Source organism: Lichenostomus cassidix, chromosome 2 (assembly GCF_008360975.1).
Source record: "Lichenostomus cassidix isolate B80296 chromosome 2, HeHo_3.0, whole genome shotgun sequence".
NCBI lineage: Eukaryota > Metazoa > Chordata > Aves > Passeriformes > Meliphagidae > Lichenostomus > Lichenostomus cassidix.
Genome location: NC_139482.1, coordinates 48,399,885 through 48,688,242, shown reverse-complemented (window position 1 = coordinate 48,688,242; position 288,358 = coordinate 48,399,885). Strand labels below are relative to the sequence as shown.

The 288,358-nt window shown below is 39.2% G+C and overlaps 1 long non-coding RNA gene across 2 annotated transcripts; it reads left to right on the top strand.

The window, feature by feature from the left end:
• Nucleotides 1-60,890: 60,890 nt before the first annotated feature.
• Nucleotides 60,891-276,839, top strand: LOC146441335 (uncharacterized). 2 transcript variants are annotated; one of them, XR_014849861.1, is made up of 4 exons: nt 60,891-60,974; nt 148,069-148,167; nt 158,509-158,677; nt 276,729-276,839. It is a non-coding gene; the product is annotated as an uncharacterized LOC146441335 (long non-coding RNA). The 2 variants fall into 2 exon arrangements; XR_014849860.1 differs by lacking the exon at nt 276,729-276,839 and adding an exon at nt 160,792-160,895.
• Nucleotides 276,840-288,358: the final 11,519 nt, after the last annotated feature.

The window sequence follows — 288,358 nt, the reverse complement described above, 5'->3', positions numbered from 1 at the left end:
GGCTTATTGTGAGACACTGATGGTAAGACTTACAGACTAGAGCAGGATAAAATTTTTAGTAAAGTGGCAAGGTATTACTGGTTAGAGTTGAGGTAAAATAGAAATCAGGTAAGACTTTGATCAAAGAAAAAATACTGTGTTGTGCAACTAGAATAATTTTGCGTGACTTGGGATAAAACATTGATTTTATATTGTTATTATTTTGTAAAATTTTTTACTTCTGCTGTCAAATATTATTAGCTCTTTTAACAAAGAGTATGCAGCTTTACAATGAAGATCCAAACTTTTAATGAGAGAATGATATGGGAAGAGTTTCTTCTGGTTTTTCTCTCCCTGTTGTCTCCCTCTCTCTCCCCTGAAGTGATGAAACGCAGAACAGGAGACAGCAGCTGAGGCAACCAGTCGATAGAAAATCCTTCACCCACCTCTTCTACTGAAGGCAATTCTTTGTCACCTTTGATCACAGGGAGGATGTGGCCAGAAAAAAAGTTGAGTCCTGCCTGCGTGTGGCTGAGGTGGCGGTCTGCAGTGTTCCTACAAGTTCTTTGATTTCTAGGTGAGGTGTCTCCCCACTGTGCCTCCTCTGCCTGCCTGCTTGCTCTGGCCTCCCTGGTGGACACCACCTTTGTTGCTGCATGTTAGAGATGCTCCACCTTCTTGTCAGAGGGAAACACTAACAGGAATGAGCTCGAGATCTGCAGAGAAGCCTGTTGAAATGAAGGGTGCTGGCAGCTGGCCTGCTGGGCAGTGAGGGGAGCATGGCTGGGCCCTGCTGGGGCAGCTTCAGCAGGCAGTGCCCTGGGAGTGCAGCAGTGGGCTGCTCTGTCTCTGCCAAATGCCCACTGTGGCCAGGCTCAGCAAACCCTATTGGGCAGTCAGGCTGACTGATGGGGTGAGCTGTGTCTGCTGTTTTACAATTGGGGTTATATGCATAATAGTGCTCTGGGGTCTCTTCTGCGGAGATGCAGTGATGTCCTTGACAGGTGGCCATCATAAGGTGTGGGGAGTTGTGGTGCTCACGAGAACAGATCCCTGAAGTGACAACATAAGGATGTATATCCTTCCCTGGATGTATGTTTCTGCTTTATGCAGCCACAAGAAATAATTTTCTTCCTTTCACAGAATCACAGAATTATTTAGGCTGGAAAAGACCTCCAAGACCATTGAGTCTACACTTTGACCAATCACCACTGTATCAACTAGGCCATAGCAGTAAATACCATGTGCAGTTGTTTCTTGAACACCTCTATGGATGGTGACTATACCACCTTTCTGCACAGTTCACCCAGGAGCTTAACAACCCTTTCTGTGAAGTTCTGTCTGATACTCAACCTGAACGTCCTCTGGCACAGCTTGAGGCTATGTCCTCTCATTCTGTCACTAGCTGCCTGGGAGAAGAAGCCAATCCCCACCTGGCTGCAACCTTCTTTCAGGTAATTGTGGAGAATGATAGGGTCACCCCAATTGTCCTTTTCAGCAGGCTAAACAACCCCAGCTCCCTCAGCTGCTCCTCATAGGACACTTTCTAGACATTTAACCGACTTTGTTGCCCTTCTCTGGACATGCTCCAGCACCTCAGTTTGTTTCTTGAAATGAAGGGCCTGGAACTGGACACAGGATTCAAGGTGTGCCTTACGAGTGCTGAATATAAGAGGTGAATCTTTGCTCTAGTTCTGCAATTTTAATATAGGCTGGGATGCTATTGGCCTTCTTGGCCACCTGGGCACACACTGGCTCATGTTCAGCTGGTTGTGGACCAGCACCCCCAAATTCTTTTCCACTGAGCAGCTTTCCAGCCACTCTTCCCCCAGCCTGTAGTGCTGCATGGGGTAGTAGTGACTCAAGTACAGCATGCAGTACTTAGCCTTATTGAACCTCACACAATTGGTAGCTCATTCCACTGATCCAGCCTGTCCAGATCCCTCTGAAGAGCCTTCCTACCCTCTAGCTGATCAACTCTCCCACATAACTTTGTGTCATCTGTGACCTTAGTGAGGGTGCACTTGACCCCCCCGCCCCATTTTATCATCAATCAAGGTATTAAACAGGACTTTGTGAAGAGATAAGTCAAAAGTCTTTCCCATAATTTTTTTTTCAGATCAAACTAACTCTACAAGTTCTGCCAGATGAATTGTGGTGAAAAAAACCCTAAATAAGGCTCCCAATCTTTCTATGCTCTCTGGGCACAGAAAGACAGACAAGTCTGGACATGAATATAAGGGTTCCTTATCATTGTGCATTATCAAAGCACTACACCACTCCCTCCTACCTTTAGGTGGTCAAATAGTTCCTACAAACCCAGGAGACAGGTCTGAAGCAGATGATTTGGATCTGGAGCTAGGTTTCAAAAGCTCCAAAAATCAATTTTTTTTCAGTAGATCTGGGATTAAGTTCCTAATCAGTTTATTAGGAAAATGAAGTTCAGCTGCAAAAACTCCACATGGAGATCCATTTAACAGCTTCAAATGTGGGCAGTGGGAAAGTTTTGGTGTCAGATTTTGTCTCTCTTTAATTCTAGCAAAACTGGATTTTGTTTTTATTTTAGTTCTGCAGAAGGAAATTTAAAATGCCACTGAACTAGCTGGCACAACAATGCTGCAGTTTCCAAAGCCTCTTCTGAGTTCATCTGCCCAATGCAGTATTGCACAGAGTTCCAGGTATAACACCAATACATTGCTCCTCATGAAATTCCTTATCACACCATTAAATGTCTGGGGAGAAACATCTATGCAGCTGAGTGATTAATGGGTAACTGAAAATCAGTTTGTCAACATATCTTTAACATTTTAAGAACGTAGTCTTCTTCAGAAGAGTTTTAGGGTCAGTACGGAAAATGAAGGTGTAAACCAAATGAACACTGTGTTATTCTTTGTGTGGCTAGTTAGGCCTGCCTTCTGCCTTTCTGCTTGCAGGCTGAAGTCAGCACCTTCTCTCACTCTCCTCATACTAGCAGGAGACCTACATAAATACTTTCCTTCCTGAAAAGCCATCCCATAGGAGGGCATCAATGTGTAAACTCCATATAATCCCATGTGGTGGTTTCTGGTAGCTTTCTTTGTCTGTAGATCTTCTGACTAATTTATTAATACGCTTAATTTCTCTGTGGAGCACTTGGGCCAAATCCTTAAGTGGTGTAAATCATGCTGATGCCATTAGCAATGAGGACTTCAGCAAAGCTGTTCTGATTTATAGCAGCTGAAGATCTGGACCCCTATTAAAAATACAGTTTTCTCAGCTCTGAATTCCTGGACATTACTGTAACCTATTGCTAAGAAACAGATATAGCTGAAATAAATAAATAAATGCATAAAGGCAAGAATATTATAGGATGTGGCTCTGTTTCTGTGGAAACCTGATCTTTTTCTCATCCAGTTCTTTTTTTCTCTGTTAGGCAATTTAACCTCTCTATCTGTCTATTAAAACTCCTCCTCATTAAGCACAAGGTTGCAGGGTTTTTGCAAGAAAAATGTGGGCAGAGAAATATCAGCTTTTGCATCTGTTTGGTGAATTTAAAAAAAAAAGCATCTGAGCCGTAAGGGAAAAATGTGGAGGAGGGTGAAGGTAGCAGGAAATGTAATCGTATTAAAAATAAAAATATGAATCAGTTTGGATAATCAGTCTGTAAATTGGTAGCAGCCATGCTACCCATAAAATCTGTATCATTTTTTCCTGTATTTGTTCCGCTCCACATTACATTAAGAGATGCTCTGTCACTTAGGTGTACAACAGGGCACAGCTTGGAGTAATATGATACGATATTAGTTACATAATGGTATGTGACCAATAACATTTAAAAACAAAATTTGCTGGCTGACTGGCTTGATGGGTTGGTGTTGGAGAGGGGGCTGGATATTGTGGCAACCCTCTGTCTCTCATTTTCATTTCTGAATCACTTTCTCAGCCATAGTGACAGGGCTTTCACATTGAGAACTGCCAATGAAGGATTCAATTATTTTCTGAAAGCCTCATGCTAATTAATTTGTACTCTGAAATACACCTTAATGACAATGGAGGCTTCTGAGCCGTTCCTGAGTGTTTTCTACCAGGCTAAGTTGCTCTTTCTACCATAATTTTTGACATAGCTTTTGTCCTGTCTGCACTCTTGGTCATATTGCAGTGATTTTTTTTTTAATGCGTTGATCTGACGCAGCATTGGAAGCAGTAGCATTGTTATTCTCTCTCTCTCTGTTTCGTGATTGCTGAATAATGTAGTGTACTTCAGTGGCAAGGTGCTGAACTTCTACAGAGGACAGGAGTGCAAGTGCCCAAGTGTAGAGCTATTACAGAAGATTGCAGAAATATTCTGCATTTTTGTTACCCATGACAGCTAGTATTTTTTAAGCACATCTTGTGTAAATATATTGTTGCAGTAAGCTCCAGGCTGGTCCTGATCTCAGTATAATCTTGTTGGTCTTGTCAAAGCTGTGATTTCTTCTCTGTAGAGAAGGGTCAAGCAGTTTGACCATGAGATCAGAGGGCAGGAAAGCTCCACAGGGGTAAAAATCCTTTTTTAAAAAAAATTTCTGAAGGAGCATTAGTCAAGTTTATTCATAGTGAATTTTTATGATACTACTTGTATATCTGAGAGAAAGACTTCAATGCAAAAACCAATCTTCCTTTCCCCTACTTTTCATGCTCCCCTCAACTGTAATCCCTCCCTTTTTCTGCCTTATTTCAGGACACGACTTCCAGGGAAGTTTAACCCAGTCATGTCTGAAAATGCGTTTGGGAGTGGAGCAGATCAAATTACCTCCTTTGCAGACTTTCATGCTTGCACTGCCTCCCCTGACAATAACTAAGTGCAGCTGATTTCTCTTCCACATTACTGCTGGTGCTGTCTTCCCTTGGCAGCATCTTTTCCAGTGTCTTGTGAGCCTGGTTGCCATGAGGGAGCCAAGGCCAAACAGAGAGATATGGCCACATTTCTGACTTGCTCAAGGAGCAATTGTAAAACTGGTTTATGTGTTGTGAAGGTGTTAATCAGTTAACCTCTAAGTTATACTCAGCCACTATACAGCCACTTCTCTCACCCAAGTATTCAGCAGAGCTGTGTATCAGAGAAGTGAGATGTAAAAACTAAAAACTAACTGAGCATGTTGTATTCATTCTGGGTTTGTTGAGCCATCTTGCATGTGCTTTTCAGCCTGGGGGACTAATTTAAAGCAACCGTGTTGGATTTTCAGTAAGTCTTCCATCCTGCGTCTCCATCACTGGTCACTTATCAGGGTGTTCAGCCCTGAGAAGGTGTTAACATCTGATTATGCCTGAATTAAGGTGTAAATGAGACCATATGCAAAAGTCAATAGTACAAATTTTATTTAGCAGTAAATGTGAGGTCGAGAGAAAGAAAGAAATAGAAAAGGGGAGGGAGGTGGTAGAGAGAAAGGGGGAGAAAGATCAAGCAGAAGACAGTCACCACCCATGGATCCAGGGGCCTCCTGGATCTTTGGTCCTTTTTCACCCCGGGCTTCTTGGTGGTGGAAGTCCAGGGGTTGTTCAAAACTTCACTATCTGTACATTTTTACAAACAAAGGAATTAATGCTCCTTGGCTACACAGTTCTCTTATTCTCTTGGTTAAATGATTCCTGTGCTTCTAGTACTGTTTAGTATCACACTCAGTCTTTCTCTGGAGTCAGTGGGTTGTGAGTTGGTGCCAGAGTTGCCTTTTATCCAGTCTCAGCTGACTTCAGCACAGTTGCTGACTTAGCTCTCCTTGTGGATTCTTTATGTCCATTTTCAGTGATACATTCTTCTCCCCCAGCTTTGCTTACCTCCCCCGAGGCCTGAGATGACACTTGGACAATAACCTGGGGTGATTTTTGTTTGACTAGTGACAGGGGTAGGAGCAGTTGTTGTCCCACACAGTTTGCCACAGTGGGAAGCCTTGTCTGGATGCATTACTCAGGATGTGCCAGCCAGACCTTGCGAAGCCCGGAGCCAGTGCCATTCTGTTGCTCCATTCTGTGCTTCTCTCATGGCAATGTCCTGCTGTGGTAACAATGTTTGAGACAGGCAACTGTGATCTTCAGGTGCTTACACCACCCAGTGGCTCAAACACTGTTTTCAGGGGATTTTTTTCCAGATCACAGGTTGTCCACAGAGGTGCTGAAGATAGTGGACAGTAGGAGAAAAGACAGAAACAGCAGAAGCAATGAAATGAGTAATCTTACAGCTATCAATAGCTATCCCAGTTGTTAAAAATGCAAATCAAATTGCAATTATCAACCCAAATCTTATTAGCCACTGCCCCCACTCTGTGAGTCCCAAAGATTTGAGTGTTCTTTAATGGATAGTGGGTGTGAGGAATTCCACAATACTCTGCAGGATGGATGTGGAGCCAATATGTCTTGAAGCTAGCCATGGAATTACATGGCAGGTCTTGATTTTTAAGATACCACAAAGGGGTATCCCCAACAGATGATGTATTAACATGTGCATTTTCTCAATCAGCCAAGTCTCAAGGGGATCTTCAGGTCCTGTAGTACAATTGATTACCTTTGCACACTGGAACAAGTGTGAACCTTTGCACACTGGAACAAGTGTGTGGAACATTTGCTGAGGAGACGTGTTCACATACTTCAAAGGCTTTAAAATAGGGTTCTCTCTCTCAACCACATCCACAGAAGAATTTTACAGCTAATGCTTCTGTCCCACTGGAAAATGAAAAATTAACTTTTAGTGTACAAAATTCCCATACAAAATACAAAAATGTTATCATACAAAAGGTTCTGATCTTCAGAGTCATTCAGTTCCCATGGAGATACGGATTTAATCCAATAAATATCACTTTCTCTAATTATGCCTTGGATAAATGTGGTGGTGGATGATACCAGCTCGGGAACTGCTGGGGAGCCAAGTGGTCCCAGTACAGCAGGGTTTCACTGGTAGCAAAACATCCTAATCCAAGTAACATGATAGGTCCCTCCCCAAATTATGTAAATCCCCCTGGCTGTAACCTAACCCCTGACTCCATCCCTCCCTTCTCCCCATTGGTTGTAGTGTTCCCCCGGCCTCCTCCCCCCTGACCCCAGGTGATCCCTATATCTAGGGACACCTGGGTCTCCTCTTCCTCTTTCATGCTGGAACCCTTCGGAATAAATATCTGGAACATCCAGCTGATTGAGCCTCTGGATTCTTTGTCTCTGGTAACGCGTGAGCTATCCAGCTCTCTGGGTGAGTGAGAATCTGTGCCTTACACTGGCATGGGTGTGAGAAGGGTCTTTCTGTACAGCACCAGAGCAGTGCTGGCTGGAGTGATCTCTCGATAGCCTTAGAGATACTTTTGGTAAACGCAGAGGCCTGTTTCCACCCCTCCTCCCCCCACTGCGTTAAGTGGCGCCCGAACAGGGACATAAAAAAATCCCTGCAAGTGTCTCGAAAGGCTTTATGCCATAGATATAACGATCGGAGCAGCTACTTCCCTCGAAAACAGGTCTAAGTTTTATTAGATCTGTTTAAAGAGGCAGGCGAGAAATCTCCATTTGTCTGGGACAGGAGAAATCGGCTAAAACCAGAGAACCATGCCGAAAGTTTTTTTTACACTCTCGGAAGCCTCGACGTGGTAAGCGAGGCTTTGCCAGTGAATTTTTCTTTGGTTTTTTTTTATTTTTTCTTTCTGTGTTGGGAAGAATTTATTTGGGGAATATGGGTGGGAAGTTAACCCATCCCCAATCAGAGCTTTATACCTCCCTTAAAACCACCCTTAAGTCAGATAATTCCCAGTTTTCTAAGGGGAATTTAAAATCTTTTGTTCGATGGATTTTTAACATCTTTCCAAATGTTTCTGTAGTTTCTGTTCAGTCTCTTAGTTTCTGGGATAAGATCGGGGAGAAACTGACAGTTCTCACACAGTCTGGGGATCAAAGAATTGCTAAATTCCTCCCTTTGTTTGTAGTGATTTATAAGTCTGTTAAGAACTCTAAGACTCAGCCAGTTCTGCCAAAAAATTCAGACCCTTTTTGTGCTATTTCCCCTGTGTCTGTTCCCTCCCCTGCTGTCCCTAAACCCCCAGGACCTCAGGGGGGAGAAGCTCTCTCTCCCCTATCCCCTGCTCCAACCGGGACTGATCACCCTGGTCCGAGCCTGTCCCTCACCCTCCTTCCAGCACCCCAAAACCTCCCTACCTCGACTTCATGTTCCTTACAAGATGGCGCAAGCCACGTGTTACCCCTTTCTCCTGCGGGACAGGACCCGGCCTGCGTGGCACAACAAGCTGGGGTGCTTTGTTCATATCAGTTTAAAAACTCCCGGGTCAGCGTCGGTCCCGGCCCCTGCAGTATCGGGTGTCCCTGTGTCGTCACCGCTCCTCGTGGTATCGGGTGTCCCTGCGTCTGCCCGGCCCACCACGGGGAGCTCCCACCCGGGCGCGGATCCCTCCCCATCTGAGTGTTTCCCTTTGGTGCGGGCCCCTCCCCTCATCCTTTCAGGGTTTCCCTCTCAGCTGAGAGCAGCATTGACCGGCAAGAAGCGGGGCCCCACCTCCAACTGCCCGTAGCAGACACAGCCCCCAGAGCCTGGCGGAGCCGCTCTGGGGCGATCCCCGGAGCCGTGCCAGGGTCTAGTGGCAGTATGCTGCAGCCTGGCAGAGCCACTCCAGACCCGGCAGAGCCACAGCAAGCAGAAGCTGCTTCACCTAGCAGAGCTGCGCCGCGTCCAGAGACTTCTCCCCCTCCTAAGCTAAAAAAGATTTCAACAAAAACTCCATCGCTGCTGTAAACCCTGCCTTCATCTTAGCAGCCCCAGCAAAAGAAAAACAGATTTCAAACATGACTGCAATCCGAAAATTCAGCCTGCACTGAGCTCCAACATCAAAATCAGCCAGGTGCATCATCGTTTTCCCCATACTCACATCAAAACTAATTTTGTTATTGCTTTACATTATGTTGTTGTTTTACCATTTTTCTGTTATTTAAAAATTTGCTATGAAGGTTTTAAAAAAAGCCTTTCCTTCTTTAATTTAGTAAAAAATGGGGAAATATTGTGATAATAGCTGCAAGTTCCCCACACCCCTTTCTTAATGACTGTACCCGTCACCCATTGTTCTGCCTTTCCCTACTCCAAGTAGTCCTAGCCACGCCCCCAGTTTTCCCTATTGGTTCTTGTACCCTACCCCCACGTGGCCCTGGCCACTCCTTCAGGTTTCCCCTATTGGTTCCTGTACTCCTAACTCCGCCCATGTACCTCCCCTGTACCCAGAGGTCACTGGGCCAGTGTGCTGTCCCTGCCCCTCTCTGTTTCCCTATAAAACCCCTTACCCTCTGCCATCTTGCTGTCTATGCTCCACGTGTGTTTATGCTCCACATGTGGCTGTGCATGTGAGGCCGTCACCCTCGAGGCATCTCTGCCTCGGGGAGGTCGTTGGCCTCTGCTGCACCATGCGAATAAATATCTTCCATGGACACAACGCATAGACCCTCCTCGCCTCCTTTATCACCACCGGTTGTGGAAGCAGACGAACCAGAGCTAGTCTTATGGCTCCTCGGCCGGTGAGAGCGCAGTGTCCAGCCCTAGGACAGAGGGTTTGGAGCACTGAGGCGCTGAACCGGGCTGGGTAGAGAAGCTCTAGGGTAAAGTCTGCTATAACATCTTCTAAACCACAACAGATAAATAGGGTGGAAACAGGGAATGGAATGGGGGAATTCCCATGGGAAACATCATACCTGTTACTACTTTTGATTTAGAGTCTTTTCTTTACCTAGGAGAATGTGTCCTCTGGTAATTCTAGGCTGTCTTTGCTCTTGCACAAGACTTCTCTTGGGAAAGGAAGAGAAATCTTGAAATTTTGCTACAAGAGTGTTCTGTATCACCAGCAAAGTGCCCAATTACAGACTCACAGATAAAAGGACCAGAAGGAACCATTTATCTCACCTGAGCTCCTGCATAAACAGAGCATAGGATTTCACCCACTAATTCCTGCATCAAGCCCATAATTTCTGTTTGAGCTAGACAATCTTTTCTGTATGCACTGCATTTGTGCTTTATTTCCCATTGTGGGATTGTCTCATGTGCTATGGATGTACCTCCAGAGGAGAGCAGCTACAATGCCTTCTTCCCCCTCCCTTCAGGTAGTCCTCATAGTGCTGTGGGGCTGAGGGTGGTAAGCAACTCCCTGGGGGTCAGAGGACTGTGGACCTCTGAACTGTGGTGCAGAGATCTGGGCAGATGCTCTGGAGTGGTGCTGGGAATGCAGGAGTTGCTGCAGTTGCACAAAGACAAAGCCACGATTGTGGAGAGGGTGGAAATCTACTTGAAGTAGTGTGGTCCATCAGGAACTAGACTGAGCTGTCAAATGCATGTCACGTAACCACTGATCGCCCACCAGGTCATTATAGAGCTTTAGGAGATTTATGAGGACAGCTCTGGGATTTGATTCTTGCTTTTTTGTTTGCTGTCATTCTGCTTCCTATGGTGGAGATTTTTTTATTAAATGTTTACCTGTTTAGAATTCAAATATGCATTCAGATGCACACTATAGTAAAGCAGCTCTGAATATTGAACTACTAATTCTACTGAAATACATGTCTGAGATGACAGCTCTTGTGAATGTCAGAAAAAAACAGGTATATTTAACTCAGTAGTCAGTCGGAAAAACTGATAAGGAAAATACACCTCTTTAATCTGATATCTATCAAGAGCCTACTTCAGGCTTCTAGATCTGGTTTCAGGTCTGTCTTTGTTCCAAATCAAGCCTTTATATTTAAATGTCTTGGTTCAGCCTTGGTTTTAATCAAAATGGTGATTGCCGTCTTTTCTGGACCACGGGAGTGAGCACAGCTTCCTTTGTTGTCAATTGCTCCCTGCTTTCTTCCAGTGATTGCCAGCTCTTTCCCAGGAGGAGTGTTTGCTGTGGGGAAAATGAGCAGAGGAGTGAGATCAAGATAAAATATAAGGGGAAAAAAAGTGAATTTTAGTTTCAATAAGCAAGGAACTGCTGTGGATATTTCAGCTGTCCTGGTGCAACAGCAGTGCTTCACCCCAGCCACTCAGACTTCCAAGGGTCTTGGTGGAGCCTTAGTAGATAGCTTGCAGGTAGCTGAACTCCTTTGTGCTTAATGAACAGTGTTACATGTGTGGTAGGATTTCTTCTGCATTCTAGACAGCTCTAGGTATGCTCATTGGGCCAGCATAAGCTTTTAGCAAGCTATGGTGTGGCTCAGGCTGATAGCAGATGGGATCACAAGATGCAGTATTGGAAGACAGAAGGCTGTGAACCGGGTGTCTTTGTTGGAGCCGGACTCTGGCAGGAGATCAGATCACCATGCTGTTTGCTGAAATGCTGCATAACATTCCTTGTGCCCATTGTTAAAAGCATTTTCCTAACTGGTCCCAAATCAGAGGTGCATTGATAAAGGCAAATGCAGATGAGAATAAATCTACATTTTACGGTTGAGGCAGAGAACAAGAATGTGCTATTCTTTGGTTTTCCTAACATCTTTTAAATTAACACTGCCTACAAAACAGCCTTGTGTGCTTCTGGCAGTCTCTTTTCTCCACAAACTCCAGTGCACCTGAGTTCATTTCTTGCCAACCTCATGAAATCCAGGGAATACTTGACACTGGATCTGTGTTAACAACGCATTTTGTTTCTGTTGGTGGAATTTGCCAGATGCTTCATCTTTAACAGCTATTTTTGCAGGAGGGTTGCCAGCTACCATAACCCTTTGGGGGCTAGTAACACTTAAGGTCTTTTTTTATTTATTTTTTATTTCTGCATTGTGTATCTCTTTGAAGAAGTTTTTTTTTTCCCAGAAATAACTTCTTCTATTCTAAAGGTATGAAGGAAGTTTGAAAATATGAACGTTAAGGCACAAAGCCGCATTTTAAGAAATGCCACATAAAATTTCATCAGATCAGAGAATGTGATCAGTGGTTTCTGAATACTCTGTATCCATTCTGACTTCAACTTTTCATAGGTAGTCTTTTACTGCTTTTCACTTTTTTTCCCTGTAAGTCTTCCATGTTGCCTTTTGCCTCTCCTTTAGGTTTTTTTTGGTTTTTTTTTTGGTTTTTTGTTTTTTTAATTTTAAATTTAATTTTGATTTCTTACACAGTGCCAAGAGAGCTCTAGCATTTGGCATCTGCTGAATATGTTATCAAATTTAAAACAAAATAGCACCACAATAGCTACATTATATCATAAACGTGAGAGTTCTGTGTTGTGTTGACTTCATAATAATTACTTCAGGCCGAGTTAATTATATTAGGTGTGCCAAAAATCTAGTTGTTTCAAATGACTGAGCAAGCCTTTAATTGACAAATGGAGATGAATATCCTCTGTCCTTCAAAATCTCCCATTTAGGAGAGAAACTTCTGCTGCTCATCTTTGAAATCTCTGCAATAGTTGGTAGCTTGGCACTGAATTACTGGATTTTGCTGGCACATATATAAAACCTGTCTCTCCATAGCAACAAGAGATGATCTTGGTAAAAAAACGCAGCTAAGGCGTATATGTGCATTTTATTCTGCTACTGCCTATCCAGTTTGCCTTAAATGACTTTTCCTTGCATAGTAAGTATAAAGCTACCACATAGACTTTTAGGAAGGAGTAGCACCAAGACACATATTTAAGCTTTACAAAAGAGAGATGAATTTAGCAGTTATCTTTCCCAAGCATTGCCTTGAATAGTGCTAGAAGGACTATGAGAGAGTGACCATTTCTCAGTGGAAAACAGTTGGAGTAATGTTAAGGTTAAATTTCTTTGCAGTTCTTTCAAAATCCTTATCTTGCTTCTTGCTTCAAAGTTCTTTCTAAGGACCTACTAAATTCATTGGGAACTGCTATCTTATTCCCATTTTAACCAGAAGATGTGATTGTGGACTTAGTTAAATAGAAGACAAAGGAGATGAATGCAGGAAGAAAAAGGAAGGGCAGGACGGCAGCAATAATTCACTCACTTTGGCCAGTAATGCGCAGATCTCTTCTTTTTATTCTAAAAATGACAAATGCTTTCTATAAACCTTAAGAGTTATTTGATGATTCCATTTACTGATTTTACTAAGTTGCTTTAAAGCTTTCTTCCTGGATGCCTAGTGTCAGGAGGATATAACCTCTAGCTTGTGGACCCTATCCAGTTTACAAATCCACTGTCTTCATCCCAGTCACAGTCTTTCCCAGATGATCTTCAATGCCTTCCCCTCTTGAAATAATTCATCCATAATTCAGCATTTCAACAAGTCAGACCTTGATCCGTGTGATTGCACCAAGGCTGTGGATCCGTTCCCATCAGAAATGGAAAGCATAAGCCTTTGCATCACCTCACATCCTAGTGGAAGGCTGGCTGTAATGCAGAAGAATAAGAAAAAGAGAGTCTTTATCACGAACAGTTTCATGTGCAGACACAGAAGAGCAGCAGGGGGCAGGGCTGACTGTACCAGGCAGTAAGAAACATTACTGTTCATTAAGGAGGGCAGTCATCGCAGCCCACCTGCCATGTTTGTATATCTCTGTGTATGACGATAAAGCACAGTTTTCTATCCTGCACAGTCATGCCCAAAATAGTGGGGTTGTGGCATATGAAGTGTGACTGTATGTTGGTAAAAATGTACTTTAGAGGTGGCTGTATTTCTCAAATGTATTTAATTTGTATTTCAAATTCAGTTTAAAATGTATTTCATTTCAAATGTATTTAATTTCCTCAATGTATTTCTCAAAAGACCATTAACCCTGTGGAGCATCCTCTGCACCCCTGTACCTGAGATTTTGTAATCAGAGCTTTAAATCTGCCACAGCCAATTTTAAAAGCAGATACACCATCTCAGCAGCCAAGAGACTCTATATTCATCCAGATCCTTATGCCCTACTCAACGGTGCAGCCCATCTAATTTTTCCTTAATGATTGCTTTCTAACGTAAAGATTCTTTCCTCCCAAATTGACTCACTCTACAGCCAAAAATCAGCATTCAAGTGGAGATTGAGAGTGATGAAGAAGCATCTGACCTCCTATTGTAGTCACATCTCTTGTCAGAAGAGGGCTAGGAAAGGTCACAAGGAGCACGGGGCTAATAATGAGTGGCTTGAGGAGACTGGCTGTACAGCCAAATCACCTTTTTTTTCGCCCAGTTTGCAATATTTTGCACTCAGAATATCTTCTGCTTCTAGCATTTAATAAAAACACAACTTAAGTTGGCTCAGTCATATGAAAAAAAATCTGGATATTTATTGACACCAACTGATCTGCAAAACATAGTTAATATTTTTCCTGCTTTCTTTCAATGTATCCGCAGCTTCAGTAGATCCAGCATAAGACACACTAACAAACTGTGGGGAACTGAATTATGATTAAGCTTGTAATAATAGCAGAAACATCTGTCAGTTTTGAGCACAGGTATGCCAGCCCTCCGTGCTTCCTCTCCTGAAGGGGAAATGGAAGAGGATGAGGTAATTACAATTGTCTCTAATCTTAGACAAGAAGGTAAAGAACTACTCTGATTGTTCTTTACTGCAGCAACACAGAATGGGATGCTCTCATATGCCATAGCAGTTGTGTGTAGATTCATATCCAGAGAAAAGTCAGAAGCATTTTTATTATTTCAGATTTATTTGTTTTAGTTGCATAAAAATAAAGCTTTTTTTGCTTTTTCATAATATGATATTAATCATCTGTTTTGATGTGGAATAGGAGTACGTGTAGGTATCATAAAGAATCCAGTTGAGACAGCACTGCCAATAGAGACAATGAAATTGCTCAGATATACAAAGTTAGGCTTGAATACTGCTGTGGATAAGGATGATCTAATTGCATTAAATTTTTATTTGGTGCTCAATTTTTACCTGTTCTTGAATTACACCACAGTATAGATGTAAAAGAAACCAATATTTTCCTCTGAAGAAGTAATTTCACTTAAGCTGTAAAATAATTAGAAGCTTGAAGCAATTATAACACCAACCAGTCTTTCAGAAATACTATCTCCAGGCTAAATATTTTCTTGCACAAATATTGCACAAACCTGAGCTGGGTTACCTTTACATCCTGAACACCTTACATTATTCTTGATCAGAACACTGAAAATGTTTCACTGACCCATCACTCTACTCAGAATGGTCCAACAACTACATTTTATTAATCTCTTTTCTTATCTTTTTAATAAATGCCATTCTAGTAATTTCCTGCATTAATTTTTTTTCCTTTCCTGTGTAACAAGCTCTATGTATTCTGTCACATAGTTGACATTACTGCTGATGGACAGCTTAGGCTCTTTCTTTCAAGCTAATTATTTCATTGTCTGAAGCTCATGCTGGTATTTGAGACATATTTTCAAGTTTGAAATCCCAAAATGCCAGAAATATGAAGTGAATGTGGCCATGACAATTCTTTTCAAAATAATTGGGAGAAGGAACAAAACAGAAAAGTGAAGCATATATAGCAATAGATGTTAAAAAAACCCCAAACTTTTAAATCCAAATGTCAAGAGATATAGTTAAGGAGTTTCTCCTTTAATTTATAGCAGTGATGAAGGAAGAAGATGCTGCAGCAGAGAGAGCTAGAGAGAGGTGAAAATGCTGCTGCTTAATGCACAGTCGTGCCCTGTATTTTATGCACAGATCTCCCTGACACCTCACAAAAGACAAGAATACATCAGTGGTTCCAGAGCAGTTTTTCTGTCAAAGCATGAATGCAGGCAGCATGGATGATGGAAGACTTCTAGAAAGGCAAGTCCAAAAATCATTCTGCTTCTCTCTCCTGCTGCCGTATTTTTAAAGCCTCTCCAGAAACCACTTTTAGAGGTAGGAAAAGCAAACTGAACAAAGACTGGGATTTTTCCTTGCAAGGCTGCAGAATGAGGCCATGTGTGCAGGGCACAGGAGCCCAGGCTAACCCATAAACAAGCTATTAAGGTACTAAACCTTCCATGTCTGGTTATTGCAGAGCTGGAATGATGGACTGATATTAGTGCTATTCCTTGAAGACCCATTTAGGTTTCACAGGCCTCATCATTTCACACAGGACAGGTCAAGCTTTATAAATGATGATTTCCTGGCACAACTAATTTTCTGGATCCGCTTACCTGCTCAGAGCCCAGCTCCACATTCTGGTAATGCTGTTACCCTGGATTTAAGCAAGACTGCTCCCAGAGTCATTTGCAGGATTGGGCTCAAGAAACTAATGCTGTTAGGTTTTCATTGCAATTAGAAGTACTGGGAGTTAAGTGCTTTATTCTTTTAAAGGGGAATCCAAAGGTGAAAAAAGAAAAAAAAAAAGAAAATCACGACTGAGGCATAAAGGTCTACCTCCAAGTCTTCTATCTCTGACCTGTAAACAATGTGGTTGTTACATGAATTTTGTATGGGAGCACAGGGCATCTTCTTGTCAAGTGGTTCATGCATCCACTGCCCTGTAAGACAGGAGACATTTTTCTTATTTCCCCAGTAGGTGAGAGGATCTAGACGTGAATTTTGGGAGTGAAAATTACTTCTGATGAGTGGTTGTCTATCTCAGGGTTCATCTGCAGCCTGATTGTAAGTACAGTTGCAGTCCTGCCTCTTTTTCCTCCTTTCTTCTCTGTGTATGTGCACATGCAGCCTTGCTTTCATTAAATACAGATTTCCTTGATGTTTATGCAGGACACATGTGTTTTGCTATCAAATCACTTGCAATGGAATATGCCAAACTTCCCAAAGCAAATACAAGCTGCCTACTACATATCCCCTAGAACATAACATAGAAGCCAAATCTCATCTCAGTCCTTTCCTTGGGAATGATTAATGCTCACTCATCTGAGTCCAACTTTCTAGAGCTCATGCTACAATGTTCCTACCCAATTATGCTTAAAACACAGCGGTATATGGCGTTTCTATATACGGAACATACTAACATGTTTTGTCACCCAACACATGGTAAAAGTGTTTCAGTTTCCAGGAGAAATGGTCTGTATGTGTGGGAGTTCCAGCCACACAAGTCCAACTGCATATATTTGCTGCAGCATGCTTCACTTTTCTGAAAGTGAAATGAAACCGATTCCAATAGTATATTTTTTTTTCTGATTTAAAGGCAAAAAAAAAGGACCAAGTCCTGGTAGGGGACTAAGGAAACATTATTAACAGCATGCATTGAAAGGGAGAGAAAATGGAAATTGAGTTAAAGGAATGCATTAGCCTCCTTATGTTTTGATAATGCTCACAGGGTAACACAAGGGAATATGTGTGTGGTTTTGCCATGGGCTTTGATGGAGGTGGGTATCTGAGGCAAGCCAGTGCAGATTATCCTGTAAGATGTGCACTGTGAAGCATCACTGTGGGGCTATGATGAAAGGAGTGGCCAGTCCAGGGAGAGCAGCTGTTGGGGGAGGGTGTGTTACTGCTACGCTCTGTGCCAGCCTGCTTGCCCATTTGTCAGCTCCTCAGCTTTGTCTTGCTCTGTGCAGTTCCCAAAATGGAATCCCAGACTACAGTTAGACAGCACAGAAAAATGCACTTCCATAATAAGCAAAGAATTGCAATAAAATCCCCCAATATGTTTCCCAGCTCTTTCCAAATGCTGCTAGACTTTCCCTTACTGATATTCTTTGTTTAAAAGAGATGTCTTCTGCAGTGTCCAGACATTAGTGCTGAAGAGATGCCACCTTTTCTGTCTGTCAGCAATTACTTGCTGCTACTCACTGTGATCTACAAAAGGCCTGCCTAGCCTTATGTTGCCCTGTGAAACTCACAAAATTATCAGGAGACTGTTCAAAATAGACTGTGCAGTGCTTATGGATCTGGGACAGAACTATTTTATGACTGTGCTGCTGTGGGTGTAGGTCCATGTGCACTGGCCTTTTCCATAATTACTGTTTAACTGCATGGAGTTTTTGTCTTTGAACAGATGAGTTCAGTGCAACAAAGCAGGGGGAATTATTGGAAAATCAAACCAAAACGCAACAGAAAGGCTTTAGGAAAGAGCATTTCTTTGGTGGGGAGAAATGGGGAAAGAAGGAGACAGTGATGAGCTGTGATGTAGGTGATATTCCCAGGGCTTCCTCCCAAGCCATTTTCAGGATTGGCAGTGCTGCCAATGCGGTCATTAACTGGTTAAACAGACTTTTGCAGAGAAGGAAAAAAAGATGGTTATCCATACAGGATATATGAGCCTGTGTTTTTAGCAGGGTTAGTTGAGGGCCCTTCAAACTCCCTGCCCCACACCACAGCTGCACTCCCAGATGTGTTCAGGGGTACGGGGCAGGTTTGCATCCATTCCCATCCTACTTGGCCTCAGGGAGGATGCCTCTGTGTTTGTTGTGCAGAGGAGTAATTTTGTACTTAGAGCAGGTCCCTGGGTCTTATACCTACAGAGCCTTGAGGCATGGACTCATGAGTACTTGTTAATTCAGATGCAGCTGGAATTTGCTCAGCAGCATGGGTGGGTTTTTGGGGATGCACCATGTGTAAAGCCTGTTCATGGACCCCTGTGCCCCTTGCTTGCCCTCACAGAGCTGCCTAGAGCTGCTCCAAAATGAGGACTTAGCTCTTGATGGGGAGCAGAGACAGCCTGCAGTAGTTTTTTCAAAGCAAAATAGTCTTTCTGAGTAAATCAGTGTTTCTTGGATGAGCGCATTGCTTGGGCAGGGGCTCTGCTCCAAAACATCCTTCTTGGGCAGAGAGTAACACACCTGCTCAGGCTTACTTTGTCGAACCTGGAAAACATTTATCAATATCTCTCTAGCTCACACTTATCCACCACATCTCTGCCTCACCTGCTACTATTCTCACAAGACCCCTCTGGCCAAGCTGAGTTCCATGTTAGAAAGCAGTGCTCAGAGAGGATGTCTCTTCCACGTTCTCTTCAGAGAAGCTGTTCATCCTTTTCTGCTCAGTTCCAGATGGCTCATTGACCTCCATTTCAGATGAATGAAGGCAAAGGTCCCATTTTTTTTTCCACAGGACTTCTTGCCTTTCAGCTTCAGGTATAACTCATTCCCCTTGTGGACAAAATGCAGTCTGTTGAACCACATAACTTGAAAATTAAAGTATTTGAAAATATTCTGACATTCACTACACAGAAGAAAATTGAGCTCTAAGACCACTTTAGTAACTAATTGTTTTGATCCTGACACTTCAATTTGTAGCAAATTTTCCCCTGTCAGTATCATGCCATACCCCTGTTCTTTAAATCCAGCACCTTTCCCTAGTTTTTCCATCTGCTGCTTCATTTTTTCATCCCTCCCAATCTGCCTACAACAATCACTTCAATTTCTAGTCCTTTCCCCATGACAGCCATTTTAAACAGTGCTCCCTTAGTCTTTTGCACAGCTCCCTGCATGTCTCCCTGTCCCTGCAATCTTTCCCAAAACACCTCTTGGCCCTTTTCCTGAATAAGAGCCCCTGTTCCTGCCATATTGCCCTCCATATGGCCACACCAATTCTGCTAGTCACAAGGGCTTGGCAGTGAGTGTAATCCACTGGGAGATGTGGTTCTGATGTTAAAATGTAACCTGAGCCATTTGCATGGGCATTTTAATTTGGTTCAATTTAATTTTCTATCAGAAAGAAAAACAATCAGGTGAAAAAAGTGGTTTTGCACTATACTTTTTTTGTGATATTAGAGAGTTTAGAAGGGCTAAAGTAAAAGTACAGACCTTCAGCTTTGAGACAAAGCAATTTTTTTGGACCATAATTTATTTTATAGCTACATAATTTTCATTCATTGATGTCTTAAACTAGTTTTGGTTTTGGCACGTTCAAAATAGACAAAGTTTGAAATATCCACATTTCCTTGCATAATGAAACTTCTTTCCTATTCTGAATACTCCTGCTTCCTACTTCTTTGAGGAGCACCCATTTTAGGTTGGAGTATTCTGAGATGTAGTTCTACATAATTTTTTGTGGTGACTTTCTTCTAATGCAGTCATGGTGCTACCACCCAATTTACTGTTACAGAACTACAGCTGGAGTGGCACAACCCATGTCTTCAAAAGTTAATTTTGTGTAAAACAATCAGAAATTAAAGTAAAAATTTTCCCATTTTATCCCAGAGAAACTGTTTTTGTAAATCTTAAGCTCCATCCAACCCTCTCAGTTTCCATACACCACAAAATCAGGTCCTCCTCCTCTACCAAATGCTAGAAATTTTCCTTCAGGCACTCCATCGAACTAAAGGACAAAACTGAGCCAAAATAACCCCCAACCCAAACACTTTCAAATACCCTATAATTTCAAAACTTGCCTTGATATTTACCAAACTTCTTGGAACAGGAGAAGATAAAAGGCAACAGAAAACAATCTAATACAATATCTTTTCTGTGTGGGTAGCTAAGGGACTTGAAATCACATCAAGGTTTGATTTATGATAGTAAAGGTGATGAGTCTAAGCAAATTATCTGGATAGGGAATCATTAGGGGACATTCAGAGCTACCAGTGGGATCTTCTTTTACCTGTGTTTTCTGATAACATTTCAGAAATGCTCAAGAGACACCAGCAGCTCAAGTGTTGCATCTATTAAAGGATCCAACAGGCTCTGGCTAAATTATTATTTATTATTTTTATTACACTATTGCCTAAATGTCAAATTATTCACAGCTGTTGCAGAAAAAGAGGCACAGTCTTTTTACTCACGGCATCTTTCCTTCATTACAGGAATTTATAGCAGACATTTTCAGTCTGGGCTGCTGCTGAGGTGAAATTCCTACCCCTTATAGCTGCTGTTATACCAAGCTGCATTCCATCACGTTGTGTGTCGTGTCACTTTACGTCCTACTGTGACACATGATATTAATAAGAACTTCCTTCCAGATTCCCTCTCCCAGCTGGTGAGGCTATTCCCCTGGGGAGAATCGGCTGTGGATACAACTGTGTGGCTTAATACATCCAGGCACCTGGTGGTCTCTGGAGGGTTTGATGGGTAACCCTGCTGAATGCTCGCTGGATGCTGCTGTCACTTTGGCCCCTCTCACAGCACTACAGGCTGCTCCAGAGCAGAGAGGAGGTGAAAGCAAGTGGAGGGCTTGGATTTCAGCTTTAAGTCATGGGGATTGCACTTTCCCCTTATTCCCTAACTTCATACTTTATCACCTATCATGCAGCTCTCAGAGGAAAAAGAATAAAAGAAGATTATACACTTTGGAGAAGAAGCAAGTATATTTAGTTGCTGCTGATCTTGTAACTTTTGTTACTTTCTATGTGGCCAGCCATCCATTCTTGCCAATTACCAATTCAGTGCTTTGACAATAGCGGAATGAGATTCACAGCTACCCAGTCACAGCTTGAGACTTTGCAAATGAACATTCATAGCATGCTTCTCAGCTTCCTTTTTATAGAAAAACTGGCACTTGCAATTATATACTTTTTAACAAATACTCCTTCTGCATCTCTAGTTTCCAACTTTGCTTTGTGATCCTAAGGGAGCATTCTTGCACTGCTAAACTTCCCAAAAATAAAATGAGAGAGACGCAAATTATGTCCTCTCATAAGCCGAAGTAGCTAACAGAGGCTATTAAATGAAGATATCAGTCAACTGATTCACTCTTTGAAAAATATTGTTAATCTAAAAGTTGTATTATTTTTGGCATCACCAACAGAATCTAATCCAAAAGAAGATTTTCTAGATAAAAGTTTTCATTTCTTGGGGGAAAAAAAAATATACCACATTAAAACACAAAAAACCTCAAGGCAAGGAGAAACAGTTCATTGTACTTAAATCTACACTAATGCCTGCTGAAATGGAGGTGATAAGAGACCAATACTAATGGTCAGCAGGTAGACTTAGAGTGCTTCAGGTCACAAGAGGCTAAGGCCAGTGATTCTCTCAGGGCTCTTAACGTCTCATTTATGTCTCACGTCAACCTTAGAATAGCCCAGTGCATATTTATTGCAAGTTTTAGCTGAGTGCAAAATGAATTTTAACTGAGTGCTACTTGTTAAATCAGCTGGGCAAAAGGCCTGTAACCCCTTAACAGGGGATGCCTGGAGAATTTTGTTTTGTTTTGTTTCTGGATTTGACTAGAACAGAGATCAGCAAATTCCCTCGTCTCTGACAACTGATGTCATGGCTATGTGGCTGCAGGGCAGGATGATTACTACTCTATATTTTTGGTTAATTTTTTTCTTCCTTTCTTTCCTGTTCACACAGATTTCATGTTTCTTCTCCTCTATCCTTCCAGCATCAGGCTGGGCCTCAGTTACTGCACCCCAGCTTCAGTCACAGCCTTGTTGGTGGGGGCTGATCCCATCTCCTTCTGGGGAGAAGTAAATGACATTTGTCAGTGATACACAGATTTTCAAGCTATATTGAAGCAAACCTTATCCATTTAAGAAAATGGGGTTGTGAGGTAAGAAAAAGTCTTCCCCATGATTCTCATTACTTGAAACCATTCACTCTGGGAAAAGAGGAAAAGTCTGCCTTCTTCAAACCCTTCAGCAAGATCTTCCTTCTTGCTCCCCATCAGGCACTTTTTCTGTGAATCTGCCACAGACATTCTCCTGTTTACAAACGGAGCTTTGTTCAACCAAATTTCAACCCAGACAAAGCACTTTAGCTTGTAGTTTCCTAGGTGAGACTGGCTGTCCACTACAAATGCAGTGGGATCCTCAGGAGATTGTCAGACACAGAATTTTCCATTGTATGTTTAAGAAGTCTTGTTTTCCAAGAGCCTGCTGTTACATTTAGCCATAAAATTCATACAGTCAGCAGCTGAACTGCATGGTTTTCATAAATGATTAAAGACCTATTTCCATCATGTAAAACCACTGACATCACCAAAAACAAGGTGATGACATCTGATATGGACATACCTATCAGAACCGGAGTCCGTATTCACAGAAATAAATAGCATTCACTCAGTTTAGGATTGTAAAATATCACTGAAGGCACAGTGGTGAGTCACAGTTTGCAAAACGAGTTGGGAGTAGAGGCAAATAATTAATTGCTTGAGTCGGAATTAATCTGTCCTTGCTTATGAAGAAATAACTATCATTAGAACTCCATAGATGTGCCAAATTGAAGAATTCTAGGCATAAATAGATCTCTAAGGAGGAAACATATTAATAATCAGTCCTTTTGAAAACTGAATTAAAATACATTCTTTTACTAATTTTAAGGTATATTCTCCAGTCCTAATTCACACAAAACTGCTATATCATCATGATTCCCCTGATAATAGACAGGAAACCATAAGCCCTTATTTTACTGGAGTGTTAAAAATCGGAATACTTTAACAATATGACTATGAGGTAGGTATGGACAAGTTCTAATTGTGTGGTTAAATGTTAGAGTTGCTGTAGAAACTAAAGTTGAAGAAATGTTCTATTCTTATTAAGAATCTCACATTCAGGTTTTAAAATAGAATGTTTCCCTACTTTTATTTTTTAAATTTGTTTTGGAGTGTATTATTCACAAATTTTTACTTTACTGTTTTTTACTTTTCATCTCTCTTTTTCTCTTTAAAATGTTTACACTTTCCAGCTGTGGGACTCAACTTTTTTAAACTTAGATTGACTGGGTTTTAAAAATTTATTTCTCCTTTTGTTACTCTGTCTTAACAGTCTTGCTGAACTCTCTGATGATTCAGAAGATGGGAAAAAAATCAGTTCTCTTCACTCAAATCATTATAGTTTAAAAAAAAATAGAATGAAAAGTCATCAGAATGTTGAAACTTGCTGAAACACGAATGGTTATTTAATTTTATACAAAAAAATCCTGTAAAAAAAAAAAAGAAAGAAACTGCTGAAATAGCATTTCTTAGCCAAATCTTGTTCTTGATACAATCTCATTTTTTACAGGAAAAACTTCCAGATGACAGTTTTCAATCTCAACAGTTGCTAGTTGTAGGAATGACAAAACAGTTGGAGCAGTGAAGCTTTAAGCTATTATTTTTTTCCTTGGAGTAGCCTTGAAAGAATGCATTCACATGCTTACCAAGGATGAACAGTTTTTTAGCAGATGACTAAAATTTAATTTCTTTTTCATTGACATCACCAGTATAAATATCTTGATTCTCAACAATTCTCAACTGCTTGTAGTCTTTTGCAAATATGGAGGGTAAGTAGAAAATACTTCTAAACAGTGTAAATGGTTGCAAACATTCCATGTGGTCAATTATTTGCGTATATTTTTGCTGAGTTTGCCTGACTACAAATCTGTGTGATGGAGTAGCACAATATGCAAGAAGTGGACAGTCAAATTCCATAGCAGTATTTTGATCACAGTTAATGATATTCATAAGGGAGCTGAGAGGAGCCTGATCTGTTTAAGAATCATGTATTGTCCCACAAATATACATACACACATATATAAATATCAGTAGCTGCAAACTGCATTTTCTCAGGCAGCATTGCATCATCTGAAAAGCAAAATGAAAGCAGCCTTTGCTGGTAAACAGTTAATAGCCATGACAATGAGATTGGATTAATTAATTAAACTGAAATAATGGTATTTAAACAGGAAGACACCATCAATTTGGCAACTGATAAGATGGGCTCCATTTACCAGTGCTGGAGAAAGGTCTTTGTCTCGAAAAACTAACCTTAAGATGAAAGCCAGCTAAGCTATAGACTTACGAGGACAGACTTTGGCTCAGCATGTAGCAGCTAAATTCAGTACAATTTACAGTCCCACAGTCATGATCAGGTTTCCAATACAAAGCATGGGAATTCAAAAGTTTCTGTTTCGAGAGTCTTTTACATCTTCAGGAGCCCAAAGGATATAAATCACACATGCTGTGTATTTCTTTGATAAGCCAAGATGCCCTGGCTTCAAAATGTGGTAGATCAATGATGCAGCTTCTGCCAGTGTGCTGGCCCTGCACTGAAATCAGTCGGCTTTCCTGTGACTTAACCGGGACTGAATTTGTCATGCGTCAACTTCCTGCTCTCCTGTGTGCCACACTGCTTTTTCTTTCAGCCTCTCAGCATAGTCTGCCTGTGCAGCGATTAGCTGCAGAGATTAGCATGTGATCTGCTCTTCCCTTCTCCTATGTGTTGGTAGCCTTAGGGACCACTGAAAATGATACCTGATGCCTTGCAGGCCTCTGGGTGCACATGTGTATGCACAAGTTTTTATACATATCCCTAAAATGTGCCTAAAACATAGATGGAAGTTGTCTAGGATTTAAAATCACCCCAAATGATGAAATATCAATGGGTATTTTATCTTGACAAGCTTGTCAAAGTCCTGCCACACACTGATTTGTGCCTCTAGATCTGGTCCAAAAGTACTGTGATCCCCCTCTGTGTCCCGCACGTCAAATCTCACATCACTCTCTGGTCACACCGGAGTTGACTCACACAGAAGCCTTGCAAGTGGCTGAGCAGAATTCACTGCTGAGCAGCTTGGGAGCACACCAGGGATTGAGGGAGGCAAACAAAGTGGGTAAACAAATTGTTATAACTGAACTGCCCAGTCCTAGCCCAGTGCTAGGACCTAGGATGACTATGTGTTTGCATAATATTTAAATGAAGAACAGAGATAAGTGTGATAATGGTTAAATCTCCTATTGTTTGGTTTGTTCTAAGGAAAAATTATGTGCAATCTCAGGTCTTGTCTCCTCAGTTTAGCTGTTGAAACATTGCTTGAGTACTGAATTTTTATAATTTGGATTTCCCATGGCTGTTAAAATAAATGTTACCAGAAATACCAGTATGAAAGCCCTGAGAAATTATTCAAACATCTGTATTTAAAATAAGCAGACTATTTCCACTGTGACTGAATTCCCTTTTTGGTTAATGGTTTCCACATACTGAAGTCTAAGTATGACACACTGTCTCTTTTCCTGTAAATTCTTTTCTGGATGAGGAGCAGTATTTAGAGGTTTTTATGTAACTTAAGACAGAGATTTGCCATTAGTAAGAGTTGTTTTAGAAGTGCAAAGCTAGTTACCTAAACCTCTAAGTCACCAGTTAATTAAGCTCTTCATTTTAAATTGTTTCAAGAATGGAAACCTGGTATCTGACTTGCAGTCTAAGTTATTTACTTTTGCAGATCAAACTGTAAATGTTCTGGGCTGAAAAAGACTGAAAAGAAAGTCTGGCACATGGACAAAGAGAGGACTGAAACCATTGGGATCAATGGCAGGGAGACACTAAACTGGCCAGAGACATTTAACAATCTTCTCAGGCATTTATCTATAATTTTGGAGGATACAAGCATCTAGAGTTGTCCCTAAGCTGCTTAGACTTGATAGTACTGCAGGCACTGAACCCTCTAAAAGATTTAAGGCAACTGAGGGAGACACAGATTAAGCTGACATGAGCTGCTCCAAAGAGTCTGCCTCTGTCCTCTAGAGGGAACTGAGGAAGACTCACTTCCCCTGGCTGAAGCTGGTCTGGCAAATAGTTCTCTGAAACTCTTAAAGCATTTTAGTTCTTGTGTATTTTGATTCCTATTCCAAACCCCTGTGTGGGGTGGTTCTGGAGACCAGTACAACTGATGCTGTGAACGCAAAGCTGCTTCATAACCGGTACCAGGACAGGGTCTTACTTTCATAGATACAATACATTTTGTGATTGTGTGAGCAAGAAAAGAGTGCAGCTAAAGCATCACAGCTAGCCAATAAAGCTCTCTACAGAAGCATTAGGGTGCATAAAAAATTAACTCCAGGCTCATGTATGCAAAGCTTAATTATGTAGGCTTCAAATCTCATCAGAGTCATTGTTTAACTGCTCTTCCCAGAAACTAGGTTAACTCTTGAAACCTTTCATATCTATCACTTATTTTAAAAACATTTTAAAGGTGGCAAATGTTTAAACTTGAAAGATAATTCAGCTTCTTTGTCCTGGGCTAAGTTTGTTATGAGGATTTTGTTATATTTCCATTTAGACAGATACTGTACAAATATCAATATGAATGAAATAAGACCTTTGAGTCCACAATTAAAATCAACCTAAACTGGCATTGCTTTATTAAAGCTAACAAGGGCAGGTTTGCCTTAGTAGAAGAGTTTGCTCTTGTCTAGTTTTGAAAATGTTATTTCACATGGCTGGCATCCTACTCAGAAAACAGCGGTTTTCATAAACCAGAAAACCTGCAAGAAGAAGTAAACAGCCACTCAGTTCCAGAATCTGTGCTAATGCTTGGGGATTTTTTTTCCACCAAAACCCAGAGACATTTCTGGGCACTGGATGCTCAATGCAGTATGAAGAAACTGTTTAGAGATATTCTAAACCTTTTTTAGCATGTTGTCATTCAGTGTCCACACAGATACTTAAGAAGCATAGCTGCTCTAATGCAGAAATAATGAGCTCAGGAAATCCTACATGAAAATAGTTATGTTTGAGGCTTTGAAATAACCCAGGTTGTAATGACAAATATTTTATTTTATTTTATTTTATTGGATGAAAAGGAGAAGGAATAATGCTACATCTTCCACTATCAGAAGGATCAACTCTTTCCTAATAGTGCTTTGAAAGATAAGAACTGGTATTTTATTTTGTTATCCCCTGCCCATGCTTAAATAACATTAGAGTTTGATAACAGTACTTGCTGTGCAGCAGCACCGTGGTCCACCAGGGTGTTGGTCCTGAAAGTAACTGTTCTGCCTCGGTCCCTCTTTTCTCAGTTGTTCAAAGAAACATAATTGTAATAGAAACATTTTAAATCCAGCTGATCTTTCAATGCTCTGCAGCAAATAACAATGACAGGTGTAGAGCCTGGCATACTTTTTAGCATTGTTGAAGTGCTTCATAAGGGATTTGGCTGCCTGAGTCCCATTAAGGTATATGGGAACCATATGGCCACATCCTCAAGTACCACTTTAAAAATGTAGGTGATTCTCTCTGTAACAGAGCACAGGATTTTGAAAGTGCTGCTCAGTGCTCCTCTTTTTTAACCCGTCTCAGGTTTTTTTTTTTTGCATTTAACTCATGGAAATTGCTGTAGATAAAGAGTCCTCCTGGAGGCTGGATTTCTAGGTCATATCCTGCTTCCCACTGCTTTAGTTTTCCCACTACTGACTGTGTGGACATGTCTTCTACTAAGGTTCTTCTAACAACATGTCATTTGGGGCCCTGTAAACACATATCTTGGCCCTCTTCTAAACATTATTTATTAGATGTCTTGGATTCATTTACATTCTCCTTGAAGAGCAGAAGCAGGTAAATGTTTATCAGCTGAGGAATCTTTCTCATTTGCATGCTGAGAAGCCTTCTGAAATGTAAGCCTCTGGCTTCCCTCTGGTTCCTCTGACTACAATGTGTTATTTAAAGTTTTTATTTCAGAATTGCTAACCAAATTTTAGAAAGGCCTTATCCTTGGGGAGGAACAAAGACAAAATCCCTTGGTTATGACACAGGATGCTCCTATGTCTAATTTCTCTAATGTGGGAATAAACACAGAAGAAACCCCCAGGTAAAATGGAGGATCTGGGTTTTGATAAGTTAAAATACAGACTGAATACTTCTTGCAGGTTTTCAGAACTATAGAGAGACCCTTGCCAACCTGCCCTGGGAGGCCTCTGAGACAACACCCATGTGGAGGCCTTTGGCTGAACCTGGATGGCTGCTGTCACCAGAGAGGGCAGTGGGATCACCAGTGCTTTGGGCTAATCCAGTGGAGGTGACAGCTTGAAGGGCCCTGAAGAGGTTAAAAGGTCTGCAGAGGTGAAGGTGTGTATAAATCTAAATCTGTCTATCTGTCTATCTATCTAGCTAATCTATGCACACTCATACATTCAAGGTGCACACAGTCTGGCTATCAAAGCTGGTTCTGTTTATCCCACTTTTACACGGTCCAGTAGTGCACAAACTGACAGAAAAAAGCCCCTTTAAACAAGCAGAGAACAAAAGAATGAAAAGAAGATGGGAGAAGGGGATAAAAGAGTATAACCAGAGAGGATGACTGCCACATACTGCATCCAACCCGCTTTTCTTAATTTCTGCTTATTCCCTGACTCCACTTATGTGGACTCCATGGAAATTATGTTTAGGATCTATTTGCTGCTGACAAGGGGAGAGTTTTTTCTATACAGATAGCTATGTTTACATTGCACTTGAATATTATAAAGCAACTTCAGAGCTGCATCTGAGGTAGCTGAAACTCACTTTTCATATTGGAATCTCAAGTGATCTTTGCTGCTTCCTTCATGATCAAGGCAATTTTGTGCAAAAGGTATCTGTGAGAAAGCAAACATTAGATGGCAAAACTTTCAGAGATCATTTTTTTGTAATTGTGACTGTGTAACTTGTATAATTGTCATTGATACTTGTTATAATTCTCTGTATCTGAGAATTACAGGGCCATAGACACCTTTGCACTTCTTCAAAATAAAGGCTGGAACTGAATTTTTAGCATAATATGAATTGTGTATCTGGGTGCATTTTAAACCTGTATTTGTGGGCAGCTGCATATGCCGAAGATTGTTGGCAAATAAGTATCAGTGTTCTGTTTACAGATATGGCCCTTGCATACATGATTTTGTAGCTGAAAGGAGGGTCTACAACACAGTTAAGGGATAATTATTAGACAGGAACAAAAGGAGGAAAAATTTCTTTGATTCCCCTCAATTCCTCAGAATGTCTTCTGAATATAATGATAGCCTCGCTAGCCTGTAAGAACCAAAAACCTGCCAGAGAGACCTCCAGAGACAACACTTACTTCATCCTCTGTCACTCTGAACAATCCTTTATTTTTGTAGTTTCTGGATACAACAGAGACTTCTGTCTCTCTTTGCTCCCTGTCCCACTGTCTGCCTTTTAATTTGCAGTCATCTGTGACAACCCAGCTAAATTCCTGCTTGACATAGCTGAAACTTGGTTGCAACAGCAGGTTCTCAGAAATGCCCCAGACAATGGACAAATGCCCCAATTCTCTCAGCATCTGTGCTAACCTTGAAACTCTACCTGGTAGGCACAGTGCAATCAAAAACTAATCAGTGAAATCAAGCTGAGATTTGATCTTGGGAGCTAAAAGGAGAAAAAAAAAGATGACTGTGCAAATATGATACGACTTTCAACGAGGGAGATGCACAAAGCCATTCTTAATCATCAGTATCTCAAAAGAGTAGTGATAGGAGGACCTGGCAAAGCCTGTCAGCATCTGTGTTAATCCAGTTAATTAGCTGGAAAGGACAAACTCCTCTGGAAGCACCTATGTGACAGGCAGGCTGTCTTCATGTTTCATTAGGATGATTGTTTTAAAGGTTGCAGGCAAAACGGTGCCTGTGTTCCTTTAGAGCTTTCCTTTATGTGCTGAAGTTGGGGCATGTTGGAGGGCATATGGGGCTGGGAGGTAACGAGGGGCAAAGAGCTCCCAGACAACTTCACAAGGAAGCAGCCTGATGGGGAGACAGTAACTTGAGCTACAACCTACGCAGTCTGTGTGATTTTCCTCTCCCTGCTTCTCTGCCTTGCTCTTTCACCAAGGGAAAAAAAAAAGGAAAGAAAGAAGGAAAAAGGCTGCAATGTGTCACAAAGGAACAGACTGGCAGACATCTGCCTCTTGCTTTATTTATTTTTTTTTTTAAAAAAAGGAAAGGGTACAGAGCCAACTCTTCACTCCAGAGCCCCCAGTCCCTTAACAAACCAAATGGTGGCTGTTGGCAGGGTATTGACAGCTTGTTAATGAAGGAATGCTTGACAAAATGACAACCTGTGTGGGATGCCGTGCGAAGCTGAATCCTCCCACAAACCAGTACTAAGTAATTAGGTGGTGGTGAAAATAGCAACTAACTAGTGTTGGGGAGAAGAGGAAGTGTGGGGGGGAAATCTCCTAAATTAATTATAAAAGCAGTTCTCGTTTGAATAGTATCCCTCTTCCCCTTCCCTGAGAAGATACAACAGTTTTCCCTGAACTGCCTGAGTTTTTCTTAGTAGGCCAAAGGGTGCATCTCAAAAGGCTGAGCCTGATGACCATGAATTCAGTGCTTTTTTCTCTGCAAATGCGATCAGCAAATGAAGCACTAATGAAAACCAAACAAAAAGCTGTCTGCTGGGGCTGCCCCTTTGGCTCCCCAAAAGGACCCTGTCTGGTTCACCTTACGCTGTTTTTCCCTTGATTTTTGTCTGATTGCTTCAGGCAGGTGGGCCTGTCTGTTGACAACTGCATTAGATTTTAAACCCCTGAGAGGAGGCTGGTTGAAGAATCAGCCAAAGCAGAGTGCTTGAGTTACAGAGCTGGTCTTGCAGAAAGGAATTTTTAAACAGTGCCTCAGCGTCCACATTCACAACCATGGCATCAATACCAGGTGCCAGAGCACTGGTTAGTAGCAGCTGAAGCAAAATCCATGACTTATGGTGAAATTAGGCTTCTTGTGGCCATTCAGTTTGGCTCACTAGGAAGATACCATTCTCCACCGTGTCTTGAACAGCAGCTCATGTTAATTTATCTAAATAGTCCAATAATATAGAGCATAGGAGTTTGTACAAGAAGGAAAGCAATATATTGCTTGTTAAATGTTGATTTTTATTTCCCTCCCAGAGGCTGAAAACTTTTGGCCGACTCTAATGTGCAACGAGCAATTTAAATTTAAAAAAAAAGGGGGAAAATTGGGGAACTTTGAGCCATTTCCCCCCCTAAATAAAAGCCAGAATTTTGAGAAATTCAGCTAACTGTTGTTTTGTACTCTTAGTCTTTTTGGTCTTTACCCAGATTGTTTATTGGAGTGACATTTACTTTCTACCATGGTAGTTTCACATAAGCAATACAGACTGAAAGGAACATTCTATACCTTCTAGTTTTAAAATAATGTGGACAAACTAAGAACTTGCAGACTTTGAAGACCATCAAAGAACATATCAACATTTTCAATTCTTCATGATTTATTTTGTTTTGACGGGCCAAGAAATCTCACCAATTTTCTTGTTTCTCATTTATTACTCAGGTAAGTTTGCTCCCATTGTGGCTTTTGTAGTCATGCTCTGTTTAAACATTGTGAAAGCTACAAATAAATAGTTGCCTGAGGAATCATTCATTGATTCTTCAAATGGATGAGTAATAAAAGATCTATACATTTAACTCTACTAATATTTTTTGGAAGGAATAGAGATTGACTTAGTTCTGGTTTACTGCCTGAGGTCAAAAATAGACATTAGAGTGAGCACTTTAAAGGTTAAAGGCTTCACTTTACATGGAGCTGTGAAGACATCTAATCTTTCAATAACCTATTGTACCAGTGAGAGGCAAAAGCCAGGTTAGGGATATTTTATTATTTCCAAGTATACCAATAGAACTATTAAAAAACCTGTTTATGCTGTAAGTAGACAATTTTGTTTTGCCTGTATTGCGTGCCTTAAATTACTGATTTTGTTTTTAATGACTTCTCACTCCACTCAGTTTTCAAAGAAAGCAAAACAGTTTTTGATCTTGGATAATTACATTGCTCAGTAGCATCAGCAAATTAAGGATGGGATGTAAATGAATGCTTTAAAATTCAGACAGTCAGTGCCTTTTGAGACGTGAAGAAATATACAAACACTGATGACGAAATTTTGACCCATGCAAATTTATGAATGCATATTAGCATTGGCTCATAGAATCTTACTTTAAACAGATGAAAAAACAGGACCAAAAGTCATTTTGGTTTAATTTCTGGCATCTGGATTAAAGCTTTTGGAGGCATTCTTATGACACCAGGATCAAGAAATTACTCTAGAAAACTATTATGCTGTGCACATAGTGAATCAATTCATTGGTGTGATTAAAAGTGCAGATTGTGAGGTCCTTTCTTCTTGGGAGGATTTACTCCATATTCTGGCCCCTAGAAAAGGGCCACATGATGCTACCAACCTAAGGAAAATATATGCAAATACAAACAAAACAAGGCTTGTCAGATGCTGACTATATTAATAAAGTACATATTACAAAATTAGTCACAGAACTTATTAAAATATGGACTGGACTGTAGAGAATAATCTTTCCTTCATGTACATGCATACAAGGTGTGTAATAAACTTTCCCACAAATGGGAAGGCAAATGTATATGACCCCTTTGTGCTTGTGGTGGCAGTTTAGGGCTGGCTGGGTGATAGTGAATTAAGAAGAAGTTAATTTACAGTGAACAGGATTGCTTGTGTTACTGTGCTCCTGGGGTCAGGTTCTTTGCTTGTAGACTCAGAGGCAAATATTAATGCTACCACGGATCTGAAATTCTCAGTTCTCAGGGGGATGCTGTGATCTGTGCTATTCATAGATCTTGACCTCCCATGTTTGGTGTCTGTGGAGGAAGTGGAACTAGCATTGGTTTTAGTGGAAATTGCTCCCTTGTAGAATAGGTAAGAGCTAGCACTCATCACTGCTACAGAAGGTGACTGAATGGGGCTTGCTCCTCTGACATGCTAAATAAAACACATACTTTATGTCAAGTGCTTTGCAGGGCTCAGCCTCAGCATTCTCAGACTTTTGTTGTATCAAACTGTCAGTGAGGAGCCAGACAACTTCTTACTCTAGGACTATTTGTCCAGAAGCAATCTGAAATGTAAGTAAATTCCAAGTAACTGTATTAGTGAAACAGCTGGAATGTTGTCAGCGGAGACAGACTTGTGCAAGAAATGTCTACCATGCTGAACTCACTTGCATGGGATTTGTTCAGCTGCTAAACAACAAAAACGTGATGAGATCTGTATCACATTTTCATTTATTTTAATAAATCTATATATTTCTAACTGAAATAAAGAGAGAAGGCTTTTGAAACCCTGACAAAGTTTGCCTATTAGTTCCCCTCTATGCATGGACTTCTGTTATGCTCAGGTGCTCAGAAAGACATCCAAGGTGCAGCACAGTAATGGTATTCTTCAAAGTCCTTTCTAGATCACAGAATCACTGAATCTTCTGAGTTGAAAGGAGCCCACAAGGATCATCAAGTCCAGCTCTTAAGTGAATGACCCATACAGTGATTGAGCCCACAACCTTGGTGTTATAAGCACCATGCTCTAACCAACTGTGCTAATGATTTTATGGATGAGGAAATGTATATCACTTTGCATTTAAGGATCATACTGTTAGATTTCATGTGAAGTAACAATAACCATTCGAAATGGTGGTGCCTTAAACATGCTTGCTTTTGTGACATTGCAAAATTAAGCTTAATATTTGCAAATTGGTTATTTAAACTCACATTCTGTCTAATCAATAGTAAATACTATTATTTTTTCTGAGCTACTGAGCATCCATATTTCTTTCCTATGTCATGAGATCAGTCAGGGGTACTGAATACTTGACAATTTTGCAAATGAAATTGCTCAAATAGGTGCTGAGTTAAGGCCAAGGCAACTGTTTCAGTGGGTGATTTTGAAACTCTTGACCTGAGATCTGTCCTGTCATGAATCAAGAAAATAGAGTGTGTAACACTTGTGTATCCTACACATTCAGCACCAGATCTCGACTTTTCCAACATTTGTGTTTGTTATACCATCCCAGTCAGTGAGTTCTCTTTGTGAAGGCTGACAAACAAGTGTCTGAATTAGAACCTGTATTCTGAGTCTGCTTTGAGTCTGCTTAAATCTGATCTTTTCTGTACCATACGTAAGGAAAAGAGCAGCACTCGGTAAGCAGCCTCCTTCCCCTCAGCATTGTTTAGAGACTCTGCAGGAAGAGCATTTGTGAATTTTAGACCAGAACTCTGCTTTCTCTGTTTTGATTTTGTGAACCAGGAAAAAATCCCAATATCATCAGGTTGCCTTTTCCCTCACCTGCCAGCACCAAAACAATTGCTTTCCCACCAGTGCTTACCAATTCCAGCTGCTGGTGATGGCTGGGAAAATTGTAACCTGGTATCTGTCCTTCCTGTACCATAGATTATTTATCTCCCCATCACATGGCCTACAGTGATGGGCTACATAGTGCCCCACAGGTGACAACCTGATCCTTGATGGCGGTTGTGCCAGCACAGTCCAGTGCTACCATGAGGCAGAAAGCACTGTCTCAGTGAAAGTAGATGTTACTACTGTGTAGAGGTACATTGAGGGAAGATATTGATGGAGGAAGTTGCACCAAAAATGCTCCAAAAATGTAGCCATGTGGCAACACTTTACACAACTTCCAGAAGAGTAATGGCGCTGTGTTAAATTGCTGTTATACTCTTTGAAATAATTTACCAAAAAAAAAAGTAAAAAAAAAAGAAAAGGGGGAGGGAAAGCTGCAAAGCAAGGCAAAAGAGGTAAAGGAAACTGTCCAAGGAGACTGCAATTAAACCATAGGAATATTTGACTCCCAGGCATATGTTCAGCTTAGTTTGTCAGACCATGCTGCCTGATTATTATTTAGAGTGAAATGTGTGTTGGCTTGTTCACTTTATTTATTCACTTTAATCATCTCACAGATCCATCGACTCCAGGGCAATGCTGGTGGACAGAAGATTTGTAATTCAGAGAAATCTTAATCCTGGACATGGGTGAATAGCCACAGCTCTAGTGCAGGTGTCATTTCATGGCAGTAGATCCTCTGATTTAGACCACTGGACTTTCTAGATTAGCAGAAACAAAGCTTGTTTATCAGGCAGTAATATATAATTGGAAAAATAGATGTTGCTGCATCACTATTAGGATAAGAACTAGGGCTAGGAGATGTTTGCTCTGTCTCAATAGCAAGCTATCAATATTCTCAGCAGCATTATTAGCATTTATTGAAAATCTTTTGTAAAGCACTGCAAGTTTGCACAGAGGTAATTTACATCACATAATTAGGATGCCTAAAACCATATACAGAAGGATAGATGCTAGTAGTGCTAAGCACTTGATTGTATTGCATTGCAATGCTATTCTAGGGGGATTAGAGCATTTTCTATCACTGCTGATTGCATGGCCAAAAAATGAGGAGTTTTTACACACATTTCGAGGTCTGACAGGTTACGATTTCTAGACTGAAGTAGCCTCACCCTGTAAAATCTAGGTGACACTGTCCAGCAAAACAACATGCAAGTGATATGCCACGAAATGTTGAATGTCTTGTTTTGCATAAACTGTTCTCTTTGTGCATATAAATGGTTTTATAAAGCATCCATATGTAACCTAGTCACTTTGCTTTTACCAGTATGCAGTTTTGAAACACAATATTGCCAAATTTAGCTGCATTTATTGCTTGCATCTTATCATAAGACAGTCTTTCCCATTTGAAGGAATTGTTCCATTGTGTGAGCTGTGAAAAGATCTGGATTTTACCAAACTGGTTTTCTGTCTACACAAACAATTTCTAATTTCAGTTCTATATACTGTGGAACTTGCTTTTGTTCAATAGGAAGATGTATGGTGCATGCAAATTCAGCATATGCTTAGGTTTAGATTGGATCTTGAGCCACAGAGCAGCCCAAGTTGGCGAACTTAAATTCATGTTGTGTTAGAGCCCTAATCAATATAGTGAGCCTGACACAAACTCCACAGAATTTACTGGGAGCTGTCTGGCCCATTCAGTTGTCTTGGTCAGAATCTACTCAGCTTAACTGAGCTTTTCAGCTAAGGCACAGGTCTGACCATGCCACAGGCCTTTATCCCAGAAGGGGAAACCGGTAGCACTATACTTTGAGGAACTTGTTTGCTGCTTCTTTAGTGCATGTTAAGAAGCGACATCTGGGTTAATAGTTTATCTGCTGCACATCTCGTGTAATTTGCTGAACTCTACTGAGATGCTGAGAGGAGACAGGATGAGACAGCACTGGTGCCCTTGCAGTAGGGAGAGTACAGAGTGCATTTCTCCTCCCTTGAAAGCTGTTAAAAGTTGTGAAAGTCTCTATGCCCCCTCCTTCTGCTTCTTCCTTAAGTAGTCACACAGAGGCCAAGCAAAACATGGTATTGTGCCTGACAGAAAAATCCTGCTAGGTCAGGCATGGGGATGATGCTCTCCAGGGCTATAGTTTCACAAAGAGCTGAGGCACAGAGATCCAGATGCATTACTAAGTGGGCCAATCAATACCAAATCCATTTTTCATCATTCATTCATAGGAAGAAAAGGAATGTCTAACTTAATCATTCCTTACAGAAAATAAACAGGCACCTTGTCAGCTCATGAGAAAAATCATTCACTAATGCCAAGATAATGTTTCTAAACAACTGACTGGATCAAAGGTGAAATTTAATTGATTATGTGTTAAATATTCTCTCTCTCCCTGTCTCTGACATAACACTCTCTCAAATACCCAGACAGTAGGCTGAACAATTTTCTCCTTGTTGCCATAGAAATTTCAGGCGATTATCCAGTACCGTGGCTGGATTGCTTCTAGAGACACAGAGTTTGATCCTTTTTCACTTAAATTATGTAAATCAGACACAGCTCTGCTGAACTCAAGATATTGTAGAACTCATGTAAAGAAGAGGAAAGTTAGTGCAATAGCGTTAGCGATTCCTTCCTTCTTTTGTAATTTTTTAACTAAATGAAAGAAGTGATTGAATTTTGCACATAATCCAAAGCACATTTGTTGTGGAAAAGTTCAAAAACCTGGGTTAACTGTAAAACTATTTTAGGATTTTTGTTAATTGCTGTTAAAGTTATTGTTGCAAGACTTGAGCACTGCTCTAATTCATAGTACAGCTGTATCATTCACAGAAAAATTTATGTCTGAATGTGGGAAAAAGAAAAGGTAATAGGAGAAAGAAGAAGAACTAGAAGCATTTTAGCAAAGCAGCTTGCCTGGAGTCACAGGCAGACCAAGGGCAGGGTAGGAGCAGGTCTCCTGTCTCTTACTCCCATCTAACTAGACAAGGCCTGTGACAGCAGTGCAGCAGGTAACTAGAAGACAACACTTCATTAGTCAGTTTGCTTATAACAATATGCATTTGTCAGGTCTAGTTTGTAGGCTAATATCCAACAGGGCATCCCAATAAAGAGATATGACTGTGACATCCAGCTGTGTTCTGTTGGTGTTGTGTTGAATGAATCAGAGTTTGGCTCTGCGCTCTTCGTGGGAAGGGAAAGCCAAGGGAGTGGAAACAAATGAGACTGAGCTTCTTTTATGCCAGGCTTATATATTTGTAACAGTGCATTTGACCCTTGCTCAGGGCACCCCAGAACTCTACAAGTCTCTGCCCACCTCCTGCAACAGACCACTTCCAGTGCTTGCCTGGGAGGGGAACTCAGTGGGCATCTGAGAGGAATATGTTCTGTTGGAGATGTTCAGGATCTGAGCCTCCCTCTAGATCCAGCTCTAGTACAAGGAGGTTAAGTTGGCTTGGGCACCACCCTGGCACAGCAGGTCTCAGACCTGGTGGTGCACTGAGATTCCAGCCCAGGCTTGGACAAGTGCACCATCAACATCACATATCAGGGTCTCATGGCTTCACTCTCCTGGAAAAGCTCCTTCCATTATATATAATAGAGAGCCTGAGAACAGCTGTGTTGGGGATCTGGAAATTCCAAGGATTGCCTTGTTGTTTGTGCATGTAATTCTGCACACATAGTTTCAAATATGTTAATTTTGGCTCATTCCTGGCCTCCAACATGGGGAATGTGGAGTGTGTGATGGTCCCTGGGATTCAGTTTTGATTGTGCACTGGAAGCAGTTACCTCCAAGGGCAACAAGGAGGCACACAGCAAGATGTAAGTTGCTGTTTCTCTGAGCAGCATTAGTCTCCCATCTGTAAGCTGAGTAGTCTCCAAGTGCTAAGGCTGATGGGATTGCAGTAGTAGGGATATGAACCACTGTTACAGGAACTTTAAGTGGATCATGGACGAGGTGAAGTCTATCTCCATGGCCTACAAAAGCCTGGATCTACAGACACAAGTTTTCCAGCAAAAAGTCCTTTACCTGATAGCCCTTTTCCACGGATACTTTCTTTCCCTTTTGGATACTTAAATTTATGGAGAAAAAGATTTTCCACATGACATCTTTCCTATATCTTTACTATAAATAGGAATTTCTAACATCAGGGCATGGGTGGTGGTAGGCACCTTCCTTGTGCAGTATTGTTATTACCTGCAGTAGTCTAGAAAAGTAATTTTGCTCTATTTGCATTCTGCTCTTGTCTGGCAGTAATTTCTCAGAATTAATGGCTGAATGCCTGTCAATAATGCTGCTCACAGATATTAAGGCACTTCAAAGTCATTAAGACACAGTGACCCCTGAAAGAGCTGTATGTTCTATAGCCATGCTATTGGAAGCACTATGGATTTTCACATTTGGACCATCTGTAAATACAGCAGCTCCATGACTCATGTAGTTTTTTCCCTATTTGAACTCAGAGAAAAATTTATCTGGCCCATCTGCAGCTGGACTTGTTTAGAAAATCTAATTGCCTTCCAGACACCAGCCATCCATGCTCCAGGGATGCCAGTCTTTCCACATGCTAATTAACTGAGGACAGAAGAAATCATCACAAAACATTCCCGTCTTTGTGCCTACAGCTGTAAATTCAGAATTAAAGTAATTTGGGGAGAAAGAATGTTGTGAAGTGTCACAGAAGATTTGCAACTGCCAGTGCCTTTGAAGGAACTAGCTATGCCTATAACCATGCACTGAATATTATACTGAAATATAATATTCATTTGTTTAGTGACTTCTTTGTTCTGCCAAAAAAGCCCATCAGAATCTGGGTCTAGAAAGCTTCTTCCTAGTTCAGGTTAGAAGCTTGACTAGGGAACTACAGATATAGGGGATAGAAGTAACTCAGGTATGGACCCTGTGTAAAGTAAGCCACCGAGAGTTATTAGCACTGTAAGATGTGCCAGGAGAAATGACAGAGGCATGAGGCTCAGCTGCTAAATAAGGAAATCTAAATGAGCAATATCTTGAACTCCATAGCGTTATGTTATACCAGCTGCCTGGAAGAGACAAATGTTAGTTACTCAAGAGGAACCACATCCAGTAAAGTCTAACATGTTAAGAATATTATGACATTGGTAAGTGCTGCATGCAAATGGCGAAGGTGAAGGGCGTCCTTAAGGTTTTCTCAGTGATGACTACACTTTTGTTAGCTCTTATATTTTACTGAACGTCTAAAGATATGTGCTATTTTCCACTAATACTTAGTGCCATTATAAAAGAATCTCAGATTGCATAGGAAAGAAAGAAAACAATGGGGGAAAAATCCTAAAAACATGATTTAAAACATTCCCCATCCAGAAGATGAATGAAAAGAACCTAGTATTTTTCCTTTACCTCAAGATTTGTCCTTCAATAAAAGTGGAAATAACTCCTTAGCTGCAGGACTTCACTCATCACAGTGGCTCTCAGCTGTCTGTGGACTCGCATATACATCCACCCTGATTTCCCAACAGAAATCTTTGTGGGGATGAGTACATTCAGGGCTGTTCCAAATCCCGTTAGTCAGTCAGAGTCTTTCAATTGCCTGTAGTGGTCTCTGTATCAGCGATGTGAGCACTAATAACATGTTAGAAATGGCCACTCCAGTGTCTGGCTACCCCAAAAGACTTTTAGCATTTTTCTGCTGCAGCAAGTCTAACCCCACTGACTGTTCTACTTTTATCTGTTCCACTGAACATAACAGAACTGTGAAAAAAGCAGTTAGGAAAATGTCTTCTCTTTTCTGTCTTCCAAGTATCTTCCAAGTATTTAGGCATGCCTGCATCCCTGTCAGTTGAATGCTCGATGCCTCAGTAATGAATTAGAATTCAGCTTCCTGAGTATTCTGCTCTGAACAGTAAAAAAATATAATCATTTTAAAAGACTGACAGATTGAGAGCAAAAGCAGTCCCAGAAGTTTTGTATCCATTTTACTTGTGACTCAAATCCGGGGTGTCTAGGTGGTTCAGACAGAGCTTGCAATGATTTTCCTGGCTCCTTGGGAATTTGTTACCAAACAATCTCCTGTTGCATGGTTACACTGGTAAATGTGTGTGGTATCCCAAGGCTGGAAAGGCAGCAAGGCTAGAAATTTTCAGATAGAATGTGGAATGTTTGTGTTTACTAATACAGTGAGCCAGGGCACTCTACAAATACGTAGCAGTGGGGTCAGCAATCCATGAAAGGTGGCAGACAAATTTTTAATGACAGTAAGCAAGATCAATAAAGTTCTGGGAACTAAGCCCACAAAATCTGTAAACAGGTATTCTGTGAAAGGCAGCATTGGTTGGCTTTTTTTGAGAGGGAAGGCCTGGTGACTGTTAGGAATTTGAGGATCCCCAGCCTTATCTGTTATAAGACAATAGAAATCAGCTGAACAACCACATCTTTTCTTACTACTGGCGCCTGCTGGGTTTCTACTGGGAAATCTGGTAAAAGTAAAAACAGTTTAGCCAGCCTCCTATAAAAGGCTGCAGTAAAAAACCTAAAGATTGATGTCTTTGTCTATTTACATCTATTTTTATTTCTAGTGCTGCAATCCTGAATGTAAATGAAATCATGCAGTGCAAAACCAGCTCCTCTGCAGCTGTTTCAAGATCTGGGATACTACCACAATCCCTTGAGACCGGTTATACTATAGAAAGTAAAAGGCCTGTACTTGGGAGGGCAGTCTGAACCTAATGCAGGTAAGCAGGGAAAGAGTAAGAATATCAGAGTCTGGGTCTGCAGGCTACATCAAAAGGTGATCTTCTGGTTTCTGAAACAAGGGAGTTCAGAGGCCAGGCTGGCACGTGCTGGATTTGCACCAACCCATATGATCAGCTTCCAGCTGTGGAAACTAGATATGAAATAGGGATGGGGTCTCATCTTAGACTGGAGTCTGGATATGACCCTGGCAGACATCAGCTGGCATCTGACCAGAAACCTGGTTCCATGGTGTAGGTAACACCACCTATTGTAGCAATTTATCATGTGGGTTGTGAAGCTGCACATATGGTGCAGTTATTATTGTGGCTGATACTAAAAATACATCACTTGGTTTGCTCCATGGTGGCTCCTTTTGTGCTTACTCTGCCAGAGCCACTTAGTACACTCCGGTAACTTGCTGTGTGAGTTTTTTATTTCCTACATATTCCTTGTTCAATTTCCTACTGGGAAGGGAGCCCTGACAGTGTCAGACTCAAATCTGCCTCCTTGTGATGATAGCAGTTGCCAGTTGCAGTGTTTTTCAGCAACTGTGTGTTTTTACAGAAAGCAAACTCTTTTCATTGAAAAATACCTACCCAAGTAAGTTCTGAAGTGTGACCAGCCATAAGTAGAATAAATGGTGCTTTCCATAGTTACTGGTGCAATTTGCCTCAGAGAAGTGGCTATATCTCACAGACACTGTGAATTTACTTAGTATGGGACTTAAAAGCGACATGCAAAGACATAAAGTGGAAGCAAGTTTTTGTCATCACCTGAAGCTATTCATTTAAATAATGTTTGTGCTCTCATACGTCGATGTTTCATTTATGTTCATGTGGCTGATTCCCTGTATTGGTGTGGCAGTGCCAGTCTATCAAGCATTAAGTTAATTAACTGCATATATTTTATGTTGATATGTATAAGGTTCTGTTTGTCATTTACGTGATACTCAGAAATGTTTTAATTTAGGCTATGCCACCTCTGCATTTGGGCTGTGACAGTCTGAATCTGTTTGATCAAGTGAAAGAGCAAAATTTATCTAAGATGACTAGTGGTTGGGTTAGCTCCACCCTGCTTTGTTTGAGTTTTGAACTGGTTGGTTCATAATGCACTGAGCAGATACTGAGCACTTTCAGAAAATGCACTTTGCTACAGAGACTTTATACCTCTGTGCCAAAGGATGGGCAGTTTAAACTGTGCCAGTCACCTTATGTAGCCAAGAGGATGTTAGTGAAGCCTAAGTCATATGCCAAACCAAATAAATAAAATTAAACTATGTGAAAATATTATTTAAAGAGCTATATTAACTTATCAGTGCATGCAAAGCGAACGTCTGTTTAAAGTCTCAGTTGCAGCTGAGTAGACCCTGCAAACTACAAGCTGACACCAGACTGCATTGGTCCCAGGACAGCAAATTCTTTTAGCTAGTTGTGCAACCTACCCACTGTCTCCTACAGAGGCTGGCCTTGGGTAAATGCCCTCATTTCACATTGCTTCAAGCAAGTTTGACCAGCAGGTTTAGCAGTGGAGATTTCTCCAAGATGCCAAGAATGTTTTCTTAACACAGTGTAAGCAGGTAAATAGAGGACTTGATCTGGAGATCTGCACTGTGACTCTGATTTCTCTCAAAGCAGAGGAAGTTTAGGCTAGATTTGTATTTCTGTGTATGTACAATTGATATGGCTCTAGTGTGCTATTCAAAAGTGCCAGAGTGTTTTGTCTAGCATTAAGAAAGCATCCATTAACATGCAATGTGTGTAGGTGAGCAAGACATCTGATTAACTTTCTCCTCTGTTTCAGGATCAAAATGTGGATATAATGGAAATAAAATGACTTGTTAATGACTTTGGTAATGTAGTGTCTCTGAGAACAGTATTTGGAGGGGCATGACATAGTTGAGAAACAACTCAAATTGTGAGTTTTGGCACTTACTACTCCATTTTAGCCACCAGCTTCCTTTTGTGTAGTTACAAATTGCCAGAGCAATAACTGCAGCCTCACTTTAGCTCACGGTGAGTGCCCTGGCTGAGATACAGGAGTTCATGGCAAAACTCCCTTTGGCTTCAGCAGGGCTCTAATTTCTCCTTCAGTATACAGTTGCTGCAATCTCTGAATAGCTCACAATAATGTTTCTAAGCTTTTAAATGCAAAACAAGATATAATTAAGACTAGACCAAGGACTCACTCCTGAGATGTCTGTGCACACTTGGACACGTGAATGACTGAGTAGGTAGGCAAATATAAGCCTAGTAAGGGCAAAATACTAATTTTGCCTTATACTGGTTTGCTACCTGAATGAGCTATTTAGATTTTAAGAACAGGTCTGCATGTGTTAGCTTTCTTTTAAACCTTTCAGAAACACACGTGCATTTCTTGCACTTACTGAACTGATCAATCTGCTTTTAAGTCAGCAGTATCATTACCAAGGCTTTTTTGTCACTCCTAAGAATGTCTGTAAGTGCCTTGAGCAAGTGAGATGTGTATAAGATTTGACTGAGGTCTTGTTAAGGGTGTAGAGAGAAACAGTGGCTGTGGAAGGAAGTGCTGTTCTCTGCCACAGCTGAAACCAAGTAAAGCCTTACACAAGATTATTAAAGATTTCATTTTAAGCACAGGTTTATGTTACAGATTCCTAACACCTCTGGGGATTTCTGTTGAGAGATTGCTAATGGGAAGATCTTTTACAAAAAACCAGTTGTTTAGTTTCACTTCTGCTCTAGCACAAAACTTTCTTGCAGCATGCTAACACCTTTATTGAGTGAAACCACTTTATAGAGGAAGTTCCTTAGCTCTCATTAGACTTCTCTCACTGGATGGTCGTATTTCTCCCATGCTGCTGTTTGCAGGCTGGTCTGCCTTCAGTAGCAGAAAAATATTTTCATATGCACTATGGAGTGCATACACAGGACATTATTTTTGCCCATGTGCTACACATGCTGTGCATGTACTCGATAAATGAGGCAGGATGCTTTGAGTAGAGGTCAAAGGCTGAGCAGAAAAAAAAACACTGAATGACAGGGAACGAAGGGCATGCTTTAAGTCATGTCTGTGGCCCTGAACTCTTGTGGGAAGGATGGGGCAAGAAGCCATTTAGACTAGTGGGTACTACATGTATAGACAACTGTACACAAGCTGCAGCAGTTACAGTTACATAGTATGAAAATAGTTCCTGATATATCTGAAAGATTTTCCATGCAGCATTATGGGCTAACCTATTATTATTCTCCAGTATTAGCCTATTCTTATATAACTACCACATGTATATATAATCCTAATATTGTTCTAATCCCTATATAAACCTAATATCAACCTACTCTTATGCCCTAGCATCAGAGGCAAAAGGAGAAATGGTTTCACATTTTTGTTGCTGTTGCAAATATTTAGAAGTGTTAAAGACATATATTAAAATACTGTTTTCTTACACATGCATGTCTGATTCTGACAGATGTATCTACAATATCAATGGAATAAATATGCAGAATAGGGCAGCCTCTATTCAGTTTGGGAAATAAAAAGCCCACAGGAGTAAGGCAGACCATATATTTTGCAGAATTCAGTGGGTGATTTAGCTGTATCACAAGCTTCTCCATTGTTCTCTTTCCTTCTGCAAAAGTTCTCTGTGGTTTCGGCTCTGGGGTCTCTCATTGAGCTATAGTGTATTGTCTGTAAAGTCTCCGATTAGTATGGATTTTTAGCACTATTGTGAGAACCCTGGAGAGTGAAATTAAATGTAGATGACAAGAGAGCGCTGAAACCCAGCAGAATTACAGTTTCAATTATGCAACTACAAACATGGATCAGAGGCATATTCCTAAACCCTCAGTTCCATCTGGGTCTCAAATGACTTCAAACTCACATACAATTTCCTTGTTCAGTTGAAACCTGTCTTATTTCTGCCCATGGTCCATTCGTTTTCCTGGGACAGCTATTAAAGATGTTTAGTCTGGGAGGCACTAAGAATTGCTTTAGAAACCCGAGCTAATATCCCTATTGGGAAATGGTCTTCTATATCTCACACTCTCTGTCTCCAAATGACGTCTGGTGCAAGTCCAGAGGCTGAAATTAGAAAGTACACTGCAGCTGCTTAAATAACCCAAATTCATTTTGGATGGTTTCTCCAGGAGTATAAAACTATGTGCATGATGAGCCAGCTACTTCTGAGACCTCCAGGCACTGCTAGATCATAATCTTATAATAACAGATATGAAATACAATAAGAATTGTTATTAGGAATGTTGACCTAACAATATGGGCGAATATATCATCTCTGGCAAGTATACCCAGATTTGAGATAACTTGTTCTGTTTTGTATGGTATTTAGGATTCCATGTGGCAAGGCTGAAATGGATGGGTATTACAGTTTGGTCCATGCCAAAACTGAGCAATAACATGAAGTATAGGCTCGAATACACTTGTGGTAAGGCTAGTATAGCTAATGTGTCAGGAAGACAAGCATACTGAAACATCAAGTTTTAGTAACATAAAAGTAGTTTTTTAGAGCAAAGTCTCTGGAGTAATTCACCAGCTTCCCTCTCCTAGTGAAAAGCATGAGCCTGCCAATTATATATGAAATATCCCACTAAGTTGTGCAAATTCTCGTAGTGTGACCAGGCTGAAAGTCAAAGATAGTGTCAGATGTTGGCTGTATCCTTTCAACAAGTTCCACATTATAAGTAACCACATAACCACATAAGCTATTAGACCTTAAGGCAGAGTGAGGATGTCCTGGGCTCATGCTATTATTTCATGTTGCTAAGAATTTTATCGAATATGTGGTACAGTTGAATGGAGTTTCAACCCTTTCTGGTATGCTGCTCATTACAGAAATGGGGATTAACAGAGAAAGATTGTATTAAGCCAGTTAGAAATTGCTGAAAGGGCTATGAATAGGGAACCAGAGTGTCAGTAGGCATAAATTGGCACAGCTCAGCTCAACTTTGTGGACTATGTCTGTTTTAAATCTCCTGAGATTCCAGCTCATTATATAGAAACCTGCGTCCATATATAGATCATAGCAAGTAAAGGTTAAAATTTAAGATCACAGAAGAAATGCATTAGTAGATAATACTACCTTTCTCCTTTTTTTCAAAGTCTCAAAGTCAAAATGTCCTTTACAGGTGACATACTGTTTAGGGTGCTAAGTGTGTATGTTGCTGCAGAATAAATCCAGTACATTATTAGGAACATAACATGCTTGTATTTCTTTTTATTGCCATTTTAATTTTATTGCACTTTTACAAAAGATAAAATAAAAATTTAATGTGTCTAACAATTAAAAAAAATCCAAAAAACCCCACAACCATCAACAAGAAAAACCTAACCAGCTCAAAGCTCTTAGGCATATATTCATAGCGGTGTTGCCAAATTTCAGACACAGTCTGGATTTTTCCTTGCTAGATTTCCTCTTCAGATGTCTCAGCTGAAACTAAAATTTTAATTCCACACAGAAAATTATAAAAAGAAAAAAAAAAATTGGCCCTCTTTTCTGCAAAGTAGGAAGCTGTGCTGGTTTTGGTAGTGCTCAACAGCCACTGCAGAGCTACTATGTGATAATCACATCCCGTGCCTTTCAACCTGATTGAGAAATCATCAGGCTTTTGCCAGGAGTGCTTCATGGAGTCAGTGCTGTCCCACAACCATTTCTGCTGGAGAGGCTTGAGGGAGGCGCAGCTGGGAGATGCGAGCAGCCAAACATGCCCACTGCCTGCTTCCATTGCTGCCTCTTCGGAATGTGGGACTGGGTGACTCCAGTTTTACAGCTGGCTTTATTGGTACTAACAGCAACCACGCACAAAGGCTGCTGAGGGAATCAGGAAAGAGTCAAGCCCTGAAAAAAAGAAGAATTTTGTTGAGCTGTAAGCTTTTTTGTGAATTCAGGCACTGCTCTGGCTTTTGAGAAGAAAGCTGACAGGCTGATATGGTCCCAACATTTTGATGTATTTTCTGATAGAGTTCAGTAACAAAAAGGTCCAGACTCACATAGGTGGATTCATTTTTCCCTTGAACTGGAATAAATCAGGCAGTGGCATTACATCAAAGCCACACTGGTATAATCAGAATTGAAACAGGGCTCGTTTAGCAGTGTGATGCTATGAAAGATGTTATTTTGCATAACCCTTCTCAAAGAAATGAGACTATTAGACTACTCCCTTTTTTTTTTTTCTTTTTGTAATGCCACAAAAGAAGCTGTTTTTGATGTTTGGCTAAAGAATTCCTATTTTCAGACTCTGTTGTCCACTGCTTATGACCTTAGCCCTTCAGGCTTAAATTCTCTGCGCTGGCTCCGTTTTGGGCTTAATGTTTTTATGAGGAATGCAGCAAATGAAGGTGAAACAGCCAGAGAATGCAATTTGGAAGAAACACATTGCTTTTCCCCAGAACACTTCTCCCTTTTCCCCAGCTCTCTGATTTCAAAGCCAAAATCCCTGGTGGCACAAGTAAGCCTCAGTGGGCCCCATAACAGCTGAGCTAGGCCAAGTGCTTCCCTCCTGACAGGGCTGTGCTGTGGAGGGGCTCATGCACAGCGCTGGGCTCTGTCCCACTGGATAGGACACTGAGGAAACATCACTAAATAGCAAAGGAGGCACCTGTTAAAAAAAAGTTAAGGCTGCAAGGGTAACTCCTCAAGACCTAGGAGATGCCATTCTCACCCTTTATAAATAGGAATTGTTTGGCTAGTAATAATTTTTCAAATTGACCTTGCTCACCAAATAGCTGCTTTTTCAGTATTTCCTTCCAGTCAGGCCCACACATGACTGTGGGGCTGTGTTCAGGGCTCCCCAGCCAAACCCTGCTCCCAGTATGGCATGGCTGCTTCTTACTGGGAACATGGCAGGGGGTTTCAGGATTGTGTCTAAATACTTTTGAGTATTAATTGGTTGCTGCTGCTCATGAGGGTGTGGAGAGGTGAGGCAGTGCCTCCTCCCTAATGCTGGAGAACACAGGACTGAAAGTAGAGATTATTTTAATGTTTTTAAAACAAAATATTGCACCATGTCCTTTTAAGTATATGCTAATGTGAGATACCAAGCCTGAAAGTCCTGGACTGACTGTTTCCATTGTAGACTTTATAGAAATGTGTCCTATTACTATTATTATGATTAATTTCAGTCCTGGGTGATCATGGGCTCTGCAGATCTGATATTGTGCATCTTAAAATGGGTACTCAGAATACAAATACAATCATCATGTAGGTACTGACACTAGCTAACTCTTTGAGCAATGTGGCCAGCATAGATGGGAATGCTTTGGCAAGTGCAAAGCAGATGTAAATTTAGTCTCATTCCCTCCATGGGTGAGTGCAGTTTTTACAGGCACATGGTTTCCTGAAGAGACACTTGTTCAGCCTTGGTACAGCAAGTACCACCAAATGTTGGGTGCACATTTCATTTTGAGAATCTCCTATCCAAAGCTATTGTCCTCTTATTTCTCTACTTACTTAAAACCTTCTACAGTTGGGGAAGAGTTAATCTCTTGTAAGCGTGCTGCTTATAAACCTCTCCTTATTGCGGTTCTGTAGGAAAAAAAAACCCTTTGGATAAACAAAGAAATGTGTAGTTCCAGATTTACAATAAACGTTCACATCTTTCTGGGGAGCACTAAAAGACACAGGTCTTGTTTTGGTGTACTGTAAATTCAAATTTGCACTCTGTGGTGAAGTTTTCCAAATTATTTATATTCTGTGGTCTTGACTGAGGTGGCATCTCTATGTGCATACATATATATATATATATATGTATACGTAGTAACTTTTATATTCATATCTTTATAAAAACATATAATGGAAGATATATTTCATCCTCCATTTATAAAATGTGAATGTAGCTTTTGGACCCAAATATTCACTGGTTGAAGCTTTAAAAGTAAGTTTAATTTTTTCCTCTTTTCTGACTCTTGGGAGTCATAGATGAGAAGTGATTTCTATGAATGGGAATTGTATTTAATCTAATATGGTAAAGTGATAGGTAGTAAAAACTGGTACCATATACATCATCCTCACTATACTATTTGAGCAAAACTGGCATGTTTCTTGGACTTTTTTCAGCTGTCTTTTTTCCCTACTGTTCAGAAGGAATGCTATTTTTTAGTATTGTAAGATAAATTATTATATTGGTTGGATGAACAAGCATCAGGGCCTTAATTAAAGAATGAATTTTATAGAATTAGATTTGTACATAAAATATATTCCTTTTAAACAATGAAACTATTTAATATTTTAGCTGTAATAAACCATATTTTTTACTTGAATGCCATGCCCTATTAGAGTAAGATAAAAACTGCAGTAATCTCTGATTCTTCACAGTATGATTTCATAAGAGATAAAATTTATGTATTACTGGAAAATATTACAAGTAGGAAATTTATTGAGTTGTCAGTATAATAAGCATACTGAGCATAAAGTCTGAGGCTTTTCACAGTTATGTATGAAATTAATGTAGCAGAACTCTGTGCACGACCTTATGGAAAATTAAGGTGATAGTTATCTTAAACACAGCTGATGGCAGTCGCTGCCATTTTCTCGTGGGTTTCTCCTGCACACTCACTAGCACTATGCCTGGGTGCTCTGGCTGGGATGTGTGCCACATGGAAGATGAGGGATCCCAGCTGCTGAGCCCTCATTACACCTTTGGGGTTCCCATTCATGGTGGCAGCAACTGCTTTTTGCACAGGTCTGTCATACCTTTTTGGAATGAGTGGTTGCATCGTATTAAGAAGATCACTATAGGGTTTCAAGATGATTTTTCTCCTTCTGGAGAAAGCTGTATTGGAACCATGTTTCCTCTTTTAGTGCTTTACAGCAATGAAGCCTTCAGGCTAAGGAGAGCTGCAGCCTGGCTGCAGATGGAGGAAAAAGCAGATTATGTACACGGTTAATTTGGGGCAGATGCCTGCCAGCTTCAATCCAGCTGTGCTCACAAATACACATCCTTGTGGTCTGGTATCTCCAGCAACGCAGTGTGTTACAGTGGGTCAGATACGGAGATTACACCTCATTTTGCCAGATGCCCAGTGTAAAATTGGTCCCTTATTCAATGTCCTGACTATTTCACAAGGTGTGAGAAGGATCACAAAGTAGTTATCAGATCTTCCAGCAAATCTACACTTCTTGTGGCGTCAGGCAGTATGCATGTACTCTGTATTGCTCCAGAACAAATTCAGTAAAGCAAGGCAGCTGTCCCAACACATTTTTTTTCAGGCTGGTCTCTTGAAAAGCTAATGTTTTCCAAGTGCTGTAATACACTTGAATGAGATGTGGATGCACTGTGGAACAGAAAATATTAATATTATTGATTTGAAATAATAAAGTATCTTTTTGAATTCCTGCTCTTTCAGGAGACATTCCTGAGGGACTGCACGACAGGGCCCTTATTAAACTGGCAGCATGCTTTTTGAGATGAGAAATTACATATTTGATTCTAGCATTTTTATGAAGAAAATAAAAATCTCTGAAAGGTCCGCAAAGCTGGAAGTGGAAGGGTGAGGTCACTGGTGTTGTTATAGATGGGCCATTCATATTAAATGATATAAAAAAGAATGGAAGTTATCATTGCAATGTGTCTGACAGAGTTTCCTTTATAGAAAATTATGTGGCTCAACACAATGCAACCTGACATAATGCAATGTGATGTTATAAATGAGAGGTACCATGGTTAGTTGTAATGTATAATTTGACACAATATGTGTGCTATGCATGAGCTGGCAGAAAGTGTGCTGTGGTTCACTGAGTACCCAAATTGCTTTCAAATGAGAAGCTTGCCATGTCATGGTGCACAAAAGTAAGCTGGCAGTTTAGTGATTCAGTCATAGGCTAAAAAACTGTAGGCATATAAATGCATTTCTTTGGAGTTTTGGGCTGATGCATAGGCACAGGTGCTGACCTAAGGAGACATAACATACAAATTGGCATGTGAAAGATCCCTGCTACTATTAGAGTAGCGTGACTTTTGTTTTCTGCCATAAGCTTGGATACACCCAGGCTGGTCTCAACACTACACCACTGCTCAGCTAGTTGGAATATGATGAACTGCAAAGATTACTTTTAAATCAGTGAGCCCAGGTGCCCATGCTCTGATGGTTCCAGCTGTCTCTAGATCAGTTAAGAGCATGTTGTTGTTGAAAGTTCATGAATTTTCTGGTAAATTCTGCCTTTTGACCAGCAAAAGGATGGGAGTAGAAAGAGGTACACTGATATGTGATTTTACTGCTAGCATCAGCTTTGTTGAAAATGGAAACAATTCTTTATTACTTTAAAAACGTGCACAAGAGAGAAATAACCCTATAGGTCAGCAGTCTTTATGCCCTCTGGTAATGGTAAGCAACACAGGGGATATTCCCAGGTTCACACACCTGGATCTTTCTTAGATGCTAGGGCATTCCCATCAGGCCCACAAGGAGAGTCCTGCTTTGTAGAGGTAGTCACAAAACATTTCTGAGCTGACCATAGTCTTTGCATAGTCTTGTACAGGATCTTTGTTTAGCTCATCTGGCCCGCAAAGACCTCTAATTAATTTCCTGTGCCAGTATCCATGCACAGTTTTCACGTTGGATTACATAAGAGTTATTATTATGATTATTATTGTTGTTGTTTTTGCTGCACAGAGTACAGAAGTTATTTCCTGCTGCCTCTGTTTAAAGCATTTAAGAAAAATATCCTCAAATCCCTCTGCCTGCCTTTTCAGAGATGTGACTGGATAGTCCATAAATGTAGAATGCACATGAACATTTTCTCTGCTTCTCTGGAGAATAAGTGCATTGTTTTAAAAGTCGTAATTGTGAAGCTACAGTATTAAATAAAACTATAATTATTTCAATACAAATATATTAAAAGGCATGCAAGAAATGAAAATGTTTTTTCTCTGTGCTTTGTCCGATGTTGGGTGATTGGATTTCTGCCCATCCTGTGATGATATGCATTCATCATGCATACTGCAGAAGAGGCTTCTCTGCAAGCAGAGGTGTGGCAAACCAGAAACAATCTGTGACAAAATTTTTGATGGGTGTAAACTGTAACAATTCTGTGAGTTTGGTGGCTAATTTCAATGCTCTCAGGTTTTTTGGCCCTGGTTTCATGAAAGCAATTTTTTTCTATGAGACAGATAATTTTCAACACCTTTCTCCCTCTCACCTGTGTTTTTTAGGTCTAGAGAGACTACAGATGACATGTATCTAATTTCTGAAGCAAGTGCTCTGTTTTCTAACTTGATGGCTTAAGCTACACATGGCATAGCACCTTACATTGCTTTCCCTTTGATTCCATCCCTTCCTTGGTTCTGACTATGTTAACATTTGGCAAAACCAGAAACCAGTAGGATCTAGTGCATTTGCCCAACAAGCTGCTATGTTGTAAAACCACTGCGGTGCAGGAGACATACTGGCATGGCTCCTGCACTGCTGAGCATTTTGCCAAGGATAAATCAGAGGATCTGGACAGAGATTTGCCATGGCATGTAGAAAAAAAGTCATGGTAGAGTCAGAAGAAAAGCTTTTGTTTCAAAATAGAAAGCCCAGTTACATGCCTGAGCAGACTTCATTAGCTCTTGTGAAAGGAAGAAAAGCAGATAAAGTTAAGGTGTGTTTGGAAGAAAAATCTGAAAACAAACAAATGCACAAACAGACAGAAATCAACTAAAAGTAAAACCACAGCAAACCCAAAGTACTTTTTCTGAGCTTGTTTAACAATTGTGAGTACTATGGAGAGCTCTGGGTCATCTCTCTGTGCGCTCTCTCTGTCTTTTAAGACTTTTCAGCTACTGCTCTTGAGTTTGAGATAAAGTTCTCTTTCTGTGTGGTGGCAGCTTTTTTATGACTTGACCTTGATTTTACTGTTCCAGTTTTGAACTTTGCAAAGCTCCCTAGCTGCTGACACGCTTGGCACAAGAAATCTGCCTGGGAACATAGAAAACATACCTTCTCAGTCAGCAGCAGGACCTGCTGGAGTTTGGATATGGCAGGGTACTTGTGGTGCTGCTCAGACTAGCTGGGCTAGGACTTTGCCTCTGTTTTCACAGAAATTGCCCTTCCTCCAAAACTAAGGGAATGGTCCTTGGGGTCTGTGGGCATCCACACCTCCAGGTGATACCCTTCAAAATTTGACTGACAAAGGGTAAATGTGCTCAATACTGAAATTTCAGAAGTAACAAGTGTTACTTGTGAAATTGTGTCAAAACCAGCAAATGGTTTCAGTGAAAAGGTGCATGTATTAGAAATGTTAAAATGACTAATTTTGTAAAGATTAATTAATTTCCCTGGTAATGGTTTATTTTTTTTAAGTCCTTTCAAATTTTTGCTTTAAAATAGCTTTTATCTTTCTAAAAAAGCTTAACCTAGGTAGAATGTGAAGGAAAGCAATAAGCAAGATGGTCATATAATGCCCAAACAAAAACCTTTCACATTTACTGAAACTTTTCACTTGGACTACAAATGCATGTTTCCCATTTCATTCAATAGCTTTTCCTCTTATTGTACATTTGTACAATTCATACATACCAAAAGGGAATTTTTTTTCCTGCACTATCTCCATTCTTGCTCAGGCACGTCCCATGATGTCTCCTGTGCTGTTGCCGTTTCTGTGGAGGGAGGATGCAGTGGCCTGCTACTGGCTCAGGCAGTGCTGCCTTCTGTCACTGTTACCTAGCAGGACACATGAACTCTGCCAAACACCTTGACTTCATCCTCCTCCTTCTCTGCAGGAGAACTCAGAACTCTTGTGTTAAACCTTTCAAGCTCTTTTGCTGTTTGTTTTTCACGTAAGGCTAAAAATGAAAGAAGGCTTAACGGATGGTTTGAGAAATCTTGGAGGGATGCTGTTTTTATTTCTCAAATTGTAGAGGGGAAGAGAATATAGCTTTTATGCCTCTGAAGCTTAATTAGATGAAATATTTTTGCAAAAATTGAGTGCTTAATAAAAAAAAAAATCCAGTTCATCTGGAATTGAAAGCTGTGTGAAAAGCCTGGCCTTTAAATTGTATGTCAGGTTCAGAACTCATGCAGCACTTGTCTTAGAATTACCACGTGGCCAGCATGTTGAACTTGTTTTATTTTTTTAATCTTACAGAGTAAAATATTTTTAAAAAGGGACAAGAATTGACATAAAGCCACTAACCCATTTTGGTAAGGAGGTAGCAACTTCTTTTACTTCCCAACAGCAAACCGTGAAAAACAAGAGAGCAGAATATGAAAGTGAAAATTTTTATGATGAGACTTTTTTCTGTGTGCTCATTTGATACCAAAATGTCAACATCAGAACCTGCTAACAATCAGTTTTAGAAGCTTTAAAGGATGAGGACTAAGGAGGATTGAGCTTTTGTCTTACATCATCCTTGACTTTGACCTTGACTATAGTAGGGGACAAGTAATATCGTGTTTTGTATTCATGGAAGTAATTGTGCATATTGTTTCTTCAGAAAGATTAGAAAATATCAGTGTAATTAAACCAGTTATCCGTTTTTAAAAGTTCAGGCTGATGTTATCTATTGTTACTTGTATATTCTGACACAGAAGCAAAATATGCTGAAAGCTTATTCTTTGTCTTGGTGTTACATGTAAAAGTTTGTTTCAGATATTACTAGTATGCACTTTCCTGGTGCACTCAGCCTTGCTCTGAAAAATACCATACAGTCCTGAAACTCTGAGATGTTCCCTGGCCTGGATATTTTTATATATTAATATTGCTTGGTTGCTGCACAATTTTCTACTTCTCCTAGTAACTCTCTGAGATGGAGAGTGGTATTTGGCTCCCATGGAAGTGTTGGATTCAGTTCTGAGTATATACAAGAAGTCAGCCAGGGAGGAGAAATGGCAGCACAGATTCAGCTTCTTTTTTAATGATGAGAGAAACTTGGTCATATCTGCATGGGTCAACAGCAGGGTGTGGTAGGGAAGGGTTCTCCTGTACTTTAGCAGCTGTGTTTTCTTCACATGTGGGTGTAAAAGACACAGGATAGAAAGAATTCAGAAATACTCAACTACTTATGTAAAAAAGCTCACAGCAGGGGTTTGTTTCAGGCAAGCCAGCTATATAATCAGAGTGCTTTTAGAAAAAAAAATCCCAAATGGTGTGAAAATATACTAAGAAAGCTCATGTTAATGGAAGAAAATTATTTTTTTAATGTTTTTTTTCCTCCCAATGGAAGTGAATATGCATAAAAAACATTAGTCCTTGCTTAATGGTGTAAAAGGATGCAAAGTCTTTCCTATTAAGTATTCATGAACACTGACATTGAAAAAAGAAGGAAATGCTTGTTTCCTAGTGTATCATATTTTGTATCTGATCAAAGGGCAGAGACCCATGAGAACATGAACGTCTGTCGTGACTGTTGCCTACTAGCTCTCGTCCCTGAAGCAGAGCTGCTGTAATGTGGACTCTTCTAATCTACTTCAGTGCAAAGTCCTCTGCCTTGATTTAAATCACTGCTGGATAGCATGGATGGGATGTGAGGAGCAATCGTGAGATTATTTTGAGGCACAACTGTAATGGAAGTAACCGTTTCCAAAGTCTACACGTGACAATGACCTGTTAATATCAGTGACATCAAACTGAACTTCAAATAAATATGTAGTCTTTCTACATGAAGATTTCTGGAAGTCTTTAAAAGTAGATTTTTTTTTTTGCCTCTGGTATTTTAAGGGAGCTACAGGGAGGTTAAGCGATTTGTACAAGGTCATTTAAGTCTAGAAGCTAGGAGGAGAATTTAGCTATTTTACTAAATCTAATTCTTAGATAAAACTCTCTCATCCAGCAAAACTGATTTTTGCATAAAACATGAGCCAAGCAAGGCATTATTATTTTTGTCTTAAAGTGATGTATTCATTTTTAGTGAGGGGGAAATATAAAAATCTGTCTTTTCCAGCTATTTGACTGACAGGCTTCTGCTGTGCTTTTAAGAAATTTTATAACATTGATGTTTGATAAACTATGCTGGATGCATGTGTACACACACACATATATACACACACACAGACACACATATATATCTATATATAAATGGCTTTCTCTTCATGCAGATTTTCTGTGTATGGAAGTACTTAAAAAAATCAAACAATTGAAATGCTAAAATAATGATGGTTAAATAATCCTGATGGGTCCCTACCACTGCCCAAAGAACAGACTAATTCAATGTAGAATTGTTACCATAGCTATGGATTATATAAGAGTTCAGTTTTGAATTTATTATTGTCAGAATAATCAGACCTTCTGCATGCCATTGGTGGCTTTTTCCTCATGGCTTTGTGGTTTTGCTTCAAGTTGGCAAGGAGAGTCCAAGAACCTTACCTTTAAGAATAGTAACAAAAGAGATTCCGCCCTCAAACATATAGGAAAATCTTCAATAGTGCCAGTGCATTAAAGAATCAGGAGCTGGATGAAAGGACTCCTATTTTTCTGTGATAGAAGAATAAGATTCTTAATCCCAGTACTGGGATCAGCATTGGAAATACTTTCCTGGGATATGCTACTGATCCAGAATAAGCAACAGACGTTTTGCAAGGGGTTGTGGCAGGGGAGCAACACCTCTTATGTAAGAGAACAGCAACAGCATTAAAGGTCCTGGGAAGACATTAAAGGTCCTGGGAGAAACTACACTGTGAACATGAACAGGTAAAACATTACCTAAAATGTGTAAATGCAGAGTGCTCCCTACATACTCAGGATAGTTCACTAGTGCTAAAGGAAGATCTCAGCAGCTGGTATACAGAAGTAGAAATATTTCAAGAAATCAGACTTGGATTGATTTCACAATTTTAGTCTGAAGAAACGGAGGCTCTTGTACTCTCAAACCCCATTATTTTCAATTGGGTTTTAATGGGTGGCATGCATATGCACATAAAATCCCCAAGCCCCAAGCTCTGAGATTAAACTGAATGACCAGAGTATAGTCTCTATATAATAGAGATAACCTCAATTCAAGTAAATGTTTGGACCCTATAAATAAAGGTGACAGGAAGGGGAGAGCACCATGTCCCTAGAGATTAGGACCAGTCTAGGTATGGGAAAGGTGACTGTCAGTTTTATGCAGTCTGTTTTTTCCCACCATCGTGCTGAGTGAAATGATATCCATGTTTTTCTGCAGGGTCTTTCTGGAGCAGCAAGCCCATCTTGCCTTGGTGCCTGCTGGCTGAGGATTGCTGCACCTGCGTTTCCTTATATTAGTCACAGGTTGTCTGGCAGTGGTCTAATGGCATCCAGTTGACAAGAAATAATTTAGAGACTCATTCCCTGTCCCACTAATAAACTGGGATTATTGAACTATTATTTTTTCCCCCCAAGGTGATCACTTTCTTCATGGGCAGCAGGAGAAAAGATGAAACAAGCTAAACTAGATCAAGGGATTTCCTCTTATTCCCAGGTCTTATTTTCATTCGTTCTTGTTGTTTCCCCTCCTGCAGTGCTGTGGAACTGCAGCTATGCTTTACCTTGCAGTTAACCTTTAAAAGAGAAATACAGGAATGTGAGTCCCTTCTCTTGCTCTGAGGGGAGACTGAAATTGCAAGGTTATAGAAATTAGAGGGAAATTAGGATGTTGAGGGATATTGCTTAGGGACAAGTTGCTGTGTAGGTAATGGTCACAGAGGGTGCACAGCTCTGGGGTGTGTATAAACATATTTTGCAGTGTGCCAGAATGGCACCCATATTCCTACATCTCAGTGCCTCTGAAAAAAACAGTATGCTGGGTGAAGAGCTGCTTGAGAGGAGATAGGAGTGTAAGGAAGTACCTCTGTTTGTCTTCTAAAATGTGGAAAATGAGGGGAAGGTGCTGGCCATTGTTGCCTGTACAAAAAATCTGAGTATTTTGTCAGGGTGTGAAAGATGTCAGTTTGGTTTTCCTTCCTGTCTGAGAAAGCTGAAAACTACCTGTCTTCCTGAGAATGGCACCCTTCAGTTCTTTCAGTGCTCTGGGTTGGGTTGATTTTATTAGAGAAGTGCTTGCAATGAGAAGAGATCCATGAAACCAAATAGAATAAAGGGGGGAGGTAACCTATGCCCTAATAATCAAGATATTTCCCTGGAAATTTTGATATTCAGTTCCCTCAAAAGATTAACTAATTTATCTTATGATTCACCATATCACAAAATGCAAGCTTGTAATTTCATGATGGTGCAAGTAACCAAGGCAGAGCTGAGCAGGGCTCTTCCTTTACCCAGAGTTGCAATTTTGGTGGAATAAACCTGTTCTCTACTGAGGTATTGATTTACAGCCATAAAACCTATTCTGAGCCTTGCTCCAGATGCTTTTTCTAGCCTACAATGAGATGCCTTTGATAAAAAACTTGTATGTGTATGAAGTTTTATACATAAAAATTAAAATCTGTATTCTCAGTCTTTTGAAAGGGGAGAATACTTTTCCACTCCTGGAGGGAATGCAGTTTTGGATGCTGAGATCTGCATGGAGGTTTCTGCACATAGCTGATCTTGGCTTGTTTGAAGGCAGTACTCATCTGTTGAGGGAAACGAAAGGAAAAGAATGGGATCCCTTATTTATCCTGCTGTCAAATAGTGAAACACTAGTCAGCAAAGGTGCCTGTGGTCATCACCTGTGGAAAAAGTGACCACTGAAATTGCTGCCAGAACATGGTTTCCAAAATAAGCTTAGCTACTGAGTTTAAAGGTAGTTCAACATGTCTACATGGTCAGCAGCCCCTGTAAACATTAGCTGCGGAGCTGAGCTGTGCCACTTGTGTTCCTAGATCATTCCTGTGCTTGCAGGAACCTTGTCCTGTGTATTCTTTTTTCAGGCACACAAATTTACAGTTTTTTTTAATGAAAGATGATAGTTAGTCACTCTCTTAAAATATTAATTTCATTACTCCTTTTTCTCCTGCTTTAATGTCTCAAAATTCCATCCAGGCTAATTTGAACTGGTCTCTACAAAAGCAAATTGTTAGCTGTATTCTGTTATAGAGCATCCAAGAAATCAATGGCCAGGCTCTTCCTGATTTAAGCAATTTCTAGAGGAGTCTGAGGGGTTTATCATATTGCTCTGTGGGGCAGGATTAGCTCTCAGCTGTTGCTAGATTTAAGGTTTCCAGCCTGCCAAGGGTATCTAATGAAAAAGCAGTGAATAAAGTGTTTTAAAATACAAGATGGGTCTGTACTCTTAAGAGTGATCTATTAAAGAAAATTATTCTGAATGCGCATGTCAGGGTGGAGCACTGCAAATTATGTCATTCCACTGTGCATATAAATAGCAAAACAATAGGGAACTTAACAGGCATCACTGTCTCATAAAGGCTGGCATTTTTCATTTACTTTCCCACTTACATTAGATGCAGCAATTATAAAGTGGGCCATGGAACTGTTCACACATAGGAAATTAAACCAAGCTTTAAAGATGTTGCTCTAAGGGTCTGTGAACTAACTGTCTGCTCTAAATAAAAGTAAAGAAAAGAAAGGTGGCCATTTGGTATTTGGCTACAGAACAGGCTGAAGGTTTCTAAGGGATGTGTGCCACCCTCCTGGGACCAAGTATTTTAATTTCTCTGCACTCTTTCTGTGCATTTAACCCTTTGCCTGCTATTTTGCCCAGCATTTCCCACACAACTGCAGTACAGGTTCTCAGCTCTCTCATTCTGTATCCTGGTCAGCACAGACAAGGGCTGATGGGGCTTCAGGGCACTGACAAAAACCCATGGCTTTAATCAGCAGATCCATGGCTCTAGCTACTGAACCACTGCTTATTCTGTATGGTACTCACTCATAGAGAAAAAGACTTGTGTGAGTCACTACCACTTTTTCATAGCTGAAATGAAACTCTTGTGTTCTCCAGCTTCTTTTGTTCTGTCCAGCTCCTTTGATCCTGTGCTGTGGGTCTGAAGAATGTTTGGGCTGCAAAGCATGTTAGTGTTCACAAGTGCTGCAGACAAATCCTCCATCCTCAGGACCTTGTAATGGCCTTGGGCTCAATATGTTTCAGCACTGTTCACTCGAGACCCTGAGTTGCTTTGCTGTAGCCATCTGTATCTTAATTTTACTGACTGACCAACATATGCCCAAGGCCTTTCTCTGAGCTCTGTGTTGACAGCTACTTTGGCCCTTTGTCCCATCATTGAGAGACCTGCCCCACACTTACAAGGCTATTGATAGATTTTATTGATCCCAAGCTTACTTCCTGTCTCCACCAGTTCCTGTTCTAATGGTCAGGCTGTGGCTGATGCAAGTGAGCCCTCCCCCAGGTCGAACTTAATTGGCCTAATTTTAAATTCTAGCAGGTGGCTTTCAGCTGTTGCCTGAAGCAGGTTGGGGGAGTGTCAAGGTGCCTGACCTGCCAGCCAGGTCTGAGGGAACAGGGACTCTCTCTGCCCGGCACAGACGGAGTTTGTCCACTGTCAGCCAGGATATCTCAACACACTGTCTTGCTTTATGGCTCTCTTTTGGAAATCTGCCTGCTGATGGTAATCGAGCTGCCTTTTTAATTCTGTGCAAAACTTTATTAGCAAACCTGTTTGTGCTGTGGGCCTGCAGAGATTGCTAGTAAACAGGGGTAGGGAGAGGGGAAGGGAGTTAACCTCGCAGTGTTTTCTCCTGAATGGTAATGACTGAATTAACTTCTGGTATGAAAATGAACGAAGTGGTATGTTTGTAGCTATAAGACTCCTGATGACAATGCCATCAAAACAGTTTTCCTATTTTTCCTCCTCTGGATTTTTTGATGCACCTGATGTGAGCTGCTCTGAATCCAGGCTTGTTTCAGCATGAGCTGGAATAATGTTACTGGGGGGAAAACACAAGTAAGACATTTGTGCTGATACACAAAAAGCCTCATATTTTAGACTTGTTCCAAATCCCATCCTTGTTTCTTTCTATTGTTTGGTTTTTCTTTCTTGCTTCTGAGATTTCTGGTGCTATTTCAAGATTTTTTGCAATGTGGACTCTGTCTTTGATCTTGTTTTGTTTGTTCTCAGTGTTTTTGCAATCCAAGCAGAACCAAATGATATTTGGGAAACAGTAAGTTTGAACTTTTTGTGATTGCTTGTTTCTGCTAGAAATTCAGAACATAACTTTTTTATTTATTTTATTTGGAATACTGCTGATTCTTATACAATCTATGAAACAGAGCTACTCAATTAAAAAAAGAAGATATTTTTAATGTGAAAAAAGCTACAGTATTAATTGACAGACTCAATAAGTCAAGCAGTTTCAGCTGGCAGTGTTATTTAATGATTGTCACTGTTCTGCTCCTAATTCTGGGAATCCAAGATCAGACCACTAATTCCAGACCTGCACCTTTCAATATTTGCTTGGGGGAGTGTTGTCATAACACTAAAGGCTTTTATTCCAGCTGTATTGCAGAATATTTAATTTTTCTAACGGTGGTGTGAGAAAGTAGGTTCCTAAATATGGATGTAGGAACTGATCAGTTGCCACGTATTTTCTAATGTCTTGGACAGAATTATGTATCTCTGAATGTGTCTGCTAGTTATTTCCTTTTGGCTGAGAGAATGTTGGTGGCTTCTGATCCCAATATTTTATTTTCTGTAAAGATTGTCAACAATCCGTAATTCCTTTTGAATGTAGCCTGGGAGATCTAGTTTTGTTAGTGTTCAGTAGCTGTTCGTACTATTAAACTCTTCTTGTCTGCTAGTATGAAGTGGCCAGGGACCTCAGCAAAGCTAAGGTTCTACTCATATAAAGCCTTAACAACATATGATGTGGTTATATTTGTGTATCGTGGCTATATATAGTTACTATATCTTGTATATGTTGTTGCAATATACAATGTTCCATATTCTGGGCATGCTCCCATGGTAATGGCTGTGTTCCTGAGAAAGCTGGAATGAAACTGTCCTGTAATTAGAAAGAATATTTTTTACATTTTCCTGTAAAGGGACTAAGCCTTTCAGTCATCTCCTCAGCCCCAATGATAAAGCTTGGAAACATTTGCATTTTTTTGCATTTTTGGTGTGTTTGTGTGTGTAGTGATTGCTGGTGTTGTCTTGTGTTTTTTTCCAGTTGTGCTTGTTTTATTTGCGAGGAGTTTTGGTCTGGGTTTTTTTTCTAGAAGCTTAAGTGATAAGAACTGCTTGTGATCGTTTGTTTATCTTGCAATAGGCTGAAGGAAAAGGGTAGCATTTTGCTCTTATTCTTTTAAGGAGATGCTAGTGTTCGATGCATGACATGAAAGAGTAGGTAAAAGTGGCTCAGAGTGAAATGAGGTTTCAAATTATATATCTTTTCCCCTTTAACCACTTCATCTTTGACTTATGTTTGTTAAACCCTGTTAAAAATTAGTGTTGAAATGTGTTACAAGATGCTATTTGCCATAGATAGACATCAGTTTTTAAATTCAATGGTGAGATTTTTCAGTGCAGCAAGCAGATATAATTAATGTTATTTTTATTTTTTCAAAGTGAGAGACAAATAGGTGTAGGGGAAGGGAGAGGAGAATAAACTCCCACAGCCCTAAATCTTCAGGACAATTGGCTTAAGGACTTCTTTCACCTTTTAGTTAAGAAAGGATACTAGTAAGCGGTATGACTGAAGGTATTAAAAATCTTTGTAGGTCACTCATAATAGCTCATTCAACAACAAAGAAAAATAATCTTTCTGGAAACTGCTTCTTTTGCTGTCTTGCTGAGATACTGTGCTGAAATATGATTTTTTTTGCAGAGGAAAGAATTTTGAAGGTGCAAAGGTAGAATTTCACCTTTGCAGCACCTAAGCTAGCTTCCCAGGCCAGCTGTCACAAAAGATTTCAGTTTGTTTACAGTTAATTTAGGAAAAAAAGTTGCCTCTTCTGTATTCAGTATTGACAATGCCAGCAGAAACTCCATGTTGTCAAAATGGATAGAAATCATGTAATCACAGAGCTGGGGTTGGCAATGGCTGCTGGGCTTTGCAAAGCCACGGTGGGTATAATGCTCTGAAACAGGCTCAGCTGTGGCTTGTATCCTTGAAAGCAGCAGCTTGTTGGCATCATCTCCAAGTTCTGTCAAGCAAAATGTGCAGCTCCTTACGCATATTACCTAAAACTTTTGTACCTTTCTGTGGACAAATTGCATATAATGTCGTAAATTTGTTTAAAGAAAATTGGCAAAGTTTTAATGCTTAGGTGTCTCAGGCTGACAGCTCCAATAACTGAAACTTGACAACTTCAGAAAGAAAAGTCAGGCTAGGTGAGTGTCTTACTTAAGATGTGATCCTGGGCAGGTTGGAGGTCTCTAAAAGAATAATCCATGTGGGTTTGTAAGGAAGCTGGTGGAGTGAGAAATAGGGACTGGAGATTACTTTGCAGAGGAGGAAAATTATGATGTGAGGTGGAGTAGTTTTTAATTGATGATTAACTCTGTTGAGATCGTAATTTGTTCTGGCTGTGGGGAACATACCTTGCTGTCTCTGTCTCCATTTAATTTCAAGAGTACTCCAGGCCTTTAAGCATGACAGTGAAACCTTGGCACTGTGTAAAACAAGCCCTTAGCCATGTCTGTGTTAGCCACAGGTCTAGTCTTATCTTTTTTTGCTAATTTTCCACAGAGCTAGTGAGCAGGCCTGCATACAATGGTAATACACTGCTTCAGAGCAGTCTCAAATCAACCTGCGTTTCTTGAAAGAAAATGCTACTCATATTCATATACAAAAGTATGGTAAAAATCAGATTTTAATTATTTTCTCTCATAATGGTTCCCTAATGTCTTGACAAGAAAAATGGACTTGCAAAAGCCTTAAGGTTATAAAAATGGTGCAAAGTTTCCTCCCATGTGTATCTGTATTACTAAATTATGATGGCTTAGGACCATTCTTAAAACTATAATATCTGTTTGTATTGGGAAATCCAGTCAAGACCAAAGCTGGATAAGATGAGCTGCTGAGCAAGGATGCAGTAAGATGATGTCCTACTGTCACAGAGCATGCATTCTCCTGCAGTGTATGGGAATCATTTTTGTAACAAGTTACAGCTGGGTCCCCTCAGCTCATCCAGTGCAGAGACTGGATTATCTGTTGGATGAGTGAATGCTTTTTAGATTTCAGCAGATAATTCACTGACTTAGGCTGCCGCTCTGGTTGAAGTGTTTATATTGGCAAACTTTGGAATATGTATATAAAATATATCTCATTGACAGTTCCTCTTTTGTAGTAGGAAGGACAGAGAAAGGATTTTAGTGTACTCCTATGCTGGCATGAGTGTCTTGATTCAGACTAGTAACCTACAGAAAAACAACACTGTTGTTTGCCAGAAATGATGAGGTATCCAAATAGGAGCAATTCACTTGGTTCTGGCAGAGCTGGCTTTGAGATCAAATTTTTATTCACCAGTTTTTGTCCAAAACAGTCACAATTCTAAACTGGGATAGGAAATTATCCCTCTCCCCCAAAACATGCTATTAAAATATCACAGTGTTTTGCTTATGAAACCGGTGTGCTCCCCAGGATCCCTGGCTGCTGCTGTGTGAAGCTGACAGGGTTTGACAGTTTTGCTGCTGTTAATCAGTGGGGTTTGCTAGTGAAACTAAAAGGATTATAGCAGTTTTATTCAGCAGCTTCATGGGCTCCCTGGGTTCCCTGGTGAGTGAGAGGCTGTCCTGGGAGTCACAAGCTGGAGTCAGGCAGCTGGGAGCTCAGGTGGCTCTGAAACCTGCAAGTCTTGGCATCCAGCTCCTCATTGCTGAGGAGACAGGTAAATAAACAGCTACAAAACAGCAGGTTTCCAGCCTGCCTCTTTCTGTGTTCTGTCAAAAGGAAGTGTTTCTGCAAAATGTTAGCTTTTGACAAATTGTAGTTTTATGATGGAATAAAGATCATATAGGAAATTTGTTGTATCTGGATTTTGATCTTGCTTGCATCTCACTTGGGAACAATCTGCTCTTTGGATGAACAGGCAAAACCTAGAAGTTTATTTCTGCCTAGAAGCAGTCCATAGTAACATGATTTTAACTCATTAGTCCTTATTAGTTTGAGTTTTATGCTGTATTGACCTCAGACATGCAGCTCCTCAGTGTCTTGGAAAGAAGACAAATATCTTTGTGACTTACTGGGAGATCTTGAATAGGTGTGGTCAGTGGAGGTGCATCACCTTCCCTGTGGCACCCTGTGCCTGTACAGCTCTGTGCCTCAGTGTGCTCAGGTATGCAAGCAGGAGCATGTGCTTATGACTTGCTGCATGTGTGGGGATAGGAGTAACCACAACTGCTGCTTCCACAGGCTAAAAATGTGATTTAGTTTTTAATTCCCTTTTAGCCTTTGTTCTTTAATAAGCAGGTGTTTCAAAGTACATGCTGTGGTTCATATGCCTCTTTAAAGCATTGGTAATCTGCATCCCCAAATTCTACTCGAATACTTATTTGAGTCTGTGAGTGATAGTTTTTATTTAATCAGCTTTTTTCTTTTGTCAATTTTTTTCTCTCTCCCATATAACCTGACAGAGCTACAGCAGTAATTTTGCACAAAATAGATCTGGCAGTATGTGAAGTATCTTTTGGAGAAAAAAGAAGGAAGGAGAGGGGAAGGAATGAAGGGAAGAAGAAACCTGTCACTAAGTAGGCTTAGGAATTTTTCCTTTTATCACTTAAACTAAGAAATGCAGGCAATGGTAGTCCTTAGGAAATGACTTCTCCTGCTCTAGGAGAAGAGGAGATGTTTGCTCTCAAGTACAGAGTTTTGAGTGTTTCTGACTCTGGTGGCTTGTCTAAACAAAACCAAATTGTTTTGCTTTTCTGTCCCTTTCCCTCTTTGCTGTGGGTGGTTATTACTGTGGGCTCTAAATGTAAGCTTGGGGACTGAGTGGTTTTCCTGGTGCTTGGCAGAGTGGAGATCAGTGCAGGTAGGAACTAGAGGGCTCCATGTTAAGCCTAACACATTGCAGCCAAACAATCCTACCTAATTAGTGTTCTTAAGACACACACACAGGTTAAAATATTGTTTAGAGGAGCATGCTATAGAAGATGCAGGGGGAAAAGTTATACTACCTAACGAAGCTTTGTGACTATCGCATTGCAATGAAGTGTTGTTCAATTAAAAAGAAATCCATTTAAAAATTTTCAGTGGGCTCAAAATACAATTCCGACTTCACAATTTGCAGCTTCTATACACAGCTTCTATAAATGCATCTCTTTGACACAAAACCAACCTGAAATGCATTGAAGTCCTTGAAACTGGAGATTTTATTGTGTCAGTTACCAACTGTGTATATTGTGCTGAAAAAAATCCAACACTGGCATGGAATGATTAAATCAACCTGGTTTTCTTTGAACATTCTCCAGTCAGGCTCTTATTCAGCACACAATGCTGTTGCTGACATTGCTAAAGTCCATAATGACATCTTTTTCTTTCTGCAACAGAGGAAGGTTTTTTAAAAATTACTTGTGCTATTTATGGACCTTCATAAGGCCTTAAATGTTGTGAATCATAAAGTTCTTGCCAAGTGATTTCTTTTAAAAGGCATGCAGCAGTCTGGCTGTTTGTACAGGAATAGTTGGTAGTGGCAGGTTTGTAACTGGCTCAGGTTGGATTCTGTTGTACTCAGGGCTGAGCATCTTAAGGGTATACTTTCTCTAAATTGAGATTGGCTGTTCAGCTCAACTGGTATTAAATCCTGGGCTGGCAAATTGCTTTCTGAGGGATTTCTCCTCCCACCATGCCATTTATTATATGTATAATTCCAATGATTCCTTATTTATGAAAGGCAGTCCTTGATAAATAAATGAATTGGCTTAGCATTTGCAAAAACGGATCTTGGTGTGCAGGTGCAATATCATTGAGGGACAAGTGTAAAGAGGAAAAGTCCTGAAATAAGACAAGGGAGTCAAATGAATTTTCACTGAAATAAAGAATTAGGAGTTTTCTTGGCTATAAGAAACTGTTTAATTACAATTGTAGGTTGGTTCTTTGGTTACTATCCAGCTTTGGCCTGTTAATTTCAAGATCCAGACTTTCTTGTTGTGAAATTATCTGAATAATAAATTTTTAGTTAGACTTACGACTGCTGAATGCCTCAAATCCTCAGTCTCTTCTAATATTAAAAGACATGCAAATGCATCTTAGCCCCATTTTTGCAAACTATTTGAGTCCAAATTGTCTTGAAAATCAACAAGGCTGCATAACTCCTCTCTGAAAATAAGTACTACAATTATAGATCTTTGGGATGGTTTTGGAAATATTACATCAGAATATTTATTTTGAGGTACTTAGTGGGCAGAAGGATGAGTGTCCCAAAAGCAGAGTGTATTAAATAAAATCTGTAGCTTTTGCTTATATTTTATGTATTAATTTTCTCTAGCTGTTTAGGTAACTGGATTTCTTGAACTTATTTTTCATAAATGCAGAAGAATCCATTTAATCATTAAACTTGAAGCTTTGGATTTGTGAAGTCAAAGGTCAGGTTCTAGGAAAGAAGAGTCATGGTAGAGATAGAATCATTCAGAATGAAGTGAAATCAGTAACAACTTGGCTCTTGTAAAAAATTTGAAGACAGTGCTCCAAACACTTTTTTTTTTTTTCAGAGGAGGGGGGGGTCTCTTCAAGATTGATTTCCTTCCTTTGTCGAGGATCTGATAGTTATTTCGCAAGAAATAACTGATAGTTATTACACAAGAAATGTGTATGTTGTGTGATGGCCGAATGTAGAGACTTCTTTCATAGGAAATGCCTTAAAGTATGACGTACTTTCTCAACCCTAGGACTCTCTGAAGACCATAAAGAACCTACAGGCTGGCTGACCTAGTAAAAGGACAGCTATAAACTAGGATTGACAGAAAAATGAGATGCTGACCCATAAGCAAGTGAGGACAAGAGAGACCTTCTAATCAACAAAATAGGGGTAAAGTGGGCTTGTTTCAAGTGTATGCACACAAATAAGGGAGCAGTGAGATGACAGCATGATGAAAGAAACTTTCATCCATTTATTAGTAAATCAGCTCAACTGGGCACCTCTCTCCAGTGCTTGTACACTAATGCTTGCTGCAGGGGAAACAGTGTCCTTTTGTGTTTGTAGTGCTGCAGTCTCAGGGATATTAGCGATGTGGTGGAATAGCTCACACAGGCGATGCATTGCTGTGGATGGATACAGGAGCTGTAGGAAGGACAAGCCAGGACAGCGAGGTGGGGGAGCTGACCTTTATGTGAGAAGGTAGGAGGAACACACAGAGCTCTGTCTTGTTATGGATGAGCCAGTTGACGGATTATGGGTTGGTATTAGCAGGTGGACCAATGTGGATGATATCCTGGTTATTTAATCAAGGAAAAGATTTAGTTAAGGCCTTCAGAAATCTGGAAGAAGCCTCATGTTCACAGGCTGTGGGACTATAAAACACCCCTATCAGTGCTGGATGGGCAACACAGCAGGGCACAATTGATCCAGGAGGATTCTTTCCAGTGGGCAGCCATGATAACTTCCTGACTGAGGTGACTGAGTAAGGAAGAACCGGTCAGGAGTGACCAGTGACAGTGACCTTGGAATGGTGGAGCTCAGGATCCTGAGAGGAAAGATTGAGGCAAATAGCAGGATGATAGTCTTGGAATTCAAAAGAGCTGACTTTGGGCTGTTTAGGAACCTGCTTGAAAGAATACCATGGGTTACAGTCCTGGAGAGAAGAGGGATCTAGAAGGTCTGGATGATTTTTCAGGAATGGCTAGCTCAAATCTCATGAATGATCCATTCCGATTTGCAGGAAACAGGCAAGGGTGTCAGGAGGTCTGCACAGATGAACAAGATTCTCCTGACAAAACTGAAATATAAAATGGAAGAATGACATGTGGTCAGTTGACCTAGGGAGGAATACAAAAGTAACTGAGTGCCAAAAATGAGATTAGGAGAGCTAAAGCCTGCACAGAGTTTAGTCTGGCAAATGATGTGAGGGGGAATGAAGAGGACTTCTAGAAAAGGAAAACTGGGGAAAATGTGGGTCTGCTACTGAATGGAATGCCCTGATGACAAAGAATACTGGGAATGCCAAAGTACTTGATGCCTTCTTTGCCTTGGTCTTTACTGGGGAAATCTGCCTTCAGGAGTCCCAGTCCCCTGAGACTTACTGGGAAAGCCTGGAGCAAGGAAAACTTACCTTTGGTGGAGGAGGCTCAAGTTAGGAGACACTTAAACTGAACATACACCAGTAGATGGGACCTGTTAGAAGTGCACCCATGAGTACTGGGGGAGCTGGCTTGTATCATGGGGTTACATTTGGTGGCCTTTGGAAAGTCATGGAGTTTGAGATGATGGTCCTGTGAGCTCCTATCTTTAAGAAAGGCCAGCAGAAGGATCAGGCAAACTACAGGCCAGTCAGCTTCCCCTTAATCCCTGGGAAAAGAGAGCAAATTCTCCTGGGAGCCATTTCTAAACACAGCAAAGAAAACAAGATACGAGCTGGGTGGGTGACTGTTAGATGGACTGCCCAGGGAGGGAGTCTGTAGCATCTCTATCCTTGGCATTACTCAAAACCCAGACTCAGTCCTGAGCAGCCTGCACTCTTTGACCCTTCTAAGCCAGAGGGGTTGAGCTAGAACATCTCCAGAGGTCCCTTCCTACCATTACAGTTCCATGATTCTGTGTTTTAAATAGTGAAATAGTTGAAGGACCTGATCTGCTCATGGCCATTTTATGTACACTAATGATCTCCAGTCAGTGAATAGGATTTTTTTTAACAGTTTAATTTGTCCATTCAAAATCGAATATGCTGAATTTTATTTCTCTTTAATAATTTTTGCTATCCTGGATAGAAACTGATAAATTTGGTCTCTTCACAGATCTAGAAAAGTTTGCCAATTATTATTCCAAATGTAGTTTGATTTCTTTCACTATTTTTAACAGCTCTTGTACCTAATTTCTGAGCTCAAGAGTTGCTATCTTCAATAAAGACTGTATTAAGAGGCTACAGTTTTGGTTTCTTGAAATAATTCTGAAAAGTTCCTACTTTGAATTTGAGCATTTTAACGCATTTACTCCTATAAATGTAAAAAAAAAATATTTGGGGTTTTTTCAGTATGAATAAAGATAGCAATAAATACTGACACAGAGTACTTCTCATTCTCAAAGTGCTCTAAATTTGTTGTGTAATTAATAGTCACAATACTCTTGGGAGGTTCGTATATTTAATTATCCTCATTTTATAAGCTCTGGGAATATGAAACAGTGGCACATGGGACCCAACAAGCCTTTGCTTTTTTTTCATTTCTGCCCCAGTACCAAAAATTTGATTTCCTGTGTGACACATCAGAAAGTGTACAAGGAGAAAGAAAAGTGACCTTGAACTGGGTCCAGGTCTGCTTTAGTGTCTAGCCTGCTCCCAGCCAGAAAGCTGTTTTCAGTCACGAACTTCCTTGCTTTCATTCCAGGACACCAACACCAATGAAATTTGACTTGGAGAGGAAACAAGTAGGACTTAACTTCATTGTCCCTTTTCTCTTGGAAATTGTTGCAAGATTTAATTTTTTGATGGTCTGTTTTATAAGCTTTGCTCATGAACATGTTGTAGTGAGTGACAAATGCACAGACTAAAATAACATTTTAAATGATATTTTGTAAAAAAATTAGAGTGTGACATTTCAGTAGCATTTCCATTGTGTGTCCTTTCCCAATCAATCATTTTTTCACAGAAAAAGAAAAAAGCAGGGAAAGTACTCACTTTTCTCAGATTTTTTTTTTTTTTAAGATTGATTAACTGTGCTAGAATGATGGGAGGAATAAACTGTTACTCTTCTGGAAAAGTATGCCATGAATTGAGGGCAAAGGCAGTTGAAGTACTTGGCTCCCACATGGTAGTTGTGTACTTAATTATTTCACAAGCATCCTTATTTAAAAGCAGGAGGGCTCCATGTAGTGATCCTTGATGATTCACTCAGCCTTCTAACGCAGGAAAGGAAATATTTTACAAGTGTTAATAGAAATATAGATCGAGTAGTTAAATTGACTTGCTGTGTCCCATGTAATGAAGTGAGTCCTTCTCTTGTCATCTTCTGTACTTCACGAAAACACAGGTATTCAAATTTCTCACTCTATTTCTGTAGATAATCTCCTGAGTTGACAATGGAGGAGCTAAGTGGCGGCTTTGTGGTCAGATATTCTCCACTTGAGAGGAGAAAGCAAATAAATTGTTGTTCACTAGGAATTGTTGGTTGATTCTATCAAACAGTTTAGACTTGCTGGCTTTGAACAAGTAAGTTTTGTGGCATATGACCAGCCATTCCCCCAGACTTTGTGGTGGTGTGTTGCTTCAATGCCTTTCAAGGCTGGGAGCTAGTACTGCACAGTAGCCCACGTGCCTGGGTTCACCTCTGAAAGTACTCTCTGATACTGTGACAAAAAATATGTATTTCCTGGGGGAAAATTAGGCTATGTTGGAAAACCTGTATTATGTGAGTGGTAACTCCAGAACTCTTCATGTCTCTCACTTTCTGACAAGTGCTGTTATTCTCAAGTGGTTCCTTGAATAAAACTGACCTATCAAATGCTATTTTATTTTAGGTCCTTACGTCTGTGAATTAGCTACTGATGGACTTTCACTTGTTAGTGATAAATTGGTTATATTTAGTGTAGTGCTATCAAGCTCAAGGCTTGAGTCCTACTTTAAAGCAGAACTGTCTCTAGTCTTTGGTCCCAATGGAAAGAAGAACTGTCTTTTGTCTTTAGTCATGTGCAGACCAAAAAGTATTGTGAATCTATCCATGTGCTCCAACTTATTTCTGCAGTCTCCAAGATGGTTTTAGGCAATCACTACTATTAAAACAATGGTCTACAACTAAGATTTAAATTTCAGTTTTTAGCATTTTAGATGTTCTTTCCTGTGTAGTTGAATGGATTTGGTCCTCAACACTTGGGTGAATTGTAACTTCTATTGGAAAATGATACCTATAGAGGTGTCTTAATGAAAGTCTTGCTGGGAAATGGGAGGTTTTTCGAGCCAAAGTGACAATGAGGAAGTGGCAGAGAAGACAATAACCCAGGCATGTAACACACTCTTCTAGCCTCAACTAGGGCACCAACTGGAACAGTTACCATTCAGAACTGAAACGAATACTCTTGTTGGCTGTGGGCCTGCTTTATGTGAAGAGCTAAACATTCCCAGAGCTGTTTCTTATCAGTCTCTTGCCTGGTAGTTAGGATGCTTCCTTGAACACTGAGCCTCTGCTCAGTCAGGTAAAGCAGGGATTACAGCATGGCTGGCCCACATCCTGAATGAGTGTGGCAAGAGTGAGCTAGTCAAGCCCTCTTTTCTGAAAGGAGAAGTGGGCTCTTCTGGTTTTTGTTTTATTTTCCCCCTTCATTGTTTGATCATTCTGACACAGATCTGTTTTTCTGACACACTTGATTTCAGATAAATCTTAAGCAATGGGATTTTTTTTGTTATCTGCAGGATGGAAAACTGCTTTTGTTCCCATGTTCTATTTGTTATTTCATTTTTATTCAAGCAGAAGGGCTTGTGAATTGTGTGTAGGAAAATTTTGTTGTTGAAGCATTGCATGCTTCTATTTTAGAACTGAGTGAATTCATTGTGCTGATGACAGCCATACCTACATGTTAATACAAATATGGATGTGCAGGTGGGGGTCACAGCTGGGTGTACTGACACAGACTAAACTTCATCCTTTCTCCTTTCTTTAGGTATCATTATTAGGAAAAAAAAAGTAATAGGGGTAAAGGTCAGTAGAACAATAGCAGCAGAATATTTATAGTGGACTGAGTAAATATTTTTATAATGTTATTGATATATATGTATATTAATTGAATTGATACTGTGGTTTAATACATGGAGTAAGTTATTGATGAGGGTATTGAAGAGATAAATCATAAAGGGCCAAAATGATAAATCATCCCAAAATTATAAAAAAACCTCACCAATACCCCTTCCCCCCACAAGCTGAATGCTGTACCTATCAAGAGTGCTCATAAATGTCAGAGGTAATACTGATTTGAAACCATCTGGCTCTTCATGGTAGTTATGAGATCTTCGAGCTTTAAATACAATATTGATTTATGCAAATGACAATATAACAGACTTTGACATTCCAAAATATCCCTTCACACCCTGCTTCTGCCTCCTCCCTCTTTTTCCTCCCATTCCTTCATTGACTTATTTGCAGTAAAATACCATCCACTACATCTTGCCATCCCCTTTGGGCTAAAATTTCTGTTTAGAATTGAGAGCAGACAAAGATAATAAAACTAATAAAGTAGCTCTGGCACTCTGTATCCCAGTATCAATTTGAGCTCATGATCAGCCTGAGAGCTGGTATGTTGGTGAGGCCGTTGTAAGTGAATTCTGAGCATGTCCTGGTTGGACAAGGAGGGAATTAAGCTGGTCTGTGCAGCTATAAAGATGGAGATGTAAGTAAAGAGCTAAAGGCAGCAATGATCTAGGAATGTTTATGCAGGTGAAATATCTTGTGTCTTCAATTCTAGTTGCACATTATCCTTTAGAGCCTGACTTTGAGAGTGATGATTTTGGAAAATGCTGTATTTAAATGTGCATCTCATTCTTCTGCCTTGCACTGGAGATAACGAGGTCAACAATGAGGACCTTTGGAAAGGAAAAATATTTGGAAGTAGCAGAAGGAGCTTACTGGGTTATCAAGCCTACTGTTTTCAGATAGTGCCAATACCTGTGTTGTACATCTCATAAATGGAATTGTTGCAAAAGGAACCATTTCTAGATTCTCTCCTCATATATGCAAGTATAATCACAAAAGTTATGCCTCTCGTGATCTGCAGCTATTATGAATTCCAGACAGAATGTGTCCATGGAAATTTTTATCATTGTTCTATTGTTTTCTAGAGTCTTCTCCCTCTAGCTCTGGCATTTATTGTTGAGATGATGTGGAGGGGTTGGCCCTCTCTGGAGGTCAGTTTCCCATCAAAACCGCTCTATCACTCTCCATCCTCAGCTGGACAAGGGAGAGAAAATATAATGAAAAGATTTTGAGTTAAGGACAGGGAGAGATCACTCACTGATGACCATTGTGAGCAGAACAGACTTGACTTGGGGAAATTAAGTTAAATTTATTACCAATCAAATCAGAGTAGGATAATGACAAAGAAAGAAAACTAAATCCTAAATTACCTCCCCCCCTACTTTTTTCTGTGCTTAACGTTACTCCTGATTTTATCTACCTCCTCCCCCTCAGTGGCACAGGAGGTCAGGAAATGAGGGTTGAGGTCCATTCATCACATGTTGTTTGTGCTGTTCCTTTCTCCTCAGAGGAAGGACTCCACACTCTTCCCCTGCTCCAGCGTGGGTCCCTCCCATGTGAGACTGCTCTCCATGAACTTCTCCAATGCAAACCCTTCCTGCAGGTTGCACTTTGTGAACTGCTCCAGCAGTTCCACAGTCCCTTCCACAGGGTGCAGTCCTTCAGGAACAAACTGCTGCAGCATAGGTCTCCTGTGGGCTCACAAGTCCTGCCAGCAAACCTGCTCCATCATGGGCTCCTGCCTCAATGGGTCCACAGGTCATGCCAAGAGTCTACCACAGCACAGGCTTCCTCCTGGGTCACACCTGTGTGGGGTCTCCCATGGGCTGCAGGAGGCTATTTGCTCCATTATTAACCTCCATGGTCTGCTCCATGGGCTCCACAGCTGCTTCACCATGGTCTGCACCATGGGATGCAGAGGAATATCTGCTCCAGGGCGGAGTGCCTCCTCCTCCTCCTCCTCCTCCTTGTCCTTCTTCACTGACCTTGGTGTCTGTGTAGCTGTTCTCACATTCTCACTTCCCTCTCCAGCTGCAATTGTGCAGGGTTTTTTTCCCCCTTCTTAAATGTATTATCCCAGTGGTACTACTGCCACTACTGATGAACTTGGCCTTCTCACAGAAGCCACCCCTGGAGCCCCCTTGTTACCCTAACTAGCCACACAAACCAAATAGTTCTGCTAAGATACAAAAGCAAATCCTTCTATTTGACTTCCATGAGTGACTTTCTAATTGTTCTCCTTCAGGTTTTTTTTTTAATTTTTTTTTATTGTTAAATGGAAAGCTATACATAACCTTCCAGATAAAGTCCCATGAGGGCCACATATGATGGCTTTTTAATTTTCTCCCTGACAACACCTCTTGCAATGTGCCCTCTGTCTCTCTCATAGCCATGTCACTCGCCTTGAGAGCAAAGGAAAGATTTGAGTCTGCCCCAACCCCAGCAGAGCACTCCATATGGTGCTGTGTGGGAAAAACGCTATCTAAACTGGAGGAGAAGTTGTTAGTACAAATGCTTTGGGAATGACTGAAGGAGATAACAAGAAACTGTGTGGAAAGAAGCTATGAGGCTGGAGGGAGGTTATTAGTGGAGTTCCTTGGGGACTGGCTTTGACGTTGTTATTTATTATTGTCACTAATTACCAAGAAGTAGGATAAAAACAAGAATGTGCTAATGGCTTGAAGCTGGAACTGCATAAGAGACCAGAATTGACCTTGAATAGTGTTGAATGGGAGACGGAAAGGAATTTGTATTAAAATCACAAGAAGTTGTGTGTTTGGAGGAAAAATAACAAGTATTTCTGGGAGTCCTCATTCAGTGGGGTGACAAAAAGTTTGAGGAAGGCTTAGCTGTATAATTTAATCAGAGGGTGACCATGTATCTTGTTTAAAGTGTAGAGAGGTCTGATCTTCCCACCACTGGAGGGAGACAGGGACCAGTGAGAGCAAACACATCAAATGATGTATGAATTCGTGTGTAAGAGTTGAAAGCAAGTCTGACCCCCGTGAAGGATGCTATCTTGTATAGATCTTCAATTGCACCACGTTCAAATGGACAGTACAAGACAGTTAATGCATGGGAAGGGAGGATGCAAGAGGTCTGTGCAGAGCTGCTGTTTTATTTGGGGCACATGTGTTGTTTTGAGGCAGTTACTTTAAGGGGCGGGGGGGGTGGAAGAAACAAATACAAGCCCAAACCAACTAATTGGGAAGTGCAGTTGTCTTGAATTAAAACAGACCTAAGGTTAATGTGTACATCCTGGAAAATTACAATCAGTTTATTTTAAATACATTTCTTTAACTGTAGAGGAATTGTTCTGTATTTGTTGTTCCATTTTGCTGTTTACAAAATTGGTACTATTGCATTTTGGCTAATAGACTAATTTCTTTTTACATATTTTTAACAGAAGATAAAGGAACTTCAGACAGATAAAGGAACTGCAGACAAGCCAACAAGAGTCCATTAAAGCACATGTACAGTCAGGAATAGAGAGAGATGTTAACAATGACATCAAAATTGAAAGAGGAAATATTTGCAAAGAAAAGAGGATAATCACTTAATCCTGTTCTCTGCTCCAAACTAACATGGAACATTAGACAGTAACAAGACTGGGAGATTGCAGCTGAAATGATTATTTTCTAAATGTTGCAAAAAACAGTTAAAGGAATAAGAATAGATCAGTCAGGTCCTAAAGTAATGATTACTCTCACTGTTCTTTGCCATGCTCTTAATCTGGATGTTCTGTCTCCACTTCAGAAAATGCTGTACAGACAACACTGACTTTTTAGCCAGCATGTACAGTACTTGGTCACACATATCTGTGGTGTGTGAATTTCATAGTCTATTTTAAGTGGTAAGGTTGGAGGCAGTTGCAGCAAACCAAGAAGTTACTACGCAGTTTGTAAATCAACTTTTCCCTCTTGTTTGCCAGAACATTACTTTCTGACTGGAAATGCCCCTGCTGCTTTTTTTCCCTTATTTCTTCCTCAGTTTTTTTTTTTTTTTCCTTCCCCTCTCTTATGGTGGCTTCTTTGTGCCAGTGTCCTCATTTAAACCAAATTTCTCCTCTTTGTTGAACAGCTCCTGAGGACTTACATGAACACTTGGCTGTTTTGGTAGAAGTCTCAGTGGTGCTATAGCAAGCACGTTCACCAGATTAAGCACCTTTTGATGCAATTTAGCTCTGGTGATACTTAAGCTACTGTTTTACCTGAAGTCTGCAGTTCTTTTACTCCTTCATGAATATGTTAATGAATTATTTCACACTCTTTAAAAAATATATCTTTGCAGTCACAGAGCCAACTTGGCATCTTGGGGTGGTATTTAAATAACTTCATGGAAAATGTATCAGTCTAGTTTTTTTTTTAAAAGGATATTGAATAAATTCAGTGTGGCACGAATCTGGCAGCTGCATTGCAAAAAATATTCAGTGCAAGTAAATGATGCATTTTTTGTTGCTAAAATAGTTCAGAAAATATAATTTCAAATGTTATTTTAATTACTACCTTTATTCTGCTGTTTCTAAATAAGCTTTTTACTTGGCAATTTGCTACCTGAAATCTGATATTCTAAATGTTTCCTTGTTTCCTAATGTAAAATGTCTCTTTTATGATCACTCTCAAATTCTAATTTTTTTCTGTCAATCAAATTGGTATTTTAGCCTGTTTCTTTATACCCATAAAGACACAGGTGCATGATTTTACTATAATTTTCTTCATTTTGCATCTTTTCTCAGTGTTCTTCGTGTATGGACGTTGCTGTCGTGATTATCTGTCCTCCACTTTATTTATGATTTGAGTTATTTTTATTCCAGGTAGATTCTGGACATCCTCTCAGACTAATAAGTACTGCATTGTTTTAAAGTTCATTTAAAATCATATCTTATATATAAATTAGAATATGTTAGTACTAAATGTACTAAGAGTTACTGTTGTTTTTCGTATTTTTGGTTGATGCTATTTTTGTGAACTATTAGAAACCTCATTAAAAAGCTTGACAATAAAGGCCATACAACCTACTTTCCAGATCAAAGTAGTTCAAAGAAATCTAGATATGCATATGTATTTTCATTAATACTGTATTTTTACTAAAGCCTGCTCTGGTTATTAGGCTTTTCTTTTTTTTTTTCAATTGTCATCAGTGAGTTTGATAAAGAGTTTTGATTTTACAATACTTGTAGCATGCTGGGGTTATTCAGGTAAACAAATACAAATCCATGTTTTGATTAGAGAGTATTTGTTTAAACTGTTTTGACCATTGAACTTCAGCATTGCTTATTTTTTACTATCAGAACCTGTGGGGGAACTGTTCTATCAATTGATACTAGAGGATGCTGGAGGAATGGATAGTAGAGAAACTGGCAGTTTGGGGAACCTGGTTTTGGAGAACTGCTGTGATTTATCAAGGACTGACTTGGAAGTCCTTGGCAGAAGAGGACTCCCAGGTACTGGGATAATGCTCTGACTTCTTTCTCTTCAGTCTTCGAGCCCTAAATGCATCCTACCTCTTCCTATCAGCGCCTTGATAATGAGATTTGAACTGATTCCTGTTATTGGAGCTGTTGGCTGTGTAGTATTTTTTAGCTCCACAGAAATGCAGGATAGGGAAGAGGAGTTTATTCTCTGCTATTTGCAGATTGCATGGCCTTAGTGGACCTGTGGGTAATAGAAGGAAAAGTAGTTACACAGACAGTTGAAAAGAGTTGAAGTCTAAACTGTAATATTCAAGTATCCGGAGGAAGTACTTCTCCATCCTCAAAATAAAAAAGATCTGCATAAAAACAACAACAAGAACTTTTGTCTCTTTCTGTGAAAGAAATAATAGTCTTTAGGTCCTAGCCATAAAGTGGACAAGGAGTATTCAAAAGCATCGGTTGCTCCTTTTCCTGTGTGCATGCTTGAGGGTGCAAAGGGTTTGGTGCTCTTGGGTGCAAATGCACTCAAGGGTTTCAAAACTTCAGAAAAATAATTTATAATCTGCCTTTGCACTGCATTATATTTTGTTTGGGTCTCTTAATATTTGTATTTTAGACCACTTTGGAACACCAAAGGAAGAGGATTCAGTATGGCACCAGAGAGTTTGCTGTTGACTTGTGCTAGCCCCAGTAAGTAATTTAGAGAGATGGGATGTGAGAGTCACGTTATAACTTAAATGAGCAGTTGTAACTTAAGTGAGGGATTATAACTGAGCCCTCCAGGGACCTAGAAATGTTTCTGTTGTGGTTCTAAATGCAATGTGGTAGATGTTCCTTGGTGAATTGTTTAGGGTTTAGGCTCTTCCTAAGACAGGCTAGTACAGAAATCGGAATTGTGACTTCACGATGTGAATCCCTCATGTCTCTCAATTATGAATAGTCTTCTGCTGAGCACTTTGTCTTGGGGTGTCTTCAGCACTGAAGGAAAGGGCAAAACGCTGATGAAAATTACTCTGTGAAATTTCCCTTATATTAATTTTAGGGGTTAATGCTTTCCTTATCTTGAAGATGGGCAATGTTTTAAAACATGTTGGCAGGTGCACTTGGGTTAATCATGATTGGCTGGTTATTCTAAAGTGTAACAGTCTCCTTCACATCAGATGCCAAGTTGTTGTCCCCCCATCCATTATTGTCATCCGTGGTCTCTTGCCCTGGCTTCTAGGCAAGCCTTGAAGGGGTGTGGGCTTGAGCCTGCAACCCTTGGCTGCCTGTGGACTGAGAATTCTTTGTTAATCGCTGGAATACATTAATTTTAAAAGGAGTTTTGATTGAATATAGATTCCAGGAAAAATGTGATCACCTACAATTTAAAGAGATTGTAATTTTAAAGTACAGTGAGAACTGTAGTCTTAGACTGGGGTATGAATAGCTTTATATTTAGGTGCTTGGAAAAAAGCCTCAGAATCTGCATATAGTACAGTATGTGTTTGCTTGTTCTGCTTTAGTAACACACCACTTTAATTCTGTTGTTGTTGTTGAGTTGAAAATTTCCACTATGAAAGAGTCGTGAGAGATCTGGATATTTTGGGTCTTGGTGAGTCCTACCAGGATTCTTATATATAGTCAAACAAGAGCTCAGCCTATCCATGGTTCAGAACAACAGGTTGTGAGTCAGCCCCAGTCAGATGTTCACTGTGTTGGTGAGGGGTTGTGGCCGAGGCACTGATTTTTGTTTGAATAGTTAACTCTGTATTCTGAGAATGAACAAAGAGACAATGCCTGTGAATAACAATTTCAAATTTAATTTCTTTGTTTCTAATACTTATCCTTGCTGAACAGTGATCATAACTGGAATACTTCTGTAGTGTAGTTTAGCTTTTGTAAGCCAAACTTTTGCAGGGAAAGGTATCCTACTGTGTTGAGATGGAATCTATTTATGTGGGAGAGGATGCCAGATATACTGGCCCAGCCTAAATGGATGGTGAATATTTGCATGCTGCCAAAAGTCTTAGTTCATTTTGAGAGCTCCACAGCTCAAGAATCAATTGGATTTGCATATCCCAAAAGTTCAGGAATTGATTTCCTAAATGGTGATATTCAGGGCATAATGATCATGTCTGCCTGTTATTATATGATCAAATATATTCCATGGAGGGTGAGTGATTTAATCTCTGTGGAAACATGGAATTTTCATGATGCATTAGGACTGTAATGGACACTTTTTTTTGCAAAGGAATGAAATTGTTCTGTCTTCTAAACATATGATCTGTGATGCCTTGAAGGCTGCTCGGAGAGGTAGATAATTAGCTACCCCACTGCCTAGAGAAATAGCTTGGAGATTTTTAGAAGCCTTATGCAAATGGTTTGGGATATTATACAAAATTAGTTTCAGTTAGGCTCAAATTTATCTAATTTAATTTAATTATTGGGAAAAGTAAATCTTTGACTGAGAAAAAGGAGGAAGGAGAAGACAGGGCAAGAAAATACATTGGCATATGGACTGCAACAATTAGATAGTGATGGATTTATAGCTGCCACTCACTTTGTAGATGTTCACCTTTAAGGCATCTGTAATGACTTTCTTTTATAAGACTCTATCAAAATTAATACCCTAGACCACAGGTGAAATAATTACTTAATGGAATTAAACCCTGTTGCTGAATATGACTGTATCCTATTTTAGCGAACTGTGAACTCAGCTGGTAAATCTGCAGCCTCCTGGGAAGTTGAAGTCCCAGCTCATTCTGCACATTTTGCTTGAAGTTTCAGGGAGTCTCTGCCATGGAGAGGACATTTCTCTGAAGGGGAAACTTGACAGTTTTACCAGGCCTGCTTTCATATGTGCATGAACTGTGGTGGTCTGTTTTATGCCTGTGTGATGTCTCCAGCAGCCTTTCATTCTCTGTCTTGCTTATGGGTGAATCAAGTTACTTCTTAATCCAGGGAAGATGGTCAGGAGATTAGAGGAGCAGGTGGTGCACAGCTGATTGCTGGTGGCTAGCTGTTAGCTGCCTCTTCAATATGCAGGGCCCAGGCAGAGAGCCGCAAGGAAAAGGAAATATATTGGAAGCTGCTCAGGCCTTACAGCTTGCCCTGTGGTTTGGTGGCTGAACTGAGACCAGAGAAACTGTGAGCTGGCAGTTGTATGGCCTGAGGTAGGAGGGAAGGATGCCAAAGTAGGACTGTACAGACAGGGATGACTTTTGTTGCACAGGGAATAATAGGAGACATACAGAACATTGGGGTGGTGTGTATAAGTCAGCAGTGTCTGTAAAGGGAAAAAAAAGTTCAGATCACAGTTAGGATAATGGACAAGTGGGGTTATCACTGATAGACCTCTGATCATTCCATCAGAGAATATAAGATTTATACCCACACTTCATGAACTAAACTTCTGCAACTTCATTGAGTTTCAGTTATGTTTCAACATGCAGGATGATTTTGCAGAATTATTTGAACAACTTCAATTCTTATTTGACCACTGTAAGGGCAAGTTCTTTGAGCAGTCTTGAATCTGTGTTTCTGCAAAACGGTTCCTCAGGCAATGAGCTTCATTTGCTGCTTTTGGGACATACACTGAAGTTCACATCTAGGATGTTTCCTCATGAGCTCTTAATTTTCTTCTTGAGCAGTATTTTGTGGGCAACTTCAAGAATATAATTTGGAGTTTGATTAACTACAGTAAAAGCTTTTCAGTGAAAGTTATTCTGTGTATTTATCAGTAAAAGAGACATTTCACAGGATGAATATAGTTTCAGGGAAACTCAAAGGCAGATTGAAATAGTTTAGATAACTATCACAGCTTTAGGAATATCTGTAGTACATTGTTACCATAAGATACACTGAGAATATAGTGTTGAAGATAAGACACCATTTGTGATAGATTTTCATATAGCTCTGAACACAGTTGACCTGCAGTTAAAGCACTTCTGAAATCCAAGCCTGAAATGCTGTCCTAGAATTCCCCATGGGGCCTTGCAGCTCGGTGAAAGACATTTAGGAAGATATACTGTGGGACTGAGAAGTATGGTGTTTTGTTTTGGACACATTGGTATAGCCTCAAACATTAATCCTGAAGAGAAGAGGTTCCTTACAACTGCACATTTGCAAGAAACTGTATTTTACAGCATTTACTAGCCCTTTTTTGCATCCTCAGGGTATTGTCTAATTTCATTTATGTATAGCAGTTTCTTGATGAGGGCACTCTTCAGTTCTGTCACTTGGACAACTAGGCCAAATGAGTCAGCTGGAGAGAACAGCCAGGGAAAAGCAGAAACCCAGTTAGAAGCTAAATGACAGGGCAACAATCTGTTCTAAACTGAAACAAAACAAAAAAACCAACCCAACTCTGACACAAGAAGTTAGCCAATCCGTTCTGGGGCAACAGGGCTGTCTTTGTCTGCCCCAAACAGTATGTCACAGTACAGCAAGATTGCTTGTATTCTTGTCTATGCATACTGGATTTCTCTACACTTCTCTGGGATCAGTTCTGGAGGTATCGCACAAATAATAACTTTAAATATCAAAGAGCACCTTAAACTTTTTTTGTTGTTGGTAAACTTCTAGTTGGAGAAAGACTTTGTTATATTTTGTTTATAGTATTTTAAAATAGATATCTTATTGCTTTTTGCTCACAATAAGCTGTTGAAACTTGAGGCTATAACATTTTCTTTAGAAGAAATAAACTTTTCTATTTTAGAGCATTTTATTGTTACTGTGATGTCCCTTAGGAATGGCTCAAGAATTCCTTTAAGGAACTGCAGCTCCCTGTAATGAATGCTGTTCTTAGCCAAAATCTATGATGTTGAGCAGAAATTCAAGGTTAGGTCAAACATTGGCATTATCTTCCTTTGATTTCCATTTGAAAGCCAGGGATATAGTTTCTAAGCATAACTTTCTAAACATGGGGAAGAACTTTACTGTGCGAGTGACCATGCACTGGAACATATTGTCCAGAGAGGGTGTGGAGTCTCCCTCACAGGAGATATTCAGGAACCATCTTGACACAATCCTGTGCCATGTGCTCTGGGATGGCCCTGCCTGAACAGGGAGGTTGGACAAATGACCCCACTGTGGTGCCTTCCAACGTAACCCATTCTGTGACTTAGGTTTCACACATGCTCATGTGACCTCATCTCTGATAATGGGACTCATTTGACTCAAGTAGCAGTATCTTGATGACAAGGTATTTTGCAATCTCTGAGAATCTGTTATGTAACAAGCCACCTTCTTTTTAGTCTTCAAATATGCAAATGTTCATAAATTATTCTTTTCAGATTTTGTGTTTGCAGTGTGGTCTCAAAACCGGAAACCAAATGCAAAGCTTAATGTGTACTTTTCAATCTGGCAACTCATAATGCTTTAACTTTATAAAAACAACTTTTATTTGTTAAAGCATGAAAGAATGGTTTCAAACTAAAAACTTGATATTGCTGGTAAACTTGAACCTGAAGGTGAATCTAGTACTTGGAAGACCTTGGTTGAAGGAAATGGAGAGAAACAGGGCTTTTTTCCCACAATACCATCATTTTTATGATTGACTTACCTCCCAGCTTAGAGTGATAAGTAATAAACCTTCTTTCAGCAAAGAATGAAATTATTATTCTTGCATGCAGGTACAATCTGAAATGCTTTGCTCATTATGGACAGGCCTCAATATGTGCTTAAACAGTAAGGATTTTTTCAGAACTTGTGATAGCAACAGTGCCAATAAAAATACAGACACAGGGGCACATGTTGTTTGGCTCAGAGGCAAGAAGGAAATAATGTTCTGTAAGTATCCAGAGGGAGAATATTTGGGTTTTTTCAAAACATAGAAAAACATGTGTTAAAGTCAAATGAGCTGCTAGATCGCAACAAATGGTCCTTTGCAAGCCAGTACTCTTTGCCTTTAAAAAAGCCAAAAGAAGGTCCTCTCTAGTTAATATACCCTGACTTTAATAAATACCAAGTGTTCTCTTCCTTCAAGGCACATATTGACTTGCTAACCTTCTTCTAATCTGTCTTAATCCTTGTCAATATTTCCTTCTTTGTGCAATAAATACCGAGAAGTCAACAGAACCCAACTTCATCTCTATTTTTGAACTTCTGCCATTTCTTTGTCCATTTCAGTGAAACTCATATAAAGCTTGGGAAGAAAAATTAATCTTGCTATGTAACTGCTGTTATGCACTTTATAGTAATAATCTTGAACTGTTTAGACCTCTGTCTGTGAGTAGAACTCACACTTACATAGAACTAAAAAATACTAGATATTTTTGACTCTTTGTAGGTATTTCTTGTCAAATTGAATATAGTATTGCTATACTGCTAACCAAGTGAATTCTTTATCAAATTAGGTGTATTATACAACTTAATAATAAGGTTCCTTAGATGGCTGGTTCATGCGACGATCACAAAGTATCCTGTGCAAGCATGTACTTCTCTAAAGACTAAATGATTACAACCATATTTTTTAAAATGAAAAGGTTGGTACCCGTTCAGATTACTGATGTGTTAGGATGCATTCTGCTATACTTTTCTGTTTTGGAGCTCCTGGGCAAAAACTGGAACAGTGGAAGGGACCTAAGAAACTACTACTTTTGTTTGTCATTGACTTCAGTGTCCTGTTATGTTGCTGTCTGAGGTGACAGGGAGGGTGCCTTTAATGGAGTCAAAAGCCTCCCTAAGCCCCTTGGTCCCTAGGCAGGTACTGAATCAAGCAGAGTGGAGCTGCAGTATGGTGCTGAGGACAGTATTTCATGCCTCTCTTCTGGCACTGAGCACTCTTGAGTCAGATCCCTCTAATGCCTGCTCCCCATGAAATCTGGATATGTAGAGCTGCTACTGCTGCCTCTTGAGGTTTAGAGGGTTTGGGAGCTGTTGAGACATGCACTGCCTGCACAGAGCTAACTCAGATGGTCTTCCCAGATGAACTTCTCTGTCCTCATTGCATCCTTAAACTTACTTCACTAAGCTTCCAAAGGTCTTGTGAAAATCTTATTTATCACAGCATTGTTGCTCAAGGTGAAACACTTACTCCTTGAAAGATGTTTGCTTGATTGCAAACAATTTGAGCTCAGATATAGTATGTGTGAATGAAGAGGAAAGTCCAGTTTAAAAGTATTTCCAGAAATAGAAGTACTGATATAGCTTCATCCTGACTTTGGGAAAGTAAGATGTGAGAGGGAGGGAAAAGAGCTGAAGCATGTAAGAATGACTTCTGGGAAGAAAGTGGACCTTGAATTGTGATCTACATTCTGTCTGAAATCCCTCAGACACTGTGCAGATGTCTGATATCATACTATTATAGTTCATTGTCAGTGCTGAGTCACCCAGAATATGTCTTTGGTGCTGATTAACAAACTGATGCAAAGAGGAGTTATCAATATTTTAATGATTTTCATGGTATTTGATAGAGTTAGTTGCATATTTTCCAGCTGAATGTTTTTTCACTTCAGAAAATCAAAACATTTCCTGGGAAATGACCTATTTCATTGAAAATTTTGGGCAGCAGATTGTTGGAACACCTTGTTTCCATTTGCATGTCTTTGTGGCATGAAACTCAAAAGGTTAGATCATGAAAATTGTAGTTTTCTTTCTTCCCAGTTTGAGCCAATAGGGATTTCCAACTGTACAAATTTTATGTGACCAAGGAATTGAGGGGGAGAATTTGGATTACCTGCAGATGTACAGAGCCATCATGAGTTTGAGAACTGAATTATGTCTTGGCAGAAAACTACAGTGAGATCCAGACCAAATTTGGCTGTATAAGTAGCCCTGTTAATTAGCACTATATCTGGACATTGCTACATTCCTTGATACTCATTAGTAGGAAATTGTAAAATAAATTATAAAATCCAAAGGGCATTAAATGTCTCTTACCTCAGATACTGAAAACAAGTACTGTAGTAGGAACAGGCCATTCATGCTATTGCTTTCACTTCCTCTGAAATTTCATGTCTTATTAAAAACCTTCCCTGTAGGATTATTGGGCTGGAATTATACATTAAAATGAAAACACAGTAGTTATTCTCTTGCCTACAAAATGAAATGGTTAGCATAACTGTATATTGTTTAGAAAAGTCAATTATACCTCAAATAAGGAGGAGAAAAAATTTAGCAATGTGTTTTGAGACTAAGCCTCTGCTGAAATGTGTTGGATAAAAGAGCAGTGATGTAGCTGGGGGTGCACAGTGTTTTGGTGTCTGCCTTTGTGAAGATTTGGGACTGATTGAATCAACCCCCCTGTGAGAGTGGCAGTCCCATTATATTTGTTGCAGGTTGACTGGTATAATGTTTTTTTTCTGAGGTTATCAGCATGTTCAATCAAAAAACTAATATGTGCATTATTGCTTTGCTAGGTTTTAAGCCCTTTTCTCATTATAAGTATCGATCTTGATTAAAAGCTGTTCTCCAAATGTTTGGTTCCATTGACATGAAATGATTCTCATCATCTCTTCTACCAGAGGGAAGGCATCTTCGTTCAGGTTAATTGCTGGTGCCTGATGCTAAATGCAAACACCAGACTGCTGCTCGAGGTGAAAATTCAAAACTGAGGGGAAAAAAACTCCCACAAAAGCAAAAATATCTTTTTCTTCTGTATTTACCAGAACAGTGAGCTTTCCTTTGGCATTGAAATATGCCAAAGAAAAAAGCATTAAACTGTTTTGAAGACATAAAATTTTCAGTTCTTTGTCAGTGAATGTGTATTGTTCTCTTTCTTCCAGACGCTGGGGGAAGATAGTAGCAGATACAAGTGGGTATAGAAATACACAACAATAAAAACACAATAACCCATTACCAAAAGGAGGAGTGATGTAGAGTCATGTTTAATTTAGACAAAAACAGAAATCCTGCTATTGTAGTCTGAAATACGTGGGTGGACCCTTGTGTCAATGATTGTGATGATGTGCACAGGCATAAAACTCCAGTCAGAATTTGCAGGAAGATTTAGCCTTTTCCAATAGACAACTTGCTCAGAAATACTTAGAAATGCATACATATGCAAATGCATTCTCTATCCAGAGCTTTATTTATGATGATGCTTTGTTAACTGTAATTTTGTTATGATAAAAGAAAACCTCTACTAGGCTGAAGATATCCTGATGTTTATCTGTCTACACACTGCACCCCACAGTTGTCCAGGCAAGGTTAAAAAAAGCCTAGGAATTGCATACCAGATGGACAGAAAGAAGTTTCTTAGTGTTAGCAGGGATCTGTGGCTCAAAAATTTCCAGTTTTGTTTGGTTTAAAGTGTTCATAAACTTTAGTAAAGTGTCCCAATGACAAATGATCTTCATTTAACATTTGGGCTTTATTCCTTTTCTGAAATGATTTTTGGCTCTGTTTCTTGCTCTTAGATCTTGATATATACTTGTTTGCTGGATTGAGATGCTTTCACTGTAGGTGAAAGGCTTCTTGCAGCTAGTTAGAAGTCATCCTTAAATTACTGTTCTCAGTTAAATAAACTGTGGGGTTTTTTTTGGTTTGTGGGGTTTTTTTTTAGAAGATTAAATATTTAAAAATAATTTTTATTGCCCTTTGCTGAATTTTCCACAGTGTTTTACTAGGTCTGAAGTAAAACCTGGAATCTTTTATGACAAAAGTGAATGCTTCTTGAACTCAGTTTCAAAAGAACTCTAAATGAAGTGCTGTGGTTTGTTGGTTGCCTGTTTGGAGGAGGCCCTTTTCAATATGTCCTCTCAGCAGACAAAGTCCAGGAAAAGTATGGAGGCTCAGTTGTTGTAGAGGCTAAATGCCTTGGCTGTCTGTGCTCTGTCAATGTTGAATCTGTGTATCTGCTACCAAAACTGCCATAGTCCAATGGCTGCCTGCCTGCAAGCCACTTGTCAGATTGAAATTGGCCACAACTTCCCCAACAGGAGGACAAGAACTTATCTTTTCAGTTTTTTCCTCATGGATTTTTTTTTTCTTCTAATAAATTCAACATGTCATGATAAATAGATTTTTCTGTTTGAGAGGTGGTAGAGGAAGAGAGAAAATTACTCCAGCAGGGATCCTGAATGGAGTTTACTGAAAAGTGTATCTCTCTCTTCAAGGGTTGTATTTTCCTTGTGCCTATGTGAACATGGCTTTAAGGCAAATTAATAGAGCATCAGAAAAAGCTTCAGTCCCAGAGATCTTCATGAGAGTATTTGCCTTCTGACTTATCACAGACTTGGGCTTTGCTACTGCTGCTCCAACCAAGCAGCACCTTGTCCCAGCAGAGCTGTCTTTTATTGCCTTTGGGAGTCAATGTTCATCATGTAGCTGCTTGACAGCAAGTGTTGGAGGCTTTCAGACATCAGATCAGAAAACGGCTTTAGGTCACTTAAAACAAAGCAAGATCTCCTAAAGTCCTTTGCTGATTACTGTGTCTGGTGATCATATAGGTCCACGGGGCAAGCATTATTTCTTACAGTGCCTGCTCTCCAACTCATTACCTAGCTACTGTGATATTTGGAAGTAAAATCTGTGCATTAAGCTAAAAGAATATTCCTTTTTAATATGAAGAACTTATTTCAATCTAGCTTATACCTGTTCTTTAAAATACAATAAAAGACAAGTTGCATATGTATTATTTCAACTCTCTTCCATTTTTTATCCCTTGTCTGAGTAGCAGAAATTCTACAGCATGCATCTCAAACATGCATAAGCTTATTTATCTTTCTTCACCAAAATTTTAGCTCAAAGTGAGATAAACGAATGCTATCTTGAACCTAAATAATGTTTTTTTTACAGATATTCCAAATGAATTTAAACTGTCATCATTAATTTGCTTTGTTCAAGTTTAAATGGAGTTACAGCTGTATTAATTAGGTGGGAAGATAATAAAGTCACTCTTATTCTTTAGGGATTTTTATTTCCTTTTAGAAAGTCTCATACATTAATGAAGCAGACAGCCACTTTTAAGAGCCAGAATGTAATTGAATGGCATGGATGCTCTTTAAGTTTGGTTAAATCAGAAACTGAATGGAGGTATGCTTGTATGCTGGTTCTGGCTGCGGTAGAATTAATTTTCTTCACAATAGCTAGTGTGGGGCTTTGTTTTGGATTTGCGCTGAACACAGGTTAGATAATACAGAGGTGTTTTTGTTATTGCTGAGCAGGGCTTACACTGTGCCAAGGCCTTTTCTGCTTTTCACACTGCCACACTGGCCTGGAAGTTCGGGGTGCATTGGAGGTTGAGAGGAGACCCAAACTGACCAAAGGGACCACATGACATCATGGTCAGTATATAAAGTGGGGGAAAGACTGAGGAAGAGGGAGATGTTTGGAGTGATGGTGTTTCCCTTCCCAAGTCCCTGTTACATGTGATGGGACCCTGTTCTCTTGGAGATGGCTGAGCACCTGCCTGCCCAGGGGAAGCAGCAAATTAATTCCTTGTTTTGCTTTGCTTGTGTGCACAGCTTTTGCTTTCCCTATGAAACTGTCTTTATCTCAATCCATGAGTTTTCTATATTTTATCCTTCTGATTCTCTCCCCAGTCCTGCTGGTGAGGGAGTGAGTGAGAATTGGCTGTGTGGGGCTTGGTTGTTTGCTGGGGTTAAACCACAACAGCTTGGAACACAAATACTGATATAAAAAGAACCTAAAATCTTCTGTTTTGAAAAAAAATCAGAGATATCCTCTACTACTACCATCTTGAATCCCCCTAGAGATAAACTCTAAGAAGACAGGATAAACTTTTAAGGACACACCTCCTTCTTCAATCTCAGTTGTCATTTATTGGGTCATTTGAAGTGCTACATGATGAATGACCTTGTGAAGATGCAATATTTGATACTCTGCCCCTCTCTGTTTTTATGCCTTTAAAAAAATTTGAGGTTTGGCTAGGAATTACTTTTTCTTTAGTGAATTTCCTGAAGTGTTTGGATTTAAAATGCTTTCATTTCATCTAGTTATAGGTGACATTATTCTGGTTCTTGTGAATGACATTTAAATGATTGTTCTTAAGTAATGAATACAATTCTATTAAAGAAAAATTAATTTCAGAGAAGGTTTCTCTTCAATAGAAGTTAAAAAACCCAAGCCAAAGCATACAAGAATGAAGAAACATTTGGCTTTTTTGCATGTAGTTTCCACTGTGGAGCATCAGAGGAATACTGAAGTGATCAGTTTTCAGTCATTACACCAGTGACACTGTTTCTAATTTGATTTAGCTTCAGATTAATTGAAACAGGCACTATTGATTGCCACTAAAAGAACTGGAAGTTATTTCATATGACAGAAGTCAAATGGGATGGTTTGGAAGATGAGTCCAACTCCTACACAGACATGCTTATTTTCTGTTTTGTATTTGCCCTTGAAGGAAAGAGCCCTATTTGCATTTATAAAGAGATGCTTGTTCATAGCTGGGTGTGTTATGTATCATCCAATCTACTGCAGTTTACAAAGGCTTTCTAGGCCTTGGTGGTTCTTGGTTGCCATCTTGAAGATCATATAATTGAGCTATCGCTTTTTTCTTAGCTCAGAACTTATCTTTTACCTAAAAAAAAAAAAATCTATCTATTCCTACTTTTGCTGGAATTAATCACCTCATATTTTGTCACTTGCTGCCTGCCAGAAATTTCAGTCAGAAATAATCAAGAGCTGGTTTCTGGCTCTTACTTAACAGATTGGGCAAAAAAGTCTATAGCATTAGTACAGTTCAATGAATTGCTCTTGAAAAAAGAGACATCACCTAATAACGTAATTAATTTTATGTAGTTCAATGAATAGTTGTTTCATTTCTGGATAAAGCCTGAAATTCATGTATGGCAGCCAGGCAGTTCACTGATGCTTTTATCAGGCTCATCCTAAATGATGCTTTTCACTAGTTTTGTTTAGTGTTTGAGTCTAAATTAGTAAGAAAAGGCTGAACTGGATTTCACTTGCTTCCTGGAAATAAGGTCAAGGCATGCCTAGATGCAGGAAATTGAGCCACAGGATTTTAATGAAAAACTTTGCAGGTAAAGTTAATCCATGCTAAGAAAATTAAAGTGGGAAGGAGGATTTAATTTACTTGCCATTACACTCTCTGAAGAAGTGCCACATACCAGGGCAGTAGCAGTGCTTTATTCCCACAGCACTGCTCAGGTGCTTGAGAAGAGGCCTTGTAAACCTGTGTGCAGTGCCACATGGTGACTCCCACTGGAATGAGGGACCCTGGCATGTGGGCACGCATAATCTGTCAGCTTCCTTCTTCCACCAGTTTTCTACCAAATTTGGCTTCTGGTTCCTGTGGTACTGTGAGAGTAGGAGGAATGGCTCAAAATCCCTTATTAATTCCTGTGATGGTATTTCATATTTAACTTTGTATGCTGCAGTCTACAAGCAGTCTGAGCATTTTAAGTTTCAGTTCAGATATCAGTGGGGATAGGGTTTTTGCTGGCTTGAAGTGTGGCATAGAGCATCATAATGTCCATGCAGAAGGAGCGTTTGTGCCAAATGAAAAATAAATCAATAGGAATTGATATATATCCTTTAGCTTCTTCAGACTGCCAGTCAGTGCTGGAAAAAGATATCCTGCATTTTGCAAAGATCCTGAGGGTTTGCCAAGCAGTGGTCCCCTCAGGAGGATTTCATTTCTAGTAATGTGCTTTATGGTGCTTGATACAGGTTTTTTCCACTTCCATTGTGTTCAAACCTGTCATGTTCATCTTCTAGGTGGATTTTTTTTTTTTTTTTTTAGGAGTCATCACAATTGGTATTCAGTGATGTTCAACACTGGCTTTCCTACATAGATGGACATGTAACCTCCTATTGTAGGCCAGATTTTAAGTAGAGTTTTTGCCAAATTTTGTAGTTTATCAGCTCCCTAGGTTGAGGAGGACTGAGTCACTATTGTTCCCAAGCTGGCTGCAGCATGACAACCTCACTTAAATTTGGAAGGGTGTTTTTTTGAAAACAAATGTTATTAATTTTTTGAAAGGTAGGTAAATTCTGCTCCAGAATTTTTTCTATAATATGTGGCCTCATAGTAAACTACTCCAAACTCTGCTTTTCCCCCAATAACTTTTGAGTCTTAAATATGATTTATGTTTTGATTTTGGTATATTAACTGTCAAGTTGGATAATTAAAAAAAGCTTCCTACTAAAGTTGCAGTCATGTACTCTTAACCCCTCCCCATTTCCAAGTAGAATAATTGTGCATGTCTTCCCACCAAGGTGTTGACAGATGAGCTGTAGCAGTTGAAGTTACTTCTCCCAGGTGTCCATCCTTCCCATGAGGAGACTCAGAGAAACAGAATGTGTCTGTGAGCCTCAGGCTGTTCAGCACCAAGTCTGGCAGCCCTGCTCCAACCCCTCAGAAGTGTAAAGCAAGCCGTCAGATTTTGCACTGAAGTGGGAGAATTGAGAACACATTCTCTCTTGCTGACTGTGCAGGCAGGGTGGCAGCCTTCCCTACAGCCATAGTTCACTGCTCCAGTGTCTTTCACTGCCATAGACAGGTATGGATCAGACACTTAAATACTTTTCAAGTATTTGAAGTTCCACCTGTCTTGAGAGGGTTCTCTGCCAGGGCTTGGATCAAGGTCTTTGACATCTTCTCTTGGGTGATAGTGTTTCATTCATGACAGAGTTCATGGACACTGACACAATATTAAACTGAAAGCTCATATTAATGTGCAATGGAAGTTTAATAAGTGACTAGAAGTTGGGAGAGAAAGATAACTCTTATTATGTCAATTTACCTACTTTTGTAATTTCTCTAGATTACTGGGAAAAGAACTGTTGAGTGTAGGAATGCACAAGATGTGACAAATATCAAGCGTATTAATATCATACGTTGAGTTAATGAAACTTTTTAAAAATTTACTTATTTCTGTGTAACTAAAACTTTCTGCCTGTAAAGGTGACTTCAGGGCTTATTGCTTTTCTAAACTTGTGCTTTGAATAGATTATTTAATAATCTATCTTCTTGTGTTTACTGAAATGTGGATACTTTCTGCTTGAGAAATCAGGCTGGAGTACAAAAGTGGTGCTTCTAGTAGGCAATTTACTGTCTGAAGGATGCAAGCTTTCTTAAAAACACCAAAGCTGGAACTTTAAAACAAGAAATAAAATAAAAAAGCCCCAACCAAACCGTATCTACCACTTCCCAAACAAGACATAAGCACTCTTTGTTTGTCCTTCCCCAAGAATCTTTCATCTTTAGTTCCTGTTACTGCCTATTACTTTGCTGTTAACAAGCTGTCAATTATCAGGAGTCTTTTCTCCCCTGCCCCTCACCAGTATATTTGGAAACATGATCAAGATAATGTAATTAAAGGATTGAAAATAATTCCAGTATAGAAGCTAGATGAACTGTATTCTCCTTTCCTGCTTGAAGCAGCGCATCTCCATCCTTTCCAGAGCTGGCTAGATCACTCTACTTTGAAAGACTGTTTTGCTGCAACCCCCTCTTCTTGCTTTTCTGATTATGTGCTTATTGTGACTCATGTCACAGCTCTTGATTGAGAGGTCTGTTTTGGTGATTACATGAGAGAAGTAGTCTAGAGCTCCTAATCCATTTAAATTGCTTGCAAATGACTCACCTATTTTGTCTCTTGCTTCTACTGTTGTGTGGTACCTTCTTACTCATATGTCAAGGTGAGCTATTTCCTTATGCATTAAAAATGGGTTCACATAATCCCACAAAGTATGATGAGAGTATGGCACTTAAATAACTACTGAAACTTTATTATAGGATGTGTATGGATTTCCATTAGACAAATATCTCAGTTACCAAGTTGAAATATTTTTCTTAATTCTCTTCCTCTGCATTATCATTCAATTGTATCAGATCTGGAGGACAGCCATTGACAGGAATTCTGGGGTTTTCTTGATCTTCACAATGGGACTTTCTGTAGTGAGTCTCTTGTCAAATTTTGTTTTCTGGTCCTGATAGTGTCTGGGCTGGTTGTTGGACTGCACAATATTTTTTCCTCCTAGGGCATAAAGTCTTTTTGAGATGAAGCCAACCTTCTGTCTCTTTGCGTGCTGGATGTGAAATTGCAGGGGTGGTAAGACTGTTTAGCTGAGATGATGCAGTGGGTTGAAGCCACTGAAGTGGGGCAGACTATTCCTTTTTTAATACTTTTCTACTCTTTCTCTGTCCTTGGGCCCTACTCTGGGCTGTTGTGGTCTTGGAACAGTTCTACCTTTTTTGTGACTTTGCCATAAGCTAGTTGAACACACCAAGTCAGAAGAAATATGGTCATTGCATGCATTGGGTTAGTTTCCTGTTGGATTGATGAGGTGAATTCTTTTACCACACAGCTATAAAAGCATTAAGAGTTATGAATAAATGTCCAATGGGGAAAGTAGTAGAGGTATACACCTTCCAAATCTTTCCTTTCTCTATGTGTAAATAACATAGGTAATGGCATTTTTTCTGTTAGCAGCAGTGTCCTGGTTTAACCCCAGCGGCCACTTCAGCCCCACACAGCTGCTTGCTCTTTTACTCTGGTAGGAAAATTAAAAGAATTAAAATGGTAAAAGTGAGAAATCTCCTTGGGATAAAGACAGTTCAACAGGTAAAGAAAAAGCTGTGCGGGCAAACAAAGTAAAACCAGGGATCCATCCACTGCTTCCTATGGGTAGGCAGCTGCTCAGCCACGCTAAGGAAAGCAGGGCTCCATCACATGTTACTTGGCAAGACAAATGTCACCGCTCCAAATATGTCTCCCAGTTCCTTCTTTCCCCCCCAGCTTTATAATCTGAGCATGATGTCAGCTGGGGTGAGCTGTCCTGGCGGTGTCCCCTCCCAACTTCTTGTGTATCCCTCAGCCCACTCACTGGCACAGCTGTGTGAGAAGCAGAAAAGGCATTGACCCTCTGTAAGCCCTGGTCCTCAATAACAAAATGATTCCTGTGTTATCAACACTATTTCCAGCCCAAAGGCAATGCAAAACTTGGCCCCATACTATCTACTGTGGACAAAGTTACCTCTATCCCAGCCAAAACCATAATAAAGACTGAGGTGCTCTCTTTTTGGTGTTTTGGTGTTTTTTTTTTTTTTTTCAAAAGTTATTTTATTTCTATTGGGGGGAGCTTACTTAGTTTGTTGGTATATTTTTGGGGTTGTTTTCCCCAGCTTGTTAGTATCTAATCAGAGATGGGTTTTGCTTTCCCCTCTATGAGCTACATGGCTCATGGTAATTGCTTGTGCCTGTTAATAGCTGAGTAATAGAAGACCATAAAATTGATTTTAATAGGTCATTATACCTTGTGTGAACCTTGGGAGACTAAAAAGGCTATCATATTCTAGTATAAAAAAGAAAAAATATAAGTTAATTTAATTGTATTGGATGAAAACTGCAAAGTATAGAACAAAATCAATCTTTGCAGCATTAGGTAGTTGTTTTCTTAATGTAGCTTAAATTTATCTTACATATAGTTTGCTATGTTAAGATTATATTTTTATTTTGGAAATGTTTTGCTTCTTTTGATAACTTTGTTTTTATGCCTTGGTTTTGAACTGATACTGAGGAAGATCAGTGTTTCCTAAAGGGAAATTTAAAACATCCTAAGTGTGTCTGAGTCAGCAGAAGTTTTCGGTTTCCCATCTGCTTTTTTCCTGTGTTACAACATAAAAGTTGATTCCAAAGGAAAATAGAAACACAGTTCTGCAACTGTTAAAACAATTGATTAAATTGTTACATGGTTCTACCTGATTATCTCAGTCCTCTGATCTCTGGAACGGGCATATTCTTCCCATTTCTAGTGTCATTTGAGGCAACAGGAGGTGCTTGAGAATTATCAGGACTTGGCTCACCTCAACTAGAAAGGAGCTTGGAGCTGGTAAGCAGGAATGTGACTCCATGTGTTAAGGCAACTGGTCTCAGGAACAGATGCAGCCTCTGCAGGAATGGGCAGGCTGACCAGCCCTAATCACATCAGCTGGCATGGACATGGGATGCCTGTCTCTCTTACCTCCCTCCCCCACCAAGTGCTGGCCAGCAATATCCCTGGGGCCTGGGGATAAATCTTGCACTTGTTTAATAGTATTGTCAGTTTAATCCAAATTTAGGAACTGCTGCAGCACATTAGAATTTGATATATCTGCTCCAGGCTTATTCAGGTAGATTATAACTGACTTTGTTAATCAGTGACAAAATATGTACTTTGAGTTGTTTTCTTACTTAAAAGTAAATAAATAAAATTCACATATTGATGTTACCTTGATTTCTATTGGCAAGTACACTTGTTCATGTTGTGTGCTTTAAAGACCTTTCCTTGTTTAAGAGCTAAAAGGTTAATAACTGAACCCAGAGTGTCTCCAGTGAATCAATTTTCTTGAGCCTATTGAAAGCAATCTGCTCCAAAAAAGCTAATTAGAGAGAAGTATATGGAATATCTGGGTGGTACTGTCTATATGTTGTCATCTATACTGTGCAATTCCTCTTGCAATTTTGTAAAATCATTTCATCGTGTCTAGCTCTTTATCTTTTGCTGATGGTGGAAATCAAAATACATTCCCCTCCAAAATGTCTAGTTGGAGCTGGTGTGATTCAACAGCCAGGATGCTCCAATACTGGTAGCTAAGTAACTTTGCTAATAGAAATGGTACTGTCAGATTCATCAGCTTCCTGTGGTTGAATTGATGACTGTTGGCTGGCTTAGATGGCACAATGTATGAGAAAACCACATTTATTTATTTAAGGATACTTAGTTGATGCTGGTGCTGTTAAGCAGGCAAGCATGCTTTCCATCTGCCTTTTTATTTATTGTCTTGCTCTAGTGGATTGTTTATTTTGAACTTGAGAGTGGTAGTTGAGGAGCCATTGTTGGGTTTTATTCTATGCAGGATGGAAATGTTTCTTCATTATATGGAACATGACAGCATGGATGTAGATGACCTTGAATTTAGAAACAGTTGATTCAAAAGATCTGATTTCTAGACTCATCTGTGTTATGTAGGCTGTGGATTTGCAGGTCTAAGTTTTGACAGCAGTTTCAAAATTATTAGTTTATGTACTGAAAACTGTATTTTGTGGATACTATGATAGAACATGTTACAACTTTGAACTTGCTTGATATCACTTCGGTGATGGGTCTGGTGAACTGATGGTGGATCAGATCTGATGTGGAGTTCCTTGAAACTGAGCACTTTAAGGGCTCCATGTAAGTCTTTGGCTTCTGAGAATGTGTTCCAGTATAAATGCTTATCACCTACTCCTCATATGCTTGGCCTGAGACGCGAAAAATGTCTACTTCTGTGAAGAATATTAATATCTTGGCAATAATTGTGTCTACACATCCCCGCTAGTTAAGAAAGTGGTTTTCTTTCAACAGCTACTTGACTGTTGCAGAAGCTTTCCTAATTCTTCTCTGCCTTCCTTGGAGCTATGTTTTTAGATAATCCGATTCCTCTTTTAAGCCCCAAAACTTTTCAGCTAAAAATAGATGCTGAGAAACAGGGTTTTATTGTTTGTTGGTTTCCTTAAAAAAAAAAAAAAAAAAAAAGGCAGCACAAAATATCCAGGGGGTAAAAGGAGAAATATTTCCAACATCGTTATACCCCCTTCCCTTTGTTTGAGGTGGTGAATGTGAAAATCAGAGTAATTAATCAATGTGAACTTTTCAGATTCATCATTGTTAATGTGCACCTGTGCCAAGCAACATTGTGCTGATTCTAGACAAAAAATAATGCATCATATTCATTAACTACCTCTGGTTTTTGTGCCTCATTTGCAGAGCAGCATCTGGGGAGAGGTAGGATTTTGGTTTGTGCTGAGCCTGTTTTGTTCAAATCAAGTAGAGACTTTCGCTGAAGATCTAAGCTCTAGGCTTTTTTCCCTTTGCTGCTTAGAACTTTAATGTGAATAGAAGCTATACCTGAGCACTGATGGTCATTTACCCAGTCCTGTGTTCTGCACTGCTCTTGTAAATGTGTTTTTAAACAAGCTGAGTAGGTGGTAGCTTGCATACAACTAGGAACACATTTAGTGGCATATAGTTTTGGAGTTTATCTTCATTTAGTATTTAGGACATGAGTCTGGTTGCACAAGTGGTTTCTGGAAGGAGGGGAGGTCTTGGAACGTGCATGTGGAGCTGATATCTTCCCCTTGAACTGTAAAGTGCCTGAGAATTCCTTCTGCCCAGTGGTTATTAGCATCTGCTGAGAGGTCTTGCTTGTGTTTGCTGTGCTTGTGTCTCTGCTTTCCTTGCTGACTGATGTATGAAACTGTTGGATTTATTTAGGTATCAGCCTTGTCTAAGCAAATGTTTGTTTTGTTGCTATTAATTTTCCTGACAAAATTTTGCCTGCGTTAATAATATATTAGAGAAAAAAAAACCCCATGAAACTTCCCAAACAAAAACTGACAAACTTCTGAAACATGTTAATTTTTTTGTTGTTGTTCCTAATGTATTGTCTGCTGCTACAGATATGGGAATATTATTTTACATGCTTTTGTGTCAAGTAATTTAATAGGAAAAAAATTGAGATTCTTTAAACAGTACTAATTACAAATTGCCCTAGACAATGCGAAAATAATGGAACATCCATGTACTGGCATCAATAACAGTAATATGTAATTATACAGTGCTACTTATTTGTTGTGAAATAATGTGAATCCCTGCCAAATGTAGAAGAAATAATTGGAAGTTCTGAAAGATCAGCACAGTTTTCTGTTCAGAGCTGCCATTTTATGCATTCACATGAATAAAAGCTTTTTTGTTTTGGAATTTCCCACAAGCAGGAATTTAGAATTTTGGTCTGCTTACATACTCTGATAGTTAAAACAACCTTTTATAGAGTAAGTCAGATATTCATGTTCTACATATTCTTATGTTTGGATTATTAGACTTCTGGCTAGATAACACAATCCATAAGGATTTGAAGGAGCTCTTATTCCAACAGTATGTATGGCTACCAATTAGCACGGATATTCTCTGACTGTAGGGTGTTTATTCACTTTTTTGTCATTAGAGTTTAGGCTGACTCAGGTATTTATTCACAACTGTGTTTAAAAATAGGAGAGATATACTGGGGTGTGACTGCCTGATAGAATTCAGGAACTGCATCTGGAGTGTAAATAAATAATAAACATAAGGATTTAATAAATCCTGCAGAGAATCAAGGAAAATCCCTGTATCCGTTAGCTTTCCTGGTTTTTAGTTGTCCACCTTATAAATTGTCTGCAGAGGCTGTGTCGTACTCACTTTCCCTACCTTGTGTGTTGTGGCTGGCTTTTAACTACAGGCATTTGCAACGTCAGCAGCTCTGTGAACTTGGCCCAGTGAAATATCTTGGGTGCTCAGTGTTTATATGCAGGCTCAACTGTCACTGGTAAGCTGCAATGATGAACGCCAACTGGAATGAAAGGAATCATTCTGGAACTTTATCCCTGTCCCTAAGCCCAAAGTTCCATATCCCGACCATAGCCAAAGCTATCAAAAAGCAGCATAAGAACTGTGTAATAATTTCACATATGGATTGGTAATATAAATTCTTGATCTTGGTAGTACTTATAATTAACTGGAATGGCAATTTGTGGTCTTGTGGACCACGTTTATGAAGTGCTGCTTGCCATTAAAATAAAAAGGAGCTGAGGGGAATTGATGAATGTCAGAAAGCTCAGTTCAATCTGGAACACCTTGTGCTGATACATTACCACCCAAAGTATTTTACTAATCTTGTCAGTCATCAATGTGTCAATCGTATTCATGATGGATATGCATTGTTTTGGCACTCCTATCACCTCACTGCGGGTGTGGGAGGGGAGGAGATGGTTGTGTCACACAGTCACGGGGTAAGAGATTACTGTGTTGATGTGAACTTGGTATGGACATGAGACACGCAGAAAAAGAAGTTATTCAACAATGTGTGTGATGTGTTTCAGCCTCTTTTCTTTTTTTTTTTTCCCTTTTTTTTTTTTGAGGGCATCAAGAGGTACCTCTGATTGGCTCCATTGGTTAGAACAAGGTGCTAACAACACCAAGGTTGTGGGTTTAATCCCCTTGTAGGCCATTCATTAAGAGCTGGACTCAAAGATTCTTGTAGGTTCCTTCCAACACAGAACATTCTGTGATTCTGGGATCATTGTTTCTTGGAGGCTTCTTCCTCACAGAGGAAGGGAGAAGACAGTTGGAAGCCTGTGTGCTAACAGAGATAACTAATGCTCTTTTGTTAGAAAGTGTCATCAGACTGATGTTAGCTTTGGGTTCCACCGCTTCATGCTGTTCTTTCTTTGATGCTGCTGGGGACTGCAGCAGTCAGGAATAAGCAGAACTGGCCCACTACAAAGTGTTGTAGCTTGGGAAACTGAATATGGAAGCTGAGAGAAACAGGGTCTTGATAAGGCAGTGCAGTACTGCCAATGCCAGTTTCTGTGTCCTTCAGGACCCACTGGACTTTGGTAGAGTTTCCACTTCTGAGGAAGCTTAATCGCTTAAACTGTGTAGGCCCCTATCCTGTTGCACTAGACCAGTCAGTCACATTCAGTCATGGGTATGAACTGAGCCCAAATACTCAGTCTGTTTTAATAAATTATTTAAATTAATGCCTGCTGTGTTTTGAGCGCTACTTCCTTTCCATCTTCACCTTGCCCCCAAGACATTTGCGTTCCATTCTCTTGTGGTGCCCTAGGATTTAGCCACTGGGAATCAAAGTAAATTAAGATAATGCAAGGGAATTGAGTAATGCAGTTTTAGAAAGAGTATCTTACCATAGGAACTCAAATGCACTCAAATGGCAGCTTTTTAACATGCCTCGAGGTAATTAATTTCTTATCTGAATTTGACCTTTTTAATGTGGCAATGTTCCAGCAGTATTTTGTGCTGGATCATTTTTGTTGCCCAGTTTTTCCTGCTAAGTTGTTATTGCAAATCTTTGCTTGTGGTTTTGACTGATTTTCCTAGTCAGAACAAAATGTTGCTCTTAAACACAGACTGAATTTCTATACAAGGTGACAAACTCCAAAACTGCCACCATGGGTTCTTTTTTTCCACCTGTGTCCCTTGCAGGTCCTTGTGCTACTCATTGCATGAGATGAATCATTGAGATGCAGTCAAAATTCCATATTTGAAGCTTTGATCGCTGTCAGATTGACTTTTATTCAGGTGTCTGAAAGCTAGGCAGCTGCCTGGAATGCTGTGTAGCAGGGGAGTCTTAGAGCTGGTATTCAGCATAAAGAACAAAGTAGAATGTATAATTTTATATAAATTCCACACTTCCCTCCTGCCCTGTGCAATGACAACAGCATGGTCTCTTTTGTGTTGCTCAGTGTCCTTCCCTAGAATGCCTGACAACAACCCTCTGCATTCTTACCCCAGGATGCCTGATGACAACCCTCTGCATCCTTACTTCCCAGCAGCTAGTTATGGCTCTGAAGAAACTATGTGTGCATATCATTAGCCATCACTTTGTGAAATGATAAGAACTCTTATCTAAAAGCCGAGGTTTTGACTACTGCTCTTAACTGTCCTTGTTTTACAGCTAAAAATGCCTTCATGGAAACACAAAGTTACTGTATTAAAAATAAATTTTCTTCTAAAGAAAGGGGAATTGAGATGCCATCTGTACTACTTCTGGCTCTTATTCAGCTCCTTCAAATGAATGCCAACTTAACAGCAGCACTTCTTCCTCCCTGCTTCCTTCTCATCCCATAGCGCTCTAAGGTTCATCCAGAATCCTTGAGAAATTAGGGAGTATCACCTCTGCAAAAACTTCAGTGGGAATTTTTCATTTATTTTGTGTTTATTCTCTGTGGCTGTTACAGACCCTGTGTTTTATTCCCATGGTCTAACCTCCCTTCCCTGCAGGGAGGTCACTGTTTACCCGGGAAAGTTGGACAGAAAATTGTGTTGGTTTTCTGCTACGATGCTTTTTGTAGTTACTGGTCTTGGGTACCATTTTCCCAGGTTCATAGGCATGCCCTGCCATTGGTCTCCACATTTCCATAATTTCCAGCATCTGCCCCTTTTTTTTTCCCTGGACCTCTCCCTGGGCCAGTATCTTCACCTTTTTTTGGCCTCCTCCTGCTTCCTGAGACTGTGGTTTCCTTCCAGGGCCCCATGTCTTGGCATGATATCTTTTATTTTGGGAATAACCTCCCAGTTTTTCCAGTCTAAATGGAGTAGGTGCAGAAGCACAGCAGAGGAGCAGCCTCTTAATTGGTGGGTCAATCCCATGTTTATTAGCAGCCCATACTGGTGGCAGCCTAGCAAGTAACAGATTCCTGATTGGAGAGTTCAGGCATTCAATTTTGGATGTTCACCCATGCACTTACATGCAGTTTTCTTCTGCCTTTTCATGCTCACTATTTCAGCTCATTTTTGCAATGATTACAGCTGTTTAATTTTCTGTGCCCTGTTGGATGCACCTCTGTCCTTGGACGGTGTATCAAAAGAAACAGTATTTTAAAGGCATATTTTTTCATGTTTAATAATCTTGATTATGCATGTGAGTTTGGCATAAAACAGAAGATGTTTTTGAGGTGATGATAGAGTGGCCATGTAGAAATGTATTATTTCTGGTTAAGTAGGCTGCCTCTGTTTTGAAGAGAAAATTTAGTTACAGTGTGTTTATTTCAAGAATCTAGTTATTGGTGCTGTGTTTTCCAAACTGTGGTTTTCAAGGCTAACACAAAGCTAGTGGCTCATGTTAGTGCATAGCATACTGAATCCTGAGTAGCTCACGTTGCTGCCTCTTCCTACAACAATAACATTAGCTAAAACTCTCCTGAATACTTTAAAAATTTTCTGCTCTTCTCTCGTTTCAATAAAAACACTTCCCATGTTTTGGGATTTTTTTTTTCCTAATTATTTTGGGGATAGGGTAGGGAAAATATTTTGATGTTTCTGTAGCAAAAGGCTTAAAGTGGTACAAAGGACAGTGGAGTGAAGCTCTGAATTCTCCCATGGAGGCTTGTTTCATAGCTAGATTCCTATGACAGAAAATGTTTTGCTCCAGCTCTTGTGAACTTTGGTCTGGGTTTTGTGATCAGCATTGTCCCAAAGAAGCACAACTGTTTAGGAAATGTATAGATAGCAATTTGGTCTCCAGTGTAGCAGAGGCTCATCTGTTAATTGCTTTGAAGATTAAAGTCAAGACCTTGAACTGGCATCTGAAACTGCCTTTAGAGATAAGCCCCAGCTGTGAACTTCCGTCATCTCCTTCCCAAAGCCTTTGGTATTTAGAGGATAATAGATAAGCAGGATATCGAGGACAGCATCTAACTGATGTAAAAGATTTGTATTATAGAGACCTAAATTGTTATGAGGGCAAAGCCAGTTCTCTCTAGATCTGTTATCCAGGGACCTCTTCAGAGATGTCCAGGCACCTCTCCGGGGAAGATGTTAGCAAAGAAAAAATGTGTGAATGTTAGACAAGACAGCCACACAGTCAAGTGTTGCTAACATAAACATTTATAATAGCCACTCCAGTTTTCTGATTGAATTGATATGATGATTTTCTTTTCTTTTAAACCAAGAATAATCTAAAGGAACGTCTTCTAAGGTGGGTATCTCACTTCCTCTCACTTAATATTGCACCACTCTGCTCACTCCCCTGACTTCCCTTCTCCTCCCTCCAGCCCACTTTGAACTGAGTTGAAATCCTTTGCCTGATGAAGTGAAACATTTTATTCTGCAGTGGTTTAACCATTTTGTCATAACCTCTTTTTTAAAGGCACTTTCATTTCAAAATGTTTCTTTTTTTCATGTTAAAAATGTTGAAGAAAAATGCTTGTGGCAAATTAAACAATTTGTTTAGAGATGTTTAGAAATAACTGAATTCCCAGGTACTTTTGGTTCCATCACTCAATATGTCATTCTTCATCAAGAGCATCTCCATTAGTCAAGCATGATGCAAGCAAATACAGATGTTATCAGAGATGATCTACTGTCAGCATGTCAAAGGCTGTTTTGAATACAATGCTTGTTAAGAGAGCACTGTGGATGGCATTTGTTTTTATGGTGTTTGAGAGCAGTGCCTAAGGAATAGTTTTTGCACTTGGCCAGCTAGAAGGACAAAGTTGCAGACACTTCATGCATCGTGGAGTCTGTAGCATGTTGCTAAATGGCAGAAAATTAAGACTTTCTGAGGAAAACAGTGACAAAAATTATTAAGGAGGGGATACATTTCACAGGAAAATAATACATTGAAGGGTGAGGGAGACAGAGGTGAGCAGTAAAGAACAAGCAAGCAGTTGGCAAAATCTAAAATAGAAATGAATTAAAATGCTGCATGGCTGGTAAAGGGAGACTGAATAAATAATCATCATTGAGAAGTCTGATGAAAAAGTAAGAAATACAATTTAAAAACCCTGCCAAAATAACAAGCCCGTTTCTTCTCCTATCTAGTTCCTCCCTAGATTTCCTTTCCTAGGATGGCCTTTCTTGAAGTTCACTTTTCCTTTTAACGCTGGTGAAGCATTCCAGTGTGTGATATGATCTGCCTGTCTCCTAGGTTTGGGTAATAGAGTCTGTCCTCTTTGCACTGCCTCGCCTGGGACATTAAACAGTGGATTTATCCTTCTTAGGGCTTCCTTGCTTGGTTTTATGTCCTAGGTGCTTGTAGATGGATGACTGGTGTAACTGCCAGCATTGCTCAACTTGGAGAAGTGCAGGAGCCCAAGGGAAAACCCTCCAGACAGCCACAGCCCCTTCCAATTTGCAACCAAAGGTGAAAGTATTAAGATGTGGAAATAGCTTTGGGGTCCTGAGTTCTGTTTCAGGAGATCATTTGGGCACCTGGTGAAGGTAAAATGAGCCTTACCACCCTGCCATACTATAGGAGGGAAAGAAAGGAGGAGTAAGAAAAAGAAAGGACTTGAGTTTCAGAACTCTTAACCAGCTGCTGGGGAGCTTTCTGAAAATGATGCTGGGAAAGATAAGTGTTCCCCTTTTGACTAAAGAGCAAAATCTTCTGTTCTTTCTCTGTGTCTCTTCCCTGCCCCCTCATTCCCACTGTTTATTGAGCTATATAAAGTGGATGTAGTTCTCTCTGCTACATCCTAGCCCTGCAGCTGGTGCTCTATTTTAAGAAGCAAGATGAAGAGTGGAAAGAAGATACTATGATTTGGTTAAATTTGCAACCCCTCTTACCAGCTCAACTGGGGCTCTCCAAATCAGGACTGGAACCTTCCTTCTCTTTCGTTCGTTTTTTGTTAGTTTATTTGTATGGGTGTTTGTGTGGCTGTAAATAGAAATTTTTTTTTTTAAATTTTATTTTTTATTTTATTAGATGTAAACATACTGTTCCTGTAGGTAATGGCCATCTATCCTGTGACTTGAATCAAGCAAAAATGGAATTCTGATTAATTTCAGGAAGCTACAGATAACGTAATGCTTGCTATTTTTTTTCTTTGTAGCAAAGACCTGCTAGGTAGCAGTTTCACAAGTTGGTCATGGGAGGAAGAATACAGGGCAACCTTTTAGAGCATGTTATTGTTTCTTTGTCCATTTTTTATCATGAAAGTATCTTAAAAGTTAAGCTATAATAAACATTACTTGCATGTAGTAGAGGCATAACAGTGACCTTTCACACCGGGATCTGCTGAGTATGTTAAAATTATCACTTCTGCTGAAGCAATTGGCAATCCCTGTTTTTTGGCAAAAATAAGCTTCCTGAGCTTTAGACATGGATAAGTTCTGGTTTATGTCCTGAATTATTGGCCCAAAGGGAGAGACAGACTCAAGGATGTCTTAGTTACTGTGCTATTATTATTTATCTTAGTATTTGTTTTAATTCTGATTGATCCTATTTTTGAAAGGTAAACTGAGCTTTCTTTGCATGTGTAAAGAAAATACTATTTCTACCTGAGTCCATGCCACTCAAATGTGTTTTTGTCTCCACACAAAGTTATGAGATGCAAAAGATCTTAAATTCTATAGCCTAAAATGCTACATATCATACTCTTACAATAATCTCCCCATAAGACTTGTGAAAGCAAGGCATCCTAGTGCAAATACACATAATATGATAGCTTCTCTGCATTTCAGATACACATGAATGAGGAAAATATTTGTAGATGCTGTGAATATGCTTCTGCAGTGAATATATATGTATCCTTAGCAAATTTTATAGCAGTCAGATGCTGAAAAAAAATTTCAAATATTTCAGACAATGGCAGCTTTGAAGACATACAAGCAGCATGTTCTTTTTGGAGGTGTGTTATGGGTGTCTGAGCTAAATTTGGACCATATCAGTTTACAGATAATCCTAATTTAAGTAATACTTTTACAGTCACCTTTAAAAGTCACAGCTTCAAGCTTCAGTGCATGATGTCTTGTCACAATTTCTTTGTGCTCACAGTTACTTCTGCACTAAGGATAGTCATACATTTTCAATTAGGGAAAAATCTTTGTGAATTCTTTTAATCAAAAATGTATTTCTAAATAGCACACTGTGTTTAAAAAATAAAATTGAATACAAGTTATTAATCAGGTAGATACTCAAAAGGATTGACATTGATCTTACATTGATCATTGAGGTACACAAATCAACAAAGTCTTTCTAATTTGAGCAAAACTGTGATGCCAGTTGAAGTTTTCCCTCATTGTGGCAGTGTTATTTTAACCACATATCGAGGATTCTTTTTTGGGCCAGGTCTTGAGGTGTTTTTGGCAGCTACATCTCTCATTGACTTAAGAGAGATCACTAGGTAATACAGTAGCCTGCAGTATCAGCCTGTTGGAATTGAGCAGAGTTTAGCAAAATATCCTTTGAAATCCCTTTTGAAGACAGCTGTTTTTTGGAAGGCTTAAAATAGTTGTTATAGGTAGTTTGTGACATCTCCATCCATCTTGTGTGTGATCAAAATAAATTAAGAGATATAAACATTGCAGGAGCATTCAAAGATAACTCAATCATACGGCACTGATTTTTCTCTTCTATTACTTTCTGTCTTTAGGCTATAAAACTGAAATTTACTTAAAATTGAAAAAGTCTTTAAAAATTAAATACATTTTAACAAAAGTATTTTTGTTTTGGAAACAACAATGGCAGTATATTCGGAGGAAATAACTTTATTATGCACTGATTAGAGAGAACCTCAAGCTTATGCCACTCTATATAAATTCTGGAGGTTAATTACAGGTGTAAATATGGCTTTAATTTTGCCCTCCCCAAATATCCTTGAAACTGGGATTCTGACTAATGCTCATCTATAATCTTGGGCCAGTTTCTGCCAACATAAATTAGCACAGCTGCATTGATTACAGGCATATCAGCAGCATAAAGAGTTCCCAAAATTTGTAGGCCATTATGAATGATATGACTAAGACATGGATTATCTATTTCTTACTAATTTAAGAACTACTAAATCCTAAAAAAAAAAAAAGTTACTTATTTAATTAAAGCAAAGGAAAAGGATCATTCTGTCTCTACTTGTCAGAAATTTGCAATGGAGTGGTCACCCAACTCAACCCCCACCTAGCTTGCTCTCCAAACATTGCTGGAAGTTGTTTGATCTGCACCATTGAACTGGAAGATCTGAATCTTAAAGTCTCTGTTTTTATTGAGTGTTGTGTCTCAGCATTAGAAGATAAAAAAGTTAATATGAAAGGCAAGAGAAGTTTGGTGCTGTTAGATATCAAGTAAGTTGTTCTTGTGTTAGATTTTGAGTGTTCTCCTGTCTGAAGGAGCAGACCAGATCTAGCAAAGGGTTGCTTTGCATTGTTTCTGAGTTGATGACAGCATCAGACTGTTTAGGAGGAGAGAGGATGAAAATATTGATAACTGGTTGATTACTTAAAATTTGGATCATATGAAGTCATACTAGAAATTCTAATTCACCACTGTTTAAAGAGTTACCTATTATCTGTTACCATTTCAGTAATGATGCTCACTATTTCAGTCTAGTACTTTAAGCATTTGCTTTTGATAGTTCCTTAAATTAATTGGCATTTTTAAGTTTTGATTATCCATACTTGATTTCAAATGAAATTTTTTATTCTCTATCAGTCTTCCCAGAAATTAGCCCTAGATTATTTCACTTGGTAATCAGAACTGAGAGGGGTGATCTGCACACCTCACTGAATACTGTGCTTTATGCCCTCTCTGAAAATCTACCTTGTACTAATTGCATAAGGCTTAAGAGGAGTTATGATGAATTGCTTTGTCAAAGAGTGTCTTAGTAGGCTCAGATTAATTTTTGAGAATGATTTCTGAATATTATATGGGACCTGTGGTGAGAACAAGAGAAAGTCTCAAATTGAGTCTTCCCAGATCAAATAATGCAGTGCTCTGGCTGCCTTACAAGATGACCTGGGAGACCAGCTCTGGAGAGGACAAGTCCTTAAGAGATTGTGAGTGCTGGAATTGTAGGACTTAAACACAAGCAGCATGATATGACCTGAGCGTATAGCTGCGGTAGGAGAGGAAGAGTTTCTATTTTTTATAGCTTAGACTTTTCAGGTCCCCATCTGAAAAGTATAAAAGTATACTTCATACTTATATATGAGAAGTATATGAGTGGGTTGATAGGCAAGGTTTTTCCTGTGTTTCCTTCACTTTGGAGTGGAGAAAACTCAATGCTTTGTAAAGACACTAAAAGTGACCAGCTATGTACCTGTGAGGAAAGGAGATATTTCCAACAAAACTCCCTTTGGAAACACAAGCTGCACACAGGGCAGTTTGACAGATTAGTAGGGGACAGAACTGGAACACTTTCTTGCTGTGTGGATTGCCAGAGTTCATCACATATAGCTGCCAAATTTCTCCTTTGTTTAATGACCCAGTAGACATCAAGCAGCAGTGAATCTGTGGCTGTTGCTCAATGTTTCATTCAGCTGTGGATTAGATATCCTTGACATTACAAGTATGTTTGTCATTTGCCCTCAAATTGTAGCTAGTGTGGGATGTTAGCTTGTCCCTTGTGAGGCTGGCTTTTATTTCCTGAATAAAAGTTTTCACAAATGGAAATATAATAATGAATCAAAAAAAGTAGTCACAATATGTCTTTCTTGAACTAAATGCATTAATAAAGATGCAGAATAAGTGCAAATACAAAACTGAGATGACTATTCTTTTGCAATGTGCAAAAGGTCATTTGAGACCATGAGGAAAGTGATCAAACCAATGGGAACAAACTGTCAAATAAATGAAGATGAGTAAGGGGGAGAGAGAAAGGGATCGAGGATGTTGGGGAGGTTTGTCTTCTGTTTGTTTTTATTTTGTTTGGTAAACATTTTGAACACAACATTCAAAGATATTTGATTTCTTTGGCTAGTTTTGCTATATATAATTTCATTTGCCCTTTCATGATGAAAAAAATATTTATTGCAATAGATGCATACTCTTTCCTGCTGTTGTCCTCTGATTACAGGAGAGAACATACGGGTGGCTTCTCAGCATGGCTTTGTTAATCATGGCTTGGTCTTTCCAATGTCTTCTCTGTGCCATCTTAGTAAGAGTACAGTTGATTTGTACTCCCTGCTTTTCCCTATCTTTTTTGTCTTCTCCATGTATTGTAATCCTTTCCCAGTGCTCAAGCATTGCACTTTAAATCTCACCAAGAGAAATTTGGACTACTTTTTTTTTTTGATGTGTACATTAACATATGTTAAAAATTCCTAGTTATTTTGATACCTTTGTTCTTTAAATAGAGTAGATTTAATTTATTTACTCTTAGGCCCTTTAATTCCTAATTGCCTTGAAAATTTAGGCTGATGTGGTGTTGGATTACAGTTGCCCTTCCTGAATTTCGTAATGAATTCTTTTTAGCAATGAGGAGCCCTCAATCTTCTCTGTATTTCTGTGAGAAGGTTACCTTTTGTTGCTTGGATTCTGGGAATAATTCAGCTTGTGTTTTTCTCCCAGTCTCCTGCACCATTAATTGAATTACCTGTGAGCATCTTGTGTTTTTATTCTCAGTGGGATGGATGAATGTGAAGTTGTAATATCTGAGCTGTTTGGTTTTTTTCTTCTTAAATAACTGCAGTCTGGAATCTTAAAACATTTTTTTTTTCAGGAAGCTTGTGAGTGTCTTTTAAGCCTCCATAAAATGACTTGTGATTTAAATGATGAAAGAGCATCATGCTCTTATCAGAGATTAGATCTTTATCTTCTTATGCTGTTTGTTTTGGATATAAACTTATGCTGTCTACTTTTGGTTTCAGATTTCTAGGGACAGGCATAGACTGCATTCTAACAGCCATGCACTGCAATGTTATGCTTATGAGTGTTGCTATATAACTATTTTTTCTAAATAGAGGCCAACTCGTATACAATATTATTTTTCTCATATTTTAGTATGAAATAAAACCACCATTGGATTTAGTATCTGTTCATATTTGACCTGGATGAACTGTACTGTTCTAGAGATCATCCTGAGCTTGCAAATGCTTTCTACATGTATAAAATTAGAAACTTTGAAAAGATAGTCCTTGCATAGCCACAACCAAGAACAGAAATAATGAGGCAGAGTAATGAGCAGAATTTTTAGCTCTCTAAAGGTCTGGAGAAAGAGGCTTGGTCAGCATTTATCCAAAATGTCAGTTCTATATATTGAACAGCTATGTCTTAACACCTGGCCAGTGGAACCAGTTGGACACAACAAAGGGAGGACAGCAATTGAGGTGAAGTGTGGCTCCTTGCAGCCTTCCATGTCTCCTCTTCTCTTGGAATCCTGAAAACTAGAGAAGAGGCCTAGAAGGGAAATGAAAGGCCATTCTGGAAAACTGTGAACCATAAAACTTGTCCAGAGCTTCCTGTTCTGTTTTTTCGCCAAAGTTTCCAGTGCTTTTGTAGCTGTTAAGATTGTATTTGAAGGCCCTCATGAAAATGTTACTGTTTCCCAACAAAGAGAGCAGTTCTTAAACTTCCAAGGATATGGGATATGTAAGAGAATTACAATATTGAATCCAAAGTGCTGCTCTTGCTGGAGCTGGAAGTGTTGCTGATAAGCCATTCCAACATTTTATCTCTTAAAAGAAGAATGTTTTCTAAAAACAAATGAACAAGTTTACTGTGTCACAACAGAGCTATTAAAAATCAGTCTTTGGGCTCTGATATTATAGCTGTATCGTGAAGTTTCCCTCTTTTTCTAGTAGGCAACTTTTTGCACTGGCAATAAAATTGACTTAGTTGAGCTGGGAGAAACTTGTAAGAACTAACTGAACCAGTCTGAAAGGAAAACTGGATATTTCTCTAAGAAATTCAAAGCAGAAAGTGTTGTTAAATTATTAAACAGGGAAAAAACAAAACTCATTTTCCCTCTAGGAAGTCTTGATCTAACCTGAATTTTTAAATTTTTGTTTCATTTTGTGACCTTGCTTTAATAAATAATGAAGTTTCAATTTTAACTGAAATGCTTCAATACTAACAATGCTTCTGTGGCTTACAAAACAGAAGAAAAATGCTGTGATAGAGGACTAAATGTTTTTACTTTAAATGTTTTGTGTGTGTGTGTATGTGTGAAGGCATATTTTGGTTGGGTTTGTGCATCTTTCCAGAATTGACACAGCTGTGGAACAATACTAATTTAGAGAGCACTGTCCCTTACACAGTACTCTCATTAAGTGTAATGAGGCTCATCTAAAAGTCCTAATAATCCTTCAAAATATTATTAAATCCTAATTATTTATGAACAATGCTAGTGTATGTGCTTGAGGTCAACGTAGCATGTGAGTCATTTAATTAGTGCATCATGTCCAGTTGTATTCACTTATATTGTTTTAATTAGAATGGTAATTGGGAACTGAGTATGTTTTTTCTTGCAGTTGCAGTGCCTAAACCTACTTGTTGCTGCTGTAATTGCTACTTGCCCTACATCTTCTGCTACTCTCCTTTATTTATTTCTTATTAAATTAAGAATATTTAAAGAGGAGATACAGCTATTGGAAAAAATTTGTTTCAGTGTGATTGCATAATAATGTAACTGAATTATTATCAAAGATGACTCTGAGATGGAGTCTTACCTGTAATTTTAATTTCTTCTCTGCCATGTTGGATCTTTGGTCCTGATTAAGCCGTGCAAAACCATTGCAAAAGCTAGGAGGTGCCTTTTGTGTCTTCCAGACACATTTTTCTGACACTTAATGCATCATGTAGTCTATATACTAGCTGTGATCTTATCAGCTGCATAGCTGCACAATCTTGGGGAGTTTTGCCATTACCAAGCAGGCTTGAATGTTCTGAGAGAGAAGGAGGAATGGAGAATAAATATGCAATTTTTATCGAAGTGAGGTTTGCAAATGACTGCAGTCTGACTTGGAGTTTGCATTTAACTTTTGAACACATAAGTGCTAATAATAATTTTTGTTGCAGTGGAACATCTGTTAGTTAATCAGAACTTGAATTAATGGAGAACTGAAAGTACTTTGCTGAAGGTTACAAATTAATTAGTGTAATAATAATATTAAAGTAGCCCTTCCATAGCTAATATTGCAGCCAAATTCCATAATTTGAAACCTTTACTTTAAGGAACCCCAAAATCTTGCTTTGGAGAACAAAATTAATCAATGGAAAACATTTCTGCAAAAGAGTTTGAGAAATAAAATCAAATTACTCTAGGAATATACTGCAAATTAAAATTCAATTAAAACCAAAATTGTTTTCATTTTGCATTTTAATATTTTTTGCCACACATAGGGTCAAAAAAGGTTTGTTTTCATGATTTGTACCCACCCATATAGTGAGATCTCCCTGGAAACAAATGCAGCAGCTTTAATTGAAGAAGGTTTACCATAACTGAAATATATTGTTAATTTTGTTGCAAATAATATTGAGAGGGATCAGCTCGTTTCCTCAACTTCACAGGCTGCTACCAACGTGTTCCTCTTTTCATTCAGGTAAAATAATGTTTTGGAATTTTTTTGCTATTTGAGAATGTCATGTGACAACTGATTTCAAAAGGGGGCAGTTTTCGGGGTTTTTTTGTTTTTGTTTTGTTTTGTTTTTTAATATCAGTATGTAGATACTAGTTGAAAATTCAGAAGCCTATCTGAGAGCTGAGAGATTTTGGTGGGTGGGGGGAAAAATGATGGGCATGTTGACAAGCTCCTTCACAAGTTTGAGGATATGGCTCCTCCAAGGGCTGTGCTACCTGAAAATAAACCTTTCTCTGAGAAAATGAACTAACAAAGTAAAATTTCTTATGGAATTCCTTTTTGGGTTGTGATTGGAGTCTCTGTAGTAGAACAGAAAGGGAACTTGCAGCTTTCCTGGGGCTAGGTGACTTGTGATCTTTCTTGTGAGAATTCTCCAGTGGTAAATAAGTTGTGCTCACTCTTCAGTCTTTCCTTGGGCAAGGGTAGTAATAATGCTTGTCATTTATCTGCTTGCTTGTTTTCAAAAACTGTGAAGAAACTCAATATCTTTGAGACAATCACTGCTTTATTAAAAATAAAGGGTCAGGGGTTCCAAAGTCCTTGTTATTCCAGGGTTCAGTGCAGGATATATGTGGTTTAGTAATGAATACGCTCATCTTCACATAATAGGAGTTGCAAGGTCCCAGTAAAAGTCTGCCTCTGGTTTTGTGCCTTTGAAGTGGATAAAGTGATACTGAATAAATCAGTAAATAATGATTTGTAAGTGTTTTGAAAGAGAAGTACTGCATGTTGTTTGTCAGCAGATTTTGCTTAAAATGAAATTACTGGGGTTCTTTTTTGTTTGTGTGGTTTTTTTGCTTTTTGTTTGTTTGTTTTGTTTTCGGGGGGTTGTGTGTGTTTGTTCAAATTTTTCTTTTTCTGGAGAGATTTCTGTGAATACCTTCAGACTTTTAAGGACACACATGTAGAAAAACGAACAGCTGTACTTCACGCACATTGCTATATTTACTTCTTTGTCATCGGATTTCATTCCTTCATCTGTCCTGTGTCCAAACCCACAGCTGTGCATTGCAGCCTTGTGCTCTGTGCAAATCTCTCACTGGAGACTTTGCAAGGTTTGCTGTGGTGAGTTATTTGATACAGGCTATAGAGCTGACTGGACTGTTTGATTAAGCGACTCTTGGAATATCTGCTAAGTCTCTATCCATGACTTCAAAATAGGTCATTTAATTTTTCTGGGAAAATAAAAAGAAAGCAAACAAAATGAAACATGTTTGGCACCTTTGTAGAGAGTGATACATTTTATTAATAGTCTCCATTTTAGTTTTTTTTGTTTGTTCATGTTTTTTCATGGAGGAATGTCCTCATCCCGTCTGAGTAGCAGTTACCACTGCATTCGCTCTCACTTTTAACAAAATCATGTTACATCATTAGCATTCTGAGAGGACGCACATCCTTAAGAAGGGAGAAGGAACAGGACACTTTCAAGGCTTTCTTACAAAGTTCAGTCAATGTAAAACACTAAATCATTTGGGATATATCCTGTTGGAAATTTGGAGGCACCTTTCCCTTTTTTTCAGGAAGAATCTTTGTCAGTGGAGGTTGCTAATTCTCTATTAAGCTGCAGGTAGAAGTTCCTCAGGATCAAGCCTGATGCACAGTGGTGGTGCTACTGGCTTTGGCCACACCTCTGTCACCAGGCATCCCCCCTGTGACATGGACCTCCTCCTCAGATGGACTTAGCCCTTCCTCTTTGGAGAGGCAGAGCTGCTCCGTGTCAGGAGCTGTCCTTCTGGCATATGTTGTACATGCAAAAAATAGTTCAAGGCAATCCTTATGGCAGTAGAAAATCATTCTAGTTTTATTCCGCAGAGCACTTCATTACATATGCATGCTCACATGCACACAGAATTTTGCATTTTCTCACTGCCCCAGGCCCCCCATATGTGTTTGCTGCCTGCCTCACTGACACCCTCTCCTGTGAGTCAGCAGTCTGCGAGGGAAGGACAGGCATTACAGCCATTTTTCTTGCTCCTGTTCAGAAAAGAAGCCTGCTGCTATGACACAGAGAATAAAGCTGCATTCCCCAGCCCTTTCTGAAACATACACGTTGCGCTCAGTGTGATATTTGCTTCTTATTGGCACTATTCAGTGTTTTGTTCCAGTGCCCTTCCAATTATTACTGTATATTAATTTTGATTAGACAGGAGGCTGCTTTGTGAGCCTTGACTTCCTGCCAGTACAATCAAGTGTGAGCCATGGGAATGAGAAGCAAATGTTACTTTCAAAACCTTGTGAAGAATATATTACTTCTAAGCCACAGTAAATATATATAATCTTAAAAAGAATAAATGTCTTTGTTGGTAGACCAGGAATTGAGACAGGGCATGAACCCTGCCTTGAAAGGGGGAAGAATATCGGAACATTGATGGAGTATCTGTGTAAACTATTTTGTTTATTTGTGTATTTTCAATACTCAAACTTTGTATTGTTTCAATTTTTAATCAGCTGCTTGTTTAATGCATCAGCCTCTGTGCTATAAATTAAATGAGTAGAAACAATGTTAGGTAGAAAAAACAGGAGTGGCATAGGTTCCTAAGTGCCTTTATGGTGAAATATACTACAAGGAATTCAGGTAGAAGTTTTATTCAGGCAAGTCCTGAGCTTTGTGCTGCTGGGAATGGGTGAGCACAGTGCTGTCCCTCTCTTGTTATCCTTCCCCTACATCCTCCCTCCCCCCATCACCCCTGGTTTCATCTATGAATTTATGAATTCTGCAAGTTTAACTCTTAGAGCTCACAAAAAGGCAAATGCAGTACACTCGGACCTTTTGTGGGGCCCAAAAAAGGAGCTTTGAATGGTTTGGTTTTTTTTTTTTCTTTTTTCTTGCTCTGTTTATTTTTCTGGCTGAAATAATTGTCCTTCTCAGTCCCCTTGCTCATCTCACTCCTTTCTTTGGCTGGCGACTGCTGTGTTGTCATCATACATTACTTACTGTTGAGAGGGTGACTCCTGTGGCCCTGCTTGTATGTAGCTCAGTCAGCAGCAGTGCTGGAGGAGCAAAGCATGTCAATATTTCATGCATTTAAAATCAAACACATTGACTCACATATGGCTGCTCCAAGTAGCACTACATGTAAGCACGCTTTCTTTATGTAGGTGTGCTGAACTGCTATCCCTAATGCACCTCCAGCCTGGCAATATAAATGTGATTGCGAGCAAGCAGTGTGATAAAGAAGCATTATCTGGCTTGTGAAACTAAGTACCCGAAAATTACAAAATAGCAGATTCGTGGTCTGGCACTGAATGGGGTTTTGTATGAATCCATTAGTTGGACGGGAAAATGACATGTGATCATGGAATGACAGAAAAGGTTGTAAGGGGGCAAAGGTTTAGTGTGGACACTTCCTAATTTTTTGCCCCTGATTTTACAGCTGCAATATTACTTTAACTTAGGCATAAATTACATTTGAAAGCTATGTGAGTTAGAACATCATACACTTGTTTTCACCTTTTTCACTGCATATTCAGTGCCCTTTCCTTGAAATCTGCCTTCAGAAGATGAGCTTGAGCTCTGAATTTTTAATATTGTAGCATGGATCTTTGCATGTTGAACTGCCCTAACTCGGGGTGGGGGATAAGCAGGCGTGCAGGTCAGATGGGGGCTGTTGGGTTCCCAGCTCTGTTTGTTCAAGAAGGAGCAGCTGAGATGCCTGGTTGCATTCTTCCATATGTTGCACACATTTTAAGTACAGTTCTCTCTTCTCTACATCTGCCAATACAGACCTTGGCTTAGCAGATTTTCTGTACCTTTGTTCTTCTTCGAGTTGCTACCAGGAAGAGAACCACTCAAATGGAAATGAATGAATGCCTCACTTGCCAAACTGAAAATCAAGAAAGGGTGTGTCTGGCTAATGACTTCCATATTTTCAAGTTTTCGGTATTAGAACTTAACCAAAAACCAAACCCCCCCACCTTAGAGGAAACCTTAGGCTGACTGATTAGAAACCACACATCTAGGAAATGTTAATAGCTTTTGTAAAAAGCAAGCATCCCTCCCCAAAACAAAGCAACCAACCACCACCAAGAAGAATAACAATCACAAAACACCCCAAAAAGCCTTTTTCATTAAACATGCAGCAAAGACTAGCCTGCTGCTGGTGCTGCTAAAAAAAAAAAAAAATTAAACTTGACTTTGGAAATTAGACGTTCCAAACTTAGAAGACAGTTTTTAGTTTGTAATTTTGTTACTTTGGGGCTGAGACAGTTACTGAATGAATCTGTGAATGTTTAGCTACCCTGGGGAGAAATCAAAGCACAATGCATTGACATTTTTGTCCTCAAATTATTCTAGCTGATTCCTTGTACCACTGATGGGCATGTAGTTGAGATTTAACTATCTACTGAGAATGGAGGTGATAGTGCAGAGTATAAGGAAAGGGAATCAAATGGAAATGTACTGAGTAAAAAATCTTTTCTCTAGGAAGGTAAATGCTCTACAAGATTTTATTTTTCTGGGCTGGAATTTTATGTTAGTGTTTCTGTGTTTGTAATGATTGAAAAGAATTAAGCTTTATTTCCTATTTAATGGGGAGGATATGTTATTGCCTTTTTATGCAAAAGAACTCCCACTTTAGGGTTACCATATACTAATTCTGTTTCCTATATGCAAACTGGAATAGAGCTTTTTTAATTGTCATTTCCATTATCAGTTGTAAAACACTGCTGAAATCTTGAAACAATCTTGCTTAGAAAATAACTCTGCCAGTTAATGTTTCGGTTGCAAAGTAAAAGATATATCAAATCTGACACACTTTTGATATATTTTTTGCTTCTTTTTTTTCAAATTTTGAACAAAATTACTTACTTTTCTCATACCTACCCCCTTCTTCTCATTCCCTCTTTTGATCTGCCCAGGTTCAGGAGCTTTGGGAGTCTGAATACCTATCCTGAGGGACACATACTGCAGTATAAATCATGTTGATGCTGTTGAAACAAAGTGTCTCTGATTTGATTGTATTTCAAAACTACAGAAGATAAAAACAGATGCCAGGTAATCCTCGGTCCCATGGACTGAGAGAGGGCAGCAAAGGCTAGACACTGCAAATTAATGTAACGAGCAGAAAGTAGGCAAAAAGGAACAAAGAAATAGAGGCCTTATAGGAATTACGTGCTTTTGGAAATATTTTTTAAATTATATTTTTAGGCACTTTATTTATCTCAGCTCTTCTTCTGTTTCCTGAACAATGGGTGTCAGTCTTATCTCTGCCTAGATACACTGTCATGTGAAAGCTCCCATCAGTAGATCCCGCCCCATTTCAAAAGCTACAAATATATTCAGGCTCTCAAAATCCTTTTGCAGAACCACGAAGCAGCAGCTTTCTGTCACCAGCCTGCTCTTGACTTTTGAAAGAGATTTATTTTACTACCATGGATAGGAGCAGTGGGTCTGATGTTAGATGTTCGCAGGTTTGTTGAGCAAACTTGGCAGCATGTAAGATTTTCTTTTAATTTCCTCTAAGTAACTAGTGCCTGTGTAGAGGGAATAAGCAATAAAATGCCTGGCTTTGTTGCTAATCCTTTGTTTTATTAGCAGCTGCCCAGGAGTAGCAAAGATTCCCTCTCTTCCACAACCCCCCCCCCCCATGCCTTTTACTAATTTGCTGACTTGTGGTCTTTTAATTTATAAGCAGGGCTTTCAAAAGAAAATTCTTGATATACAGTTGAGAGATGTTTGTGCAGCTGTGTATACATTGTCATACATGCAGAGACCCAGAAATTTAATGGTTTTTTTGATGTGTGACCATATTGATCCCATGACTTTCACAACTACCTGGGCAGCTTTGGCTGCAGGAATAAATCCCTGGGAAAATATTCAAATAGGTAATAAATATGTGAATCCTTTACAATGTTGGTGGAGTTACAGAGTATATGGGCCTGACCTGCATTATCCTTATTCACTGAGTTTGTTTTGTCTTCCTTGGGGCAAAACTCTGTTTTTATCCTTAAGTGATTGTCTTTTCTGCAAAACAAGCAAACAAACCCCTAACCTGATAGAAATTTTTATAGTAATAAAACAGATATTGTCATCCCGCTGTAGCTTTCTGAGACCAACCTTATGCAGCCCTATTTTTCTTGGGGTGGACTAGCAGGAAGGTAACAACATCTTTCTGGCTATCTTTTCATGGACATCTCCAACAACGTTTGTCTAACACAGCTGAAGTAACTTAGCAGAGTAATGCATTGATTTTGACTGTGTCCACTGAGATGCCGTACTCTGGAAATAATATATTCTGGGGTTTTATCAAGCACTGGACTGTTTATCTATGCTCTATAGGACAAGAAATGAGTGTTTTGAACTTTGAGTCTCTGTGTATAGCACTGTGAAGCAAGATCCATAAAGTATATCTTTCATAGAAGGCATGTGGGATTTAAAATATACTGATAGGATTGAGTCATTTGTTTAAAACATTCCTGAAAGAAGGCTTGTACTTTACCATAATGCAGTGCTTACAGTACATGCCCAAATGTGGGAGACCTGGTTTGTAGATGTCTGCTGGCTTCAAGGTGCCCCCAGCAGGTTCCTGATAGCCTACACTTAGATTCTAGAAAACGCCAACTTTTAAGATGCCTCCTTCTCCATAGCATGTCACAGTAACTGATTGAAATAGTTTTGCAGGATAAAGTTCTGAATCCAGACCCTTCTAAACAAAATTCAGTTTTCATCTAAGGCTACTGAGCTGCTTCAAAACAATCTCAAATATTAAAATCAGACTTTCACTAAGCAAGAGTGCTTCATGGCTATAACCCTGCTGTTTCCTGCATTGACATAAAGCTGATTCAAATATTTCAGTGTGGCAATCTTTCTGAGACAGGCTGCTGTCTCATGTGTTACATAACCTGAGGTTAGAACTTCCCCTTAAGTTTCTGCTGGAAGGTTAGAAGCTGTAATGCTGTCCTTTTGTGCAGATGGTCTGTTGAGACTCCATTTCATCATGTCACTAAAAGTAAAGGATTTTTTAATCAGAATTGGTAACTGCTCAGCACAAGGGAGCATAAGTAAATCTTTAATGAAAATTGCAAATGGTTTGCTTTACCAGTGGATATGAATTTTGTCACTGAAGGATTCACTGAAAGCTCTTTGAAAACCATCTGATTAAATGAGAAAGACCTTTAGAACAATTCAAAATTAATTTAACAAACAGCCTAGAGTTTGACCTCATTTGGCAGCCAGTCTCATCCAAGCCACTGACCTTCTGACTTCCAATCCGTCTGTCTCTTTCTGCTGCCACCAGCTCCCTTCCAAAAGGTGAATGCCTTTCTAAGAAATGGTCTCAAACTAGACAGTTAGGATCCTGTTTAGGCTTGAAATCTGCACATAGAAGTCAGCTCAGTTCCCTGAAATTCATGTGCTGACCTTTTCTTCTGCTTCATTTAAGAGGTTTAGCTTTAATTCTTTCAGTGTCCTACACACCAACTTTTTTTTCAGAATGCCTGCACCATGCAAGTGAAGATCATGCAGAAGTACCTGAGATGGATCAAGCCAAAGGAGCAAAATCCTTGTGCATCCATGCAGTGATCTGCCAGATTCCAAAATGGTCCTGAAATAGGTGTATCTGTCTTTTCATGTTGTTACCTTTCAGCACTGCATCTTTCCTTGGACATTGCACCACGAGGGTATGATTGCATTATATTAGGAAATAGAGTGGGCTGAACTAGTTCCACTGTCCCTGCTACCATCACAATTTGCAGTTTAAGTGCTCTCTGTGATCGGAATAAAATCTGTTAATGGCAGACCCATGTGCTTGTCCTCTTAATTATACTTTAAAAGGAATAGTGGTAAACTTAAGCTATGATTTCTCAAACTTCCACACTTGTATCTGGAACTATCCGTGACTATGCATACAAACAAATGTATGGGGAAAAATTTTCATGTCCCATCTAAGAATCAGGATTTCCTGGGGCAGCACTGTGGCTGTGGAACTATGGGACAGGCCAGGGATCAGCCTGTTCTGCTGTGGTGCTGTTGCTCTGACTGCTGGGTGCATGAGGGCCGATCTCATTTTTGGCTCTCAGAATAGTGCAATGAAAAGTTTATCCTTGAAATGACAGGTCCCTAAAATATTAAAATCCTTGTATGTTCCCTGCTGTCCTCAGCTCACCCAGCCAGCTGGCAGAGAAAAACTGAAGGAAAATTTTTAGAGAAAATTTTCCTCCCTCTTCACTAAGGAAGGATTTATGTAAGTGCGTATTGGCACATATTCATGTATGAGCACATATACAAGGACTTGCTGAAAATACACTTGCAGTATTAGATGACAGAAGCTCCAGGAAGTTTAGATTTGGTTTTCTCTCTCTGTATGAATATTAGAAATACTGGCTTTTCATTGCTAAAGTTAGGTGCCTGTGATGTTATCCTTTTGTGTGGATCCACGCTTAACTAAAAAAAATTCAATAATTTCATCTTTTAACAGAAGGTGATTAAAGGAAGGACTATAAATTACTTAGAAAAGCAGTCAGATTTTCTTTTTCTCTACAGATACAGAAGGTGTTCAGGAATTCTCTGTTATTCACCATGCTCTATAGCTCTTCCTAGTTATGAAAGTGTTACACTGCTTGCAGTAGGGTGATTAGCATGCACATTTAAAATATTTCCAGAGAACTCAAGTATTGTTTTCCAGATTGGCTTTAATTAGATGCACTGGGTGCTTAATCTCATTGTTTCTTATGAAATTGGATTCTTAGTGATAGTAGAAACATAGCAAAACATGAAGAGAAGTGTTTATCTGGGGTTATGAGGGATTGGGATAATACAGAGCTGGGAATCCTGATCTGGAAAGGAGCAGTGAATTTGGGAATGAAATTGGAAAGTGTCAGACTCTCCATGAGGTATCTGCACTTATTATTGCACAAGGCATGACAGGACATTGTAAAATATGCTGTGTAAGTTGTACAGATGTGATGTAGAGACAGATGGAACTATTGCACTGAAGTCAAATACAGCAAAGTATATAATTAAATCTGAGACTAGGAAAGAGTGAAGTTAAACATTAAATAGTTAAAAGACCTCAAAGGTAGCACAGTAAATTCTCCTTAACACCATGGTTTAAAGAAATGGGGTTGCACTGACATCAGAAATAGGAATAAAGAATAGATTTATGAAAGTCTTGACCAGATTTTGTGTAAGAAATTCAGAGAAGTTATCCAAGGGGATAGGGTGCAGTGTTCACACTTACTACAGATCATGGTTACTAAAAACAAGAAGCTGTTTGTGATATGTGCATATGTAATATTTTGATGTTTTTGGTTTTGAAGTTGATAATTTTCAACTTCACTTTATGCTTTGTCTTGTTTATACTGTCTATTGATAATACAATGATAAATTTTCTATGTTTTGAAAGATTCTGGAAGGAAACATTTCCCTAGATGTATGTACATTATTTCACTGTTACTCTTGGTCTTTTTCTTGTGAATGTGAAGAACATTCTCGTCCTCATGGGTTAGGACCTTTCTTTCTGTAAGTTTCAATATCTTTTCTTTGTCATACCTTCTGGCAAATTTAAAGAGGGGCAAATTGGATATAATAGAGATTGAGCTCTTTTTATAACCTCTTAAATAATTAAGTCCCCTCTACATCTGCACCGTCCAAGACAGCCTAATCCTCTCTCTCAATTAATGAACCTTATCATTTCCCTATGTGCCAGGTTATTCCTTCAAGAGGTTTTTCTCATAACAGTTTTGGCAATAGACTTGTAATCTTTCCTAAATTATATTTTCATACCAGGTAAGTGTCTAATTAGTATAATTTAAGATTACATAGTGAGAGGTTTATTTGAATTTTTCTTTCCATAGAAATGATGCACCCAGAAATACCTTTCCTTGTTTGCTTAGCTTGAAACCCATAGAAAAAATTCAGTTCTAATTACAGACTTTATTTCAATGTCACATAATAAATATGTTTAGCTGCTGACCATTGAAAGGATTATTGGATGTCAGGGACAGAACATCAGTCAGATATTTTAGTATAAGCTGCAGGAGACAACCTTCAATATATTTGAATTATGTATTTCAAATGCTGCTTTTTCAAATAGGACATTATTGCGGCATGAATCTTCTTTATTAAAATAAAAATCTAGTTTTATAAAAGCATAACACTTTTTAAGACTTAAAAAGAGTGAGAATCCTTGAGTCGGTGACAGCACTTCTAGCAAGGAAGGCAGATGTGATTCATGTATGAAAGCTGGCTGTGAAAACAGAGCTTTCTCCATGGTCTTATTGTAAATGAGAGGGGCTTCTATACAAGTCTTATAACATGAAAGGATAATATTCATCTGGAGAGAAGTCATTTATCAGGGCATGACATGTGTAATTCTGCTTTCCTCAAAGTACTGACATGCTGGTGAAAATGATCATGTTTTATTCTTTTCTAGGGGCTGCCACAGAAAGAAGTCAGCAGAGTGCTATTATTTTGCGCTAGATTTGAATATATAATATGCCAAGTGTTTCACTGGTTCATTGTTACAAAATTGTCTGTGGATCTTTTTGATTTTCATTTATTTCTCTGAATAAGTTGAGCACAGAAATAGCATTGATAGCATTGTGCTGCTTTGCATTACCATTTTTATTTTAGGGTATGGCTGATATTTTGTGTGCGTCTGTTAGGTTTTCATCAGGCTTGAGAGAGCACGTAGCTCAGCTAGATTACTCTGATTTTGAGATTTCCAGTGTAGCAAGAGGCTGTTTTGTCCTGAGATCTCATATGTTTTACTGAATTTGGTCTTATACCACACAGAAGTCACTGCAGATTTGTTCCTGATAAATATGGGCTGAAGAAGGCAATTAGCTAGTGGGAAGGCCAGATCGTCTTTGCAGTTGTAAGGAAATAAATAGGTGATAAACAATAGATAACAGCACGCAAAAGAAGAAGATATGAGGGTGGGGTGGAAAAAAGACGCTGCTTTCCTTCCAATAGCAATTACCAAATGGAGGCAGGGTGCAGTGAGGAGGGAGGAACCTGTCTTCAAATTCTTCAGAGCTGGGAAATAAAAAAGCATTCAAAATCAAAAAAGAGGGCATCGTGACTGGAAAAAGGTGAATGTTCTTCCCAGTTTCAGCAAAGGCAAGAATGACCACAGTCCAAATAGCCTCACCTTTATGCCGTGAAATGTTAGGTCCTTAGAGAAGTCACCTCTGGGTACATGGACTGACTGGGGACAGCTATCATCAATGTAACAAAGGCAAACTACACCTGACTAACACGGCTGCTTTCTGTGCCAGGATCGGACTGTCTCTGCAAACAAGGCAAGAGCAATAAAAGTTTTCTACCATAGCTTTAGTAAGACCCTTGTTGTATTTTCTCATAGTATTCTTTTAGTCAAACCAAGGAGACATGGGTAGCAAGTGTGGACTACATGGTGGCTGAGAAACTGGCTGGCTCACCAGCTTCAGTAGAGTGATTGTATTTCAAAGCCTAACTGACTGTCATCTGGATTAAAGAGAAAATAATTCTCCATCAGTCTGGTTAAGTACTGGAGCAGGGACCAGAGTGATTGTGAAGTCTTCATACTGGAGTTTCGATCTAACACTGAAGTGGGCCCTGCTTGGAGCAGAAGGTTGAGCTGGATGTCTCCCAGATGTCTCTTGCAACCTAAAATTGTTCTCTGACTCTGAGTTGTCTCAAAGTACTTTCAATAGTCACCCAAACCAACCCTGATTGTTGAGTTTTGTCATGCCCAGTCACTGCATGGATCACTCTGAATTCACCAGGAAAACATTTAGATGCAGGTAATCACTTCAACATTCAATGTGCATGGTGAACAGCGTATCATTATCAGTAACTGCATCATTAAATATGTAAAAGGCCTTGCTAATCACTGACCATTGTTAAAGATTCATATAGTCTAAACACTTTCCCGGAATTCTAACAACCTGCCTCTTCAATTAAAATAAAATAAATGCATCAGAGCACAGAGAGAATCATCAAGTGCAGAAAAGTACAGTTGGAAATGGACATCCTTACTTGATTGAAAAAGTCACCTAATCAATGGGATCATTGAAGTAATGTATAATCAAGTAGAAGGGAATGTTCAACAGCTTTCCTCTGCATGAAAATTGTGAATAGAATTTAATTGTTTCTGGACTGAATTTTCTTTAACTACCTGGAGCCATATTTCAGCAACACCATTGTATGAACTCTAAGATTTTACTATTAATCAACCTAATGAAAAGTTTGCTGAAGCCTGTAGAAAAGTCTTCAGGAAGAAAAGAGGTTGGTTTCATATATATATATAAAGTTACTTTTGTCCAGAGCTAGAAAAGCTCCTTAAGAGGTAAATAGTACCACTTAAAACTATCCAACCCATACATATCAGTTGAGGAAATCTACTGTTGGATATTTACTTTTTGTGCTGGATAATTGCAGTATTTAAAAACCTCATAAGGAAATCTTAATAGAGAGTGTCTTCTTTTAAAATCCATCAAGTAATGGTTCAGTGAAGGCCCTCTTGATAAATGCTGCTGTTCCCACCAATGGTTGTGGTGCTTTTTTTGCAGATGATTTTATGATATAATGGGTTATATATTTGTTTATGTCACTTTGAATCCTACCTTTGGAGTAAGGTCTCTGGAACTAATTCTGCTGGTTTTCCATAGCTCTGCTACTGACTTGAATGAGACTTTTGGATCGGCACTAAATATAGGATTGGTACCAATGGAACTGTATGTTATTCCTGTAAGCCACTCTCTTCTGTAATGGCTACAGGAGAAAACAGCAACACTATAGTTATATTTGTTGGGTTAAGCAACAGAGGTTTGTTTTGGTTTTGCTTTGTGGTTGTTGTTTTTATAAGGTTCCCTGTTTTTCCAGCATTGAAGTAAGAAAAACCTCACAGTGGCTTCATCATATGTTCGATCTATGAAGTGGTATTGATTGTCAGGTGTAAGCATTCTGACAGCTGTGAAATGAGGAGATGCTGTGGTGCTAGGGAATGAAGAATTTGGAACTGCAGGGGTTCTAGGGCTAGAAGTGTGCTTCTTACTGCTTTTTTGTTGCAAGTGGCAGATGTGGTCAGGAGTGAAGATTACCATTATACTTTGGTGTATCCACCCTTAAGTCTGTCACTAGATACAAGATGTATTTGAAAGAAGAGGATGATGTGCAGGATAGGTAAGGCTCTGAGAGAGAACCATACTGTAACAAGGAGTTAACAAGCTTGTACCTGTCTGCCTTTTACAAAGTAGTTATCAGAGCTTTTCAGGCATGGAAATGGAACTGGATATTAGGGCCATATACAATTTGGCAATAGGAGGTGCATCTTTGCCTCTGATAGACACATTTCAGCAAGGTTTTAATTTTATCATACCTTGTCTTTTTTCTGAACTTAGCTTGCAAATGTTAACACTGTACTCAGAGTTTATTCGGTCAAAATGTTTCTCCTCAAGATTGCAAGTAGTGGACATAGGTGGTTCAGGATTAATTTTTGAATTTGAAAAGTAAACTGCAGCACTCTCAGTCTTCAGTGAGCAAGCTCTGAAGGGCAGAGAAGCCTCTTTTGTCATGCGAAAGAAGTGTTGGTTTTTTTTTTGTTGTTTTGGGTTTTTTTTTGCTATTGTGATTAGATTGTTGTGGAAAAGCATCATAAAATGTAATGTAGAATCTTGTAAAACGTTAAAGCACTTTTAAAATGCCACCAAAAAGTTGTTTCTAGTTCTCCATTTAAAGTTATTACTCTCCAGTTTTATCTTGATTGTGGGGTAAATTCCTTGTAACCTTATTTGTTTAATTCTTCTAAATTCATCTAGATTCCTCCATAACATGAACGACAGATGACCCCAAGGGGCCTGAACTTACTTTGACTGCTATTTTTACCCTATTGGAGACTTAGTGATTGAAGTTCAGTGTCATGTACTGAGAATGAAATCTGTCAAACAGTTTAGAAAAATGTGGCTAATTTAGCACTGTTAGATAAAACAACTCCTTTCGCTTTTTCCTCTGAGAGTAATAGCCTCTATTTTCAGCACAATTGGCCTTTGGCAACTGTTGGTAACATAGGAGGGTATTTTTGGAAAAGGAAGGAAATAAAAAAAGGATTAAACCACAGGGAATTGCAAGCAAGAGGGAATGCTGAAGAACAGAACTACTAAGGAAGAAATAGCTTTACAGCAAGTTCCTGGACTATAGCTTTTTATTTCTCTTGTGTTCCCTATATGGGTTCAAAATAGGTCAGACACAAAAATGCAGGCTTTATCTTACCATTGTGGTTTAACCCCAGCCAGCAACTAAATACCACACAGGTGCTTGCTTGCTCCCCACACCCCTCTCCCCACCCTTCCTTAGGATGTGGAACAGATCAGAAAAAAGTCAAACTTGTGGATTGGGATAAGAATAGTTTAGTAATTGAGGGGAGGGGGAAAGTAAAATGTAATAATTGTAATGAAAAGGAGAGGGAGAGAGATGATGAAAATCCAAGAAAAAAGTGACATGCAGTACTATTGCTTACTACTCACTGATGGATGCCCAGGCAGTACCACAGCAAAGACTGGCACATCCCAGCCACCTCTCCCCCCCCAGTTTATGTACTGAGCAGATGTTTTATGCTATGGAATGCCCCTTTACCTCCTTTGGCTAGTACAGCTCAGCTGTCTTGGCCATGCTCCTTCCAAGCTTCTTTGCACCTGCTCTCTGGCAGAGCATGGGAAACTGAAAAATCCTTAAGGTCAACCGCGTGGCAACAACTGAACCATCAGTGTGTTATCAACATTATTCTTATCCAAAACACAGCCCTGTATCAGCTACTAAGAAAAAAGTCAAATCTATTACAGACAAAACCACAACCATATTCACCTCTTATTCCATACCACTCATGTCATGCCAGGTTCCATGCTTTCCAGTACACCATCACCTTTCCTGTCCTTCAGTTTATATACACACAGGTATCATTCCCCTAGTTTATGGACCATCCTTACAAAATGCCATTGAGTCGATTTAGTCCACCACTTCATGCTCTATCTGTCAGCAATGTCTCAGGGCAGGAAAGGTGGTGTGTAGCGTTGGGTTTTTGTATGCTGAAGCCAGTTCTGATTCCATCACAGTTGTATTTGTCCAGTTTCATTAAAGTCCATTGTTAAGTAATATGTGGTGATTTAGAAGGAATTGGGTTCAGATCCCCAAGTCTGGAGTGGCAGAGAGAGGTACCACGAGGTGATGGGCAACTAGTCACCATAAAAGTGATAACATATAGCATTATATAGGTGTTAATACAATATGGTTTAATTTATTGGTTATTTTCACCCAAAATCAAATCCCCTTGAGGAACACATCAGACTCCCATCCTCCTGCATTACCAACCTAGTGCACCGAGGTTCTTGAGGAAAAGCAATCCCATGGATGGGCTTGCCTTTGCCTGAGGCAGGAATAATGCAGCATGTTTTTATGTGCACTACAGGAACTTTATACCCTCCTGCAGTATATAAAAGTTTTGATAGGTCAGTGTCAGCCAGATTGGCAGATCCTGTAGTGTTGACTAATCAAATGGGTTTTGTTAAATGTGTATCCCAATGTTTGAAGGTGCCACCACCCATTGCTCTCAGTGTCATCTTTAGCAGCCCATGGTATCATTAGATTTTCCTGGAGGCAGGTGTGTGTGACACACCCACTCCATGCCATGTTCTTTAGCCCAGGTGTCTATGAAGTTGTTTTAGAAATGAGTCTGATTGTCTCACTTTTTTCTGGAGTATCAGAACGATGTTATGCCATAAGCCTCACTTTTCAAGGTCCAGGATAGTGTTCTGGCAGTGGGACACAGGATCTGTGTCTGACCATCCAGTGGCTGCTTCCACACTGTAAGCACATGGCCCTGGCCCTGATGGGTTTGTGGCAGTGTGTCATGGTCAATCTGCCAGGCTGTACCATGTTTATACTGCAGGCACCATCCTCCATCTAAGCTTGTCCTGCTTGATTCCAGCTCATGTGTCACGTTCACAGATAACCCTTGTGAGAGTGTCCATGGATAAGTTCTACCCCTCAGTCATGATCCCATCTGTGGGTTACATTTCTTCCTTGGTGGCCCAAGGTGTCATGGGCCCACTGAGCTAGAAATAATTCACACTTATGATACATCTGATCCATTTCAATTTTAGCAGCCTGACCTACCTGTTGGTTATTCTGATGTTCTTCAGTGGCCCAGGTCTTGGTACATGAGCATCCATGTGATGTACCAGGTTCTCCACCTCGGCAGCAGTATCTTACAACAGTCATATAATCATTATTGTTGGAAGAGCCTTCCAAGACTATTGAGTCCAAACTTTTACCAACCACCACCATGTCAACCTAAACATAGCACTAAGTGCTACCACATCAAGTGGCTTCTTGAACTCTTCCAGGAATGGTGACTCCACTATGTTGCTAGGCAGTCTGTTCCAATGCCTGACCTGATCCCTGGATAAGAGACATGTGATAGGAAATTGATTAATCTTTTAGCAGTACATTTTTCATTGTCAGGCTTTAGCGTTGTAACTGGAGATGTCTTGAAAACCCAAAGTTATGTATGTAATGCAGGGCGATGATGGGAATCTTGTGCTGGTCATTTCCTAATGCTGTTTTACTGTGTAGGTACATCTCAAATATATTTTTACTACTTTAATTGGTACCTTCGTTAAGTGCATAGTGATGCTTATGGCAAAATCTGTTCCAATGTTGCTTATGGTAATCTCCCAGCCAAATGTAGATCTGACTCACTAGTCTTTCTGTAAATTATAATAAAAAGCACGTAGATGTGTCACTTAAGGACATGGTTTAAGGGTGGACTTGGAAGTGTTAGTTTTATGGTTGTATTCAATCTTGCAGGTCTTTTTTGGCTCAAATTATTCTTTTGAATAGAATTTTGAAAAATTCTTTTGAATTATATCTTTAGAAAAAAGGAAGGACCTGTGCTTTCCCCATTCTTTTTATTTGTCTTTGACAGATATTCCAGTCATAAAGAAAATGTCAAAGACAAGTAATTCAGGTTTGTTCTTGTTTTTTTCCACTCAGCTTTGAAGTTCATGACAGTGTAGACTTAGTGTGGAGCTTGAACAAAGAGGACACATGTGAGCAAATAGAGAAATAAAATGAAAGGAATTAGTCTTTCAATTGTTGTGGAGTATGCAACTAGGAGTTCTTGAATTTTTAGCTCAGTTATGAACTTCTGGCTTAATTCATTTTTTATATGTTTCTTGGTCTTCAAAAATATGGATAATCTGATTTAATAAGATTAAAGCTATTAATATTTGAGCAGAATGTTAATAAAGAATTAAAGTCTTCTCTCGATTCTATCAACATGAGTCCAAAATAACTCTTAATTTCTTAGAATATTTGTCCAGTAATGCAGTAGCACAAAGTATTGAAGGTAAATTATGGTGCACTGATTTTTAGCTCTTCAAAAGTACTTTCTTGCAAGATAAGATTTTTTTTTTTACCAGCTCACTAAATAGTTATTAACTGCACTTCAGTTTACACTAGAGCTTTTTATGAACAGAGATTAGATTGAGCTTTTAGCCAGAATGGGTCTTTCTAGTTCCATACCCAGTAACTGCGACTGAACTTTGAAATTAGCCCAGATCTGCAGAACGGCAATTTAATGTTGTATCTACTGAGATATTCTTCCTGCCTCCATGGAGAAAAGAGGACCTGACTTGCAGACTATATGTAAAGCTGAGCTGATGCCAGATAAATTTGGATCCTTCAAAGTGCTTTCATGTTAGGATTAATCTGTGCTTAGGCTTTTATAAGAGTAATAAGGGTCTTCCAATAAAAGCAAAACCAATGTCTAGAAAACTCCAAACCAATTGTAAGCCATGGGGAGTCCTCTTTTTCCAGGATTTTTGTTTTTTATTTTTCTTCTGTTCATTATCAGAAGCAAGACATCCTTCCTCACTAGCCAACGGCACATGAGTGTCTTCAAGCTGCTCCTGGAGTTCCACTAATTAGTTTCTTGCCATCTTGATTTACTAATAGTTTTCAGGCCATTTTTCTTAAGGGTACACAGTCAGCAGGTTCAGTTATAGAACTGGTTGGGGATGAAAAACCATAGGAGTGAGTTGCAGGCAAATAACTTAGTAGGTACTGAGTGTGTTGTCAAAGAAACAAAGTGAACCTACATGGCAGCCCTGGCACTGCTGGCAGCTCTGAAAAACACTGGCTTTTTGCACATTTACTGTTGGTTGACATCTGCATCAACTGAGGAAAACATTGTAAATAACAGACTTTGGAGTCACTATTGTAGGGTTTAGGGAATTTTTGTCCTCTACAAGCTGTGAACTGTATGCCCATATGAAATCACTGTGCATTCACAGGCTATTCAACAGCATCTGCACAACGGGTCACTTGTCTTCATTGTGGATCAAAGGAATTTTTGCAATGCAAATATTGAATATGTTAGAGCAGTAAAGAATTTCACAGTTTGGGCAAACTAAAAAATGCGAACTGTATTTTGGCTATAATGAGTGACCACCAATGCATAAAGTCAGACAAGACCTTCATGACTTAAACCAGAATATTCTGCTTTGTGATTAGAGGCAGAGTTGTTGTCTCCAGTAAGAGTTAATGATAAGAGTCATTAGTGCAGAGCTGGTTTTCAGTAAGAAGTCATAGTATAGTCAGGCAGAGTGGTATTTGCATATGACCTTCACTAAAATTTTCTGGCAATGTTACCTGCTATTTCTCGCAATTTAAATAAATTCAAAATAACTATAAATATGAATTGTAAAATGTTTCCTATGTGTTCTAGCTATCTGTCATAATTATGTGATGGATGGAAATGCACTGATCTCTGACCTGGTCTCTGTGCTACTACTTGAGCCTGATTTAAAAACTAGGTGATGTCTTAGTAAAGTTTCTTTTTATTTGAAAAAGTAAATTTAATCCCCAAAATAGCCCATAAACTGGTTTTTGCAGCTTATTAGAGATTGTCCTAGTAGTTAACATCCCAGGGCTTTGCCTGAGGCTGAAGTGATTTCTAACAATCCATCATTAACTTTTATGACAACTGCAGGTAGGCTGTGATTGTCAGAATTAGTAATGACATACTGTAGGCCTCCTACTGTCATTCTGAAAAATGCAGTTACACCAGATTTTGCACCTTTGCTAAGTGGCTGAGTATGAGAATGAACGTGAAACAAGTTTATTTCACACACTCTATGCTGTATGTTATAACTAGGAGAGAGGGTTAACATTACAGACCTGAGAGCTGCCCTCTCTTTGTTGGAATGAGTTCTTAAGAAAACAATATTGTCCTCCTTTCAGAATCGCCCTGCAAGCCCCAAACATAATAAATACGTCTGGTAATCTATATGTTTATGCAGCAATGTGACTCCAATGCGATAAATCATATTATGTCACATCAAAAAGATCTGATGTCAATTATTTGAATGGGAATCTTGCCTGAAAAGATGTCTTTATAACTGTATTTATACTGTGGCATACTATATTTTTAGTTCTATTGAGCAGGAAGAAAACCTATACTTTTCTGGACTGGCTTCATTATTAAATATGCAGAATATTTACACACAATTTGAGGAAAAAGAATTTTAATTTCTGTGAGTAACTGTTGGTATTTAAAATATTTTTTTTTTAAGTTGAGAATTTCCTCGGGGCAGAAAGCTTACTGGTGCTGTTCCTACATTTAGTTAAGATTGACAGGAAGATGATGCCTTTCTGTTCTGCTAGGATGCAAAACTTTGTAGTTACTCATTTGTTTGGGTCAGTTATGTATGCTGAATGGAAAATATCAGAATGTTGAGGAAGCTGTGGTATGATAAACTGAAGAACAAAGCATAAGTTTGAGGAGAACACTTCAAGGTGAACTGAAGGTCAACTGAAGTTCTACTTCAAGTGATGCGTGACTGATGAAATGAACTGGAAATTATAAAGAGTAAACAGATCATGATGGTACACAGCACCATAACTGACCATTACTCATTCTGGGAAGGTATGATGAGGGAATGTGGATGTAAAGAGATGGCCTTGAAGGCAGCCAAAAATTCAACAGGCACCATTTTCTGATCTGTCTGTAACAAGTGCTGAAAAAGCAACTGCTTATCCTCCAGAATTTTTAGCTGCAGTACCAACTGTAGTGCATGAAATTGCCAGTTCTGACTCACCTTAAGTTTCAAAAAGGCAGCACAACAACAATGTAAAGAGAATCAAAGGACTGAAAGAACCTTAAAAAGGTCATCTAAACAATCTGTTTGTCCCCAAAGAACACCAAGACAATTTAAAATCATTCCTGAATGAATTTTATCTGATTTTTTTTTTTTTTTTTTTTTTTTGGGACCAAAACCTTTCCAGCTAGAGATTCCATAAAGTCTTAAGCAATCTGTAAAATCTGTAACCACCCTTGCTGCTACAAAGCTTTTTTTTTGTTGGTTTTTTTTTCCTCTCCCCCCCCCCCTTTTTACTGTAATTTCAATTTTTCACTTACCCCATCTGCAATCAGGACAAGAAAGCCAATTTATTTTTATTCCTTTCTGCTGTGCTTATAATATTATCCCACTTTTCAGCCTTCTCTTGTCTACATTAGGTAACTACTATTCCTTCCCTTTTTCCATATAGATCGCATTTTGCAGACCTCTCACTTTCTCACTGATCTCTTCTGGACTTTGTCCAAATGGAAAAAGTAATAGAGATCTTGCTAGTGTCAAAATAAGCAAGATGGTTACTGTGTATGACTTACCAACAATAGTTTTATTTATGCATGTAAAGAGACAATTTGTCTTTTTCTTAAAAGCACAACATTCTTGCCTTACTCTAGCCTGTAATTCATAATCACTGACGTCCTCTCTATCCCTTCTGCAAAACAATAAATCACTTTTCCTATGTTTGCAGAGTTTGCTTATTTTTGTAAGAAATTCTTTATTGATTAGTATCTTTTGTTTTTAAATTCTAGCTTTCCAGTACTTTTGAACTGTACCAATGTACCACTGTACCAGTGGTTCAAACATGCTTAAGTCAGCTCTACATTGATGCCATTTGCATGTTTAATGAGCATACTTATTGCATTTTAAAAATTTGATCAGTTGTGATTTTCAGTGGCATGGGAAGAAGACTAATATCTTCTGAAGTTTCATGCTGCTATACTTTATTTTAATGCTGAGCCATTGATAATATTTAGAGCATAGTCTTCTCTTGTATAGCTATATATGTATATAGTTATAATAATTTCACTTAACCTGTTTTGGTTTTAGTCATGTAATATAAAAACATTATATGAGAAGCTGAGAAAGTGTCAAAAATCCTACTAATAACCAAATGATAGCCATATTCTCCTATGTTCACATATTCCTATCTATATGGGTACATATACAATAAGATGGCATTTTGAATTTATATAGCAATAGCATAAAATAGGGAAGGTGGTATTCCCAGCGCAGCTTTCTGTTCAAAGGCGAATTCTGGAATTGTTTTGTTGGTGGAGAAAGGGCTTTTGAAAGAAACTGCTAGAAATGCTGTTTTATTTTTCCAAGATGTTGGATGAAGCAGTTGGTTTGCATCATAGTGTTGCGTGAAGGAGAGCAGCGATCAAATAAATAACAGCAATGTCATTTTCATGAGAGATCTCTTTCTCTCTGTTGGCTTTTCCATGTGCATTTAGAACTTGATTGAACAAGAGTGAGAAGTTGTGGATTAGATCTAGAAACAATAACCATTCTAATAAGCACAACTAAAGACATGCAAATGACAAAGAGTTTTAAAAGCTCTCCTTTTTTCTTGAGCTTGAAACAGCTTTAACAAATATGGAGCTATGCAGAGAGAAAGTATCTGAGACATGCAGTGTGGTGGGTTAGAGACTTTTTGCCTTTGTATCTTTTTTGAAATGGTACAGCTTGCACCCTGCACATACTGACCCTGGGGTGTCACTGGTTTCAAGCAGTGCTGGACAGACATAAAATCATAGAATCCTTAAGGCTGGAAAAGATTTCTTAGATCATCAAGTCCAACAGGTAACCCAGCACTGCCACATCCACCACTGAACCATGTCCCTGATCGTTGCATCTACATGACTTTTAAGTACCTGTAGGGATGGCAACTCAACCCCTTCTCTGGGCAGCCCGGTTTCAATGCTTGGCAGTCTTTTCCACAAGAAAATTTTTTGTCGCATCCAATCTAAACATCCTCTGGTGCAACCTGAGGTATTTTCCCTCATTCTATCACTTGTTCCTTTGGAGAAGAGACTGACCCCACTTGGCTACAGCCTCCTTGTAGAGAGTAGTGCAGCTGCTCTGAAGTAGCTTTAGGACAGGGACATTTGACCATGTTTGCTGTATGCTCGTGGCTGCTGACCCACTCAGAGGTCATGCACTCTCTCCAAGTGCATGTATTTTCTATTTGTCTGCATCCTAAAGTCTGATCTTGGTCTAGGAGCCTCTACCTCTGAATTTGTGCTGATACATCAGCATAGCTGAGTAGGGGATGTTTCCTGATTCATTTTGTAAGGTAAAATGATACTTATAAGTTGTTGTTCCACATAGAGTCATAATAAATGTTGGAAAGGTGGTGCAACTCTAACTATGGAAGTGTGTCTTCTCCAAACCTTTTCAGAGGGATCTAAATGAAGGTAGCATCTTCAAAGCAATCTGTTCCTCTCTAGAATTTCTCTTCTAGATGTGCTGTAATTTGCACATATTTCTGTTAAATCAATATACAGTATAAAATTCAATTATAAAAAAGACAAACAGAGGAAAAAGCCCATAAAATCTCTCATAGTTTTGGGAAATATACAGTGATGTTATTTGGAACTGATAACTGTAGTTATGAAATTATTATCCATTTTCATTCAAGAAGTACTTAACCAGGCACCAAATATTTATGAATTTTTTTCTCATCTAGTGCTTTTGGAGGCACAAATATTACCATGTTCTTTTAAATTGAATGTCATAGCATGAAACTGGTCCAATCATCAATATTTATTCAGGAGAAGTTGTTTGAAAAGTGCAAAATTACTTTTGTAACAACTCTGATCAAGATAAGAGTACTCTTGCTTATATGGTGCTAATTGTAAGAATTAAATGCAAGCGTTATAAAATCCAGGCCTTTCTAGATTCACAATATTGTTATGCTACTGTTCAAAAGGGCTGTAGCAAGGGCAGTAATGTGTAAATACTGGGTTATTATCTTGCTTCATGTAGTACGCAGCTGGGTAAATCAGGTTGTTAATAAGGTAGTTTTTAAAAAGAGGTAAATTTTTTTTTCTGCTGCGGACAGGAACATAATTTGGTCTAACACGGCTGTACTTAGTGAGGGGTAGTAGTGTGAGGGGAGGATTTTCCTGAGGGTGCATTGAGATTGCAGTAGACAAATGTGTTGCTGTTTCTCTCGATTAATGTTCTCTTTCTGAAGAGGAGGTTATCTATGGGCAGAGGGCTTGGACGTTTAAAGGGTGTTTGCTTTTTTCCTTTTCCTTGTTGCATGTCTCATGTATGTCATATGGGCTTTACTTGTTTTAGATTTGATGTGTAACAAACTGCAGGAAAATTCAGCATGACACTTTGATCTCCCTGATGTCACTCAGGAGGAACTGAAATTGTAGGATGGGATTATATCTCTGAAACTGCTAATAAAGCTGAAGAGGTTAGTGTGGGGTTAAACCCTGTGGTTAAACCCTAATAATGAGAGAAGGAAGTGCTTCTGTTCGCTTGTGGCTCTTGGGGACCCCATTTCAAATTGTATATCTGACTGGCAGAATCCCTGGTGTGAGTGTACCTTGTCTTCATTATTATTATTGATCATATATTCTTTTTTTATTTTAAGAAGTATAATTTCTTTCCACACTACAGAAAAACACGATTTTGAGAACTAAACACTTCTTTCAAAGTAGAATTGAGCTTGAGTTTCCCACTACACAAGTTGCTATGAATTTGCAGAGGGACTTCTATATGGTAGGAGCCAGCCTTTGCCTGATGTTAAAAAAACCCCTTTTTTTGCCTTTGATCCATGTCTGTATTCCCCTGACTCATCCACAAGGGGGACATAGTTCTAAACAAATACACAGCTCGTGGTTGTTTTTGAATATGCACATTCCTAACCCTTCTTATTATAAATGATTCACTTGGAATGCCTTGGGACAATCTCAAAACTGTGCATGCAGTCACTAAGGAAACTCTTTGACAGGAATGTAGAAAAATGCATTTTTTAAAAATCACTATTTTTGTTTTGGGGAGCTTTCTTTCTTTGTTTACTGATGGATATGAATTTGCTCACCTGAGTGTTGTAAGTGACTTCTGATTACTCATGTATATGCACGTGCAGAAGAGATCATTATGTTTTGTTGTTTTCCAAAGAATATTACTTCGGTCTTCTTGAGAATGGACTGACATTTCTCCATGTGCTTCAGACATAGCTGGAGCTATCTGGTAATTAATCTAGAGGAAGTGGTAATGAGCATTTCTCCCTCCCTATGTCTATCTTCTTTCCTAATAATTAGTTCTTTGTGAAACAAAGATTTGAATTAGAGGACAGCAATACATGGGCTTATATAACAACTTGGCTTGACTTCTGAACTCCAGAAACAGAGTTTTCAGTTTGTATTACAATTATGTTCTAGGGCTCTTAGAAAAACAGGACATATGATTGAAGCTGAGTTGATTGTGGGATCTGAGATTCTTTCTAACCTTCTGGTATTCAAAAATGCAAGCCTACAGGCAAGCAAACCCTCCTGAAAGGGAGAGAATGCAATCTAAAAATTATATTTCATTTTATAACCAGTTTTGAGTGGAAGCACTCACTTTGCATTGTCTGGCTGAGTTTGAATTTTGGAAAGGGACCTTGGTACTTGGTTGAGCAGAGCTGCCCTGATTACTGACTAAAGAAAGAAAACTGTCACTGTAGCCTCTTTCTTCATTCACTAGCAAGCCTTGAATTTTCCTGTAAGATGTTAATACCAAATGTCTTTTTCTGCTCGGTATTTAAAATATAATTCTGCTTGTATAGCTATTCAGTATTAGAAATGAAAGAGCAAGATATCATCTCTCTTTTCACCTAGCTGTAAATATTATATTGATGAACATTATTTTCCAGAATAAATTGCTGTGAGTTTACCTAAAATTACTCCCCAAGCCCACTCAGATGACTCATATCATCCACAGGAGACCAAATTAGATTGTCATAAATAATGTGCTTCACATTTATGTTTATTTCTCAGCATCTTTTTTGAAATTGTTCTTGTGAATGAGTGACATTTTTCCTATGTACATTTGAAGCTTGCTTTATTAGTTCATTTTCTACTTAAAAATCTCAAATATCTAAATACAGATTTTTCCATCAACCCAGCAGGGAAGACATGGTATTTAAAAATTTCTAGCCATGTGAGATTTCTGGAATCTTCTGTAAGTTCTGAATCTACCAGTTGTGTTTAGAATTGACGCCACCTTGGCAAAGGTTTGTTAAATCTATTCCCAAAATACCTACAGGTGAAAATCTGTAGAGCCCTGAGTATCTTTTTTTAATCCTTTGTAATCCTTGCAGTTAAAAAGCTTTTTCCAGTAGCTAACCTAAACCTTATCTGCTTGAAATTTAGCTAATCTTTTATTGTCCTGTCTCCCCACTAGACATGGGAATGACTGGTTACCTTTCTCTTCAAAGCAACCCTTTACATTCTGTCATCGCTTCTCCTGTGATCCTCTTTAGTTTCCTTTTTTTTCTCCTCACAGATCTTTTATTTCACGTAGCTCCCCTCTGCTCTCTCATTTGGCTTCATCCTTCTCAAATTTGAACGCAGCATTGCAACTGAAATCTCAACAGTATTGAACAGAATAAATAATTGTCATCCTTATCTGGCATAGGGTATTTCTGTTAATGCATCTCAAAGTGATAGCTGCCTTTATGTATCATCCTAGAAATGAGTCAATGGTCTGTGTTCGTCTGGCACTTTAAATCCTTTTCTTCAGAATTGTTGCCTACACTAATTTCTCAGTTTTGCACTTGATTTAGCCTTAATAAATGCAATACTTTGCTTTTTTCTTTGCACATTTTTCATTGGTGACATTGGATTATCTCTTCTTTCTTTTACTGTAATAGCAAGCCATTCCAGCTTGATGTCATCTGTATGTTTTGTGTGTGCTGACCTAACCCTTTGATGAAAATAATTAATAGAACTGGACTTCTGCAGGGTCTGAGCTGAAACAGTCTACTGTGACACAGAGCTGCTGACAAAAATCTGTTGTAATTTTGCCCCTTTATTATCAACAGTAAGTGCTCTGCAGCATAAACTGTTCCAAGCTGGCAGCAACAAATCTTCAGTTTGTGACACCTGGTGCAACCTTTCAAGACGGTGTTCTGCATGAAAGTACATTTTATAGTCAAACAGAACGACTTGATCAAAATCTCCATCATCAATTGGTTGTTTGCTTTGAAAAAGTGTCGCTGGCAATCCAAAGACACTAAATCAGCCTAGATGTTCCTCAAGGGATTATATGATTGACACATCTATGTAAAATGAAGGCTTGTCTTATTGAAATGCTTCTTCTACCCCGTGTTCTAAAAAGATTTCCATGACTTCAGTTTGTCTAACACAACGAGGGAAGCAGCTACAACATGAAGAAATTACGAACAGCTGTGCCAAGGTCAGGCAATGTGTCCCTCCCTCTGCCCCTTGATCCTGTCTCCAGTTGTTTGTGGTCAGTAGCGATGCCTCAGTAAAATCACATGTACAAAAGCAGGCATACAAAAATGGTTGTTCCTCCTCACCTCTTTTCCCCAGGTAATTTCTGTTTCCAATGGTTTATGGTCTCAAGAGCTTTCCTAAACAGAGGTAATACTGTCGTATAGAAAACTATTCCTGCTTTTGTACAGATAATTTGATTGATTCAAATCCACAATCTCACATTTATCTGGATTAAATTTAGCTCATTTTCTTCAATCTTTGCTAGATTCAGAGCAAAAGGTAGGATGCAGAAGTCTGACATTTTCAAAGTAGGCACTGTCCAAAATCTCCCCTCCCTGCAATTCTTTGCTCTATGCACTGCATACTGCAGTCTCAAACTTTATGTATTGATCTGGCCTGACTTGTTTAATCTGAGCACAAGGACAGTAATATTGATGAGGAGAATGTGAAATATTTGCCCTCTATATGGCAGCTGTACCAGTAATTACACTCCCTTTCATCAAAATATATCTGAATAGTGTCACTGTAAATCCTCATTCATTGTCAAATGATTTCCTTGTTACTGTTGCTGCTTTCCTCCCATTTTTTAGCTACATCTCTAAGGGAGTGTTTTTTTATTGGATTAATTTTAGATGTTACATTGAACTTGTTTTTTCTTAGTTCCTGAACTTTTGGAATAGTATGTGTCACGTATTTTATACTGAACTTAGCATGCAAGCTTGAATTATCTATGAGAAACTTTTTTTTACCCCCCCGTTTTTTTGTTGCTTTGTTTTTGTGAGTGGGTAGGTTGGTTGGCTGGTTGGTTGTTTTTTTGGGCTTATTAATTACCTGGGGAATTAGCAGTGAGATGGGACGGCAAAGGCTTGTCTCTAGCTGCACTCACCATTATAACCACATTGGCAGAATGCTCCTTGCAGCGCTACCACCCAGACAAAGGGAGGCAGACAGTTCTAGCACAACTGTTTGCCATCTCTGACCGATGCAGCCTTACTAAATTCTAACATTTTGCAGATATTGCTTTACTTTTGGGCATGTGGGGGTTGGTTTCAGTTTGCCGTTACCTCCCTTGTTTTATTTTTTCCCTGCAGGCTTATAGCTCATAAACCTATCCTAGCAAAAGTTTATAGTAAGGACCTGATATAAAACTCCCCCTGTTGACTGCAAAATTAGTTTCAGGTTATTGCATCTTACCACTTTTTTTCTTTTTTTTGCTTGTTAGTTTTCTGCTGGATTAGCTAATTGAACAGGTCCATCGAGGGGTCAAAGAAGTGTAGAGTCAGAAGGAAGGGAAGCAAAGTGTGACGGGATAAAGGGAGGGAGCTGCTTGCTCCTGTACCTATTTTGGTAGCAGTAAAACTATACAGGCTTTGCAATCTTGTCAAATTGCACCCTAAAATTTGCTGATTTACATGTTGGTTTTCCCAGTCACTGGAAATAATGATCTTCCAGGGAGTATTAAGCCACAGTGAACTTTAAGCCAATTTATTTCTGAATGAGAGCATTCCCATAGGTATGTAACATGCTTTAGTTTCTGCATGCTAATTTCACGCCTTTGGACTCCTTAACTTCTCAGTGGTCCCCCACCTAGATCTGTCCCATCTATGTTATTGTTATTATTTTGAATTTAAAAATGAAGGGGAATCTGAAAAAACACAAATAAGGCTAGAAAAGTGCTTCAAGAGTTTGCAGCTCTTACACATCTAATCTTCCTCACTGTCTAAGCACTGTGTCTAAGCCGAATTCTGAACACGGCAGTGGCAGATCTCTGCCATCACGCTTTTCCTAGACAATTGTAGATTTCTGTTCAGCACAGATGCACATTACAGCAACTACTTGGGCTATTTTGACATGATGCCACGCACCCTCTTTTACAGTGGCATTCTAAGGCAAGTTAATCCCAGCACAACGTGACAAGAGCACTCCAAAGGCAGGGAACTCACTGGAGGTCGGTGTTGTGCTCCTCTACTTCTCTTGCTCTGCACCCGAGTGGAAGGGGGTGGGGGCGGTGGCAGCGGGTAGTGAACCATGGTGACAGATCTGACAGCTGCAGAAGCAAGAAGCTTAGGCTTTGAGACAAAGCTCTGCATCCCAGCCATCTGGGCGGCAGCTCTTTTTCCTTGGCTTTGCTGGTGGGTGTTGCCACTCCGACTGCTGGGGCATGGGCTGCTGCCTGTGAGAGTGTGCAGGCTCTTCATCTGCTATTAGGTTGTGAGTATCTGCTTGCTACCATATGGCTGCATTGAAAAGAGGCAGAGAGGAGAATAAGCTGTAAAGCAACAGTAAAAATTCTGTTCAATGCTCTTCCACGGTGAGAGGGCTGCTGGCTCACCCTCCTCTTCCCCCAAGTCCTTACAGTGACTGGTTTAAATAGATACACCTGCCTCCATTCAGCCCCTGTCACTTCCCCACTGAACTACTCCATGCAAAGACGCTTCCCTGCTTGACACTCTGGATCTTGTATGATTCAGGGTGCTCTTACCCTCTGCTACTGGAAACAGGAGTCTAAGAATAGAATTAAGAGGGATAGGGTTTGCTTTGATGGAGATGTTTGGAAACTTTTCCCAAACTTGCTGCGTTGATCTGGTGAGGAGGTGGGAGCTCTTTTGTCCTCTGAAAGAAGCAAATTCCCTCACACTACAATAGGAGAGAATCATGTAGCGGCATCACCACCAACAAAAAGAGGATATTTTGCAATATAATAGTGGTCTATATGGCTAAAGAAGATCAAATGCTTTCCTTGTTCCCCATGGAACTAATAAAGAAAGGCAAGTTGAGGAGTCTAGGATAATTATTTAGTCATCTTAAATATTTATGAGCTACAGAATGTGCTACATGCAATTTAACAGGGACTTGACAATTGCAGCATACATCATCTTGTTTCACAGGGGCTAAAAATACTTAATCTTACTCGTTTAAAATAAAAGCATTAATCCTAAATATGTTTCAAGCTAAGAACGAAGCTGTAAACTGTGAGAGGAAGGAAAAGAAGTTGTTTGGATTTTTTTTTTTAATCATTGTGAAGGTGAAGGTTGGTGAAAACACTGCAGGAATAAAAGTTTTGTTGAGATTTTATGTGAGCTCTCTGGGAGTGGTGATGGTGGTATGGGGTGTGCAGTTCTTGATATTAAATAGTTTGCCATTGGCTTCACCAAGATCTGGATTTTTTTTTTCTGTTTAGTAGGCTGGAAAAGAGATTTTCCAGCTTTGTTTTGGTGACAATAAAATAATTGCTGCAAATCCAAAGAATCAGTTACAGTGGGATAACTCTCCCCATGCCATCTCTTTATAATACTCAGGAGTCACAAATCCATAACACAAAGTATCTTCTCTCACTTTATCTGGTTTTCACTTGGGATTCTGTTCCATGTGTCACTTGATGATGCATAGCCAGTAGTGGAGAAATTTACATTGAAGGACAGCTTCCATTGGCTATGGAATTCAGACACAGGAGAACTCAGGTTTTCTGGAACATGCTGCTTTATTTTAGGCAGTACAAGTACTTGAACAGATTTTCCGAATTTGGGATTTCATAATTTCTGCCTACATCTGAATCTCCAAATTAGTAGCAGTAGTAATAATAAAACCTTGGTTACACGGGCTTATAGTAGGTAGAATACTTTGTTAGTTCATTTTGCTGAGTGCAACACTGATGTGGAAGAGACCTATAATGTCTCTTTTTCTTATTTCCTCTCAAGTTGCACAGTAGACAAGTTTGTAAGCATGATTGGATTTGATCTTATGTATTTTTCTCCATTTTCAGCTCTCTGTGCAATCAGTATGCTTGAAAATGTTTCAGTGATGCTGAATTTGGCAGCCTACTTAAATTTTGGCTCTTCATTTTGGCAGTTGTCTTCATCCATTGTGATAGCTCAAGAATGGCCAGGATTAGAGCTACCAGGCACTTGGGATTCCTCAGACATATCTTCCTTTTCTGCCACGAAATTTTGTCTAGGAGGAATTTGAATGCCTTGGTGTGGCTAGCACAGGTTTTTCCCATGAGAAATTTTCTTGTGTTTTATAAATAAAGATAAAGTTTGGATGCTGTTGGAACAGTGTCCCAGAACTTGGACGGTGCAGGCCTGGGTGACTTTTGAGAACTCTATATATGTGATGAAATCAAAACAGTAAAGGTCATTCTTTCTTGCCACTGAGAACTGATGCATTCATTACTCTGCTAGCTGCTCAACAGCGACACCTTGGCATTAGGGTAGGATGCATCTCTATGTGCGCATCTAGAGTAAATGTGCTTGCTTTGTGATACCTGGGATTCAGTGTGGATGTGCATATTAAATGCACAGAGGCACGTCCAGAAAACCAAGTGCTCTGAGAGCATCTTTGCTGAACAGATGTGCATTTGCTGCTTAGTATCCCAGGACACACACGAGCTATGTGTGTAGCACAAGCACTGAGGAGCTGCCTGGTACTAGAATTCCTTGTCTGACTGCAGATAGTCAGCACATGCACTGATTTATGCTCAGAAATCCATGGTCATGCTCTGAAGACAGTCTCTGTGTTGCATCAGCTATAACTTATGCATATTGCACAATCTGCATTGGAAATGATCATGGAGAACAAATGTTCTCCTCCCTAGCATCTAAAATACTTGCTGTCTTTTGTGCATAATGCACAGTGTCATATGCTTTCACAGAAATGTAAGGGTTTTAATTTATTAGAAGGAAAATGCAGACAGTGTACTAAAATGGGAAAGACATCGATTTTGATCCAGTGTAAATTGCATAGGTGGGCTGAATGTGCTGTACATTGAACATCTCAGAGCAGGGAGCCCAGGAGGTTGCTTATGTTGCAGCTCACTTTACATTGCTGCAAAGTGGAGGGTTTCAAACAGAACACTTGCTGCATACCATGGTACGTGCTCACATCTTTCTGTCTCGGTGGCAGCAGCAACAGTGGAATCTAGAGCTTGGTGCAAAAAAGAGAGACAGAAAAGATGAGGGAAAGCAAAATGTGCTTTCCAATTAGATAATGGCAAATATCATACTTGTACTTGTGGAGGGTCAGAAAGGTAACAGCTGAAGGAGTCAAATAATAGACAAATTGATGATGGTAACTAAGAAAATTTAAAAGGGACTCAATCTCTCTCTCACTGATAAAGCTGTTTGAGGTGCAGTAGATCAATTTAGCCATGGCTGTTGTTAGGAAATTGCTCTTGTTTGATGTTTCACAAGCAGATCATGCAGTTTCCTAGGAAACATCTTTTCCCACTTAAAATCTAATTTTCTTACATTGCTAGAACTGATGAGTCACCCTGCCTGGCTTTTGCTTACTTCCCTTTACCTATTAAAATGTTCTCACCAGGTAGAAATCCAGGGATTTGTTAGTCTTCATCACCTGGTTGTTCAATTAACTCTTCTGGTTCCTCTCTGTTATCAGACAGTGTGCTTGATATGATGAGACTAAAGTCATAGGTTAGAAGACAATCAGAATTTGAAATAAATCATGGATCTCTTAATAGGACATGCCTCCTAAACTGGGAAGACTTCCCATACTGAATAATGTTTCTACTATGATCCACCATGAAATTCTCCATGTTCCTTTGCCAGTAACATGCCATCGTGTTTTCATTATTGTTTTGTTAAATAGTCCCTTATTCAGCTTATTTATGAATGAGCTTCAGCTTAGCAATGACAATTGCAGGCAGTTACTGCCACAAAATAGGTAGGTTCTGTTAAATATTGCAAGTCCTGTTTAAAATCTGAAAGCCTCACTTCTTGGTTGAGATGCTGAATTTTAGGCTTATGTAATGAATAGCACTTAGAATGGAAAGTTGACAGAGAAAGAGGGAAAGTTTATTCATGGCTGTGGTCAGGGGAGCAGAGGTCAAAGAACAGGTTGGCAGCCTGAGTTTTCAGTGACTGGTGGAATTAATTCCAGTTTCCCGATACAAAGGAAAATGCTACAATTTACATCTACCTGTTGTTTGGGCTATATATAAAATCCTTGTAGTTTGCAGATGCCTAATGAGCCCCTGCGGCTACATCATTAATAAAAGGTTGGTCCAGCAGAATATAGCTTCCATAAAAATTCTCTATGGGCTAGAATCCTTACCCTTTTTCCATATGCAGTTGTTCCAGAATCAGTATTCCTGCCATTTCCCAGTGCCTCTGATGCCTCAGTTGTCAGTATCCCACTGATGTGCCAAACCCTAGATGGTAATGCTGTGAAGCTTCAGCTGCTGACAAATGGCTTTCTATTCAAAGGTCAATCTCTCTGCAAGAGTAAGGCTCAATGTGACTCTACATCCTAAGAAGAGGATGGGTAAAATCCATAATTCCCCATCGTAACTTTGTTTCAAACTTATAAAACTATCTGGTTTAAGATTTTGGTGTAGTTATTTATTATTGGATTACGTACTTGTCTCTTATTGTGTATCTATTTGTCTCTGCTAGCACATGGCTTGTTCAGCTGCAGCTGGTGAGTGGGTGGCCTTATCATATCAAGCTATGCATAATGCTTAAAAAATTTGGTAGGTTCATCTCTTGCATTGGCTTGCATTGGTTTTATTTATATTTCCTAAATATTAAAATTTAGAAGTAATGACCATGGCTTTCAAGCAGCAGTTTCAAACTATGGTTTCAAAGCAGTTTCTCTAAATTAATACTAGATTATTAAGTCTGTGGAAATGATTCTTACACACTAATGATCTTATAGACTCTTAAAAGCTGTTTGTCTTTTTCTTAATTAAAAGCTTTGACTTCTTCTGATCAGTTCAATTAAAGTAGGCCTTTCAAGCTAAATTTCAAGTTATTGATGATAGTTTTGAGAATTTTAGGGACTAGAAGACTGAGTGTCAGCAGGACACAGGCTAAAGAACTTCACCTGGCACAAGGAGCAGCAAGGTTCAGTCCATACATTTCTAGTTTGATGGCTGTGTTTGTACCTGAAAGGCACGTGCAGCATTGACAGAAAGACTTTATGTGACTCAGACTTCAGTAAGCGTAACTTATTTGGGTATAAAGGAACTGTACAGATTGCACGTTTGCTTTGAAACTTGCAAACGTGAAAGATGACCTTCATTCAGAGTTTGGACTTTTGGAAAATTTTGTGTGGAAAAGTGTTGGTGGCTTTGATTGTTGTTTTTTTTTTTTTTCTTTTTTTTTAATGAGTTACGGGAAAGGATAGAGAGCATAGAGGCAGGGGAATAATAAAAAGGACATGCTTTAATGTTGTCATTGCTAAAAGTAGTATTTGCTAAACATAAATATTCACCCAGGCTCTGGGACTCACCCTTGATGAGGGAAAATACATTGAGTCATACGCAAGCCATTGATTGCAGGCATTTGCTGAGGCCATTTGCCATAAATTAACTTCTGTGCTATGCTACAATAAACTCAGTATAACTTTCCTACTCTTTTAAATGAGGAAACAAGGTGGATCAAAACTCTGGCAGCAGAATCCACTGCTTCCAAGTCAAATGAGGAAACTACTGGCAATTTAGGACAACTGGCTGCTGTATTACACTTTTATTCTGCTGGTGATGTTTGAGTGCACTTGTATCTTAGCTCTCTGTCTCCTCCTTGATTAACAATTGTGGTATACTGCTATGTGCTGCCTATGTGGCATCTGGTTCAGGTGTCTGTCACTTCAGGGGCTGGTTTGCTCTGGGTACAATATAAAATTCCAGTCTGACATCTTTAATCCTGGTCAGTGGCTCTTCATGGCCTAAAAGAGAAGGGAGTTGAATTACAGGTTTTATTTACTTATTGCTGGAAATGTGCTGAATGTCTCAGTAAAACATTTCTAATAGAGAACAAAGGCTTTTTACTGACCTGTGGATCACCAGAGTAATTCACAGTCAAAACCACTGATGCACTACAGAAGTGGAGTCCACATACCACAATTTGTTATCAAGGAGCATAGCACAAAAAGGTTAATTTATAAAACTTATGCAAAAAATCAGCACTTCTTTGTGCTCCAGTTCATGTAAACTTTTACCCTTGTTTTGATTTGCATGGGTCATTCCTGTGTGTTAAGATCAAGATGAAACAGTTGATTTTCTCTTGGTCCCTAAAAGAGAAGTAACTCTTTGCTTCCTTCGTTATCAAACCATTTCATAAGCTCCACATTTATTACTTCAAGACATGCTGCAGGCCCTGGTTCTGCCGATAATATTCATGCAATTGTTGACCAGCAACACACCATGAACATGTGGGCATAATTTATATGTATAGAACATCTAAATCCTATTAAGCTAATTAAGTCTATTGATGAAAATTCTCACCATCCGTTCCTGTTTCTTTGTCTACCCTGTTGGCAGGAAATCACTTAGCCTAACCTTAGTGTAGTTCATGCCATCTCTGTATAATCTTTACCTCTCTCACATTTGTGTAGTGAGAAGTTGTTCTTGTCCAGAGACATTCTTGAGATTCTGGAAGTAAAGCCAGACTTTACTCTTATGTATGCAGTACTGCTCTTGGAGAAAAATGGAACTACGCTCACTGTGCTAATGATATAATTATGGGGTCTCTCTTCCAGGAGTAGAAAGAAGATATTAGTTATCATAATGTGCATGAACTTGGACTTCAATGCAAAATTTATAAAGAAGACACAAATGGATCATTTCTGCTAAATAAGGTAGGTCTTGGGGAATAATAGCATGCAAAAATATGCTCAATAAATGTAACCTTTACACTCATAGAAGTGCTCTTTTTTTTTCGGAGGGGGAGTGTTTGAAGTCTTTTGCTGATTTTAAGTATTTGAAGTGTAGTTTTTGAAATTTGATCTCTCATTTAGGGATAGCAACAAATCACACAGTGTTGTTTCCACTTCTTGACTATATTATGAGAATTCCTGTAAGCAGTGAGAGGTATTCAGAATGCTACTGGGAATTCTAATCTATCATTCTGGATAACAGAAGAAAATAGAGGTTTTGAAAAAATTGTCAACCACTTTGTCAGTCCTCAATGGCCAGGCCTTTCCTGCAGCATTGCAGGTAGAACATTTTATTTCCTTTCTGATATATTGGCTTCACACAGAGTTTAAAATTTACCTTGTCATCATATTTGCACAAAAACATTACACAAGCAAGTATGGTCCTAATTGAGATAGATCTTTTTCTACCTTTGTAATTAGTTCTACAAAGGTCTTTAAAGGGGTTTACAAACTTAGATTATGCAGTGTCCCAATTGCATAAAATCTATTCCTTGTCTTTTATTCATATGCATGCTTAAGATTACTTGTCTTTGTGTGCATATGAGAATAGGTATTGATTCCTTGACAGACCATGTTAAGCAAACAAAAACCCAAAGGAAATAAGTTTTCAAGCCTTTGTGACAGGTTTTGCTGTGTTTGCTGTGTTTGGAGATGAATGATTTGAGATGAAATGGAGGAACCTCAAAGAATTAGTGAGATATAAGTTTTCACCAAGGTGAAAAAGTTCCAGTATCTTTCTAGGTTTGTCCTGGAAGCAAACATTCTGAGTCTGCATAACTGAATGGCTAATTTGCCAGTTTAAAATGGGTATGTTCAAAACTTCCTGCTCTTGGGATATGTATACATCAGCACTATTCTTCAACATTTTGCTTCCCCCCCCCCCCCATTTCTTCCTGCCCTAGGAGATGTAAAGTAGGATGAAATATGATTTCATAGGAGCAACATGCAGAGTTACCATACACAGATAATGCTACTATAATGGTCAAAATAAGTGGGAACATTTCAGAATTGAAATTCCCAAAATTAAGGATTTTCTAAGTAATAAGGACTGACTCTTTTAAGCTCAATAATGCTGTTTTAGTAGAGTCCTTGTTACTTAAGATGTGTTTTTAAGCAACTTAGAATAGCAATCCCTTCTCTTCCCTCATTTTGTTTTTGTAATATACCCTTGTACAGAAAACTATAAAAACCATCAAGGGAAACAGGCCCTTCAGGCTGATGGCTCCAAAGCCTGGTAGCAGAACAAAGGTATCAGATCTTTTTTCCCTATGTGAATGAGCACGTTCCCCAAAAGGGGAATGAAACAGTCTCCATGTTGTGGAGATCTGTGGGTGGCTTAGGATGGTGAGCCTCAGGACTCCTTTTCTGTGATCCAGGCTGAGGAGGAACATGCCACTTGCCCTTCTGCTAATTTTCTCTAGCTAATAACTCCACTATTCCTTGTAGTTCTGTGTTGTTTTAGTCCTTTTTAGTCTTTATCATAGAATGATTTGGGTTATCTAGACCCTTGTTCTGGGCAGGGACACCTTCTTCCACACTAGAACAGTGGAAGATGCTCAAAACTCCATCCAGCCTGGCCTTGGACAGTTCCAGGGTTGGGGCATGTACAACTTCTCTGGGCAACCTGTTCCAATGCTTCACCACCCCCTCAGGGAAGAATTTATTCCTAATGTATTATCTAAACTCATCCTCTTTCAGTTTAAAGCCATTGTCCTTGTCCTGCACTGTATGTCCTTGTTAAAATTCTCTCTCCAGCCTTCTTGTAGGCCCCCGTTAGACACTGGATTGTGCTCTAAGGTCTCCCTGAAGCCTTTTTTTCTCCAGGCTGAACAACCCCAGATCTCTCAGCCTGTCTTCACAGAAGAGGGGCTCCATCCTTCTGATCATCTTCGTGGCTTCCTCTGGACTCGCTTCAATGGGTCCATGTCTGACTTACACTGGGCGCCCCAGAGCTGGCTGCAGCCCTCCAGGTGGGATCTCATGAGAGTGAGGTACAAGGTGAAATTCACCTGTGACCTGCTGGCCACTCTTCCTTTGGTGCACCTCAGGACCCTTTTGGCCTGGCTGTATACCATTTTCAACTCTTCAGTGGGTGGTTTTCACTGCTTAATACCTTTCTTTGTAATCTTGCCTTGTTCCTACAAGCCTGGAGGTTTAACTTCTGACAATGCACGTGTTCCCCACATGCTTCACCAAGTTCTTGCTCCCACTTCTCTCCACTCCTTCCTCTTGTAAGAATTCCTGCTTCCATATACCACTAACCATGTTTCTGATTCCCATTTCTCTTGTCAGCCTCCTTCCCTGCTCTTCTTCTGTTACCTCCTCTAGGAAGATCCCCAAGCATGATCATCAGTTTTGTGTGTAATAAATATTTATTCATCTAACACCTTACAATGGCTGGGTCTGATTTTAGTGAATTCGAAGGTGATCAAAATAAGAGACAAAACCTGAGTGAATTTTACAAAGCTATTTGCTGCCTCTGAGAAGATGATTTTTTGTTGTTGTTTTTGGTTTTTTTGTTTGTTTTTGTTGTTTGTTTGTTTGTTGTTGGTTTTGGTTTTTTTTTAAATTTGGTTGGTGGTTGGGTTTTTTTCCCCAGGGTATTTCTTCAGTTGTATAATTTTCAGACATCAATTTTCTGTGGAGACTGCTCTTGGTGCCCCTACTTGCATTCTGAATAGTTTTGTTTCCCAGTCCAAGATGGGATGTCTGGCAAATGCCCTTCCCCTAGGGGTCTTTTATTTCTGCTGAAAAAGGCAGAGCTGGAATTAGAGTCAATCTAACTGTCAAGGCAATGCTGCACCCAAGCTATGAGTGACCTATTAGCTAATGCGGCTATAATGCAATTTTTTTCTCTATGTTGCATTGCAATGAGGAGATAGTCTCAGCTACAATGTGTTGCAAAGTGTGGGCCATGAAAATTTACTTCACCATTGCTTAGCTTCAGGGTGAGTGCAGTAGCTGTGTACTGAATGTCCACTATTAACAAATTGTTTATAGCCCAGGTGCATCTCCAACAAAACATCGCAAATCTCAGGTACTAACTGTGTGGCAGAGACAAATATAGTCAAAATCCCCAGGGCCTTCTTACTTCCCACCTGCCAACTTCGTAATGTGGAGACCTTATCACATATAGTATGACAATGTGTGTCTTTCCCCTGAGCTTCCTTCCAGGCATTGGGACTTTGGTCATCCTTTTGCCCAGGAGACTTTATAAGCTTGACACCTTATGAGAGCATATGGAAATGAACTGCAATGCAGCATGTGGTATGAAAATGATTTTAAATTCTGTCATTATCACAGTTTAGCATTGTGGTCAGAGCTTTCCCTTAATTACTCCCTAGAGGGGGAAAACTGCTGATACTAACTAGACTGAGGCAATCTGCTAAACCCAAAGCCCTTTTTTAATTCTGAAAATTAAATATTTATTGTTCACAGGAGCATTTTGTTAAAAATTAAAAAAAAAAAAAAGAAAAGAGAGAGAGAAAGAAAAAAACAAGCTTGTGGGGTTTAGTTCATTGCCTCTTGGGTGTGGGTTGGCAGATATGGATGTGCATTGCTTCAAGAGGCCAGATTCCCTGTTGGCAAAAGCAATCAGAGATCTGACTCTAGACAGGTTGAGAAGGTAAATTTTAGTTATGTATATTACGAGACTGCATGGTCCTGAAAGTTGAATTTCAGGAGCCCAGCAGCAGGCATTTGAATGCTCATCTATACTCTCTCACTTTAAAGAGACTAATTTTTTTAAACCTCAACTGCAGAGGACATTTCATGTGAACTCCACAGACTTGAGAGCATTAAATTTGATCTGAATGTCTTTGTGATATCTTAGGGCAGCATATTCTAGCCTTGATTTTAGCCTCTGCTTTCATGTGTCATCCTATGTGATGATGAAACTTTTTCCTGACTTTTCTATGCTGCTCTGTTCATAACTTCCATTTCTCTATAATGCCACGTACTCTTTTTCTCCATCTTTAAATAGCAATACAATGAATAACTGTCTTAACAAGGTGCATGTACTTTCCAAGTGAGAACTGTCCTGTGGTCATTAGCACTTAGTCTAGCAGATGACATTCTTGCCATGATGAAATCTTGGTATCATTTTTAATCTTGCTTCTAATTTGGTGCACAGTTTTGGGCAAGTCTTTTCTGCTGGCATCTGTTTCCAGTGAAGGGGAGATTATAATTGGCAGTGGTAACTCGACTGAGGTATGATCGGCATACAGGGCAAGAAGGCCCAACTACAAGAAGAGGTTAAACTGGCTGGAAGCAGGAATGCCAGAGGCAGAACAAACTCCTTGCAAGGGTGGAAAAATTCCCTTGGTGGTGAGAGAAGAAACAGCCTCAGCATCCATCTGGTGGCCATCCTGGATTGCTAGTGCTCAGGAGCCACCTTGGGCAGTGGAGCCAGGGCCGGGATGAGGTGTCCAATGCAAAAGCTCTCAGGATTCTTGCTGGTGCAAGAGTATATCAGGAATCTGCTTGAAACTCATCTTTTCAGATTCCACATCAGAACTGCATAGTGTGGTAGGACTCTGCCCATGCATTTTTTATTACATTTTTCTTTTATATTTAAGTAAAGATGTGTTTTTAATTCACCTCGAGAGATAACACAAAAATTTCTTAACACTTTTCTAAAGTTTGTCTGTTCCATGTATAGTTATCCTTTTTTCAGCATGAAGGACTCTCTTACCATATGATTTTGATGTGGTTTTGCACAAGAAAACATGAACTTTTCTGGGGCTTAGTGCTGATGGTAAAGGACAATTGAGCCAAACAGACTGAAATAAAATTCACAAGACAAACTCAACTTTTTGCAAGTTAAAATAAACTCTCAGTTCAGCTGGAAACTTTTTTCTGGAATTCAAATGTTTCTGCAGGTCTCTTTATGCAATGCAATGCTTAGCAGGCCCTTGCATGGAGAACAGACTTATCTCCTGTCCCTTCAGACTTTGCCTATTCATCTGTTGTTTGTTTTAGCTCTGCTGTCTGAATAACAAGTTCTATGTAGATAAACCAGTTTTTTTTCAAGTTTAGAAAGATTACAGTTTGGGGATTACCACAAGTATAAGAAGGGTCAGGCAAAGTGAAATTCTCGGGGACTTTGAGGAACTAGTGCAAAAGGGAATGGGTGCAACGAAAGTAGGGATGTCAGCTCTGCCTCCACAAGAGTCTATAATTTTTGTGGCTATACTCACCTATTGCAAGAAGCAATCCTAAGGAAGATGAAGGTATAAATAATTTTTATTTTGTGTTTTTAGGCTGTTTCTCAAAAGCCTTCCTTCAGGGTTTACCTTGAGATAGGAGATGTACAAAGCTCCTTGCCCATATCAAGGCTTTTCTATAAAAAGAAAATGTTTTAACTAACCCTAGACTTACAGATCCTGACACTTCCAACAACCAGAGCTTGTGTGCTGGACTTAATAGGCCTTTCTGGAAATATAGATAGGAAAGCTAAGCTTAATTGCTTCATTTAATTTTCATAATGCTTAGTAATTTTCAGTGAGTGGCTCTCAAGCCAATTTTTAATTATTTAGCAAAACATTTAAGCACATACTTTGATCCATGCTATTCATCAAAGCACTTTAGAACCTGCTTATGTGCCACTTGAACAGGTTGAAAGAGATGCTTAAGTGTCTGCTGAATAGGGAAAGTTTATAAAGTCAGGACCTTAAGAGGGAGCTGCTTGAATAAAGTGATCAGAGATAGAGGTACCAAAGTGTCCACCTCTGTCAGCCTTGCAAAGACTTGAGACCAGGGTTGAGTGCATAGCAATGTAAAAGTTCCCCTCCACTTCCCCCCACCATGCTTTGGGCAGATTTCACACACAGTCTTAGCTGGTTTTGCTCACAAATTGATTTTTGTGTGTGTGTCTGTGTAATTTCAGTGTCACCAGCCTGGCATGCCTGACACTGCAGTCTTTTTCAGAAGCAATAAGCCATGCAGTCTGATGTAGAAACAAGTCTCCATGGAGCTAATCGGCTTTGGTTTCTCGCTCTGAGCACTTGCTGGTTTTTTTCGCTTGCAGTGATACTGGAGCACTGGGTTAACTCTAACAGAACTACTGATTGACAAACTAATGTCATGAAGTTGTCTTATGAGCTAAACTATGAGAGTAACTTAAGTCTTACTGCGTCAGAGGGGCAAAAGATAAACAAGCTCACTTGGGGTTATATTAATTTTTAGATTAATCATATTTTCATTTTTCAGTGTTTAAACAGTAAATGATTTTAGGAAATCTGGGCCAGGGACTTGGCTGGGGGCACATCTCTGCTTTCCTGTTATGCTTAGGCCCAATTTTTTTATGCTGCTCTGGAATACAATGTATGTTTTCGTTAAGTCATTGAGGCAACTCAAAATTAGCCAGGCTAAGGTGATATACTGAACTTACCTAGGCTGGTTTTCTGTATGCAATCCCTGTAGCTAAAGCATATCTCCAGTGAGTAGCACAAACAAAACATATATGCTTTTTGCTCTGTGTTTAACATTTTCTTTGGTTCTTGTGATTTCCTTTGGAAAACCAAGGTGTTGTCTCTGTGTAATATCTTTAAAATTCCAGAGAAATTAAGAACCTTTTTTGGCCACAACTGCAATGAGAAAATTCATTTCACTAAGTAAGCCAAGAGGTCAGTGGGGTTTTGAGCATGTGTAGTGCATTAGATATCTTCAGGCAGGAGTTTTGCGGTATTTTATGAGAAGACACACATATTTTAAAGCACACTGGACTGCCCATACAGACTTGATGAAGAGTTAATATTGAACCTTAACTTCCAGTATCTTTGTTCACAATAGGAGCAAAATCCTCCCCCCGCCCAAAAGAAAAAAAAGGCAGAAAAAAGAAGAGGGAAATAAAAAGATAGGTTTCCAGGATAACAAAGGAGACCTGGCAGTCTATTGGTGGGATGAGTACACCAGCTGACAGGCTGATAGACTGCTACACAATCCCCAGCACACCTGTGTATGTGGAGCCACCTGCCATAGGAGTGAAAAATGTATCTTGAGTTACAGAACTGCAAACTCAGCAACACATCTGCAAGGGATCAGAGGAGTGAAATGGCCCTCATGCTAAGGTTTTGTTGCCAGAAGGTTTCTCACCTGCAGAAAAAAACCCCATGAACAACTCACTCAAAAAACAGTTTTGTCATTTTTTACAGTATTATGACCACTAGAAAATATATTACCATAATAATGAAAAATATACACACTGAAATTATTGTGTAAAGTCTATGTAAGTTGGTTGAGTCAGGTAAAAATACTCTGTCTTATATACTGCTTTACATGCAAAAAAATGCATCAGGAAAATGAAGGCTGAGGTGGAGAGTGGAGGGAACACAGGACAGGAAAATCAAGGCTTGCAGAGGGACCAAGGAGGAATCATTCCATATCTTGTATTCACTGTGGATGGCAAATGCTTCCTAGCTCTCCAACTAATACAACAGGTGTGATATGGTGCAGAAGAGATCAAGGCCATGGTCAAGGGCTAGAATCTACATAGAAATCTATTGGGTAAAATTCTCAGTTGATATTAGGAAACTGAGGGTACCCCAGTGGATGTCAAAACAGTCCTTATTCATAGAATCATGGAATGGTTTGGGTTGGAAGGGACATTAAAGACCATCTAGTTCCAACCCCCTCTACTATGGGCAGGGATAATTGATTCAAGTAATCTCACTGTAGGGAAAATTCCTACATAAACTGATATCTGCCTATTTCCTGAGCTTATGAATGCCATATTATGTTTGCCTAAAAGAATTTTATGTGACTGGCGAGCCAGTTTACACAACCCAGTGTTTTCTATCTGTGGCATGCTCCAGTGCTGCAGTGGGAATTGAAATAATAACAGCAGAAACTAGTAGTGGAAGGGTTTATTTTCCTGAAATTGGTAGGAGATTCATGCAAACTTGCTTGTAAAAATGATGCAAACAAAAGATGATTGAATCTCCTTTGAGGCACTTAGGTTATCAACACATCAGGTACCAAGGATTCAAATTATAAGTTCAATTTCTCATTGCTGGGCTTTTGTAAACAGTCCCTTTCATAAATTTCGAAAACTCACATCCTCAAATGGCTTTGATCTCTTCTTTTGATAACTCTTAGCAATTTCACCACTCCCCATATGGTTAGAAGTCTCCTATATTCATTTACCTCTAGCACAGTCTAGTTTTTGTCTTCTGGTTTATACATTGTTGCTGTTTTCATATTTACTCCTAGAGTATATTATTAAGGAATTAGCATACAACATGTCAGCCTTTTGATAAATTTGACATGTAAATTTGACATGACAGTTGATGGCTGTTCCCACAACCAGGCATTATGCATTTTCTTTACCTGCTCTTGTATAAATTTACTTTTCCTACCATAGCTGTCCCAAGCAAATGGTCCCAAAGAAGGCAATGTTTTATTTTCCACACTGTTACAGTATGAAATGCTTTTGTTCTTACAAATATTTTGCTTTACAGAAATATCCTAAACCCACATGGATTTTCTTACTGCTGTAGTGCTGTAATAAATGATGGACATTTCCTTAAAGCCTCCAGCTGATGAGCCCGATCCCAGATTTATATCTTGAAGTATTTATGTTCAAAGTACATTTACATTTATTCATCTTTGAATGGATGAATTTGTGCTTTGGGCTGTTCAGTACTACTCACTCCTTCATTCTTTTGGTTGTGTTGTAAGCTGGAAGGGTAAGGTTTTGTGATCTTGCTCCCCTTCTACTGATGTTTCATCAGAGGGACTTCTCCCATACCTGTGGATGAAAGACATGGAAGCTAAATACTGGAATGTGAAAAAGACAGTAATGGCGCACATTTTATTGTTAAATGTTTGATTTATTGAAAAGTACCAATCTGGGTTAACTTAATCTACTTATGGACCCAAATACACTTTGATTCCCTATCCAACATGCACCCTGAAAAAAAAATAAAGAACTGGAATGTTTCATTGGAAAAAAAAAATCCTTAAATCTCTATTTTGATTTTAAATATAATTGGTTTTGTTATGAAAAGAGCAGTGCTTCCTTAACTCAGAAACATAATGGGGTGATTTGAAAATTTTGACATAACTTCAAATGTTTGCTTAACAATGTTCTCATTTTCACAAGAAAAGCCACAGATTTTTTCCTTTTGGGTAACCTGAAACCAAACTCAGGCAGCAAGTGAAAAACAATGGTATTTGTGCAGCTTTAGTTGATATTAAACTACTCCTATTTCTTGCGGTGATAGCTCTGCAGAAGGTTCATAGAAATCTCACCCCTTGTGCCATATGTTTCTTTTTGTAACTCATTCTTTGCTAAGTAGAAATAAATTTCATTCTTTCTAAGAAATTTCCCGCTTGGTAATTTTCCATGGAAACCCAAACATTTCCATTCCATGGAAACTGTGGAACCGCTGAATATAAAATGTCTCCTTCAACTCCTCTTCATTTTTAATCAACTCCAGCCAGAGCTAAGGCTGCTTTCTGCAGCAGTAGCCCTTATGTTGCTGCAGTTTCTGAATATTCTAGGACATTGTATTTAATCAGAAAGCCTCGTTTGGAACTGAGATGTGAGCCGCAAGCTTTTTTTCCTTGTTATTTATTTTGTTTCTTTGCTGTTAAGGGGCAAAATGAAGAATATTCCCATATTTATAAATTCAAAACGTAAGTGTCTTGATAGTTATAAAGAATAAAAAGTGTGTGGCCAATATTTTTGTCTGGAATAAAGAAAAACTGGTTTCAGTTCTCGTCTGCTTTCCAGTGTGACTTTGGTCAGCTCAGTAAATCATTCTGAGCTTGGTTCCAGTCAGCTGTAATGCCAAGAGAATAGTGTTTCTTTTCTTCCACCTGTTCAGTAGTTTGTTACAAACTCTTGAGGCAGCAACTGATTTTTCAGTATGCCACTTTCTGTGACACTTAGCCCAGCTTTCTGGAAATAATTAATTTTTCAGTTCATGATCATTTTAAGAACTAAAAAAAAATTGTATGCGGGTGAAATGAACAACTTTCTCCTGTTCACTGCATTAACCAGGTAAAGCGTAAATTTTGGTTGAATGCATTACAAACCAGTATTTTTCCAATTCAATATTTATTTTCAAATAAACTGTAAGGAAATATAAATGCAAACAACAGTTTAATTAAATATGGACATTATTATAAGGCTGAAAAATAAGTTTGAATTAATTTAGGAGAAAGTTTTCTGGCTAGAGGGATATTTTCAGGGTTTATTTTCTGGCATGAATGTCTGAAACTATAGCATTATGGCTCTCCTCTAACAATGTTTTTCAGGGTGTGATCCAAAATTTGATCCAGCTGTCTCCAGCATGGCAAGAACCTGTTTTTTTATGGGAACTGGAGGTGTTCTGTAGCAGTATGAGATATTGACCTCACCACTTTTTAAACTCAGCCCTTCCCTGTATGGATGTAATTGGGACTAAGAGTCTGACCTGCTGATGAGGTAAGGGAGTTCAGAAGCCATTTCTTCAGCCTTTTGGAATGTTGCCCCTAAATTTGCGAGTGATTTCCTGTGTGTATACATGTGCATGTCCTGACATGGCTCAAACACTGAAGTAATAAGGAAATATTGACTTCTGCCAAGATGTCTGCTTCACTGAGCAAGTGTCGGTCAATGGATTGATGCAGTATTAGCAAGCATCTGACTCCCTGTTAGGGGAGAATTGCCTGCTGGTTGTGACTTCTCAGTGCAAACTAGCAGGCATTTCACTGCAGAAATTTGGAGTCTTTGGAGTAAAGTAAGGGAGCATAAGTGATTATTGGATATCTGGAGGACTTCTGTTCAATTATTTGAAAGATGTTTTAAACAATGCATCAGTTTTAGCATTTTAATTAATTTTGATGGATTTAATGCAGGCTTAGATTAGGATGTGTTGACTTTTAACCCATTAATCTATCCCTTTAAGTCAGAAATGCAAAATCTAGTTGCAGCATTAACACCAAAACTATTCAAGGGATGCAAAAGCCAGTATTTCAGTAGTAATGTTATCTCCACTGGGCTACACAAGACAGTGTGGACCACATTCAGCCAAAGACACGACCAAAACACTCAGAGTGAAAATAAGCTCCAGTTAAACTCAAGGAACCCCAGCTCCAGCTCCTCTGAATCAGTGTAATTCCACAAAAAACCCGAAAAATGAAAAAAAGTTGGCTTAGAGTCAGTTTATACATATTGACCCCATAGGCTTGGCTCAGTTAAAACCTCCATTAAAATATGGATGTGGATGCTTTCAGAGAATGGCCCTGCAGCATACTTGGCAAGTGGAGAGGTAGATAATACCCTGATACAGAAATACTTCTTGGACATGTCCTTAAATCCTGTTAATGAAGCTAATGGTACATTTACATCCACAGGAGGCAATCTCTGTCTGAGCTGCTGTGTTCATTTCTGAGCATGGATCTTGGTTTTATTTGACTTAAATTTTAGTACTGCTTTGAGGGAGATGTGTTTCAAAATGTGGGTTTTCTCTGTGCATGCATATTCCTTGCTCCGAGATAGACTTTCATGGCCTCCTGTGACTCCTCCAGTGCATCTGTTAATGGTTGCTGACGTACCCCAGCCTCATACACTTAACTGCTAACAAAATTGCTCAGGATTTGTGTGCAGACACATGTTAGAGAGCAGTGCCTGGCTTCGGATGTGTCATAAAAAAAAGTCTTCAGAAACAGTTCAGTGGTAAAGTTACAAGTTAGAATTGTTTATCATTATCAACAGACTGAACTAATAGCTTTTGTCATGAGAAACATTAAGATTAAATAGGAGGGTAGGAGAGGAAAAGCTTTTATTTTTGGGATTACTTGAACTCACAGTGTGTTAAATAGCATATCTTTTCATATGGTATGACATTGAGGTATGAGAAATACCTAAAAGACTTGTTAACATAGCTGGTCTGCAGTCTGCAGGAATTGGTACAGTTGGAAGGGAACACAGATCTTGCTAAAACACAGCATGATCTAAATTTCTTCACATTGTTTTAAAGGTAGGGGTCTCATGATATGGAGACAGCAAAGATTTCAGTTCACCCCCTGTAGAAACAGAGCGTGTTAGATCATCAGTTCTGGAGAAATCTCAACTGGGTCATTGCATTTCTCAAGCCCTTCAGAGCTCTTCCTAGTTTTTCATGGGGAAAATCTTGTTTCAGTTGTGTATGGGATTTTTCAGGCTCGTTTTTGGTCTGTCACATTACGTGCTTTTGTTTTCTTTTGCCATGGACAAGGTTATATAGTTGTGACATGTATAAATTGTTTATTGTGTGGGTACGATATGAGAGAAAAAGTGTACCTGAGAAGAAATAGATCTATTGTAATCCTGTGACTGCATCGTTTATCTTTTGCTATTGACTCTAGACTCTGCCTTTTCTGGGATTTATTTCAATATTTTCTGTTCAGCTTTCAGGACCAGCCAGTCTTGTAATACACATCATTAAAATTTACCTTCTAGGAATTACACACGCATGTGTGTGTGTGTGTGTGTGTATACATTTGTAGATATATGGAGATATCCTTTGTTTAAAATCTCCTGAAATACAACTGTGTTGTTTGGCATGTGCTCCACAGAGTTTGCAGGGTGGCACAGCACAGAGCCTGTGGTCACACCAATTTCTCCATTTGTCAGCAGTGCAGCACAGCACAACACACTCAAATGACCAAGCTGTTCAGGACGTAACAGCCTGAATTCTTTGCTTTTCCCTCTGTGCTGGAGTGGGGCTCAAGTATGCCCATGCTGTGGCTCCAGCAGAAGTTCTACAGGGCGCTGTGGGATCCAGTTTGGCTCTCCTCTCTGAGGGTCGAGGTCTGAGGGAAGACTAGGAGAAGTGACTTGGTTTTTTTCCTCTTCAGTGAAATATTCCATGACTTTGCTGTGATGTATGGGCAGCCAGGAGGAACTCAACTCCTGTCAGTGCCTTGCAGAAAATCCTGCCAGATTCTCTTTTTCTTTCAAGTAAGCGTTCATTTTTTGGTGTTTCATTGATGGCTGGAGTTGTTAAAAATCTATTTAAGGCCTTATTGGTTTTTGTTTGTGCTTGAACCTCTTACCAGTACAATACATGGGTTTGTGGACAAAAGCCAAGTATATTTTCAAGCTCTCCATTTACCAGAATGTGAAGGAGGAAGGAAGAATAGTGGTGCTTAAACAATGATTATCCTAGACTCAGAAACATAAATCTGTGAGGTAGGACTGGTGTGGACACTTCCTTCTAGCAATGGCTGTCAGATCAAGAGGAACTCTATTAATACATTTTCTCCTAGTAGAAGAAGGGTTTTTTTTTCCCTCTCCAAAATAGAAAGTTGTCAAGGTTTAACCTTTACTGTGTTGAGTCCTAAGTAGATGAATTTGCCCATGGAAGGCAATGAAATGTTTTGCTGTGAGGCTCTCTTCTCTGTCTGCCTTACACCCCCCACATTGGCATCCCCCAGAAATTTGTACAACTTCTGACACATCTCCTGGTGCAACTGCTGTGGTTAAAGGGATGTGGATTCATTTGGGAACACATAAGCAGTTTCCAAAGTCATGCTGGCTTCAGACCAAAAATGTTGTTGGATGCAAGTTTTTATTATCTTCGGGAATATGGGAAATATCCAATGGGTTCAAAAATTTGAGATGCCAAGTGAAACTGCCTGAAACAAGGATCAAAACAAGAGCAGCACTCATCATGATGTAAAGAGGAGTTTGATACAGTTCTGGAAAAAAGAATCAACACAGTTGCATCTTGTAGCATAACATTTATGAACAATTCTGCTGTTACTATTTTTTTCCATGAGATGCCACTGCAATTACTTTTTTCCCTACACCCTATAAAAGCCAAAAGTATGTCTGTTGCAAATCCTCTTTATTAACGCCAGCCAAATTTTCCCTTTAAATTTTAGTTCATAGAGCAACCACGATTCTTGCCATAAGCAGAGACAAGTCCTCCAGGCTTATTTTGTTGTGAAATAGTTGAAAGAGAAGCTGGGCCCTGTGATGGGTCCTTGTCACTTACCACAGGCCACATCCATCTGTGCTCAGTGCAACCTCTGAACAAGTACATGCAGGTGTTTTAACTGTACATGCCCAGGACTAGTTTCCAGGCATAAATACCAAAAATAAAGTGAATAAACAGCATGAATTTTAAACATAAAGTGGTATTGTCACTACATCTTTTTAGAGATAAAGGTATATCCAGCAAAGTTAATGAGAATAAAGTTAAAGTGATTCTGCCAGATTATGTAAGTGCAAATTGGATTTACTCGAAGGCTATTTAGAGGATGATTGTAGATTTTGTATTTAGCCATGTTTGGTTCTTTGAAACTTTGTCATTGAAATCACAGATACTCATAATTTTGATGCTATATCAGGACAGAATAGCCAGCAGAGGGAGCAAAGGCTTTTTAACAATTAGCTGTTGGCAAGAACTATGTGACCCTGTAGGGGGATCAGGAAGGAAGCAAACTTTCTTTGTGCTACTTTCTCTCCCTCAGGAACGGAAGAAGAGGTGAAAGAGAAATGTTTCCAGACTTAGAAAATAAACAGTGTTGTGTGTTACTTTCAAACTTGAATTTAAAGCAGAGCATGTTAAAAAAAAATGGAAATTCAGCCCCATAAGTAAAATGCTACCTTACTCTGAGGGGGGAGAAAAACCCCAAAACAAGCAAAAAACCCCAACCAACCAAAACCTACAAAAAATTTAAGAACCAGAGTTGGTATATTTTTTTTCTATTTGTCCATGTTTTGAATGCCCAAACCATTTTCTTCTAATGGCTGGTATCATTATGAAATGTATCCTGCAGTTTTTGGCCACTTACACAAAGTTCTGTCACAGAGGGCTCTGTAATGATGATTTGCTGTTAATTGCTATCTAAAAGGGCCAATCATCGTAATTTCAGCGCAGTCTTATTCCTAGATCACTATCAGTTACCTTGGCCAATCCTGAACACTGGAAAAAATATCAAATTAAAAAGTGAGGGAGTAAATACTGGGTTTTTGATGCTACTTCTCCTCTACCTTTTTTTTTTTTTAACTCTTCCACCAGCAGTCCTTAAGGTTTTTATGTAAAGATGATTAAGGTCCTGTAAATGAAGATTACAATAATTTCATATCTGGCTAGTCCATGCCTTAAGGCTGCCTCATCATCATCTCTGGAACAGCTGCAGATTTTTGTGGGGAGAGACTGGACCAAACATACTGAAGAGTACATTTGGAATGCTTTAAAAGGGCTAGGCATACTCATCCCCAGCCCAGAGAGCTGGAGAGGAGGGAAGGGGGAGAAACATTTCAGAGAAGGAGAGGGTCTGCTGACGTGAATCAGGATTTAATGAGCTGACCACCTGCTTTTGAAATCCTCATCTGCAAGATATTTGAGCCTATGAATTCAGATATGATGCTTACGGGCTTTTCAGCTAATCTTGTTGTCTGACAGCACAGTAAAAAAGAATGTGACCTCAGGAATAGAGAAGATACCTACTTGATATCCTGGCAGAGCATGCTAATAAACATTTTAACATCAGCGGTGCCTTCTCAGCAGTCCGTAGGTTAGGAAGCACATAAGGTTACTTCTTAGCTCTAATATTTATTCTGTTTTGTGAACTCCTCAGTTTCAGGTTTTGGATTCACTTGAATCCTCAGTCTTAGCTGGTAATATGCAGTGTAAGGGAAGATAGAGGGATGTGTACCCAGCAACATCTGCAGACTTGTGCATGTAAATACAAGACTAACTTTTGGGGACAAAGAGGAAAGAGCCATCAAGGATTGTTCCCCAGTGCTCTGTTTTTACCTTCATATACCTGTCTTCCTCTAAATGTGCCAAAAGTGAATGGCTCTGCATCCATGATAACTGTGTGGCACAGAGCCCTCTGTGCCCTGTTGTCAGAAGTGCTCATGGTACCGTCATCCTTATGCAACACACTCTCAATTCAGATAACTTAAGAGAGCTCCAGCTTCATTCAACTGGCTGTTGTCCTTTGTGAAGCAATACACCAATCAAGCCATGCTATAGAAGATTCCTGGGACTAAAGCCATGCTATAGAGAATTCCAGGACTTCCTTGTCCCAGCAGGGGAGGTGCATGCAGGGGGCTTCCCCTGAGGGCCCTCTGCCCACTGTTTTCTTTGTAGAACCTGTTGCTGTGGAAGGCCTGACTCCATCTGCTTCTTTCTCCTGAGGAAAATGTTTCTTTTAAGGTCAGGAGAAATGTGAAGGCTTTGTTGAGATGGCTGGAATGCAGCATTCAGAGCAAGGCTTGTGGTTTTTTTCTCCACAGTGTGCCTCTACAGAGAAGTTTGGGCATAATTTCACTTGCTCAGGAACATTAGTCCTTGTTATTTTTCTTCTTACTCAAACTTAACAAATTGAGCTGGAAATGTAACCATTGTCTGATTGAATGGGAGTATTAGCAGTATGATTTCCTTCCAGAGGCTGATGGCTTTGATCCATTCTTGAATTCTGAATGTTGCAGTGTCAGCAAGCTTTCTTTTTCTATGATTTCTATCTTTTGCATTTGCATCTTCACCTGTTCATGTGTTGTTTTTGATTCAAGAGCACACAAATACAGGTGTGCCACTAACGTAACTATGTTGATTTCTTGCAAGTTAGGAACACAAAGCAGCCTGAGAGTAAAAGAGCAAGAGATCTCTAAGGTGAGTAAGAAAAAGAAGTTGACTTTTTAGCTACCCCTTGACACCTTCTATGTCTATATGCAATCCCATTTAGGTGCCCAAGTAGTGATTTTCAGAGCCTCACAGTCTGCTCGGTAGTCTAACATTACACACAAGCCTCTCAAACTCCATTTTAGAAAGTGTTTCATTATTCTGCCTTTGTTACTATTTAAAAATCTCACAGCTCAGGAGGCTGGACAAATTCTTCTACAGTCTAAAGCTATTTTGGCAATTTTATACCTATTAGCTCTTGCACAAATGTACTTATTTGGTTTAATCCTTTTCATTCCCTACTATTCTCTTTCTCATTCCCTGATATATTTATAGGCAGCAATCATTTGCCCCTTAGCCTTTCTCTGACTAGACTAGGTTTGCCAAGTTTTTTAGTTTTCTTATGTAAAAAAAGGGGCTCCTCATTCCTCTGATTATACTAGAAAACTTTCAAAGCACATGTTCTGGTAACAGACTCATCTTTCTGAGTTGGGGTGATCAAGGAAGTGTGCAGTGTTTCAGGTTTCATTGGTTCTCTGTGCAATCATGTTCACCACTTCTGTTGGAAAGCTCTCTCATGATCATAATTCATCCATTTCCTCAAATCCATGTGAATAGTTTTTGTATTAGAAATGATCATTAGGACTGTTCCTACTGCATATGAACTTTTGGTGCCCTAGGCATATCCACCTTCTGAATAAAACAAGTTAGGACCCTATTACTCACATGTTTGGTTCCCTTAATGATTTCCCTACCTTGACTTCTGAGTCAAGAGTTTCATCAGAGAGGAATCAGGTAAATAAAAGCTATGTCACAGCACATGCACACTAGGGAGCTAAATTAAATCCTGCATTTTTGATTGCTGTGTTTTGCAGACACAACATATTTCTTTCAACATCATGCAAAGTACTGTAGGCTGTGCAAATGCTGGCATGTAGTTGGAACATTTGCTTTACTTGTGAGTGATGAGCCTATTTACAAAATTAGGCAGATCATCCAAATGAATGTCAATGGGATCTTTAACACTCAGTACCATACCTTTGAAACACCCCACTCTGATGGATGTCACTCATTTTGTCAGTCCCATAAAAACACTTTGGTACTGAAATCTCAGTTTTACTGTGGTAGGTTTGTGGAAGACTAAACTCTAAATTTGTTGATGGTAGAGAATGGAAGATACCCTGTGTTGAGGGAAGAAAAAACATTCTCTCTGATCAAAAGGAAAGGTACTGTTGTTTTTTTTAATAAATTGTCTTCGCTTTTTTATTACACACATTTTAAATGGAAGGTCATTCATACTGCTCAAGGGCACCTAGTGGTTAAAGAAGCCTTGAAACTGCCAAGAAGGACTTTGGGGTGCTGGTGGATGGACATAAGCTGGCAATGTGCACTCACAGCCCAGAAAGCCAGATGTGTCCTGGGCTGCATCCAGAGCAGTGTGGCCAGCTTTGTCACCCACATCCAGCTTTGGGGTCCCCAGCACAGGAGGAGCTTTGGCCTGTTGGAATGAGTCCAGAGTTGGGCCACCAAGATGATTAGAGGGATGGAGCTCTCTCCTGTGAGGAAAGGCTGAGGGAATTTGGTTTGCTCAGCCTGAAAAAAAAAGGCTAAGGGGTGACCTAATTGCAGTCTTCCAGTACCTAAAGGGAGCCTACAGGAAAGATAAAGAGGGACTTTTTACAAGATCATGTAGCAAAAAGGGAGAATGGATTTGAACTGAAAGAAGGTAGGTTTAGATTAGATACTAGAGAATAGGTCAGGGGGTTTAGAAGTAGATCCTTAAGGATGCTTTTCACTCCAAGCCATTTTATGATTCTAATAAATTCTGCTCATTAACAAGATAAGGCCTTTCAAACACCTTTTCAACTTTGAGACAAATAGTGAGAAAAGTGAAATCAAGCCCTCCTGTTCTTACTTCACATTGCTAATATGCACCCTAATGGATAGCACAGCAGCCCCTGGGGTAAGCTGCTCAACTTCTACACATTGGTTAAGCTCAGCTGATGTCAGTGAAACAGTGGTGATTGGTATGAGCTGAGGACGTGGCCTCTGGAGTTCAGAGGAGCTGCTGCAGAATATCAGGCCAAAAAGTGATTTCTTGGAGGATGTTCAGTTAAGGTAATCCCTAAAACAAATAAAGAGGAGGTTTCTTTATGTATTTAAGTCCTTTTTGTTGAGGCACTCAATGAGCAGTGTGACAGATGAGTGTTTATCAGTTCCATTTACTGTATATAGCAGAGCAGACATATTGGCTATACCTGTCTATGAGCTTGGCTGATGTGATCCAGAGAGGAGAAAAAAGTTTTAATGCAAGTAAAATATAACTTATGGTTTTTTAATGAAGTCAAGTTTATTGAAGAGTGACACAAAGAAGTTTTTGAGGTGCTAACAGTGTATCCACAAAGCATGTAATAAAGCCAGACACAAAATAAAGGTATTTTCAATTTTCTTTCTTTGTCAGATCAGCTAGAAAACAGATTTTATTTCCAAGAAGAAAGGATACTAAAGGACTAATGGCTTCTTTCATCAAGTGTATTTAAATTCAGGTCATACATCTGGATAAAATATATTTGAAATGGTGACTGGTTATTTCTTTCCTTTTGTTGAGTTTGGGTTTCTTTTTTTCTATTAATAAAAAAGCATACTTTAAAAAAAAATATTTGCTTTCATAGGGATACAGAAAACCTACTGAGTGTTAGAGCAGGGGACAAGACTTTTAGTTTAACCCACAGATTTAACTAGAGATAGCCATGAAACTTAGATAACAAATTTCACAATTACTTCCAGTCCTTTTCCTCCAAATAATATTTACAAGCTAACAAGTGTTCTATAGTTCATTAAGACCAGTAAGTATAATGCAAAGAATGGGTTATATTTTTACAGTGTCTCTTAGCACACTAGGATGTCTGTCCTGCTTGTTACCATTTGAACAATTAAGAAGTATATTCTGGAAATGAGTTAATTTATCTGGAACGTAAAATGATCTTTTACTCAATTTCAGAGGAAGAAACTAGGCTTTATACCAGTAATCTCAAAAAACATGTCTGAACTGCTGATCCCAAGGCATGCTGTGATTGTATGAGGTGGTTTAATTGGATATGTGGATCTGAGTTCACTGTTTACATGCACACAGCTATTTGGAAAGGGAGCTTGTTAATGAAAGTAGAGGAAAAAATTTAAGGAAAAAGCACGTTTGGCATTTAACTAGCAAAAGATTTGCTTTCTTCATTAAAGTCATTATAACTGAGCTCAAGAATTGCACATGCACAAGGGAATTACTTGAATTAAGTTAATAAAGTTGTACTTTATTAGGTGTGAGGGGCCTGATTATTCCATTAGTAGTGCGATATAGCCTGAGTTCAGATCTGTGGACTAGAGCAAGCAGGTTATGAGGATGAAGCTGTGAAGCTCCTGTCCTGTGCACCTCTTCACCTGAGTAAGAGGAAGGCTTTTGTTTCTGTTTTTATGAAATGAGACAAAATAAATTGGTGCTGTGCTAGCTAAACCAGTAATCAATAGAGTTTGTTCTTAGGAAGTTTTGAGGAGAGGTTCAATTACTTGGTAGAAACTCTACACGTGCCTCAGCTCTCTCTGAACACGTCAGGCTGAGGGAATATACAGCAGGGTTTTAGGATTATTGCATTGTTCTTTTCAGTGCAATTGGCTTTTGTTTTCTTCTGAGTTATTCAGTTCTTGAAGCAAGTTTCAAAAAAACAGTATTGTCTTTATAGCTGCAGAACACAGTGGATACTGGTAATAAACTGCTTTCAAGCATAGAAGTGTTATCTGTAAGGTGAAATGCTAAAGAATACCACCTACTTGCTATGTAAATATCTTAGTTGGTAACACTTGCTAAAAGGCCAGATTACTGAATGCTTTTTCTGGTCTGGGGAATGCTCTTAAAATTTTGCCAGTTTGGGTTAAAATTGATTTGAACAGCCTTGAAGCCTGATAAACTTTGGTGTCAGACAACAGTTAAGAAGTTGCCTGAAGTGTTGAGTCTGAATGATGAAGCTGGAATTCTCCAAACCCTCTTCATGAAAAATATTGAGAAGACATTTTAAGTGGTCCTTCCCAGTTCAGTGGCAATAATACAGGAGTCCAAAGACATGCAAAGTAGGATTATTAAGAATTAAGGAGAAGGTGAACCATTTTTTTGGGATCTTTTGAATCACAGATAACATGAGAAGGTGATGGGCAGAAATGCACTTTGCATAATGGACCCCACTTCTGAGTGTACCTTAGTATCATCCCAATCTTAAACAAGTGCGTCTCCTGTTGTTGGCCACTAAATGTGGAACTTACCCTGAGCTGAGCAGATGAGTGTGGGCAGAGCACTGCTTTTGTCTGCTAGGGGCTGAGTTGTGCTACTAGACATGTTCTATTGGCTTTCCATCTGATTTATGCTTCCTGAATCACTTTTTGAAGCATGTAGTTAGAATGAGTCTTTCCAGCTATGTTCACAAGATCAACAAAATGGAAAAAAAATTAATGTTATAACTACTAATATATTTTAACATAGTCACCTTTTTCCTAGTGAGGAGAAAATCCACTTGCCACTATTCACTACAAAACCATCATAGTGTAAAAGGTATTGCTCATAGTGAAGATGATGGGCATTTTGCCACAACTTTGACCCTGTGTTCACTACTAAATGCACAAAATGGTTTAACCTGATGAGTTAAGGAGCCAGCTAAGGAATTAGTTTATTGAGCACATTGTCTATTCTAGAATACACCATTCATTACCAAAATATTCACAGCTGTAGGCCAGCAAAGAGTTAATAATCAATTTCTACTTAATGAACCTATAACCACCTTATTAAATCTGCATTGAATGGATAGTTAAGTGTACTCAGAGTATTTTAATTTAAATGTTACCATAAAATCTGCAAGTGGAATTAGTGTAGTGCTTTTGAGATTACATTAGCAGCAAAACAGGGGGTGAATAGTTATTGTTAATTAAACTATACAGACAACATCCAGTAGAATCCTAACAGTGTGTGGGATGCATCTATTTGCTTAACATCTTACAGTTTCAAGGGTCTGTGTCCTCCAACTCATTTTTTTTCCCCTACCCTCTCTTCTAATTACCAATGGGAGTTTTTGGACTGATTTTGTTGCTTTGTAAGACTGATGAGATGTTGGAGTGAACCTTCCCATTTTCTCTGGAATGGGTTTGACATTAACACATTCCATAGAGGGATGGAACAATGTAATTTCCCTATGAATTTGTTTATTAAAGTGTTTTATGACTTTTTTTCTTCTGTCTAACTAATCTCTGAGGAAAGCTCTAGATTTGATTTCCTCTAATGAAAGTGTCCCCTTTATAACATATTCATTGCCACATGAATTATGACATCCTATATTCTTTTGCACTTCCGTGCTTAGGTCAAATACTGGAAAAAGCCACCTTATTCCCCAGTCACTGTCCTTTCTTTTCCTTCTTTTTACATATCTACCCTTGCAGTATGTGAGACTGAGAAGACAATTTGTGTGGGAATTTTTTTTTTTGAGGGGAATTTCTGTTAGGCTCACTGTCTAATCTGTGCTATAGTTCCTCTGCCTTTTAAAGGAATGCAGCTTCTCCTCTCTGTGATGGCCCTGAGTGTGACACTCCTTTCTTAGGCTTGTTTTCAATACCCGCTGTGCACTCAGAAAGGGAACAGTGCTGCATACCTGTCCTCTTTTAGCTGATATATTCCATTATTTGGGTTAAAGGCTTCAGGAGTCCTCCAGACCTGCCTCCCTGGTTGTTGCCTTTGATGACTGTCACAGGATCAGTGCTCCTTTGCTGTGTAGCTCTTTTTTGTTGTCTAAAAGGAAGGGTCTTGCCCAACAAACCTTTACTAATATCATAAACTCTGGTAGAGATAAGGTCCTGAAGGTTTTACATCTTGTTCCTGTGGTCCTTTAGAGCTGTTACCTGGTCTTTAGTGTCTCTCCCTGCCCTCCAGCTCTCACACTTCCATAATAGATTGCTAAAACTCCCTTGGTGGTAGTTCCTGCTTTGACTTTTCTCCTCGTTGAGGAATACATTTACTGCAGGTAGCTAGGTGTACAACCTGCAGATTAAGCTGCTCTCTCTTTGCACAACAGGGGGCATGGGGACCTGTGTCACCAGCCAGGAGACAGGACAGCCAGAGACATGGCAGGAGCTACTGACTTAGCAGGAAGACTCCAGAATTGGCATGGATAGACATCTTGAGCCACTACTCTGTTATTGGGCCATGGATAAACTGCTTTATGCATGCAAGCATTTTAGGCTCTGCTATGGGAAGCCTGGGGTCAAATCAGTAAGGAAGCCTGGTCTATGTGAGGGTGGAGTGTGTAGGGAGCCAGGTGGGGCACCCATTGGCTCACTGGAGCCACCAGCTGCAAAGGAGTTTCAGTCTCAGCAGTAAAAGTATCTGATGGTGGGAGTGTGACTGCCAGAGTGCCTCCTGGATGTTCAGACAGGGAAGTTTCCTTAACACTCCTTAAATGTGAATGCCTTATCAAAAGACTTACCATAGAATCATAGAATGGTTTGGGCTGAAAGATCATCAAGTTTCAACCCCACTGCCATGGGCAAGGACACTCACCCTGATGCTAAATATTATCTGTCATGAATTGCCCCTTTTCCCCCTGGTCCTTTTTTCACAGTTTCTTACCTATTTCTTGTACACATATCCCTGGCAAACACATCTGGACAGTGCTTATTCTCCTTTATTACTTTCTGAGGCACACAAACCTGCCTAAATAACAGTATTTACAATAGATTTTTTTTGTGCTCCCATCCATTGTGGAAGTTTAATTTAGACTCTCTGCATCGTTCAGCAGAGAGTTGTTTTCACTTCTCTGTGAGGGGCCATGCACCTTCTAGGCACTAGCAGAATATGATACAGTAATCATGAACATGAGACTGTGCTTCGGCTGTCGAATTTACCCCCAGCTATACAAACCATGTGGTTACTCTTCATTTTCAAAAAAGCCAGTGAGGCAACTCTTCTAAGCAAATTCATTGTGCAGTGTGAAGTGTTCTCTCCTAAACACTCTTAAAGCTACAATACACTTTGACTCATTTGTTGCTTTATTTTAGTCATGCAGGTCCAATTCTAGGTCTTTTCCTTCTGCTGAAGGTCATGGCCTGGAAACCCACAAGTTAAGTCAAGCCCCAACCCCTGTGCAGCAGACAGGACCTCATGCATGATTTGGTAATCCTTTCCATTCATCCTCTCTGTGTCGTAGTGCATGTGTGTACAGGCCACAAGTAAGGATTTGTAAAATGCAGCCCTCACTTTGTTTGTAATTGAAAACCATTGTTGGAGAAACAATGATTCAATAACCTTTTCTGAGGCTGGTCTAATGTCTCTCCCCAGAGACCATGGTGAGCATAGTGGTAAATTGATTTTAAAAAGAGTACAGCATTTCTAACTCTCTATGCAAGACTGACTTCAGTTGCAGGCTTCTGCTTAATAGCTTTGGATAATGCAGGACTTCAAGCATTGATGTGAAGTGTATGTGTGTATAGTAGGGGCAGATTGCATTATCATCTTATTTCTTCAGATTTTTCCTACTGCAATAGAAAAAAATCAATATTAAGATGAGTGAGCAGACCATTTAAATGAAGAAATAAGTGGTAGTTTGATTCCCTATTGTACACAATGGTGATAAAAGTGGTTAGGAGGCAGTCACCATTTTTACATCTCTTGAGGGAGTTTTTCTTTCTGTTTTCACCTTTCTACTGGGCTGGCCAAAGAGGAGGGTGAACAACTACAGAGAGAACCAAGAAGGTCTGATATGAGTGAGCAGGTGGAAGAGCTTTCCTTAACTATGTATGAAAAATAAAGAAAATCTTTATTTTCTTAAACTAACAGAACTCAGAATGATTCAAACACACATGCGTGTTCATGTATCCTTTAATCTCAAAATACAAAAAGCCCCCATTGTACTCTGATGGAATAAGATTTGCTGGAGGTGTGGATACCAATGATTGTGAAACCTGACAAAAAATTCTCCAGTACTTCTGAACCAAAAGAAAAGCTAAAAAAAGTGTGAACTTGCTACTTGATGGACCAGGGTACATAATGACAAAAGACAGGGAAAAGATGCTCAATTTTTTTCACTTGTAAGTTCTGTCCACTGGCCTTTAAGGGTCCTGGGTTTATTATCAGGGCCTGAGTGAAGCCTTATCCACACTACAAGATGGTAAAGTAAGGAGTGCTTAAACTAAATGAGTGCAAACAAGTCTGTGGGATCAGATAAAATGCATTTGGGGAGCTCACCAATATAATTTTAAGGTGACTCTCTAATACCTTTAAAAGGTGATGGCAGCTAAGAAAGTTAAAAAGAAGACAGGCATCACACTTGCCTTCAAGAAGGGCAAGGGGCAAGATGCAGGAAACTAAAGGCCAGTCAGCTTTATCTTAGTCCTGTGATGGTCATGGAGCAAATCATTATTAGAAGCCAATTCCAGCTATAGGAAAGGGAGAAAGGTGACTGGGGATGGGCAGAATGGATTTACAAGTACAAATTATTCTGGACAAATCTGACAACCTTCTGTGATGAAGGAATGGCTCTGTAGATAAGATGACATCCACGGATGCTGTTTTCCTTGATTTTAGAGAGTCTTTTAATATGTTCTGCTAATCTCCAAACAGCCAAAATGATGGTATGTAGAGTAGATAAGCAGATAATAGGGTGGGCGGAAAATTGGCTGAACTATCAGCAGCAACACAAAGTCCCAGCTGGCAGCTTGTTGCCAGTGCTGTCCCTCGAAGATCATTATTGAGGCTGGCCAATATTATTGAGTGTTTTTATTAATACTAAGGATGATAGGAGACAGTGGACTTCCATCAAGTTTCTGGAGAATACCAGGTTGGTGGGAGCAGTCAATATTTTGGCTGGAAGAATTGCTATTCAGGGGAGAATGGACAGGTTGGAGAAATGAGGCGACAGAAACCCCATGAAGTTCAAGACAAGATAATCCTGACCTGGGAAAAAATAATCCCATGCTACAGCAGCAGCCATGAGCCAGCTGCAAGAGGAAGGAGCTTTAAAGGAAAATGGGTTTCTGGTGGGAGAGTTGAACAAGAGGCAGCAGTGCTTCCCTTGCAGCCAACAGGGCCTGGCACATACCAGGCTGTACTGGCTAGAGTGCAGCCAACAGGTCTGGGGGAAGTGATTCTGCTCAGCACAGGCACAGTTTAGGTACCCTAACAGAAGTGGTGTAAATCTCATCCACAAGGAATAGCTAAGTCAATTGGGATATCACCAATTTGGATAGACCAATGCCATTCAAAATCACAAGTTGTTAATATAAACAATTTTTGGCTTTTTTTTTTTTCTTTTTAAATAGATAAATTTTACATTCACAATGTCTCTCATATTTCAGAGAAACCCTAGTTTGATAATTGCAGGGTCATTCTCCTCCTTTCCTGGCCAAAGCTGGATCTGCAGCCTGAAACATAAATTAGTTAATACTGTAAAAGCATAAAGAGAAATCTTCTCTCCTGGTGATAATGTGACAGCCATGCCTGCTAAACTTTGGTAGAGAGACAATATTTTTAAGAACAGATTTATTTTGGATTTGTATGTATAACTGGTAAAACCAGATGTGCTTCAGGATCAGAAAATGATCTGTTTACCGAGAAACTATCCCTAACTGATGTGCAAGTTATATTTACAGCTGGGCGGGCTGGAATTCACTGAGGACAAACAAAAGAGATGTGATTGCAGTCACCTCAGTTTGGGGTGGGGGCACAGCAGTAAAGTCAGACAGAAACCTGAAGAAGCCTAAAAACTTGTCCAATTTATCCAACTCAGTCAGCTGGTACAGCAAAATAGTTTACCTCTCTTTACAAATCTGACTGCTTTGAATAATTGCAGAGAAGATGGGTCAGTTGTCAGCTGGCATTGAAAATGTTTTAGTTCCATTAACTTTGTGAGGTTAAAGCAGCTCATGCCAGCTGCAGATCTTTTGACCACCATGAGTGTTAAATGTGCCATTCATCAGGCTGGGCTTGCTCCTCCCATGTGGCAACTTCAGTTCAGGCAGAGGATGAGCGACAAAGCGAGGAGGGTGAGGACATCCGTCATGTTTAGTGGTTGCTATTAGAAAAAAACACAACCTGTCAGGGAGGTAGGAAGAATGAATGAGTTCATCCCTGACAGGAATTGGTGGGCAGGTGATGGCATCTCTTTGCATTATGTGACTAACAGAGGTCATTTTTAATAGCTTGCAAATCAGCCCATGGCAGTTGTCTGTGATATGCCAGGACAACGTGCAAGATGCTGATATGCGCTTCTCTCTCATTTAGAGTTGTTTAAAAAGCAAGTTCATACACTCTTTTTTCCCCTCCTTTCTTTTCCTTTGTAGGGATACATGACCTGTTATATTTAAATTTCTGTAACTGTTTGAATAGTACTCAATACTGCATTTTCAACTCCTGGACTAAATTATTATTTGGAAGGTGTAAATAACAAGGGATTATACTGTTATTTTTTCTAATAGCTTGCATTCTGTAAGAATGCTGTACGTGTTTGAAAAAAATCTTCTGCAACAGATATAGTCTGGTTCAATGAGTCCATTCAGAAGTACTTTCCACTTTGCAAGGGCAATTATCTTTATTAGTTCTGTACCTTGATGGTGTTTCAGCAGAGCATTTAGGAGTGTCAAATTCTATTAAGCATAAACTAGCTCACAAAGGAAATAAATTGGATCTGTGTGTAAATGGTGATACCTTCAGAGGTTTAAGTGAGAGTTCTGCTAGGTGGTTTTGCACTTGATAGCAAAGAACATAAAAAGGCAGTCTAATTTTTGTTTATTTGAGGGGAGGGAGTTTTGTGTTTTCTGGAATGACAACCTCTCCCTCATGAATAAATGTGGAAAATTTAAAGCTTCGACATGCAAACAATTGATCACTAAGACTCCTAAAGTCTTTAATCATTCCCATTCAAAAGTGTAATTTTGTTGGTATGCTAAAGCTTGAGTCATGAAGGAATGCTACATAAACCACAATGCTTTTATGAAATTTCTCCTTTTTCCAAGAGCTGAACTGCAGAGATCAAGCAAGAAAAAAGCATAGCCCTTATTTGCATGGCTTAGCAAAACAGTAAAAGATGCTTCTAGCTTCTATCATGTACTGTTTGTGAATGCTGAAGTAACTGGTTTCTCTAGAGCTACACCCACATTCAGTAAGCAGTTCCCTGGACGAATTTCAAAATGATTTGTCTCACCTGAGCTGCAGGAGTAACTGTGTGAGAAAACTAAGGGAAAGTGCTGAGACCTGAAGAAAGGATTTTGTTAGTGGTAAACATGAAAATTAAACTCTAGAGGAAGGCTGTGGTGTTGCAAAGTGTGTCCTGCTTGATTTCCCTAGACAGCTCAGTTTCATTTCATGCCATTAGTGCTTACATTCAAGACCATGCATGTATTAATCATGCTGAAACTGCTGTCCTCAGCTCTCAGGAGTTTGTCTTTCCTCCCTCCACAGACTCTTTAGCATCTTCAACTTGCTCTTTCTCTCATTTTGTCACTGGTTGATATTTGCCTTGTGGTTAATGGGGACTGATATGGAAAAGACAAATCCTTTGTACTAGCAGAAACTCATCAAGTGTTATGAGCTGGAAGAGTGTTTCCCTTTGCTTAAAGTGCTGCTCTTCTCACTGCTTATCATCTTCTGGAATTGCTGTTCTGTTTTGGGAAAACCCCATGAGGAAAAACCCCAGGAAGAACTATTTCTGGCTTGAGCCTAGTACTAGTGCTATTTGCTTAAGAGTCAGGACAAGTGAAATGGTGAGGGGACAAAAAGGTGGATGTTTTTTGGCTAACAGAGAAACAGCTGGCAGAAACTCTTGCCCACACTGTGGGAGACAAAAAGACAGAAGGAGAGAAGCAGTTGGAAAGAGGTTTGTCTAGGTTCACTAAAACATACATAATTCTGCACTATGCCTTTGTAAAGAGGTATGTGTTCCATGCTTTGTTCATAATCAGGCAATTTCTGTGGATGTTTCTTGGATGAACCAGAAACACTTGTGCAACCCTTTGTCTGATTTTACGTCAATTTCTGGCTTACCCTTGCTTGTCTAGGCTGTGGTCTGGCATCCTGTTTCACTGACACTGGCCACATGAAGACATTATTCCCTCCAGACTCTACTGATTAACCTCCAGTTACTGCTGAGTTCTGTTGGTATAATTTGATTCAGTCAGGATGACCTGGCCTGGAAAAGGCTATTATGGCATAGACTGGTAGGTCTGGCAAAATTTCCTGTTCTCTAACACAGGTTAGTGATAAGGCAGTCCAGTAGTAGGAGGGAGCTGTGATCTTTCTGAGCACAGCTAGGATGAGACACAGCAAAAATAATGTCAGCATCATTCTTCAGTTGCTACTCCTCGCCCTTCATCATCCACTGCCTCAGATGCCTCAATCTGGTTTTCATTCCATGCACTTGTTTAGCTCTGTCTGACTGTTTTGTTTTCTGTGTCCCATGGGGATAGTAGAAAGGTTTCTGCCCAAAGATTCTTTAATCTGTTTTCCAGCAGGAGGTTCGTGGAAATGTGCCCTAATCTGCGTTTGGGCAAAATGATTTGCACTAGCTGGATGATTTCAGTGTTTCAGGTAAAGGCCAAATTTGCCTTAAGCAGACTAAGCATCTTTAAAGCAGACACCCCCAAATTCTGTCAGATGTCCCACACTCTCTGGGAGAAGGTAACCTCCAACTGGAACAAGTACTGCCCTGACCAGCCAGCTTGGGTGTGAAAGGGAACATCTGCGCGAGAGCTGACAGACAATACAAACTGAAGCAATTTGGATCACTTTTAAAAGAGATAGAGTATAAGTTCCACTAGTTTGACTGTTTCCATTCAAACGGTGTAATGTTATGAAAACCTATTCATATGTTAATGGAACTGATCCATCTTGCCATAAAGAAACACTTACTTTAAAAAGCAATATTGATATTTCATTTGTCTGATGGCAATTCTATTTTATGCTCCTTTAGACTACACATTTTGAAAATCTTTTTTTTATCCCCTCATGCTTTTTCTTTATGTAAGCACTTAAAATTGTGCCTTTCTTCAGGTATGTTAGCAGTCACAATGAATGTTACTGGGATTATGATCATAGTCTATGTACTTAGAATCAGCTACTTTTACTGTGCTTGTACAAATGCTGATTCAGTGAAACCTGAATTTTGTACTTGTCTTCTCTGGGAAATTAATCCAGGCTAATTGATGTAAATTGGATTAATTAAACCACATTAAAGTAATGTAAAGCCTTTCTCATTTTGGGGAAAAAAAAGAAAACTGCCTTAATTTGCTTTCGTTTGATTCACTTGCAAATCAGAGAAACTATTCTGTCTAAAATCACTTTATATTCCTGTTCAGTAAGGTCCCTGTGTGGAAAATGTGTATTCTTTATGTGTGTGCGTGTGTGTGAGAGAGTGAGGAAGAGGGTGTGTTACTGCTAAGGAACATCAGCTTGTCTAGAATTAGATGAGGACCAGTTTATTGATTTTTTGCAGTTGAACTACTACATTTAACTTCCATTTCATACCCTTATGGCTGAAGCTTTCTTGTTGGTACCAACTTTGGAGGTTGAAAGTAAGGAACCTTATGGGTCAGGAAATTAACCCTGGGTCAAAGTCAAAAATTTTATTTGTCTGGCAATTGCTGATTGTGCTTCTTTAGTCTGGACCCACCAAACACAATAGGGCTGTCATGTTCTCACAATCCTTTCCAATGCATAAAATCACATAGAAAAACCCAACTGTCCCAAACAGGGCTGAATGCAGAAGGTGGTAGTGAAATGGGTAGTTTGCTGGAAATCTAATTTGATGCATAAGTACCCCTGAATGTGAAGAACACGCTAAATAGGTAGGGGATGGTGTGGTGATTTGGTGCTTAAGAGTTTCTGAAATATTTATCACTGAAATGCTCTGAAAATGCTAGAAAATAGTTTTGGGGAATAGCATAAGTGTTGTTGACCCTACCTCTGTGTAGTCTCACCTTTCTATGATTCATCAGCATTATTTTTTTGGAAATAATCTCTTCAGTTAAAGTGAGAAAAATATTTCAAATTTTTCAATTGGCTCAATTTATTTATCCACCTCCACTTTTGCGCTGGTAACAGCAGGAATTTATATAGAAAAAAATTGGTTCACTTATAATCGTAACAGAATAAATTGTAAATATTGAATAAACTTTGGGGGTTGTAAAATTCAATCCTAAATTCTTTATGAGTTTGTGTGTCAAGAAAGTTCTAAATAGTTTGAGTATATATCCAGAAGTACAAAAATTCAGAGGTTAAGTACAAAATTTTCTCTGGTGTCTGTTGTCCTGATTCAGCCAGTGCAGTAGAAGGCTATACTGCTGTAAGTAAATAAAAAAAAAATAGGATTTGATAATGGTTTCCATCTCACAGGAACTGGAATAATACACAATCTGCAGACAATTAAGAGGACAATCTTCTGAGTTAAGTCAGCCTCAAAGTATGTCTTCAAATCCTCAGAAGTTGAGAGGCAAGAAATTTTATTAGGTGAAATACTATATTAGAACTTTTGGTCTGTGGGCAAGTTTTTTTTTTTTGGGGGGGGGTGTTTTTTTGGTGGGTTTTTTATTTGGTTTTTTTTTTAAGATTTTGTTTACATTCTTAATAAGTTTTTAAGAAACTGAAACAGTACTGAAATAAGCGTTGCACAAAATGTTTAGAAAGGTATCATTTAACATATTAACATTCAACACTGAATTCAGCCTTGAACCCTGTGTGGTGAGTTATCATCCTGACTCCTGCAAATGCTGTTTCCCATCTCAGGATTAAGCTCCATTGCTAGATTACATCTCTCTTATCTGTGCTTGTGGTTGAAGACTTTTTGTGAAACACCTCATTATCTTGGCTAGAGCAAAGTGATCTGACCACTGAGTCTGGATGAGATAAGGAAAGAACCTTGAGACTCTGACATTAGCTCTCATGTCAATTTGCTTTGATATTTAAATATTTGATTACTAAATCAAAATATTTCAGTCAAGGAAAATATTTCCTGGTGAAAATTGAAATAAAAAATTGTATAAACTTTTTTTCCCCTTTTTTTTTGTAATAGGAAGTTTTTGTCTAGTTAAGCTTATCTTAAGCATCTGCTTGAATAGAAAATCTTTCTGCATCAGGTTCAAAACTGTGTGCAAACCTTGTGGTTCTCAAGAGTGGTACCATGAACGTGATAGATATCTTTAAATGTCTCTGCTACATTAGAAGTTAAACAATTTTCTTGTCACCTGAGACAGGTAGAAACTTTAAGCTGTTGAACATTTCCCCTTTTCAGTGCTGCTTCTTGCCCTATTGGAGTGTTAACCTTTTATCCCTTTTATCCACCCTCTTTTCCTTTGACTGGTGCCTTGAAGAGTCTTGCAAGCATCATGTGCCTAATCGAGGTAAGTGTTGTAAAATAGCCCTACTTGCTTCCTGATATTACACTGGTGGGTTTCAGTTATTGAAACAAGGAGATACATTTCCTAAAATAATTGAAAGTAAATGTCTGTACGTTTTCTTTTAACTGATTTTGAATGCAGAGTTTGGTGAGGGGGCTGAGGGGTTGGTTTTGTTCTTTCTACTTTTGGCAGCTTCATGAAAAAATAAATATTAATGTCTTGTCATGAAGAGCCTTGACAAATTCTTTCTGGAAAAAGAAAAGAAAGGCACAGAGCTTTGGGTATCAGAATTCTCTGAAATGACAGAGAGGAACAGAGCATTAAGATGAGACAAATGCCCAACTACTGTGTACGTAATTAGTAAGAAACACCCTTTTCCTCGAGTGCTTTGCAATCAAACACCAGGCTAAAAGCAGAAAAAGGAAGGATTACTACCCTCATTTCACAGGTACAGATCTGCTCCATTATCAGCCACCCCTGTACTAGACTATGCATCACAAAACAATGTAAAGCTTGAGTGGAGTAGTTAAAAACTGCTACAGAAGCAGCAAAGGATAGAACAACTAAGAAAAGGAACTGATGAAAAAAGTGATTTTTTTTTTTAAAATTTCCTGAGAAATTTCTGTTTATGTGCTTATTAATGCAAATCATAAAAAAAATAGAAATGTGAGCTGTTGAGGCACATGTACTTGCTCATGAAAGCTGTCTGAGTCCCAAATGGCAAATTATCCTGGTTTTCTGGAGAATATCCTCTCAGGCTGTACCTGCCTGTCACTGGTGAGAAGGTGCTTTTCCTCGACTGCTGCAGCAAGGCATTCAGAACATCTCTCAGATGCCTTTTATTTTACTTGCCTTCTCTGGTACCATTCAACCTGCTTTCCCAATAATAAAGTTAACTGTCTTTTAACAGTAAAAAAAATTGCTGTAATAGGGATAATTTATAAACTCTGAGAGGAAAAAGATTGATCTTTTCACAGAATTTAGGAAATTATTGCTTTCAAAAGTGGATTATAAAACTTCTTTGATTGAATGACAGTGGTGCATTGTATGCATGAATCTTTCTGAGCCTTGTAGTTGGAATAGCTGTTCAGCAGTCAGAATAATCAGTCTTTATCAGAATTTTAAGCAGGTTTTTTTTTTTTCAGCTCAACATACAAGAAATCTACTTTTAAAAATTTTAGTATGTTTCTCTGTATAAAGCCATTTATAATGCACAAGGAAAGAAGTGAAGGTGGAGTTCTCTCTCCGTACTCTCTTTGCCCTCTACCCAAAAGCAGCTATCAGGCAGTTTCTGTGAAAAATAGTTCTGGTGGGGTTTTTCTAATTTTTTTCAACATATTGGTTATATTAAGGGCCACATCAATTTAGCTGTGAAGGTTATGGAAGACAAAATGAGCAAAGAACCTCTGCATTTCTATTTTATTCTTTCAAAATGCATTTTTAGATTAAGCTGACAACCAAGAATGGTGAATAATTAATGAATAGATCCTTCTTATGATGACATAAAGGCTACATTTCTGAATAGGAAGGTTACAACTACATCCCTTTTTACCATCCAACTCAGGTGTCCAATTTAGGAGTCTAAAATCCCCCAGTGTCTCCTTAAAGGAAAAGAGAACAGTCCCTTCAAAGTAGGAGCCAAACGGGAAGTGAATCACCCGTAAACAGTGCTTGCGGCTGACTTTCTCAGCTGCAGTGTTGAAGTGTATAAGTGCTTCTCTTGGAATTTGTTTTAAACTTAACCTTACCCATCCTCTGTTGAAAGAAGTTGCTTTAGCTTAACAAATGAAGGGTTAGCTCAGAGTTGCTCATATTTCACAGGAAAAAAAAAAAGTCACTCAGGTCCAGGGCTTCTGGCTGCTCTGTGTGGGATGGTCAGGGTCTCATGACATTGTAAACTGTCTCTGTTGGTCCTTTTAGAAATCTACATTGCTGTGAAGTGGGGGGAGGAGAAACTGCACCATTTCATGGCTCCCATCTCAGAATTTCTTACTTTTTGTCATTTTACCACAGGAGCAAAACACAGAGCTCTTCATAATGGTCTGTATCACTGATCTCTTTGTTGGACAGGTTTTCATCCACACAGCAACCGAAAGAAAACAGGTGCATGTACTTGCACCATAAAGCCTAATGAAGAAATGTATATGCTTATCCAGTGTTTCTTTTCAGTGCCTTTTCTGGATTACTCTTGTATTCTACTGTGGCAAGCATAATGCAGATATAACAAAAAGCTTAACCCAAACAGACAGAGAAATGAAAAATCAGGATTTCAGACAATATCTGTCCCTTTCGAATGCCATAATAATAAAAGCTAGTTCCAATAGAATAAATATATTTAACCTCCAAAGAGTTATCAGTGCATTACCTCCCTACCACTTATGAGAAAGAGATTCAACTGGCTCATGAGTTATCTGTGTTTTATGCTCATGACAGAAAGATAATCATCCTCAGGGGTGAAATATGCTAAATACTGCATAACTATGCCAAACTGGCAGCAGCTGCTCCATTCTTTATGGGAGTGCCATTTGCTCCCACCCACACCCTACAGTCTCTGGACAACCATTGCTTTTCTTTCTGAAACCTATTTCACAGTATTTAAAACTGTCATTAAAAGTTCAGTTCCCTGAAGAGTTCTGTAAACTGGGCCGCTGTTTGTAAACATGGTGATTCAAAATTAGTTCCTTAATTTCCCTGTAGTCTGCTAGAATGTGGGCCGATGTTATTTTATTCCCCCACCATTCACTGAATGGACTGCACTGAAAAAGCAGCAGCAGCAGCAAAGGGTCAAGTAAGAGGGTCACTGAATGGGGCCAAATATGTCAAATTCCCTCTGATTCCTGCCACATTCCTGAAGGGCAGTTTTGGATCTCAGCCTAGAACTTTAGGGGTGTGCTAGAATGCTCCCTGAGGGTCTGTTTTCCTTTATGTGTGTTGTTAGGCTGTATTCACAGTTTCTGGAAATGTGTCATTTTATTTCTGTCTTGGTGTTTATTTCCTGGTAATCTGAGTCGGAGAATGGCACTCTCAGTCATCTTCTTGATTGTCTAATTAGTAATTATAAGGTTTTACAGTGTGTGGCATGTTCTAGTGGAATCTAACCAGAAGTAATCCCACACAGAGCTATTTGCTTTTACTTGCCTATTGGGAACAGGCATATGATTGTTTTGGTTTCTTTTTGACAGCTGCCATTTAAGAAAATGTAAGATTATAAATAGTAAAGTAAAGGCACAACATCAATGAGGTAAAATGATGAGGCTGATTCCTCTTGGGCCATTCTTTGGGTTAACCTGCCTTCTCACAATATATTGAACACATTTACTTATTTCAGGACAAAATCCAACAAGATCTATCCATATAAGAAAACACAGAAGTTTTTTAGTTTTACCTCTCTGTAAACCTTAAGGATTAAGTATTAAAACCTTAAGTATTTAAAAAGTGTTTTTCCAATCTTGATAGCTTTTTAATAATCCTTACTGGATTTACAAGTAGCAGCTGGATACAATGGGACAGGTGGAGAGAGAGAAGATTTCTGAATAGAAACCTCATCATGAAGCTGCTGTGGAGGCAGTTTTGTCCTTAGGTGGACTCTAGAAAGAGACTGGAGAATTGTCTGTCACTCCAATAGCATGATATTCTTTCTCATTTTGAGAGAAGCTGCTTCTTCCTTACAAACACCTGATAATCTGTGCTGGGAACCCAAAGGTAATCAAATAGATAACAGACCCTGTGCTGCCCAATAACAGAGTCTGTATTGATCATGCCAGCCTTGCAGGCTACCCATCTGTGCTTGTGACAACTTTATATAACTTGCATTTTATCTTCCTCATTTCCTGTATTTGCCCCTCCATGGTGTAATACACATTACACTGAATGAGCCAAATTTTTCCCCTTTCTTTTTATAAGAGAAAGTTTTCATTCTTATGATCACCTTTCTAATCGTTCTTCCTCATGCTCAGTCCTGTTTGGATTGACTTCTTAATTGTGCATGGCCATAGCTGTGTTTCACATGATGTTTCACCAGAATTCCTATTATTTTCTTAACTCCCAAGGAAGTACCTTGTGTCAGGCATCTTACTTAAGATTGCATTTCTCCAAACAACAGTAGCCTGTAGATCATACTGAAATAAACTTTGCTCCTTTCTTTTTTTTTCTTTTCATCTTCATAGGATGAACTCCCATTCCTTAGCTGAAATTACTGATATTTGTCCTGAAAGCAGTGACTTTGCCCTTAAAAATAGTTATTTTCAACCCATACTTACATCTATTCCTCAGTCTGCCAGCTCTTCCAAGACAATGCTAGAGTCCTTACTACTTTGAGATGCTTCTCAGCATTACATCATTACTGGATTTCACCAGTGTGCTCCTACCTGTTATGGCTGAGTGGTTAATGAATGTATGAAATATGGTTGCCAAAGATCCATTCTCCCTTACCGGTATTCTTGTCTTCTCTATAAACTATTTTTATAGGCATTATAATATATTTACTACCTTCAATTTTCTCTAGTTTAATAATTTCCCCTTATGTCCCTGCAAGATACTTTAATTAAGTCCAGATAAATGAGACCAATAGCATTTCCTTCATTTAAAAAATCAGATTCATTAGCAGAAGTGGTAATAGTTGGATGCAGTCTACACCATATACTGCTACATTTCCTTTTTCATTTAGCATATATTTTAATTGTTTTTTGCCTTCAGGATTTTTTTTCAGTCCCTTCTATCTTTGCAGGCAGACTAATGGGCCAAAACTTTTCACTTACTAACTTAAAAAGTCTAAATTTGTTGGTTTCCATCTACTACCAAAAACTCAGAAGGTATGAAATATTTGCTGCTGGATCTAAAATTTAGGTTATTAATTTCTAGGCAATTATCTGCTCTGTCCAATTTTAACTGCATTTTCTAATATGCTGTTGGAATAATTTCCACATATATATAGTTTTTATTTCCCTTAATATTCCTCTTTTTTGCTTTCTGATAGTCTTGTAGTGTTGTAGCCTTGTTTATCTTATTCCTTTTCCATACACTTAAACTAGCCACAAAGATTACAAGTCAAATGTCTTTTGTTTTTGTCACCTTTCCTCTAAGCCTCACACTTGTCTTATCAGTCACACCAGGCTTGATCCCTAAAGGTCAGATATGCCACATACTTAGGGAATTATCCACCTGTCAAGAAGGGTCCTGTGCCTATGAATACTTTCTGGGGATTGGATATCTGAAATCCTTCTCCTAGTGCCAGTTCTTGAGCCTCATTTGATCTTCAGTGCCTTGTCCTGTTTCATCCTCCTTCTCTAGGGATGAGTTGTAACTATTCTTGTTAGAAGATGTTTACCATGAGTGTGACTCTTGTAATACAAATGTGCCATTAAGTGGAAGGGATTGGTACTTCACATTTTTTTATTTCCTGAGAATCACATAGTCTGGGAATCGAGGAGTACTTTCTTGAGAGATGGCTCTTTCATACTCAGAAAAGAAGATTGCCACTGAATGGATTTCTTTCAGGTACTTCTCTAAGTATGCCTGAGTATATGAAGTGCCAGCAGCTATAAATGGTCAAGAGACGGCTTTTTTTTTAATTGAAAATTTTAATTTTTTAATGTAATAATTGATAGATATAACCTTGCCTCAGTGCTAGATAAAACCCACAGTATTTTTTCAAGTTGCCCAAAAGTTATAGGCATTTACCATAAATGCATAATTTAGTAGGGAAATAGTTGAAAACAGTGCTTTTCTTGGCTTTTAGAACTGCATGGTCTGTGATGTATTAAAAACCTGGAGGGCAACTTGCATTACAACAGCAGGATCTTGTGGCAGCTAGATAAATCAGAACAACTTATTCAACAAAAAACCTTGAAACTAGTCCTCTTGCATACTAAATACTCAGCATTACTTATTTTCTCTGGACAAAAAAATACAGTCTTGTGACAGGAAAGCTTCCTTCAGCCCAGTTATGTTTTACATTATCTTAAGGGGGAAAGAATGGTCTTATGTACTTGTTTCTTCCTTATGACAGTAGGAGAATCCTGCCTGACTAAATTTAAGTAATTTGCTAACTTTGAGATGGCCACAGGACATAAACTGTAGCATGTGAATAGCAGTGTGGTTTTTGTGTGGATTTTCTTTCTTTTCAGATAGTCCAGAAAGAACGACTCTGTAAAGTGAATTAAAGTATTTTGGTGTAAAAGTGCCAAAAAGAGATGTGGCATTTGTTGAGCCTGCAAAACTCAGTTTGGTTACGAGTAAAAGCCTACACAGGTGCAAGAGACAGTTGATCCTTACATGAAACAGAAGGATAAACATCACCTGTGGCCACAAATTGTCATTTTGAAAATGTCTACAAAAACACTAGCTGTTCTAGCTTAGCATATGAGCTCCCATAGCTAGGGTTTCATTTCAGAAGAAACTTCCTTAATACTTTCTGGGAAAACTGTTCTAGGTTTACTGACTGACTGAACATGTGTGGCTCAGCTAAGCATTCTAGCAAATACTGACAGACCCCAGATATCTTGGTATTCACTGATCTTATGTCCTGCCACTGTGTTCCTCAATGTGATGTCACTCAAAGCAACTGCATTTCCCTGTTTTTAATGGAATTTAACGTAGGTCATCCTGTTCTATCCCATAGAAAAATTCATCCTGGCTCTGTTGCTATTATGAAAATCCTTGCTTTGGTGGCATTTAGAAAATAAAAGTTGTTTTAAATAATAGATAATTGAGATTCATTCTCATGTGATATTTCTGAGGCCTCTTAAGTGTGGTTACAGAGTTAGAATTCACAATTGCCTGTTGTGTATTATTTTGTTTGCTGTACAAATTGTCAGCAAAGTTATTTAACTTCTATTTCTTGAAGGTACTGGATTATAACTATAAAACTGGGGGAGAATGAGGTGGTATTTGTTGGTGGTTAATAATTTCAGATAATGGCCCATAAAATGCTTTATCTCCAGAAAAAGCTTTCTTTGTCTGGAAGAGCCAAAGCACGCTCAGCTTGGGAACATTGAGCTGAACACCTTTCTTTTCCTGAGTGTCACTTACACTACAGTTACCAATCCAGAGAAGTAAAATAAGAAATTTAACTGCCTGAAATAATGAATCTTAAGGGGGAAAAAAAATCCTTCAGAACAAAAGATCCCAGAAGAGGAAGAAGGTGTTTGGAAAGACTAAATGGCTAAAATTGAAGCACGTATGAAAAGACAGTAAGATGGATGCCTTGAGGTTCATTTTAAAGTATAGGGAAGGCAGGGCCCGGCTCTGCTTGGAGGTGCACACTGAGAGGATGGGAGGTGACAGGCACAAGCTGCCACTTGGGAAACTGCAGTTATTTGTTAGGGGAAGAAACACTTCACCATGAGGATGGTCCCTGAAATGGGACCTGGAGGGTCTGTGGAATCCCCATTGGTGGAGATGTTTGGACATCAACCTGGCAGGGCCCCAGACAGTAAGATGGAGACCTTGAGATTAATTTTAAAGTGGAGAGTCTATGTGATGTGTGCTAGAGCTGAAAATGGGACTGTGATTCCTGGTTCAACATGCTTTAAATAAGTTACCAAAAGAGTTTATGTCAGTGTAGCTGCAGCAGTGCAGAGCAGGTTGTAGATATAACCATTTATATATTTTCCCAGCTTTTGAGTGGTTTCTGTAGCCCGTGGTGGACTCACTTACGTTTCAGCATGGTTAAAGCTGAATTTGTTGTGTTAGATTGAGAAAAATCAGCTTCTAAACCACAGTAAAATTCTCTGAGAAGTTGTGGGTGTGGCCAGGGCTTTTCAGTTCTCATTACTTGGTGACAGTTTAACATCTCTTGCTGTTGGCAAGATGGAGTGCTAACTGTGGAGGGGTTCTTGAGCATTTGGATTTTGGTTCCTTCCCCTCCCCAAGACAAAATTACAGAGGTTCTCAGGTAGAGAGCCTTCATAAGTCTATCCATTAGCATTTTACATTTAAATGGAACTTGAGCTACCAGGATCAAACAGGTGCCACGCAATGTGAATGTGCATCACCTCAACACCCCTCATGACTTTCAAACGACAAAAATACTTTAATGTCATGTGTTATTTTGCAATATTGTCCTTGTTGGCTTTCGTGGGTTTTTTTGACTTCTAAAGCATGTTAAAAATATGGTTAATATTTCAGACCTTTCCATCAGTGAAGCTTACTGACAGATCCCTTCTGTATTGGATCTTGTTTGGTCTTTGGTTTCCTTTTGCTAGATGGACAGAGGGCAGGAACAGCTGAGAGGGTAGTGGACTGCTTCAGGTGGTGAGCTGTGGCCTCCTTCACCAGGTCCTCACTTCTTTCCATGCCAAACAAGATGCCAAGGTGGGCAGTGTGACATCTTCCCTTCATGGAGGTGGTGAGAGCAAGCAAGGAAGCACCACTCCATATGGCAGCCTGGCACTGACCACTGTATCTCCCGTCAGTTGCATAAAGCACTTCTACCCAAGCAGGGGCTCCTGGCTCCTGCAGTGTGTTAGCTGGGAGGAAATCACCACTGGTAAAATGGCTTTCTTCACTGCCCTGGAAGGATTTCAGCCAGTACTGAGAGCAGCTGTCCTGCACAAGGTACTGCCCTGCTTGCAGTGCATCAACATGGTAGGAAAGACAGATTGTTCTTAATAGACTAAGGCAGCAAAAGAAATAATCCTTTGTGTTGGCGCTTCTGAGTACAACTGGAACCACTTAATCCATTACTGAAACATCGCTCTAGACCTGAGCATTAACTGTGTTACTTTAATCCAGCGACATATACGACAAAAGCACAGTTTTCCTGATGAATTAAAAAAGTTAGCTCTGACATGTTGCATTATTAAATTATTATTTTCCCCTCCCAGTTCCTATCAAATACATCAAACAAACTGTTAAGAACAGTTTGTTGGAGACAAATGATTTGTAACAGGTTGGCATCAATCACGAGCAGCTCACGCAGATCGCTCTGTCAGATGCTTGGCGGGATGTGTGCCGACGTCCATCAGAGATGACTCAAGTCCTCCGTGACACGTTGCAGAGGTGGTGGAGTGGCAGCATGTAGCACATGCAGGTACTATTAGGATTCAGAGATACAGAAAGATAAATAAACTTCTGTGGTTTTTCTTCCTTTTTTTTGAGGGAACGTGTGCCTGTCAGTTTTTGTCTCTGCTTACTGTGCATTGCTTGAGAAGATCCAGAGTCCACATTTCTCAGAAGTCAGGGCTGGACAGAGCTGAGATTTTGCTCACACTGATGATTCTCTCCTGGGAAAATTGTAACTAGGTGACAGGGGACCATTTTCATAGATGGTAAAGATTTTTCTGACAACATGAGTTCCCAGTGGGAAACCACATCATTAAATTGATTTTTTTTTCCTTTCTTTTTTCTTTTTTTTTTTTTTTTTTGGCATAGGAATGTCCTTACAATTGCTTCTAGAGGAGTTTCTTTTAGATAAAAGTATGGAGACGGGAAAGTTTTGACTGAAGAGAGTAGATGGAAAAGAAAGGAGAGGTCATAGGCATATACCGAATTGCAAACTTTTCTACTTCATATAAAGAGCTGTGCTATCAGTGGGGCAGGAGACAAGAAACACTTTCCTATGTCCCAGGCCAGAGCTACCACCACTGAACTGTGGAATAATATGTTCCACTGGGTATAAATATTCAATGTTTTCTACAGAGTCAAGACTGGCAGATCAATCACAGAACTGTCAATAGCCTGGCATTTGAGTTTTTGGATGGATTTTGAAGTTCTGACTTTCAGCTGGTAACTAGCAAAGCAGAGCTCAGGTGTGTGCCTACATTTGCCTCTGGTTTTCAAGGCAAACTGTGTAAGACTTTTAGGATTTCTCTCTAGCATTTTTTTTTACTTCTTATTTTAAAAATTTCAGTCATCCTTTTTATTTTAATAAAGGTCATGTTAACTTTCTTTTAAAAGTGGAGTTTAGAGTTAGTCCTGATATAAAAAAGGAAGGTCACAGTGTAGGAAAAGTGGCAATGTATTGGTATGTCTATAGAGAACCTTTTTCTTACATTCCAATGCTTCTGAAATGAAAATACAAATGGAAACACTATGTTCACTTTCTTATTGTTTTTATGTGATTAAAAGAGGATACAGCTGGGGTCGATTACAACAGTGCACAATAAGATCAGGACCTTAGTTTTCTGATCAGATTCCACATGATGTAGTTCCTGTAGAAGAAATGCTTCATGTAGGTCCAGCCTATCTTTTTGGAACATCTTATAGGTTTGTTTCTTTTTCATATGAATAGGAAGTAAGAATGCTTTTTCTCTGATGGAAGCTTAATTTATAAATAATTATTTATTTGAATATGTAATATTCAATAACTTTAATTTACAGCAAACTGGATGAATAGTTATCAGAGGGGTCAGTGCAGAACTTTTAAGGCTTATGAAGCCTATTTTTCACTCATCTTCTCTAGCTTTCCGCAGTCCCCAAGTGATATTGTTACCTTCTGTGCTCATTTTGAATGATTGGTGCCTTCTAGATAGATACTGATGGCTTATAGACACTTATCTGGGAGCTTTCTCAAATTGCTGTTAATATAGCCAACATGTTTTTCAGATTGTCAGAACTAATCTTATTATGGAGTGAGTTTTCACTTACAAAAGCATTTATAATTATTATGAACAAAATTTTGCCTCCAGATATGTCCCTGAGTTTGCATCCTTGAGGGCTGTTCTGCCTAGGCTTTCATTTTTCAGGGTCATTCCCAATCTTCCTTCCAACCCCTTGCTTTCACTGGTGAGTCAGCAGGATTCACTTCCCTCCCCCAGGAAGATCAGCACTTGCTTAACACAGTGAGTTCACAGACAAAACCAGCCATTTGTGTCATTATGGATTAACCTCAGAAGTAGATTCAATTGTGTTGTGCCATAAGTAATTTATTTCCAAGGACAGCTTTCTGCGCTTGCATGGCGCTGCCTCCAGCTCCCGGTCACAAGCAGGCTGTGGACAGATTTCTGGGAGGCAGCAGTGATAGTGCTGTCTGTGGGATTTTTGGAAAACCATCTCTTCCAGGGAGAGATTTAAAGTCCAACGTTTGTTCCTTAACACATACAGAAATGGGAGTAGGCCAGTACTGAGCAATGAACTCATGGCTTTCTCATATGTCCTGGAAAATACTTTGAGTAAAGCCAAGGTTTTCTGATACTTGCATGACTGTGAATATTGATCCTGCAGTGTTTTGCATTCAAGAATCACTACAGTTTGATTTAGCTTGAGCAAACTATACAAGAACTCTCTTCACAGTGGGACTGTTATTGCTTTGATGATTAAATAACCTTTATTTTTTTGGCATTTCAGTCCAGCTAGCTAAGTCTCATGATCTAATTACAATTTGGTATTTGATAACTGAAGAGACTATCAAGAACCTCTAAATTAAATATTTCAGAAACAAAATGTCCTGTCTGAGAGTTAAATAAAAATTGTTAAAATAAAGCACTCTTTCTTCCATTCATCACTGTTTACATTCTAGTTTATTCATTAATGTTTAATGTACAGAATGAAAACTTAATGACCCCAGAATGTAGAATTTAATTTCATCCTAAACTGCTCTTTTTTTTGGTCTTTTTTTCTCTTTCAGTTCTTGGGGAAAAATTGGCAGTCAAAAATGTTCCCCATTTGCCATTGTCTAAAAACAGTGGGAATGGCTGAGCAATATTAGTGGATTTTATGCCAGAATAATTTGCTATCTCAGCCAATTGTTTCCTATTAGTGAGTAGAAGCATAAGCTAATCAATAGGATTCATGTATGTGAATAAAGTTGATCACCCCCTTATATCGTCACTTAAAAATTTGGCCTGCATCTGACTCTTATGCCAAAGTGGGTGGCTACTTGCATATATCATACCTGTCATTTCATAGTACTCATGCATTTTTTTAACAATTTAACATTGTGCCTCAGTCAACAGTTGGAAAACTACGGTGACCTCAGGTTATTCAAGTCTGAGGTTTCTGTTTAGGACCATCTATGTTTCTCTTTTCACGTACAGTGAGAAAAAATAGATAATACTCCAGCTAACTGGAAACACCTTTTGCATCAGCTTTACAAGAACAGAAATGAACCAAAAAAAGTAGTTATCCTTGTACCTCTACTTTTCTCTTCCTTTTTAGTGGTAGGGTTCAATTCTCTGTATTCAGATTGAGAGACTTTTGTCCTGTGGCTTGTTACTTGAGTGAAAGTGGTAAAACCAGTTTGTTTTTCAGTCTGTGACAAAGGGAATGCATTCTGTGCAGCAATGCAGAAAATCTGAATTATGTACTAGAAAGGGAAGGATGGCTGGTGTTTATATCCTTATATCCAATAGGAACAAATTGCCCGTACTCCTGGTGCCTCAGTGGTGACTGGAGATGGGGCAAGGAGTATATTGTGTAGGAAGAAAGGAATATGAAGACATTTTGTTCAGGTGTAGCTATGGCTTAGAGGTCACATTGGTAACAGACCTTTGCTTTCAGGCTCTCACAACTCCTAGATAAAATGTCTCTTTTAGCTACACTGACTTCATCTGTTCTCTTCAATACAGTGGATCATGCACTATTCCACTGAGGAACATCTGGTAATGCCTTCTTCCTATTCTTCTATGAACAGGCTAGTAATTCTTCTATTCCCAGCAAAGCTGGCTGGTTTTGACCTTCTTTTGCCTAGGATGCCTTTTGAAGAAATTGTTGTACCCTTGTTTAGGGATATCAGATTGCAAATAGCATGTTCATTTATGTTTACTTTTCTGCAAAACAAGGGCATAATTTTCCTGTTGAGACATTATATGAATGATAAGCTTTTGGCAAGGCAGAAATGGTATTGGGTGTTAGAGGGACAGAACTCAACCATATTTGTGTTCAAACTCAGCATCCATCGCTGTTGTGTCTGACTGCCCCTCAAAATTGTAAGTGTAGCATCATTTCTTCCTTCAGGAGGCAATTGAAGTTATTTGGTGCTTTTTATTTTTAGAGAGAGTATAATGAAAAGTTAAGGTGGGGAATTGGACTTACACTTTTCTGGGGGTTCCTACGTGATCTTTTCTAGTGGTAAATTCCACTTTTGCCAGGTAACTTCTTTTTTCTCCTCACCGACATTTCTTTCTCAAGCTTGACATTCACTTCTGTCACTTAAGTCAGTGCAACTGACTCCAAATGAGACTCAGCCACACATTTATAAGTAAAAAGGAGTTATTTTTACCTCACCTTACTTGAGATAATATTCAAAATAATTTCCCATTCTCTTGTGTTTCCAGCATCAACTCTCACGAGAATATATGGAAATGATGCCTCTTTGATGCCTCCTTGGCTTGAGTGGAAAGGAGAAGCTTAAAACAGGCTTTTCATATGACTGTTTTTATAGACAGCTATGTGGCCACACAGAATTGTTCATTGCTGGCTTTTGCTGATACTGGTCACAGCCTCCTAAGATAATTTTTTATTGTTGTTCAATTTATCTGCCCATTTTTCTAGGATGCCATGCAAACTAAGCAGCGTGCTTTTCTATTTCCCTGCAAACACATGCACACATACCTCCATCAATAGTTTTGAGGTGGTTTTTTTCAGCTGAGTGAATACAGATAATTTGAACTTTATTCCAAGAAAATACGAGAGAAGTACTGTTAACAATAGTACCTGCAAGCACAGCTGAAACAATGCCTGCACTTTTCTAGGTCAGTTTTTGTTTTGCTTCCATACCACTGTCTGAGAAGAAAAAAACATAAACCACAGAAAGAAAGGTTGGTACACAGGTGCAATAGTTGCTATTGAACTGAAAACACAGTGTGGTTTTTGTGGTAGTTGCCATAGCAACAAGATCATTTACAGAACATAATCCCATTAGGAGAAAACATTTTTAAACTGAGCTAATTGTACATGAGTTTATATTGCTTCACAACTTGTTTTTGGAAGATTTCATTTTTAGGATACTAATAAAAGACTGATTAAAAGCATTACACATTGTCCTAAATTGCCTACAGAAAGAGAGGAGATGGAAATTATGTAAATTATTGCAGGTTTCCTTAGATTGAAACAGTATGATCAAGGAAATTAATTCATGTTCTCATTTCTGTATTAAAAGTCACAAGATAGCAGCTGTACCTGTATTATAGTACCAGCTTGGTCAAATTCTGGTCCTTCCAAAAGCATTCCTGAAATGGCTTTTTCCCTGAGAGAGTCTGTTCATTCCTTTAGATGTCTTCCTGTTCTAGAAATTTTGGTAACATTTCCTCTGCACTGATTTGTGCACTAAGAGATGTAAAAAGCCTGTTGATAATTGACAGAAAGCAAGGTAATGGATTGTAAAAAAGCAGAATGAATAAAACTAAGATGAAATGTTTCACCTGTGGGAAGGCAAAGTTAGATGTAGGGAAAAACCTGAAAGTAAAATGAATGCTGAGATCTGCAGGTGCCATAAGGAACCAGGGATTTCCAGCTAAATACTCTAAGAAGTCATGTTCAAAAGCCTGTCCTTTGTATTTTAGCCTTGCTCCAGAGAAATATTGCTGCCACATACCCATATAAAAGAAACAGAAATGTCAATGGCTAAGCAGCAGGATTGCACTTATTGAATTATAACTGATAGGACTGTTCTGCTTAGTAACGTTTCTGGCCAGCAGTCACATTTTTATTCAAGACATGATCTGAAGAATTCATTGGCACTGCAAGTCAAGGAGGTCAAGAGCTCAGAAAGTTTTAAAAGGTATTTGGATATCTGTATAGCAGCTAAAAATACCCTGAGTTACACAATATTGGTGATTATGCCTCTTTGTCTTCTCTCCCTTTCTATGCCTCTCAGCTCCATATACTGGAGCCTTCCATTTAGCTCCTGTTACACCTGAAGCAGATGGGATCAGTGCTGTGGGAGTTATGGTGTGGTCTTTATGGACACAAACTCTCATGCAATACAGCAACTCTATATATCTTGTGAACAGCAAATGCCACAATCCTAGAGGCCAAATTGGATCTTGGTGTGTGGGTGTGCAGCTTTATGTAAGCTTTCCCTGATTTCAATGGTATCTTTTCCAGCTTACATAGATCCCTAGGAAACTGTCTTTTAAAGATATAAGCAGGCTAAAAAAATACATTCACCTCCAGCATGGGGGGAGGCAGAGAGCTTGGAGCCCAACTCATTTTGGTCAGGGACATGTCAGGGACTGTTTCATGGAATTGAAATGTCTGTAAGAAGAGGTTATGGAACAAATTGTTGGAGTAAGTGGTGACCTAACACTGTAATAGAAGTCAGGGATAAAATAGCAGAATTGTGAGAATTGTGAAGTGTGGTATGTAGTCTAAAACTGCTGGAAGCCTGGAAGGTGGCAAATGTGACCCCAGACAGTTTTTAAGGACTTCTAAAGGGTTCCAGAAGAGATCATGGGAGCTACATGTTGTTAATTATAAGAGATAGATGTAAATCTGTCTATATCAGTCAAAAGAAGAGGAAATAGAATAGGAAAGTTATAGAATTAAGAGATCCATGGCTCACTTGGGAGCCATTAACTTGGCTTTTGCTTAAAATACAAATAAAAAAAAAAATCTACCTCACAAACTTTCGTGTCAATAACCATGTGGCCAAAGAGTTCCAGCTGATAAACTCCACTTATAATACTTGTATTTCTAAAAGGCAGTTTGTGAGGTCCATCATCCAAAAAAAAAAAAAAAAAAAAAAAGAGAGAGAGAGAAAGAAAAAAGGAAACTAAGAAGCTGTGAAATAAAAATAATAACAATGATTGTCTTTATATAAATTGCCAAAGATAGGAAAGAGAATAGGTGTCAATCACTGCTTCTGGTCATAGAGAAGTTACTCATGATCTGTAGGGAACGGTGCTATTGAGCACATATATAGGTGACACAGAAAAGGTACTGAATAATGTTACAATTAATTTTTCTAATTTGACTAAAGTAAACAAAGCAACAAAAAAAAGCTTGTTGAGAAAATTGCAGGAGAGCCTTACGTGGCTGTGTGACTGGGTTAAAATGGCAGGGGAAATTCAAGGTAAGTGTAAAGTGATATATGGAAGAAGCAGAATCCAAATTTTACATATTAATCATTTGTTCTGAGATGATCTTTAGAAATCAGAGTGGGAGTTTAGGATTAGGTCTGTAGAAGTTAAAACACTAAACAGAGAAAAACCAGAAGTTACAATCTTTAAATGACTCAAAGCTGAAATAATATTCAGGTAGTGTTCCATCTACAGAGATGGACCTGTTGGAGCAATTTCTGAGAAGGGCTACCAAGATGATTAGAGGAATGGAGCACCTCTCCTATCAGGAAAGGTTGAAAGAGTTGAGTTTGTTCAGTCTGAAAAAGAGACAGCTCCAGGGTAACGTAATTACGACCTTTCAATACCTGAAGGGAGCCCACAAAAAAGGTGGAAAGAGCCTTTTTACAAGGGTATGTAGTGACAGGACAAGGGGGAATGGTTTCAAACTGAAAGAGCGTACATTTAGATCAGATATTAGGAAGAAATTCTTTACTGTGAGTGTGGTGAGGTGCTGGAACAGGTTGCCCAGAGAAGCTGTGGATGTACCATCCCTGGAAGTGTTCAAGGCCAGGCTGGATGGGGCTCTGAGCAATCTGGTGTAGTGCAAGGCATCCCTGCCTGTGACAGGGAGGTTGGAACTAGATGATCTTTAAGGTTCCCTCCAACCCAAATCATTCTACGATTCTACGTGCCCTGTGCTTTATAGTCTTTTTTGGGCATCTGCTTTTTGGCAGAACACAACTGAAGAGGCATCCTTGACCTGTTCCCTACAGCCATTGTTAATCTAGATGCTCTTTTATCTTGATTTGAAAGCATATACAAAGATCTTTACAATGTTCTTGTTAGTCTTAAGTTCCTATTCAGAATGAAAATCCTGCTATGAATGGTTTTCAATTTAGTGAAGTAAATTTACAAAATTTGTTAGTTTTTTGCTTATCAGAAAATAACTGCTATACTAATAGGTGGCAGTACACCCACAAATAGTGAAGAGAATATTTGTTGTACTGACAGGATTCAAATATTTGTCTTCTCTAAGTGGAAAACATGGAAAATATAAATTAGGTCAGAAGAGCTTTCTTTCTTCTCTTCACAAGAATGTTAGGGAAGAGGAAGAATAGGTAAAAAATAGTGTAATTCATCTGAATTTGCAAAAGACTTCAATGAATACAAACAATAGGTGGTAATATTTTTTTTAAAGCAGACATTAAACAATACAGCATTAATAGAGTCTCAATTTATTATTTAGAATATTTTTATGTAGTCAATTATTGATACAGAGTGTGGCTTATTTTTTTCATGATCTACTAAAAAGTTCCTCAAAAACTCTTCAGTTGTAGTTTTTCTACTTAAAAATTATTTTCTTGCAGTTCAGATTTTAAAAAGAGCAACTGTTCTACAAAAATGTCCTAGTTACTTTAAGAAATTTTTTTTTTGATAGTTGAAGTGTCTCACCTTATATTTTAAAAGTTGAAAATGAAGTGACAGGTCTATGGAAAGGAAAAAGCAGGAATCTGTAAAACATTTTATTTTTAAGTTCTCTTGCCATAAAACCAAGCAGGTTCTCATATAAACATGAGAACATAGCAAAATAAAATGGTTTAGCTGATCCAAAACAAAGGAAAAAAAAAACAAGCAAACTATTGAAAATATCACTCTCCATCCTCTTTGAAATCTTAAAAATTATAACACTTTTGCCTAACTCTGCTAGCTAATAAGTAGCATTTTGGACCAAAGTGAATGTTTTCATTTCATTGTTCACTGCACATCATTAATCTTGTTCTTTAAGGTCAAAGCATAAGTGACTCTCTCTCTTTAGTCTTTATTGCTTTTCCTTTTCTAAATCAACTAAAATATCCAAACTCTAAGGGTAGTTATTATGCCTTCAGTAAGAAAAATGCATTTCTTGCAAAACCACTTTGATTCTTGTTTCCATGAGATTTTTTTACTCACATTTAACATTAATGCAAAATCATGTAATGCTGACCTATATGGTACTCACTTGATTTTACTAGGTCATTAAAAATTTTTTTAGACAAAATCATTTTAGTGTGCAGCATTTACAGATCGTGATGCTCAGTCATATTCTGAATAACATTTTATCCAGAAACAAATCAGCAATTAGGATGGCAGAGTGACATTAACCCCTGCACTCCATGTTGTTCAGCTCTTAAGATGATATGGTAGTGAGAGGACATGTCAGTGTCAGGGCAATTTTTAACGTCAGGTTAGATCTGCTATGTCACTATTTAAATCAGACGCACAGTAAAATACATATGAGACTGCTGCCCACCTTTTGCAAAAACTTATGAATAGTGAGAAGTTATGTATCCCTGAGTCATCTAACACCTGGATCACTTTAGATTGCCTAGGGTATTAAGCTGTCCAGGCACCAAAATACCTCTCAAGAGAGAGCATGGCCTCATACTAATTTATTAAAACACTCCAGTTTTAACCCTTAGAGCTATTTAGGATACTAGTTACCCCAGCATGATTAAGTGAAAGTTTACTTCAAAAGATTGATGCTGTGAACATTAAACTAGATGACCTCATCATGTACATTGCTATTAAGCATGAGGGATCTTCATCTGTTCATTAAAGACTGGTCTACATCGCTAAATGCTGAACCAAGATAAGCTCTTTCTTCAAGATTATGGTAATTTGTGCCATTTGCTCAGCATCTGCTCTAATGGGGACTCATTCAAGTGATAGAAAAAAAAGATATTTTAGTCATCTTAGATTTTTGTAATCCATGCCCTTCAGTTGAAGAATTTTGCAGATGGGGAATTACCTTGAATTCTCACCTTGAATGGTGTGTGCAGTTTTGATCACCTCCATATTAGAAAGACATTAAGTTATTGGAGAATGTCCAAAGGAGGGCAACAAAGATGATGAAGGGCCTTGAGGGGAAGCTGTATGAGGAGCAGCTGAGGGGTCGCTTGGTCTGTTCCACCTAGAAGAGACTAAGGGGAGACCTCATTGTGGTCTTCAACATCCTCATGAGGAGGGGCAGACATTGATTTCTTCTCTGCGGTGCCTAGTGACAGGACCTGAGGAAATGGCTTGAAGCTGAGTCAGGGGAGGTTTATGCTGGGTATCAGGAAAAGGTTTTTCACCCAGAGGATGGCTGGGCACTGGAACAGGCTCCCTAGACAGTCATCACAGCCCCAAGCCTGACAGAGCTCAAGAGCATTTGGACAATGCTCTCAGGCACATGGTGTGACTCTTGAGGATGTTATGTGCAGCAATAAGAGTTGGACTCAATGATCCTTGAGGGTCCCTTCCAACTCAGACTGTTCTATGATTTTATAATTAGTGTTGAGGTTCTCTCTCACTTTTCATTTTTTCCTGCTCCAGCCACAATCAAGTAAAACACACTGAAACCTTGAGATGCAGGCCTCCATTGACCCAAGACAGGGTATTGGTGAAAGAAGGTACTGATTGGCAGACTACCAATCCTTTTCAATAATGCAGGGGATCAATTTCTAGACTTGTGGTGTTGCTTTCCTTACTTCCAAAAGACTGCTTTAACTTCAGCATTGATTTGGGGACTAACAGCACATTTCATTTTACATGAATATGGTAATGTGAGGTGCAGGAGGCAAAATCATACACTGAAAAGAAGCAAATTGTGATAAACAATTACATATATTTATTGGCCAACATTCAGTGAAAACAGTTTTGTCAGGTTAAGAAAGCTGGTGACATTTTCTCTTTATTGCCTTGCAGCTGGGCTGCAGCACCTATGCCTTCTTCAAGCAGATTCTAGTAGTTCTTCAATAATTTCCTTATAATAGCTGTGGTATTTTTCTGTGTTAAAGGACTGCGTATTGATCCTGAGGCTGACTTATCAAAACTTGATTGTTTTAGTTATTTGCAGGTAGTTTATGAATTTACAAAGGATCTGAATTTTTCCCATCAGGATTTCGTACGGCTCAATAGTATTTGAAGGAATGTGTTGTAATTTTAAATTGTATAGTGCACTGTTCATTACAGTAGCTTTGTTTTTTTAAGTAAAAGATGATCTCTTCCTAAGTTGTCTCTTTGTAGTACTAGAGCTGGGAAAAAAAAATAGTTTACCTTTATGAGCCTTGAATTTATTTTTATTTTTTTCAAAAGAAGCTTGGATCATATATTTTTCAGAATGTAAAATATTCTTTTTGCATGTTTTCCCCTCATGTATTTCCCCCTCAGCTTTCTTTTCCTTGTTTCAGTTGAGACTAGCAGTAGAAGCCTCAGGAAGTCAAAAGCCTCCCTTACAAGATTTCCAGTCTATTCTGCATTTTGAAAAAAAAGAGCAAATCTTAAATCTGAGTGATTTGAAAATGTCCAAAGCAAACTCAAGCCCCAAGACTTACAAGTTTTCCACATCAGCCTGCTATAATATACTTGTCTCTACATTTAGACAGGCAATTGTAAGCATGGAGAACATTCAACTAGGAAGTAGAAATAGTTTTCATATCTGTATTTGGCATTTCTGTTTGCTGCCTCTAGAAGTCTATCTTTTGTTATTTTTTTTTTAGTGTAGCTTCTACCCTATGCTGGATTATTTTAGAGCTGTGTATTATGTAAAGTACTAGATACGGGTTCTGAGAATAAATTAAATTTCATCCTGTTGCCTCCCATTTTGTCATGCTGGCAGTGAGCAGAGCAGCCCAGGCAAAGGCAGCACTTACATTCACAAAGGCTACATGTGGAGCAACTGCTTATGTGCAGTTTGGTTAATTTTGGTTGGACAACTTCCAGGCAGTGCAGCAAAGTGTCCAAACATCTCCATCATCCTCGTTCTGGATGTTTATATATAGATTGGTACAAAGACCATGGAGAAGAAGGGTACTTAAACTTTAGCAGAGTTTGAATATGAGGTTAATATTTTTTTCTCCTTTTCTCATGACTAGAGACATCGCAATATCTTATTTTTTAGTTTTTAAAACAAACAAACAAAGACCCTTTTGTTTCACCACTGTTGATTAATTTTCATACAAGAGCATTTCCTTTGTGTTGGTTCTAATGGATTCTATTATGGTATCTACCACGATAAATTGATTTCCAGGGAAGGGGAGCCTACTAGGTAGGTACTACAGTATTACAATTAATTAAAGCTTGTGGAATTAATTGTTTAATTCTTTGCAGGAAGGAAAAAAATGCTAATTTTTGAGGCTACTCTTCACATATTCAGCTTTTACAGAAAATGGCAAGTATCCCTTTCCTTGCCAGACATTAAATGTTCTCTTTTATCCAAAAGAAGTCTACAGGATGTTAGTTGTCCCTTGTTGTTTCTGAGGCAGTAGTTTCAAAGAAAGTATAATTACTGAGTTCTAATATGACTTGCGTTACTCCTGCCAAATGCTGTGCTAGGCTCCCTCCCCTTATAACATTAATGTATAGGATGTGATGAGAAATAATTATCCAATCTCTGTATTGTAAATATGAAGCCTCAGCTTCTTTCATTCTTTTTCTTAAATTATTGAAATGATAGAAACAACAGGAAAAAAATCTTTTCTTGTTGCTTGAAGTTTTAAAAGCCTCATTCTGAGACCCACAGAGCTCCCCTTAATGACTGTTATGAAAAATATATCAGGAAACAAACTTGTCCCTTGAAAGAGATAAAAAGACTAGAAACTGTAAACTGCATTTTATAGAACAAATATCTTTCTAGAGAACCCACTCTAGACAATAATAAGCTGTGATATGGAGATACCTGAAAAACAAAATTCAGCCATGTTTTCATCAAGGTCAAATCTGTCTGACTTTCTCCTAGTATTTTAAAAAGGTTCTTGTGGGAGGAATTTGTAATGATTTTGAAAATGTTTCAGGAAGTGAATGTCACAACTGAGAATAGCTAGTCTAAAGGTAAATGTGTTATACATTGACATTAGTATGTAGTTCAGTGGGTAATCTCTTATTGTAACAGGTCAAAGGTGTTCAGATTGAATGGGTCTTTTCCAAAAATCCAGTAACAATTCTTCATAATCGCAATCTCTGGCCTTTTGTGTGTTGAAAAGGGGAACGTTTTGGAAATCTCCATCTAAGTCAATTTCTTTCTCTTTTGAGTGGTAACCACGTATGTATTTTTACAATTGCCTACAAGAGTCTCAGGCACAGATCAGTTATACCAAAGTTGGTGAACTGTCTTAATTATGATGGTCTTAATCCAAAGAGAGAAAAAGGGATTCAAGTAACATCTGCATCTAACTGTGTAACCCAAACACTGAAAATAATCAAGCTGGTGGTTAACCAGAAACTCAAATGTACTTGCTTATGGCAATCTTAATGAGAGGTTATGTGTTAAGTAATAGTGCTTTGGGACTCAGAGGGTTATCAGAGAGGATGAAAAATGCTGGGCAAAGGTATTTGGGGAAAAGAAATGACAGTGGCATTTGAAAGCAATGCTGAAATAGTTCTCAGAATAATGAAAAGGAATGATGCTATGTGAAAACTCAGTTAATCAAACTGTCCATCACTAAATATAAGGCTTACCTCCCTCTGATCTTTGAGATGTCTCCTCTGGGAATCTTCCCTAAAGCTGCAGTTCAATAACTTCTGTGGTGGTGGTGGTTATATCTTCTTCTTTTTTTTTAAGAGAATTAAACCTTGCTTCTCAGTAAGTAGTCTTACTGGTGGCAGCTAACTAAAAAATCTGTGTATGTCTGGAAGGAAAATAGGGTGGGAAAGGAAAGATCTTTGGTGTCTTGCCAAGGGGAGGGAGCTTTTGGGGATCTTTGCAGTCTCTGAATTTTCCAGATCCGGAAAAACCCCACAAAATCTATTAACTAACTCAATTTGTCCACTAATATTGCTGTATTAGTGTATGTCCAGAGGCTAAGACGACAGCTATTGTTTTGTGATTATGCTAGGAAAATGTCACTCCATAATTGTATTGCTTTCTGTATTTTCACCTGCTCATGCATTACTGCCCAGTGTCAGAGAATGATCAAGATAGAACTTTCATCTGACTGAGTACGGTTAGTCTCATGTTATAGCTTTGGTAGAAATCAAAACATGCTTCTGAATTTTTATTTTTATTTTAACACTGACACCTCTGTCATAACAGAAAGGAACAAAACAATATGCTTTTTAATATCCCACTGATAGAAACTGTAAGACTAGACAAAAGCAATAAGCTACTAGATGTCTTTGGATCCTCCAGTTTTCAAGTGGTTCTGAGGATCTTTTACAATTAATTGGCATTACTGTGGTTTTCTACTGGAGCACATAGCCCTGTAGATGCCATTTTTGTTTGACCCTCTTTGGTAGTTGTGACAAAAATTTAACAAGACTGTAAAAGAAGAGACTGACCTCATATATTTGCCAGGGTATAGAATGTAACAATCTCCTTTTTCTCTTTCTTATTTAAGTAGTACACAATGAAAAAAGAATACTTTCAAAACCACGTAAGTAATCCTGTCTATCCTACAGCACTTGCTGGACATTTCTAATATAAAATGAATTTGCTAACCACTCCAGAATATTTCTTGGAAACAACTTAGGACATATGCTCTGAAAGTTTGATTCCATTCTGAAAAGTGACAATACTAAAGTGTCACCTTTTAACTTATCAGATCAGTTCCATATGTGTTCAGAATTTATCTGCTGACTTCTGTGACAAAAATATGTCTCTAGTGCTTGTTTTACTCATGTTCATCCTCCAGAAGTGGCACAGCTCCATGAAAAGATCTTGATTCTGCTCCTTTCTGTGTATATTTATCATTAGAAAAGCTTTCTGAATTTTAATTAAAGGATACATCAGATAGCCTCAAGAGACTGTATCCGATCCAGTGATGTTGTGCTAGTTCAATATATACATAGATGGAAGTGGAATTACTAAGATGTGATAACAGATCTAATTAGTTCTGTGCATACATTATTTACTGATGGCCATGTAGGAGAGAGGGAGGATCCAGGCTGACTTCAAATGCACAGTATTTTTTTTAGAATTGCAACTTGGAGAGGAACTGAGAAGCAAATAGCCTGTCTCTAAAACAGACTTGAGCTGAAATTTTAGAGAGACCTTAACTTCTGAACTCCGTGGTGCCATTTTTACTGGACTGCTTTTCTTGGAATACGTTGGATTCCCAAGTAGTGGAAAAAGAGTGTGTCTAAAGAAGGACAGTGAAGTGGTTGAAGGGTACAGGGCACAAGTCTGATGAGGAGCAGCTGCAGGAGCTGGCATAGTGCACTCTGGAGAAAAGGAGGCTCAGCTCCCTGCAACTTCCTGAAAGGAGGTTGTAACCAGGTGCGAGTTGGTCCCTTCTCCCAAGTAACAAGTGAGAGGACAAGCAGAAGCGGTCTCTTGGCCAGAGGAAAGTTGCACCAGAGGAGGTTTAATTGGGAAAAATTTCTTTATGAAAAGGGTTGTCAAACAGGCTGCCCAGGAAGTCACAGTCCCTGGAGGTATTTAAAAGATACGTAGGTGTGGCACTTGGGGACATGGTTTAGTGCTGGCAGTGCTGGGTTAATGATTGGACTCAATGATCTTAAAGTTAATTTCCAACCTAAAAGATTCGATGACTCTATGACAGTGAGGTCATTTTAAAGTTTGTTCATTTGGGTTTTTTTGGCCTTGTGTACCTGAGAAATGTTTAACAATCCTTTCGTTCAAATTTCTGTTCAGAATTTTTCCAGAATTTTATTTTTAGCTAGGTAGTGAGACTTGTTTGTGTGCATGACTCATATATGCCACAGTGCTGAGTACTTATATTTATTATTTATACAGCCATGCATATTCCATGAAATGGACATTTCTCTGTCACCTTCATTGATGTCTGAAGCTTTATGGAGAGAAATAGCTAGCTCTAGAACCCAGCTCTATATTTAAGAGCTAAGATAGATGTGAGGGGTTCAAAAACCAAGATTTTTTCCCCCTTAGATCCAAATTACATCAAGCCCTCAAGTTTTCTTATGGATAGTAACTAAAATTCTGTAATTTACCATGGGTTGATATTTGGATGCCTGCATTGTATTGAAGTTTCCCAGCTTAAACACAGCATAAATTTCTCACTGGGAAAAAATCAAAAACATTTAATCATGAAAACATTTTTGTGATGCTCACAAGCTTGGAAACTATGGTAATGAATCTTGTATAAATATATAGACAGATGGAAAATATAGATTGAGATTAAAATTAAGAAAAAAGAAAAAAAAACCATTTCACCTCTTCCCCAAAGCCCTGCAACTTCCCAGTGTAGTACATTTGGATTCTTTAGTAGATTAAACAAATAGCAATTACATTGGAAGGTTCATAGGATTAGACTTATGCCATGTTATTATTCAGTTGAATGTAGTTTTAGAAATGAGTTATTACAGGATTTTCATATTTTCTGCTTGCTTTGCCTTTATGCACCATTTACTTCAAAAGTGTTATCTAGTTGCTGTTAGTAAAGTTTTCACCTAGGAGAGATCTATAGGCTTTTGTGGGTAGCTCTGGTTCACTCCCTGGATGATCACTTATTTTAATGAGAGAAATAAACATGGTGAGAAAGGCTCTTAGGTGAATTGTTTCTATCTCAAAATACTTTTCTACATTTGTATCATCCTAGATGCAGCAAAACAAAAAAACCTTTCATAATTGCTGTGATATACTGCTTTTAATAGGCTGGTAAAAGAGAAAGAATAAAATTGAAATGCTAGCTTTTGTGACTGAACAGATAACAACAGCAAAGATGGGTGGAGGTGGAGAATCAGGTTAAAACAGCTCAGAAATTTCTAAAGCCAGCACAATGTGTGTGTGACACCCACAAGAGAAGCCGTCCTGTAAACCTCTTGCTTTAAATCCATCCATCTCTCAGGGGATCACAAACAATTGATGTGATGTTTGAATAAATAAATGAACACTGTGTTATTCTTTGCTTAGTAGACTATTATAGGGCTCATTGCTTCAGGCTGTTGACCAGCTTGTTGATGACATTTTTGTCCATGCATTAGGGAAAGGTGAATCAATATTGGTTATTAACAGTCCTTTTGTTGCTGTGAGCCTCCCTTGCGTATGGAATATGAACACAGGATCAGCTATGATGTTCCCAGCTCTAATATTGATTTTACACATGAAACAGAAATATAAACAGAGGAAGCCATGTTCTGCCTCATCCAAGCTATTTGCTGTCTCCTGCTATAAATTAACATGGATAATTTTTAAGGGTCTCTTTCTAGTTCATGGGGAAAAAATTTATTTTTCAGTTTAAAAAATCCAGCCATGGGCATTATTGCCATTGCCCTTGAAATGCTCAGTCATCATCACCTTAAGATGCCTCCATATTCTGCTTGGGTTCTCTCTGTTCTGTGAAATATTAATCTCTTGTTTCCTCAAGGTTTCACTCTGGATAATCTGGTCATTTTCTTTTCCCAGGAGCATGGGATTCATTTTGTCTAACTTTAGCATTGAAATGTGAGGTGTTTCATCAAAAACTTTCTATCTGAGCTTACTGCAGACCATGGAGGAGACCTCTCAACAGGCATTTGTAGAAGAAGTTGGTCTGAGACACAAAAGATAAATTGTCCTCTTGAGCATCAATTCCCATTGCCAACATAACCAGTCTGATCAGCTAGCTGTGTGTAGGGGCTTACTTTTTAGACTAAAGAAGCATTAAGCCCATCCAATTTAATGCTGTCTTCTGAGAAAGCACACAGGCCTAGGCCACATGCAAGGTATAATTAATGTTAAAACAAAACAAAACAGCTCAGAATTTAACCATACACTTAAAAAAATGGTATGCCAAAATAGATGGATTGCATTGACTCTGGCATGTAAAGATAAACCTATAATTTCTATCTATCATCTATCTATCTATCTATCTATCTATCAATCATCTATCTATCTATCTATCTATCTATCTATCTATCTATCTATCTTCTGACTTAATATCTAGAAGGAAATGAGTCCTAAGGAAACATGAATGATTTGTTCTATTTTTTTCTCTCTACTTTAAATGCAATGTTGTCTCCTCTGCTGTGCTACTTGAGATGAAACATATATTTCATATAAATGATTTTAGTCTGAAGGAAGTGAAGGAATATGATCCCCATTTCACAGGTGACAAAGTGTGACAGGCCAACTAATGCCTGAATTTAGGCTCCTTTCTGATTCAATTTCACTATTTTTAGATGAAAACAAATTGAATAAACTTAGAAGGACTTATATTAGGGACTTGAGCTAATTTCCCACAATACAGCTTCACACACCAGATCCCCTCCTTTTCTTCCCCCCCCCACCCCCCCCAATTTATTATTTGAGAAAGTCTGCTGGCTCATCAGTCTTAGTTTAGAGAGAGAGCATTTATTCCATGGAGGAACTGCATGATCCTATTGGACACAGCAGCAGCATTTACCTACATCTTGAATGTAGCCTGAATAATCATCCAGTTCTGAGAAAAGAAGCAGATATAAATGACTTCTTTACTTTCGAGAGATGAGAGACAGGGATCTTTTAAAAAATGTATTGTTCTTTCCTTCTGGGATTCTTGAAGGGAGAAGTTTCCCTCTCTTCTTATTTCAATCCAAATTTTTCTTCATTGAGTCTTCTCTTTTCCCCCCAAACATAATATTTTCAGGGTTTGGACAGTGTATTTTTCCTTTGATTTTGTCTTCCTGTTTTGGCACCACCAAAAATTTTCAGCTCTATCTACTTTTTAGTTTGATTCAGTAAGAAATTTAGTGTGCTGAGTATTCTGGTTTTGATTTTTCTCCCAGTTGATTCAGTAGTTTAAAGAGAAACTGTCTCATTTGTGGCATCCCACCCTGATTTGTCTTTCTTTGCTGACCTGACATTATCACAATGGGACACTTGACTAGGTTTAAAGGGTAGAGAATCAGCTAAAGCTCTGGTAGTCAGTGGAGGGCAGAATACAGAGCTTCTAGAGCATCAGACACGCTCTGAAGACTCTGCTCTCCTTCTCCTTCCCTGTGGGAAGGATCCCATGCTTTGCTGACATGCCAGGAGGTGTGATGAATCTGGGCCAATGATTTTCCAGCCAATTAATTAGATGCTAACAAAGAGTTAACTGCTGCAAAAGTGTAGTTTAACAAGTACTTCAGGTAAAGATTAGCTTTTTTGTATAACTTGGTGAGGGGGTGGAAGGGAGGAAGTGCCATGCATAAAAAACCAGATACTGAGAATGCTCTGTTTTCATTCAGAGCCCAAGTCAGCACAACCTATTCCACTGACATAAATACGTGTATCCATTGTTCATGGAATTAATCATACTTCTAACAACACGATCAGCACTTTCCCATTAATTTCAATGAAGTTTGGGTCAAGTCTGAGTTCATTTCTTCTTTTGGTTGTTATGAAGTCAAATTTGTTAAGGAATTAATCTGGTTTAGCTGCTTCTTCTCCGCTACCCCAGGAATGATATGGTAGAAATGCGACTGTTTAGCTAGTAGAGCCCATAATACCCGTGGGCATATAGAAGCAATTTTGAGACTTCTTAATATTTTCTGCCAATTTCTGTTAAGACTTTGGATTTAACACAGTCATGGCTCAGGACTGACTGGCAAGATTCATTCTGCAGCTGGTGGGGAAAGAGAGAAGAATCTCCATTTTCTCTTCATTTTTCAACATTCAGCCTTTGGTAGGCTCCAACAGGGGACTTCCAGGTTCCCCTAAAAGGTTTGAAATGTGTCAGCTCCAGAGACTTTCAGCAAGACCTGCAATCCCCTAAGACACTGCTAAAAATCTCTCCTGAGTGTCTGTTTCTTTTCTGCCAGTGATGGTGGCAGGCTGCTGATCTCTTCAGAGCAGGTCCTGTGGTCAGGAAGGTGCTTGCCTCCTCCCTCAAGGATGAATGTCTGTCAACAAGGTGGTTCATTGGCATTCTGCTGTGAAGATGGAAGAAATCTGCCTGTAGCAACACAGCACTGGCAAGGTCGGTGAAACAGAGAGAAAAAGAAAAGAGTTTTCAAGGCTTTTGCTCTCAGTGGGGGAAATTAAAGGTGGCTTGTGTTATAAAATATTAAATAGTGATTTAATCAGCAGTGAGATATGTAAGTGAGCTTAATTAGAAATACATATTATTCTTTGACTTTAAAGCACAAAATGAAAAATTAAAGCAATCTTAGAGGATATGTAATCAGCGAGGAATAATATGTTGGAAAATGAGCCTGATGTTGTAATTGGTGTATGCAATTAAAATTAATTAATTTTAGTTAGCATACATGCATGCAAATATGAAATCAACGAATTTCAGATATTAAACTCATAATTATAGTGATACTATTGCCAGAGCTAGTGACAGAGGAATTGACTTTTCAATGGTAAATACTTGCTCTTCAGATTTGAGGTGTGTTCTCTTTGCTATCATGTCAAGCTGAAACATAATGATTAAAGCTATTTGATCAAGCATGATTTTTAAAAAAAAAATGTTTAGATTCCCCCTCATTTTGGCTTGTGCTTCCTAGCTTCTCTGCTGTATCAGTTATACTCACCTCTGGGGTAACTGCAAGACATTTTTTGATCAAGTGCAATTTGAGTTTAAGAAGTTCCCACCCACTCACTCACTGGTTGATAGACTTCCCCCCCCGGCCCCTCCCAGATTGCTCTCCCTGTTTCTTTGCTAATATAGTCTTTAGGAGCTGTGCTATAAGCCAACTCATGGAGTGATCTGGCTTTGTGGAAAAAAATAATCTCTCTGGTTTCTCTGCAGATTCTCTAATAACTGTACACCAAACAAAGTGATTTTCTTTATTTCACCTACAAATAAAGCCCTCAGTGCCTGCAACCAAATTATTCCAGTGTATTAAATTCCAGTGTAAGGAAATTGTACAGAGTAGCAGCCCTCTCAGCTCTGGTCAAAATTTGTTTTAAGTCTTTCCAATTCCTTGCTTTGGAGACTGACAACATATTGTTATAAAAGCTCCTGCTTTTCCAAAAGTCATCCAAGGTAATGCAGGAGCAATTGTAACACTGAATGATTATATTGCTACCAAAATGAATAAAAAGTCTAAAATGACAGGAGTACCAACGACTACAGCTATTATTAAACATCAGAGAAGATACATTATTCTTTATCATTTTTGATCCAGTTTAGCCTAGCAATCGGCACCACATTAATCCCCTTCAGATTATACATGCAACCCAAAACAGAAAGCAGACCCCTGTTGGCTCAAGGTGTCATTAAAAAAAAAAGCTTTTAAAACAGCTTTAAAGTAAACTTCCTTGTTCTCCCATGGTACAAACATACCTGTAAGGAGAATTCAAGGACATTCTCTAAGAAAGAAGGAAAGGAAAGATGTACTGATGAGTGAAAAGGAGGGCAGAGCTCTCCTGCTTCAGTCCCTGCGCACCTGCATACCCAGCACACTGTATTCTGCCATGCCTTTGTTTTTCGTTTGCTCCAGTATTCTTTCCTGTTCTGGCAGCAGTCTTTCCACTGAAAAATATGTTTCCTTACTAAAGCCCCCAGCTATTTAAAAGCAGCCATTTCTCATAAGGGGTATCTGTGAAGGCTTGCCCAGGTTACAGGAGCAAGGTGCATGGAGAGGGTGCAGTAATCTCTGAGGGGCAATTAGGCAGGCACCACTGTCTGTACACCCTTGTGCTCAGCCTGTCAGCTTGGTGAGGAGAGCTGAAGCTGCATTTACTCTGGCTTCCTCTGCCTATTTCAGGTACCTGTAGGTTTTTATTTCGACATCCCTTCCCTCTCATTTTCATTGTAGCCTGTTAGCGTGCACACTGTATGTTAAATGCAAATTACTGTATTGAAGGAATGATAATTAGGTGATGTAGATAGTCTGTACAGAAAGATCATGTTTGTGTAAAAATGGAACCTGAGCAGAGTTATACAATCACCAGGAAAATGCCTGATTTGTCTAAGCATTGCCGCTTTTATCCGCTGCATGCAATAGCAACAGGAATCAAAGCAGCTAACTTTCCATCATCTCAGGACAAAGGTGCCTGTTTGATTCAGCTTCAAGGGCTGCATGCACAATCAGACCCCTGGAGATACTGAAAGGCAGGAACCAGAGAGATGCTTCAACAAAGTTCATAGGGAGGAAGCTGCCTGCATGGAAAGAAGACGACTGAGAAAGGAAATAAAAAATGGAATGGGACATGAATACACTCTGAGGTCACAGAAAGGTCTACAAGGGGAAGAAGATATTCAGAAAGACACTTAGAATGGAAATATGGTTGCTATTAAAACTAAACAGAGGCATTACTTAGGTTTAATGAAGCTGAATTTAATCAAGAAGGAATTGAACAAACTGTTTGATGATTGCGCATTGTAATGTAACAACACAGTGTGAAAGCTTTGCAAAATGGTGCAAATGCTGTCCCTGCCTCCACAGGGATGGAGGTGGAGCAGGCAACCTGCACAATGGCCCAGCTCCTTTCTGGTCGGGAGGGGTCGAGTTTCTAGGGCCCTCTTTCCCTAGCAAGTGCGGATCTCAGGTGCTGGAACAGCAGGGGAGAGGACTGCCTTGGGGCGCTGCGTAGCAGCCAGCTAAGAGTGAGAAGAATCAAACTGGGAGCAGCTAGATGATTAAATCTCCTTTATTCACTGGGCCACAGCTTTCTCACATGATCTTCTGCATATTTTGTCTGAGGTGTATACCTCAGCTCTCCCAGCCACATGTCGAATGTCAAGTGTGATCATCCCAAATTCTGTGTAGAGAGCTGTGCCTCTGTGTGCATGCACTTGCACTGTACAATCCCTGCTGATCCCAGGGGTTTGGAGGAGCAGACATCCAACAGGCTGCGAGACACTCTGGCCACCCTGCTGTCACCTCTCACACCAGAGAGTTGCTGTGAGCGAGTGCTCGCAAAGTAGGGTAATGTATAAGTAAACACACACCTACAGTTTTCTGCGGTCAAACCTCTGGCTTTGGGGACTGCTTTGTTTCCCACAAACGATTCTGCAGCTTTATTTATGCTTGCTTTAGCTGCTCTACTTCTAACAGTGTGGTTCCTGGCATGCTGATATAAGGTGTTGAAAAAACATGTGCATCTATGGGATCTGCACATCCTACTGCCTACAAGGTTGCAGGGGGAGGTTGGAGCACGCCAGTGCGAAGAGAGAGCGATTTAAGGGCAGGGCCAACAATTCGACCATGCCAACACTGTGGATCAGCTGCTCTGCTCTCTGGGGCTGGCTTTCTGTCCAGTGCTCCATGCCAGCTGTGCTCAGCACTGGCTGGCATGACACTATGTTTGTGTTTGCCTTTTGGCAGAATAGTGCATCTCAGAGAAAAACAAGAGTGTCTGAGGAGTTGTGTGCTTGCACCATATTTCTGTGGCAGTAGCTTTTACTGATGCAAATGTGAAGAGCAACTGGTGAGGCTCCACAGGGTGTGACACAGTGGCCATGAAATTTGAATGAAAGGAAGAAGAGATGAAAGTTTAATTTACTGTCTTGGTATTTGGGCAACGGATGGAAAGAAGTTAGTGATTTTGTTGCCCATGTGGCTATACAGTCATCCTGATTTTCTAAAATTTCACTTTCACATGGCAGAAGATACCAGCACAGCTAAGTTATAGGTTTTGTTTTCTTTTTTTCCAAGTGAGTGAAAACAAAGGGACTGAACTCTGCTGCTTTAGGATGCAGATGTATTACTCTCATCAAATTTTACTATCAAGTCTGGAGGTAGCATTTATGGCAGGCCATTATTTCAGTTTTATGCCCTGGGAACTTTTGCATGGTTCTTTAGGAAGGAATGCTTTTAAAGTCACCTTATTTTGCCCCCTTTTCCATCAACAACTGTTGTTGGTAGTTGCAGTAAAAACAAATTCTGATGTGTGAAAATAACATGCTCTGTTTGCTTTTCAACATGGAGAGATTAAAGGATATAGTGTGATAATTATTAATTTTGCTCTTTTAAGTAAATCTGCACATTTTTCATCTGTCCCCACTCCTCATTTTTCTGCAAAAGACGTTCTCTTTTTATGTCATATCCGTCTGATAGCTATGTTTTGAGGCTGGAAATCCCTGTGCTGTTCCTCCAACCAAAACATAAAATAAATGCAAGCAACATAATCTTGAATTCATATGAATACCTTAGGAAGAAAGAGATGGGTCACTCTAATATCATAGTCTTTTATGAAAGCAGTACTACAATTTAATCAAAAGGAATAAGCTTTGCTTATAATTTCTTGACTCACCAAACTTTTTTGTTGGGTATTGGAATTAAAGCTATGAACAGAAACTACTTTATTGCTTGCATTACATTGTGTTGTGACCAGTCATCAGGGAATTTAATCATCACCTTCTAATATTAGGAAAAAGAATATTTAAAGGCAGAGAATGATGACATCACTTCAGTGGTATTTCAAGCCTAGCTGCTTTGCCTGCTGCAGAAATTTTGTGTCTCAAATCTGTACTTAGACCCTATTGCCATAAGTGGGAGTGAGGCTTTGGAGCTTGCTCTTGGACCAAATGTGTGTTGCATGAAATAGTGAGGTATTGGCAAAACAATATGAGGGAAAGTTACATGGCTGATTGTACGATTATTCTTCGATTAAGTGAGGAAGCCATATGAAATATGTAAATAGAAGAAGGATTTTGTGTCAGTCAGGGATTGAAATGGGCAAGTATTTAATCACACTGTATTGTTGCTTCTCAGAACTTGAAACAGATGTAATGACATTTTTTAAGCACATAGGCTGCAGGAAAAATATGTTTCATTAAGTATTCTAAATTTTCATTTTTACCCCAGGTAATAGTGTAGAACAATGGTAATCATGGATGTTGAAAATCAGGCTCCTGCCACTCAAGACTTTCAAAAACTGGTTAGGTTAATGTGTTTAAATTCAAACTGAATGGATCATTTAATCTGATGCCTCCAGGAAGAAAAAGAAAATGCCAAGTATGTTGTGACGAGTGAAAAACTTCAATTCTGAGTGTCTCTGGCCTGCATTTGCTTAAATCCCTGGTGCTGAATTGCCTTTTGGAGGTGATACTTTCTGAAAGTGATGAGAAGTACAAAGATGGTTGAAGGTACACAGGTGGAAAGTATATTGTAAAAGAGGAAACTAAGGATTTGCCAGGGAATTGCATTTTTATTACTGGCTGCCTGTTAAGTGATTTGTGGGCAGGTTAAATAGTCTTGTGTCATATCTGTGCCAGTATCCTAAATATTTCAAGTTGCTCTGCTAATGCCCCTATTGAAGAAAAGATGCATGGTTTCTTCACAGGTCTGTATGCCTAACTTGGAATACTTTCCAGTCCATGCTACTGGGAAATATTCAGATTCCCTGGGGCTGGACCAATATGAGCTGGAGGGTTGCTGGAGTATGAGGGGATATTCCATCAGGTTTCCAGAGAACAAAGGCCTTTTCTCTGGGGTGCCACTTTTCACCAGACAGGCTTTGGGTCTGAGATGATGCTGACACCACACGTAGGCAAGCAGCTCAGTGTGTTGCTGAGTGTCTCTGCAGGCAGGTAACAGGAGAGACCCAAAGAACACCTGGAAGCATTTCAGTTGGCACAGTGCATCTTAAATCAAAGCTGTAGAAGTGTAGGGCATTTTCAAGTGGCTAAATCAGTTGCACACACTAGGTCCCACCTGGGCATCTGCAGGCTGACCTGTCTAACTTAAATTCACTGCAGTTCTTCAGGCTGAATCTCCAAACTGACCATCCCAAACTTCACATTCAAGAGCCTAAGAAGCCTTGGCTTAACTTAACATGCAGAAAACAATAGCAATAAATTCCTGGAGAACCAACCAGAGTGTGCAAAGGACTGCTACACCTGAAATGGTTTATTTTAAATCTGTCACTATCAAATGCAAAGGTGGCAATACATCCCTTTTTTTCAGTTTCTTGTAATTTGCTTGTAATTTTACCAAACTTCAGCAAGTTGGGCAAACATTTTTAGTGCATGGTGTCTGCCTTAGACTGATGGCTTGATGATTTTGCTGATACTTTGTTTTCTGCATTATGGCATTTAAAGGAGCTTTATGTACCTTTTTCATTCTCAGGTTTTAACATTTATGTTTCTGCGTAAAGCTGAAATTCTTTTGGATTGTTACTATTTTGTGCAGTGAGAATTGAAGGAAAGCCTTTCATTGTCATTGGAAGGTTAATTGGGGTGTTCTTTGGGGCCATTCATCTTGGGACAGCAATGCCCAGATGACAAAAGGAAAGTGTGTTTCATCCAAGGCATCGACCTGGCAAAACAATGGCCTTTGACTGGGCTGAGAATTCAGTGTGATTTCCCTGCTTCCTTGGAACAAAGGGAGAAGCCTCCAACTGCAATGCAGATTCCTTCTCCTGTGTTAGACCCACCTCAAAGATCACATGCAACTCTGCTCATACCCTTGTGCCCATTTATCACCATGGATCTGATCACTGCCAGCAGTTGGAGTCTTTAATCTGATAAATCTGACAGGAGATGCTTATGCATACCATTAGGAAGGCAATATTCCATATGCTCTCTAATTGGTTTGAATTTATCCTATTATTTCAGCATTTAAATGTTGCTGAACGTAATTTAGATGTGTCAGGCTCATAAAGTGTAGGCTCTGGTGGGAGTTCATTATTGAAAAAAGATACATCCAGCAAGGCTTTTTCTGGCTCCAGGCCCAAGCCCTCAGCATTTTGCTTACCTCACGTGTAGTTTTTGTCTGCTAGCTATACTCCTACACCCATGCTGAAGTAATCTCTGATTTTTTTTATCCCTTCCTCTTCAGTATAATTTTTTTTTCCATCTCAAAGAGTGTGTGTATAATTTGTTGATTTAACAGAGCGATAGCTCATTCAGAATGTGGACTTGACGTAACCAGGGTAAACAAAACACGATTTTGTGAGGATGCTGGATGATGTGAACACCATTTTCCATATTAGTGACTGCCTGGCTAATGCAATGAAACCTGACAGTCAATATATTCTAGTCTGGGTGTTGTTCATCCAGTTATTGAAACTGATGAAAGATGAGCTTGTTCTTCCCCTTATGGGAATGCATGATCAGTGGACATAGCAAACACTGAGAGCTTTTCTTTTCTTTTTTTTTTTTTTAATCCCATTTGATCTCTAATGGGGAAGTTTGGAAGGCCATATGAAGGTTTAGGGCAACATAGTTTTTTGACTTGTTTCTGTAACTGTATAAGTCTCTCTGAAGAACATCTTGAGCATCATAACAGAACAGGTGTGAAAGCATGCTAATGCCTCCAACACAAATGCACTCACATGGCACGGTGGGTAATGAGTGACTCAAATTTCAAGGAATTTAGTTTTCATCATTCATCTCTGTAAGAAAAGTTTTTATATTTGTCTAACAAATATTACAAAGCAGAATTTAATCCACTGCTGTGTTTTAAGGAGCAAAAATCTTGATACTGACCCCACTTTTTATAGTTTTCTCCTTTTATGAGGTGCAGGCATTCTGTAGTGGTTTATGGTCATGCTTTGATGGCAGCCTTAGTCTTTCAGACGGGAACCATTTTCCTTCTAGGCAGATTCCCTGATTTCAACAGCTTTGTGCACCTTCTTTATTACATCATTGTAGCAATGTGGGGTTTTAGGATTCCATGTGCTCCTTTGTCCCTCTGCTTTGTATACCATTGGTTCATTTTAAAATACGCTCTGCTGTACCTCAAAATCTATTGGTGTGTAACCCTCCTGCCAATCTTCCCTTCATCCTCCTGGGACTGGCTCAGAGAGAGCCAGCCCCCACCCCCTCTCCGTCCCCTTAAAAGCCAGAGCCTGGATCAGCTCAAGGTCTTCCATCTCTGAGCTGCTAGCATCCGCTACCTGCCCTGTCTCCCTCCCCCCTTCTCCTTCCCTGCACCCCTTTTCTTTATACCCCAAATAAACCTCCCTAGCAGAACAGAGATGGAGTCCAGTTCTTCCTTCGTATCACTATATTCCTGCTGAATTGACGTGGTTTGGAGACTCACGCCATGCCGCAGAACCTCGGGGGCTGGGCGCACCAGATCCGGTGGGATTACACGGACCAGGGACCCGGACCGGGGGGGAGCCGGCTCGTGCAGCCCCCCTGGCCCTAGCTACATCACATCATCACAAAGCAGGAAGGCCAACAATGCCTTATGAGGACAAATGAGTAAGAAAAGGCTCATGGGTGGGGTATGATTTCTATTAGACTTGCACCAAAAAAAAAAAAAAAAAGTAGGCAAGCTCATGCCTGACAGCTTGCCTTGCTTACATTGACCATCTGATTCGACAAGAAGATGCCTACAAGAGATGTGTTGTAGACACCTAAAAAGCAGTGACCTTGCAGGCACGCATGAATTAGGACGAACAGGATTTGCGAGCATGTTTTGGGCCTCACAACTCACACACTTTTCTCACATTTTTCATAGAGTTAGACTTGTGATGTGGGGAGGAAAGAACTCTCTCTGGATGTTGAGAGGCAATGTGTAACATACTTTCTGCCTTTCTGCCAAGCACGTAGTGTCTTGGTGTCACACTCACAAAGCTAACTGCCAATATTACACTCCCTTTAACTATTCCTGAATATGCACTTTGGAGATAGCCCTGAATTTCCTTCTTTACTCTTGGTAAAGCCCTGGTTCAAGTACACTAGGCTGGATTTCTTAAGGATGAGGCAGGTAGTGGTGTTCTCCATCCTCCAATACGTCTGCTTGCAGCAGTTGTAGATGCATATGGAGTCTGAAAATCCTTGTTCTCTGGGCAAGGAGAGGTTAGCAATTAGAGAGACCAGGTGCAAAACAGGCTTCTTAGAATCAACATAGTATATTTTCATTTATCTAGAGTTAGGAAGCAAGCATATATATCATGATGTTATAATAATAAAAGCCCTTCTATATATTTATTCTTATCCTGAAAGGTTTGGTGAAATATACAGCCTGCTTACCTCCATCTCTGGGATGAATTAAGTAGAATTTCTTGCTGAACCTTCTTTTTCTCTCTTTCCCATCTCTTACAGCATGACTCACTGTTGTCAATTGAAATTCTTGTTGGTGACTTACTCTCTTCTCTGGCTTGAGGCTCTATAACTGTTAAATAACTTCTCATACTGTGCTTAATAATAGAAAACCATTTTCATATCTAGGTAGACAGATTTTTCCAAACTGGTGGCCCAGACAAATCCTTTGAAGATAAAAAGCAGTTCACCTGAGCTGTGTTATCATTGCCTTTTTATTCAAATTTTTCATTTATTTTCAGAGAATTTAACTACTCCTGTCCTTTGGTTTAACTCTGGCAACAGAGGTGGGACAATATCACTAACATAAACACACGATAAAATTTTCCACACTAAGTTACTGCACTTCTTCCAGTGTGAGGAGATTATTTTCTATCAGTCTGCAGTTGCCTGGAGACTTTCTACTAGTCTTCAGGATATATAAATGTCTTTCCTTTATATAGAATCATGGAATCATTCATACTAATCTCTAAACTATATACCCAAGTGCCACATCTACACATTTTCTGAATACTTCCACTGATGGTGATTCTACCACTTTCCTAGGAAGCCTGTTCCAATGCTTAGCAACCCTTTAAATGAAGAAATTTTCAGCTAATATCTAATCTAAACCTTCTCTGGTGCAGCTTGAAGCCATTTCCTCTTGGTCTGTTACTTGTTACCTGAGAGAAGAGACTGGCTCTCACCTTGCTACAACCTTCTTTTGGGTATAGAGAGTGATTAGGTCCTCTCTGAGCCTTCTTTTCTCCACTCCCTCTATCACTCCTCCTAAGACTTGTGCTCCAGACCCTTCACCAGCTTTCTTGCCCATCTCTGGACGTGCTCCAGCACCTCAAGGTCTTGTAAGGAGAGGCTCAAACTGAAGACAGCTTCACCAGTGCCAAGTGCAGTGGGACAATCCCTGCCCTAGCACTGTTGGCCACTATTTCTGATATAAGCCAGGATACCATTGGACTTCCACTTGGGGAATGTAACTAAAGGCATTATATGATTTCCATTTGAAGATCACTTTTGTTTCACATATCTTATTGTTGTGTCATCTTTTTGTCTTTGACTGATCAATTTAATCTGCCTTATGCAAGCTATTTTTTTTTCAATATATTAGAATGAAGTGCATCACTTTTGAAATTTGTATCACATAACACCATCACCATTTAAACACTGTATTTCTAAAGGGTTTTCTTTCTGGTAGTTCATTTGGACTTATAATCAGGTGTGGTTTTTTATTATTATTTTTACTTCTAAGAGATGGATGCATTAAGCAATGCACAGATGTCATCAACCTGATAAGCAGTGTCACAAATCAGAGGAGACAGATGCTGAAACAACTCTTAATTTCTTCTACTTGGATAAAAGTTCATCCTTCTAGTGGCCTCTCTGTGTGACTATATGCAAGTAGGACATGCACTTAAAAAAACTGATCCTGATGCATGGGAGGTGAGTAATAATAATGACTGATTTGTAAATAGTTATATATATATAGCAGAATTTGAAAATCTGTTTACCTGTAGGATATGCTGACTGCTGAAGAATGAAAGGAGTTTTTCCTTGGCCAAGGGGCATGGTCTGTGCTGCAGTCAGTATGAGCAGATTTGACCCAAGGAAACGGCTGGCAAAATAGACAACTTTTCTCAGTAGCAACAGGTTGATCATAATAGTCCAGGCTCAACAAGGAATTCAGAAATCACTAAGATAATTAATGTCTTTAAATGAGAGAAAAGGACATTTGGATTTACAAGGAAGCACAATGTATTTTTCAGTTTAAATTAATCACTGCTATTGTTTAAATGTCTCAGTGACATTAGGGAAAAAGATGAACTTTGTCTTTGGAATTTTAATAGCAATTACAAATCTCCATGATAGCTATAAACAGAGTGCACTACCTTGTCAATCAAACTGACTAATGAGCTCAGCAAAAGAGTGGATAGCCAGAGAACAATATCCTCTTGACTGACAGGTGCCTAAAACTCTTTTGAGTATACAGGCAGCACAAAGAAAAATTATAGTATTTTCTAATTCTTTAGGGCAAGGATAGTAGGAAATTGGGGGTTGTATTCATAGTAGGATGATGCAAATGGAGTTCATCTGAAACTCTGAAAGGTGAGGGAGTTTTTTCCCAATGGCCTCTAGGCAGTTTGACCTCTTACATATTCCAGGGATGTATTTTTGCAAATTTAATGCAGATTCACCCATGGCAGAAAGGACAGCCTCCTAAAGAGCACTTTCTTTCCCCATCAGCTTTTACCTGTGAGGTTCAATGGCAGTAAGATTTGTTGGAGCATAAGTACAGACGTGAAATACAAAGGACCACCTAATCTTTTTAAGTGTGCTGGCATTCCCAACACACTGTGTGTGTGGCAAAGTGCTTTTCCTAAATGTCATGAAATGGCTGTCAGAGCTCTGAGGTCCCACAAGTGGCTGCACAGCTCTTAGGCAATGCTGTATACTGCAGTGCTTGTGTCTGCTTTCAGTTACACTGTTAAACACATTTAACCTTGCAATGCAGCACAGGAGAGAATTTAACCTAAATGGATGTACTCAGCCAGCTTTATCTTTGAATAGTTTTAAATTAAAAAATGAGGCTATAAGTATTTTGATTTTGCTTGGTCCCAAAGCAAATAATTTGTACAATCACTAGTATCACAGAATTTCCACAGCCAGCATAAGTTAAGTAGGGGCTGATTGAAGTTTTTCTCAAGATGACTCAATTTCCTAAACCCCAAAACCTACTAAAGCTGGCAAATCTGCTATGACCTCTAGGCTTGTAGCAGACTGGTTCTGCAGTGTTTGAAGGGTTTAGCAATATGTTTAGCAATACATAGGAAAAATCTAGAATATTTGAGCCATGTGGTTCCAATCAAATAATGTGTTCTTTAATGCAGCCAGCTGAAAGACCACAAAATTAGGTACAAACACATGCAGACCATATGTACTGAACCAAATCTGTGAAATGCATACCTCTGACTGTGAGCACAGAAATGCACATGAAGCACAGTGTAACACCATATGCAGAAAGATTGCATGTAATAATGGTTTGGGTGCTCTGTGATAGTGCTTCTCATATTGTGTACATGATAGCAACACATCCTTCCACCCCAAATATTCAGTCTATGTATAAAACATGTATAGTCCTTTATCTGCTGACAATTGGAGTCATGAACAGGACTATGGAGGTGATATTCTCCTTGTTATATAGCATCTGTGAAATTGGTCCTTCTATTCAATGCCAGGTTAAAAAGTGCAACTCAAATTTCAGTCTATTCCTATCTACAAAAGGAGCACCAAAAATTCCATTGCAAGTAATGCAGAAAACAAGATGACACCACAGGTGATTTTTCAGGGGTACAGATTACCAATAAATGCAGCAGATTCTTCACACTTTAGAAAAAATTTAATCAAAATTACAGACTTTTACTTTTTTCGTGCTATAACCCTGAAGCATTGGGCTTGATTTCAGGAACTACAGGATGAAAATCAATGTGATGCAGGAGGTCATACAAGTGGCCCTCAGTAGTCCCATCTAGCCTTAAAATCTCCGGGCTCCAGGATTTTCCACAGCTGTAGTGTGTGCAAACAGATGTCATATTATTGATATTGCTTCCTGCATTCCTTTCTGCTGCTCATGAATACACACCTACCTCACTGAGATTTCTCAATGCAGCTGAATATGACTTTATTTTGTGAATAACTTCAGATGTGACAGCTACTGTTTGATTCCCATTGGGAAGCTGTGGCCACCCCCATTCTGCCTGAACAGAGGGCAGAGGGTCCAGCTCAGGGGCTTGTAAGATATCAGCCTGGTGTGTGGCTAGATTTGTCTCTTTGTAGGAGCAGAATATGGAATTTCACAGGGGGGGAGGAAAAATGTGTCTTGGGGAAGTTGTTTCATAGCATATCGTGGTCTCCTGGGAAGTGTGGGTTGGGAAGTGAGCATTAGTCCCGCGGCATATGAATTTATAGCCTGTCAAAGATAAAAGGAAGATGCAATATATAACAGCGTTAAGCTCGCTAATTATACGTCAGTGTGATTACTGAATCTCTCTCTCTAAGCAGCCTATGACACGTGTGTTACCATGCAGGTGCTCGCTTTTGTCTGTGCACTGCTGTGTGGCGGCAAATGTGGACTTGCGTGTCCTCAGGTCTCTCTTTTGCACACTTTTTACCTGGGTACACCTCAGGATGTAATATGGCACACAACTTTGGAACATTATCCTGTAAGAGCAGCGATATAAAGCATTCTGTGAGCGTGAAGTTAATTACCTTGCTGGGGCTTACACAAGACTTAATACTGGCAAACTAAACTAGGCCAAGGTGAGCTAGGGATGTGATCATGATGTGATCACAACTGCTGTTTTACTCAGCAGTAAAACTAATAAGAGTCAAACCGCTGACACAACTGTCAGTATCCTATTTTTCGAACCACACAGGAGGAGGAAGAAATAGCGAATGAGATGGCTATAAATGGGCTGATGAATTAAATATGGTCCTGGACTGAAATGGAGGTTTTCCTTTTCTGCAGGTGTAGTTCTTGTTAACAATTTGCTGTTTCAAAACTGTCAGGGTTTTGATGAAGGAGTGCATACATGTTAAGCAGATTTCCAGACAGTGTTTACTGAGGAAAACTTACTGTTTTGTTACCAGGCCTGAGGTCACTTGGAGAACTAAAAAATAAAGGATTTTGGAGGATTTTTTTGAAGTATTCAATTTCCTATCTTCTAGAAAAACTATTAAACATGTATATGTGCATATATATACGTGTGTGTGCGTGTGTGTGTGTGCATATGTATGTATTTATATAGATTTCCCTTGTGTGCAAGCTCTTACATTTCTGAGTTGCAGTTCCAAATGATACAACAGTATTTTTGGAAATAAGTGTTTTCCCTCAAGCTACAGTTTCCAGTTCTTGCTCAGCTCTAGATTTGCAGGATGTCTGTGGGTGAAAGTGAGAACTAAGAGTTGAGGGAAGAGTTTCTGAGAAGTAGGTTATCTAGGGAGGACCATATTGAACCAACTGAGGTGTGGACAAAGACTTCATCAATAAGGATATTTTTGCATGGTGATGCAAGATGCCTGTAAACTCAATGAAATCTTAACTAAATGAAACCTTTTCTCTGAAGGGACAAAATGTTCCTCTTCACTCCTCCCACTCGGTTAAGTAAAACAGTTCAGTTCCTCTTTCAAACAATGGATTCAGGTTCCTGTCTTTCATGTGTTCACCCACCACTTAAGAACAGTTTCACCGCCTTAGAGTTGTCACTTTCTTCAGTGATATGAGGTTATGTCCTTGCACCGTGGTGTTGCTTCATCTCCTGCATGAATATCACTTATTAAGGCACAAATATACAACTGTTGACAGAATAATAACCATAATAACTGATATTGTGAGCTGATTCCTAAACAGCTCTTTGGTTTCTGCATGTCAGGAAAGGAGGATGAATAGCCACCTTTTTGCTTACCGTGCAAAACCACTTGTTAAGTTGCGAAAAGAAATATGATGCAGTCCTTCAAAATTGAATGTTCACTTGGATTACTCTATCATAGAATTAGGTAATGCGTACATATGGCACACATGGAATGGAAAATAATTACATTATTGTTGGGAAATGCTTAGTTTTTAGTTGGTACCTATATATAAATTAAAGCTAATGCAGCATTTTCTGTGGATACCCTCTTAATCTGAACATTGCTCCTGCCCTGTGAATAGCTAGCTCCATGTCATCCCTGGATGAATCACTACATTCTTTCTCTTAAGCTTTGTGAACAAAGACAACATTTTTCATTTTTGCTCCAGGATGTCCCATCCTTGGAAATGTTCAAAGCCAAGCTGAATGGAGCTTCAAACAGCCTGGTCTACTGACAGGTGTCCCTACCCATGGCAGGGGAGTGGGAACTGGGTGGCCTTGGAGGTCCCTTCCAACACAAGCCATTCTATGAATGATTCTATGGTTAATTCTAGGAAATGCTAGTGTCTGCTTAGACTGCACTGAGTCTAGTGATGTGTGGAGGAAAACTGCTCGCAACATCAACACTCAGTACTGAGGTCCCCTAAATGACATGAAAAAGTCTTAATGCTGGTTAGTTTAGCAGTCATAAACTTAATGAAATTTACTTTGCCAAACCTATGTTGAAAACATTTTTTTTTAGATAAAAAAGTATGTTTCTACTCAGCCGGGCCCATTAATAATTATGTGGATTTGGAGAAATGTGTTCATTGTACAACACTTGATAACATAGCTCTTCTTATATTTCTATGTAATACTGCAAACTAATACAGGTATAGTAGTTTTTCACTTGCATGGCTGTTGACCAAGGAAAGCTGCCATTTCCCAGTATTTAATGACATTTAGAAATAAGATCCTTTAAAAAAAGGAGAGGAGGGGAAGAGTAAGAAAAAGAAAGCCTGCTACTCTGTGAGGAGAAAATTTCCTTTGTGTCTAATGAATTTTCCTAGAACAATGCAGGCTTGCTCTGCAGTCACCAGAGCTGTGCTCATGGTTCTGAAAGATAGTCCTCTACATTTGGCATGAATCCTCTCCTCTCGCACTTTTGCTTGGCAATGTTGGAATTTTTCTAACTCTATAAAACTTGAGCCAGCAATCTCTCTCCCCACCCCAGTTTTGTCTCTGTGCATCAAATTATCATTTTTTAAAAGGAACTGTGAAGCAAGAAAACATTTGCTTTAGAATGCCATTATATGTGGCATTACCAAGATAGAGTTTAGTGTAAGCTAAAGGTTTAAAAGAAAAATTATCTCTGAGATTCATTCTGGGAAAGGAAGATACCTAGTTTTGGGATTTTTATTTTTTAAAGAAATCTAAGTCTATGCTTCTGCCTGTAAAAGAAGTATGAAGTAAATGTCTCTGTTTTTAGCCAAAACCCTTTTTGGTGCAAATTGCACATATGGTGTCAAAGAAATACCAACTGAATAAGTGCTGCTTTCATCAAGTTACAGGGCAAAATGAAGGGGAAGAGAAGGAGGTGCAGAAGGAGGGTTTTTAGGCCATGTAAGCAACGGAGCCAAGGGAGGTGCAAATTGTTTCAATGGAATTTATTTTCCACGGGCATAAGCATAGGCATATCCTGCTTTCAGGATTGCTATTACAGGAATCTGCCATTTTTCTATGTAGCCATTTCTGTTGCTGTTTATCGTGCATGAATCTAGTGGTGTTTCACAAGGGAGTAAGAAACATCTTACACAATGCAATCTCAAACTCAGTGAGAGCTTTCCAAGCTGAGCACTTCAGCTTTGCCTAAATAAGCCTAATTAGCATTAAAAAACCTCATAACCATAAAATTAACCTTAATGAACAACTTGGTGTGTGTGACTAGATGGCTGCACACTGCATTCTGTCAGTGTCTGTAGCTTGCACCCAGAATGCACTTTCACAAAGATGGCTTTGTCAGGAGACACTCTTGGGGGCAGGTATTTGAGCCAACACTTATGACTTCTTCTCAGTCAGAGTTTGGGAATGAGCATTTCTTTATGCAGTATGGAATTGGGCAGGTAGGAAGAAGCTGAGAATACAGTTATCTGGCCAAAGAAATAACACCACCCATGTTTTCGGTATTCATTCAGTGTGCATTGCAAGGTTTCTCACCAGCATTTGAAAACTTACTTTATCCTTTAAAAGGAGTAAGTTTTATTTTTTGCAGTCAGCAGCAACAACAACTGAAAAACCTGCAGTATCAGTGTTTGTATCCCCATGGCTCAGCTCGTGTCACTGACACACAGAGAGGCGTATTTCAGCCAGAAAGACAAAAGCACACACAGAGAAGCAATCCTTTCCTGATGACATTGGCTACCTGGAAGCTGGCCGGCATACGGGGTGAGCGAGAGGTCATGTTGGCTCCCTTCAGGCTGGCTGGGGACAGCTTGGCAGGGATTAACTGGCTGCAGCTATGCTGCCACTTCTGGCCTGAGTGACAATTTGGCAGGGCGCTCAGGTGCAAGAAGCAGAGCAGCAATCTGTTCGCTTCCCCAGCCCTCCTGCCCACAACAACCTTATTTCTTCTCACCTCAGGCTCGTGCTCCCTCCCTTTATTTGTGTGTGTGAGTTGCATGCACGCCTTTCCCTGTGGTAGTGGCATTTGAAAGACACCAGCATTTGCTCCATCTGGCTCCTGTATCTATACTCCTTCTCATGGTAGTGTGAATCCAGGATAGATTTCAACAAAAAAAATGATGGTCACCACTTTTTCCTTCTGTTTTATTCTCTGATGTGTAGGTGGCACCGGCGTCACTGTGTTAGCTCCTTGCCTTGAGATGTGTTTGGAAGGATGGGGCAGCCCACCAAAAATTGATAAGAAGCCTATGAAAATGTTCTCTGGTTAGGCTTCCTGCACCCTTCCACCTCTAGCATCCTCTCAGCCCCTGACAGGGTGTCGAACGAAAAGCTACGTGGGTGCTCACTGCTGTCAGAAAATGCCAGTTTGCCAAAAACGTAAGATTTTGCAGAAGTGCAGTTCAACCCTCTGTTGGCAAGGTGTTTTAAGCTGCAGAGGGCAGTGAAAGAAGCCTGATGAGGGGGCAGAAAGAGAGATTAAAGGGTGACAGACAAGAGGGGCTAGTGTCAGGAGATCACATTCCTTCACCTTGCAGTAGCCGGCATGTGATTTTTTTTCAGGCGTGGGAGTGTTTCCTTCAAATCCTTTGTCTGTCAGATTTTCAGTAAAATCTAGGCATATGTGCATTTGGACTGGGGGAGTGGGGGCGGGGTGGGGAGGAAGGAATGGGAAACACTTTTGTTCACAAATATTTTTGAAAAATGTCTGTTTTTCACTTCATCAGAGTAACAAAATTCTGAAGACTTTCTGTATTCCACAACTTATTTCACATCATAGCCCTGCAAGTTGTCCTATACTCTAATAGTAAATATGACCATTTACACAATAGGTATTGTGAAGAAAGATTTAGCAGTGAGCAGCTAAAACCCATGATGAATAATCAGGAAGCAAACAGCATCAGTCAAACTCTTGGAACCGCATATTTTTGGAGTGCAGGTTTTTGCCATTGATACGAATGTAAGAAATTACTTGTTGGTGCCCTATTCTTTGATGAGATATTATGCTGAGATTATGTTTTTTAACATAATTTTTATCATGGAAGAGCATTTGAATTGGCAGGTGGGGGAGAGAAAATAATTTTAATTTCTTAGACTATTACATTCCCACTTCTGCTTGATTTCACTCTGATCCAAGCCCTTTGGGCCACAACATTTTCAGAATTAAATTATTCAGGAATGTGTCTGGATTAGACTGTAAAACTGCATTGTGTTACTCGTTATGTAATTAATAATTGAAATTTCAGTCTTATTAATATTTTCTGACTTGCATTGAGAAGTTGAAATATAATTAACACATTTCCTATCAGTCCTGTCTTATTTCATGCAAGTCATCAGAAGCATAGTGACACTTCCATTCTAATGACATATCCAGGGAAAAAAACAGGCTTATACCATTCCAAAAGGACAGACTCTGTAGGTATTAAATGGCTAAGATAATTGGTGAGTGCCATTTTATAGGTTGCATTATGCAGGAGAAATGTGCATTTGAATGGGATTTGCAATCAGGCAGAGAAGATGAATACTGAGGAAAAAAACATATAACACAGAATCATATGTATTAGAGGATAAAACCTTTTTAGGTCATCTGGCCCATCAGAGAGATTAAGATATGTCTCTGCTGCACCTCTGTTAATGCATTCCCTGCTGCACCTTAGATGTTCCAGTGAGAGACCTGTAATATTCTCCCAGGGGATTTATTTCACAACATAATAAGCAGCTGGGCTTCTAACATTCATACTACATCTTCTTCCTTTTCTTTCATTCAGTGTACTAAATAGATGGGGAGGTATGCTCCTGGAGATGTAAATAATATTTGACATGGTGGTCTTCCTGAGAAATGGTTTATGTTCTTGTTGAAACAGTGGACCAAGAAGTAATATGTTCTTGCTTTGTGATTTTCTCTCAAAATTTGCTGATGGTCTCAGTGTAGTGAAGGCCTGGGAAAAAAAGCCATGAGAAATAAAAAAAAAAAGAAATATTATCTATATATCATAATTTCCTAAAGATATTCAGTAGGGTTTTGTTGTTGCATACTGTTGAATTGGGATGAAGTTTCAGGGAATAGGACTTCAGCTCTGGGTTTTGCTGTAGGTTTTGTATGCTCCTTTGGAGACATTGTTGGAATATATAACAAAGTTTAACATTCCCTTAAGAGCAAGCTTGCTTTTCTATGTTATAAACTGAAAAGAAAAGTCTTCTAATTTCAAGTGTTCTGGGCCAAGAAAAAAATATACTCATCATAAAAGTACTGCAGCTAACTTCAGAAATAATTGGCAGTTAATTTGTTCCCTGCTTTTTGTCATCCCAGTGGAGTTCAGGCAGCTGAGGCCAGACCATAGGTAAGAAATTTATCTGTGTGGCTTGAAAATGGCTGTGGTGTTCTGATGGAGGCTGTATGAGAAACCAAGCATGGATATCCTGTCCGGGACTTGCTTTTTACTAAATAAATTCCACGTAGAGTAGTTATCTGTCTGCCCTGGAAATAAAATGACAGTTGACCTGAGGTGTCAGAAATACGCTTTCAAATGGCTCAGAAACTGCTTTTATTCCTGTCTCACTTCAAATACCACCTAAATGGCAAAGAAGGTCTATAGCTAGACTCACTTTAGCAGCCTGTTTGGACATCTTCCTAGTAACTGGAGCCACCTTGTCAGATCAATATGCAGTAGAAGCCTTTACCTTATTTAATAGCTCATTAAACAAGTCCCACTTGCTTTTACCAGCTCCTTAGGTGATTTCAAGAATCTCCTACATGACCTCTGCATTGGCATTCAACTGCACCTGCAAAGAGGGAGTAAGTAAGGACCTCCCAGCTACTTTCAGCCCAGTCTTTTAGCCTTGTTACACAGCATGCCACACACCTTGTATCTCCCAATCTTGCTTCCCATAGAGCTTTGTTCAGCAAAGTGCTTGGAAAAATAATCACACGGGTACCGTACCAATAAAATGCAAAATGAACTTTGACCACTTTTAGCTTCATCAGTTATTACTCACTTTTTCAGTAAAGAAATCATCTTGTCTAGCAACACGCGTCAGGTTTTTCCAGAACTATCATTCATCATGTCTCACCCTATTTGACATACCTGCTAAGGCTAAGAGTTAAATGAGACACGCTTGGTTCTATAAATAAGCAAGCTAAACATTTCATCTGATTATCCATTTTTTTCCATGGCCGGCCATTTTAGGAAAGGAGGTTGGCAACAAGCATGGTCAGTTCCTTCATTTAGCCTATGGATGAGTGGGCAAAGGTGACTGAGTGACCTGTGCTTCTCAATTTATTTCTTCTCCTCTGATGTGTGGTAATTGGGCATGTTCAGTTACTGATCAGTTCCAGAGTAAAACTGGTCTTTTAAACTGATTGTGTGCATGCTTTTCATCTGAACTGTGAAGCAGAATGTCTTATCTCTTGATGTGGTTCACAGCATACTCGTTATTGTGGTTTATGTGTCTCAGCTGGTAAGCAAGGTCTCAACTACTTTCATTCGCATGCAGGCTCTTCTGTCTCCCACAGAAAAACTCTGATCTCTCCCAGTTGCAGGTAATATTTTTCCTTATATTGTGCTATTTCTTTTGGAAGAAATGTATTCATATATGTCTATGCATATATGCATGCATCCATTCACATATAAATATATAAATTTAAATACGTGTATATAAAATGTAGCAAGTGAATGTGGTGTATGAAAGAAACACATGCTCAGTCACATGTTGGAATACTGCATTTTCTGTGGACATTATTCTGAGTCTCCTCTGACTAGTCTTTCATGCTGCTTTTTTTCTGTGTGTGAATAAAAGCTTAGCTCTCCTTAACTTGATGGATACATGGAAATTTGACTCTTTTACCTGTAGAAGACATAAGGTACAGATAGTAGCAAAGCAGGGATCCTTCCCATGCTTTTATGATCGGGTGTGGTGTTGGAGTTAGAATATAAGTTTGGCATTAAGGATAAGGAGTTCTGTTTTCCTCCCCAGACTACCGAAACTTCTTGCAGCTACCTAGTCCTTAAGGAGAAAGGCAGTTTCCAAAAAAGTTAATTCCTTGGTTTGGTGCTGCCAGCAAAACATACTGGAGACTAAATTGATAGAGACACTTTTAAAGACTGTAGGACGATGAGAAATGATGGCATGTTGGGCACCCATTTGGGATTAGGATGCATGATTGCGCAGAGCCTGAGAGCAGAGCTCCTACATCTGTTTGTGCAGGTAGGAATGCTGTCTGACAAGGGCACAGGATGACGTTTGCGTCACAGAATTGTTGAGTACAGCTTGAACATACTTGGCAGCATCCCATGACCTTCTCTCCTACTCCAGCTTCTCTCCGATAGCAGAACTGTCTCTGGCCATAGGTTAATTTTTTTCTGATGGCTCCTGAACTTTCTGGATAGAGAATATTGGTGAAGATGGCTGGGAAAAAAAAATGAATAGCAAGCCCTGAATTACAGGCAGAAAGTTTCCTTCTCTACTTCTATGTGGGCCTTTTCAACAGGAGCCCAGAGGTTTGCTTAAATCTCCTCTTAAACTGTAAAAATGTAAAGCTGATTTCCCATTGACTGGCATACTATGCAGTCACTCGCACCAGGATAAAGCAGTTGGAAAGGTGTGGCATTCTGATTTGGTCCAATTTTCATTTGATTTCTTCTGGTTTTAATGACATTATGTAAAGTTTGGGACAGTGGAGAGCTGGAAACCATGTGTCTGACTGTGCCCATCACTGCCTGCTGCCATGCACAGTAGGAACGCTTTCAAAAGTCACCGTGTCTAACTTCACTGTAAATCAAGTTCAGCCAGCAGCAGAAGACTGCTTCTGCTGGGAGGTTCATATATGAGTAGGGAGGTACAAATATTAAGAGTAAACTTTGGAATTTAGAAGATGACCACTAACTATTGTACATTGTCACTAATTGTTTGGCTAGATAAAAATGTTAAAATACCAGAAATTTAAATGAAAAACAGTTCTGGTGTGATTTAGTGTGCCAAGCTAACAGGAGGTGAGCAGAAGCAGTAAGCTTTTTGAGCTTCCACAGAGCTGAAATCTCTAGAGATCACAAGTAGGAGAATATCTCGTCCAATATGTGCATCTATATGGATTTTGAAAATATCTGGAGGAGGCACCCACGGTAATAGTGAGAGCTGCAAAAGCTAGAAAGTCATCACTGGTGGGCATTTTTTTTTTTTTGTAGCTGTTGCTGCTCTTGTTTATTTTGTTCATTTGTTTAAATGTCAACAACAACAATAAAGCTTTATTTAGTCCATTCCTTGACTCTCTGCTTAGCGAAAACTACCAGCAAATGTTCAATATAGGAAGCAGGGGAGCTCTTTTCAAAAAGGCTATATGTTGCTATATGTTTCCTCACAATACTTGGACAGAAATAGTCCAAGCAGATCAAATGACAGTTTTACAAAAATAGCTTCTGCTCTCCTTAAATTCCTGTGCTAGATTCTGACACCCTTGTCATAAAGAGCTCCAGTGTAAACTCTGGGATTGTTGATGTTGCAGTCTGTAAGATTTCTCTAAATTAAGAGGAAAAGGACAGAAAAATGCAACCTTTATTCTGGCCTTATCAGCTGTAAAACCTCACCTTATTTTGTAGGATAATGGCAGGTAAGTATCTATTATTTAAATTCCCTCTTTTCAGATCTAATCTTGTTTCCATGGTTAAATCAACCCTTTGTAGGGATTTATGAACACTCAGAAATTCCACGAAACCTGGGATTCAGAGAGTCAGGGAGGAGGACTAAAATCCTGAAAAGCCTGTGAATACATGGGCAAGTCTCATAGATGGAGGGGAAATAAGTGTTTTAAAGAGGATTTCTGTCTGTGAGGGTGCCATGTGGAATAATTTTCATTAGATGCATTGGGCAATAAGTGAAGGAATGGTCTCTTTGGTTCAGCTCCAGCCCAAATCAGCAATTGTTGCTATTCCGATAGCAGCTTAGTGGTCTGTGGGAAATGACGTGGAGGTCTCCGAGCTTATGAATAGTTTTTCATTACATGAAAGCACTAACGAGCTGTGCAAAGAAGGAAATGGTGGAGGGAATTGTGAAGACTGAACCTCCTTTCACCCAGCATTTGGGGCTAAGTTGTACAGGCAGAGTCAGAAGGAGTTTAGGAACTGAATGGACCAGTGCTACAGCTCTTATGTGGGTGACTTGTGTATTTTAGCCAAGAGGGCTGACAATTTGGTACATCCCACAAACATCAAAATCATGGGATGATAAGTGATGATAGCAAACTGTGATTCAACCTGATGGTATCTCTGTATCTGGGTATGACCAGCTCTGTGCAAGTCATGGTGGTGCTGCCTTGGCCCTTGAGTCACAACTCTGCCCATGGCAGGCCAGCAAGGTGGCAGTGGGACATCAGTGGTGTGGGAGTGATGGGGAGGGGCCAGGCATTTCAAACAGGGTGACTGCATCTCTACATTTACTGTCAGTAAATGCAGAGATAGGGGAAGATGATGTGAACTATGCTCCCTCTTTCCCCTCATGCTGCCAGCGAACTAACAGGGCTTTTGCTTCTGTTGAGATTTTCAGATTCAGCAGTGCTGGGGTCAGCTCTGGGGGCACCCTTCTCTCAGCTCATTATAGAGCTTTGGTCTCTGTTTTTCAGCTCCTTGCAGGGCTGAGAAGGGAGAAAGATGAGAGGTGCCTTGCATTTGAGAGCTGTGGTGCCTCCTGGGCAGCAGCAACCGTGGCTGCTCCCACCTCTGCTCCCCCCATATGAAATCCTTGCAGAACTGTCTGTGTGTGGTGCCAGTTTCCCTTTCTATAGGGACTCGTTTGTGTTGCTTACATCATATGCTGGATTTAGACGACCTCCAGTGTTACCATGGCAACGGTTTCTGCTTAAGTATAGGTGAGAATGTAAGTTAATTTTAAATAAGGTGAAATGAAGGAGGGGGTGAATAAAGCTTTCAAAAGCATCTGAAGCCACACAGATCTGTCTAATCAGTTTTGTAAGAAATCTTCTAAAGCTAATTTTGCATCCCTGAGGGTACATCCTCTTCATAACAAAAAAACCAAAACAAAAAACAAAAGAAAAAAGAAAAGCAGAAGTTCTGGGCAAATTTCTTTGAACTGTCACCATTCAAGGTGGTGGCAGACCTGGGAAGCCTCAATCTCTGTCTCCTCTCCATGTCCCCCACGTACACAGTGCCAAATACTCTGCATGCGGTGGGGTCAGAAGATGAATAAGACTTAGAAACAGCACATCTAGTTGGATGCTCTGAGGCTTCATGGAGTGTGGGATTAATGCAGTTTTGCTGCTGCTGCTGGGTGTTATGAGGAGAGGCCAATATTCTGTCCTTTATTTTGTGGCTTGAACTCTGCCCTCAGAGGTATCCAAAAATCTAAAGCCAATACTTAAAAATATAATGTATGTATAAATCTCTGCATATTTTTTGTGTTCTATCATTGGATATAAAAAAACCCAAAAATAAAAACAAATAAAGTTGTCAAAATAGAAATATTATTTTTATAGTAAAATTAACTGGACAGAAAACCTCTAAATTTGTGTTTGATAAAGCACCAGTATGAGGAGCACTGCTCTCAAAAACATTATAGTATTGCCCCTATCTGCTTCCTACCAGCCCATCTGGAGCATTATTTCTCTCTCAGCTCCATAAATGCACTTATCACTATTGTGTGCGAGTGTCTAATCCATTAAATAAATATCAAGGTAATGGGGAAGAGATCCAGAAGCCCACCTAAAGATTCACCTAGTTAGTTAATGCACTGTGATACACATTTTCTAAGAGTTGCATTCTTAATATACACAATTTGCAGCTTAAGAAAGAGCAACTTCAGGATGAGCAGAGGGTGCTTGCTGTGAGCCTGTTTGTGGCAGTGGCCACACTTGGCAGTGCACTATCTCCTGAGTGGCCTGACACCACCAGTGTGGGCTGACTCTTCACAGATCCGAGTTGCAAGAGGATGCTATTTATGTTGTTGTCATAAACAGTTGCCTGGTGAGCAATTTTTGTGAATCTTTGGCGGCTACTATCACAAGTACCTGTGCCCAGGTGTTTGTCCCTTTCACTTACCTGGAAGCTACACCCCTACAAGCAGAAATAACAGTGCTACTGCTCCCTGGATTGTTCATGGCCATGCATTTGCAAAGCAGCAAGACACAAGAGACTGAGGTAAAATTATGATCCTCATTAATGAACTGCATAACCTTTTAAAAGTTTCCTTTCTTTGCCCTGGTTTTCAGAACTGCTTTTTCACTTCTTATCTCAATTTCATGTTTGTTTTGCCATGACTCACTTCCTTGCTGCTGCTTAGCCCATGAAAAAAGCATCTCCTTTCTGGAGTTTGAAAGAGCAAATTTCTAACACGTACAGGCTACAGTACTACAGAGGAGCTATGTAATTTTATGGACCACTTGTAAAGATGTTTCCAACTTTCTACATTGAATTTCTTCAGTTGTGTTTGGTGAACTGATTTATGGTAGCATTTGTGTTGGTGATCTTTATGCAGAAGGCTTAATTAATCAGAGTAGTGTGTGCTGTCAAGCCAGCCGCAGTTAAAATCACAAGATAAGAAAGGAGGTGGCTGCAGCCATAATGGTTATTAGGTTTCTAAAACCATCTAGATTAGAGGGAATGGTCATGTGGGTTGGGTTGCCCTGAGCATGCAGCCTGAATCTGAGCTGCTGATCTGGGGAGGAGATAGTTTATTGCATGCCCTACAAAGAGAGAGGCTCCTCAGAATTTTGTTCATGTGGTATAGGTTGTAGTAGGTATTCTGCCAGCCTAAGCAGTCAGACAACTGGAATAGCAGAAATCTTAGCAGGAAGAGGTTCTCTGTATAGCGAAAGTCTTATAAAATAGGACCTGAAGGAAGGAAAATGAAGCAATGGTGGGATAAATCAAGTAGAGGCCCCAAACACAAAGACTGATGGGAATGAGCACCTCTGAATGTCAAACAGAAAGCAGCAACCATGATGTTTTCTTGGAAATACAGAGAGCTCTGTTATGCGGCACTGACAATGTGAAAGACATTGGTGATGCTGCCTGAAATGTGTCTTGCCTAGAAAGGATAATATGAGGATTATTTTGTGTGGTGTCCAGCATATTTTCTTCTGCTTAATGTGTGCATCCAGATACAGGGCTAAAGTTACACTGCAACAGATGTCCTCCTAAACACAGCAGGAGAAGGGGAATTCACCTAAGTGTGATGGAGGCCATCTGAAATTAGCCAATCAGACAATTTCCTAAAGGAAACAATTTGGAGTTTCTTCTTTACCTGTGCTAAATATGTGGCAGGAAAGAAGGGCAACAGTGACAGGTTTCAAAGGTGTGAGTGTGGATCTCTGGTGGCATCTGCCAATTGCTTCCAACTGTTTGGCAAAAGGGGACTAAGAAAAGCGTGCCTAGCTGTAGACTAAAACATGAAATCCAGCAGTCTACAGCTACAACAGAAAATCAGTGTCTACTGATAGCTGCTAACATCTGCTTTATTTATTGCTAAGCCCCAAAAAGACCCCAAGGGGACTTTTTATTACATTCATGATTGCTTACATTTAACAGTGCTTCCAATGTTAGTCACCCTTGCCACTTCCTATACACAAAATCTAGTACTTAAGGGATATGTAAGGGCCTTAGGCAATTTCACTGTATTGGAATATACCTCTTTTCTAAGCAAAGACTACATAAGATGGAAAGAAGTCCAAGTCCTTGATTTTTGCTTGCTTTTGCTGGTAAGTAATTTAATAATACAACATAAACTGAAACCACATCTTTCTCTCCAAAAATGGCCATGTAAGACTACAGAAATTAGTCTGCCTATGGATTGTATTTGAGAGAGGGTCAAATTAATGGGAAGACTGAATCATCTGCTGGGTGAGCTTGATGGCCTCCAGCCCAGGCAAAGAACACAGACAAAAATGGCAGTTGGGAAGAAACAAAGAGCAGTAGACCTTAAGGGTGTGGGATGAATATCTGGATTAGGAAGTAATAGGGATTACAACTGCCATTTTAAGTAACGAGTGGAGAATAAAATGGTTTTGGAATGAAAACCCCATAGAGAAAGGCTTTGGCATCATTTAGATATATATTTTTAGTGTAGGAAGCAATGAAAAAAACTAAAGAGGAACACCAAACCTTTCAGAGAGAAAAAAATACCCCAATTTAAAGTGTGCGTTTCTAATCCGTTGTCCTGCTTATGGCAAGGGAAGACAAGATTTCTTCTGTTAATGTATATTTTGCTATTTGCTGGAATGAGCTATTCAAAAGCACTGTCATAGTGTCAGACTATAGATAGTCTTTGGGCCATGTGGTACCTTTCTTCTGCAGTAATTTATTCCATGTGGAGGATTTTGGAAGGATACAGGAGCTTATTGAATAATTTTCACACCACCTCTTTCATTATAGTGTGAAGAGATGGAGGGCAGAGATCATCTCAAATCTGTAGGAAGTGTCTGTATCTTAAAACTAGTCACAGAATATGGAGCCAAACATCTATTGAAATATTAATGAATTGGGCAAGATGTAGTTTGCCAAGAAAGTGAATCAACAGGAGCATGTGAATCCAGGAACTGCAGCTCTCATAAACAGTATTGTGACTCTCATGGATGTAAAGTGGAATATTGATTCAAACCAATAGATTTTGTTCAGGTAATTCTCAGGATGTAATGGTGCAGAAAAATATAAATAAATTCTCATTTGGTGTTTGAAGCAGGACAGCATTCGTGTTTATGCCAAATTATATCACAGAGGATTTTCACAACTGAAAGTCCACCTAGAGGAAGTGTTTTCCCAAGGAAGAGATGTGTTTAATTTTCTGATGCTATTTCTTCACTTTATCCTTGTTGAGCAGTCACAGGGTCCAGCTTTATCACAGTTTTTTGCTATGCAGAAGTGTGATGCCTCAAACAACCATTTTTATACCTAGGAACACTAATTCGTATCCTGAATTGGAATGCACTTTTCCCTTTAATTCTTGAATGATAATAGCCTTCTAAGTGTATTACGTATTTTCTTTCCTGTGGAAGGATTTCATGTCATACCAGAGAGATGAAACACCTCTCACATTGTTGGAAAAGGTACTTTGGGAATAGTTGCTGGAGTCTAACCTACTGATGAGTTCCTGTTGCACTGGACAGCGTGGAATCCCTTTTTCTCTGAATGTTCCTGCCCATCTTGGCTCTAAGCCCATGAGGAAATTCACACATACTACTCCAATATTGGACTAATTTCCATGCACCAGTGCTGCATGCCCTTGCACATTTTAGATGTGCTTATTAAAGAACCTGTAGCAATAATGCATGTTTTTCTTGGGAGACTGCTGACAGATCCTAAAAGCCTGGAGTAATTGTAAGCTTCCTTTGCAATATTTAAGTCAGAAGCTCACCTTTCATGCTGATGGAATTAGAAAATGTCTCTTCATGAAGCAGCAGAAATTATTCATCAGCTTTAAGTGAGATTATAATTCTTTTAGAGGCAGAAGTGCTTGCTCCATTGCACAAGGTCAGAGATCCTGCCTGCCTTGTTCTGTGTTGCTGAGCTGTTCTTCTCAGTGGGGATAACAGTGACAGATCTAGACTTGCTCTACTTTTGTGAAAGAATTGAACTTCATTTTCTTCTCACTGAATTTTTAGATCATGCACCCCCTTCAAATCAGCCTTTCCATTTACAGAGTACTGCCAGCTCCCTTACTTCATGCTTGCACTCTGTTTACTTCTCTAAATCCAAGGTGCAGAGAAAAGGTTTTGAATTTTTCTGTGTTATTTCCTGGAGCAGTTGAGACTGTGTGAATTGCACACTTACTCCCCATGACTCACCTTTGGTTTGCAGTGGTGTGTGAGAGATAGCACTGCTGCCAGCATCATTCTAGCTTTCCTTTAGTGCTTGCTGCACGCTTCCTTACTCAGGCCCCTGAAGATACTTATCTTTGCAACTTGCAGACTTTTATTGTATATTTTCCTTTGTCCTGGCTTCAAGGAATATACGTGTGTGACCTGAAAAGGAAGAAGGGAGTTGAAGAATAGCTCTCCAAATAGAGAAACTGGGAAGGCATTTATTCTCTGTCCCTGCTTGCTGACATTTGAGTCCTGCAGGACTGGGGGCAGGTGTCTTGAAGGAGCTCAAATTACCGTCTAAATGATATGGCAGAGTGGATACTAAATAAAGCTGGCTCCTTATACCACTGGCACCAATCCTGCCACTCTATCTGCAACTACATAGCAAAATATCTAGTGAAGCAGGTCAGCTTTCTTTTCTCTTGGCCTGTTGCCTCCTTACTAGAGACCAGAAAAGCAGGGAGGAATTAAAATACCAAAGATCTGACAATAAAATAAAAGCCTGAATAAAAATGCGTATGTTCTGTTGAAAATTACAGGCACGACTTGATCAAAGGCTGGCCTCAACGTGAAACCAAAATTGGTGAGCCTGGGCAAGCCTTCAGTGATTCCTTACTCCAGTGTGGTCCCAGCTGCTTTTCATATTCTACTCTGGCCTTTCCTGTCACCATAAGCAAGGATTGCTAGGATGTCAAGAAGAAACCTACAGCATTGCAAAGCCTGCCAAACCTCAGGCTCATGGCACTGGGGTTTACGATGTGTGACATGTTTCAGTCAAGGAACTCAAAAATGTGCTGAAAAGAAACCCCCACACTGAAAACTGAGTTAGAGAAAATTGAAAAATGATGTGAGGGTCTCTTATGCAATAACATATCTGCAGTCTCATTTTAAGAAGAGATAGGTGGGAATGGTTGTTTTTATATCCACATGCATATGAATCCAATTTTTTTGAGCTTATTTTTGTCTTTTGCCCTTTAAATTCCCAGAGGAAATGGATGCAAAATCTGGTGAGAAGCTAAAGAAATGAAATTTCAGAAGGGGAGCAGGGTAGAGTGGAGCTTGTGAACAGTGTTTTTTTCTGATTTTTTTTTCATGAGATGTAGCAAATGAAATAGAAGTTGAGATAAAAATTTGATTTGAAAATGGATAATAAAAACTATGCATTTCCAGAAAGCATCAAATCAAAATGTCCTCACAATGAACATGGTTCTGTTCTACATTTAGCTGTCCACAAACCAGCAATTCCTGCTAAAAAAAAAAAAAAAAAAAAAAAAAAAAAATTGCAGCTAGTTTTGTGATTCCATGAGATTCTCAAAGCTGCTGGGTGAATTATCCAGCTGTCAGGTTCATGTTTGTGCTCCATCTGCATCAATATTTTGTGCTAGCATGGCACCTTGAGCACAGCACACAACAATTTTCCCTCCCTGGTGCTCTTTCTCCCCAGTTTCCATGGGAGGTGACTGAGACAGATGGATCAGAAGACAGCTAAGGCATGGCAAGTGCCAGATCCCTGATGTGATCTGGTGTGCATCTAGACTGCAGTGTAAAAGATGTGACAGCAAATTGCATACTTCAGTGCTTTTATTATCCGAAGCTGCAGATTTCAAATTACAGTGCTGAGCTGAACAATTACAATAATGAGGGAGCATAAATTTTGGTTGTAAACGAGCACTATAGATCATGATATGAAGTTGAAGGAGAAGTATTTTTATGCCTTGAGATGGAAGGCAGCAGAGCTTCTAGATGTATTCTGTACCCAGATGAAACATAAGGGGAAGGAGCATCTCCAATCCCCCCTCTCAGAGTGAAGAGCCCACACATACCTTTGTTTTGTCATCATGGGCAAATAATGTATGGGATCGGTGGGCTTAAAGCACATAAGTCAAGTTATAACTCAAGCACTGTCAGTCACTGATGACCATCCATATCAGAAATCCACACAAATATCCCTTCAGCTGAGAGAGGAGGATTTTTTAATACAAGCTTGGGCTAAAGCTCAGCAGACCCTGACGTATTTATACTCCACACAAATTTGATCTTTTTGTATGGTCATCTGGTTTCCTTGGGCTGCTCATGATTTATGTCACATGTATCTGCCTTCACCTTGATCTATGCTAACTGGTGTGAATTAACTCAGCAATAAAGACATATCTCTGGAGTGAAAAATTGTGCTGAGGAAAGATCAAACCAGGCGACAGAAAATACTAGGAGCTAAAACTAACCACTGTGTATTAATTCCAGATGCTCCTAGGTAAAGGCTAAGGATTAAAAGAAAAAATTGCAGTTATGCCTGTAAATTCAGGAAACTGCAAGAAGGCATGGCTGAGAATGAAACTAGACCACGTCTGCCACAATCCCCATGGGTTTTTTGGGGTTTTTTTTAGATTCCCCCATGGGATCACCTAAGTCCACAGTCTCAAACTTCAACTTGGTAGTTAAGCTAAAAGTAGCTTAGCAAATAGCTTGTAATTGATGACAAAAAAGGGAAACAGAAGTGCCAGTCATTTATTACACAAACAAAATGAAAAATTAACTGCTATATCATGTTATTTTCCCATTTAAATTTTAGATTTTAGGCATCAGAGAGGAATTGCTGACAGGAACTGGGGCAAAAGATTAGAGGTTTTCATGAGTGGTAGTTGATGTGTTTCCTTTCTTAATATTGGGTCAAATCTTGATACTATGAAAGTTAATGAAAATTTTGCTAATGACCTGAGTGGGACCAAAAATTCAGTTCTAGAAGTCTGCTACTCGTTGCGTCAATTATTTCATTGTTGTTACTGCTTCTAAATAAAGCCTGTGTATTACTTAGATCTATCAAATTCTAGTTTTTCTTCTTCTGTAGTCCTGATCCTGCTGTCCCATAAAACAATCTGCATGATATATCTCATTCTAAAATAAGCATCTTCTTTGAATTCCATGCTTTCCAACATTTGGGCTGATAAGATCAACTGCACACTGTACAACTTCTTGTCTTTTTAGCAGAATAGATGTTCCAGTAGGATCTTCCGTGATGATTCAGCTCTAAGATACAGTGGATATTTCAATTAAAATGTTGTAGCTAGGAAGCTTTGTGACCTCGTTTCTGAGCATTTCATGTCAGATTTGTTTGACAGAGCCAATCTGACATCACATTCATTCTAGGGTGCATGGGAATGCAATTATGTGTCAAACTTTCTGAAATCTTCAGGGACCTCAGGGAAATCAGTACTAGACAGGCACTATACTGTTTTGTCCTCCAGATTTTTATCTAGACAGGCAAATCTAGCATTTTCTCAGTTTTCTCTCTGTCAATTAAATGTAGTCAAAATTTTTTCATGAAAAATTTTTATGTAGCTTGCTATTCAAAGAAAATTCATTTGAAGACATTTGTCTCTGCTAATACAATCTAAAATAAAGGATACAAAATTTTTTTGTTAAAAAGATATTGCAAGTAATTTTTACAGCTCCCACATATACAACTGAGTTGTATCAGTGAATATGTTACTTGTAGTATTATAAGTCTATTATCCTTTTTAAAAACCAAACCTGTTGGGTGAGAGAAAGTGTCAGTATATATTTTAAGTGGAATCTAGATGTTCATTCCACTTGTCCACTTGCAAAGTCACAAAACTGTTATAGAAAATGGAGTGGTTTTCTCTCCTTAAAACCCAGTGGTCCCCCTGTCTCCAAAATTCCTTCAGCAACCAAGATCTTTATTTTCACACATTCTTCTAATTCACATTTCACATACTTGTTGAAAACAGATTATTAATCTTTCTATAATGGAAGTATAAATTTAATTTCTAAATATATTTATATTTCCTATTTAATATACAAATCCAATAATTAATTATATGTTGAATGATTTTAAAACCAGGGCCTGATAAGTTCTCTTTGTTTGATTGACATTTTATTGTATCTCTATGTCATTATGCTATACAGAGTCTCTATGTCTGAGGCAATATTCTGCTGGACAGTACCATTCTTCACCCTCAGTGATCTTATTCTCTAAACAGGTTTGCAAAGGACTTCAAGGCTAAAGAGTGGAGGCAGAGATTTCAAGTAGCTTTTCTGGGTATAAGAGTTGAATCCTGATGGTTAAGTGCATATGGATAAAAACTATCATTCTCTTTGCTACAGCTGATTTCTGTACCTATTACTTTTGTAAGGGAATGTTTTACCAAGCTGGGTGGTGTTGCCAATAATTAACATACTGGAATTGCAGATTGATCCCTTGTTTGTTTGGTTTATTTTTAGTGATTACTAACTTCACATTTTTGTATCAGTTTTGTCCAGACAAAAGGATGCAATACAGTATAGTAGAGGGATGCTGAATGATTTAGGTATCGCTTGTCCAAGCTTAGTTAATCATTTGAAACTATAATGGCATTTGTAGTTCCTGTTTCCTGTGCACAGTTTCCTGTGTGTTCTTTACGCATCTGAGTGGTGTACCTAGACACGCTGTGGTGTCCGACGGGTCAAAGAACATTGAAATTGCAGGTAATAATGAGAAAATATTTGCAATTTTCAGCAATTTTTAAAACCGTTACAAGGTGCAGTCTTGTCTTTTGGTCAGTGAAAATGGCACAGAACCGTATCTGTTATCTCAGGATATCCATTGAACCATCACTGGGTTGGTTTTTTTCCCCTTCATCCTGCTGTGGTCCTTTCAAGTGCTGCACACCAACATTGATGCTCTGGTTTCAAAGGAGCTATGCTAAGCAGTAGTGAAGGAAGGCTTCATCTTATTCTCTATGCTTTCTTTCAGTTCATCCTTTTATTTCTTCTCTCAACTCTTTCAATAGATGAGAAACCTATGTGTGACAGAGAGGTGCCTTCTTTTCCTTTAATCTTTTTTGAAAATTCCCTTTGCTAAGAAGTAAATTACGGTCATGACACTTGTTTTGCATTGCTGGTTTTGAGCTGCTGAGACCCAGTGCAAGTGGTAGGAGGCCATCTCCTGCCTACGCACAGTCAAAGTCAGCACAAATTCCTAAATTCAAATGTGGATTAGCATGTTCAGATCTACACTTGCTCCCAGTGTAATCCATAAAATGTGTTGTTAGCTTCAGTATGTCTGTTCATTTTTAGGGAAGGTGGTTCCTTTCAGGGAGATGAGAATCTGGTCCTGAGTGTTTGATTGCTTCCTGTGCATTACAGTTTACAGGGAGGCATGTTATATCACTTCTGCTTATACCAGAACCAGCACAGCTCACTGTGCTGACAAAGAAATGTCTCCACCTGCCATTTGAAAGATGCTGATATTATGGACTGTTGCAAACCCACTCTGCAGTTTGGTGTGATTGGCAGCCACCGCTCGGAGGCTGCGAGAATGGGGATGCGAGAGGTCAAACGGAGCTGCGCTAGCGGAAAGCTGGCACACTCCCTCCTTGCTCAGGGCAGGAATCCCCTCCCTTCCCTGTGCTGGGAAGCGGGGAGTGCTGCTGAGCAGAGAACAAACAGATGGAGCATGTTCTTAACCTCCGTGCTGCTCCACTAGACTCATAAAAGACATTCACCCTCCCACTAAATGAGTAAATGAGGGGTTGATTGATGACTCAGAAATTTATTTATTCAAACTTCTATTTAGCTGTAGCTACACAAGAGCTTTCCGAACTTGCAGAAAACCAAACAATTTAATTCTCTGTAGGTAAAAAAGGGCAAGATGGCAACAGACATGTTGAATTATGCTTATCCCTTTTTAAAGTATTAGAAGAACGGCTTCATGGTCAAAGTTTCCTTATTGGTGGAATCTGCAATGATTTCCCTCTGGAATGATTATTGCTTTTCTGTACTAGCCCATGCTGTGGCATGTATTCTCCAACTTGATGCATGTATTTTACATGACTTCTTAATTATTTTTCTTTTTTAGGCAAGCATAGTCAGTTTATCCCAACAGTTGTGTCTAAGTAGATTTGAGGGTTGTATCCAACCTGAAACATAGTTCTGTTCAGGTGTTTATTGTGGAAATATGTATGAACTCACAAATATGTTTTTGCCTTACATTGAGAACAGTAGTTCCTGTTACTTTTCTTGTATTAACTGTGACACGGACCTTGATAGATCATTTTAGTTTAAATAAATCTTTGCTGTAAACATTTCTGAAATACAACTGTATGTATGTTTCACAGGGCTATATCATACACAGAATCTATAATAAACTCTTAGATGAAAAGTTGAGAGGTGTGCCTGTGTTCGTGTGTGTGCATATATGATACGCATTTCTGTTGCCAGTTACAGCTAAAGCAACCATCAGATGGCATTTGCTACTTTATTTCCTGTCATATAAATGCCTTTTTTAGATATTTGAGAAATAAGGACAGTGGTTGCACATAATTTGTATTTACAGATATTTCTGATATGATTCAAAATAGGATCCCACATTTGAAAAAAGGAAACAAAAGTACTTGTGATTTTGTAGTTCTGATATGCATTTTAATATATGCAGTTTGGAGTGGTGGATAGAAATTATTTGCAGTTTTTACAAAACAGCCTGTCTGCCTCTACTTTGGATGGCACCCCTCTTGCAGCTGTAGAAGGACCAAAAAGGCCCTTAGTGCTCTGTGCATTCTCTTTTGCTCAGTGTTTCCTTTCCGGCTAGTATGTCTGTCAGTGTTGACTGCTGTAATTTTGATTCAGCAGCATTATTACAGATGTGTAGAAAGCTTTTAATATTTCTTGCTTTCATGTGCCTTGACAGGAGGGAGGTTAGAGGCTCACTCTCCTGTAGAGCTAAATTTGCACCACCATATTTCTCATAGACCTCCAAAATGGGACTTTCCTCACACAGATATGACTTTGTTGCTAGCTGGCCTGTGACAGGGTGGTCTTGCTACTCCTCTGCGCAATCCCAGAATAAATCATTGTCAGTTCTATCAGCACCTCTGTAAATATACTCCCCACCTATCTCTTCATGCCAGCATAATTGATCTCTATAACAAAGGATGTCCCTATTTTCTCTAATTATCCAGCCACTGGAGAAAGTCAATGTGAATTTTTCTTCCCCTCCTCTATCCCTTCCTCTGTGCTGATAATTGATTTGCTTCAATTATCAGTTGCAGTCTGGACTGCAACTGCACCTTCCCACCAAAAAAAAAAGTCACACGATTGAAACCTGAAATGTCTGAACATGGAAGTGTTTTGTGTAAGAGATGCTAGTTCAAGATTACTTATATCCATTAGTGCAATCTTGTTCTCCTACAACGAGCTTGGGGAGGATTTATGGGGTAGCTCGTGTCACTGGTTCTATCATATCTGCCCAAAAGTCCTAGCACACAATTCAGTGCAGGACATGAGAAATCAGTGCAGGACATATGGATGGCATTGCAGGCTGATCTCCTTGAAGCTAGATTGTTCCTGCTTAGTACTGAACCCGTGAGAAAAAGGGGAGTCAAATTAATATCTTAGAGAGCTAATACAGGAGTAACATTGGCTCATTTTTGTTCTGTGGTGCTTATAAAAACATTACCTTCAGATTTGTTGCAGTACAGAAGCTGTCAGTAAGCAGAAGAGACTTTTTCTCCTCTGAGGAAAGATAAGGACAGTTCAAAAAGTGTTGTGTCATTTCAGTTTTGTAGAGGAAACTTGATCCAATGAGCCAACAGGAGTTTTGTTATGGAATTTAGTGGGATGAGAGCTTCAGCACGTGGGGGATCAGTGCTTGTCCAGTCATATTACACGTGAAAGGTAAATGAAACATTGAGAATGAGAAAAGAAATCCAAGTGCCTAAGAATCTTTGGCTTCTCTTGGCGTAAGTTAGCTTATTGCTCAATTGGGTCAATGCCTTCGTCATTCTATTACTAAGTATAGGTTGTTATTCTTTGGTTACGTGAACTAGTTGCTCTTTAATGGATTCTCACTAACAGTTGTGGCTGGAAAGCTGCCCGGTGGGAAAGGATTTGGCCTGCTGGTTGACAGCTGCCTGGACATGAGCCAGCAGTGTGCCCAGGTGGCCACAAAGGTCAATGGCATCCTGGTTTGTGTCAGCAATAGTGTGCCCAGCAGGACTAGGGCAGTGATGATCCATCTGTACTTGACACAGGTGGGACTGCACCTTAAACACTGTGTTCAGTCTTGGGCCCCTCTCTACAAGAGGAGGTGCTGGAGAGAAGGGCACCCAAGCTGGGAAAGAGTCTGGAGCACAAGTCTGATGAGGAGAGGCTGAGGGAGCTGGGGGTGTTTAGTCTGCGGAAAAGGAGGCTCAGGGGGTACCTTACTGCTCTCTACTGCTCCCTGAAGTAAGGTTGTAGTGAGGTGGGGACTGGTCTCCCAGGTAACATGATGAGAAGAAACAGGCTCAAATTGTGCCAGGGGAGCTTTAGATTGGGTACTAGAAAAAATGTCTTCACCAAAAGGGTTAGCAAGCATCGCAATGGGCTGGCTAGGAAGTGGTTAGGTCACCACACATGGTGGTATTTAACAGACCTGTAGATGTGGCACTTGGGGACATGGTTTCATGGTCGACTTGGCAGTGTTAAATTTACATTATTTAACTCGATGATTTTAGTGGTCTTTTTCAACCTAAGCAATTCTTTGACTCTATGAAATCACTGTAGGCAGGCTATGTAGCAACCTTATCTCTCAGTCCATCTATGAGTATTCAAGGTCATCCTCAGGTTTCAGTAGGAATGGCATTTTGGAGTCCAGGATCTAAAAGCATCCCCAATATTGCTCAGAACTCCTGAAGTCCTGGAATCCCATAATGAACCTTATAATCAGGCTGAATCCCTAATACTCAGAAATTATATCCTCAACAGCTTCAGAGTGCTCAATTCACACAGCTTGCTTCTTCACTCACTCTCCCTGCCTCTTGTTTCTTTTTAATTTTTTGAAGTAAGGGGGGAAAATGGGATAATCTTGTGTAATCTTGAATGTTTCTTAAAGTACATCTCAGCAGTTGTCAGCTATTTAACTCTAGGGATAATTCCTTTTAGTTTCCAGGATTTTGACTTCACTTTTGCTCCTTGGAAAAATGAATTTTTGGAAATAATATGAATATGTAAGGATCCTAAATCTCTGCAATTTTGATTTTAAAAAGCATTTTCCATGTGGGAAATGTTCTCTATGTGGGAAATGTTCTCTGTAGTTTTTCATGTCTGCTGTATCCTGTCTTCTCTAGATAGATGCTTTAGACTTTGACTTAATACCAACTGTTTAACACAGAATATATTGGATGCCAAAGTAATATCAATGGTTTGAAGGTAAACTCCCCCACACCTCCAGATCACAGGCATTTAATAATCTGCATGAAGCCTGAGCATGCTATGATGTGACCTGCCCTCATCTTCATGGAGTGTCCTCTTTTCAAGCTACACTGACTTGTAGCTCCAGCTCTTTCAAGAAATGATATCAGCCTCTAAACACAGAGCCAAGCTGGCATCAGGCTGTAGGTGCATAGCCAATCTGCTTTCCATATTGTTCTCTTGGCTTTCATACAATCATGAATAATCTGTTCAAGACAGTCTGAAAACCTCAGAGCAAGCAGGATGCACTTTGTATCCCTAAAGTCACTTTTTTTACATTTGCATAGGCCTCATGCCCAGTGAGGAATCTGTATATGCAAGAGGGAGAAAAGAGAGATCTTACAGAAAACAGTTATGTGGTTTTATTTATTTATGTTATACTTCTAGAAACCATGACTGAAGACTGTGATTTGTTCTCTGACATATGCATGCAATTTTTCCTGAGATGCAGGAAACAAATCTGTCAGTCTCCTGATGAGCATGACAGAGAGAAAGACACCCAGGATAATTTAATTAGACCCCAAGAAATAACCCAAACTGAAAGACATTTTCTGGTTGTCAGAAACTAAATTCATCTTTAAAACAGGCAAAACCACCACCCTGATTCAGAAACCCCTGCTCTCTGATCACCTCTGAATTGCTTTTCCTTCCTTGACCCTTCCTAGAGACCTTCTTCAAGGTCCTCAGCTGTGTTAGATCCATAGTACCCCCAAATGACTGAGGAAAAAAGTGACCTCTTGCTATAGCAAGAGTGCAAGAGTGCTATACCTAAGTGCTATAAAGAACAATCCAGGTCTGAAGAATAATTTAGAGGATCTTCAACAAGCCTAAATTACCCTGACCTGCATTAAGCATTGAGGAACTGATGCAGCAATAAATGATGAATGGCTGTTTCTTTTTAATTTTCTATATAGTTCACAGCTCTGGAAGAAAATGTAATGCTGCTTTGGTAAGTTATGGATAATTTGCAGATTTTTGCTTTGTTCCTCTCCACCTTTTCCCCCACTTCCCTTCCTCCTGGAGGTGAGTTTAGTAGACGGGAAAAGCCCAACAGTCTGTCTTGGACAAAGTAAAGTTGAAGGAAGGAAAATATAGAAGAAAGAATAAAAATGGATAAGTAGAAAGATGTATCTTCCTCCCCTGTCATGGCTGAGCAGTTATTGTTGTGAGCCAGGACTGATAGGCTGTGACCTTGAAGGTTTCTTATTAGAGCTTGATCCTGCATTGTGATGCTTGAGAGACCTGGGCTTGGCTGAACTCAGGAACACAGGGTCTGCTCTTGGCCCTGGTGATGATTCCCAGCCTGACCTTTGACAGGCTTCTGCGCCATATCAGGCACAGCTTTCTGATCTGGGAATGACAGAATAAGACTCTCTTTGAAATATTTTTGTATCCTAAAATACAAAGCTGTTTCAGAAGGGACAAGCTGGCATTTGCTACACGTAGGTGATTCTTTCTCTACTGAATAAAGCAAGAGCTTTTCATGACTAGAGCTGAATGTACCCATTTGCTGAGTACATGAGTTATGCAACTTGCCTCCTCAGAATAATGTGGTTACAATTATTAATAATTATATGTAAATTAGTTCATTAGGCCTCTACTTTTCAAAATCTAATATATTAACAAACTAAAAATTATGTTCAATGACCCATTTACTAATTACCAAAATCAGAATTCACCCTCCATCTGTTCAGAAACATACACAAATCAGGCACTTAAGTCATCAAACAATAGCAGATCCAAACAATTGTAAGAGATGCAGCATTATAAACTGAACTGGTTTATCACAAGTAGTAGAATACTATCAAACAAATATTGTTAATTTGTGCCAGGAAAACCTGATGAACAAAATGTTTCAGATATTGTTCTTATTGTAAGCATTTTAGTAATCCCTGCTACAATTGATTTGAATTTTATGTTATGTTTGTTCTATAATATAAAAATTGAAGCTATCTGAGTACTGTATTTTCAGGATTGCACTGACGGGGCAGGAATTTAGAGATGCAGTATCTGAGAAACTGAGATAAGAGTTTTAAAATGTTTGGTATAGATATAGTGTATGGTGGAGTAAGTCAACCTGGTCAGTGTAAATATAAATGGCACCCATAATGTAGTACATCCTCAATCCTCTTCATATGGATTTAGAATTTAGTAGAATAGCTTTGACTATTTTCTATGCGTAAATTTACCTCAAAGTGTTAAACTTGAATTTATGAGGGCGAGGAAATAGCTTTGAAAGTGGATATGCTGACAGATTTAGCAGCAAACATTTTAAAAAAGTTTACTAGGCAATGTGAAAGTAAGTGTTGGATCTAATTCACTGTTGTTTTGTGAAGAAACTGGGCAGTGGTTGAGGAGGAAGGAGTGAAATGCATGATAGGTCAAAGCCTAAAGTATTTAGCAATGTTTTTAAAGCTGGATGCCTTTTATATGGTGTAGAGGGGGCATATGTTCTGGAGGAAAGAGCCTAAAACTATATTTATGGTTTGTATCACTAAAGAAAATAAGTTAATTCTCTTATTTACACAAGAAATATTCTTAGAAATGGAATTAGGAGAGTTTTCCATCTTTTCATATATTTTACTTCTTCAGACTCTTTTCAGGGATGTACACTTTCTGTGACCACTAATGTTTATTTAGAATAAGCAGAAATCTGTTTTGTGTTGAGTATACCATGTAGTAGCTGCAAGCTGACTCCTCAGCAGCTTGCAGGCATTGATGGACCATGGTTTTAACTTGAGTCAAAACTTTGAAAGTGATTGGCATGTGTGAAATTAAATCAGCAAAGCTTACAAGCTTATTGAATCACAACACAAGCAACAGGAAAATGATCTACTGCAACTCTGATGTTTTGGCAATTATTATCTATTCATATTCCAATGAAACCAGGGAAAAGGGAGGCTTTCTTTCAAAACAAATAGAGCCCAGCTATACATTAAGATCTGAATTAGATTTAGCTCACAGAGCAATCATTAATAAGAAAGAAATTAATGTCCTTAAAGTGTAGACACATTTCCTAACTTCTTTCACCTTGAGAATTACCTGTACTTAACCTTTGCTGATACTGTTGCTTATATGATACAGAGGAGTTTACCCCTGTCTGTGCATACCAGTCATTTGTGCTTGGCACTGATGTATTTCTGAATTTTAGCCATTATTTGGACCCATCAAAGGATTATATTCGGTGAGAAGTGAAGGAAGTAAATATGATAGAAGTTGGAGGCAAGTACATGAGCACTTCAAGTAAACATATGATTTTAATTTTTAGGTTAAGCTGTCATTAATCAATAATGAACTGACTAGTTCACTCTTTAAATGGGATTATTGTTATTATTTTAAATATATTTTTTATAATAATCTCACAAGGATTAATTTCCATGAACAAAAGAAAAGACAGATGATAAACACTGAAAATTATTTATAATTTATTAATTCTACATGGATGGCTCATGCTGTACATACATGTCTATAATGTAGAAAATGCCCAGCACATCTGTTAAAAATACTTGAAAATGTAACTTGTATCCTCTTGCGTATTTCACAAGAACATAAAAATTATGAGTAAGGATTAAGAATACTTTTACCATGGTAATTTCTAGGTGCTTATTAAATAATCTTGGATATGCCTAAGGCAGAGGCCTTATTTCTGTATGAAAACTTCAAGACTGGGCTCTCCATATACACAGAAAAGGGAAAAAAAAGTAAAATTTTTTCTTTCTCTCCTGTAATGTGGTCTTTCAAAAAATTAGGTCAAGAAAAATGACATTTGAAGTCTGTTTTAATGAGAGCCAGACTAAACTAACTACTGTTTATTTTAATGAAAAATTCTTGAAATATTTGGTGCTTTTGGAATTGTTCCGCTGAAATCATACTCTTTCTTCCAATTAGCCTTCATCACAAGGAGTTTCCTTCTCTTTGACCCAGCTCTGTCTGTTAACAACGTCAAACTTTAAACATAAAATGACAGGCTTAATAATGAAAGTTCAAGAAAATATCTTTTCTGAAAAAAAAACCCCCGAAAAAAACTCCTCATTATTTTAAATTGAGGTGCTGCTGAAAAGAAACAAAAAAATGCAACCTTGTGCAGGACAGGTCTTGCTTAAATTCAGGTCACAGGTTTTGAAGACTACGTAAAATGAAATCAAAAGTGTGTGGTTCATTTGGGAAAAAATTTCCCATATGTATTTAACAGTAAGTGACTTTTTCCTGTCCCAGTTCAGTAAGCCAAGCATACTCTGATTTGCACCAAAGGCAAATCTAAGGTGGTGATTTTAATGCACCTAGTTCTTCTAGTGTGTCCATCCTTCTGTTTCTGGGCACCACCTATGACACATTTTTCTGTCCTCTCTGCACTGCCTGGGCCAGTCACCACACAGATTTAGAGGCGATTCCATAAAATCCACACCATTAAACTTCTGTGATTTTGCCTCCATCTTAAAATGTTCTCATGGGGCTGTTAGAAGTTAGCCTGGGAATTACTTTTCTTCTAAATTTGTGTAGGCACCTCCTTTCAGTATAAGTGAAACAGAAAACGCGTTTATTTCATACAGAGGAGTTTATTTTCATTCATTCTTTTCTTATCCGTATATGAGAATATTTTATCCTACGTCTTAATTGATAGCTGACCTTTTCTCCATCTGCTCTAAACCAGGGAAGTACAGTGTTTCTCTTGTAATTACATTTCTGCCACAAGGTATTTTTCCTCTTTTAGGAGATCAAAACCATTATTGACAGCAGGATGCAGTCTTTTCAATATTTTAATAAAGAAACCCACTGCGTTTGCCTGATGCTTTAGCCTGCCAACGGGAGTTTAATAGTCTAGTGGAGCATTAAGAGCAACTGATCATTGTTCAGAACATCTAACTAGCCGTAGGTTATGTCAACCTGACAGACAGGACATCAGCTGAGGGCAGCAACTCTTCATTAATTGTTTATGCAGATGACCCTCTGGTGGAAAGGTGGGCATTTTCTCATTTGCCTTGGGCAGTGTAAACCAGCCCGAAACAGCCACTGCAATTAGAGGATGTTAATGAGGAAGCAGAGAGAGAGCGGGTGGCATGGAGTACACTGCTGCAAGCACAGCAGCTCTTAGGGTTTATTCTTGTTCCTGCTGCAGCCAGTGGTCAAATCCCTGTCGATTTAAAGAGGGGAAGGAGTTGTACTCCTGGCTGAGATCCAGACTGGCAGCTTCCCCTATGTCCTATAAGCTGCTGTTGGAGCATTTTGGAATGATATTCTATCCAGACATAGTGAACTGTTCTTTCTCTAATTAGTCTTGCTTCAGACATTTAGGTTGATAAACATGCAAGGAGAAGCTGAATGTTTCTCTGCTCCACAGTCTTTACTCAGGGACTTGAGAACTGAGAATACCAGCTGGTTCATAGGTTGTGAGCTGTGCAGGCTGAGACCAGTAATGGGTGGATTTGTTCATCTTCTGGAGAGGTGGCACATACTAGTGCACTTGAAATCCTCTAGCACCAGCAGTCACAGTGTCTAGACAGCCTGAAGGGACTGCTTCAGCCTGAATGGACTGAAACATCTGTGTCCCCATCATGGAGTTCCTTCAAGGAAGAGTGAGGAGGATTGTCAGAAAGAAAACAGATAGACCAAGAATAAAATCACCATGGGATCAGGATGACATTCCTGTTGGCAGAACTGAAAGCAGTGTAAAAGTTGTCTTTCATGTTGTAAAAAAATGAGTCTTTGATTGCTTTTGTTTCATCAGATCAGAAAAGCGAAGACCTAGTACCTGTTCTGAGCTGTCTTCCAGTAAAGGTTAACTTTTGCTCTATTAAGTAGTGTAAATCTAACAGTATTCTTTTCTGAAAGCAAAATCCAGTTTGCTTGTGTCACAGTCTGTTTTGGCACTGGAAAAGTTGATACTGTTCAGTTCTGAGAAGATGTTATCAAGAAGCAAATAACTGTGGTCAGTTTAAACTCATGGCAGGAGAAATCAGGAGAATGAGAATGCTAACAAAGTAGTATTTGTTTTTCTTGTGCAAAGTTATAAATCTTCCAGGTAGCTTCATTTTTTTTTCTGTTACTGAAAAATTTCAGTTTATAGCTGTGGAAATTAAAATTTCATGAGAAAATCATTGGCATCTCCCTGATGTAGTCTTGTCTCAAGGCACATTGTGCTACACGCAAAAAGGCCACCCATGCAAGAGATTTTTGTGCCCTTGCAGTTTCCCCCTTCTTTGCAGGACTTGGGTCTGTGATGATCTTCATCTGTTTATAGAGCCAGTTCCTTCCTTGAATCCAAATAGGCAGTTCTGAGCACTTGCATTCCTTCAGCGTGTCAAATGTCTTAGGTACCTGCAGCACACAAATCTTCAGTCTGGGGGAGGAAGCTTAATTTTAATGATATAGTGAGGATTTTGCTATGGACAATTTGATTGTATTTGGATGAACTGACTGCTAAAATCAAAACTGGGAGTGGAAGTAGCTGCTAAATGTCACCTCTAGCAAATTGTTTGCTTTTCTCAGGAGCCTTTTCATTTATGCTCTGTCTGTAAATGATGAATACTTCTTTGGTCAGAGGGCAATCCATCTCAGCCTGTCCCCTGGCCCTGCCCTGTGCTCCCTGACATTGCCACTGGAACCCAGCCGGCATTCAGTGGACAGCACACTGACAGGTAAAAAATTTGTATTAAGAGAAAACATAGATAACCAGTAAGACAGGTACTGAACACTGGTATAAAGGCTGAAACTGGAACAAGACAAAGCATTCAATGGGTAAACAAGGCCTTGCTGAGGATGTAATGCTGGTAGTTCTTTTAATCCTTTGGAAAAGGACATTTTCCTGCTGCAAAAGCTATCTCCCCCATTTCCCCTCAAAACCATCTATTTGCTTGATACATTCTATTAATTAAAAACAAACATTTGTCTTACACCTGCCTAACACGACCAGATGTCTGCATTACTGAGGTGGGGATAAGACTTTCCTTTTGTTTGCTTTTTGTGATTCTGCCGCTGAACTTATGAAGTGGCAACTGGCCATCTTGTGTTTTGAGTTATGTATCCAAAAATCAGACTCAGAGGGAAAGAAAATTCCCTATGTATAATCCAGAAATATTGAAGTGAATCGTTCAGCATGTTCCAATCATTCCCTTTGTCATTAGCACTCAGTTGGAAGAACAGCGAATCTGGTACAGGGTAAGCAAGAGGGGTGCCTAATAATTGCCAAATAACCTGTACCATCCATAAACTACTGTCAGGTAAAAGCAGTGAGGAAGCACAGGAGAATGGTGACTCAGCCATGTGTGTCTGAATCACAACGCCTCCTGGATCCACTCTGCCAATGCCATTACAGTGCAGGGGTTTAGGGGTTTGTTTTTTCTAGCACTTTTTCAGAGCTGTGACCAAAATGATTGAATGATTTGGGTTGGATGGGATCTTCTAGATCATTTATTTCCAAGCCACCTGCTGTGGGCAGGAGCACATTCCACTAGATCAGGTTGCTCAAAGCCCCATCCAGCCTGGCCTTGAACACTTCCAGGGATGGGATATCCACAACTTCTCTGGCCAACCTGTTTCAGTGCCTCATCACCCTCACAATGAAGAATTTCTTCCTAATGTCTAATCTAAACCTATCCTCTTTCAGTTTCAAGTCATTGCCACTTGTCCTATCACTACAAGTCCTTGTGAAATGTCCTTCTCCAAATTTCTAGTAGGCCCCCTTTAGGTACTGGAAGGCTGCTCTAAGGTCTTCCCAGGGCCTTCTCCTCTCCAAGCTCTTCTCAACCCCAACTCCTTCAGCCTGTTTCCATAGGAAAGGTGTTCCAGCCCTCTGATGTTTTCATGGCCCTCCTTTGGACTCACTCCAGCAGGTCCATGTCCTGCTCATGTTGGGGGCCCCAGAAGTGGATGCAGTGCTCCAGGTGGGGTCTCATGAGAGGGGAGGGGAAGAATCCCTTCTTTTGATGTAGCCCAGGATGCAATTAGCTTTCTGGGCTGTGAGCACATATTGCAGAGTCATGTCAAGCTTCTTGTCTACAAACACCCACCGGTCCTTCTCCTTGGGGCAGCTCTCCATCCATTCTCCATCCAGCCCGTGTTTGTGCTTGGGATTGGCCCAACACCAACTTTAGTGTGTATTTGTGTCCAAATGCTTGCTTTTGTCTGCTTTAAAAATGAGAGAGCTGTGTAAGGCAAGGTGAAGAGGCTTTTTCCTTAGTATGGCAATAGTAATAGAACTGGTTTAGATATGAGTGCTTTGTACTGTAGACTGAGGTTAAGTGCAGTTGACTGCTTCAGTTCAACAGAAATGCAGGAATTAATACAAATAATACAGGAATTAATACAAATAAGCATCATAAATTTCACATATCTTGATCTCTTTAACGAAATAGTATATAAGAGACCTATTCTCTGCCACCAAAGTGTCTAAACTGTGGCTCTTTAGAGAGCTGGGAAATGGGTTTATCACCAGACCAAAATTCCAGGTAAGCTCCTGTGCCGAATGTTTGCTATTTCCTGTGTCTTGAGGAGCTTGAATGAAGCCATGGGAAACACTTGTGCACAGGGTACGAGTGGGATGTATCAGTGGTATTTCTAGTCCAAACTGTTCTATTCAAGAAAGTACCCAGGTAGTTACAAAAAGCATCTGGATACAAGAAGGTGACTGCACATCTTTGTTCAGCTAGGGCTATTGCAGAAAAGGGGGAAACTATAAATCCTGCTAATGAAACAGTTAAACATACCTGCGAAACACTTATGTCTTCTCTGTCTGCACTGGTAACAGAATACTGCACAATCATGTATGGGTGGATAGGGTGTCTTTTGTCACGTAATGAGGAAAGGTGTTTTAGCCCACTGTGTTGATGTTGGCACATCCTTTGACTTTTTGCACATACCACTCCCTTCATCATCATTAGCAGTGTACTTGGGCCATGCAGCCTGTGCACTTTCCCATGACTGGAACATGACCGTATGGCACATGAAATATGGATTTGAGAATACTGAGAGGGACAGTGTTGTAGTCACTATTCCTTCATACTTCAATTTTCAATCACAACACATAGATATTAAAGTCTGTAATATGTCTTGAAGGCTTGGGCAGAGTTAGGGTGAAGAGGAATGTGCTTCTTCTTGCCCATGTCCTCAGTTCCCATAACTGGCAGTTTTGAATAAGTTCCTCTCTTGGGATGGGATGGGATGATGCTGTCAAGGCAGGAATCTAGAACAAACTCCTGGTCTCCTAATTTCATTTAAAGTTGTCATCATGAATTCTTTACATTTCCACTGTCTGGGCTAAGGATACAGCTTCTGCTGTTGCTTCTTATGTGGGCTTGACTTACATGACTAAACAGGCTGTAAAGCTGGCAACTGTCAGAATAATCTTTCCATTAAACTGATGGTCCTCTTTAATGGAGTCTGCTTTCTTTTAATGGTAGATGGTATAGCAGTGCAATGGAAAGCAAATTATTTTTTCTTCTTAGTTTAATCTTCTTAGGGAAAGCGGTAATCCTCTGCTAATTTCTTCCATCAGAGCAAGCATATGTCTCAATCACATTTGTAGCTGGAGCAGAACAGCACTCACCACTCGAATTATGCTAATAACCATTCAGATTACTTCTTCTTTGGCATTTATTCATATCAGGGATCCAGCAAGTAAGTCTTTCCACTATGTGAATTTATGTGTTTAATCCACATTATTTTCATTAATACCTCTGCAAGCTTTGGCATGCAACTGTCTGGCTTTTTGCATTGCTGTCAGGTCAATGTGAAGCAGCAGTGAGGTCCTTCCAATTTGAATGCTGAACCCTCACTTCTTGGTCATTCCTACTTTCACCTGGCAGAGACAGGTGTGAGAGGGATTGCCACGTGTCACCTCAAGCAGGGAGCAAATCTTATTAAAAATGCTGTGCAGGTAGATGAGGTTCAGGTCATGTGGTTATGGCATTCATGTATGTCGTCCAAAATGTTAAAATAATACTGAAGACGGGTTGCACCATGTATGTAAATGCATATAGGAAGCCAGAAGTAACCTTGCAAAACGTGAGTTATAATCTGTGGTCTATGGTATTGATTTCCATGGATGCTGAGTACTAGTTTTGGAGCACTGTGGTCTTACACAATGCAAACTTTAAAATTTAATTTCTTCTGTGTCTAAACTGAAAATTTATCTGTCCTGCCTGTTTTCTTATTGTATTGAATTGTATTGAGGCATGTATATATATAAAATAAAGTATGTTAAGAGTGATTGAAGCTAAGCCAAGGATTGTCACTCATCTTTTGATATACGTTTTCCTTTCTGGTCAACTTTCCTTCTGAGCAATTCTTGATGGACTTGTTTTGCAGCTGATAAGCCCAGCTGAGTAGTAGCTGAGAGTGTGAGGTTAAATACAAATTTCTCTGCAGCATCTCCTTAACAATGCAAAAAAAGAGGTATCAGTCATTTGTAATTACGTTCTTTGGGTGAAAAATCTCCTTTTGTATCAAGGTGTATGTGAATTCCCTAACTCATTTGAGGTGATTATAACAAGCAGTTTTCATAATCCAGATATTTTATTTTCTAAAAATTTATGGATATTGAAAAACCTGACCTGAGTGTTTTATGCCACTGTGTACAGGTTAGAAAAGGATGAGTGGAATTTTTCTTACCTCTATTTACTCTTTATTACCTTTTTTTTTAGTTATAATCAATAATTTGAAATCTAAATTGAATTATTGGCTTTTTTTCATGCTTAAATTTGAAGTTAATTGAAACAGCTTAAAATATTTGGGTTGCTATTCTACTAATAATTATTGTTTAGCCTTCTGTTTGCCATATAATATTCAAATTTGCCACCTAATATTCAAATTCAAATCTTCAGGAACATTAGGAAGTATCTTCTTAATTATGCTATGAAGAAAGCATTTGATATACTTTATTGTTAGTGTTGTTAGCTGTGAAACCATTATGTATTTCCTACCACTGGAGAAAACCTTCTTCTAAGACCCAAGATCAACAAAACACTTAAGCAGCTGCTTATGAGCTGAAAACCCATCCCAAGGCAATTTTTCAAATACCGCTTTTAATCATCTTTGGAATTCTCATTTACTGTTTTATTTAGGGTGCTTGGGAATGAAGGAAACAGAGAAAACTTTGTGACAATGTTGTTCGCAGATGGAAAAAAATCCCTGAGGAGAAGCACAACAAGAGTTTTGAGTTTCATTCCTGTACTGCTTTCCAGTACAGGTTTTAGATAAATGAATGATGAAATACAGAGATAATTTACTCTACCAATTACCCCGTTCATTTTATTTTTTCCAAATGTGCCATTGAGCCAGATCGCTAATACTTTCATCAATGATGTTCTCTGTCTCTCAGTCACTAACCTAGTTGCTCAAATATTTGTTTTTACAATAGAAGAGTTTGGATGAGAGATACTTTGTCAGGACTGATTTATGTTGCCTTGGTATAGATTCTGAGTGTAGATAATCAGCAAAAATCATCTTTCTCTCTTGCACAGCACACAAGGAATCACCTTCTTGCATTCTCATGTGTTAACAAATCATACCCACTATTTTCATTAATGTCATTGTCAAGGTAGCGGAAGGTTCTGTCTAATGGGAAGGATAGTGACAATTGACCCTGCTTCTGAAGAATTTTTAAGATGTACCAGCAGGAAGTGGGTAGGGAAACAAATTAAAGAAATGGCTTGTCTAAAATCAGAGGTAAATGGCAAAATTCAGGTGCCTGACTCACATAGAGCATCTTCTCAGGGCACCATTTATTTTGGACAGATATATATTTGCATCTGCATATACACTCAATCTTTGCTAATGTGCAACCCTGTTCTTACAAATTGTTCTCTTTCTGAATATTATAAGAATTATCACATCCTTAAGAGGATGAGTGAAATACCCAACAATCTGTTAGGGGGTGCCAATTAAAGTTTTAATGTTGCAACAGCTGTTGTCTGCTTGTAAATGATTTCTCCTAATTTTGGGATTTTCTGTTAGCACATAAAATGCTTTGTTAATAAATGTGAAAGTCCCTGAGGAATTCTGTGCATTAAACTTTAATAATTGAAGAGTGCAGAGGAATAGCTGAAACAAAAATGAGTGCGTTATGTAACAACTTTTAATATGTGGCAAATCTACTAACGATCATAAACTCCCATGATATAGAATCTATTTTCCCCCCCTTTTTTTTTTTTTTTCTCCTTCTTCTGGAGTGATCAGATCTCAAATCCCCCCAAAAAGTTAACCAGGGTAGGTTATCTGGAAAATTAAAGTTCGCCTTAAAAATTCTTTCTGTCTAATAAGATATTCTGTTACCTTCCAGTACAGGTCTACTAGTTTTGGCAAAACTACAACTATTTACATAATCTGAAATCTTGGCCCACAATATCATATACTATTATCTGGTGTCGTTAGCTGTTTCCTTGTCGCTGTTGAGCAGCTAGCAGACTAATGAAGGCACCAGTTCTCAGTGGCAAGAAGGAATGACCTTTATTGTTTTGATTTCATCACATATATAGAGTTCTCAAAAGTCACCCAGATTGGTCAGTCAGAAGCCTTCCCCCAGGCCTGATTGGCCAGGCCTTCACTGCCCAAGTTCTGGGACACTGTTCCAACAACATCCAAACTTTATCTTTATTTACAAAACACAAGAAAACTTCTCATGGGAAAAACCTGTGCTAGCCACATTTCCTTTCAAGTCTTCTTTTCCCATTTCCTTGAAATCCTCACATCAAATCAAATTTGACACAGTGCTGGAAAATGTAGCCTAGTCGAGTCAGTAGTCTGATGATATGAAATGTCCAACAATCAGGTTACTGAGCGTAAAATATTTCCATATTGTAAGCTACATATAAGAAAGGATAAAAGGCAAAAAATTACCAATGATTCATATGTACAACTTTTTTTTTAAAGTGTTTCTGAAAGTAGACATGTTACCAGCTTCAGTATTTGCGGGGCCTATAGAGGTCTATGATGATCCTAATGATAATTATAATAACAGTAGTAGTAATAATAAAAATAATAATAATTTAAAATATATGCTACCATAAGTAACATGGCCAAAACAAAAGCAAAACTAATAAGATATTAAAAGAAGTGATGTAACCAGATGAGGTAAACAAAATCCTATGTATTCCAGATAAATGTCATCTACGGCCAGCATAGGAGTTTTGCAGGGCTGATCACTGTATTAGCAGACATCAGCTTCGTCTGATAATATTGCTGCTCTCTTTGGGTTGTGCTAGCAAGGCTGGCCACAATATTTTTTATCCTCACAAATTTGTTCACCTTGTATTTCAGAGAAGTTAGCAGCACTAGCTGTTGCCCTACATCATACACCCCTGAGCTGCTGCTGAGGGAGCTCAGTACATTGTGTGTTCAGCAGTGACTCCAGTGTGTTTGTAATTTAGATGAGTCAAATTGATGCATATCTTTTCCACTACGGCACTCATTTGTGTACTGCATCCTCACAGTCTCTATGTTAGTCACATACATTATGCATATTGTACATGCTGTCAAATCACTGCAAGGCCCAGGGGAACCTCCCTCCGACTCACTAGCAGGTTTAAAACTGTCCACGGCTGCACAAGAGTGGTTTTTCTGTCAGGATCAGTGCCTGAGTGGATCTCCACCCATAATCCCTGACAGCTTTGCCCCCAACAGGGCACTTGTGAGGAGAAGCAGTCTGGGCTTCCCAAGTCAGCCGAGGCCATCACTTCTTTTTTTCCACTTCTGCTCCTTCAGCAGGAAGCAGCTAAACAGATCTACTGCTGCATTGTCCAGGGTGATTGTGCTGAGGTGGGCTGGAGCCACAATCTCAGTTGTTACACTGAGAAGCTGCATTGGCAAAGGTCATCCAGAGCAGAGGTTTTGCATGATAACGCACTGGAAATGTCAACCCTTCAGAAGCAGTGTTTTTTAGCTTTGGGAAATTGGATTGCATGCCAGGTTTCCAATTTTGCATCAGAAGCATGTGTTTAGGGGCCTCAGTTTCTTGTGGGGGCTATGAGAGGAATGAGAGGTGTCCCTTACCTTGCAAACACAGAGCATTCCAAGTTGAGTAGATTTTCATAATTTCTTAGCATGATATAAAAGATTTTTTTTTGGCTCATCTCTTCAGTTTGAATACCAACACTCCTTTCTTTTTCAAATTATATTTAATTGCACATTTCAAAAGCTTTTACTTTGAAAAAATAATAACTTTATTGGTTTTGAAGTAATATAACTTTATGAAGCAGGATTCATTCGACTTCGTTTTTCATAGCGCAAAAACAAATGAGCACAACATCATAATTATGTCTTAATTATTCTAATAACTTTCACTTTTGTTTTTAATCTTGATTTCTTTTTCTGTGTTGAAGAATAGAAGACAATCTAAACAATGAATTAATTCATTTCTCAAAGCTCCTTGTTCTCTTTCTTGTTCTTTTCATCCCCTCTTTTCAGATCATTAGAACTATGAGATAATTAGGGCAAGATTTCATTGCTATCTCCTTCCTTTCTTCCAACTTCCCCAATTTATTTTTTCCTCTCACTTATACGCACACCTTCTTATCTATATTTAAGTTACTTAAGAGCAGGCAGGATAGGAAGAGAAGTAAAAAGGAGCCCTATCTATTATTTCTCAGTGGGTGAATTTCTGCAGTTCTTGCTGTAGCCTATTGAAGCCAATGGAGCTCTATTGAAATGTTCTTGGGGATCTCCTGTCTCCATTAGAGTCATCAGAGATATCCCTATGCTTTGCCATTTGGATCTGCTGCATAGACAATATGGTGTTGTGTAGCGCTGAGAGAAAGAAAATCTATTCCCCCCTGTGGTTCATAATTAGCAGCACTCCTTCTTCCTGCCTGCTGTGGCTTTCACCCTCAACTTCCACTCCCTGGAAATTAGGAATCAAATCTGATTATGGAGAGATTTGATAGCAGTGAAGTACAGGCTTATTCGGACACATCAGATTAAAATTTCTTTCCCAAGAGAGAGCAGTGGAGATGCGCTGCTGGTGCTGTGCTGGACTGAGGGGTTCAAACAGGAGCTGGAGTGAGAGAAAGTTGCTCTGAGAAGATCTACCGGTGCGAGTAAACCACATCAGTGACGAGTGACTGAAGAAAGACAGAGGCCTACGTTTGCATTGCCTTTTGCAGACAGACATAAGCATGCTCTGCCTGTGCTACAAGTGGACTAGAAGATAATATTTTTTATGTTTTTATGTACCTTTTGTGCTTGCAAGGCTGACTGTAGCTACGTGCTTCTTTTCCATAAATATCTGCAGCCAGAGACTTGGAGTTGCTTGGGCAGAGCTCGTGTCTGCCTCCGCAGCAGAGGCCTGACCGTCATGGAGGCTTGAAGAACATATTCCTCAGCCCAGTAGCAGACATTCCTTCCCAACTCTGTGTTTCTCCCTCCCTTCATTTTTGCAACTGTATGCAGCAGGTTGATTTAGAGAGCAAATTCACATTAGAAACTGTCCACTAAATGGGGTTAGGCTTACTTCCTTTGGGCAGCAGCACCTGTGTCATCTCAAAAGTATGCATGAAAATATGGTATTGTTTTGCTAACTAGGATAATTATTAAAGATTAAAAAAGCCTTGTGTTTTCTTTGAGCCTGTGCTCTTTTTCTGTGACCGTTGAAAATATGTCTCCAATGTAGTAAATTGAACTTCTGTAAGCTAGTTTATATATGTAGTAGTACCTAATGATGCAGAAATGCTGAGTCCATTACATTAAAAGAGATTTTTGGCATTAATTTCAATGAAACTAGGATTTCACATGGAATTTCAGTGTAAGTGAAAAACACAAAAGTATAATAACTATCAATTCTGCCAGAAAATTATGAAATCTGCAAATCCTACTCGGTATTTAAGGCAATATAGTTTTTTTACCTGAGTATGATTTGCAAGATTTGACTTAGAAAAGAAGCATGTTCGTTTGCAGTGTTGTTGGTATATATTCATGGTCTTATAAAGCTGTCATTATACAATTATATTTTTTCCAGCTCTTTAACTTCTTCTTTGCATCTTTTTCATATTTTCTATTTGAGCCTATGAGAATATTCTTTCTCTCTTTTCTTTCTCTTTCTTCTCCTTTTTCCCTCTCTTCCTTAACCTCATCTTCTCCTTATTCTTCTCTGTTCTCTCCTTGTGCTGCCAGAACATGCCCACCTGTATGCTAAACCTGCTGTCATTTCTACAATCTGAACAACTATGTTAACTCAGAGGGATGTGCTTCTAGACAGTTGTGATGTGTTCTGAGAACAGCCACATCTATACAAATCACACTGAGGAATTAGTTTTTTAGCTGTTGACTTCTAAATGCCTTCAAAGTCTCAAAGCCTGTAAAGTGCTGAGCATCTCCTCCAAGTTGCTAGCATTACCTAATCCCATTAGTGCTGAAGAAGACACACAATATATGAAAGTCACCCAAAACCCCCTTCCAGTCCTAATCAGGGTGATATATGAAATGACACTCTTAGCAACTCCAGTAGATCTGTCACATTTAAATTATAACTCAACTGTAGGTGACTGTATTTGTTTGTTTTAAAAATAGCCTGTGAACTATGGAGTACTCTTTGTAGGAAATTAAAATGGCAAGTGATTTTTGGATATGTTTGACTTCAGTTTAAAAGAATGTATTTATTAAGAAGATGCATGTTTTCCTCTCCACTTCTGTTTTACATTCTTCCAACATACTTCACTGGCATTCTTCTTTTGTTTCTCAATCTGGCTCCACAGTGAGTTGACAGTGAGCAATAAACACTAAAAGGAGGCTGTGATTACTGCTTGCACGAGTTACATCCAACCAAAGATTGATTTTAAAGTGAGAAAGAGGCTGCTAAGATGACAGATAATAACAGCTTGGCTTCTGAACTCTTTGAGTGCTTCCTAGTGTTTTGTGCCAGATTTGGAAGTGAAGCAAGGCCATGAAATGGTGTCAATAGCATCAAGAGGAAAAAGGGTCAAGGGACTGAGGGTTTCACTTTGTGGTGGGAAAGGAGACGCTGGACATTAGAATTTCATAGCCAGATGAAAGGCAAGTCTTAGGATCTGAAACTTTTGTCCACTACTTGGGTAAATCAACAAATTGTTTTAGCGGTCTTGTAAAAATACTCTTTTTAGAGAGTTGCAGATAATGACTGAGGATGTTTCTGGCCTTGAATCACAAAATTAAGCACAATAATGCTGAAATTAAACTATTTCATCTGTGTCCTGTCAAATTAAACATAAGGTAATATTTTTCATCTTTGAATCTTGACAAATTGGTATTTTTGTGGAACAAAGAATATGCAGCATAATAAATATCTTCATAGAGCCTTTGATCTTATTAAAATAAATGGACATCTCAACTTTGGATGGTTTCAGGCAAATTAAGTCAATATTTGTTTCTGAAATTCTGGTTATATTAGAGTGTAGATTTTTTACTGAGGTTAGATTTTAAGCCTAGATTTACTGTTGGAGGTCCCAGAAGATGCCAAATTAAACATGAACCAGCAATGTTGCATTGCAAAAAACAAGGAAATGGTGTCTGGGGCTGCATTAGGAGTGTTGGAGTGTTGCCAGCAGGTTGGAGGAGATGATCCTTCCTCTCTATTCAGAACTGGAGAGGTCACTCCCAGACCAGTGTGTCCAGTTTTGGACTCCCAGTACAAGAAAGAGATGGATGCACCGAAGTCCAGCAAAGGGTCACAAAGATGTTTAAGGGGCTGGACCATCTCTCCTGTGAGGAAAGACTGAGAGAGATGGGCCTGTGCAGCCTAGAGAAGAGAAGACTCAGGAGGACCTCATTAATGTGTATGCATACCTTAAGGGGAGGGTGCACAGAGGATGGAGCCAGGCTCTTACCAGTGCTACCAGTGACAGGACCAGCGGTGATGAACTCACACTGAAACACATGCAGTTCCCTCTGAACATTGAGATACACATCTTTACTGTGAGGGTATCTCTATCTCATATTCAAAAGACACCTGGACTTAGTTCTGCACCACCAAACTGTAGCTGATCCTGCTTTAGCCAGGTGTTAGATAAAGTGACCTTGAGAGTTCCCTTCCAACCTCAGTCATTTTTTGCTTCTGTGTAGATTTTCCATAGCATTCAAATAATTGCACTGGACCTTTAAAAGTGAGAGAAGAACATGATCTAGTTAAGATACCCATGTTCATTTAGTTGTTTCTCATGGCATGTTTGTATTTGCAAGTTTTTGGAGATTGTTATCTAAAACTTTAGACTTGCAGATGCTAAAGTAAAACATTATATAGTGCTAAAAATGCTGAGTTGCTGTTAGGGACTTCTTTGCTCTTCTCTAATTTTTTCAATAATTTTATTGTTTGAATTCTCCCGTTGCTCCCTATTTACAGATGAACTGTGAAAACCTAAGGGCCTATATTGCACCTTTTTGAAAAATGCTTTTAGCTGATGGCTAGTAGGAGCTTTGAAAAATGGTCCAACACATCACACTGCACTTGCAGAAAGCTGCCAGCAGTGGAGAAGCAGCAGTCATATTTGCTATGGGTGCCACCAATTTTGGTTGAATCTTCTGTCTGAATAGGAATGATGCTCTTGTCAAAGCCCAAGGGCCGGCTGGGTATCTCCAGCAGGAAAAGGCCTGTCCTGTCCTTTACTTCTTGCTTTTTGTGCAACTAAAGACAAGTCACATGGTTTCTGTTCTGCAGAGGACAAATGAGGAGCTAAATCTCTCTTCCCCACAGGTGCGTCATGAAGATCACATTATGAGACCCTCAGTGAAACTCAGTGTGTAAATACATGCAATTTAATACTTTGTTTATCTGTGTCATTGCCCATGAACTGCAACTGAGATCAGAGTCCCATCCAACTGAACACGATGATCAAGGGAATCAGTCCCTAGGAACTGAAATCATGAATCCTGATGCTTGGTCTGGACCCTTGGCGATATTGTATTCTGCCATGTCAAGATCAAAAAAATTGCAAGTGCTTGAATGTAGACCAACTCCTCCTGGGATGCCTCTTAATGAAAATTTCTTCATATATATAATTGAAAAAGTAAACCAAATCAACCAGCTGACCAAATCTTCAGAGAAAGGATAGAAAGGACAGAAAATACATCTTTCTCCTCTCATTTGTATGCTTGCATTGCTTCCTTGTAATGATGCCACCTGCTTCCTTTAGGTGAATAACAGTCTTTTATTTGCAAGGTTTTTTCTTGAACATATTTCAGTTCAAGAAGAACATGTTCTTATGCTTCTTGTAAAAAAATCCTCAGACCCGAGACTTCCGTGTAGGGACAATCTGTCTGTCAATATGCACCAGATGTGTTGACCATAAAGTTGATTCAGTATCCTGCACCCATATTTTCTCATGAAGCAGACTAATGAGAAAGGAAAATAGATAAGGGAAATGTCAAGGAGAATTGCAGCAAAAATTTAGATTGTTTTGCAGATAGGTAAATAGAAACGGGGATAAAAAGCAAGAACTTTCATTCTGCCACAATTGCTTCTGCTTTACAATACCAGACAGTTTGAAAAACAGGATTTTGGAACTAAAAAAAGCCCTTTGTTATAGAAGCATGGCTGTCTGCATCAAATCTGTAGCTAAACATATTCTTGCACTATGCCTAAGAGGAAAGGTAATCACAGGCATGACTTGTAGCCAATAAACATTATTACCAAGAATATTCTGTTCACTTATGATGGGCATCTGAGAGAACTTGAACAGTTTTAAGGAATATATTGTTGAAGCCAAATTCTGTCTTTTTGAAACACTAAACCTGTATGAAATCATGCCATCTTCAATGATGGAAAAAATAAATGTAACAGGTGCAGGGTCCTGTATGTTGACTGATGTCCAAATTTATTTATCAATCATCATTCAAAGGAAATCATCTACTCAAAGGTTGTGCTGATGAAAGTATTTGTTGCCCCAAGGATACCCAATATAATTTACCCCTTTATGAGGGACCCCCTTCTTTTCTCTGCTTGTTTCAAGCTATTTATTTGACAAAAAATTATTTCACACTCTTATTATAAGAAGATGGTGTACAGCAAAGGAGACAGACATGAGCTAGGATGCAGGAGAACTGGTGTTTATATTAAGATCTCCCACTGTTTTGGTGACCTCAACCAAGTCAGATGTCCTTTCTTCATCTTTTTTTTTCTGTTTCCAAGTTGATAATGATACTAGCCTCCCTCAATAAAGTGCCTTGGTACTTGCTGAAGATATGAGTTCTGTGAAAGTCATGCATTTCAGCAGCTATGCAAAGCAGAGGGTCTGCCCTTTCTCTGTTCAATCCCTGCTCCCTCTGGCTTGTAAAGTTAGATAAACATAAGTGACAGTAGCAGATAACCAGTTGCCTTCTTCATGCATAGATACATAGATAATCTCAACCAGATGGGAACAAGGAACAGATGTTCTCTAAACATATGTGCAAACAAAAAAGTGTGAATGTTCATGAGCAATGAATAAAAGAGGAGAAAGGAACAAAGTATGATTTCAGGACTCAAACAACTATTTGTGAGGCCTGATCTGGGAATTTTCAGCTAGCTCTAGAGCCAGCACATTTAAGAAAATGAAAGGATTTAAGGATTTTTATTCTTTTCAACTCTGACACATGAAAGCATTCATCTAAGTGTCCTCAGTCTTTTCTGAACAAGAATATCAGGCTGACTGGATGCTGTGCCAGATCATACATCTGTTTGCATTTAGGCTTCTCTCCACATGGATGAATTTGTAAAGTAGACAAAGCATTACCTTTCCTTTACAGATTCTTTCTGTGCCTAAGGTAATTTTCTCATGATTCAATTTCAGTCACCTTACAATGTCCCAGGACTTCTGTTTTTGTCAAAGTGAGCATTAAAATGACTTACTGAAAACTGAATTCTTCTACTACTACTGTATTTTCCTTCCTTCAAAAGATCTGGCTACGTTTCACCTAAACTTCCTCTTACCCAAATTTTATTATTGGCATTATTACATCATAATGCCATTAATTTCAGTGCAAATCTAAAATGCATTTCAGAAGAAAGTTAAGTTGAATTCAAGCCTCTAATTGTAAAGATATTTTTCCACTACCTGACAGGCAACTCATTAGCAATATTACAAATATGAGATAAGTTGTTTTGCTTTGATTAAGTATCTTAAATCACTACATGCCACCTCCTTTTGTCATTGAGTGGGATGAAAAAAACAACTATGAGCTTCCCTAAGATGCAAAGAAGATATGATGATACAAAAGAAATAATCAGGTTATTTTTTTTTCTGCAAACATAGTTATGTTTTGAGTGTTAGGGTGTTGATCTTGTTCAAGCTTCTGGAATTTCAGAGATATTATTGTGGGTTTTTTTCTCGCAGTGTAAAAGCAAATATGAAATATGTTGTTTTTTCTCAATATATACACTTGTAAAATGTCATGAAAATATGGCTCTTACTTCATAAAAGCTTTTGGGGGTATGGGTGAGAAGAGTGTTAAAATACATATAGTTCTTCAAACCTTTTCACACAATTATAGTTTTCCATTTGGTTGTAGAAGTCCCAGATTCCATGCCAAACGGGAAGATTTACAAGTGTTTTTCTTTGATGTATGCTGTTTTAAAATACATTTCACCCTTGAGGAAATACCCATATGATGAATTTTTTACACCATCAGTAGCAAATTCATCTTAGTGACGATTATTGTCTCTGCTTAGAAATCTTCACATTTATGGATGAAAGCTGCTTCATAAGGTCAAAGACATGAGTTCTCTTTTTCACACTAACTTGAACAAAGCAAAGGTGAAAGCTGTAAAAGATCTTCAAGCTTGCCTGGCACCTGATCAGTTCTGATTTACAAGGATGTTCATATTGCTGCTATTGAATTAATATATTTGCACTAGCCTGCTTTAATTTAGATGTGTTCCAGACCAGTTAACTGGAAGAACTAAATAGGTGTTTAGCATTTAATAGATGTGATTATCGTTTTTATCTAACTTATTAGTAAAGCTGGGTAGCAAATGGTTGCCTCAGCTTCTGAAGTTTTTGGAATTTAAGAAGAGTGTTCCTGTGCCACACAAGGAAAATGTTATATATTCTGTTGGGGTTTTCATGTCTGCCTGTGTGTCCATGCACACACACAGACCTTGTAACAAAAGATGGTGGCAAAATTCTTGCTTTGTAGCCTGCTGGTGAGGGTAGTTAATGAGAAATATAAGCCCAGAGCAAATGAGCTAAACTTAAGTAATTTTTATGTCTGCAATACTACGTTGTGTGCAATGAGTCTTTCTCCTCTCTGCTCAGGAGATCTGCACTGTGCCTGTGGGCTTCTACCTGAGAAATTATTAGAAACAGCCTGCTGTGAAAAGTTTCATTTCTGTGAATCAATGAATCACCGAGAAAGCATTTAGCTGAAAAATTCCCAGTTTTTCTGTTTAGTCATTCATTTTGGTGTTTTCTTCTTGTGTCTTCCATTATTTACCTCCTCTCTTTTCAGAGCATATTTTTCAAAAACTGTTGCTTTCAGATAAATCTGTCGGAATTTTAACAACAGTGATTCTTCAGGCATCTGTCACAACATCTGGACTTGGAGTCCTGAGAATAACTAGCATACTCCCTCCTGTCCTTCTCCTTCATACTTAAAAATCAGAATGAGTATGTAATGTTTTTTCTGCTACCTCTGTTAGTATGTAACACATGAGAGTCTTCATAGGAAAGGAGACATCTTAGAGAAGGTTATACACAGTTCTCAAAGGTGTAAAGTGTTGTGGGCAGTCAGGGCCTGGCGTATTAGATCCTGCCTCTGCCTCTTCAGCAGCACAGTTTTCTGCCCTTGCTTGTCTTCCTTCTTGCTGTCTTGTTCCAGCTGCTTTTTCCTGTCTCCACAACTGCAGCTGGCTCTTGTGCTTGTATTCAGATGCTTTTTCAACACTGAGCTGTCTCTGATTCCTTAAAGTGGCTTCAAGCTTCTGTTTCTCTGTGTTTTCTTCCAGCTTCCCATGCTGTGCAGCTACAGGATATGGACAGGAAGGTCCAGGTTGCCAGATGTGCCCAAAGCAGATTTTGTCCCAAGAGACTTTTTTTTTTTTTCCCCCCTGGTTGAGCTGAACTAGCTATGCTTTTTTCTCCAGCCACATCAGCTCTTCTGGCTAGGCTGGGTTTTGCATGGTGTGCTTTAATGAACTCATTGAAAGCTTCAGGCTGGTTCATCATATCTAATTTAGCTAACTTTGCAGTCATTACTTCACAGTAGACAGTGCCATGCTGTACTAAACTGATGATGGCTGCTTTTCTAATCTAGACATTCAAAACTACTTGAGTAGACCAAGCAAAATCCATTTTTAAACAGCATTATTGTTCAGATTTTGTCTTCTAAATAAGGCACCTGATTAGCTGAAAGAATATAGTTTGTAATTTCTGCAACTTAATTTCTTTATCTGAAAATAATCACAAGAATTTCCAAATGCTTTCAGAATTTTTGTGGGTAAATTCAGAAGTAGAATATGAGTCTGGTGAGGAGGCAGAGAACAGCACAAATAGAGCAAACTGCGTTGCTCTCACAAATCTGAGTGTTGGCCCTTCAGGTTCCATGCACACTCTTCTTCCTACACCTAACAAAGCCGTGAACTTTACATAGCCAACAAATGTCACCAGGAGAGGCTTTCACACAGCTTGTGCATTACTAGCTTGTGCTTCTTAACAGAGGAAAACACTTTAGTGTGTGCATTTTTTGCACTAATGTACACTGGCTATATCTTGAGAAACGTATGCTGAGCACCTAGTGAAAGTTTTATCTTAGTTTTGCAGACCACTGTACTGTAGAAGCCAAAGCCTGTTCTGTCAATTAGCTACTTTAAAACCACCCTTAAATTACATTAAGGCAAAGCTGGTAAAAGCTTGTACTCATTTAGTGTGTAAAAGAGGCTCCAAAGTTACTGAGGTTTATAAAGGTACAAGATGTTCAAACATCAGGTTTTGTTAGTTTTTTGTTTGTTTGTTTTTGCTTAGGTTTTTTTTTTCAGAAGAGCTCTAACATTTCATCCCACACTCAACTGACAAAACATTAGATGTTTTCAAGCTCCTCCTCAAGGATTTATCCTTAAGAACCTTGACTACATTCAAGAGAGATGTGTTTGAGTTGGGGTCACAGTTGCTTGTTTCTGACCTTAGTTTTTACCCCCTCTCCTCTATTTGGAAAGCTAAAGGCAAAACAAGGGCAATCATCTTGTGCACTTAGTTAAACTATTAATGAGCAATACTTTAGGGATAAAGCAGCCTTGTCCATCCAGTGAAGCAAGGAGCAGGTCCCAGTGAAGAGCCTTTCAACCCCCTGAATTTAATGTTTCACATAAGCGAACTGACAAGCAGCTTCTGCACTTATGTGCAAGGCTAACTCATGGTACCACGACACTGCCCATTTGACAAATTTGTTGATAAACAGTGTCACACATCCTCCATTACACCTGGTAAGGGCAAAATTAGGAAGTTTTCTGTGCAGATCTTTATAAAAATATATCTTTTGAAAATATCTCAACTGTGGTGCCAACAAAAACCTTTGTTAGCAGTTAGGCACTAGTGTCTTCTGGCCTCTGATTTTTCCTATGTTCATTGCTGCCTTGTGCTTTCCCCATCTGGTTGCCTGTGAACAGTTAGGTTTAATGCTGAAACTGAGGGGATGGCAATGTTTTCAGTGCTCTTTTTTGCACAGTTTGTAGCCGTAGCAGGATTCTAACCCAGAAATATGTAGGGGCATATTTTATCGTGATACTGCAGATCTAAACGAAGACCCCCATGTATTCTATTATGTTTCAGCCCTCTCCTGGATACCATCTGCACTGGAATCAGTGATTTAAAGTTTTAAGATTGCAATGCTTTTTGGGCACCTTGCCCACCCACCCCCTAATAGCACCATATTCCATATTTTTTTGAAGCCATTTTGTGTCAGCAACTCTGTCATCCCTCAGTGGAGATATGGTGTGTAGATTGAACACATTAACATAATATCTGCCATCAATAGCTGACACATCTTGCTGCCCTGGGATGGATTGCAGTGTGTATGGCTGGTATTTATTGCTGAATGGAAAGGAGAAGGGGATGAATGGAGAGAAAATTGTGAGCTGTCCAGATCTCAAACCCAGAAATTTTTAAATCAGTAGTTCTACTGCGTTCCTCTGTCTTCTTAAACGCCTACAGACAACAGGAGTGAAAAGAATATACAGAGACTTACCATTGTTATTAAAGTTGCACTAATGCACGTATTAGGAAGGTAAAAGAGCTGCCTTAGTTAACACAGCAGAAGTGTGATCAAATGCTGCTCTCTCTTGACCTCCTGTAGTTCCCTTTCCTCTGTGTTTTAAGTATCTGAGGACCTTTCTGTATTGCATATTGTTCTTTATGAAGGAGTAAGCTTTGTGTTAGGCTTTGTCAGGCCAACTGCTGGTGCCAGGTCCCCTTTGTCAGGCCCAATAAGGCTTGTCTTTCCTCTCCTTGGAAAGATCAGAGGTGATCTGCAGTGTCTCTTTTGGGAGAAATGTCATGCCCACGCACTCTGCCACCACTCTCACCTGCTGCAGTGTGGTAGCTTTGCCCTGAGGCCTAGGAGAAGGCTGGAGCCATCTCCGGCTGAACATTGTCTGGGGCTGTGCCTTGTGGCTCCTGTGTTTGGCAGCTGTCAGGGGTATCAGCATGTGCACCTCACACGTGCATCCCTCAGTCATGGGCATAACCTCATCCTTCATGATCTGCCTCTCCGATGTGAGCCAGCTTGCTTCCTGCCTCAGAGTCTGCAGTCCCTGCACCTAATACTTATCCCTAACTAGTATTGACTAGGAAAAATCATGGACTCCACAGATGACCCTTCATACACTCTTTTCAGGGTCTTTAAAAAAAAATAACAGGCAAAGTGTTGCCTCTTGCTACTGTTGCTCTTTTAGCCATATGTTCCTTTAGTGCCCTCTAATAGTAATCAATAAGTGCTAGCTATTCCTAAGAGAGAAACAGCATGACGAAAGGGGTGAAAATACCATTGTTTGCTCGCACAGAATTGCTCATCACTGGCACTGTAAACACGGATCGATTATTTCTTTTTTTGTATAATGTGAGGCCACTTCAGGTTTTCTAGAAAATAGGTTGCATTTCTTTTCCTCTTGGCTGCATGTAGCCTGTATTACCTGTTAAAAGGGATACCCAGAGAAATCCCAAATAACTTAGATATCCCATATCTTGCCCTGTTTCCACTAATGTTCTTCTCAGATAATTTGAGTCATAGTTTTAAAAGATACAAATTTTCTAAAAATAGAATAATAAAAAAGTCAAATATTTTACTGAGAAAATCCAGTATATGATAACCTCTGCCTTAAAAGCCCGTGTATTGAACAAATCAGGCAGGAAACAATATGCACACACTGTGTTCTGTGCTCCTGACACAAACCAGAGAGAATGTCTTCAGAGTGTAATTAGTACAACATGTACATTGTGCCTCCTGTGGACCATTAAACACTGTATTCCATAACAGCCAGACCAAACTTCTATGTATACATACATTTGCTATTGTTTTCACAGTAAAACCACTATTTGTATCAATGTGCTGAAGAAATGAAAAGTTTAGGCATTATTAGTGCTGGTTTTATCAATTTTTTTTCTTTCAGTAGGGTTGTAGTTAGGGTTGTTTGTATTCAGATCTGTGTAGAACATCCACAGATTTAAGGTAATCCCTTAAGCTGTGTTGCCCTGGAGTATTTCAACTTCTGTCTAATGTTGCATTTCATTTCTCACAGACAGCATAACATATATTATCAAGGCATAGAACTATATGTGAGAAAAATCACTTCTTAATTAGGAATTTCTCTGGACATTTAGAAGGGCTCTTAACGGGCGCTGTGTCTTTTGAGGCCTTTGATGTCAATTCCATTCTTTCATGCTATTTTCACCTATGGAGAGGAAATCATCTTGGTTCAAACATTGCCAGGATGTCAGAGGTATTTCCAGGGAAACATTTTGAGAAAGTCAGACCTGTTGAAAAGAAATTGAAAGAAAATGGGTATCAAAACAGAAGAAAATAAGTTGAAAGGAACATAGTCTAAAAATGAGCTAGGAGTAGGATGAAGGCCATTTGGAAGATGGCTGAAATACTTTGAATGACTGAAGAAAAAACAACGAACAAAAATGTACAGGGGGAGAAAATGCAGAACATTCAGCAATAAAGAGAAATGAGCAAAATTTTAAAAAAAAAAGAAAAACATTAAAAATAGAAAAGAGGAAAGAATTAAAGGTATGAGACAAAGTATATGAATGGATTGACAGCAAAGATGAAAACAGGAAGTGGATAGGAATGTAAATTTATTTGGAGAGAGATTATGTCCTTAACATAATTATGTGGGCATTATCTGAGTTCCGCTGACAACTTCAAAGTGAGTGAGGGGGAAAAAAATGGAAGATAGGTTCTAATACTTTGGACATCAAAGATGTATGAATATTCATGAATCATAAACTGTAGGTAAACATGGGTGGTTCAGAACTGACAACATCAGGTTTTGGAAATTGTCTTGTGAGATATTGTTTGTGTCAAGTGGAAAACAGATATATTGTGACCAGTGCCAAAGCCTGGTTTTTTTTGTTTTGCTGGAGGGAATCTATATCTCATGCTGCTTTACTGAGTCACTGGTTATAGTCTTAGTTTGGCCTTTCTTTAATAAATTCTACAAAGGGAATGTGGTTCAAAATCAGTATTGTTGTGAGTCTGAGAAGATTTGTATTTCTTCGAAGGTGTGTCTTGAATAATCCAGGCCTTACCTAGACTCATTGAACCCTAAAAATGAAGCTGGAAAAAGTCTTTGAAGGCTGAGATCAATACACTTAGCAGAAAATTTCCTAGGTAATGTTAGGATGGCAAATCTTATATGCAAAATCAGTGTTTGACCATATCTCAAAGTGTCTGCATTTTCCATACTATTCCTCAGCTAATCTGAATGCCAGTATGAAATGGCCCAGTGAGTGAACTTCCTTTCATCACAGGACAGTCATTTTTTACTCAAAGAGTTCTAGCACAACTCTAAGAGTGAGTCTAACAAAGATACACTGCTACTTGAAAAGGGATGTTCTTTCTTGAGGATGGAAACACTGACCTTTTAGAAGTCAGAGCTCAGTGTTAAACTTTTGAAGGTATCTTAAATGAGAAATTATGAGTTATTTCTAAATGATTGAGCTTATTTACCTGTTTTAATACGTGTCTAATATCTGAATTTTGATCTTCTGCAGTTTAAAATTTAGCCAAAAATTAATCACCAGGTCTCCATACATTTAAAAATCTATATAAAATCATGTGAAAAAATTTACAGCGTTTATTTTTACACAGTTGATATAAACAAATCATGCTTGTCTAGTAAACAAGAACAATTATCCTCTTTCAGAAAAGTCAGATTAGAGGTTCTACTGGTTGGTGGTGGACAAAAGATGCAACAAATCTTTATTTTAAAAAATGCAAAAAATCCCATTTTCCTAAACTCACAAGAAATGGAATAGGGCATATTTAATTGCCAACATCTTTTAGACATAATTCTGCCCAGATGGTACTCTTTCTAAGCTATTCTTCAGAGCTGCACTTTTTTTTTTTTCAGTCCATTACCTTCACTTTATCTATAGTTTGTGTTTTCCTGTGGCTTCTGCTGCTCACGTAAGCTCCTCTACTAAAAATATTTGTTCTAGAACCTTTTTGTATATGTGCCTGGTATGCAATGTGAACCTCACATTTCGGAAACTGCAAATTTTTCACATCTTTTTACATCATGAAAAAGTTTTGTCTGTTTGCTTCCTTTCAAATGAAGAATACTTGTCCTTTCAATAGGACTTTAGCAAATTGTGCCAGTAAAGTGAAGATTGCTGTTATGGGTTACTTGGTCATTTTGAAATGGATTCTCTACAAATATTTGTTGCCAGTTTTCCAATAGCTTCTCTTAACTCTTTCTAGGGAAAGAACGAGAAAGAAAGGACTGAGCTTTACACTGAAGTTGTGAGTTAACACTGGATAATGCACTGGTCTGGTGGCAAGTAGCACCAGATCAAGAATCACACTCTGTGTGTCTCTAAGCAAGTTGCTAAATTCTGTAATGGTGTAGCTCACAAGGTAAGAATGCAAACAATAATTTTCTACTGTTATTTACATTGGTCTTTTAAAGAGTTTTTCCTATAAATATTTGGGCAAGGCAAACCCTGGTATATCTTTGGTTACCTTTTGCCCATACCTAAAAGCAAACTTACCACACACATTTCAAGGCCATTCTCCTTGTGCTGCTGTAATATAATGATGCAGTATAAAGTTTGGAAGTTACTGGCGTAGAGTGAAACACAGAGAAGTTCAGGAACAGAGATGAGTCTCCCAAGAATATCTTATCTACCTGCAGTTTACTAGGAACAGGCTCCCTCCTGAGGTAGTCTCTCCTGGTTCAGACCTAGGTGGAAATGCCACAAAGCCAGTCTTTCTCTGTCATGTGAGGATTTCAGTTATTTGTGCAGGTTGGGGTTCAGTGACAATGTTTAAATGCAATATACCAGTAAAAGAAATAAATCATTAGTGTAGCTTAATTCAGTGTTCCTCTTTCTACCTGCCTTAGAATATGGTTAATATTCTTACAGTCAATACATTTTAATTAATATTGGCAATATTTGTGCAATGAATGTGTGCTTCATGGCCACCTAAACTTTAATGCTTTTATTCTTTTATTTCTATTACAGAGTCACTGTTCTTGTTGGAAAATGGAAGAGAGATCTGTAATGTATCAGTGCAAAGTACTTAGCTTGTGAGGACTTCAAAATTGTTTTCTCTAAATCTCTATGGCTTTTTAAAGGCCTCCACATGCTGCTGTATGGGCAAAGCCCTTTTTTTTCTTTAAGTAGACCTTAACAGTTCATCATGCTTTTGAATAACAAGTGGTTGATCATGTACCTTAATTGCAAGAACAGATTGAAGGCACTTGTCCTATTCATCAAAATAAATTGCATATTAGTTAACTAATGAAAAAGTCAGCAGTCAGAAGAACAATACCACAGCAGTGTTAGCAAACATGGGGGCAAAATCCTTAGCTGGTATAAATCAGCATGGCCCTAATCTCTTCAGCTGGGTTGTGTCAGAAGATACCAGGTAATGATCTGATCTTTTTTTGGGTAAACATGAGAAGACTAATGTGCGCTAATTATCTTTTGGGAAATTAGGGGGCAATATTAATTTGTCTCAGATCTTTAGATATTGCTTTGTATCTGTCCTTTTAGACAAAACAATCATGTTGCTCATATAATGCAAGACTTTGACTTTTTCTCTTCTAGGAATGTGATTTGCAATTCTCATTTTACAAGCCAGCTTGATATTCTTACACGCAGAGATTACATGTCTGGGATCAGAATGTTCAGTCATTAGGTGAAGTAAAGAGCTGTGATGCCACAGATACGGCATTTTGAGATCTAGAGAAAAGATTAAAACTAAAGTTATTCAGTGTACAGGAGGAAACACATTTCACATATGAGGGTAAAATTTTTCTTTAAGGGAAGGAGTAAAATAGGTGTTGAAGGTGCAGTGCTGGCTCACAGAAACCAAAGTGTTTTCTGTAACCATTACTTAGGTCTCTTGTCTTGATCGTGGAGATTTTGTTGCTAAGAATTTCTTCTCTGCTGTACGTGCTTTCCAGATATACAAAGTTCCCATCCCTCCAAATATCATCAGTAAATAGGGGTTAGAGGGAGGAAGTAACAACATGGATTTTCTATTTTAATCAATACATTTTCCTATAAAGGCAGCAGTGCAGAAAAATGATTTTGAAGCAGGGGAAAAGAACAGAGGCAGAGCTTCAAGACAAATTAGCAAGGGCCAGCTGATGCAGAGAGGGACTGCAGAAGGGTACAACAAGGTGACTTTTCGGGTTTGTGATAAAAGGGCAGGAAGAGTTCAAAAATGGGGCAGAACAGAGGTAATAGGAAGGGCAAGTCTCCTGCTGAAGGGCAGTTTCCACATGTCTTTAAGAAGACCTTCAGTACATTTGACTATAAGAGTATTGTACCAGCACTTGCTATGAGACTATTATTTGGAGGGGAAAAAAAAAGGCTAAGTGATGGATGATTGGGAAATGCCAGATTTCTGGGAGCTGCGTTGCTTTGAGCCCCCCTGTGCTGTCATGCTGCCTACAGTATAATGTAGGGGCCCTGGAAAAAAAAGCAGGGGTGGGGAGGGAAATGACATGTAGTATTTAAAGAAAGAAACAGTGGAAAAAAATACCTTAAATTACCCTTTTCCAGAGAAATACAGAGTGAAAAAAAAATTATTTTATAGGTCATGCTAAGGGCTTGTCTGACCCAGGACTCTATCTCCATACGTACCAATGTATAGAATACTCCCTTTCCCTGTGTATTCTTTCATTTTCTATTAATCTGCATGATAAAATGGGCTTTAGATGTTTTTCTTTTTTTTTTTTTTTTTTAAAAAGACCTACAGAAGTGTAGCAGCTTTGTAAGGGTTAAGAAGAGGGAAGACTGAGGAAGAGCAGACTGAAGTACCTTCCATTCAGCATTCAGATCCCCTATGTATGATCTTGAGTTTAAGCAATGGACTTCTTCACAAAAGATATACTTGGCTGCTCTGACCACTTTTTGTCAAGTGCTTCTGATTCCAGTGCATGCCACTGTCAGTGACTAGCTGTCAATACCTGGTGAACAATACCAATATCAAGTTGTTTCTAAAGGAAATCACCTACAAAAGAACATGAATTTAAGGTAGCTTATCAGCTCAGCAACACCACTGACCAAGCCTTAAAGACATTTCCCTTGAAGATCTCCTATACGACAAATTATTTTTACATATTTGCAAATGAATTTCAAAATATTTCAAAGGTTTTTCCTGGGTGAGTGAAATAATAATAAAAATTTGTATAAGGGAGAAGTAGCAGGCTCATTTAATTATCCTTTTTCCTTTGCTTTGCATGTCAGAAGTCTTGGCTTTGTTTATATATGACCTTTTCTTCTTCAGAAAGGGGAAATATTTTAGACGCTGCTAATAACTGATGTTTGTGCGAAGAACAGCCCTGATGTGTTTGGCCGTCTTGAAATCTTTTGGTTGTAGAACTTCTTCACTCCTGGAGTAGAAACAATACCCTGAGACTTAGACAATCAATCACACAGCATGAATAATGAGCAGTCTCTCAAAGCAACAGTCACATTTGCATAAACCATTCATTCCATTTACTTGAATGGCCACCAAATTAATGAAAATCAAAAGGAATCCATGGATCATTTACAACCAGGAAGGAGGGCTGAAACCATTGAATAGATGACTTGTTGAAAAAAATGTTCATGGTTCTGTCTTTCCAGAGCAAAAAAGAGGAGGCAGGTTGGAGCAAAAACTACCAGGAAATGAACATGCCCACCCCGACAAGGTTTCTTTCCATATAGGTCCTCTGCATCATACTGTTCCTCTGGCTGTTGTTTTCAAGAGGGTTTGGAGGGAGAGAGAGGAAATCTGGGAATCCCAGTTTGCAAAAATGTGGGGAAAAATAGTTTAAAATATGGGTTTAATTGATTTTTTGCAAGAGGAGAACCAGAGATAAATATTTTCAAGAAATATTAGTTTCTAGAAATGCCTGTAATAATAATTTTTTGTTTATGGTACACTCCATGCTGGGAAAAATCAGTCACAAGGGTCTCTAGATACAGTCAAAACAGGATAGTTTTGAAAGAAACTCAGAAAGACATGTACTCAAATTCTGTCTGTTCCATTTCTCCTATTTTTCTCCTCCTAGTTGTAGAAAGTGCCGACAATGCTCTGCTGTGAGTCTATATTCAATTTCAAGATAGTAAACTCTTCCAGTTGTCATACCTAAGGGCAAAACCTAAAATCAACAAATAGCTTATCAGGAGGTGCTTTTCACTTCTCCGTTCCTGCCACTGCTCAGACTTCCAATTTCTTGGGAACCTGTTTTTCAGAAAAAAACCCCAACCCAAAATGTATGCATTTCTCAAATGTGGATGCAATTAATTTCATTAGGAAATTCTGTAATCCTGATATAAGAACAATTCCATATAGCATAGAAGATCAAATAATGTGTGTCTCTGTCACTATTTAAATTAAAGAAGCATGTCTCTTGTCTAGTTACTGATTACTGAGCTCTATTTTACAACAAAAACTTCCACCTGTTCTTCATACTTTGGCAATATGATATCAACAGAGATTTCATGCATGCCAAAATAATTACCCAAATTAAAAGATACGTATTTATTGCTTTGGTAACTCCCCTGAGTAAGGAGAGAGCACAGTGTACTTCAGATAAGTCACTCCCTATCAGACATGGTCCTACCAGACAGGCTGGTGGTCTCTGTACAGTTCCTCAGCCTGGGCTTTTTCAAAATGTCAATATTTGACACTCACCATTGCTTAAACCACATGCTGATACTCCTGCCAGATGATTCCCTTCTTGCAGGACAGGAATGATCAGTGGGCTGTTCAGAGTCTCCCAGAGAGACCTTTTAACTTAAGTCCTGTGTCAGCAGGTTAAACAGATGGTTCTGTTCAATAACCAACATTCTGCACAGCAGTCCTTGTGAAGACACTCGGCTTAACAGCTGACAAAACCTCGGGAGCTGCCAGTTCCACATGAATCCCATTTTGGGGGAGAAAGGAAGGAAGAACCTCACTCAGGAAGCAGCTTGCTCACTTCTAGAGCAATCCAATCTTTTTAGGTCTTCTTCAATGCTTCTAGGGCTCTTCTGGCAGCTGTTTTGTGGGCTGGGTTTTTTAAGGATTATGGATGAATATACAACATACCTGCTTCTCATGGAGCTTATCCTTCAGAGTTTGAAATACGGGTGCAGTGTTAGTTGAATGAAATGAGCCTGTCCCATTGCATTCTCACAGAAGGGGCCTTATATTCAGAGTTGCCATTGCTCTCCCTGACTTGTTTGGTTACTATTCTTTCTATACTTAAATCTCAGCAGAGTAAGTGCCTGAAATAAAGAACTTCTCTTTCCAAGAAAAAAACCAAGACAACACCTTTTCATACATTTTGTGTATCATTTTAACAATAGCCATCTGATGCAACGTCCAGTTCCAGGAACCCAGAAAGGAGATGGCGTGAGATGTACAGATTTCTGATTTTCTGTGTGAAGAGCACAGACCACTTTTGCTTTCTCCAAAGGCAAATCAAAGGCCTGATGATCTAACTGTAATTTCTCTTCTCTTATTCCATTATATTCAGAAAGCAAAAACTGTGACATCCAAATACCAAATACTTACAATTACTTTTCAGGAAAAATTGTGTGTTAAAATTAGTCCCCATGAAAATCAATTGAATAATATTTTAAAAGTAGCACAGTCATATGAAACAAGCTGCTCATAGAAAGAATGCAGGTGACTTTCCTGACTGAAGTTGCTAAAGAAATAGTTACTGGCATCTGGAAATGTAATTGTTATTGTGCTTTTATTTGTTAAACTAGATCACAAATGAGCTATTTATTTATATTTCTTTGTTGTTTATTCTGCAAAAACCTGCTGAGATACAGACCAGATGTCTGTCTCTGTTCTTTATGACTTTATTTCTCATACCTGCATTTGTCATGGCTTATTGCGTGCCTGACTGCTACTTCCTGTTGATTTATTGTGTAGTTTTACACAATAAATTTTTGTCATATTCTTTGTTCTCCCAGCTGTTTCTCAGTCATCTCAAAGGATACGAATTCTAAGTGGTTCCTCTCTTAATGTTCATGTACTGTGCCTCCTATAGCAGAAAGACAGGCTTTGCCTACCATTTGCAGATATGCATGGATGTCCAAAGCTTTAAGTCACTACAAGGGAACCACCATTTTCACGTATATTTCTTCTCCTTCTGAGCAGGGGGGTCTTATCAGTGCATCTTCTTTTGTCCTCCCAGAACTCACAAGTGTTCAACAAAGCACAAAAGAGAACATTATGGTAGAAATCAACAGGAGAGCAAGGAGTGTCAGTAAAACGAACGTAAATGAGTCATCAGGGGAATGGCAGCTCCAGGGAAGATTCCAGTTACCTGAGGTCATACCCACTTTGTCCTCACAAAGTCTTCCTGTGTGCTGCAGAAGATTGGATTCACAGCTCTGCTCTGTCTTCTCTTCACTAGCTCAATATAATTGTCTATATCCTCCTGACCTCTCTCATCGTATTTCTGATGCCTATTCCACAGACCTTAATTAATGCTGGCTTTCTTGCCCACTTTTTAAACTGAAAACCCCCTGCTGTCTTTACCTTTTAGGAACCAGAACTTTACTGTCAATTTTTTTTTTCTTTTCCTAATATAGCCATCCTTGGTTCTTTTTGTTTTGCCAGTTTAATATGCCCTGACACCCTAGTGTTTGTGAGCAGATCAGCTGGCTTTGGTGGAGCTGCGTCCCTCCATTTCTCAGTGTTTGTCACTGCTTCTGAAGGTCAGACAAACTCAGCCTCCAACCTTCCTATCAAACCTATCTGTTAGCTTTTAATGGCAATCTTTCAACACTGGTAAACTGCCTGATTTAACCTTATTCACACTAAAAGATTCAATATTCACACTAAAAGAAATAAAATGCTTCTGGTTTTAAAGCTAAAGCATTATATAATAATGTGCATACTAAAACACATTGCTACATCAACTATAGTCTTCAACATTTAACCTCCCATGTCCTTGTCACATTTTAAATTAAGTCCTAAAGCTGTATGTTGCTCTGACAAAGTTTGGTGTCTGAATGAAAATCCAAAGAACCCATATTGGGGATAAGGCTCTAAATAGCATGTAGAACCAAACCCTTAGGGCACCAGTTTCACCAAGAAAGGACTGTCCTACTAGTAAATACAGAAAACAAACGGAGTCAGAATTTTGTGAAAAAACTTTCAGAAATCCAGAATAATATGAGGGATTTCAACTGATCTCCAGGTTACTTTGAAATGGACCTTCTCCACACCATGCCAGCCCTCATTCCAACCTTCCAGCTCCTTTTTTGAACCACTTCAATGCATTTCTCTGTATTCTTGGAGGCTGTACAGATGATAAAATCACACAGCTGTATTTGCTCGCTCCATAGCTAGATACTTATCTGAATCTTTTACAACCATCTGCTACTTTCTCAGACAGGTAATGGAGCAGAACATCAACAAAAAAACCAACCAAAACAAAAAAACCCAACAACAACTCCCCCCCCGCAAAACACTACCCACCCCCCCCCCAAAAAAAAGTGCCTAACTTAGATATGTGAATTTTATCCTAAGATCAAGGAAAAGTTATATAATCCATTACTTTTTGGTTTAGCACCATGAGAGCTGAAGGGCATACTATCATGGAGATTTCTTTCCCCTGCTAAAAGTGGTAGTACTTCTAAATATTCATGATATCATTATACAGTTTATCAAATCCAAAGCTTTTAATTTAGAGCACATCTCAGTCATGTATCACTTGTAGCCAGAAGTGGTTTTTATTTCTTTTAACATTTGAATCCAAAGTATGCAGAATGGATAGACTATGAATTTTAAGCTCCTCTCGTCTCTCCTCAGATTCTTTCATTTGCACTATTTTGTTTTGATTTCTTAAACAGGTTTTGCTTTTGAGCAACCAATCAATGCAATTCAACAAGATATAATAGGAAAGCAGTTCCCGACTGTTACTTTCCATTTTTCACATCTGTAGTGTAATTCATCAGAATAAAAACTCCAGGCTTGAATGATAGGCTATTTAGGGCATGAGATAGGTACTCACCATTGAAAACTCAACCTACTCTAGCTTAATCAAGAAAAACAGTTGTTTGCTTCAGTTAGACTGCTGCAAGCAGAAAATGAAACTTCAGCAAAACCAAAGAAAAAAATACCTTTATAGCTTATCGACATTCAAACTATTACCTGTTCTTGCAACTCTACAGTCCAGATTCAGAGATAAGGATCTACTGCTGCTTCTCGAATATGTTTCTTTATTTCTAAGAAGATATGGTTACACTGGGTATTTGGCACAGGTGGACATCAGCTGCTGAAAGTTGTTATATAAATATAGGCAGCCACAGGAACCCCATGACTGTTTTATCTGGAACCACAACAGCAAAGCTGCTAAAAGAATCTAAAGAATAGGCATACACTTTTTGTGTCCTGTGGACTCCATCTATCCTCTTCTCATTTTATTTTTGACTAAATAGGCAGGGAATGTAAAAAGTAGGGACTTCCTAAGAAGCAGAAGTTGATGCAACAATTTGAGGGAGAGTATAACTCCCCTGAAAGGTGTAATAATCTTGAGATTTATTCTCTGTTTCACTTTGGGGCACAACAGGAGCTCTACTTTCCCAGCTGTGTTTTGGTAAGTAGAGAAAGGTTAAGAGCAGCATTTTGAGGAAATGTGTGGTTGTACTTTTGTTTGCTTGCCTAATTTTACATCAGTATCACTTGAATGCCTTCATCTGAAATCAGGTGCTTAAGTGAGGGGATGTCCACTGTCCATTTGTCTAAATGGACGAGGCAGGCAAGTGGCATTAGAAAAGGTACATCCATATTACAGATAAAGAATTAAAGCATAGAAATTGTTGTGTTAACAAAAATCCAGCCATGGCTTCCAACTACTGAAAAGCACCAGCCAAGAGAGACACTGCATGTAAAACAAAACAGGGTAGCAGCTTGTAACAGAACTGCCGACCAAGATTGAAATTACTGTAACACTACTGTGTCACAAACATCAAATAATAGTGTAAAATCATCCAGACTGGGCCCACTGGAAAGAGCAAACAGACACTGGTTGTTTATTAGGAAGGGGATGAAGGTGATAATGGAGAAGAGCTTGGCAGAGAACAAAGGTGTAAAAAGAGAATATAAGGGGTAGCAAATCATGTGATCAGATCTGACTGGGATACAATTTTAAGAATTTTAGTGCTATGACTATTAGATATTTGGGATTAGATTAGGTTTTGATGCAATTGGTCTCCAATCCTTTGTTTCTGTGACAACTGTGTCTATTCTGAAAATACAGACAAGTCTGCATTGCGTCATCATGTCAGATCATCAGCACCGCCTCAGACTGCTTTTCACCCGGAGAAAGTCTATTTCTGAATCCTTGAGGATCTGCTTAAAAAATGTTAAGCTGTAGCATATGGATCTCTGTATTATTTTTGAGGGCTTTTACTTTCTATAGGTCTGGCTTGAGGAATTGCAATGTTTTTGTACAGCAGAGCAGGGACAAATATTCTTCAACATGCCTTGTCCAGTTAGAGAGAGAATGATCTACCCCACTACCTCAGCTGCTTTTAGGCTTTCTAAGGTTTAGCATGTATTCTTGCTGTTGTGTGTGACCTTTCTTTGGCACTGACACTTTGTCTCCACTCTTTAAAGGCGATTGCCTGCTCTTTTGGAAGTGGCTGCCATGCAGCACAAAGACCTCTGAAGTCCCTTTGCAATCCATTAAGAGATTGGTTTATTTACTGTCTGCTATTGATTATTACTTAATCTTAGACTTCTTCCCTTAAGGAAAAGAAGATAATCTTTGTGCAGTTTCTGGTTTGTTCTGTGGCCAGAGAGAAGAAAAAGCTCTGGTACAGCTGACTGAAGAGGCTGTTTAGCTTTGAATCAAAGTGCATTTGTTTTCATTTTCTAGCCAAGTTTCTAGCCAAAAGATTTATCTGGAGCTAAAGTGTAGTGAAAGTTGCCAGGTTGATGTCTGTAGAGATAAGTTTCTCAGTTTACTTGTAGGACAGATGCAACCAAGGCACCTCTGGCACATGATGTTCCCTAGGTCTGTTTCCCTGGTTGTAAAGAAGACTTGAGCCCCCATTGGGGAATCAGCACTACCCACTGTTGTTGAGTGCTCTCCACTAAAGCCATACCTGTGCCTCCCAGACTGCTACTTTTTGACTACTTTGGGCTGGTCCCAATGGTAGGGTTGGTGTAAGCAACATGTAAGCAATGCACGGAAGCAAATATTTTATTTTGTCCCACTGTGCTGAACAACCAGTGAGTGGCGCAGATGTACACCAGCCCCACAATGGACTAAACCTGCACCACTGACTTAGAAAGGAGAGCCCTCATACAGGACAGAAATTTCTTTTTAAGCAGCAGGACAAACCTCCCGAACAACAGTCAGGTTAGTTTGTGAGGAGCAAAACTGGAAATGCCAACTTTTCTGTGCTTTTACTCACTAACCTCTGTGCTCCTACCCACTGCAGAGGTTCTTCACAGGCTTCTCATGGCTCTGCTTTCTCTTGGCTCACTCTCATGTCCCCTGACCACCCAGAGAGCAAGAAAAACTGTAGGTGCAGGGATCAGAGCTGAGAGGTGCAATGCTAACAAGTCACGGAGTAACTAAACTGCTGGGTGGATATTGGCAGGTCACACACAACAGATGATGGTTCATTTCATGCTGAAGCCCTTTTCCTCCTGGGACAAACTAGTTTGGCTCTTTTCTCAATCCATCCAGACATCACTTTGTATGAAATTTGCAGGAACATAATTATTGTTATGATTTCTGCTACTTAGTCAAATTTGTATCCAGTTGACAAAGAGGTCCAAAGTTTCAGAAGAAGAAAATGGACTGATGAGCAGATAGAAACTTCTCAAGTTTTTGTTTCTTTAAAAACAGGCTTTCAAAAAAAGAAAGCCAGAACCAAAAAATAAACTCAAACCCACCGATTTAATTAATGATAATTTTCTTGTCCAAAATTAATTTTTAGCTGCCCTTTGCATTTAATAATAAAAAGGAATTTGGGAAAAGAAAGAATTTTCAATATTTCCTGTAGATTTTTGTGTAAAGTTGTGATCAAACCATATATTCTTTGTCCTGAGAAAGATAAAAGCAAACCTGAACATCTTGATGCAGTGTTTTAATCTCATAAATATGAAAAACAAATCAATACCCATAGTTATAAAGTATAATAAAGAATAACAAATATTTCTATTTCTATAGTTGGGATTTTGTTTTTCATTATTTTGTGTGTTGTGGTGTTTTGTTTTTAATTTTTTTTCAGATAAATGATGACTCTAAAGAGCTATTAATTACATACTTTTAATGTACGCTAAAAAAGCTGGCAGCTCCCTTGCATCTAGCATCATCCCACATACAGCTGCAAAGTTTTAAAGGAGCTTTTCTTTCCTCCCCTTTCTTTAAGAGCCAGATTTGGTAGACCTTCTATCTGACATTTCTGGAGCCTGAAATCCTTTATTTCCTGACAGAGGGGTCAATCCTCTTGTCTCTTCCTGTCTCCATGCCCTCTCCTGGGCAGATGGGAATTGCAGAAGTGCTTAGCGCTGTCCCAGCTCTGCTCCCTCCAACAACTAAGGGCTGCTGATGACAAAGGCAGTAGCTGAACTGGACAGTTTTGAAATCCCATCCCTTATCATCAGCCCTGTATTACCTGTATGTCTGTAGAAGGAAGTAGTGCAGTTCTTCTGAACAGAAGCTCTAAGAATGTACGATAGCAAAACCCGCGTGGATGGAGTTCTGAATATTTCCCTAATCCTGACTAAGGCTTTAACATCTTCTGGTTTTATTTCGGTTTTATATCCTTGAGGTCATAGGATTCCGCCAGTGGAAAGTAGAGGGGACTGGCCCTGTGGCTCTTACTGTGGGAGTGATTTGTTGAACAAGATATATGAGCAGCAAATATACCCATTTCCCCTTTAATCCACTTATTAATACTTGATTGTCTTTCAGTATTGAATATTAATAAGCAAAAAGCTGCAAGACATTTGCCTACAAAAATTCCTCAAACACCCAAATCCGCTTTTTGCTGCAAGTTATTAAAAATAACTTTTGGCAAAAGATTGGAATTGATTCTTGTGGGCAGAATTTACAATCCCTCTCTAGTACCCAGATGCAGTGCCTGTAGAAGGGTGCTATGTCTCTGCAGTTGTGCCTGGCACCAGTAGGGCTCTTCTGACATAGCCAGTGAAACCTTCTGCAACATCATGAATTCAATGCACATCTGTGAGTTAGGAGTGTATTTACTACAGTGCAACAAGGTCCTGGAGACAACTCTTTCCAGTTATTGTTTTCTGCTGGAGTACATGAACTGGAGTACATGATGATGTGCCAGAAAAGGAACCACCTGGCTGCTCAACCCATTCCCGTCTCCCCCTTTCCTGTCACCACCTACAGCACCTGTGCTTCCAGCTGTGCAAGTGAGAAATTGTGCCAGCCAATCCAGCTAGGATTCTGGTCAGCATTACATGTGTTCTTACTGCATTTCTTGCTCTTTTTTTTTTTTTTTTTTTTTTTTTTTTTTTTTTTTGGTGGGGGATGGGTAGAAGGACGATTTCTTGTGTACATGCATTACAAGTCCTCACTTTTCTTTCAGCAGAGAAGTTTCCAAGCAGGTCTTTCTAACCTAAATGATTTTACTAATTAGTTTAGCAAGACATTCTC